The 227,616-nt window shown below is 39.8% G+C and overlaps 3 protein-coding genes across 6 annotated transcripts; 2 read left to right on the forward strand and 1 right to left on the reverse strand.

Annotated features, from left to right (window-relative positions):
- The first annotated feature begins 2,092 nt into the window (after positions 1 to 2,092).
- On the forward strand, positions 2,093 to 201,975 carry dock1 (dedicator of cytokinesis 1). 2 transcript variants are annotated; one of them, XM_006791049.2, is made up of 52 exons: positions 2,093 to 2,283; positions 26,864 to 26,947; positions 27,267 to 27,307; positions 27,444 to 27,499; positions 28,287 to 28,383; positions 31,128 to 31,276; positions 31,878 to 32,013; positions 34,138 to 34,295; positions 34,606 to 34,687; positions 35,190 to 35,325; positions 36,394 to 36,466; positions 38,899 to 39,038; positions 40,431 to 40,556; positions 42,054 to 42,178; positions 45,038 to 45,136; positions 45,569 to 45,641; positions 50,664 to 50,767; positions 51,339 to 51,522; positions 60,331 to 60,428; positions 62,093 to 62,182; positions 62,957 to 63,057; positions 63,150 to 63,278; positions 65,120 to 65,228; positions 69,915 to 69,985; positions 73,505 to 73,611; positions 79,836 to 79,963; positions 84,662 to 84,757; positions 137,343 to 137,444; positions 139,246 to 139,340; positions 155,494 to 155,572; positions 156,567 to 156,667; positions 162,380 to 162,438; positions 164,152 to 164,300; positions 166,043 to 166,128; positions 166,441 to 166,597; positions 167,296 to 167,336; positions 167,691 to 167,781; positions 170,382 to 170,501; positions 171,690 to 171,779; positions 172,695 to 172,799; positions 178,209 to 178,350; positions 180,035 to 180,116; positions 182,042 to 182,126; positions 184,611 to 184,697; positions 186,060 to 186,236; positions 188,091 to 188,174; positions 193,418 to 193,555; positions 195,550 to 195,692; positions 196,153 to 196,351; positions 198,431 to 198,608; positions 199,130 to 199,281; positions 201,125 to 201,975. In XM_006791049.2, the coding sequence occupies exons 1-52, from the start codon at positions 2,241 to 2,243 to the stop codon at positions 201,218 to 201,220; spliced, it is 5,673 nt and encodes a 1,890-aa protein (XP_006791112.2). In that variant the 5' UTR covers positions 2,093 to 2,240; the 3' UTR covers positions 201,221 to 201,975. The 2 variants fall into 2 exon arrangements, with proteins under 2 accessions (XP_006791112.2, XP_006791114.2); XM_006791051.2 differs by having other exon boundaries at positions 38,959 to 39,038.
- On the reverse strand, positions 90,139 to 126,430 carry insyn2a (inhibitory synaptic factor 2A). 3 transcript variants are annotated; one of them, XM_006791046.3, is made up of 4 exons: positions 125,932 to 126,430; positions 114,142 to 115,375; positions 107,424 to 107,495; positions 90,139 to 92,878 (listed from the first exon to the last, which is right to left on the reverse strand). In XM_006791046.3, the coding sequence occupies exons 2-4, from the start codon at positions 115,368 to 115,370 to the stop codon at positions 92,695 to 92,697; spliced, it is 1,485 nt and encodes a 494-aa protein (XP_006791109.1). In that variant the 5' UTR covers positions 115,371 to 115,375; positions 125,932 to 126,430; the 3' UTR covers positions 90,139 to 92,694. The 3 variants fall into 3 exon arrangements, with proteins under 3 accessions (XP_006791109.1, XP_087700856.1, XP_006791110.1); XM_006791047.3 differs by lacking the exon at positions 90,139 to 92,878 and adding an exon at positions 98,952 to 100,312; XM_087844730.1 differs by lacking the exon at positions 125,932 to 126,430 and having other exon boundaries at positions 114,142 to 115,409.
- A 14,013-nt stretch (positions 201,976 to 215,988) lies between the features above and the next one.
- foxi1 (forkhead box i1) lies at positions 215,989 to 217,810 on the forward strand. Its single transcript, XM_006791045.3, has 2 exons — positions 215,989 to 216,654; positions 216,936 to 217,810. Exons 1-2 carry the CDS (start codon positions 216,057 to 216,059, stop codon positions 217,469 to 217,471), a joined length of 1,134 nt encoding a protein of 377 aa, XP_006791108.1. The 5' UTR covers positions 215,989 to 216,056; the 3' UTR covers positions 217,472 to 217,810.
- The last annotated feature ends 9,806 nt before the right edge of the window (positions 217,811 to 227,616 follow it).

Below are 227,616 nucleotides of genomic sequence, written 5' to 3' on the forward strand. Positions count from 1 at the left end.
AAGGCAAACTTCCTGACATTCAAGAGTCCTTTCAAATGATAGAGCATCACTAATGAGCAGATTATCCATGTTAATCCACGACTCACTTACTGCTTTGGCAAATCCTCTTTGTTCATTTCCCCCTGTTTCGTCTCTTCCCTGTGATCTCGTGGTTGGTGGCTGATGATGAGGCATTGCTATCCTCAAGCTTCTATCCAAGCCATGTGACTTTAGCAAGACTGTCTTAAAATGGCCCAGTGTTTCTTGGGTAAGTAACTGTGACCCACATGATGTCACGCAATGCACGAGAGAAGGATATTTACAAGGTGGGAAAACTTGCTGGGAGAAGGATTTTGCTTCAGATTTTATTCAGGGGCATCTTTAATCTTTAAACGCAGATCTGCAAAGATGCAACTTCTTCCAACAACAAAAAAAGAAAAAGAAAAGAAAACGGGCACCCGCTTTGATATTTAATGAATTTCACTGTTCTTGGTGGATTACCAGTCCCTACGTGGCTTTCAAAACAATTCAGTATCACTGGGTGGAATTACATTTTCCAAATGTATAAAAAAAAAAAGACAAAGATAAGACAGAATGTCATGTCTATCATTTGCAATGGCCTGCTTTAAGGGAACGTTTTTAAGCTGAGAAGCCGCATGTAGAATGAAAATGCAATGATTTGAAGCAATTTGCATAACTTTGTCTGCTCGGCCTGGGAGATAACACGAAAACAAATGGAAAAACTCAACTGAGTAAAAGACAGAATTTGACCAGATAGACAAAAGGTAACTTCTTTCATAGGCGAAGAAGTCTGAAAGCGACAGCCCCCTCTGCTGGCACGACTTTAATATGACAACCTGAAGAGGAGGGAAAAAGGAAAGGGGATGGAGAAAAGTGTTTGTGGGATGGTGAACTGTGTGTGGTGGGTGTCATCATAAGTTGAGAGACTTGTGCATCTAACAGTAGGATGCATCAGTTGTGCAGAAAAGATAAATAAAGCTGAGCAGATTCGAGCGTGTGAAGCAGACGCATCACTTCTGTATCATCTGTTTAGCACCCTCAGCTTTAACCTAGGACCTGGCGTCCACATATGTGGACATCACATTTTGGGTTATTTAGACCAAAATACTGAATTTTGCTCTACAAGGCCCTGATATCCACTTATGAGGACATTATACTGCTTTATACTATCACAATTTTAAATGATTGTGAATAAGATAAAAAAAAAAAAAAATCTGGTAATTCTTTGTTTTTACATTCATCGGGCCCCAATGTGACCAAATAATGAAATGATAAAAAAAATTAAAAATGCATGCAGTGGAAGAGTTCGGGTCTTAGGAGGTTAAGAGGCCACTTCTATTGCTTAATTCGGCGCATTGCTACTCAGAAATATCGCGGTCGCCTTTAGCATTAAGCGCAAACAAGGAAGGAAATGAACGCTGACCGCATGTATTTTAAACCTGTGGTCGACTCAATCAGATGAGTATAGTGTGTGTATTTGTGAACGTGTTTTACCTCAACACCATGCACTCTAAGGTCAAAATTAAAAATAAAAAAGTCTCCCAATGCTACAGTCAACTATTAAACGTTAGGACTGAAGCATGTTTAATTTGTGCGTTTATTCTATTATTTTCAGTGACCCTCTAAAGCACACGAAGCACTTAAACCTGACACAAATGGATGTTACTATCACTATTAGTGATATTATTATTAAGTTTAGTCTTCTGTAGTTATCATCGCATTTATTAATTCAATCCCCTGTTGGTAAATTTGATTTTCTTATAACATTTGCATATAGTAGTCTTCAAATAGCTTTTTATAATGTTGCAATAATATACAATTAGCAATTTTTTTATATTAACATAGCCACGTAATGTGGATATTGAAGCAAAATAACAAAAAATAAATTAACATCAACCTTGAATTATAACTCCTTTATGATATAATAATACTTCTACGCCCTTGCAGATTAACCTGCAATCATCTAATCATTCATGCAGCTCAGTAGTCAAGTAGCAGCGTCCGTCACAGCAAGACCAGCGCTGCGAGTTTCGCAGGACGCCTGCAGGGTGAAAAAGTTGTGTTCCCTTCCTCCCCCTTGCGGAGCGTCCTGTCACTGGTGGAAAATGGCTGCTCGGAGTAACTCCCTAAAGCTCAGAGAAAACTGAAAAAAAAAAGAAGTCTACTTTAATAACAAGAGGTCACGTCTGGACCTTTTTTAACAGGCAGAGCGACAACTCGAGGAAGCCTCGATACTGAGAATGTCTCGCTGGGTGCCCACTAAAAAGGAAAAGTATGGAGTTGGTACGTAAGAAAACTTGCATGCTCCATCGCTAGCTCGCCCTAGCTCTCTGCTCTCAGATTGAACAAGTTAGGGAAGATTTGTGATTAGAAAGCGAACGGTTGAGTTTTTCCCATCCGTGGGGCTGTACGCGGGATCTCGTGGTCAAATTTGCCAAAAGCTAGTGGAATGCAAATATTACGAGTGGGGAATGTGCCAGCTGGTTTGCATGAAATGCAAAACAAGGATTGTCTGTCTTTTGTGAGGAAGAGGACTGTGTGTGTGTGTGTGTGTGTGTGTGCGCGTGTGTGTGGATTGGGAATTGTTAGAGGCGCGCCTAGTACGGCGGTGTTTCCTGTGTTATGGGGCCTCCGCTACAAACTAACTAGCTAGTTTCAGGCTACGCTGGACTTGTAACTGTGAAGTTTGATGCTTGCTTTTGTGTTTTCGTCTTCTGTACCAGGGAAAGCCTTCGTTGTTAGTTGCTTATTGTCAGCTCATCTAAGAGTTTGAAACCTGGCTGAAGAGCATTGTGCCGTTTAGCTTCCACCATCTCCTTTAGGGGGGATTTACTCAACAGTATCGAACCTCGTCGCAAAAAGTAACTGTAACTATGAATGATATGCAGAAGAACTTAGCTTTAAAGGGAAACTGCTACAGGGGCAGCGTTTGCTATGTTTTCCTGTAGGAAAAAGGCTTGATCAGATACATCCAGGAGATGTTAGAATTATATTACTGATATGTTTTTTTGTCTTTGTTTACCAGGTTTACCATGCTTTAGGCACTAATATGCAGCCTTTAAAAATGACACTAATGGCACAAACCACATCTTTCCACATGTTTACTTTTTGACTTTAGATACATTTGAATAATACCTATCCAGGTGTGCAATATAAAAAAGAAGTGCTTTGAAATTTCTTTGGTAATTCCACTTGACTGTGGGATGGAACAGGGAACAATAATAATAAAAAAAAAACCCACCATGAGGAAGTTGAGGTAAGATGAAATCTGTAATGCTCAGAATATAAGAAAAGAGTTGCATGACTTGTTGAGTTTTGATGGATTAAAGTTGCTCATTGTGCCACAGGACAGATTTTTTCTTTAGAAATCTTTCATTTTAGCCTTTATTTGTAAGGACAGTGGAGAGAAGATGGGGAAGCTGGAAGAAAACCAGGGGGAAGTTGCGTTGTAAATGTCCTTGGGGTGATTTTGAACCCGGGCCTTGCATTTGGGCTGCCTGGGCTTGCCCAGTGAGCCAAACCAGTGCCCCAGTTTGTTATTTTTAATGTCCCACAACATACTGAGTTACTTTTGGCTATGTCCATTAGTGGGACTGAGGGCTTGCAGCTGTATGAGGGTTACTGAAGCTGACTGATAGATGAGTTCAGCCGGTTACGTGAAAGCACTGTTTTTTGGTCCGTTTCATGGCGTCTGAAGTGTGACAAGTTTACAGTTCTGATTCTAATGCTTGTCTGTTTAGTCACAAATATGCAACGGCTCTTGAAAGTTGAGATTCTTCAAAAGCCATGGAGAAAATTCTCTCAGGGTTCAGTGAATGCAAGAGTGGATGAGTCATTAGTAAAAAGAGAAGCAGCTGCCACCTCACTGCTGCACAGTATTGGTTGGGTGCACAGCCATTGCACTTTTAATACTTTATGTGTTGACCAAGTAGCACTAATGAGCAGTCGGTGAGACACCTTATGCTAGCAGCGCTCACTGAGGACCTATTTCTGTTTCAGCAAAACTTTTTTTTTTCCCTCACACCATTTACTACTCTCATAATGGTCTCACTGCTTTGTTTGTGTATGTGGGGAAAGTGTCTCCTTTTGTCTTCCCACAACAGCATTAATAATGAATGGCACTGTCTTCTTGCATAGAGCATAGCAGTGATTACGCATGTTTTTGTCCTCATACTGGTGGATTCACATTACAGTATTTGTGCAAGCAAGTCTTTGTATAAAGCCATGTTAGATTTGTGTCGATAATAACCAGAAACAAAATAAATCTTTGTTTTTCTCATTTGTTTTTGTTTTTCTGTGTCATATTGCGTAGCTTTCTGCTCATCGTTATGCTTCACTGCGTGGAAAGCGAAGCACTTCAAACCTGGAACAAAACCAGAGGAGCTTTTTAGTAAACCAGCCGTTTTTGTTGCGTGTAAAGCTTATTAATATATTAGTAATATATCCGTGTTGGGTAATGATAACGTGTGGGGTTTCTTAAATTTTATAGCAGTATGGCTCTAGTCTCAGGATCAGCTGGTCAGTTGTTTGGGCAGCACGCTCTTATCGTCTTCTTGGTAACACAATAACAAGTGTTACTTTGGTGAAGAAAAGAAATGCTACATCAGTAGCTTTACAGGATTGGTCCATTGTTATTGTCAACAAAGGGAAACAGATGATTTGCGTTAGGGTTGAGGCTTATAGTGTGAACATATCTGAAGTGGCATATTTCAATGTGCTTGTTCCAAGAATAGTTTATCATGGCAATCTCCAGAGTCTGTCAGCAGCAGCAGCAGCTACACCCACATCAAACTGGATGTGAAGGTGTTTTTAAAAACTGAAAAAATGATTGTACAACATATTAAGACCAATAGCAGAAAGGTGAATCATTCTTCATGACTATACATGAAAATGATTTATATACTGCAAACACTAACTTTTGATCTCTTTTTATCATTTAGATAAAGTGGACTCTTTATAGGTAACATTGTTAAGACATTACATTACAGAAAATTCAAAAGTGAGTCTTTAAAATGTTAATTTACCAAGATAAAGTTAGACTACACCTTTACGTGGTTCGAATTATACAGCTGATCTCTGTTAATAAGGTGAATGTTTGCTTGCAGAGGTTCCAGGTTACTGTCTGAGGGCACTAACATGTCCTCTTAAAAGGATCGTGCACTTAAGAGTTCCTGCTAAACATATGTAACTAATATAGTGAGCAGGGCGCAGCTTTGTAAGCCATAATGTATGTTTATGACTGAGTGCCTTCACTTCCTGTGATTTTTTTTTTTTCTCCTTTTGAGTATTCACATTGTACTAACCTGCCAAACAAAACTTTTATTTCTCGTCACCTGACCTTCAGTTGACTAATGGAACCATCTGAAAATAAAAAAGGCTCAATTTCCTGTGGCAAGGTTAGTGGCCTCAGAGTGAAGGAATTTATCCTTTTAAGTTTTATTCTTTGACTCCATTGCATCCATCTCAGCATGCAGCAGAGCAACCTCATCTTCAGCTGTACTTCAACCTGTGTCCAGAGCAGTTTCTGCTCTCATCTCTGCTACGGTTACCATAATTCTACCTTAATTCTACCATAATTCTACCATAATTCTACCATAATTCTACCATAATTCTCTGATCTCATGGTAATAAATGCCACCACCCATCTCTGCACCTTCTCTTTTGCCTTGTGCTCTTGCTAGATGTCATTATCACAAAGAACACCTAATTCTTTAGGTGTCAGAAGCTTCAGTAATGCTGTGCAAATCGCATCTTGCTAAGCAGAAGTTGTAACCTCACATATTATAAAATATAACATTTTACAATAGTGCAAACATAGTGCATCCATGGAAACACTAGGGATGATATACATATACATATACAGATGACCCCCATGCTGCAATAATAGGGCTTTGGAGTTGACGTCACGCCGCAATGCATTGTGGGAGCGGGGTGCCATGTTCGGGGTCTACGAATCAAAACAGACACTGTGTTGGAACGACGACGACAAGAATCATGCTTAAAAGCAGCTCCAAAGAAAACGGACGATATAGTGACCGATTGCGTCCAGAGGCGAAGCAGCGGTACTTGAAAAAAATAGAGTGCATCGCATATCTGGACCCATATGAAATACGGCAGTGGAGTAAAGACCCAGACGACTTACCGCCACTGTCCTACCCCGATATCTTCACGTATCTTGTTTGTGGAGTAAGCGCCTACACAGCTAACCAGTTTCGTAATTACAAGTCACTGGAGGTGCACATACAATTTACAAACGGCTGGGTGCAAGATTTGGCTATTTTGTAACAATTGTCAAAGTGTAAAATAAAGTGTCAAATGCAGATCGTTGTCGTTACCTGGCTTTTATTATAATGTCATTTTAGTGAAACAGAGTTCAAAGCGATGATAAACTGTCAATTATAGTATACAGATACAGAAATGGTTACACAATGTAATGTCAGTGTGTTCATACAATTACACATAACAAAAAAGGTTTTCCTAGTACTATTTCTTCAGAGACATACTCAAAGTTTTCACAATCATTAATTAACAAGAACAAGTCTCATGTGTGTCTGGTTTCACTACCACACTGGGGCACATGTTAACCAAAACACAACTTGCTGGGATCTTAACCTCCGCACACATCATTCCCACCGCATTTCTGATGTCAAAGCCTCTGTCAGCCAAAACTACATCCCCTGGTAACAGCTTGTTAAGTATGCCACATTGCTCTGTGATGTGTTTAGCTGATGCACGGCCCCCCACCCCTTAGAAATGAACGAAATTGCACCTTGTGGAGTAATCCTGATCAGGTATTTCATGGTGTGTGTACCCTTGTAGTGCGAGTACGTTTGAGCAAGAGCCTTTAAATTAGATGGTCGTTCTGTACGAACTTGATATCAGCTCGTCTCACGGCTGCTATCGAGGCTTGACGCCTTCGTTTGGTAACATCCCATACCCGAGCTCCTTGATGTTGCTTCCAGCTTGGGAAAGCATAAAAAGACAACCCAAGCTTATTCCCGTGCCGATCGTAAGATCGAACATTGCAGCCGACCACACAGCAAGTACGAACCATGGCTGTGCTTTTGCTCCTTCGTCGCTTGCGCTTAGACCCCGAACATGGCGGATCAGGCCAAAATCCTTTCCACGCCCACCCCCGTGACATCACGCTCCAAAGCCCTATGTTGACATTCTGGCTTTGGGGAGGCCAATCCATCACTGCCAGTGTGCACATTGTGTTTTTTCTATCCAAGCATGCTTTTCCTGCATTAGCAGGAAGTTGAAGAATGAAAAATGAAGCTATAGTGGATCAAAATCTGACAGCGTTCATAATCAGACAAATTCTATGAAAAGGACAAAACCACCAATGTTTTCTTATTCTCCCCTCGTCCAGTTTCCTCAGATGTTTTAAGGACACTCCACACAACGTAGACTAATAGCTCTTGGGGAATACCTGCCTGTCATAATGTATTATCTTCAACATTGTTCATAGATTCAACTGAAGAAACTGGAGCAAATTATGTGTTGCTTTTGACAAAGTGCCTAAAGATACTGTTTAAGATTGGTTCTCTTGTCCGTTATGTGCAGACACAACACTGGTTCATCCCTTGAATTAGGTTTTTTTATGCTTGAATGATTCACAGGTCACTGTTAAGCGGTTTAAAGACAAAAAAGAAAGAAAGAAATCCTCTCACAATGGTCAGATGTAAGGACTGGACTTAAAGTGTGTTTAAAAGCAGCTAATGTCCAAAGAAAAACCTTGTTGCTCAAGACCACTTAAAAATGAAAAGTCTGGCTCCTTGGAAAAAAATATTTAAAAAAATGACCGGAGGCTCAAGGCTATTGCAGAATATAACTGTGTTTCTAGTCTTAAATCTTTTCTCCACTTGTATATGGACATAATTTGGGGCAAAACTCCTTTTTGATTGGGCCTGGTTGTACTGTGTGTAAGCACCTTGGCTTTATGTTAATAACGCCTTTAGAATTCCCCGTCTCACTACAGGCAGCAGAGTACATAGCTTTTTCTGTTTTTTGTAAAGATAACGATTGCCCCGAGGCATTAGATTAACTTCCTTCTTTAAACAGTGTTTTCAGCTTCAGCGGCATTTGCAGAATGCTGCAAACTTGCCTAGACATCACTCAGCTGATCTCGATTAGACTAGTTTTGTGTTTTGTTTTGGGGGTTTTATGATGGAGTGAAATAAAAAGAAGTAGAAGAGTTACGTTTTGACCCATGCTCACACTTAAAAGAGGAGAAAGGTCAATCACTTACATTTATATCTCATTTGACCCTGAGCTAATTTTCAGTACACAGTGCTTTACTTGTCAAATGCCAACCAGCCCGGCATAAATTAAAGGGATGAGGAGTTCTGAAGCCTAGTTATTCTGGTGGTATCTCGAAAATGATTTAACATGGCCCTAGGGAAAGGTTGTTTAGCTGTCTCCCATTTCTGTGATGAATTAACCGGAAATACTTTTTGATGCTAATTTCAAGGGTTGTCTCATTAATTCTGTTTCATCGTGGATGTTTCTGTTCCTTAAGAGAGACTTCAGAGGGTTGCGGTTCTAGAAAGTTAACCAGGGAACACTGTGGAGGACTATTTACTGGATTCACACATCACTTTTGAGAATTCAGCACAAATGGCGTATGAAAGTGTGCGCTTGTTGATGCTTCTCTTTTTGTAAATTAACTCTTAATCTAACTTAAGAGCAGTTCAGAAAACGAAGCAGAAACAAATGCATGTGAACTGCAATTACTCAACTGTAGGTTTGGTGGAAAAGGAAGTGCTGATTCCTGCAGGTTAGCTTGCACGCTTACAGAAAAGGACAAGTGGACACATAAGCCGCCGAGTTCTAAATTTAAGCTCTGGTATGACTGGTATAGCTGAACTGTTTCGTGGAAGATTGACAGCCTTAGATTGCTTTTATTTAGAATAGGTTAGTGACAAGTGACACGCTTGTGGCAGAAAATAGAGATGCAGTCGTTGTGTACGAATTGTCATGCAAGCAGTAGGACAATTTTGGCCTCAATTAAAGGCTAGTTTGGGTTGCTTCATGAATAGCAATCATATGTTTTAAAATTCATACTCATATTTTGCTCTGCTTGTGTAGTCCTCGCTGCGGCTGTTTGGTGTGAAATATATATAAAAAAATCCTCCTGTTTTTAGCCGTTGCAGTCATTTACATTCCATTTAAGAAACGTCTTTCTCACCTTTTCTAAAGAGGAAAGTTCTTTGTGGTAAACCATCTATACATTAAACCGTAGAAATTCATTTGGCAGTGTGATGCCTTCTTTATGTCTCACCTATCCATTTGGCAGCATGACCAATGTGTCTGCGTGTGTGTGTTGGGTTGTATGCTAACAAGTGGTTTTTTTTGGTTTTTTTTTTTTTTATTTGTGCTGACTCTGAGGAGTGTGCAACTCTCTCTCTTGAGCAGTCATCTGGAGACTGAATACTAAGCTAACACCATTAATTCCAATTTTATGAGTTTGTGCATCGTGCTTTCGGATTATTTGTTTTCGTCTGCAGAATACAGCCTCCACCTGGGACTTCATCCTGCTGAAGTTTTTCTCCCCATTTAATACAGCTGTACTGCATTTATTGAGCTGCCCTACAGATCTGTAAACAGAACATCTTCCTCTTTCTGCGAGCCAGCTCTACCTGGATGTCCGCAAAGCTTGAGGCTGACAGTTAGATCACACTGATGATTCATATCTGGTTTAGGTAAAGCGTTTCTTCCAGTAGGTTACTGTTATTTGGCTTTTTGTAGTATGCAAAGCTTTTTGACCCCTCCCACCCCCCCAAAAAAGAAGGTGTATTGTTCATTGACTCTATGTTTCCTTAGTATTAATTAGATGATGTTACATAGTCAAATCTTTGCCCATCATCCTCTTGGTTTCTCTTTGGAGGTCAGTACGACTTTGCTATTGTTCATTCTGAAAGGGAATTATATATTAACTATGGCTCATGCTGCCTGGTGAGGCAGTTCTAATAGTACAGCCCCCAATGGCTTGCTGTGAGATGGTGGATAAAACAAATGACAGCTGGCCTATTCAATCAGTGCATAGCTAAGTGGTTCCACGCTATTCCATCTTGGCTCACCAGCGAGACAAAGCTCGAGCACTTTGACGTCTTGTTTTAAGTGTTGCTGTCTTTGGGACGGCCCAGTTGAGCGGAGGAGAAAAAGTGAGGTTGGGTAACGTTAACCTTGGATTTACACACATCTGAATTTTTTCAAATTAAAAATGTTTTTCAACTTCTATTTGTACTGATTAACAAGTTTGAACTTTCCTGCAAGTCTTGGAGTTCCTGTGGTGAAAATGAAAGGAGTGTATGAATGTGATGAGTCGGAAATCATCAGCATCCTGTCATCTTGCCATTTGCCAGTGTGGTTTAAACTCTATTGACTTGTATTAGAACCTCTGGAGAAAACAGATGCTCACAAATCATCATGATGCCTGTTACATATACCTGTTTGTCAAATGTTACTTTGTTATCCAAGGACGCAAAGACGTCTAGCTTAGAGCTGTAGTCATCGGAAAGTGTTTCATAAACATTGGTAGGTATGTCCGTTTTCAGTAAGATAAAAACAAACTTCCTTTAGCTAAATGCATGAACACACCCATGGTTGCTGAAAATTTTGAATGCCATTGGTGATAGGAAAGTTAAATTTGTGGAACATCAAATTTAAATGGCCTATCTGTATTTGTATCTATGTAAACACTTGGGAAAATTGTGTTCCTTTCATATATGGGTGCCCCGGTCACATTTCCTCAAAAGTTACTCCAGTGTTAGAGTTTCAGTGAGGCTTCACAAAGACTTCCCTGTGCATTTACATCACCTTTTTTTCCGTAGTGTCTTGTCTGCACAGGCACTAGTGCATTCCACTGGTAATACACCAACTACACGTGTCCTTCAAACAGGCTCCGTGCTCACGGTCTCCACAAGTGATTAGAATCCTGGATTAACTAAGTCTAACTAACATTTAAGTGTCAAAGAGTTTGAATAACAGTTTCATACATGTCAGAGAGTGCAAAAGACATTAAGTTGCTGGAAGAGCATAATCACTGATCATCTTTCATTTAGCTTATGTTTTTTTTGGTTTCAAACAATTGTCATATTGTTTCCTGCCCTCCTTTTAACTGTTTCTTTTTTTATTCTGTCTTATGCTATTGCTCTGACCGACTGTGAAGCACTTTGGTCAACTTTGTTGTATTATTGTGCGCTATAGAAATAAATTTTGATTTGATTTGATTTTTGCCCTACTGTTGTAGTATAAATTAAATGTGTATAAAATACTACTTTAGGGTGAAGATGAAGGCAGAGCTCACAAGCTTGTCAAAAGACAGTCTTGTTGGGTTAATTGCTGATGGTCAGTCGGCTGTAGGTGTGGGTATAGAAGTGTGTGGTTATGTCCTTGTGCTGGATTGGTGACCTGTCCAGGATTTTTTCCTGGTTCTTGCCCCATAACAGCTGGGACATGCTCCCGCAGCCCTAAAATGGATAATCGGTTAAGAAAATGGATAAACTTTAGATAGGCTAGTTTTCTTCTTTAAGCTACAGTTTACTAAATCTAATTGTTTATAGATGGTTTCCTATAATTGCATATAGGATGTAGCCTCTCTTTTTGTCTAAGTCACTATCATAATATAGTGACTGTGGTAGTAAAACTCTGACTGCATGCATTGCATGTAACAAATTTCCATGGTTCATGTTTTTTCGTGATTACTTGTTCCGTGTATTTCGTGGTTATGACCCAATTAAAGCCACAAGGATCATTAAAGGAGAAGTGACCTATGCCTAATCTTTAACGTACCGATTAAGCCAGAATAGTGAAGTATTCGATGTCTGAAAATGGTTTATGTTTCCACTCTGCCTTGACTTTATGGCAGCCGTTCAGAGGCAGTGAAGATGTGCAAACGCTCGCTGCTGAACATGTCTGGATTCATCCTTCGGCTTGGTTACATAAACAGGTTCTCCACCACACTGATTGATTGTGGACACGCCAAGCAGCATGTGCATTGTCTGAAAGGAGTCCTGCTGTGCTGCTTTGGCTAGCTTGACAGATGGTTAATGGTGTGTAACACATCTGTTTGAAACAAAGGTTACTGATGTGGACATTTGCTATTACATAATTTAAATTCACTTGGCTAAAATTAATATAGAACATAATGTATAAAGCCTTTATTTACCTCAGTTGTTAATTTTATAAGAATTCAATTCAAAGGATTGTCAGGGATTTCCACAAGGATATCGAGTGACCAGCTAAGGGGAAATATTTTGACTGTAAATACTTTGGCAGGCTTCGGGTCATTTTAATACCACTAATTAGTTTGGGTTTCTTAATAGATATTATTATTTAAAATGGCATTTTCTCAAGACTAATTAGTTTTTCATTGATTTTCATTCAATCCTATTATTCATGTTTTATTTTACATATTGAAACCTTTATTTTTTTCTTGACGAACTTAGATGAACTTTAAATATTTTCAGAAATGAAATATTTGGAATATACATGATATATAATATACATATGTATACTTATTTCAGTGCTATTTTTAAATGTGTTCCTTATTTATTACTCTTGTCTTACACAGAACCTTTGTTTAGTGATTATTCACATTTAACAATCCATCAGCAAGAGTGGCAAGATCAACAATAATTAGCACATAGGTGGACCGGCATGGCTTTGCTTACTGTAGGTCCTATTCAGAGCCTACATGGAGCTTTTCAGACCATTGTGGACATGTTAGCTGGGGACTGTCATCAGGTGGCATCGCAAAAACATGCTGAGCAACCAGTCTGCGGGCTACCGGGTTAGACTTTTAGCTTAGCCTGTGCTGTGGACAAGACAGAAGCCTTAACATACAATGAGCATCTTTGTTATAAAGTGAAACAGAGTGTTAAAACACTGAAAACCATTGCCGTCTTTCTTATGCTGCTTTTTTGATCATTGACTCAGGATATACGAACTGCTTACATATACGTCTGTCTAGCTGTATCCTCAAAGTCCTTCATTTGGTTAATCAAATACCTACACAAATGGATGCAAATGCAGTACAATCAATTTCACATCACTTTGTTCTACCGCAAAGATGGTCGACAGCTCACTTTACTCGGGGTGTTAGAGCTCTGTTATTGTGTAAATAAAGCACAACCTTAGAGTAAAAATTGTAATAACTCAGTATGATAGAGCACGTATACTATTTTAGCTGACATCCACATTTGAGCATTTGATTTTATTGTGTTGTAAATATGTCATTTTGGTAAAGAGCGAGAGATCTTTAGGGGGACTTTAAATTGTGAAATTCAGGTGAATAATGTGATGGCCAAATGACACTTTGATTCATTCGTCTTGTTTCATTTTTTAAACAAAAGGAGACAGAGTTGTCAGGTACAGCAGTGAGACAACTTCATCTAACTCCCTAAAGGTTGATCACAGAGTAGAGCTGCCACTCACTGAAATCTCAAACTGCCTCCAGGGCCCGCCAGCATCTGAGCTGCGAGGTTCTGGCTTTATCAAGTATTTAGCCAGACACACACACACACACACACACACACGGGTGCACACATGCACACACACAAAAGACCATTTCATCAAATGCCAGCCATACAGAAAGGCTCTTTTGCTGCAAACCCCAGCCCGTTTGCAACCACAATCAATGCCTGACACCTCCATTAGAAGCCTGCAAAACCACCCGCGGGACGTTTTAAAGGTGACAAATGCAACATTAATATGAACTGCAGCTGACATTAATGCTAATGTTTTTTATAGCCTTGATAGCATCGGAGATGCTGAGCATTGTGATTTTCACCATGAATGAATCCCAGCGTCTGGGATTACAAGTCTCAAAGCCAATACGCTGTAATCACTCGAAGACTTCACTCTGAGGAAGTTATTTAGGTAAGATAAATATGTTAAGTGGAGAATGTGCTTTCGCTTATGAGACTTGAACAGCTTGTATGTTGTATGTGGTTAAGTTAGAAGCTTAAGATAAACACTGTCTTTTGAGATGCAGGCAAGTGAGTTCTCTCAGGGAGCTGATCCTTTTAGCCCATGCTTGACCCTCTGAAACAGACAGGTCATTGAGTGTCAGCTCACCCACTGGTAGGCTGGCACATCCTCGGCTCAACTGCGAGCTCTACATTCTGGCAGGATAAAGCCTGGGCTAGAGTGGTCAGATGTTAAGAATACTCAACACAAACTGAGCTGACAGTCTTGCATGTACTTCCAGTTCTTTCCTCTACTTTTTATTCCCAGACATTAAACCTTGTTTTCACAAAACAATTGTGCTGCTGATTCTGCACTTGCTGCTTATTCTCGAGTTTGCTTGAAAGAAACGCTAATCTAATAAAATCGCTAGATTTTAAATGCGTCTGAGTGTATTTGAAGTAAAACCTTAGACGCAGATGTTAGTAGCTCGTAACCAAAGTGACAAAAAACATTAATGGTGAGCCTTAGTGAGGTTGACTGCCTTATTTGTAATGGTTTTCTAATAGTTGTGGTTTTATTACATATTCCCACTGTGATTATTAGTGTAGGGAGGTGATTTTACTCAAAACAAAGACCACCTCGTTTAACATGACAGGCAATAACTTTAATGAATGGTGATGTGAAACGGATTTGGCAATAATTAATAAGAACTACATTGATTGCACAGACAGGGAGCATCGTCTACTTTGGGAAACACCAGATGCAGATTGTGCACCGAGCTTTTCATGCTGTCTTATGAGTTGAACGTGGTTACGAGTTGGTCCAGAGTCTATACAGAGCTTTGCAGACTGGAGCAAGAAGCACGTCAATGGGCTTCTCTTGCTTGGTTCCTCAGCCAACTGCAGCACTTTGAAGATAAACAAAGTTTAACGCACAAACGCTGAAGACAGATGAGAGTTAAAAACAATGAAAGTATCCAGCGCAGCCACTGTCTGTACTTTTTGCGTTGTTTTATCTTTCTTTATTCCTACTTCTCCCTGTTCTTGTTCATGGCCACTTTTCAGCCAGCTTTTGACGTGCGAGCATGTTGAGCCACGTGCAGCAAAACCCAATAAACCTTTCATCACAGAGTTTCAGATCTTTTATATTGTCTATTTTTTATATGTTTACCTTTATTTTTTTGATGATAGACTGCATCCACCTCTGCTGCATGGTGGATACCAGTGTTATACAAGTTAGAGAGGAGTTCTGTCATTCTTCAAAGACAGGTTTGTTTTTTTCAGCTGTCCTTTACTGAACTAAGGGAGTTGTCTGGTTTTAGGACTGTGCTTTGCTGGAATATTCCTCTTCTGTCAGGCTCCCAGAGACTGGGCATTATTATGTCAGCTAGTATATTTATCCAACATCCATAGTGCTCTTACCTTTTGCACTCAGCCAGCCCAGTATCATCACATTTCTACCTCTGTGCTTTGTTAGGACCATTCATCGGCTGTGGCAGCCCACGCTAGGTTCAAACCAACTCCATCTGAGCAGAAAAATTCTATCTTTATCTCATCTGACCAAAGAAAGTGCGTCATTCTGCTTCTTTTCATTTTCTTTATGAAAGCTTAATAGTGCCATTTTGTAGCAAAGAACAACCAACCAGTTTATTTCCTCAGCAGCCATCCAAAAAGCTGCTGTTATGTAATGCCCCCCACACTGTCTGAGCTATCATCGAAACTCTCATTTACAACATTTCTGTTAATAACCCTTTTGCAGAGTCTGTTTTTCGGAGCTGGATTATACAAGTAGCGTATTGTTCATGCTGTAAGGATAATAGGAGCCACTGCTGCTCTCACTAGTGGGGCTAACGTTTGTTCTCTGCCTCTTGCTAATTGTGAAAAGGTTTCAGTGTTGAATAGGCCGAGTGCTTCACTATAGCTGCAGCTGCTCCTCCTGTCTGGCTGACGAGGCAGCGGGGGGTGGAAGCAACCAAGGTGGATCTGGAGAAGTTTTTCTTCTGGAGCTAATGCCATGTTCCAGACACTTGGGAGTGGCATCACCTGCGAGTTGGAATGTTCTGGAAGTAAAGTTGGAGAATGGTTCTTAGCAAGGTAGAGCCATTCAGGTATCCCTAGCAGAACAGAGCAGTGTTTCTTTTTTGGTGCTTAAAAACACTGCTGCAGCACTTTAATACATAGAGCTTGGTCAGCGCTTTCTCAGCGACTTATTTTACGACTCACAAATGTACAACAGTGGCAGGACAGAGTAAAAGTTTTTGCAGTTTTACTGCTGTTTATGTTCAGTCAACTTTGGGCAGCGTCGACTATCTGATTGGGAAATCCAACTGGAGGTAGTGTTCCACAGAAAACCTCTGGCTGGGAACTCGGATATTCAGGCTATTGACTTTTTCAGAAATACAGAAATACACTATAACTGCTGTGATTCTTCTTATTCTAAGCACAATCAGAACCTGTCGTCAGTCACACAGAAGGACAACAGGACCATAGAGAAGATCACACAGCCCTAATCAAGATACTCACCGTGTGTGTGTGTGTGTGTGTGAGTGATTTTAAGTGTTAAGTTTTAGTGACAAAAACGACAACTCGAGTGTCAAATCCATCACACTGAGTAATTGTAAAATGTGTGAACACTCAAAATGTTGTATTTTATCTCTACTTTATACAGTGTGTGGACCAAAAAAATAACAGCCATGCTTCTGCAAGCTTTTTGGAGTGATGTTATAAATACCTCCCCTACTCATGAAACCAACCGTGCTTAGTCATTTGTGAAGCCATCACCTTTGAACATCCATGTAACTAGTGAGATAGTGAAAGTGAATAAAACAGGATTTTGAAAATGTGACAACAGGAAAAAAAACTATTTTAAATACGCAATGCATAGTACAAGAATTTGTGTTCGGATTTTGCTTTAATTGCTCCATTTTATAATTTAAATAACGTAGTAGCATAGCTGTTCATAATTTCATAATTAATGATGATCTTTTTCAAAACAAATCTTTAGACGTCCTTTTATAGCGTATCCACATATACAGTACATCAAATAGCTTTACAAATAATCTGAAGAATTTTAGTCAACACTTTTGAATTTGGAAAGTAGGTTTACTTTGTTCAACACTGGTTGTTTAATAATAATATTAATAAAATTGTACACTGTGTCTGCTCATTTAGAAAGTATTGCAACCACAGAGCAGAGTGGTCTGCTGGGTGACTAAACCCGATCCTTGGGCGGAGCTGGCGGTTCTGTGGATTATGCTGGAAGTTAATTGCGCTCATCTTTTCCAGCAATTTGGCAGATAGAATTTTCGGAAACGCGCATGAACTAAAGTACAGCATTTCTGCTTTCTACAGCTGAATGTAGGACTGCAGTCTCTGCTCATTCACCAGTCATCTCTTGAATATTCCTCCTCTGCAGGAATGCTTTTTGTACGAGTAGTTGATGTTTTGATGTTAGGAGTTAATAGCAGTTGTTTAGTGTGTTCTGATTTTCTGATTATCTTGCTTTCTATTGGAAATCCCATTGTATTGATTTTTTGCTGCTGTTTACAGTTAGCACTTTAATCTTCACTTTGCCAGAGCAACCCCTTTCCTACTGTTTTTACAAGTTGTGGACAAAACACTCATACACCCATCAGCTGAGGATATTGAGCATAGACATTCTGACTTCTGTTTTAGCAGAGCCCAGCCTCATGCCGGTGATTATAAATAACAATGCGAAGAACACGTTGTAGGCATTTCCTGTTGCGTGTCACGCATATTTTTGCTCTATTTGCGGGCCCAGATGCAGCGGCTAGTGTCTGGTGACGCACTGTTTCATTTGCTTGTTTAAGGTGAAGTCACATTTTTTGCTGCCAAAGAGGTTTGAAAATAAACTTGATGATTCAGTTAGAGTGTTTTCCAAATCTTCGAAGGTAATTATACATCATCAGGATACATTTCACAAGAGATGTAACACAGGGCAGGAAACAATTAGCTACAGCTAGCTGTGCAAAAAAACAAAACAACTTTGTGGATTGTGCCAGTTTACTTCATCTGTCTTTGCTTTAGTGTGGCTAAGTGGATGAAATAACCGCTATCCTGTGATCTCTTACAGTTGTTTAACAAGTGATTTTTGATGTTACTGTCCTTGATAAGCTGTAAAAACAACCTGTAAGTGCTTCCATTGATTATCCGTTTAAAGGCTCTTGAGGCATATGTGCAAAGGGCAGGAGGGTTTGCTTTGCAGAGGTGTTGCAAAGACCACTCTGTTGAGAAGCCCTGTGCAAGGCTTTACTCAGCGCCCTGTAATGAGCTGTGCTGTGCTCTTTCCCTGTTGTGTTGGGAAGATGATTTTCAATTAAAGGAATAACTTGGCTCTACAGAGGCAGTGGATGCTGAGTTATCAGCCTGCATTAGATTGCACCCCAAGGCCTATGTTGGAGCTGGGCACATGGTTGTAAGCACTGCCAAAAGGTATTATAGCTCTTGGCATCCAAAACTGGCACAAGTGCTTTTCTCAGATTGTTCTTCCCTTCACCTTACTTCACTCTTCACGCCACACACCCACCCACTTCCCCAGTTGTACATCGTCGTACTTTTTCACCGTGTTCTGTTTCTCCTGCTACCCCCTTCTTAACACGGCATTGTTAATCTTCCTGTAGTCAGAAACAGCATCAGTATTTCCTTCTTGCCTACTGGAAGGGCCCTATCTATTGTGATACAGTAATATCTCAAGTGGCATTTCCTGTTGACTTCCAGAGGGAGTAAAAATGTGGCTCTAGCACTGAGAGAAAGACCCGGGCCTTTCCTGTTTCCCAGCGTAGCTGCTGTTGTATTCATTTCAGGTTAGTTACAACAGTGTTATCTTATGTTTCGAACTGCTGATAAAGCCTAATGACTGCTGTATATAATTGGGCTCAAAGAAAACAGGGTGGTTTTGTTGGTATTTCGCAATCCTAAGATCACTGTCTGAATTTGCCCCTAAATTAGAACCATCAGGCGTCTGTCTGAATGCCTAAACCTCTTATTAAACCCTATTAGTGAGGGACTTGAAATTAATTATCCTGTTTTCCCTGCTTTGTATGTCACTGACAAAGCTTCTCTCTCTGTCATTTGATTGTTATAAAAATGCTGTATAGTTGATTGTCTTCTTTCTCAGTGTATGCCACTGAGAGACCGAATGCATTTCACTATCTCAGCCAAATCCCACTATATTACAGTATATTTTAATAGCATACTTAAAGGTTTCTATTTCACTACAATGAGAATTCCTCTAATTGTCTAGTGCTTGAAATAATATTAGAATCCCTTATATGATAAGGCTTTAGTTATTTGTTATAAGTCATATCTGCACAAGGTTTCCAGAGCGTTGCCAGTTTCAGACTAGCTGCACTTCTATCAGACTCAGAAATGTTTCTCTGCTGCTGTACTGCATGTGCTGATCGGGCCCTTCTTCCTCACCCACATCATAACAGCTGTGGAGAGAAACTAGCTTTAAATTACTGCAAAGGTGACACTTATATAAAGAAACACCATATACATGAGCGCTCTCAGCATTATGACTATACTGTTAATATTCACCTTTTGACTTAATGCACATTTATTTATACACAGACTTGGTTGAGACTAAATTTGAGTGAAGGATGTTGACCAATAGAAGTGGCCCCTCAAATTAGGACTTCCTGTTTTGTTTTTTGTTTTTTTGTTTTTTCACTATTATTATACTACTCAAGATAGATATCTTTGTGTATTGGAAAGGCGGTCAGACGAAGCAGATTTTTTAAAAATAACTTTTTGATTTCCTGTTATTTCATAACATCAGTGTATTTTGTCGCATATATGTTTGCTTTTGGCCTTTTTTGATTCCCTTTATTGCACTCAATAGGGAGGAAATTAGAGGAAGGAATAGATTGGTAAGTCCAGGCAACAAAGGCTGAAGGCTAGATCTGAAATGGGGGTCCTTGAAGTTTACAGTTAGCACTTTAATCCTCAGTTTGCCAGAGCAACCCCTTTCCTACCGTTTTTACAAGTTGTGGACAAAACACTCACACACCCATCAATGGACATTTATGAGAGATAAATACATTCAGAATTTTTTGTGTTATTCTTGAAGTGAATTTAGGAATGCTAGAAGGAGGCTTTGTTTTTGCACCATGTGTATACAAGTATGTACATGTAAACACGGTTCAAATTCCTCCCACTGATTTTTCGTTTTTCTCTAATTTTAAAAGTGGCAGTAACTTGCCAAGAAAAGTCAAAGATTGGGAAACTAGTAAACAGATGTAAATGAAGCAGGTTTCAAAAAACAAAACATTCAAGGCAACGTGCTGTGAAGATGGAAATGGAAATGCTCGAGCGTATAAATAATGAATTCTTCTGACTAAAATGTAATGAAAACATAAATTTTATTCAGTTCACACGAAAACTGCCTTTGAGCCTTTTTTACTTCTGTCATTTAGAGTTATTTGCAGATTTTGTACTAGATTGAGACTCATTTGTATGCTCTAAGTCACTACTTAGAACAACCGCTTCCTTTAGTGTGTATTATTGTCAGCCTTGGTGAAATCAGACGGAGGAGCTGCCGCAGAAGTCCACAGGTGTTCCAGAAATGCAGTACAAAGGCCTGGTCCTTGGCCCCTTTCCTCAGACTAGTGCTCTCCCCGTTACCTTAATAGCACATGGCAGGTCCCCGAAGAATACCTGTGATCTCTGCTGCAGCAGTGCTCGCTCCAGCCGACTGCATCTCACCACCAACTGAGCTCGTCGGGAAAACACAGCAAACACCTGCAACAGCACCTCGCCCGGATCATACTCGCCCATACTAATGACTACACAAGCTTGATCTGAAGGCATGCTTGTTTTCGGCTCCTGCCATGTCCTCCAGGACATCCCGTGTTCTGAAGATGTGTTCGCAGAAACAATTTGCATGCAAGATGTTGGACACTGAACCAGTTTCTAGTATTTGAAATCTTGCTTTAAACTATTACTATTATACCACCAATAAGACATGTTGATGTTTATGCAAATGAATGACGATTTTCTTTTTAAGTATGGCTGTGTTTGATGCTGAATATTATTATTGGACGTCTGGTATGTCTCATTGTGTGCACTGAGGTGATGCTTTACAGAAACTTGAGTTGCATCAGCTTTATAAGGTCAGATGTATTATGTAGTCATGTAGTCTGATGCTTTTAGCTTGTAAGAGCTGTGTCATTTTACATTCAGACCACTTCAGTTAGTCTGGAATGGTCATATATATATATCCTTCAGAGACTGCGTGTGTTTGCGTGCATGTAAAACCCCTCTCTGCTGACTCCTCCGTCTTGCCTTGGAGACCTGTAGTGCGGCAGGAGTATAATAATCATCCTCTATTCAGTCCTGCTGCCTGGAAAAGGTTATTCTTAGCCCACTGTGTGCTTATTAAAGTGCTCTTTATTCATCCCGATTGTCATGCTCAATTTCAGTGTATATTATTGTTTTCTCACAGTCCACATTTTTTTATTTGTATTGACATTTGAAATTTTGCGCAATTAGCACAACCCTTTTCAGTTCATATTTAAAAAAACAAACACAAAAAAACCAGTATAGTGTTAGTGGTCATGCTCCCAGTTACTGACAGGTTCTACAAGTTGAATGTATTTATAGAAAGTCTTTTTAATAGATAGATGTTATCACTGGTGCTGGGGTGATTGCTGTAAATGTAGAGTAAAGAGATTTGTGCCTGCCTTTCTGGGCCTGGGTTTCTCCAGGTGTTCTGGCAGCTTCCCGCATTCCAGAGATGAGCACGTTAGGTTTTTGCTGATTCTAATTTGTTGATGTATGTATGAATGCAAAGGTGCCACTGTTATCCCTGTCACTGGACAGCAGCAGCACTAACACCTTCTGTTAGTGAGAGGTACACAGTCAAAAGGAAGAGGACTTAAAGGTGTGGCGCCATAAAGAGAGCTGAACTTATTATTTTAACTGTCAATTGCGTAAAGCTACTCGAGCAAAGTTCAAAAATAAAAAATACAGAGCTAGAAATGTCAGTAATAGGTCCACTTTGAACATGACAGAGGTCGCATTCTTTTGTCAGGGAACACAAACTCGAGAAGAAAGGAAGTACAACCACTAGTAGGTTCCAGTGGGTTTCAAACAATGAAGTATGGAGCCCTGCCTAGTTTGTCATTGTTGCCACTCAAAACGACTCGCTGGAATGATTTGCTTCACATTCTTTGCTAATTATTTGGCTTCTCATGCTCAAAAAGGCACAGGAAGGGACTTGTTGATTGTTGAGAGAGAGTAACATGATAAAGTCTGCTAGTTGTTTAGTAATTGGTTTATCGAATCTGGATGTTATGAAGCTGAAACTTACTACAATGGAACCTGAAGGCTGTGATTTATTTCCTTTTGCACTTATTGTTTCCTGTTTGGTTGTGTTTAAGTATGAAAAACTACTATTATAGTTTTTATTTTCTTTGACTTTACACAAACTAATGGCAGTTTAACCCTAATTATGTTACACAAATTGGATAAGTTCCTGGGTGCCTTTTTATTCTGAAGTTGCACATTGCCTCCAGTGCCGTATAATCCAAGCCCTTCCAGTGCTGAGAGCTGCCTTATGCTCCACACTTGTCTTTTCTGTTGTCTGGGACTTCCTGGCTGTCTCTCTCTGTGGGCTTACAGCCCATGGGGATTTTACTCAAAACATCAAGAGGCTCAGTCTCTTCCCACTTTTTCCTGCACTTCCTTTGCCCTCTCCTTTCAACCCCTCCTTCCTCAGCATACTGTGTTATCATTTGAGTGTAATGGTATGTTGTGCTTTGCGTGGATTAGTGCCGGTTATTAGTGAGTCCAAAGTGTAGAATTACAATCAGTCCAAATTTTAGATGCTGCTGCTTATAATTGTGTAGAGGGGTCGTAGACTGCTGGCTAAGTGGAGAGTTCTGTAATCTGATTCCTCACTTGTTTCCTATGATGATAACGTTCTCTGAGTTTGCACAGCCTTATGCACAACGTTATGTATGGTAATGAGCCCCATCCAAATGATGCTACTGTTTATCCCGTTTCCAGAAAATCATTTGCATGCCACACTCTAGGGAGAATACGGTCCACTTCCCCATCCTCTTTGTCTTCTTCCTCTGATGGATTTTCTCTCCCTCACTGCTTCCTAATTGACATCAGATTACTCGAGTATGCAAATACAGGTTTATGAGTAATCAGAGCTGTCATTTAGCCCCCCCCCCCCATCCTCACGTGACAAGAAGCATTTTAATTTCTCTGCTCAATTGCACCATCTTCTCTCATGTCAGAGTTTGATGGTCGTCACTCAGTCAGCATCTTCCCAGGGTGTTGCTTGTGTTCATTTTACAATTGTACTTCTTGCCCAGTGATGATTTTGCCAACTCTCTAAACTCTGTTAAACTTGTCTCATTGGCACTGATTATAGAGTTCTCATTTACTGATAAAATGTCATGCTTTATCTTTTTATTGGAGTGGTTCGTGTCTTGTTTCTCCCTCTGATCACCTGCTGCTCGCGCTGAATCAGCTGGCCCTCTCGCCCAGTTTTAAACAAACATACACATGCAGCAGTTGATGGCTTTACAGACGCTTCCAGCTACTCTTAATGGTAGTTTAATTGAGCGCGCAGTGCATGCGGAGTGACTGGGCTACTCTGTGATGCCTCGACACAGATTAATCCCACCTCCCTTTTTGATGTTTTGTTGCTTTCTAGGCCTCTTGGTGCCTTTTGTATCTCAGTGTGGTACCATTGAATTCATTTCCTAGGGCCTTTGTTGCTCCATTGTCAGCCCATGGGTCATGTTCTGGTAGATTCAGTGGACTCGTTGGATTGTTCTGGGATGCGCAAAATGCACTGTGGATATGCACGTGTACATGCACACACACACAGGCCTGAATCAAATGGGTACACATGCGTTTTTATGCCCTCCAGATGCAGTGAGGTTCTTTACTGCATGTACTGTAACGGTTAAGGCTGCTTGCACATGCTGAACATCTGAATTTGTCATTTTCTCTGCCACATTACCTCAGTGTTTTTCACACGTTTAGAGTATTCGTTGCTTCTCTGCGGATATTTTATTTGCCATGTGCTTTGTGACAAATAAATAGCTGAACAATATAATCACCAGCCTCAGTAACGAATATCACATCCTGACATTTAAGTGAGAAGCTGGTTTGAGTGGCAATAAAGCGGATACGGATCTCCAGCCAGCTTTGGTCCAAGATGGTGGGGTTAGAGTACCTTCCAAAGCAGGTGGAGATCCAGCTTTGAAAGGTGCCACCAGTGTTGGTCAAGTTACTTGAAAAAAGTAATCAGTAACTAATTACTGATTACTTTCCCAAAAAAGTAATCCCGTTACTTTACTGATTACTTATTTTCAAAATTAATTAATTACTTAGTTACTTAGTTACTTTTTAAAAGCACTATTTACAACCTGAATAGGTGATAAAGCGATAGATCTTTCAGCCCAATTCTACTTTTTCTACATAATCCATCATACAAAATGTAATCAAATGGAAAAGTCCCTTTTTTAAAACTTGTTTTATTAGTTTTAATATTTTAACTTTATGCATCAAGCAAAAATTTAATTATATGCAACATTCTCTGACTGGAAGAATTTCTTTTTAAATATTTAAACCTATTTTCTGCACATTCCAGCACTTTTTTTTGTGTGTGTGTGTTTACACTCACTCTTTCAAATAGATGCAAGTAAAACACAGCAGAAAATAAAGTCAAAGACTCAGCGGTCCTTTTGCTCTATTTTCACCTGTAAAGCAGGAGTAGAGTAGGCGGAGGTTTACCCTGGTGTAGGTGTGCTGCGGCGGTCAGTGGAAGAATCCGCGAGTTTCTCTGTGAATTTCCCATTAAGTGGTAGCGCACTCGGTGCTTGCTTGGAAGTTTAGGGTTTTTTTTCGCTGTAAAAAGAAGTTTTCTTCCCACACACAAGGGACGCTAATGTTTTTGTCACTTTTTATGGAATCAAACTTAACGTAAGGTCAGTACTTCCAGGCTTTAAACGCTGCACGCTCATACTCTCTCCCGCACTCGATATATTATCCGTTGTTGATCTGCACACAGCTATTTTCACGAACATCGCACTTGCTTAAGTCATTGTCATAAGACATTCTGGCAAAAAAAATAAAAAAAAATCACAGTTTTAGTAATGCAGTAATGCAGCGTTTCTACGGAAAAGTAACGGTAATCTAATTACCGTTTTTGCAATAGTAATCCCTTACTTTACTCGTTACTTGAAAAAAGTAATCGGATTACGCGTTACTGCCCATCTCTGGGTGCCACAGATCCAGCTGGTAGGGAAAACATGTGACAGAATAGGACAGGACAAAGGGGATTGTTATAAAATGTTCCGACTTATATTCTAGCTGACACACATTATATTGCTAATTTGAATTTTGCATAATCAAAGCTGCTTTGTAACTATGATCTGGCATAAATCACTAATTGTGTTCTTTAATGCTTTTATCTTATACAGAATTAAAAATCCCAATAATATCACAGTTATCATTACTTGCAAATTAACTGAAAATGACCTGGACTTTCCAGAAGAATTTAAATTGCTAACTGACTGTTTTTCAACATAAAAAGAGCTAAAATGCTGTGTGATAGTTTAATGAAGTACAGTGAACTCTTCAGATGGCAGGTAATTGAGAAAGGAAATGGTTGATTCACTTGCTTCACCATCGGCATGCTGGGAAGGCTCCAGTGCCTGCGGTGAGGGTCTATTTTAATTAAGCAGTCACTCACCTCTGGAAACCTTTGTTGAAGCACCTCGGTGTGCCTGCTCTCAGCAGGACATGCACACGTGCCTATAGATGCACACAAATGTGTGTGTGTAGGGGCAATTGCGCACTCTTAGACAGACAGGTGCTGGGCTTGGCTGTTTGACAGTGACATATTGTTTACTGCTCACTGAATGAGAGAACAAGTGTCACCAGTCAGGATTTTATTGTCTTTATAATTTGACCTTGACATGTTGATGGAGCACTGACTGTGTGTGTGTGTGTGTGTTGGCACTGGATTCAGTGGCTTTAGAGTTAATAGCCTGCGCTCTATTGGTTGACTTCAAGAAAAGAGTCCTTTAATGTCCTAATTGGGTATAAAATAGACATTAGATAGGAAGATTTACTTTTGCCAAGCTGATGTTATTTTGTTGCCCTACAACATATGTTTTCTGTTTTCTTGGAACCACTGGAGACTTCAGTAGATTTGTTGGAAATTTCAAAGGATCTGTGATTTGCTTTTTGATCTGCGTGTTAAAACGTCTACATTCGCTCTCTTGGTCTTTTAACATTTTTTTCTTTAAAGTTGCATCATACAAATCATTTCAAACTTTGGTGGTTACTTTTTTAATCATTACACATAACTGAATAATAACCGGTAGAACCCAACACAACGTTTCCTGTTATAAATTCATGTGATTTGACAGGTTATGTTTGTCATTTTTCAGACAATTCTGAGAGCACTGTATATTTTTCTTAACATATAAATCATCTTCTTGTTGTTTGAGAGCAGTTTAAAAAAAAAAAAAAAAAAAAAAAAAAAAAAAAATATATATATATATATATATATATATATATATATATATATATATATATATATATATATATATATATATATATATATATATATATATATATATATATATATATATATATATATATATCAGGAACACCATAAAGTTACTGTCATCATTTTTGTTTTGGCATTATCCATATTTATTGGTTTGTTTTCAGTAGGTGGGAAAAAAATGTGTTGATATTACAGCGTTGAAGGTGCCAGGCCCAAGCATCACTGTTAGACTGTGTGGGTGGACATCCAGTATATGTGTGATGCCTCTACTACACATTGCAGTGGCACACAATTAGCGCCACAAGGGAGCCAAACACTTTATTGCCTTTTTCCTCCTGCTGTAATATCTCCTCCTCTTATATTGTCTTCTCTCGTCCTTCTCCAGCAATCTATAACTACGATGCCCGGGGAGAGGAGGAGCTGTCACTGCAGATCGGAGACACGGTGCACATACTTGAGACATATGAAGGTGAGAACAGGCTTACTGATGCCACGTTTAATCGGAGCTGACACGACAACATTGGACATCGGCTTTTCTGTCAAGTTTTTGTACATTTCTAAGAATCAATTGTGTGATAATGATATTTAGTTGCTGTAAAGGCAGGCGATAGCAATCCCAGACCCATGAGTTGGTCTGATGTTTTGCATTGTGGAAGAACTGTTATTTCCTTCTTTAGTGTCATCCTTTATTTAAACAAAAGAATGTTTAGTGGAGCAAACTGTGATTTGTTTTAGGAGGGTTTTTTTTCACCTTGTGTAACATGGTTTGTGACTGTTCTCCTTATTAGACTGGTACAGAGGCTATAGGCTGAGGAGAAAATCCAAAAAGGTGAGCAAAAAACTACATTTTAAACACTTAAATTTGCTACTTACACATTTGAACTTTACAACTTCAGTTTTTCAGTTCTTCAAATGCTCTTTCGGCTTTTACACTTACGTCTCTTTTCGATCTCTTTCTCTTCCAGGGCATATTTCCCGCTTGCTACATACACCTGAAAGAGGCCACGGTCGAGGGCAGCGGGTCAGTACTGCTAAGTCAAATTTCTGAATGCTTCTTTATTATATTATATTTATCAGGAGCAACAAACGGTGCTAAAGACGGCACCAGAGATCAAACAGGAAGCAAGTGTATAACAAGTTTTTTAGTGATAGATCTGCTGAGAAAATTGGGGACTAGATAAAGTGCAAGTTGTTTGTAGACACCCTCGGAGGTTGTTTCAGTGGAAAGGTCTGCGCCTGATGTGATGTGACATGTGTGTTCGCTTTGGCGCAACTTGTGGCACTGTTTTTGTTTTGGTCTGTCTTCTTTGATTTCACCAGCACGACACAAAGATGAAACCCAAACTTCAGAATCTTTGAATTAAATTGAGAATCTTTAGGCGCTGATATTTTTTAATAGTTGGATTTTACTGATATAATATAAGGATATATGTGATGATTACGCTCGACGCTGAAAACTCTTTTCTTCTCACACAACTTGTCCGTTCATGAATCTTATACCTATGTTATACTTTGTGCGTCCTTGACTATTTAATGGTCTACTTTGGTCCAAGTGATGACGTGACCGTGTGGATTTATCCACCTATTACAGCTGCTACAATACAGCTAACTGTGCGCGTGTCTTCCAAGAGAACTCCAAGCAGAATGGAGTAATATAACAAGAATACCTACTTGTCCATGCTATCTGCAGCTCTCTTTGTGTGTAAGGGAGTATAATCCTGGCCTTAATGTGGAGAGGAAAGGGCAGACAGGACACAATCACTGTAAAAAAATAAATAAATAAATAAAATCATTCTTTGTCACTGCAGGCAAAAGGAGACAGTCATTCCCACTGAGCTGCCCTTGGTTCAAGAGGTTACCACAACACTGCGGGAGTGGGCTACAATATGGAGGGACTTATATGTGGTAAGCCAACCTTTGCTCCTCCAGTGGAAACACACACACATGGGTAATGGATAATGGATAATGTGCATTATTTTATGGTTTGCCTTTTTTTGTTTATTTCTATTTCACCAATTGTTTTTTGTCATATTTTCATGTTCATTGGTAAATACTATTTGGAGGATTTCCTCTAAAATACAAAAAAACTATTATTTTATGCTGACTCAGTGGCTTTAACAGATTTTTGCTTGTAACCAGCTTACCTGGACTCACTTGTATCTATAGAAATAAAAGAAAATGGGTAAGAGAAAAACATAAAAGTAAAAATGGAAAAATGGAGCCACTGTGCCGTCACCTATTGGTTAGCAAAGCCCTGTTATGAAGCCATAAATGCAGCAGTTTGCTTTGTACCAATAAATCCCCAGCCACACAGACCTAGAGACCAGTAGGTGACCCCCTGTCAAGCACACTAAGAAAAAAAAGTGTATTTCCCAAACACCAACCCCCTAGCAAATTGCACTTAGAATTTTGTCATTTAGCAGTCGCCGTAGGTCACAAGAACTTTGTGTGGTTGCCAGGGGAACATTCAGCAGTCTCTGGGCCGGTGTGACTAGGGCTTAATCTTGCTATTTTAAAACTGGACATGACGACTGAAGTGTGCATTTAACTGAAAAATTGAGGGATGCTGAGTGCTCAGATGCTAGCAACTTACCACATGGTGAAACATTAAATGTTATCGTGTTCCTAGGCACTAGTGAGGGCTATAACTTATAGGGTGAAGTGATGTTGTATATCCAACATGAATCTAAACCGATTCAGTCCATAAACTAATCTTGAAACTGTTTACTAGGGCGATAGACAGGGCAGGGCTATCCTTCCACAGACTTCTATAAAATCTGTGTTGTTTTACAACAGGGGTGTCCAACCTTTTTTCACTGAGGGCCACATACATAAAAATATAGGAGGGGCTGGGCCACTTACAGAAATTAGGTATATAACCTTAACTTTAGTGTATTAAAGTTAGAAAAATCACTTAAAAGTGGTCGAATATGTTATATTGTTGAATATAATTAAAGACAAAACTGCCTTCATCACAGCTTTCCATAAATGGATCTTTATTGATTTATTCGGAAAAGGCTACGGTAGCTCATTCTCAGAACAGCAGCCTCAGATTTCTTCTTAGACAGAAGATTTACAGCACAGAGAAAAAACAATAAAGGGGAAAATGGGACGGGTACATTTCAAGTTTGTTATTTAAGTTATTGGGCCTAACAGACTGAACTGGACTTAATAACAGGAGTGCATATAATTTTAGTAACTTATTCTGGTGAGTATCAGCTGCGCTGGGTATGTAAATCGGGACATCCAGCTGCGGTGCTGATCGCCACTCGTGCCAAAAATCCAGACAAATGTCACTTGATCAAGGAGCAAATCTGCATCAGATGAGATCAGCTGACTTTGCGTGTGTGTACTCTGTGTGTTAACAAGAAAAGCACATATAAGAAAGTGGTGCGCAAAAGCAGGGTAGTGACAGAATTGATGCGCGTTATTGATATTTGAAGCATGTGTACCTGCACATTAACACACGGGTACTGTGGAATATAATTTTTACTCGCCTAAAGCGCTCGTGCTCTCGTCCACTCCCCGCAAAAAAATAGCAGCTGTGCGGTGTCTGTGGCATCAGTGCTCTCATCGCATGCGATGGAGTAAAAATCAAAAGCACAGCTTTATCAGACAGTTGCAGTTTAATGTTGGCTGACGAGTCTTCAACAACTGGATTTCTGGACATGCTGACGTTGTTGAAGTCCTGCACTTTTTCCGGGCACATTATTTCGGTGACTTTAACGAGGCCGTGTTTTATGAGGTCTCCATCTGAAAAAGGCTTGCCATGTCTTGCGATGAGTTGGACGACCTCATAGCTGGCTATTGTAGCCTTTTCCTGGACCGTTTGAGCACGAAAAAGATACTGTTGCTGACCCCGCAGGAGAGCTACCCTTTGCTTTAATTTCTGTTCTCGCTCAGCATCAGTGTAGGATGCATAGGCCTGATGTTGAGTTTCATAATGACGTGGTACATTATACTCTTTCATAACTGCCACAGTTTCAGTGCAGATCAAACAAACACACTTCCCCTTGAATTCTTTGAAGAAATATTCACTCTCCCACCGTGTCTGAAATTTTCTGCATTCACTTTCTACCTTTCGCTTCTTTGGTTCTGCCATGTTTAGTAACTTGGGCTACATTTCTTCTGTGATTGTCCTTTTTGGTGGAGCAACTGCCTTGATCAACAGTACCTCCCCCTGGTGTTAAAACTAGGAAGTGCAATACACTTAAGCAAAAGTTGAAGTGCGGGCCATATTCGATTCTATTTATAAAATTACTTGCGGGCCAATTAAAAATGGGGCGGAGTTTGGACACCCCTGTTTTACAACCATGGGAGTCGCCCTCTAGTGGTCATTACATTTGCTTCACTTTTTATGCCTGGAAGCTACATCCATCTTATATATACACAGTCTTTACATGACTTCTTTAATAAATAAAAGTTACATTTAAACTAAAATAAATATATCAAAAGTTTAGAGACACACTTTCAACAAACATTGCAGATACACAAAAAAGGTTTTTATTAAGTCATCATCTTCCCTGCCCTGGCTGGTGCTTATCACCACATTATAGCCAAAAACTGAGGTGCAAGTTTCTACTAGAGTACCTTTTTTTCTTAGCTTTTCCTAATGTGTCTAAGCTGTACATTGTTGTTCTGCCTAACAGGGAGACAAGCGTGAGATGTTCAACTGTGTCCGTGACATGATCTACGACCTCATCGAATGGCGTTCACAGATTCTGTCCGGCACCCTCCCACAGGACGAGCTGAGTGAGCTCAAACAGAAAGTCACCTCCAAGATAGACTATGGCAACAAGTGAGTCTTCAGCTGTGAGAGTGTTTTATATTTCCTTCTCTCCCTATGGCTTATATCCCTTTTTCCGGATAGATTTGAGGATAAAACAAGTCTTGTTGGAAGAGGTCAGCAGTGTCAGTCAATAGAAAATGACAGGTCATCACTTAGCTTGAGAACAAACTGATGGGGTTTAGCTTCAGCAAACTGCACTGTATTCCATCATGAAATGACAGCTCTTGCACTATCTGCAGTGGGCCTCGAAAATACGTTGGAAATGAAAATCGTGAAGCTCTTTTCTGCTCCTGTGATGAAATTTTGAACCTTTGGCCAGGAAGAGAAATGAATTTTCCCTCAGAAGCAAGTAGTGATCAGCTGATGAAATGCAGCACTGAGTATATGTAGACATATACTGTTGTTTTTTCTGGCTCCCCTGCATAGCAGAAAGATAGGTTTAGAAAGAAAACAGTGGAGCTGAGGTTATGAATATGAGGTAGAATTTGGGCAGGAAATAAGGTGACAGGAGTACATGTTTATAAATAAAATGTGTTGTTTCCTTTCTGACAAGTGCACACTGTCTTGGTGGGTCTGAGCGCTTGTTAACTCTACCCTCTATTTATGCAAGGTACCTGGATCTTGATCTGGTGGTCAGAGACAAAGATGGAAACATACTGGACCCAGAGCTCACCAGCACCATCAGCCTGTTCAGGGCACACGAGGCAGCTTCCAAACAAATTGAGGACCGGATCCAAGAGGAGAAGGTAAACAGACAAACTCAGTAGAGAGAAAAACTGAATATATTACTGTTATTTGCTTGTTGGAAAGACATTTGATTTGCAAGTTTTTTCGATTCTGAAATTTACTGTTGCCAACTTTGTGACTTTTCATAAACCCAGCAGCAGCTATATAACAAATATCTAGCAAATATAACAAATCCAGGGAGTTTGTTATATATGAAAAAACAACAACACTTTTGTTGGTATGTAGTTTAGCTGTCCCACTTCAGGTATCAGCAGAAATCAAAGCACAGCACCAGACTCTAGTTAAGTCTCATTTAGCAACTCCTAATGATTATTATTGTTCTTGTTCAGCACTACTGAACCTCTAAGGCCCAGAATATTGTATTTGGGACAGCTCTATTATCCAGATACGATATTAAAGCTTAGCAAATGCCCATTAGCGCACAGTGTGAATGAACACAGATCACATCATGATCTTGTTCCTTCTGCGTCATCGAATCTCAGCTGGTCAATCAAGCATTTATAGCTATAACGATTATAGTGTTTGCATTAAAAAAGAAATAAAAACAAGAAGGGTAATCACAGATTTCCACAGTAAGGACATCTGACAAAGTTGTTTGGTTTTCTGTGCAGTTTAGGCACAGCTGTTTCAATCTTTCTTTTTATTACTTACTTTTTTACGTGACTGTAAAAGATAATGAGCTGGTCTTCTGCAATAATATCTGCCAGTCTTCATCCAAAATAATATCTGTAATCTTAGCCACAAAATGGCTAAGATTAATGGTGATGTGACTTTAGCTTCCATGGTACACCCCTTTGGTCCAGTCTCAACTACTAGATAATCTTTACTGATTCAGTTACCAGTAGTTTTTGTGTGCTGTAAATCAGCGGTCCCCAACCCCCAGGCGTGAGTCGTTTGGTACTGGGCCGCGAGAGTTGATGCTCGGGTATGAAATTTATGGTTTTTAGGGTTATTATCGTTAACACGGTTCCCCTGGGTTTTTTCCCGTGTTGAAGTTGTGTGTCTTATTTTGAAAGGAATATTTCAGCATTACCATAGCGACTAGAGAGCATTAAGGAGCAGAGAGGAGGATGTTACTCTCAATGTTGCTGGCGAATTTCAGGAGGACGCTGCTAATAAAGTGACACAATTGCACAGTGAATTTGTGTTTATTATTATATTTACAAAATACCAGTTTGTGTCTTGGTCATATCATTTTATTTTGTTGCATTTATCCGCGACACCTTAAAGACCGGTCTGTGAAAATCCGCTGCTATAGACTGTTCACCGGAAGCGGATGTTTCACTGTATCCAGTACCTCAGTTAATGACAAATTACAGCGACATTCCCTGTGCTTTGTGTTTATTGCTAAAGTGTGTGTGATGATAGCATGATAAAATGCTAAACTAAAGGGGTTAACATGTTAAACACATCAGCCATTGGTATGATAACACTGTCTCTGCCTCTTTTTAACCCATCTGTACTGATGCACTTACTATACAGATTGTTTTACTGTTCCGTTTTCCAAAAAGATGACCTAAACCACTTTGATTCAATCTGCGATGACGTTTTGGCATTTGAACAGCTTTGGATTAAAAGTAGGACAAATGGAGCCAATCCTGGTACACTAAAATGCTTGATTTCTTTAGAAAGTCAGGAGCCGTGCCAGATTCCCAATCTATTTTACTTGGCTTATCAGTGGTGTACCACACCTGAATGTCAGTTTGCAGTATGTAGGGAGTGCCAGCCACTAAGTGCCCTGCAGTTATGTGGTCTCATCGTACGTGACCTTTCCTTTGGAGGTCTTTAATGCATATGGATGGCCAATAAGAAAGTGTCCAGGTCAACACGATGAATATTAATGACGTGACCGCAGCATATTTTTGAAGGAGGCTAGGGAATCGGTTCTTTTACTGTATATGCAGTCCTGGAGATCAAGGAAATGTAAAGGCCTTTTTATTCAATGTGAAAGATATTAGGAGCTTTTTAACTTGTTAGATTTTTTTTCTTTTGTGAAAAAAACAAACCACAGTGGCTAGTCTTAATCCAATGTACAGCTGGCATCAGCACTATTTCTCTCTCAATACACTGCGCACGAACAACGTGTGATACTGCTGATTCCCCTCCGTTTCTCTGTTTCCCAGTCTCAGAAGCAGAATATTGATCTGACGAGGCAAGCAAAGTTCGCTTCCACGCCAGCTTTCGCCCTCTTTGTGACTCTGAAGAACGTGGTGTGTAAGATTGGCGAAGATGCAGAGGTGCTCATGTCGCTTTACGACCCAGTGGAGTCCAAGTTCATCAGGTAAACCCTTTCATTCATCCACGCTCTCACCATATACGCACACATGCTATGTGAGTCCTGCTGCCCAGGGATTTGCTGTTGTTTCAGGATTGTGACAGCAAATTATTGTGTTGAGCTGCTCAGCTGAGGAGTGTTACATATGCCTCCAGCATTAGTCAAGCAGACTAATGTCTGGATTAACATTCAAGGTTCTGTAGCTCTGAAGGAAACTGATGTTAATGCTGTTAATCTCAGTGTCTGAATTCACTGTATTGTTTTTGTTTCACCTGTGAACGTCATGCTCCTCCCCCCTGACGTCTCTCCCTTACAGTGAAAACTACTTGGTAAAATGGTCAAGCTGTGGCCTAGTAAAAGACATCGACCAGCTTCATAATCTGCGGGCAGTCTTCACGGTGAGTGTTTGGATGTGTAAATGCATGTGGTTATAGTGTGCGCACACTCGCCTGTAGTTCACTGTTTATTCAGCCTTGTTATGAAGCACGTGGGAGCCTGTTTGCAGAGCCTGTATTTGTTAAGCTCTCTCAGAAAGAGCCCAGCTTTCTGTATGTATTTACTAAGACCTCTATCTGATGGATGCCCAAGGGCAGAAGGGTCAGTGTGAGCCCACTGGGAGGACTTTCCAAGGTTTGGAAAAATGAATCTGTGGACACAATCACATATGTTGCTGAAGCAATTTGCGGTAAAATGTTTGGCTTTTACGTAAACTCATTTTCACCGCAGAAAGTGCTATTAATCGATCAGATAAAGGCTGCTGTCAGATGGGGCTTTAAATCCAATTGTGTTTTCCAAAGGATTTTCATCCCTGTGTTGTACAATCTGATTGAAACAGCCCGGGATTTGTAGTGACTCTAAGGCGCTTTGTTATAACTTTTTGTTTCCTTTACACCTCTTCAGGACTTGGGTAGCGAAGATCTGAAGAGAGAAAAGATCAGCTTTGTGTGTCAGATTGTAAGAGTTGGACGGATGGAGCTACGAGACAACAACACCAAGAAGCTGACGTCAGGTCTGAGAAGACCCTTTGGAGTGGCAGGTACAGAAGACAGCACGGAGACTTCATGATAATCTATTGTTCTGAAGATCTGCATGGAATAAGCTGCTCTGTTATAGAGCCCCGGCTTTGCTTGAATATCATAATGTGTACCAGTTCTTGTTTTGCATTGTGGTAAAAGTAAGTATTGTGCCTTGCGTGGTTGAGTAAATATATTTGGGTAAAATTGAGAGGTTTCCAGCTAAATGAAAGGGGGGGGGGGAAGTTTTGATTTATTGCCTGTTGGCAAGCTGCCAGGCGTATCGTAAACTAATTAGATTGCCATTTTGCCCACAGTTATCCAACAGAGAAAATTACGCCCCTCTCTCGGTGTCTTTTTTTTCTTTTTCCAGTGCCACTTGAGGGGAAGGTAAATGACAGCCTGATTTATGACGGCCTATCTTTAGACATCATCATTATTGCCGCTGTACACAGCGTGATGGAAAGCTTTTTGAGATTCGCTCTTTTTTTAGGCACAATTATAATGATTTGCTGACTCTCACACAGCTAAGGTGACCTGCTGTAAACTTTGGCGTCAGTGTCATTTTTATGTTTGTGTTATCTTTAGTTGCAACCTAACTGGTCTGTCCAACAGACAGACTTGAGAATGCATTTCCTGTTTCGTCGGCAAGCTCTGCTGTCAGGTTTTTCCGACTCAAATGCCTGAATTCAAACGCGCACACAAAGCAAACTGGGAAAAAATTAATAAATAAATCATGCGTCTTGTTGTAAAGAACGACTCATAATTCTAGCATATGCTATGTCACCTTATGATCTTCCTGTTCACTTCGATGTAACAGCTATTTAAAGAAACTTTATTTCATATTTAATCATTGTTTGTTTTAAGCTTCAAAAAGCTTTCGCACATTGTGACCACTACTCAGATTTTCCCCTCACAGCTCAGCCTCTGACTTAATTAGTGCTCATCAAAGAAAATCCCAACATTGGCTGAGACAGCTTTTACCCCCTGATGTGGCCCACCATGCAGTTTTCTGGATCTCTTTCATAGCCACGCTACACTCTGCAGGCCTTGAGAATGTTTTAACCCCCACCTCTCTCCTTTTCCCACAGTAATGGATGTCACTGACATCATAACAGGCAAAATGGACGACGAGGATAAGCAGCACTTTATCCCATTTCAGCCGTAAGTGCATTGTGCTGAAGCACAAAATAAATCACATTTAACATAGACGTCCTTTAAGTTTTGGATAAACTTGCCAAAAAATAAATAAAAGAAGCAAGATTGGTACATTTTATGGCTTAAAATTTCATCCATTATTTTAGGTATACACTGTATATCAGAAAAGGTAGTGTCGTTTTTCTTTCTACAAGTTTTGTCTCCTTGACACCAGATTAGAAGGGGTTTTAAGACTGTAACACTCCCCTATTCCCCACTGACTCAATTAAGGCAATGTCATTAACTGCTACCATTTTTGTAGGATAGTGTAAAGAGGCAGAGCAACCTTTTTTCTTAACGTGATTTCCTGCATAATTGAAATGCCTCACATTCAGGCAGTTTAGCTTGCTGATCACCTCACTTAATGGGCTTATCTGTGAGCATAAATCATGGAAATTAGAGGTTTTACAAGGAGTTATTTATGTCCAAGTGTGAATATTTGCCATTCAAAAACAGAGCAAGTTTTGAAACAGAAGCTTAATAATGGGTTTTCAAGGAAGCGAAGGAGCCATTTAGAAAATGTGACACAGTGGTGTGATTTGGCTTCTGGCAGCCAAACAGAAATTTAAATATGTTAAATTGACAATAATATTACAGACATTAGATTTAAGACTCAATTGAGTTGTCAGGTTAACAAAATGCATGTGTAAAAAAAAAAAAACAAACAAGCTGTACTGACATGTCAATTCAGTAATAAACGATAGTTGAGTGGCAGGAAAAAAAATGACAGCTCTTGGGAGATAATGAAATTGACGGATATTCTCTGTTTTAGATTAATGATGTTAGCCAGCCAAGTCCCTAATTTAAAGGCATCCTCTTGGGCTCCAGGAAGTTCATATAGTGACTGGCCACTTTATTAGTTACACCTTCCCAGTATCAGTTTAGAAGCCCTTTTGCCTTATTCTTAGTTGCATAGGTTCATCAAGGTGCTGGGAAAACTCAAAATTTGCATGATAGCATTACAGTTTCTGTAGCTTTGTCAGCTACACATCCATGATGCAAATCTCCTGTTCCACCACATACCAGAAGTGCTCAACTGGATTGAGATCTGGTAACCGTGGAGGCCAAGAAGTACAAATAACTTGTTATTTTCAAGTCATTTGAGCTTTGGGGCGTGGCTCGTTGTCTTGTTGGAACAGCCATCAGAAGATGAGTACACTGTGGTCATAAATGGATGGAGACGGTCAGCTACAATACTTGGCTGTGGTGTTTCAGTGGTGCTCAGTTAGCACTAAGGAGCCCAAAGTGTCCCAAGAACTTGAAACTTGGATACAAGGCAAGATGGATCAATGTTTTCATGCTGTTTACACTAAATTCTGACACTGCCCTCTGGGTGTTGCAGCAGAAATTAAGACTCATCAGATCTGGCAGCAGCAACCGTGCTGTGTTCAAAGTCTCTTAAATCATCTTTCTTCCCTGTTCTGATGCTCATATTTCAGGAGGTCGTCTCGACTCGATAGATATTTGTATGAACAACCAGTGGTGTAACTAATCAAGTGGCCACTCAGTTTTGACATTTTGAAGGTTAAAGATAACATAATTTTAGAAATGCAAATTTAAGTCAAAATCTGTCTTTTGGTGGTTGTTGTACAATGTTTGAGTGAATTCGGTGTCTGAATGTGCAAGTGTTTGTTGTTGCTTATTCATCTTCCTTGCTCGGATTGATTTTGGTTTAAGATGGGAGACACTGAAAACAGTGCGAGGGGCAGAGATTCTTTATTGCTTCCTCCGTGCATCACTACAGTCGTCTTCTCCATGCTCATCTCCTTCTGCTTGTTAAGAAGCCTCTACACAGCAGACGCCATCTTTGCCCACAACACACTTTCCTGTGACAGCTGCCACACATGTGGTGCCTCCCAGATCACATCTGCTACTTTTTATGCTCTGTGCATCAGCTGTTTCAATTAATTTGTTGCCCTACGGAGTACAAAACATGTTATACTTGGTACTTATATTTTAGTGTTTTTTCTGATGCTAAGCAGAGTTTGTTTCTGAGATTGGATTTTTTCTAGGGTTTTTTAGGGGGGGGGTTGCATCTTTAAAAATAAAAGGGAAAAAAAACCCAAACTTGGGAATGTCAGCATTCACGCTGATACTGTTGCTCTATGGATACTGACTGGACTTAATTTCCTAAATGATCATTTTTCTTTGTGTTTCTTTCATGACCCATCCTGGCTCGCTGTTAACTGCTAACAAGTGGCTTTGTGTCTGTCATGGTATTCGCATCACTCTTCGGTGTGTCTCTCTTTTCTCTCTGTCTGTCCCTCATCCCACTCCCCTTCTTACAACCATCACTTTATGGCTCTTCCTGCCCCACTCCTCCACCTTCTCCTCTTCCTCCTCCTGTTCCTGCCACCTCTCCTTCTCCGTGGTGTTTGCCTGGTGTGTACGTACTGCAGGCTAGCGTTGGATGACGCCATTCGCCACAAGCAGCTGAACATCTCCCGTTTTTCACCCAGGGTGGCAGGGGAGAATGACTTCCTCCAGACAGTCATCAACAAAGTTATCACCGCCAAAGAGGTCAATCACAAGGGCCAAGGTACAGTGCAACAGTTCTGATAGAGGAACCGAGGCCAAGGAAGAAACTCGCCTCAGTACATCGGGCGTTTGTACACTTTGTACAGGCGATGGAAAAACTGTTTATAAAATTATTATTTCTTTCTTTTATTTTCTTCTTTCATTTGGGTTTCAAATAGTCAAGAATTTTTCTTTTAATTCAAAACATCAGAAAAAAGCCCAGTTTTCTGTCAAATTGTCCTTGCCATCATCACCTCACATGAACCAGGAGAAAAAAAAATCTATTTTATCTTTTGATTAAATCAGACGCTGCTAAAAATCTTTTTTTTTTTTAGTCAGTGCAAGCCTTATTTTTTATTTTAGTTCTTTTTTTGTACAAGGTACTATTAACCCCAACATACTTGCAAGGCAGTAAAACTGTTCCACTTGCTAATGAAAAACACAATTTACTCTTAGCACTCACACCATAAATTACTGCTCACACTATAAATAGTCGGTCTCATCGCCAGGACTACAGTATCCAAGCGATCCAGCTGTTAATTAAGCTGGTGAGACTTTTTTGAAGAATGGCGCTTATCAAGGACTCGACATCTGTGCTGAGAAGAACAACCTTCACCATCTGAGGGATTTGTGCTGCTGAGGAGGGGAAATAACATGACAGTCTCCACGGTGTTGTCACGCCCAATGAAGACTTACTTGGATAAATGTCAGGTCTGCCCTGACCCTCGCTGGGAAGAACAGTGGAGTACTCGCAGCAGCTGTTTCGGTCATGTCCGCATATCAAAAGACTTCCAGCTAACCTAGTGAGGGATTTGTCACTCATAGCAATATGGGGCCCGTAAAGTGTAAGTGAGTAAAGCCTCTAAGGTTCACAAGGACCACTCATTCTTGTGGCCTGTGAACAAGGGCACTACAGACTGCTTTAATTTGATCCATTCAGTCATTTCTTCTTCAAAGCTGTGACTCTGTGGGTCTTTTTTTTCCCCCTAGAGAATATTAAGAGTGAGTGAAGCCACCTTTAAATGTGCTTACAGAGCTGAAACTGGCTTGCCATGCATTTTGGAAAAAGAGCCAAGGATTTCTCCCAACCAGAAGAAAGTCAGAGCAGCTACTGGTATCAGATTGTTTAAAAAAAAAAAAAAAAAGATAAATTAAAAGACTTGGTACAAACAGATCAAACGGTAAAACAATATAGACTATAAATAGTTCAGAGATTTTCTCTCTAATACAATAAAACCGTACTTGTGTTGTAGCTTTTAGTCACAGCATCTTACCACACCCTGAACTTTGAACCAAGCAAAACACACAAAAATGAATCACTTTCCCTAGAGTTGATCCATGCCTCTTTACCTGTCTCCTCATGACATACTGCTTTACTTCATGCCTCACTTCCTTTTCTTGTTTCCATTACCAGGCCTGTGGGTCACTCTGAAGCTGCTTCCTGGAGACATCCATCAGATAAGAAAGGATTTCCCCCACCTTGTGGACCGATCGACAGCCGTGGCTCGCAAGATGGGCTTTCCTGAGATAATTATGCCAGGTTTTAAAAAGCTTCCCCTTTGCCGCCTGCCTCAGAAAGTTCCCTGGCTAAATGGCTGAATGCTTTCAGCGGGGTTCATAACCCTGTTACAGAAAAAAGTCAGGATTCAGTGTAAAATGTAAATAAAAACCGACTGAAATGATTTGAAAATGATTGAATCCCCATATTTAATTGAGAAGCTAGACAATATTTAATAAAAACATTTGGACGAGGGCAGGTGTATGACTGTCTCGCATCACCTCTGATATTCTTTTTGCTAAACACCCTTAAAGGATTTTTAAGACTGGCTACACATTTCATATTAGAGCAACATTCTTCCTTGATATAAGATTCGAAGCGACTCAGTCTGAAGCCTCCTTTGTTGTATTTCTCAGTTTTTCAAATGTTCTCAGTTGGTGACAGGCCCGGACTGCAACCCTGTGTCTCAGACAAGCTGTGATATACTGTGCTTTCTCAGCATGGCGCTTAACTGATCAGGTCTCCAATAAAGCAAAGCGATGCACAATTGTATTCCTTTGCTGCCTGTCAGAATTTACTAATTGTAATATTGATGCGTTGTAGCTGATGGAGTAACCTGAAATTAGGCTCACCGCCATGAAAAAGACACAATGTGGAAGGTGACACGTCCAGCTCCAAAATAGATTTTTCAGCATCAATAGTGCTTTCAAAACTCGTACAAGTGGTGCATTAGTACACCCTCATAGCATCATGTGCACTGATAACATGCTCTCTTCATAGAGAGCCGAGAGGCTTTCATATTTTTATTGGTCAGATCACAAGACAGATTTCCATGTCACCTCAATACATCATAAATGAGCTCTGGCCCAGAGAAGGATCCGGTTCTTCTGCGTCTTCTTGATATGTGATTGTTTGCGTAGTGGAGTTTAAACTTGCATCAGTGGAAGCAAGGAAACGATGTGTTAACTCACAATGGGTTTGCATTTTTAATGCAGTGCTACCTGGGAGATCCCACATCACAACTATTCCAAATTCTTAAGTTGTTGTAGTATTTCCCACAGAGCGGTGGGCCCTTCCCATAATACTCTTTTTATACACAGCGATGCTACTAAATAATTTAATGAATTGTCATTTTTTTCACCCAGCAGGTGTTTTCTTTTAATATTTTCAGTTGTCCCTGTTCAGTTTATAAAAAAGGGGATCGAACTCAAAATGAACATTTATTTAACAGTATTTATTTATAGTAGTAGTATTTATTTTAAAAGAAAATAGTTAAATATGGGGTTTAATTGATTCGCAAATCAGTGATTTTATCCGGTGTCCTACTTTACTGAAAACGGTTGCAGTTCATAAAATATTTGTAATACAGAAAAAACCCAAGACATTATTTATTTAATGGGGCGAAGTCAGCCATACATATAATATCCAGTGTTGCTGTAATATTAATATTATTGAAAAGGATAAACCTGAAGCCCTAAGAAGCGTCGAAGCGTTGGTGGTTTCTCATTTCTTGTTTTTCTTTTTCTTTATTTCCTAAAGGGGACGTGCGAAACGACATCTACGTGACTCTGGTTCAGGGGGATTTTGACAAAGGGAGTAAGACAACCCCCAAAAACGTTGAGGTGACCATGTCGGTTTATGATGAGGACGGCAAGAAGCTCGAGGTACGGCCGAGGAATGTTAACCTACTGCTTTGGTATTTTTCCTGTGCTCTCAGCATTCAGGACATGAGCGCTGTAGCCAAGTGGTTTCTCAGACAGACTGTGATATTACCCGGCTTCCTTTAGTCTCACACTACTCAGCACTGCGCTTAACTGACCAGGTCTCTTATAAAGAAGAGTGATACACAGGGAAACTATGTCTTTGCTGCTTGTCAGGATTTACAAGTTGTAATATTGTTGCTTTGTGGCTGATGGAGAAGCCTAAAATTTGGCTCGCTACCATGAAAATCAGCCGTTGTCAGAGCCAGTAACAAACTCAGGCATGTGGACAGGCAACGTGGGCAGCATAATGATGTGATATGTGAAATCAGCATTTTTCTTCTGGTATAATTAATTACCTTTGCTAATGAAGTTAGAGGGATCATTTCTCCCCTGTCTAATTGTTTGTAAGCAAGCTGTCTCAAAATGTGTATTTTATTTAATGCAATCTGCAGCGCTTGGTAAAAAAAATCTGTTAATTAATCTTACATCAGAGGAATAATCAAGTCTTGAGTAGCTTCTGCTTATAAATTGTGTTTTATAGAATGAGGATTGGAATCTCATGTGCACTTGTTGAGGTTTTTTTTTTTTGGAATACCCATCAGAATATATAAGATGCATAGATAAGCTTTTACACCTACAAAGGAGATCATTTGGTCTTTCAGGGAGGTGCAAGTATGATATTTGAGTGAAACCAACACTTAATGTAGGTGCAAGCTTATTCTAAGAATTCTAAATATTAGCAGTTGTTAACCTCAAACAGCAGTTGAGAACCTACCCCATATACACTACTGACTTCTTAAAGTCTATTCAAATATAAGAAGTTAACAGCAACAATACAGGTAACATCTGTTTTCTAGTTTATTGTCAGTTACTTTGAATTTGATTTGAATTGAGTAACTTAACGTTTGGATTGGCCTTTCGTATGCTGTGCGGCAGACTTATTGCAGATTTGTTTTAATAAACCACATCGACTTTAATACCTAAATTTTAGCCACTGACTGAGTCATAACCCTCGATCAAGTAAACGGAATTTTAAACAAATCAATGCAGCCAGGTACGAGAGAGAGACTTTTCGAATTTGTAGCGCTCGATGAAGCAAAACGATGTGTATTTTAGTGAGAGTGCGATAAAGAGAGATTTCTCAAATAGATTAGGGAAGCATATAAGACATAAAAGACATTTATATAGTGTCTCAAGCTTTTTAGAGCAGAATAGTGTTGGAAAATTGTACCAGTTCCTCAAGTTTCACATTTTTAGCTGTTAAAGTTTCTTTAGAAGAAGAAAACGCTGCAACGTTTTGAAGCGAGAACCTAGTATGAGACAAATACAGCTATGATAAGCTGAAACGGATACAAATTTGATGTGTGAATTCCCACCCTGTGTCATTATGTTTCGCTGAAGGTCTGTGTTCAAGGTTGTCTGAGCCTTTGCGGTATAATAAATAAAGTCAGTGACAGCAGAGAGCAAAGATCAAGAGAGATCGATCCCATCTAGAAGTGTTGTCACCATGTTGCTGTTGCATTGCAAAAGCTCTCTTGTTACAAGAAATGCAAGTGGTTAAATTCTTCCTTACCCTTCATGGATTTGATGGGCTGAAAGTCTCTTTCTTGATAACAGAAACTTGGTTTTTTGGCTTTTATTCCAAAATAAAAAAAGTCTTGTTTTCATTTTAAAGATGCATATATATATATATATATAAATACTAGGCACTTGAAATAACTCTCTCTCCTCACACAGTTTTTTAACAGGTTAAATTTGTGGGTTTTGCTTTTTGTGTGTTTTTTTTTTTTTCCTTTTCATTTCTGTCTCCCTCAGGCTTCTGATCCTCTCTTCTCTGTCCATTCTCTTTCCGTGTGACTTTCTGCCTCTGGTGTCTGTCATCCTTCCTCTTTCCTCCAAATCCTACAGGATTTGTGGAGGCTGGACAGTAACTTTTTATTACCTTTGACTTTGATTAGCACCCCTCCAGAAACTCTTCTCACCTGTAGTTAGACCCTAGACACTTTCACCCTCTGTGAAATCTGGAGCTGTCAGAAATCCTGGCCACTTAGAGAAGGAGCAGCACTGCTAGAGCTACCACCTGCCCCCCATATCTGCTCAGCATGGCTGGGGGAGATGAGGTCTGTTATTCCTCATAATTGCTGGTTGTCAGAAACCATTAGTGTAGGAGTATTTCAGCAGCAGTACACTAGCAGGCCAGGGAGTCAGCTGGAGTAGTGGGAGGAAAGAGGTAGGCTGGCTGAACACAGATTGATCGAAAACAAGGCGTGCGCACCATCCGCTGTCACTCCATCCCTCTTGGCGAATCCTCAAGTGGGGCACGTAGTATTTTACATACGCACCCTGACCTGTTGTAGAAACGCAGGGGACCTGCTAGGAAGACCAATTTACACATTTGGATCCATCAGCACCAGCTGGTCTGCTTCCCTGCTTTTGGCTTCCTTCCACGTCCTGCTGCATGGGAGCCACTGCTGCTCCTTCTTAAATAATTAATTTCTAATTTATTTCTTATTTCCACAATGCTGTCATGAGATTGACAGGCAGCACACAGGTGCTCATGCATAAAGTGCATCCAGACTTTTAAAGGCCATTCTGCTAGATTAAGGCTTTCTGCTCCAGGGGCTCTGCTTTATGAAATAAGTGCTTGTCAATGTTCCACATACTGTGAGCGTGCCAATATTTTGACAGAGTGATGATAAAGCAGTTCACCCATCACGACTACAGCACTTTCTGCGAACTAAAAGCTAAGCAAGGATAACCAGATAACCAGTTATATTGTCTGACTACCTAATTGCTGTGTGTCTTTTACCTTTTATCTAGAATGTGATCTTTCCCGGAGCTGGAGATGAAGGGATCAATGAGTACAAGTCTGTTATTTACTACCAAGTAAAGCAGCCCCGCTGGTTTGAAACGATAAAGGTTTGTTTTTCTGCTTACTTCTGCCACTTAACTGTTTTTTCTTTACTCTTCTAAATCATTTTATTCTACCTTTACCTTGATACCATCCCCTTTATGTAGTTTCCAAAGTTTTTCATTACGCCGCAGGCTTTCATTGCCAGTAATTTCTATCACAAGACTTTAGTGGCAAATGCGGTGGTGCAAAACTGTATAGAAGAGTGAAGTTATTCATCACACTTAAAGAAAGGCAAACTTTCTCTCAACTCCTGAAATCCCATATAATTATATAGCATTTTTTTTGCAAAAGTGTTGCAACATGCGAGCTAATTTCTGTACAGCATAAAATCCGGGAAGTTTAGAGTTCGCTCTGATTTCAGTTTGTCCTTATTTTCTGTGAGTGTGTGTGTTTATGTTCCTGGCTGTCAGCCAATCCTCTTCCGTCCTTTGTCTTAGGTTGCTATTCCCATTGAAGACGTGAACCGGAGCCACTTGCGGTTCACCTTTCGTCACCGCTCATCACAGGACTGTGAGTATAAATGTCAGCTCGTGAATAATCCGTTTTTCAGATGACCAACTGCACAATTGGCTGCTAATCTATCCCCAGCAAATATAATGGAAGATATCCAAACCAAGCAGATGTGTTGCACAGTGATAAATACTTTGAAGCTCACCCTTTGTCGCATTAATCAGAGGTATTAGGCTGTCCCCCGCACAAAGCAGCATCATGGACTGGCTTGTCAGAGACTATGGCTGGGATGTGAAAAATGCCTGAAGGGACATATTTGTTTATTGGGACCAGTGTCTAGCTGAATGCAGCCAGCGTTGTACGCCCTTCTGTTTTCTGATTTTTTTTTACACCCTTTCTAATTTTCGGGGTGTAAAGGTCAGGGAAGCCTGGCAGTGGTAGTTCTGCCAGCCCATCTGCCTGCCACATGGCAAGGCTTTCCTACAGCCACAGGAGTGGTGCAGGAAAAAGGGTTTGGGGAGCATGACAGGTGTATACAGTATATACAAAGCAATCAGCTCAAATGGCAAAGAAGGCGGAGCAGAACTTGGAGGATGTGAGGATTGGAAAGTAGACCCTTTCTCTAATCTGCAGCTGCTGTCATCATCTACTTCCAAAATCCTCTTGCTTTGTTTGCTTCTCACCTGCATGCAGGTGGTTTGGAGGAAATTGCCAGGTCTCAGAACTCAGCGCTGGCTTATAATCCACTTGGAGAGCCTTCTTGTCATGCTCGGCACCTTGCTTCTCTGGAGACTAATGCTGTTACGAGACATGCCTTTGAAACTCTGACTTGCTGTTATCTTGGTGTAACGGTTACTTTAGAAACTGGCTCACCTCAAGTGACTCTGGGACTGCAGGGACATGCTGATGCTGCCAAACTTCAACTTTTCTCTGACAATTGACAATAGCGACATGTTAAAAAAGGTGTAATAGCTGGATTTATGTATGGTGAACTGCTGCTGCTGGTGAATGTGCTTACAGTATAGAGAACAGGGTTTATTTTATGTTGGGTGTAAAGGTGATATTCCTATGTACATTGATCTAATTTTATCCATGTTTAAGATTGTATGCATCCGTGCAGGCATGTATTTCTATAATTTTCTGACCAACTTCTCTCGCTGCCTCACTGTCGCTGTGTACGAGACCTAAACTTTCATCTCAGCTTGCAATAGATTGCTTTTAAGAGCAGAATAACACCTCCTGAAACGAGCATATTTGCACGTAATATCACAGACATACCGCAGACCGTACCAGAGGTCTGATCCAGATCTAGAGAGGGCGTTAAGGGAAAACTCTAAGCTCGATAACCCGAAGAGTGAGGAAACTCATTTTTCATTTCACAGAGGAAGGTAACTTAAAGTCTGGGTCAGACTTTCTGAACCTAATATGCTCAATGAAACAAATCCTTACTCATCCACTCTTGCTGTGCTTGAAGGAACTATCCAACAAACCGTTAGATTTTCTCGTTTCTACAGTCGATATCAAAGCACATAATAGAATTCATCAATTTCCAATGTTTTCCATCCTTTAGACACATTAAGATCTCATAAGACTACCTTAAAGATAACTGTTTTTGTGATCTGTCATCCATGTTGGCCATAGATGGCAATCTACGGTCGAGTATTACTCAGATCAGAGTAAAATCTCTGTTATATTTTTTTTTCTATTACTGGGAGTGTCTGAGTTCAAGATACTTACTAGATTATCAGCCAGTTTCCCTACGCTGAAAACTTTAAAGTGCATTTCTATAGTGATCACTGTTTTAAATCTTTATGACGCTTTGTTCACTGATCCGTGTCTCATGTGTCTAATCATTTGCCATACTGTGATTGGTTACAGTGTGGGAACATTCTTTATATACTTAAATATGCCATTTTGGAGATTATGTGAATATTTTTGAGCGTGCACTGGGTAAGGTAGTGCTGTCCACCCACAGTAATGTGTGCTGTGTAGCCCAAATGCAAAAGCACAACTGCTGCTGGTAAGTGAGAAAGGGTGATACATTGGGAAGCTTATTTTCCCCACTTCCAACATGAAGAAAGAGAAGCAGGCTACATCAGCAGGAAAAGCTCATTTGCATGCGTTGGTTATTGACCATAAGTACCATACAGTACAATACAGTTTTATTTGTATAGCACATCACATCAAAATAAATCAATTAACAAAATACAGGTCAGGTACTACCACTAGCACAGACAGAAGGGAGGCACTAATAGACCAGAAGAGTGAGGTAAAAATAGGTATCGGACCTCAGTTCAGAAGGAAGGTCGGTTCATAGATACAAAATATCAACTAAGAAGTTAATTAGATTAGAGGGCACTAACTGGTTGGGAAGGCCAGGTTAAATAAGTTTTCAATTGTGATTTGAAGGATTGGATAGAGTCTAAGGCACGAATAGAAGTGGGGACGCTATTCCAAAGATTAGGTGCAGCTGAAGCAAAGGCACGATCGCCTCTGGTCTTCAGCCTAAACTTAGGTTGGGCCAGGAGTAATTGACCTGATGATTAAAGTGACATAACTGTGTGTGTTTATCAGTTGAACAGCTAAAATGGTACTGTCCAAACCTGCATTGCTCTTATTAACTTTTTAACATTCGTCTGGTGGAAAGGAAAGCTTTGTGTGTAACTCTGTGCAAACACACAGTTATAGCAAGCTCAAATTTAAAATCAAACCCACGGAGCGAGAAAAGTGCTTTGTCTTGTTTTTCCTGCATGCATATTCATTTCAGAGTGTGTGTTGACAGTGGCTGTATGACTGTTCTGCAAGTGTTTTTGATATAATTATTGTTATATATAAGGAGCAGTGCACATTAGTTAACATGAGCGTTTAGGTCCATTATGTAAATGTGACAGATTTAGTCATACAGGCTGATTTTAATACACATTCCGTTTCAGATTGATACCACTGATAGAAAGAAACGGAAAACAAAAGAGCTAAGGTTATGTAGGCTCATATAAGGGACCGAAACAGCTGAATGATAAAACAAAAAACACATCAGTGGACAATCAGTGAAAAAAAGGGACGTAAAGTGACATTATTTTAGACTATGACAGTATGTTGCGCTGCTCAATAAGAAAAGACTGACTAACAAAAGCTCTTTTTCTAAAAGATACTATATAATCCCCTGTAGGAAATGCTATGCTGTTTAGAGATGTAAAAATAAACTCTAGCATATCATATTAAATTTAATATGAATTTGATAATACTTTTGATTTTCATTTAATGTATTTAAAGGGAGTACAAGCTCACTAACTTGCAAGCTATTGATAATCAGCTGTCAGCTGGCACAACCTTAGCCTGTTGCAGGGATCCATTGCACATGCACTTAACTCAGTGGGAACAACCTGGTTTAATTGTGTGTTTTCTAGCATACCTATTACCTGTGCTATAATCAGCCACTTTATTATATTAATATAAATATTTGAAAGGCTGAACAAAGATAAAACAGCTGTGTGTAAAAACATATTGTTTTTCCATCCTATGGGCATAGATTTTTGTTTTTTGAAAAGTACAGCACTCCTTAACCTCTCTACATGTGATTAGTTTGTGATGAAAAGCAGCGCAGATTTAGGCTGTCAGGCCTTTGTATTGCCTGCCTGCGCTGTCATGTGGCTGTGTCCTTCCCGCTTCCTTCGATGTGCTCCTAGCTAGAGCTGAACTTTAAGGGGATACACAAAGTGACAGAGCTGCTCATCAAGACCACTAGTGGAGCTCATGTGTTCACTATCTCAGCCCTCTGGTTGAGAATTAGGCCAGCTCGAACACAGTGCGTCAGAGTAGCACTCTAACATTGTCAGGCCTCATCAGGCTGATGGCTGCTGTCACGGATGCTGCCGTAGCTGTAAAAGATTCCTGCCATCTCTTCACTTTTGTTTCATCTGTCTTTATGCCTCTGCTTCGTGAGTCAGGTAGGCTTTAAAATGTGGAACAGTTTAGTCAACTAAATTTGAAGTGACAGCCCACCTTAAGGGGGGAAGTTTGCGAAACTTGCACACAAATCGGACTTCGATTGGTTTAAAGAAGTAACTCTGTCCTGAAAGTGACCTTTTTTGTGCAAATTAAGAGTTTTCAGCTCTGTGCCCTTTAGGAAGTCACTAATACATCTGGTATTATTGGATGGCATGCCTACAGTGTTCTCCCTCCACTGGTTCCTCTCAGCCTAGCAATTATTCACCGGTGAGTTGCGGGCAGCAAACCAATGAGGGGATTTATGCAGATAGAATGCAAGATATATACTTCGATGAATCACGTCTCCCTGCGCGTAAATCCGAGCTTGTTGATCCGCAATGATGATGTATGTGGCCCCATCCAAAGTCCCGGTTACAGGACAAAGTCGTAACTCTCTTCCTTGTTTATGCAGCGCTTCCACTCAACATTCCCAATCACACATGTGTCTGCACATGCACGCATAAACCACGAGCATCTTTCCTCCACTCTTACAGGATTATACAAATTGGTCACAGCTGCAGCAGAGCACAAGTGCAAGTGTTTATTCATTTGATAACAGCAAGTGTACATTAATCCAAAGCCTGCCACTTGAACAATATTCCTTTTTGTAATTAGCAGGATTTTTTTCTTATTTTAAGGCACATATTGTTGGCGTGCGGACATTTGCTTCACTTCAGGGTGAAAAATAAACAGTTCACGGACAGATGCAGCCATAGCATTAATAAAGACTTCAGAGGGGAACAGTAGTTTCTTGTGCTAACTCAGGAGCTGACTCAGGGAGTGTAGTGCTGAGGTTAGCGTTTGGATTATCACTTCTTTCAGACTGCTGGTTTGTTAATGACTTGCTGTAACATCAGCAGTGCTGCATGGTTTACTGCAATATGATCTCTTTTTTTGTTCCCGAAGATGAACACTGTACACATAAGCATATTGCACACGTACAAAAGATGCGGTGCGTTTTGTTTTGCAAAATGAGACAAAAAGCAAACGGTACAAAAAAGCGAACGGTATATATGAACGCAGCCTTGGTCTCAAACGTAAACACCAATAACCAAGTTGTCTTTATTGCTTGCGTGTTTCTTTTTCCTTCCACAGCCAAAGATAAATCGGAGAAGATATTTGCCTTGTCTTTTGTGAAGCTGATGAGGTATGACGGGACCACTCTGAGGGACGGTGAGCATGATCTCATCGTGTACAAGGTAAATGTAACAAAAACAAAACAAAAACATCCCATAAACACACTTAGGCTTTGTTTCTTGCTGCCTACTCGTCAGACAGCCCGCTCTCCTTGTGAAATGACCATGAAATAAGTTGTAGGTGAAAAACTGCCCTATTGTATCGGCGACCGTCATCATAACAGCCTGCCATCAGTGCTTTGTATGTGAATTGGGTAGCTGGTACACATCAGCCCGCGCAATGAAATGAGAGTACTTTCCAATTAAAAACCCTTGCATAATGATACCTCTGTGTTACGGTGCCCATTTATGTTAATTAAAAAGTTCATATGGGAAAAATCAATCTTGTTACATTTGTCTTGTCATGTTTTCTGGATTGTTGTTTTCGTCAGTCAACCCTGCATTTGGAAATGAACGATATTTGTCTCACATGCAACAGCTCGGTAGAAAAACACACAAATTGTTTTGTTGATAATATATATCAAAGGGAGATCCATTAAAGCCACAGCTATAGAATGCAACATTGTTTTAATGTGTACACAGTAATTTGGGGTTTCTGCCAATAAACTGACTGAGACTTGTTCTCTAAAACCAGGCGGAGGTAAAGAAGCTAGAGGACTCTTCTCTGTACCTAAACCTACCTTCCACAAAGCTGGAGATGGAAGAGAAAGGCTACTCCACCACTGGAAAAAATACCCAGACACTGGGCATCTGTACCATCAGCAAGGATTCCTTTCAGATTTCCACCCTGGTCTGCTCGACCAAACTTACCCAAAATGGTAACAGCTTCTATATTTTAATGAATATTTGTCTCTTTTTCCTGTGCAAGTTGTTTTTTTTAAGCTAAAAATTATGCTCTTGTGGAAAACGTATCAAAACGTAAGTAAACACATGGAAAGCTATTGTCAGCTTAGATGTTATATAAAAAAATTAAAGCAACAACTGTGACATTTTGAATCCTTAAATTAAGCATTTTTTATAGTCGCTGTCTTTGTCTTAACCATGCCATCCATATTTATATATTTTATCCTTTATTGATCTTTGTTTTTCACCTAATTGATTTGCACTAGCTTCACATAGTTACCACATAGCTTCTACTTTCCCTGCTCGTAGTCTCACAGCGAGCACACCTCCCTGCACAAACGCATCCAGCGGAGCTGACAAGAAATGTGGGGAAGTCAGTATAATATTAATTGAGTTCAAGAGAAGTTACTTTATCTTAATAAAAGCTTCCTAACAACTGTTAAATCAAAGAAAACAGCACTGAAAACAATCAAGAAAGAAAATGTTGTCATTGGCGCTTTTCAGTCTGACAACTGTTGCACTTTCAAAATAGAATTTACATAATTAATCTTCTAGTAGAGCTGAATAAATAACTTCCTAATTAAAAATAATGAATCTAGTTAGTTGTTTATTCCAGTGTGAATTGGCTAATCCGTTCCTGCTGCCTGATATACAGATATACTCTCGCTGGCCACTTCAAGAGGTACACCTTGCTAGAACCCCCTTTTGCCATCAGAACTGCCTTAATTGTTTGTGCCGCAGATTAAACAAGGTGCTGGAAACATTCCTCAGAGGTTTTGGTCCATAGTCATATGATAGCATCACACAGTTGCTGCAGATTTGCAGCTTGCACATTTAGATGTGAATTTCCCATTCCATCACATCCCAAAGGTGCTCTACTGGATTGAGATCTGGTGACCGTGGAGGCCATTTGAGTGCTGTGAACTCACTGTCATGTTCGGGAAACCAGTTTGAGATGATTTGATCTTTGTGAGATGATGCGATATCCTGCTGTAGGAGTCATCAGAATATGGGTACACTGTGGTCGTAATGGGATAGACATAGGCAGCAATTGCAGAGTTGGCCCAAAATGTGCCGAGAAAATGCTTCCCATGTCATTATATCATCTAAAACAGCGGTCCCCAACCATTTTTGCGCCACGGACCGGTTTATGTCCGACAATATTTTCAAGGACCGGCCTTTAAGGTGTCGCAGATAAATACAACAAAATAAAACCAGTACCGGTACCAACCAAAAAAAGATGTATTCATAACACACGGGAAAAGAACCAGGGAAAACCGAGTTAACTATAAAAACGATTTAAAAAATAAAATAATGATGATGATAATGGATTGGATTTATATAGCGCTTTTCAAGGCACCCAAAGCGCTTTACAATGCCACTATTCATTCACTCTCACATTCACACACTGGTGGAGGCAAGCTACGGTTGTAGCCACAGCTGCCCTGGGGCAGACTGACAGAAGCGAGGCTGCCATATCGCGCCACCAGTGTCTTGCCCAAGGACACAACGACCAGGACAGAGAGCCCGGGGATCGAACCGGCAACCTTCCGGTTACAGATACGCTTCCCAACCCCCTGAGCCATGGTCGCCCCATGTAACGATAAAAACCCTGAAAACCATTAATTTCACACCCGAACCTCAACTCTCGTGGCCCGGTACCAAACGACTCACGGACCCGGGAATTGGTTACCGCTGACCTACAACATCCAGAACCACTGATAAGGCAGGATGGATCCATATTTTATGTTGTTTACCATCCAGACAACACTTTCCCAATATTTCATAGTCCAGGTATGGTGAGCATCTGTGAAGTGCAGTCTCAATTACCTGCTCTGTTATTGTAACAGGAGTCGCATCCAGTGTGATCTCTCCTGTTGTGGCCCATCTTCTTCAGTAAATTCAATGATGCCCTTCTGCATACTTTGGTTGTAATAAGCAGTGATTACTGTTGTTACTGCTTCCTGCCTGTCAGCTCAGAGCAGTGTGGATATTCTCCTGACCTCTGCCATCAACAAGGCATTTTCACCCAGAGCACTGCTTCTCACTGGATAGTCTCTTTTTTTGAACCGTTCTCTGTAAATCCTAGAGATGGTTGTGTTGAAATCCAAGTATGGAAGCGGTTTTTGAAATAGAGCCATGCCACGTTGACAGGCACTTAAATCACCCTTCTTCTTCATCAATCAGATACTTGTTTTGAACTTAAAGAGGTTCTCTACAGCACCAACTATTGGATTGCCACCACTTGATTGGGTGCTTAGATCATTTGTATTAACGAGCGGGAGATCAGATGACCTAATGAAGTGGCCACGAGTAGGTTTTACTGACCACTGCTCTCTGATCTCTTCTTTCTTGAGGTGCTGTATAACAAAAGTAGCACACATGAGAGAAAATCCTAGCGACGTATGTGGATTTACTTTTGTTGTAGCACAGAGAAGTACAATTCCAGCTTGATGAAATGCCTGCTCGCATTAAACAGAGCTCTCATTGGGGGGGAGGAAAGATTTCTTTACTGTATCTTAGCCAGGTAGACCCTGAATTTTGAAACCACCGATGGGCCGTAGCCTCTGGGTTTGACAAACGGATCATGGGAACATCATTTAATGTAGGATGCCTTAGCTTCAACTTTTTAAACATTTTTTCTCATTATCTGGTTTTTCCTTTTCCACATTCTGAGCGCCAGGAATGGTTTTCCTCCTCTCTATTCCTACTTCTAAAGTACTTTCTTTTCTCTTTACTCTCTGTACGCCAGTCAGTCTCAGTTAGATTCCAGTTCATCTCTGTTGAGTGAACAACAGCCTTTTTATTTCCCCGTGAAGATCTACTCTTATTAAGCTTGGGAAATCCTCATGCCTGCCACTGTGGCTCATGGATTAAGGATTTTAGCATCTTGTGTTCCCACCAGCCTTTCTGCATGTTTATAAATCCCCACAGATGTCAGCGTAAACCCTCTTGAGCATGCTGGTATTTCTTAGCTGTGTTCATAACGTTGTAGTTAGATTGTGTGAAAAGCTGTTCTCTTTTGTGTGAGTGGTCAGATGCTTCTAGCTCTGATTTCACAGAGCTAAACCAAACCAACCTAAATGTCTCCTTTGCTTTCTTTTTCACTGGATGTAATTTGCTGCTTTGTTTTGTTTTTTTTTTGTGGTTTTTTTTGTATGCAAGAATGAATCACAATTTTAATTAGAGCCAAAATTAAAGCTTCTTTTGTGTTTTTGGCCACAGTCTGAAATAAATAAGTAACAGACACACTGCAGGGTAACTTTGACTTGAATTGAAATTAATTGTTTTACTCGCCAAGAGCAATGCCCTGTTTAAATAAGGAGTGCATTGTGCCCTTTCGTTTTTGTATTCACGCTAACAAAAAGATCATTTTAAACCGCCAAACAAGGGCAGAATGAAGAGAAAAGCTTGGAGTAAATTATTGAAGCAAGATCATGTGTGTTTGTGGTCTTTAATCCTTTGAATAATCCTTGTGTAGGCCTGTGAAAAGAAAATCCACTGTAAACCATTTTTCGCTTTCTTTAGATTTTAAATATCATTTAAAACTTCCCTTCAGGAATAAGTGGCCTTACGCGAAGACTAATAATATAAAATCTTAAAACGTCTTTCAAAAAGGCCTCTTATGAATTTAAAGAGATCCCCAACACCACTGGCCAACACAACATAAATACGTAATCAGCCAATCACATGGCAGCGTCTCAGTGCATTTAGAAATATGGGAATGGTGAAGAGAACCTGCTGAAGTTTAAACTGATCATAGGGGAAGAAAGGTCATTTAATTAACAGCTGATTAGTGCCCAAACACTGTTTTTGCATTACAGTAAATTAGTGTATGTATTTCCCATTTTCCTAACAAAATATGAGGAAATGAGGGATGGCTCGAGACTTTATGCAATACTTTACATTACAATATCCATAGAACCTGTAATCAAGCCAGCATTAAGGCAGCTTTACCCTTTTTATGAGGTGGTGAAGCTAAAGCAGTCACTCAAATTGCAGAGGTCACATAAAGCTACAAAACATTAGGTCAAAGCTGAACCAGAATTTTTTTCTGAAAAGTAGGATCAATATTTGATTTCAGGTACAGATGTTTCCAGCTTGGTGATTATCCGACTGCCCGACTATGGGGAAAAACAATCTGCATGTAAACATTAAGACTACTAGGTAAAAAAATTCATTTCAGAGGGAGATTATCCCAAAGTTTGACAGATGCCTTGGTGAGATCAGCTGTTTTCTGAATGACGATGCATGGTCTTGGCGTGCTGGCAGTTTAAAAACTACAGCTGAATCTCTGACCTGTCAGCAGCACAGGCTTTATGTGACACTTGTAATGATTTTAGCACTTTTTATGCTAAATCATTGCAGTCTAGTAAAGAAGCAAAATGCCGATAAAGCTAATTGTCCGGGATAGAACCTAATAGCATGCGCAGCAAACATTTATAAAGCCTCATTAATGAGATCACTGCAGACCCCACAACAGGCTCTGGGCATTTCTCTAAGATAACGGGAGGTTTTTGTTGTCAGAGGGCTTCTGCATATAATGTGTGAAAGCGGTGGGTGTCGCATGTTGTTATAGTAATGTTCCCTTTGAAGCTTATTAAGTTTAGTCTGTGGTATAAGTTGTCATTTAAATACAATTGTGCGTGCCCTCCTACTCGGCTCAGGGGGTGGTGATGTCAATGGATGAGCCGTCTCAGTTACAGGAGAGCCTGCCTCTCCTGTAAGTAATGATAGTGGCTCAAATGGTTGTCTCAGCTGTTATGTAGATGCGTAGTATGCAGCATATATCAATCAGCACTATTCTCTGCTCCTATTTCTCCTCCCTGCCTGCCATTCTCTGATTTATCTCGTTCCCTGTGCGAGAGTGATGGGGGGGGGAGTATGTGTCCTGGTCTGTAGATTCACTCCTGTAGAGCAGCTCTGCTCTCCATATTTACCTGTCACTTTGTGCTAATAATTTGCAAGGTGCCGGTGGGTGCTTGGGGATCAGATGGCTTCGTCGCTGCACAAAGTTTGATTAAACTTTGTGCAGCTGTGTGTTGTATGGGATATATCATCCCACGCTAAAGCTCGAGGAAAAGGTTCCAGCTATTTTAATAAAGCACTGTACACAGAGCAGCCACAACATTAACACCGCCTCATTTATATTGTGTAGGCTCTTATCCATTAGGGATGCAGAATTTGCAGGTGGCATGAGGACATTGGCAGGTCTAGTAACTCGTGTGACTCGTTTCAGTGGTTTGGACGGATGCTCTGAGTTGGAATCCAGGGAGGTTGGAGGCTCGGTCAATGCCTTGGGCTCGTTACCATGCTCCTTTAGCCATTACTGCAGTTTCTTTTGCCTGTGTAGCAGTGTGCATGTTTAGTTTACCATTGTCATATGATCTTTAAAAAAAAAAATCCTCCTTTTTTTACCCATCCATCCAATATCCCTTCTACAGAAAAAAAGAAAGTGAACAAGAAAGAGCAGAAACATTGCATTGTTATTAGAGGATCAATATTATTTACTTACCTGTCTTTTGGTTTTGATATTGTGGCTAATCTATCCACAATATTTCCCATGATACCAGATTCAGGCTTCTTTATTAAAAACCCAGAAGCTCTTTAAGATCTAGGTGTGTTTGTCCAATAGTCATCTCTTTCCCATTTTCTGCATTTGTGTAAATGAAATGATTACATGATTCCAGCTCATCAGATGTGTTGGCAGTTTCCTGTTTTATACAATGTCAAACCAAATATCTCGGGCTGTTTTGACTGTTGGTTTGCTGAAACAGCAATTTGATGTTTACGTTTGGAGAATATGCGACAGTATAATTAATATGATTAGTAATGTAATTGTGGTCTGTTTCTGGATGTAGAGCAGGTCATCCACTAATCAGAAGGTTGGTGGTTCAACCCTTAGGTTCAAGTTGCTTTCGGATTCGTCCACCAGAGTGTAATTATTAGATGGAAAGCACTTATAAAAAAGTGCCTGTATGAATGGCTGTGATGCCTGTTCGCTCACCAGCAGTTTATCCTGAGCACTTATTCTTGCAAAGGGAAAAGGGAGCCCTAGAAATGCCCCTTGCAACAGACTGCATGCTTTATACTCATGGCTCCTCACTGCTGATCCCCACATCCGAGATGAAACACTCTTTTTAACTAAGCTAGATTTATGCAGGCGGCCTCCCAGTGCTGTGAGCTCCCGTGAAGTGGCTCCTAGCTCTTCCCTGGGCATTTACAGTGTGCTTCGCTAAACAGAGCAGAGATTCAGCAACAGCACACGTGGGAGAGAACCTAGCCCAGTGAAATTGATTAAAATACTTTTCCCACTTCTGCTGGAAAGAAAGCACATTTTTATGAACAAAGCAGCTTTAAAACTATGGAATCCATGTTCGTATTGAAGCTACTCCAGCATCAGTGCGCTGAAGAAGCCTGTACTTTTAAACTTTTAAACGACTACATACAAGGCTGTCACTATTAACGGCAAAGAACAAGCTATCAAGACTCCTTAGTGGTTGTGTTTGCTTTTAAAAGTGAACAAAACTGATTTTGTGAAGGAGTTCCGTAAACAAACTTTCAAATGCTAATGTGAAGTCTTTTGCATTTCAGTTGCGCATTGACAATGTAACCTATTTTCTCTGAATTAATTATTCCACTGCTCTCCATCTGCCAGTTACTTCCACAGTCTTTTAAATTCCCACTGCCTGTGGAGACATCCATTCTCAGACAGATGTTATTTGTAAAAGGCTCTCAGTATTTTTCTCCAGAACAAAACTGATTGCCCCCCACCCGCACAGCACTGTGCCTTACAGCCCCATGTGCTACACGTAGTTGGCCTCTTAACACCACTGCCCCACTGGGACCAAGCTGCCTGATGATTTATTCTCACATTATTCCATTTATCTCTCTGAGGTGCTGAAGCATCAATTTCCAAATCTATATCTCCTTGGGGACGGAGGACCCTGGTAGTTGAGACAGGTTCTTGTGATTGAACCCTGATAGGCTGTCAGGTTTACAGATGATGGGCATCCATTACTGTGTTGCCATGGCTGATTGACTCTTCCTGAGCCAATCAGCCATGGCGAACGGGGAGAGGCAGCCCCTAGGGACTAGGTTTGCAAGAATGCCAAAGAGATTCTTCTTATTCATATCAGTCAGACAAGGCTGAATATAGTATATATTCATGAAATAAACCATCATGAATATACTATAAAGATGTTTCTGGGAATCTTTCAGGAATATGCCTGAGAAAATGTATGTGAAAAATCTGATTATACGATAAAATGAAATAAAATTAACATTAAATGGAAACTTTTCTTAAATGATAAATTGTTTATTTTGGTTTTTTGCTTACTCCTGGTTTCGCCCATGTGACTATTTGCTGCTTTTAACCTTTTAAAGCCGGTCAGAGCGGGCACGCTCCGTTTTGCGCAACTATTTTTAAATCCTGGTAGCACTGCAACCACATAAGCTAGCGCAATAATTTGTTTTCCATATGAAACCAGAGGAGTTGTGCTTACATCTTATGCCATCAGCTTGTCCTAAGTCACAGTTTCCTTCCACATAAAGCTTTGCAAAAACTGCATAAAAAGCGCTTGCAGCAACAAAAACATAATATTCCAGAAACACGCTTTGCTGATCCGATCAGCTGTTTGTAACACTTCTTTATCGCATGTCTGCCATGTCCTGGCCGAAACCGGAAGTGACGTCATTTTGCGTAAATGAAGTTTTTACCATCAGGGCCTCATGAGCCTATACTGGTGTTTTTAAAAGTTATGTTTGACTTTATGACTTTCTGTGTCGTTTCTGGGATGCTTAGGACTCAAATTGCACTGCTGGAAATAGTAATGCATATGCTGTTTTTTTGTTTTGTTTTGTTTTTTTTGCAAATTTGCATTATAATATTTATTTTTGTTTTTCCTGCAGTATATAAAAATTGGTGTATTTCAAAAATAAAACTATAAAGACACTTAAAATAAATTTCCTGTGGTGGGAAACTATTTTGTGCAACTTTTTTGTATTTACAGTTTTGAGGGATAAGCCTCTTAAATTTCTCTAATTAGAAATATATGTTAAAAAAACAAAAACGATTTTAATTTATTTGTAGTTTATTGCACCTTTTTGCAATTTATGTAATTACTATGCACTTAATGCAGACATATTATTAAAATTTGGGCTATAATGGTTATATTGATGTATATCAACTTGAAATGCTCCCAAAAATGGCACTACAACATGTAAAAATATAATATAAGCTTGGGTTTAGGTTCTATGGTAGGTCTTAAAGGGTTAATGGGATTCTGTAGATCAGACAGCCACACAATCAAAATAATAAGCTTGTTACGACAATATGAAGTGTTTTATTAATGCACATTTTTCATGTTTGGGACTCGAATTAAAAATCCTAGCCAAAATTTATGCTGCAGAGGCGGAGATACCCAGATTGGCAGAATCTAGAATGGCTCAAACGCAGCATAAGTTTTGTGCAAACACTAATTTTATTTATATTTAGTCTCCAAGGAGCCAGACTTTTTCACTCGTTTTCTGTCCACTTCTTGCACCTGTCCATTTTCAAAGGGATTTTTTTCCTTTTTTGTAAGGACCAAATTGCTAACCTTGTGTTTGGGAAATTTGTAAACTGATGGCGATGTCTTGGAAAAACATGCTAAGCCCTAAATCTCATTAAATGCAAATAGTGGACTTTTTCTTGCACACTGTCCTTACCCGCCGTTACTATTTTCTGGGTGAAAGCTATGCATTGTGTTGACAGCTTTTTTTTCCTTTTTGTCTTTTTCCAGTGGACCTACTTGGCCTGCTGAAGTGGCGCTCCAACACCAGCCTTCTGCAGCAGAATCTACGTCAGCTAATGAAGGTGGAGGGTGGCGAGGTTGTGAAGGTCAGAGGCCCAAAATTACCGCTCGGTTGAGTTAAACCGCTTTCAGTCAGAGCTTGAGTAAACATAAATAAATGCGTCTCACTTTCTTTTGCAATGTTCATCGCCTTGCAAATGTACCTAATTCCTTTGCTTTGACAGAGATCGGCACAAATGGACAAAAAACAGATCTTAACAGCTGTTCACATAAACATGCAGTCACAAACGATGCATACTCTTCCTGAAAGCTACAGCTTCCTGGCAGCAATTTCACAAATGATGTCGCTGCCTGTCATAAGGAATTGGCTGCCACTTTTTTTTGCTTTTGTTTTAATGGCTTTAGCAAGGAGGGAGTGCATAGTACCCCACACGGTCTACAGACAGGGAGGAGATGACCTGCTGTCAGAGATTTAGGCAGGGCCTTTAAGTGCTCAGCATGGGGCAGATGAATAATCATTATTTAGAGAAAGTTTTGCACGGGCAGGTTGGGTGCCTGGCAGCTTGGAGCCTATCGAAAGAAGTCCTTCACCTAGACAGTTTTGATCAGGCCAGATAGATGTCTACCACAGCTGGACTAGTTCATTAAACCACAGGAGTGTGATTATTATTACCACCGCATTAGCACTCAATTGCTTCAAAGCGCTTCAAGGCTGTCGGTGGGCAATTAGATACCATTTTCATGTTGGCATTTAAAAGACTATTTATCAAAAGAGTATACATTATTTATTCATCATTTCATTTTTCCCCATTGTAGTTAACATAAAGCACTAAATATGTTCAGAACACATTTTTTAAAAATGTTTCCTGTTCTGTTTTTTATTTCCCATCTCCCTAATGTGACACCGTTTGAGCGAAAAGGTCACTGCGCCGTTGTCCTTGTCACGCGGTCCAGCCTTTGTGAGACCGAATTGCACTTTAAACGCAGCATAGCGTACAATGTGTTGGTTTCTCGTTGAGAAGATGATGAATCTCATCCATTCTGAGATGACAGACCGAGCGCAGTAGAGAGTGATGGCTCTGTTCCCGACACTTTTACATCTGTTTTTACATTGCTGCAGAATTGGCTGAGTAAATGGAGCATGTTTCCCCAGAGAGGAAGGGTGTATATAGTTAGTGTTCCTGGAGGTGCTGCTGACAGGGAAATGATCACTCTCTTCATAGAACTATTTTGGTGTATGTTAACAGCTGTAAAGGGTGCGTAATGGGTAGCATGGAACCGTCGCAGCAGGAGTTCACTTGCCACTTTGGTTGCGCCATTCAAATGATAGAGGCGTATTTAGGGTTGGGGTGATAAACATATTTTTGCTGTGTATTTCTCTATTTTTATTTATCAGTTTGCTTTGAATCATTATAGGATAATGTCTATATAAAAACCTAAAAATGCTATTGCACAGTTTTCCCTAATGCTACACAAAAGTTAAAAACTTACAATCGGTTTAGCTGTTGTCATTCCTTTAAACGCTGGATGAATTAGTTTGTCCTAATGTTAGTTATCACTTTAATGACACAAACTGAATGTGCATGCCAGAGGAAAGAAATCATGATCAGCTTGACTCGGTTTATTTGACAGAACCATGTGGACTTGTTGTGAGATTAGGACTTAGCATATGCATGTTTTATTTTTTATTTTTTGAATGACACGCCTCGTTGTTGGCCTGCCATAACATGCCGTGCATCTGTCATTCCAGTTTCTGCAAGACACTCTGGATGCTCTCTTCAACATCATGATGGAAAACTCTGACAGTGACACTTTTGATACTCTGGTGTTTGATGCCTTGGTAAGGAAGAATCCCGCTGTAACGGCAGCACATAATTTATAATAGAGTTCCCTGTCAGCGCTAATAAACAATTGGACATGTTTGGAGCTCAGAAGCAAATATAATAACTTGTGAAATACTTCATGTGTTAAAATGTTTTTTGACAGGCATCCCTGCTCTGTTTGGTACCCTAATTTGTATGCAGCTACCTGTTTTCTGCCCTTAAAAATGAACAAACCAATTTTTGGTTGCTTTTTTGGCTGTATTGTTTTAGTTCTAAATTTTTTTTTATTCCATTGCTGTACGTTAACATTGAACTCCACACATTGCCACTCATGTTCGATAGCTGCTGCATTGATTTGCATGAATTCTTAGTGCCGGTGAAGCATTTTTATTGAACATGCTCACATGCTTATTGCAAGATATAGTATGAAAAAGACTTTACATTGGGGGGAAAAAAGGTTATGATTATTAACCTTGTCCTCTCATGGGCTGCAGATAATGGGATTCAAAGTATTAGCCTGAAACTTGTCTAGCATGCAGTTCAAAAGAGCAGTTTTTGTCATTCACAGAAAGCTGGTAGTAATTGTTTCTTGTCGAGTTCCTAGATTATCTGCAGAGCAGAGAATTGAAAGAAAATGGCTTTCTGCCCAAATGCAACCTTGCTTAATTTCCCAATCTGTTTTGATATATTGAGCAAGACGGGTAGTTTTGGGGGGCTCTGATTTATTAAGTTAGGCTTTCCTGGTGCGTTTAATTTACTTTTTTAATAACTATGTCTTTATTGTTTGATAGGTGTTCATTATTGGGCTTATAGCCGACAGAAAGTTCCAGCACTTTAATCCGGTTCTGGAGACCTACATTCGAAAGCATTTCAGTGCTACACTGGCATACATGTGAGTTTAATTTCTTTACAGAAACATTTCTAAACATGCATGTTCCACTTTATGATTAGCGCATTATCCACACTCTGTGTTTCTATTTGCAGGAAGCTGACAAAAGTTCTGAAAAACTATGTGGACAATGCAGATAAGCTGACGGAACAGCTGCTGAAGGCCATGAAAGCTCTGGAATACATCTTCAAGTTCATCGTCCGATCCAGAGTCCTCTTTAACCAGTACGTGTGGTATTTTTTTGCAAAGTGTAAAGTTTTGTTATAAAGCTACTGTGAAGAGTATTTTTAGTGTAACTGTGCTCAAGTATGAGTCTGATAAGCTGACTTATCAAAGCGTAAGCTTAGCTTTTGAACTTTTTAAGATGGTCTTTCTAAATTTATAGGTTTTTTTCTCTTTAATTGCTGCTGTTCCTTTAAATAATTTCTTGGCTTCAGTCGTCTTTTATAAAAGATCAATGTGTTTTGTAACACCGAGTTCTCTGCAGCACACCTCAGCTCCGGTGTAATAAAGTTGAAACAAGTAAATGGAATGGTCTTTGGATGAGGTCATTTCTATGGATGTATTTATAATAGGCTGTGGGGACGTTAAATGAATGATAATATTCGAGAGTCGTGAAATAAAGCTGTTGGTGGCTGAAGGCCTGATGTATGATCCCGGACTAATTAAGTGTGCAGAGTTTGATTGGTTTTCTGTCCAATGTCTAGAGGACACTCTGTCCTTTACCTCACAGAACACAGCCCGGCCATTCTTTTCTATGTTCCAGTTTGTGCCAAGTGGCTTTTTTCGTAGATATCTGAGAGAGGAAAAAAAGAAAACTCAAGCTTTATGGTGGTCCCACTTTGTGTTAGCTCTTGTCGGAGTGGTTTCTTTGGTTGGTTGCCAGCATCAAACTCCGTCAAGCCATCATTTTAAATTCTTATGAACTATAAAGTTAGGTTTGATGGAGCCTAACAAGAAGGTGCCAAGGTTACATCAGCAAACGTTTAGCCTTTTACTGTGGGTCAGTGAAGAACTTTTATGAAAGTGCAGAAGAACACCTTAATTGTAGATTTGCCCCCACCTCGTTCAATTCGACTGTTATAGCTTTCCAGGGCTCACTGAGCTCCTTAGTGTTGCAGGTGAGCAGCGGCTTTAAGTAATTGTTGTTGAGGGAGCTCTGAGACGGATGCCTCTAATCCCACGATTTCTGTAAGCCCTCAACAGTGGCTATCCTGTACCATGTAATACATCCATTCCCTTGACACATTGTAGCCACACAAAACCCACGTCTGTGAAGAAGGCCAGTAATATCTGATGGAGTGGGAATTTAAACACTTTACCTCCATTTCACCTTGCACAGTTTTAGTTTCTCTTGCAAGTTTTGATTTTACTTCTCTAAAACTGAGCGGTTGCAACGCTAAATTATTTGAAGCCACTGCTGCTGCTCGGCTCATTTCCACTTAATGGCCAGTTTTGTTAAGATTTACGGTCTCTGTGAGCGCTAAGGATTTTCATCTTTGAGGGATTATGTGTTCTTTCTTTCTGTGTGTTCCCATACACTTGGAAAAATGGGGGGAAAAGCGTTATCTGTCGCTGTAGTGTGATCATTGGCGTTTGGTTGCTACAGTCTGTGGGCAGCATTTGTTCCACATAACCAAGCTAGCGGAAGGAACATTAGTAATTCGAGTTGGAGAAAATATGAGAAAGTAAAGCCACTGAACCCTAATATTTGCTTGACATTTGCTTTCTGTTCCTTGTGTAGTGTTCTGGGAAAGTCATTAGCATAGATCATTAATTTTTCTGATTTTTGTTTCCGCATGACAGCAGGCAGGTGCTTCGGGGTCTTGTCATGTTGTTTTAAATGCTAATCTGGCTGGCAGCAAGAGTGATGTCTCTGGTTCTGATCCAAGAATATTTGCATTGGTAAAACAGGGCCTTTCTGCTGGCTGCTTTTAATGATTTAACAGGGAAGCATCAAACCCTTGTCATTTCCAGTGCAGGTGGGGCTGTTTACACAGGGATGAAACGCACAACAGCCTTGTGATCATCTGCCAATGTAATTCTCTACTTCATCTCCTCCCAGGCTCTATGAGAACAAAGGAGAGGCTGACTTCATGGAGTCCTTGAGGAACCTTTTCACATCCTTTAATGATATGATGAACAGTAATTCGGAGAACACTGGCATGGTGAAGGTAGGCTGATTACCACTCAAGTCCAACTGCATACTGTTGCTCAACCTCACTGCCAAGAATCATCTGCTGCACTGTGAATAGTAAATAAATCTGATGTGATTAGCTTGGGATGACAGATTCTGTAATTGGAGATTAATGTGCCTTGTTAGATTTAAACTATGACAGCAGTTTATTAGATATTAATGCTAACATTCCTTCAGATCATTGCTGCTTACTGTGTTCTGTGCACTGTCTTTGTTTTCCACGTGTCCCTGTGCAGATTTTTCTTTTTATGTGAACTTGTTAGAGCTGAGAATCAAGAATATGAAGGATAATCTAGCCACTTAAAGTAGTAGTTATAGTAATAAATGACTTCTTGATATGCTGTGAGAAAATGGGACGATACAGAGGATTTAAGGAAGTATTCATTCAGCATAGTATAATTCAAAGTCAATGAAACTTTAGAGATATCAGTGGTGCCAGTTTAGCTCACTGGTGCCTGCAAAGCTGATGCAGCAGCCTGGGTTCAAGTCTAACCTTTGCAGCTCATCTTCCCTGACTCACTTTCTCTGCTTTCCATATCTAATCATCACTGTGCTGTCAAACAAAGGTGAATGAAAACATGCACTTCAGGGATGTCAGTCTGTCCAGATAGAAAGAATAAACCATTGTGAATTCGTTTCAGTTGTTTTGGTCCAAATAGCTGCACGGTCTCACCATAGACCGTTGCTGTCTCTTTGTCCTTCCTGACTGGTTTTCTCTAGTTTTGCTTTTTCTTTGTCATTGTTGATAGTATGAGATAGTACCTGCAGCCCACACAGGTTGCAAATGTAGGCCACCTCCTCCAGAATGGCACATTCATGCGTGCTGTTGCAAAAAGGTTTGCTGTCTCTCCCAGGACAGTCACAAGACAGTAGAGGTGATACCAGGAAACAGGCTGTTACAAGAGGAGAGCTAGGCAGAGCTGTAGAAAGGCTTTAATCCAGCAGCAACCAGTATCTGCTCTTTTTTGAAAGCAGGAACAGAAGGTTCACTGCCAGGGCCCTACAAATTGACATCCTGCTGTCTGGTCATGTGCATGTTTCTGAACAGACTGCTAGACTCCTCTGCATCCTTTAGTGGGTCCAGCACCAATGCAGCTCAACTGCCATTTGCCAGAGAACACCAAAACTAGCAGGTCTGTCGCTGCCACACTGTCAGACCTTATGTAGTTCAGGATAATGCCTAGAATCATGTGACCAGAATGCACAGGCAGCCCCTTGATGACAAAGGCGTTAATGCCATGGACATTGCCAGTGCCACAGGCTATCCAGGAGCTCAGGGATGCCCAGATCCACCATCACCTTTAAGAGCATTCCCAAATGTTGTTGGGAGCCAATACCAGCGCTTGTGGGCCATTCATGTTACTGAGCCACATGTGGATATATCAGCTTGTGATTGCAGTGTACCCCTCAGCCTGATGGGGTATTGTCGTCACCCTGGGCGAGCAGGTGACGTGGACACCCAAGTTTGTGAATGCAATAACTTGAGAACGAAGCAACGTAGGAGCTTCAAAATCGCCAACAGATTCAAATCTCAGTGGCCTGAACTTTCAAGGTCAAGGTTAAAAGTTTTCCAAAACTCTTGTGAATGCGATACATCGAGAAGGAAGTCACCTAGGATTTTGAAATTGATGCAGAGTCAGAAAAATAAAGCGCTTTCAAATAGACAAAAATGCTTGTATGAATGTGCGTGTGAAAAGCACTCTGTAGCAGTCCATTTACTTGTTTTATCACACCAATAATTCAGGTTTTAGCTGAGCTGGCTTTTCAGGATTGAAACAGAGGATGTCAGACCGAGTTTGAAAAGAGGTCAGAGATCATAAAGAAACACGTAACTAAAAATGTATTTATTTTTAATAATTAAAGCTTTAAAGCCATTCTACATTTCATATTTCCTAAATAAAATCACGAGATTTCAAAGCAGAAACAGTCGAGGTATTAAATGGGTTATTTGCTCGACTATTTTTGGTTCCCACTAAGATATAATTCATGACATAATCCCTTGGAAAGTCACAAGTTCACATTTGTAACTTTCTGAAAAGATTAAATAAACAGGATATTGTTAATGCGCTTTAGAGATTCTATCTTTAGTCACACTATCTGTTATCCACCTGTTTCCTGTCTAAGCTACAATGACTAACTGCATGCTAGCTGTGGCCTCATACAGCAGTTCATTTATAGACTGCTGCTTTTTTGTTTGTTTGTTTTTTTTTGGTGGGGGGTTCTCAGCAACATGTAAATAAAAACGTTGTGTTTTTTCCTTTTGGTTGGTCAGATATTTCCTGATTTTAGAATCAGAATTATAACCGAGATTGTATTTATTCCAAATCCCTAGGAATTTGAAACATGCAGCAATGTTTGGCTTAAGTTTCCATCTTCAGAACATTATCTGACTTGTCTTGAAAGTAATTATTGGAATCAATTATGAAAAGATAATAAAAAGGATAAATGTATATATTGCACGAACTATAGAAAAACTCTTAACTCGTGGAAGAAGGTTTAGGGTGTATTACACAATGAAGTTATTGAGGATAACAACTTGGCTTTTCTTGCATCTGTACTTTTATGTGCGTTTGTTCCATGTTAATTTCTGTTGTTTGTCTATACCTTTTTGTGTGTGTTTGTGTTTTTCCCTTTCCTATATTTCACTCTGACCTTGACTGTCCTGATGCTTGGGTCTTCTCTGGCCTTCTGCTCTTTAGCTGCTCCTTAAGGTATTTATTTCACTCTCTTTCTCCGTCTACCTTTAAACACTCTTTTCCCCCCCCCTATATTTACTTGCTTCTGACCTCAAACTCGGCGACCCCAGATTAGAAACAGATACACAAGGATGTTTGTTTATTTGTGTAGATACTCTAAAAGACCCGCACACAGACTCGTGCACACTTGTGCGCACCCACGGCTATGCTCTTAGAGATAACATAATCACAGGGTACACGCACCTTGGCACACCTACAGTATATCCATGTGCACACTCAACCATACGAGGAGCTCAGGAGTCAATTAGGAGTCAGTTGCTGTGTAATTGGGTGAGATATTAGCTTTACTGTCAGTAAATTAAAAACTGATCTTGAGGAACGGCCATGAAACCGAGGAACCCTGGTTTCTTCCCAAATCCACCCCTGTGAAAGCACTGTGACAGGTGGAAGCTAATTAGTAGTCCCATTATGCCTCTCTGGAAATAAAAATTGGAGTACTGATGAACATCTGGACAGACCAGCACACATGCAGCTGAAAATCTAATAAATACACACACATTCTCTCTCTTACGTTTGCTGTCTCTCTCTTTCTGTTTCTTACTCTCACACACATGCACATGCACAAAGCGTTAACAGATGCAGATGACGTTTTATTAGAATAGAGGCTGAATTGCCAACTGAATCAAAGTCAAACACCACTGAAATCTGCCTAATTCTTTCTCCCTGCAGAGAGAGGTGAATGTGAAATATAGAATACTTAATAAGATGAGATCGTATTAAGGTGACAGCAGGAGTTTGTTTGGAAGTCATGATTATATCCCTGGGAGAAAAAAAAATCATTCTGAATCCTACTTTGCAGTTATTCTCTGCTGTTCAAAAATGCGTCCTTCACAAAATCCAATATTTAGAAATCATTTACTAAAGTCAGTATTTGCTCTCTTGCCAACCTCATTTTAACATTGCTAATTATTCCACCACATGTTTTCAGGAATAAACCATGAACAGTTTAGAAAAAAAACAATGGATTGTAATATCCAATGTGCTACACCTGTAACCCAATTGCGATGAGAGACAATGGCTGAAATGCACCAATGCAGTATAAAGACACAACCCACCCTGGCTGAAGTTTAGCAGCAGTCAGTTAGAGAAGTTGTTGTTGTTTTGGCTAAGAATAGCAGTTATGTTACTAGCCTTTGCATGCATGTGCATGATGACTTACTTACACTATTGATGGACAAATTTAGATCCTATTTTTGTTAATTTACCATAAAGTAAAACATAGTTATGGCTAAGTCCATATGTTTTTGGGCAATGATGCCATTTTGAAATTGTATGCCACCATACTGGATTTAAGGTCAACAGTCAAAATTGAAAATTGATTGATCATAGCCATTTTTATACTTCTCCAATTTCAGAAGCTCAAACCCAATGTATTTCAATATGACTGCCTGAGGTCTGGAACCCATGGGCATCACCTAGTCCTCTTTTTAACACTGTACCAGATTTTTGATTTGGCTATTCCTAAAATTCCTGCAACTTCTCTGTCAGGTTTATTTAGTATTTTTAACCTCTTCCATTTTCTTCACCATTTCTTCTAGACGTATATTGAAGGTTGTGTTACTAAGTCAACTCTAAATCCTTTGTCTTAATTTGCTGGTTTTGGCTTGAAATAAATCAGAAACATCCGTCCTCGCTCGTCCATGAAACTGTTTATCAGTCAATTGTCTAATTAATTTCTAACCTCCAATCTCTGTAGTGTATATGGCAGAAAATGTGCACGTGTGTGTGCGCATTCATGAGAGAGAAAGCGATTTCAATTGGTATTGGTAGGTTGTTGCAAATATTAAATAATGACACATTAAAACTCTTGATTATTGACTCCTCTAGTGGCTCACTGAGGGCATGCTGCATGCATTAAGATGTGAAATGATTTTGTCATATTTTTTCTTTTTGTTCCTCTCATAAAGGGTGCTGCACTGAAATACATTCCCACTATCGTCAATGATGTCAAGCTGGTCTTTGATCCCAAGGAACTAAGGTAATTTCATGTTTTGTTACATATCCCTTTAATGTCATTAAAGTGACACCAACAGCTATCTAAGAGACTTAAACATTAATACAAGTGAACATGCCATTAAACAGATCACACAGTTCTCTGTGAACTTCAAGATTTCTATGTGGGAGTTCTGTAATAAGGGATCGTACAGAGTACTAGAGCAGAGCAGAAAAATGCTTAAATCCATTGCCTTTTGCAAAGAAACAAAAAGAGTAATTTGCTTCAGTTTGATTGCTTTTGTTAAAATTTCATGTGCAGATTATGTTAAGACAGGCTATTGGAATATTGTGCTTTTTCAAAAGCACCGTTTATTTATTTTATCTGCCTCTCCACCTTAAGCTGCTTTTATTCAAAATCTCAACATTCACTAGCTGTGCTCTGATGGTTGCTGCTTAAAGAAGTTCAGGTTGCCTTGGAAACTCTCCACTCAAATGTCTATTTAAGTTGTTATGTTGTCTACTACACATGTCGCCAGCTGTAGTTTAATACTGTTTTATATAAAATACAAACATTCTCTTGGATTAAATAATTAATTCATGTTCATGTTTGACCAAACAGAACATTTGACTTTAGAATATGACCATATGTTGTAAATTACTACTAATGTTATAACCCTCTAACACAGAGTTGCATTAAAAAGATGGCCACACTGACAAAAGTCAGTCAGTTACTTGTAACTAGGCTGAGTCTTAATAAATCTCAGTAAAGACTGAAGTAATGTTTTCCTAATTCACTTACAACCACTATAATCAAAAGTAGATTAATTCCATCTGTAGCAATTTAAATGCAAAGGTGTTGACAAGGAGAGCATCTGAAAAGACCCCAAGCACAGAACTATAAACTATAGTTAAAGCGTTCCTAAGTTTATGATCTCAAATCCTATTGAATGCAACAATAACCAGTGAATGATGTCACTGTGGCTGTGATGTCCATCTATCCATACAGCCTATGCACAGAAAAGAGCTGACATGAGTAAAAACAAGTAATACGCTGGTGGACAAAAAGGAGCCGGAAGGGAGGTGGGTTGCAAAGTGGCATGCAAAGGTAGCAGCAATTGTGAGCCAACTAAAGCAACTTAAATAATGTACTGTAATGTAAATCTGTATATGTGATTTGCCATAAACTCATAACAGGAACTGAGAATAGCTAGTGTGCCAGGATTGTGGATTAGACTTAAAAGGAGCTGCAAATAACGTAATTTTAACAATTTTAACTAAATTTATGTACTTTTAAGTAGTGTGTCATTTTATGGTAATTTTGTGGAAAAATAAACAATATTTCCTCATCTTACATCATAAATACGCTGTACTTTTCAAAGCTTTTTCTGCAAAAAAACAAGCAGAAAATACTGCAGTACTTAAAATTGATTGCAAACTATGTAAAATTATCTCATTTCCTATAAAATACTCAGAAGTTGGGCACTAATTAAATTTACTTATCCATTACTTAGATTTTTATACAGTTATGTACATTCAAATCCTGCAACACAAGACTCGGTACACTCAGGTCCATGATATGCCCTGCAACCAGAAAAGTAATTATGATGTAAAATGAGGAAATACTGTTATGCACCATGTAAAATTACTTACACAATACTTACATTTACTTATTTATTTACTCATATTTTATACTTACACATTTACTTATAATTTATCTTTGTTTCCTTTAAAAACCTGGCCTGCTATACACTTTTCCCAGTGTACCTACCTTAAAGTATTTGTAGGTAATTTGTAGTTCATCACCTCGTCAGGCAAGCGGGCGGATGGGCGGCATTGAAGTTTGTAGTTGTGATAACCCGACAACGAGGCGACGTAGGATCTTCAATTTGATACCACACATGTATCTCCTAAAAATATCAGATGAGTTTGAATCTGAAAAACTTGTGAATTTCATACAAGACATTACACGGTTATTACTTGAATATTACTTTGGTTATTAACTGGTAATAACTTGCTATTGCCATATTATTACCCCACTATTTCTACATTTGTTACTGAGCTTTAATAGTGCAAAAAAGTTGGAAGACAGTTGTTCAACATATTCAGTCCGTTTATTATGCTTCTTTTTTATGTTTGGCACTCACAGCTCCCTGGATTAAAAAAAAAAACAATTGCTTTGCCTCTCAGTTTAATTCACGGTTTATGGATCACACCCCTCTGCTTACGTAATATTGCTTCAGTTTCATTTAGTCAGATCAACATGTTCAAAAAGTCTCATCTAATCTAGAAACCATATACTATTCACTATTCACACATTAGTTGTAGAGAGTTTGCACCACAGTGCCCCTTTTTTGTAGATTCATTAAACTTTGTATTTGACAAGAAGTCCTGGTTTTATATTTTTCACCCACCAAAAAAAATAACGTGAGACAGCACAGCGAGCAGCGTTAGATGCTTTGTTATCATTTCGGTGGTTCAAAAGGCAATGCCATGAGAGAAGCTTTTGATATTAACTTTAATCCTGAAAGCTGTGGTCCTTATGAAACATAATGCCATAAATCACTGGCTTGGCTCATCTTCCTGTCTGAGCAAAGGTGGCATCAGCTGCTCTTGTTGTTAGCACAAACCTGGCTGAGTGGCTGTGCTGGAGGCAACTAAATTAAAGCCCTGGGGGTTAGGGGATGGGTGGGTGGGGGTTATTTCATCGACTTCCAAAACCTTGCCTCCCCTCCTTGAGGCATAGCTTGCCAGCATAATGAGCATTAGGCCTCTTCATTTATGGGGGAAAAACATTATGCATGTTTTGTATCTGTGCTCAAACGTGGATTTTGATTAATAAATGTGTTATTTGTAATGAAAACCTTTTTATGATTTATGTATCTTTTCATTTTCTTTTTTCATTTGTGTGGTTTTTTGGTTTTTGCAATGCAGTTAGGTTATATTAATGACTTTATAAATTTTTAGTTCAGTAGAGTTCATTTGCATTCATGCATCTTAAATATCGGAAGACATTCAGAATAATGGCAACGTGAGTCATAGGAACAAACTCAAAGGTCTACATGCACCCACAAATACATTTTCACGTCTTTAGACTTATTAGACGCTTCGCAGAACCTATGTGGGCATACTGTGATTAGGTTTTTAAGTAACGTCGTCATCCATTTCACTAAAATCCACTGATGAAGCTATTCTGTGGCGCTGAAAGCTTCAAAGTATTTCTAGGACTACTTTGTTCAGTATGTTTAAGAAAAATGGTTATATGCAATACCCCATGATATAATGAAACCTTTAAACAAAGTAGAAAATGTTTCAGCAAAGCAGAAGTGCCATACCCAAATAAGAATGTTCCTGTATCCAAACTCACCCAAGAAACTCAGTTATCTAAATCTTGTTTACTGTGTTCAATGCCCCAGAAAAAGAAATAAAAACCTAGTTAATGCAACATTACATGCCGTTTAACAGCTACAAGCCAAGCTAGAGAAAACAAATAGACGAGCTTAATCAGTTGGACTGTTTTTTGTTTTGTTTTTTAATTTATATTGTCCTCTTTGTGTCTCCATAGCAAGCTGTTTACAGAGTTCATCCTTAAAGTCCCTGTGGGTCGCCTGGTAAAACAGAAGCTGGACTGCCTGATTGACATCGTACACAGTGATCTCTTCAATCATCACGGTGAGAGTGCGCACATACAAAAACTGTACCCATAGTTCCTCAGTAAATTCACTCATGGTTCGGTAATTTAGGCAATCACACACACCACCTGCCTCCCCAAGGCAGCCTTGTGTGGGCTCACAGTAAAGGGTCTCTGGTAGAGTGGAGTAGAGTAGAAATTGTTCTTGTTTTCTGCAACAAGTTAAGCTTGAGTCACCTAGATGTGACTGGAACTGAAGGTCAGGGTTCCCATCTTCATAGACTTCAGGTGTCATGGCCTTATTTCTGCTTTATTGTTTAATCAGTTTTCAGTCTTGTTTCCTGTCTTTGTCTTTTCCCTACGACACAGTCATGTATTTGCACCAAAACTTTAATGATGCCCTTGAGCACCATACTATTGTTTATTTTGGTCATTTTGTAGTAATGTCACATGTGAAGGGCACAGTGTAGAGGTGGCTAATTAGAAACATGCTTATCTCCAGACAGGCTAGCCTGTGGCATCCCAGAGACGAGGCTCAACCATAGAGATGCTCCAGAGCCAAGAGTTTTGCTTGAGGCACCATGCGTTCTGGGGTTATTTTTGGCTTGGTCTTGATTTAGAGGCAAACATTCTCACGTACTGACCTGTGATTTCAACTAAAGATAAAATCCCTGTCTCAATAAAGCAGTAGTAATTGAATTTAGTTGGCAGAGAGCGACCACAGGAAGTGAAAAATAGTTAGCCACCAATCATTAGATTAATTTAGCCACTGTGTTGGCACACAATGCTTTCCTACTACTATCTTGTTGGTTTTTTGAAGCCAGAAGTGATCATATTTTCAGGAGGGGGTAGCAAGTTTTGATAGTAAGCTGCATCTGTAGATTGTGTAGATAATTAATTGCTAATTAATACTAAGAACAATACAAATAAAATACAGCATTTCACTGATCAAAACAATGAGCTGCTGAGCTACTACTCAGATAAAAGCATTCAAATGCTAAAATAAAAGGCACCACAGGAGGTTTAGTGGCGTTTTGGTGACTGAAGCTCAGGGGACAGCTGGCGGCTTAACAACATTTAAAACCCACAAGACCTTGGATGTTCCAGGGTATAAAGATGCTTATATCTGTTGTAAAGTTGGGTATTTTGACATAGCAGCCTATAAAGACTGACTCATTTTTGGAGACGGCGTCAAGCAGCAATTGAAGTATCTGCAACTACATGTTTCTTTACCTTTTCCATTTCTGTAGGTTGCTGCTTTTACACACTTATAGTGCAGAAGTCTATGTGCGCTTGTCTGCCGCTGTTCATTTCAGCAAGGCCGTACAGGAAACGATGATGAGGGGGACACTTTGTGTGGGATGTATCAGGAAGTTGTTGTGTTTTTTCCTAGTCATTAATGTCTGATATTGAGCATTATGCAGTGTAAATGTCACTGCTTTCAGCTTAATGATCTGCTCCTTACATACTTTACAAACATAAAATTGTCTCTGTGTCGGTAAGTAACTATTGAAGGCCAGTGCTCAGTGCATGGTCCTCTGGTCATTACTATTGATCTGTTGGTATAATTATGGACAGCCAAGCCCCCCCGATGTTTGCGAATGGACTGCTGGTCAGCGGGAAGAGTTGTTGCTATAATAGATAAGGATTATCCTGCTGCTTTAAAAGCATGTGTGCTGCTCGATTCTGACAACAGTTCCTGCACTGGTGCTTTGAACATCTGTAGTAGGCTCTGAGGTGCTAGCTGGTTTCAAGCTGTGCAAAAGCACTCACAGAGAGGGCTTAGTTGCCAGGAAAATTTGTCCTTTCCATCAGTATGCGACAAGCAGTCGAATTAGCCAGACAGTTTTTAAGGCGGTGTAGTAAGCTGTAATAAGTGTCTATTCCCAGGTGGTCCATAAAAGGGTCTCTTGCCAACCAAACCCAAAATGAAATGTACTGGAATGCTTTGGAGTAAATCAAGGCTCAGTGAGATGCATCTTACCTTTCTTAACATTTTCTATCAGTGCAATCTGAATGCATTCACGCATGGAAATACTTTATTTCCTGCAGGCTGCACAAGCATTAACATATTAACTATTTTTGCTGAAAAGCGTGTCTTAAATTAGTTTATTTTAGCCCCCAGTGGGCTTAATTCATTTCAAAATGACAACTTTAGAGAATAAAGAGGACATCTCTTTCTCCAAGGGTTTTATATATACGTCTGAAATTGAAATTCTCTGTGTGAAATGGAATTGGTGTGGGTATACAAATCTTTGCTTCGAATGAGAACTGCATTAATTTAGAAAGTTTTTCATTCATTCTTTTTTTTTTGTAAGTTTTGGAGTTTTTGTTGTGTCACCTTCAGTGCTGACGATGTAAAAGGAGTGTGTGAGATGGGTGCATAAATCGCTTTGAAATTGGCTCATTGTAAGAGAACAAATATGTCAGCTGCTCTCTTGGTCTGTGTTAAAGGAGGAAATTACTGTACGGTCTAAAATCTGTTTGTGCTGGAAGTTTGAGGAAAACACTCGTGGCCTAGCTTGATATAATCCACTCAGTCCACTTAAAGCACTTAAAGTTTTTAAGCAGATACACACAAAAATCTAGACAATAGATATATTTAAAATCATTTCAGGTGGCTGAAGCACCAAAATCCTTTCGCTCTAGGCACCATTGTCAGTTTCACCATACATTTTCTTTGAGGTTTATAAAACTAAAAGCTTTATGTGAATAGTGCAGGCTCCTGCGAGAAATACCATAAGAGCTGCCAGCTCAACTTTTAATCACAATCTTTTGTGCCAAACAATGGATATGTCTTGATATGTGATGTGTCTTGGCATGTTATAAATGAGATGCAGGACTGTGCAAAAGTCTCTAAACTTCCCTCATTTCTTTATGTTTTGTTTCCAAGGAGCCAGATTTTCTTGCATTTTTTAGAAGTTTTTCTTTGGAAATTGTTTTGTTGTTTTTTTTCAGTGCATTCCATGTAGATTTCCCTCCTTAGAGGAATGTGTTTTGTTGTTGTTGTTGTTAGGCTACTGTCATATAAGTCATTCAAGCATTAAAAACAGAACCTAATCTAATGTGCTGCTCACTGAGGCCTCATCAGAAATGGTCTCAGTGGTAGGGTGGATGTCGAGGAGCCATTTTTAAGAAGAAATCATTGTTAACAGGTCCGATGGAGTGATGCGTGTCACATTTTTGGTTCAAATTGTGGTTAGTGTGTATAGAGGAGTGCAGAAGAGAGACAGAGCAATAGCCTGTAGTCATTTGGAAAGCACGGTGGAGGCTCTGTCATGGTTTGGGCATGGGGAGCTTCAATTCACAAACTTATAAATGCAGAAAAGAACCATCAGATTTTGATCTATAACACAGTAACATCTGGACACCGTCTCATTGGCAGTGCCTTTATTTTTCAGTGTGATAATTATCCCAAACATATTGCCAAGGCAGTAAATGCATACCTGAATAGATCTTTGCAGAGTACAGAACAAAAGTGAGCCAAACTCCAAAGAACAAGAATTGGAAAACAATTCCTGAACACTACTTACGGAAATTGCAAGAAAGCTAAGAGAGTTCATTTCAATAAATTGCTTCACCTAATTCCTATTTTCCAGGAAAATTATAAAGAGATGAAGGGTGACTCAAGACTTTTGGAAAGTATTATAATACTAAACTGCATCTAAATGAATTGCATCAGTGCATCACTTCTTTTCCTGTATTTGGAGCACTATTTAGTTTAAATATTATTATCAAAGAGGAGCTCCAGCTTAATTATTTTTTACATTAGAATCATTAAAAGTCATTCAAAGTCCATCAGCCATTCAGTCCAGCAGCTACATGAGATCTCTTAGATTGCTAGCAGGGAATAAGGTTGTAATTGATGCACTAATCAGACCCTGTAAAATTAAAAATGACATTTTTGATTCTCCAGGAGGATTTATTTGTTACACTGCTAGTTATGCATAGTGCATCCATTACCCGTTAATTAAAAAAACCAGCATCATTATGCTTTCTGTGTGGGTCTGTGGCTTACAGCTAATTTCAGTATTACCAAAAACAAACCGCTTGTGAAGACACGCTCGCTTCTGTCAAAGGTGGCTTTGGTGTTTTTCATGCATGTCGTGCTGTATTGACAGCAATTTTGTTGTTTGGCTTCATGAAATCATCACATACTACCCAATTAGACACGCGCTACATTTAGTAAAGGAGGTCACAAAATGCTAAAGATTGTTCACTTTCTGTGGGTATTATTCATAAAGAGGTCACAGTAGTTCATGCTATTCATTAGGTTACGTGCAGCATTGATGGAAACTTATGTGTGTTTTGATGTGCAGTGAAAGTAACAAGTTTATTTTCTTCCAGCTCAATGGCTTATTAAAGTTATCTGTGAAGCAAAGAGATTGTATTGATTCTGAAATAAAATCCATTGCTTGGTGGCCATTTAGAGCAGCAGCATCTCTCCATCTTGAAGTCATAAAGATTTTTATTTGAAGAACACAATTGTTGCCTGATTCTACAACCGTACTGGGGACAATTTCACTTAGTGTACTCATTGTAGGAAATATGTTTTTTTTCAGTACTGTCTCATAGGGATTACCAGTTTACATTTCTACTTGCTATATGTTGTAGCAGACAGACAGATACAGTAGGATTGCTTTCTACTTCATAAGTCTGTTAAATATTTACTTTACGAATTGATTAATTGGCCCTGATTCTTTTACTTACTGCCAGAATAACTTCAGTGTTTGTCCCTTGACTTTAAATGTGATCCCCACACGTCCATACACAAACTCGCAATGAAACCAATGAGGTTCAATTAAAAATGTGATAAATCTGCAGCAGACTGCCTCGGGTTTGCCTTCCAGCAGTAGAGTGGATGTCAGCTCATCACTTCTGTCCTCTGTGTCCAAATTGACAACAAAATTCTCCATCGTGTTCGTAAGGAAATTCACCTTTTGATCTCCATCTTAAAATTAAATATCTTGACAGAGTTAAAAAGGAAAGTTATGGTTTTCAGCTGCTCTTAATTGCTGTGTTACTATTAAATTAGTGCAAACAAGCAGAAAATAACTTTCTACTCACATAAAACTTTGCCTGTTAAGTGAAAGTCCTCATATGTTATCTTTTTAAAACTCCAAAGATTTACATTGACACCATCACTCAATGCCTCTTTCATTAGCTCACCCAGCCAACGGTCAGATGGGTTTATGCCATTGAGATGTGTCTGTCAACCTCCCGTCCACAATTCACAACAGTTGCCCCAGAATTGAAGCTGTTTTCTGCGTAACTTTTTCACATTATTGTTTAGGTTTACTTTTGGCCATTGTTCTTTGCAATGTTGCTTCAGTTCATTGAGTTTTGCAGGCCCACCACAGCATTTCACAGGGGTTGAAGTCAGCACTTTGAAAAAGAAAAGAATCACTGTGCTGCAATGGCCCAGTCAGACATTCTGTTGTGCTTTGCATTATTGTTCTGTTACATGAACCAATTTTGGCCAAGTTTCACCTGTCAGACAGATTGCCTCACATTTGACTTTGGAAGGCAGCAGAGTTTTTGGCCGGCTGATTGCAAGACATTGTGCTAACACACACCTGAATGCTTCTGACCAGCAAACTGTGGTTACACAGCTAATCAAGTGCATTTGATAAGTACTGTATGACTGTTACTTACCTTCTTAATTCCTGTGGAAGCAGTATTGGAGTACTTTTTCACGACTGCACATCTTTCTGGTTTAAATCTTTATGGACCAGTTTAGCCAGTTTATCCAAATTTTTAGGTTTACTATTGTAATCTAAGGGGTGGTTTAATAAGACGTTAATAAGATAAGACGTTTCATGGCTGACTAGTCTTGCAAAATGATTATGGCTGCAACTGGCTTTTGTTTCGATAGTGTTGCTGTCAAGTACTTCCTGTTTCCAAGTATCTAAAAATGTATTTGAACTACAAAAAAACCCTTTGAATTTAGTGTAAGTCTCAGGGTGACCCTGCAGCAAGTACAGCTTTCTTTTTTAGAACAATAAAAGGGATTAAAAGTGCAACAGGTCAAATAGGAGCATAGCTATTCTTTGGGATTTTGGGAGCTTTTTCCCCACAGTTGTTTAATTAATAAATGTATGTTGTTTTAATTTACTCCTCGGAGATGTGGAAAAGTCATTAATAAGCTACATGTTTCTGCATCGAGTGTGTCAAGAACATATGCTGTACCGCTTCGTGTGATCTATCATCTGCTCCGTGTGTTGAGTGTCATCACGGATGTGTGTATTTATCGGCGTCCCTGCAGATTGCCGCGAGATCCTGCTGCCACTGATGACGGACCAGCTGAAGTTCCACCTGGAGAAGCGGGAGGACTTGAAGGCTTGCTGCCAGCTGCTTAGTGACATCCTGGAGGTGCTTTACAGAAAGGATGTGGTGAGTAATTCAACTCTGGAGCTTTACATATTTTTATTTCCCTCTCTAAACAGTAGCGTAATAAGGCAATCTAGGAATACTCCATAAAGAAAAAAAAAACAACCTCTTTTGACTGTGATTATTGTACTTAATAACTGTTTATTAGTATGCTGTTCTCAGTTTGTTTTTATTGCCCTGCATGCTCTGAAAGGAGCGCGTTTTACGACAGTATTAATTTACTAACATGTAGAGGTGGCTGTGCTCAGTAATTCATTTCTATGGGTTGCTAGAGGCCATTCAACACTGAATTTTATCCAATAGCATTGTAATGAGTTCTAGTTAACTCCGTGGTGCTTTGGAATAGAGGGACTATTCATTATCAGCCTAGCCAGTTATTGTATACAATATTCAGTCTTTTTTATATTATCAGCATTTTTTTTTTTTTTTTAGCCTTTTGCATTTTTTTAAATTAAAAAATGCTGAAAGTTTATTTGTTTTCAATTAATCATTTGTCAAACATAAATGTCCTTGATACCAGTTGACCTCTAGTTTAGAACCATAAAGCGATGTGGTCCATGTGATGATGAGCAGTATCAGTGTTGGTCACAGAGCCAGTTTTGTAGCCAGTAAAAGTTAAGTGTTCTCTGCCTCGGTGCCAGTGACAGCTGTGACTGCTGGCGTTCGATTTTTCAGGTTGTCCATTTTTATGGAGACTGGCTAAAAATGTCCACGCCGTTCATTTCTCCATATCTCAGGATCACCGTGTTTTAATTAGTCTCAAGAATGAACTGATTAGAATTTGTTGGTCAAAGATGACTGCCTGTGGCCATCATAACACATCGACTAAAACACTTTCTGGCTATTATTAAATGCTGTAACTTGGGAATAAAGGGAGAAATGGATGTAAACTGGAATTTGACTAGTTGCCTCTTGCATACAGCTGTGACTTATTCTTTGTTCAGTGCTACTTTACATTTTTTGCTACTTTACAGCCAGGTCATTACTATTATGAACAGTACAAATCCTTAAAATCATTACTTTTATTTAATTATTTAATTTCAGAAAATTAAGAAATGCAACTTATTTTTATTTCTAAGCTGATCAAACAGTTTTACACTTTCTATTGGCTCATTTTTTAAGCGCAAAACTCTTTCTAAAAGTTTTAAACTTGAGTCCGCGTCTCACACACACAGGTATCGGCCCCTTACCTCAAAAGCTCAAATGATAGCAGACACGCTCACAAACACACACTGTTTTAAGAGTGCGTTTGATCCTCTTCCATGTCCAGACTCCTGATGTCCTCCCTCAGGCCCTCTCAGACTCTCGTCATCGATCACGACCGTTCAGCCTCCCACACTCCACTCTGCTAGGGATTATCCACCTCTCCCACTTGCTCTGGCTTTTACACCCCTCTCTCGCTGTTTCACAAATTGCTGAATCCTCTCACTGTCTTGCTCTCTGTCATATCTGTCCTGCAGATCAGCACAACCAAGGCTTTCAGAGACTTAGATGCTCGCAAAAATACGGAGAGCGAAAACCTCTGTAGATATGTCTGTCTACTTAAATTTCATCAAACAATTTATGCCTTGTCAGCAAGAAGAATCTAACTGGATAGGCCTCTTTTACATAGCTTGATGTTTAAACAAAACTTCCCAGTCCATTCATGCTCTGCATTTGCTTGGTTGACACTGGTCTAGACCCAGGCTGAACCAGTTTATTCTCACAAATACTGTGTGCATACAGTATTTGTGAGTTGTTCAGCTGCAGACTGGATAATGTAAATTATTGAAAGTTTTGGCTGGTGTTGGAAAGATAAGCCTCCTTCGAAAAACTCCCCCACGCCAGGTACAGACAGCAATAACAACAACCAGGCGATCTGATCAAAGTCGGGGAATAATCCATGACTTGGTGTGACAGTAAAACACGATTTTGTGCAAAAGTCTTGTGCCATCTCTCATTTCCTCTCACTTCCAAGAACCCAGATGTTCATGTAGAAGAAAAAAAGAACTTTGGTTTGGTTAGACATTGGTTGTTTTATCAGTCATTTTCAGTCCAGTCCTGCTGCATAGCTACTTTTCAAAGAATGATTTGTAATTTTGTTATGCCACTTCACACTGACCTAAGCATAAAAATGTCGCCTAACCAAAAGGATGTGTCTGGACATGAGCGACAACTTGGCAAAGACCAATTTTAAATGGTATCTTTAGGCACTTTGTTGCTAGCAGCCTGTCACAAAAATACATCATTTGTTGACATTTCTTTAGTTCAGTCTATGAAAAATACCAATGATAACAGTTTGACAGGTATAAAATTGCATTTTTGCACCAAGGAGGTGATTCCCAAAGAGCTATTAGCTGACAACTTGAAATATTTGAGTAACCTGGGCAAGTGGAAGACAAAAAAGAAGGGGTAAGACTGAGGAAAAGAGCTATCTACGGCAGATGAATGGTGTTGAAAAAGAATCTAGCAAAAGCCCTCCACAGGACCTGAGAGATGCATCTAGCCCTTCAGCTTAACCATCTATTGTTCACTGAAATCTCATCATAAATGGTCTCAGTGGAAGGGTGGCTGTCAAGAAGCCATTCTTAAGGAAGAGAAATGTGGAGGCAAGGCTGAGGTATGCCAAATTACACAGGAACTGGACTGAAAATCAGTGGCAGCAGAACTTATAGAATGATGAATACAAATTTGAACTTTTTTGCTTCAAATTGTCATCGGTATGTATGAAAGAAGACAGGAGAGAGGTACAACAGTGAGTGTCTGCAGCCATCTGTAAAACACTGTGGAGGCTCGGTTGTGGTTTGGGGCTGCGTTTCGGTCACTGTTGTTAGCTGATGGAATTATGAATGCAGAAAAGTGCTGTCAGATTTTGATGTTGAGCCTGGACCTCGATATTATTGAAGCGGTGTGAGGTCATCTTGAAAGGGAACAGAACAAAAAAGTCAACATCCAAAGAAGAGCTTTGAATGTCGTTCAAGAAGCCTGGAGGACTATTCCTGAAACTGCAATAAAGCTTCCCTAAGAGTGTGAAGGGTGTGTAGAAGAATAAGGTGGTGTTGACTTTCTAGCTCATTATATTTTTACTAGAAATGGCACGATACCACTTTTTTATGTCTGATACCGATATCATAAATCTGGATATTGGCCGATACCGATATGAATCCGATATAGTTTGTTTTTTAATCAATAAAACTGTTTTCTTTAATATCTTGCTGCATTTTGTATAAGTTCATACTCAAGTTTTAAAAAACAAAACACTAAAGCTATTCTGTTATACCTGTATGCAAAAAATACACTGCACCCAAAATATTTCATAGTTCAGCAATACTGATCAATCTAATAAACTTAAACCTACTCCATCCTCCCTATTCTGGTATTTTAAAGAGTACTTAGCAGAAATATTAAGCAACCTAACTAATAGGGTTGCAAACTCCCAGCAAAAAAAAATAGGGAACCACCCTCCACCTCATGATGCTTAATTGACGTAATCAACTTTAATTTGATGCAGTGTGAAAACAAATGTCACAGAAATCAATTATTTTTCTACAATATTTAAATAGATTCAACATCTTTCTTCAACAGAACTGCAGACTGCACAGATGGTACCTTCCCAAAGGAAAAAGTACTATAGCTTACTAGGGTATATTAGACTTAATAGTTACTATATACAGTAATGGACTTCTATACATTTTACATCAGATTAAAACTTTGGGTGTAAGATTCAGATAATTATTTATTAAAAAGCTAGACATTTTAAATGAGAATAAGAAAGAAAAGTATGTCTTTGTGCCCCCTTTTCCCTGTTCATGCCCTATCGGCCCCCCTGGCTAAACTTTGCTAGATCCGCCCCTGCACAGTTACCAGCTGTCAGCTACATAGAAAAGGATCCTGGTGTAGAAAGTAATATTAAATAAATTCTAACAACAGCATATCAAGCTTAAACGTGCTGCTGTTGTTCAGCCGCTGGTTTCCTCTTTCTGGCGCGAAGTGGGCGATAGACAAGCAAGAGAGACAGACTCGCGACAGAAAAGCCAATCAGCTGATCATTAATCAGTTTCAGGATTGAAGTAGCAACAGGAGAGAGAGGCAGTCGCTCCATATATCGGTGGTTAAGCTTAACGCTGGAATGCTTTACAAACATTCAGAGATGAACTTACACAATTGCTTTACTTCTCTCTGGGATAACTTTCTCGGAGATGAAATGCCAGATTGGTAGCGAGGCTCCAAATGCTCAACCAGACCGCCGACAGGTCTCGCGCCACAGCCGCTCTATCACCTGACGCACACTGCTCCAACGTGCTACGGTTATAAGCCGAGTTACGCCATGTCGCAAGTTTTGTGAGGTGCTTTTTTGATATTTAATGGATTGGATTACATTTTTTATTTCTCTCCGATATCCAATCCAGTAATTTACGTCAGTATCGGACCATCTCTAATTTTTACATTCTTTATTTTTCCCTTACATACTATATTTCCATTAATATTTGCACCTATTTCCCATTATCCTAGCAAAACATAAAGGAATTACTGATGGCTCAAGACTTTCATCATCCTGTATTTTTTTTCTAGCTGTTCACCCGAATGACCACAATTCCCTTGAAATCTGAGCTTCTGTCAGGCCTCATAAGTTTGGACTGATATTCCATATTCTTTCAATTTATTATGTTTTTTTTATTCCTCTATTTTTAAGTGATGATATTATTCATGTGTTATGTACAGGGTCCCACCCAGTGGCACGTCCAAATCATCATGGAGAAGCTGCTGAGGACCGTTAACAGGACAATCATTTCTATGGGTCGCGATTCACCTCATATCGTAAGTGCAATTCTCTGCTTGGATACCAGGCAGTATATCACGCTAAGCGCGCGACTCTCTGTGTTTGATTTTTGTGGTTGTTTTTTTTTTTTTAAATACACATACATGCACACAATTTTAGAGGCACATGTACCGCAACCAGATTGACTCCCACAGTCACGCAGCAACCACAGTTCCAATCCAAAAGTATCATTAAAGGTAAAGCCTACCTTGGCAGATTGCTTTCACACTCCCTCAGTCTAAGAGAGGCTTTGATCTGCTCATATCTTTCTCCAGCCGGTTGTTTTTGCGCCGGCGTGTTTGTGTGTGTTTTCCTTTTGCTTTGCTTGTGTGTCTTATCCTCACTTATTACTACACTTCTGGTGCTCTGTGCTGTAATCTAATCACTGTATCACCCCACCGTTGCCTTTAGCATCCATCTTCCCATCACTCTCTCAGCCAGAGCTTGGTAGCAATTAATGCATATCAGTCATCCTGTAAATATGTAGTCTGTCTGATGTGTGCGAATAAGGCTTCACCCATTTTCTTCAGTCCCAAACGCCAATTAGTACAACTGTATTTTTAGTCAGAAATGTGAACTTCTGTCTTGCTTGACTTGTTCTGTTTCTTCCTTTTGAATAATTTCTTTATTAGAGCTGCGTGTAGATGTGTTGTATTGTCTTTGAAAATTAGACTTTTTTTTTTCATGATCGACATTCGTATTCTTACAGCTTTGTAAAATACAGCTTAGTGATGAGACATTTTCTTATGAGCCTATAGACATTTAGTAATGACAAATATTCACACCGCTTCCATCGGGGAGCACCAGGATTCACCATCACTTGTTTAAATGGAGACTTTTATTACCAGTAACTGAGCCACGCCGGCAGAGATGGATTCCTTACAGCCCGGAGTCGCCACTGAGTGATCATCTAGTGTGTTTGTGTATGTATGTGTTATATCATAGTGCTGTAATATGTCCACATCCCAGACGCTTCATCTCCTGTGTTGGGTCTTTCTTTCTAGGTTGCAGCGAGGGATTTTTGCAGCAGAAATTCACTAACTGCTTCTTTTGTCTGTCTCTCTCTCTCTCTCTCTCTCTCTCTCTCTCTCTCTCTCTCTCTCTCTCTCTCTCTCTCTCTCTTCTAAAACTATTCCGGCTATGCACCAGCTAATCCCATAGATGGGAAGCCCTCCGTTGTGTAACAGATTGCTAAGAATACATCACACTAAATAATGTCAAGCTAATGAAGCTGCGAGTTGAGCTAAGGCCGTCCCACTGCCCATTTTCTCCCAACCAGCTGCCTGGAGGGCGTCTAGGCTCCCACTTACTCTCCCACTGCAGTTCTCTAGTCAATTCATTGTTATACCAGCTATTCAAATAGTGCGCTGTCCTGCCTAGCTCATAGTCAAACAGTTTTAAAAGTTAAATCTGAAGATAGATTTGATCTCTGTAGATGTTTTGTTAGAGCCTGGGTGAACTGAACAGCTCACCGTCTCCTGTCACCATTTCCTGTTTGTTGTTTTTCCACTGAAGTGGCAAGTGTCTAAAAGGCTGTCAGTATGAAGGCATATGCAGGCCTCCTTTTCACAGTATTACACTAAGTGCATCTATTTTGGTGTCCACCTGTGGGGTAGTTGAAACGGTGTTCTTTGCTTCCAACAGCGAGTGCTGGCATGTGCCTCCTTTCTAGTTAATCAAACTACTCTACCCACGACCTGTTTTGGCCCGTGTTGAAACTATCTACTCTGTATACATATGCTGCCACTGGCCTCTATTTTACTTTGCTCCTCGAACACAGCTCGGGTTTATTGTCCCTACCGACCCCAACCTTTTGTCAGCGGCTGCCTTTATAGCTAGCTAGCATCTGCACTTGACTGCCTTGACATTTTAAGCATCTGAATATGATTTTGCATCAATGTGCAGAGTGTCCTTTTACTCAGTGGGATTTAGAGGTTACATGAAAGCCTAAGGCTCTTTTACTCAAACACATTATACATTATATAGTACTTGGGACAGAAATTGCATTTGAACTAGGTCCCCAAATGATTATTTAATGATGAATAAGGTGGGCGTGAATTTTTAAAAGCTATGAGACCCAGTTAGTGCTGCTAGCAGTGTTGTTGCTTTCTAATCAGAGGGCTGTTGTTGCTGCCTCTGGGTACAGATGCCTACTCTGCAGGCAGCTTGCACGCTGCTGCTCACACAACACCGCATCCAACCACCGACCTTGTTCTTCTGAGTGGCAGCCTCTTACATTTAGATTTATGCATTAACGTTCTACTCTGTCTCTCTCGCTCTCTTCCCTTTCTGCTCTCTCCTGGCAGTGGTGGACACAGAATGTTGATGAGAAAGCACGCAGTGACGACTTTGGGGGCGTTGGTTTTGTTGCGTGCTGTCACTGCAGTGCTACGCCTGTTAGCAACTTGGACACAGCATCATAACATCATCTCGCAGGCTGTATCTTTGCATTCATGTCCACCCTCACACAGGTTGAAAGAAGTCCTTGAATTGAATACATTTAGATTATGGCTGTAGCAGAAACATTTAGCCGCTTTCCGTGGAAAGCACCAGGTTCTCCCTTTATGCTCTTATTTCTTCTAGTTTGAGTTCCTGGATAGACGAGAATAGGAAGCCTTGCAGATAGACAGAAATAGGAAGCTGCAAATGTATTTAAAAAAAGAAAACAGAATTGATTAAAAGACTTGAGTACATATTTGACAGCTAGGTTTCCCATGATGTTGTCAAGAAAAAAAACCCCACTGCTGAACTTTTTTGTGGACACAAGTTCTCAAGACTACTCAAAACATGTTGCAGTGATACTTAGCTGCAGTGCTCCACAGTTAGCCTCATGATTTTCCTGCAGTGTGCGGAGGGAACGAACTGGAAAGCTGCAGGGGAAGGACTCTGTGTTATTGATTGACAGTATGGGGCTGACCAGCTATAGGTGCTAGAGCTTTTTTCCTTTGCTGCGTGCACTCACTGACTTAATAGTGTAAATTGCGACACGGTCATTCCAGGTATGCGTGTCTAGTTCAGAATCTGGTATTGCACATTCGCTTTATCTCTGTGTTTGGATATTTTTCTGTTCAAATATTTTTCTTAGCACCTCCTTGCATCTATCGCTCTGTCTCCTCTCCTCTCTCTTTTTTCTGCTGGCCAGACTACTGCAGAGCTCTTACAGAAAAGAAGCATAGTGAGATATGGCACTGCATCATAATGCCTCAAACATGCACTTATCACTCGCTGCACCTCTCGTCTCCTCACCTGTTTTGAAACTTTGACTGCGCATCCCTTTAGGTTTATTGAGCCTGCAACAAACCATGTTGTGATGTGTTGTGATTGTCAGCACTGTATAAACCGCTGGGACTTCTTTGCTGTTTGTCACCTTAAGACCACAGAAGACTTTTAAGTAAGAATGCACAATGTTAAACTGCAGTAGGTGTCGTGTTTGCACTCTCAGTTCTTGGGCATACCTAGTCACTCATCAAGCCCGGTGGAGTCGGCCAGGCTGTGGCTAGCGCTGACCTTCAGCAGCGTTACTTCATGCATCAGTGTGAGGGTGACTGTGCATCTGTGGGGGTTTTGTTCAGAGCTTTGTTGCTGGTTTACCTCATGTTTGCACTTCAAGACTTGTTTGTACTAACATGAGGCAGGTGCAGGTGCAGATGCATGAGCACACGGACATGCCCGAAAACAAAATCTGTATTAGAGTGAGGATGGTAAGGGCAAAGACTGGTTCCAAAGCAGGTTGGCTGTGCACAAAACACTGCTGCTTACCCTTCTGCTGTATTCTCCTCTCGTCTCAGCCCACCATAGTACATTAAAGAGATGTATGATTTCAGCGTTATCTTGTACCAGGTGTTCTGGTCAGATACTGATGTTAAATTTGACCAACAGTTGAGATACCGATCTGTTTTTGTTATTCTTTATTCGTCCAAGAATAAAACTAAGTAAATTTACACGAAATATTAAAAAAGGGTAGCTGCACTGTTTTAAAGAGTTTGAAATCTTAATCAGGGTTTCTTTAGCAAACTTAAAGTTGATCCAACACAATAGATAAGACACCAACCCTCACTTGTAGATTTGCCCGCATGTTAAAGTTGGTCAACAAGGCCAATACTGTTGCTTTATCAACACTGGTCAGTACTGATTGTCCACTGTTGGTATCAGTGCGTTAGCGAAGAATTTTCCACAGCAGTGCAGTCAGAAATTGGTTTTCACAGGGATTGTTCATCCAAATTACAAAACACATTTCCCCACTAACCCCTGGTACTAGCAACCAATGTGCTAATACCTAGCTAATACTAGGTATTAGCTATGCAGATTGGTTGCTTAGGATATGAGTGCTGCTTTATTCAAAATTTGAGTTGTTCAAAAGTACTGCATCTTTCTAGATGCTGTGATCTAATTTCACAGTGCAGACCCATCAAGCCTGGGCAGACGTATTCCAAAGCATCTGCTAAAAGTTAGGGAAGCTAATCCTTTACTTATAATGTGACTGAAGAAGGTAGGAAAAAAAGTATCATTGTGCTTATAGCTCCACAAATTAAACTCGGTCCAGATCAGATTTTGAGAGCTTTGTCGATATCTTTTTTTTATTTCTTTTTTTTTTTTTTTTTTTCATATTTTGCATATTAAATATCTTTATTTTTGTCTTTTTAAAAAAACTGTATAAAAGACACAGTATTGCACATAATAAATCAATTGCACTTCTTTAAGATACAGATAAACATCTAGTTCTCTCTTGATGCTACAGTATAACTACTGAAAGAAACCAACCTAGCATATACAAGAGTGAAGTTGTGAAATATATGTAACTAACAAAATGCAGCATGTTGGAGCTTGTGAAGGTCAAGCCAGTGATAGCTAGTAGTTTGCTGGATATTGTTGTTGTACATTTTTTTTATGTCCTTGAAACCACTTTGGCATATTTCCTGTCTTCTAGGGCAGTGGTTGTGTCTTTTAGAGTGATCAGCTATTACGTTTTTGTTTTTTCTCTTTAGATATTGGCTGTTATCCCACACTTGAAATGTTTTTCAGCACTATTTGATATTGTGTAATATATATTTACATACAGTGATGTGAGTAAGTAAAAACATCCCATGGAAACTGATTACTTGTTTAAATATCTGGACCAGCACACACTAGATCCTCTTTGAATTGAAATGGCTCCTACAGATAAATGTAGTATACTTAAAGAACATGATAACCAAAAACATACAATAACATATAAAGTAATATGTTATTATCTGTTTAAACACAAGTACATCCTCAGCCTTAAGAAACTAGAGTTGCCATCGGCCGGACAGGCCGAGTCTGGTCAGTATATCCTGGGCAACCGTTGCTCACTAGGTAAAAGTGTCTGTTCTGAAGGTTGCTGGCAGCTGCTAGCGTGCTAGGAGATATGCAGTGCTGCACCAAAAACCTCTTTGTGATTGGTCACTTTCAGGTTGCCGCGGTCGCTTACTGTGAATGGAAGACGCCGACTTGGCTGTAAAGACTTGAAAAACGTCTTGCCAAGCAGTAATAAAACTGTGAAAGGTGTGGCACAAACTGGAAAGAGGCCATTTGATTTCAAAGTAAAAGTTGTGCCTTTTGAAATGTTTTGGTTGTTGGTTCAGGAAATAGACTTTACCAAGTGTCGGGCAGCAACTTCCAGCGAGCAGTCATCAGCAAGTCAAAGAATACACACTGTTCCTTAGCGATTGGAGGGGGGGGTGCAGACTGGTTTCTAGGCCTGGGTCAGCAAGGCAGTAATTGTCTAAAAGTCTTTGAATTACTGAAATTTTTGCCAAATCGTCAATGGACAATGTTTGATGTTTGAACTTGTTCTGCCTGTTTAAGACAAGATTTAAGACCATTTCCATACACTTTATGTATACTTTTTTCAGGTCCACTTCTAGTTCAGCTTCAACTTTCATTCATGTATCTTCAAATAATCCTTTAAAATTCTTTGATATAATAAATAATTCACACTTGAGAAAATGAATGCAAGCTGCCCAGTCCCAGCAAGCAAAGTGTCCTCGAGGCATAACGACCCAGATTCACATATTGTAAAAGGTTTTTCTCTTCAAAAATGTTCTCTCTACTGTTGTGGCCAAACAGCTCTCTTGACATATCTCTCATGCATATCATGATTGTAGACATGATCACTTCAACGCTGCAAGAGTTACCTGCAAATCTTTGTGGCACCTTAATCAACATACCCTCACAAAGCCTGTGTAGGGTCTAATCACTGACAACAAACCCGGAAGCCCAAATTGTTTTGGTGTGTTAATAGAAAGTAAATTCGACCGATTTGCACTTGGGTGTGTGCATGTATGTTTCTTTTTTTTTTTTTCATTTCAGATTAGCACCTTTGCTAATGAGCACTATTTCAAAGAGGATAAAATGTTTGTCCGTCCATATCCGTCCAAAAACGAATTGTTCTTATCGGATGTTCTCACTTTTTCACATGAAGGTGTAGTAAATGCACATGTTGTTTTGGCTGTATGTAATTGTTGAACCCGCTGTGGAGTTACTGCACATGGTTTTTACTTTACAGTCGAATAGATGCAAAGCAATGAGCAGGAACTATTTTTTAACAATAATAAAGGGAAATGGGGGGGAGATTTTGTCAATCTCATTAAAAATTGTTTTAAAAGCTAGAAAATATCCTGCAAAATTCAAAGGTTGTAAAAAGCATGCAAGGCTATAAGCCTGCCACCCTGCACTGTAGAAGCCCTGGTTGTGATCAGAAGTGGCACATTCAGTTTCTCTGGCTTGGTTTCAGTAGCTATTATAGTAGCTGATACAGGATACTGCAGCAATACAATCAAAGCTATCCTCTGATACCCTTCGCGTGTGCTGAAAACCAACTATTTATTATAGTTGGTTTAGTAACAGTAACAGTTTTCTCAGTGTGTCTATGCTTTTATACCAATGAATGGGTTTTTGTCTTTTCTTGGTGTTTAATGACCTTATGCATACGTGAGGTTAGTACGAACTTTGCGATGCATGGAAACGAGTTGAGAATTGTGAAATGATCGACTTCCTTTTGCACTGTAGTGTTTGAACTGCACAGCTCCCGTCACTGCAGCTCAAATAAATACATTTTGCTAAATCTTAAAGTGGATGTATATTGATATATTTATATAGAAAAAAGTACATTGATGTTTAACTTTGCAAATATTAAGAAAATAAGTGTTCTTTCTTCTTTTGTTTTGTTTTTTTTCTTCAAAGTCAGTGGATTCAAGGAGACATTTTAGCGATGGATAAAAAGTTGACTGTAGAACTCCAATAAACATCTGATATTTTGTCCTTTAGGTCTCTTCTTTATATAGATATGAAAGTCTTCACTCTGCATGGTTAGTAGACAATCTACATATGTGAGTTATTACTCAAAATAGTTCTTTTTAATTATTCTGGAGAAAATGTATCCTGAACAGTTCTAATTGTGCTTTGCAGTACAGTGATATGCTGTTTATGGAGGCCTCAGAGCATTATGGTTGATCTGCCAACCTCTCCTGGAGGCTGGGAAGAAAGTCCCAACTGATGAATGGAAATGTGAAGGGCACAGAACCATTACAGAACAGAACCCCGTTGACGTCAGCTAGAAGAAGAAAAAATATATATGCAAATAGACATCGGGAAATCAAATTCATCTTCTCACCTTGCCGATCTCCAAATATGTTTCCTTGGTGTAATTTCACACCCTGTTTGAAGAAATTAGTTCAAAATAACTCAGAATCCATTTTTGGTAAGCATGACATTTTAAATTTTCCGTGGGATCCACACTCGTGTCTCATTAAACATCCTGTTATCTCAGAAAAGGGTTCGGTATCCAGTCAAGGTCTCCATTAATACCAGGTCTACATCCAAAAAGAAGTTGAGGAATAAACCAAACAAAAGCGGATGATCGGATGGACACTTAAATCCTGTGCACGGTGGTGGAGGGGAACATGGTTTTTTGTTGTCACAGGAACCAAAGTTTCCAGCGAGCGTGTTTCTTGGAGTCAGCTTTGGACTTGCGTTTTGGGGTGGAGGTGAAGGCCTCCTGAGGGTAAGGCAGGGGGGGAAAGTGGGTGTCCTCTGTTGGGAAAAGCCTCTTCATCAGTGGTTGTAGCTTGTCCTCCTGTTGCTTGAAATCCAGTTCAACACTGCAGCGAACAAAGAAAGAAAGGTGTTAGCTTAAATGATTGTCAGTTGCTGGCTTGCTATTAACATCATTGTCTCCAGGGCATTTATTTCCAATTTAAACAGTCATTTACGTTGGGACGGACTGAAGTAGTGTAGCAGTAAAAACTATTCAACTAAGATGAATCAAAATATGACAACTATTTTTTGAGATTTCATCAACAAAGCATCCTGTGGGCTGAAGTGGATGGAGACCAGCTGAATACTTATTAGCACACAGTTATAAACCATGGCATAGGTAACATGTACATGTGGGAAGGCACCATAAAAGCTTTGCAGCCCCACACATTTATATGTGTGAGTAGCTCACCTACTCAGCACATTACGGAGTTCTTTTATTAAGACAAACTATTATGAATATATTAAATACAGTCCAGACATGTCCCTCATTGAGGACATTGCATGCATTAAGATGCAAAGAATATGAAAAGGGAGGCCTTGAAGTGCTGAGCAGCTGTAAGTGGATCAAGAAAGAATGGAGCGGAAAAATTAAAACGACATCAAATGCTTATAGAGTATTAAAAAGAAGAGGTGATGAATTATCCAGCTTTTTTTTTAAATGTGTCAAAGTAAAAGTGAGCATGTGTTTTTCAATATTAAAATAATCAGAAGAAATGATATATAAAGGGTCTGACAGACTTTGAAAGCTTTGTCTTCTATTATAATTTAAATTTAACTCAGAATTGCAACATTTTTGGATACGGATTTGTAGAAAGCTCCTTTTTGTGCCCATTTACACCCGTTGCTTGATTCTGTTACTGTAGCCCAAATCTTCATTTTCTAGGACACATTTGCCAAATTAATCATAATGAATGAATTTCAGGGAAAGAATGATAAGTGTGGCAGTTTTATCACATTATCGTTGAAATGAATACCATGGAAATGGGATGTTATTACCCAAGTCGTATAGTTCATTTATTGTGTTCCGGTCTTTTTTTTTCATTTCTTATAATTCATTAACATTTGAGTGCTGGCTTTTATTTAATGCCTTTTATTGTTTATATTCTTCTTTTATCATCTTTGAAACCAGGGTTGAGGTTTGCCCTTAGTGCTTCTTTTAATCTTGACATTTTTTGGCTGTCGCATTCCCCCGACAATCATATTAAGCATCAAAGTTATGGCCTGTACTCACTTGACCCCTGCGCAGGCATCTGTCACGGCACTGCTCAGCCTGGTAAAGCGACCTACATTTCCTGGTTGCTTCATCTTTATTTCCCAGTAAAACCTCCAAATTTAGACATTTCTTGATTGCATCTGGCTGCTCATTTTGGCTCATTTTGGCTGCAACCACTGCTGTCTTTTTCTTTTTCTGTCTTTCTTTTGTTATTTGCCTTCTCATTGTGAATCATAGAGCGACAGGGAAGTCCATTAGTGTTTTTCCCACTCTCAGTTCAGTCTCTGGTGGTGATGTTGAACTGAAGATCATTTGCTACCTCAGATCAGAGCCTTAGTATTGATGTGAGGATGTCACCTTGTTTTATATCGCTTCAATCCATGCTCAGTATTACAATACCAGAAAAAAATAGTGCTTATAAAGAATGCGTTAATTTTTTGCTTTTTTCTTGTCCTTCTTGGTTCACTCTGTATTTACTAAGGGTTCAAGGGTATTTATCTGGACCAAGCGTCATTGTAATCCCATACTTGCAAACTGACTGCTAGGTGCTGCAAAGTGAAACTCAGATTACTGCCTCAGCTGTGCTTTAATCTGCTAAAGCCTTCGTCAGCCACTACATAAGTCAGGCTGGTGGCAAATCTGATAGACAGACTTGCATAATAGCAGCAGGCTGCCTGCTCAGATTTAAGTACAATGCATCTGTTGGGATTTTAGACTTGAAGCGATACATAGTTAGATCATTATTAGTATTCAAGGTGAATTGCAATTGCACATTATTATCCGTATAGACTCTGAAAGTGCAGTCAAATAGTAATAAGTTCTTAAATCGAGTCTCTGTAGTAAAGTGACATTAATGGGGAGTTTTTTTATGAGGAGACATTCATGTGGAAATTTCTGACACATTTGAAAAAACAGTTAATCACCATTTAAACAATGCATATATATCTGTAAGCAATATATTTTAGCAAAAAAGGAGAAAAGGAAAAGCCTCTGTTATACAAAATGTAACATTTAACAATATTAAACATTTAAGCAAAACCTACTTTAAAAAAAAAAGTAGTTATTTTGGGCCAATATGTGTTTGACATGATCTAAAAAAAGATTTTGAGAAGGAAAACAGACAAGAACCTTTATATGATCTGTGGTTCCTGGTAGTACAAATGTTCTGGGCTGTGGTTATGAAAAGGAAATGAAGGTTAGTGGAATGGAGAAGTCAAAAAGCAGCTAGAATTTCATGAAAGTGTTATGGAGAGATTTGAAACGGATAAGAAAATTCTTGCACATTTTGCAAATACAGGAATTTGGAATGCGAGGATGGGAGATCTTTCAGCAGACTGATGTTTGACACTGGTGGATCGTAGTGCAGAATGCATTTAACTTCTGTCTCGGGTACTGTTTTGCAGACCTGTATCACATGTATTCAGTTCAATTTCAATTTTATTTGTATTGCACCAAACCACAACGACAGTCCCCTCAAGGCACTTTATATTGATATCCATTTTTTGAATGAAATATAAGAAAAAATCTTTCCTTAGAGTTCACCAACTTTATCTGACAACATAGTTTCACAGAGGAATTTACTTGTCCACACAAAAAAGTCAAACATTTCCTTTGCATGTCATTACTTTCTCCAATAATTACAAATATGAGCAACTCAAGTGAAGCAGACACTCAGAATTATATAATTCTTTGACTTGAGGCTTTTATATAAAAGGGAAAACGCAGCCACTTTGATCAATAAATCACTGGCTGCTAATTACACTGGTAAAAATCTATATCCGTGTTTCTGTATGAAATTAGTGGAAGTTTGTGTGCACAAATGATTACATGTGGAAACAGCTCCGTGTTGCAAGCAAATGCACTGGGGATACGTTTAAAGAAGGAGCGCATATATTTAAAGTCATTTAAACTGTCTTATGAACAAATTTACTCAAAAGGTCGGATCAATCCATGTTCGCAACCTTTGGATTTATTCAGATTTGTGCATAAACAGCTAAAAGGCGAGCTGAATCATTTGCAGTTCTTTGTTTTGCTCTGAGCCTTTATTGGAAAAAACAAAACAAAACAAAAAGAAAGAAAAAACGTGCAGGACCTGAACTAAATGTTTAGACCAGGACATAAAAAGACTGTTTCTTGTTTGGCTCACAATTACTTTTTGATGCTCAGATTTTATCCCTGAGGGATTTTATTCATCTCTGTAAAATCTCCAAAAAGATTTTGTACTTTGAACAGCCCGTGCCTTGATATTATTTTAGCTAGATTACACCTGCTCACATTGTTTGAACTTTTCCATGTCTGTCATACAGTTGGCCCAGAGCTTCAAAGTTGGCAGCTACCATTTAAAGAGTCCTCCTTCGAGGCCTCTTGGGCCTCAAATGGCTAGACCAGAGTAGATTTTAAAGTTTGCCAAGAATATTTCCTATATATGAATAGGGATGGGTACCGGTATCGGTTCTGACATAAACGGTAGTAACCAGACCGAAAAGCAGCGCACATTTCGGTGCTTTATTTTCCTGAGATGTCATACACTTTGAATTCTAGCCAATCATTTTACGTTTCCGAGGATAGTAGGCGGGTCCAGGTACGTACGTTCTTTTAGAGCAGAGCTACAGATTAAAAATGCCCAAGGCGAAGCAGTCCAAAGTCTGGCTGTACGTCACAGCAAAAGATGCAAACTCAGCAGCCTGCAACAAGTGCTATAAGGTGATACTGTGATACTGTGCAAAGGAGGTAACACCTCGAATTAGATGAAACACCTGGCGACGCATAGCGTTTTTTTTAAAAGCCGAAAAATGCGCCATATTTGATAGCTTGCTGCGAGACCTCACACCGAGCGCATCTACTGCGGGTGTGGTGCCTGTTATCGGACCTGGAGTTAGCAACATCCCCCAAAAACCCGAAGATGAGAGTCCTGGCCCCTAGCCCTGCCAGTGTAGCAGAAATGATGAGGATGATGATGGCAGCAGCAGCCGTTCTTCTCTGCGTGAGTAGCTTAATGTTGTTCGTGTGTAATTTACGTTGAGTAGGCTAACCACGTTATTAAATTAATGCATGTAAGGTGAACTAACAAACACCGTAGTAGTTACATGCGGCTGTCTTCTTGTTTGATGGCAGATACTCTCTTCACCCTGGCCAAAAAGGCTAAAATGACCAAAGAAAAAGTGGAAAACAGTTAAACATGAGAGGTTTTTGGACAAAGTTTGTGTTTTTTCCATTGATTAAGCACTGCTTCCAGCCAAGAATGATACCATATATGCCCTATAGCTGCAGAAAAGGCTAACATTGTTATCTTTTTACAAAAAAAAACAACAGCTGAACATGAGAGGTTTTTGGACCAATTTTGTGTTTTCCATTCTTTGAGCACCGGTTTGAGCACCGTTTAAGCACCGGCACCGTTTCAAAAGTACCGGTTTGGCACCGGTATCAGATAAAACCTAAACAATACCCATCCCTATATATGAATTTTAAGTGGTCATAACAGTTGTTTTATATTCATTCTGAAAAATTAGATTTTTATCCATTCATAAATTTGCATTTTTTTTTTGTTTTTAGATTTTTTTTTATTCCCTTAATGATTGATTTTATGTTTCATAAGAACAATCTGATTCTAGTTTAGCCCTTTTGTCTGGCCCAAGGGAAGGGAACTGCACATAGTTCCCAAATGTAGTTCATTTTGTCAAACTCTGACATGCATATAAAACAAAATGCATAGGCCACTAAATTAACAGGCTCTTGCAGCTCAGATAGAAGTGGCATAGATGTAATAAACGTGGGGTGACACCGATGAAGCAAAAATGTTGAGCATTTCCCTGCATGCTTTGCATGTCTTTAAAAACCTTTAGTTATTGCTGCGATAAAGGCACAGCAAAACAGATCTTGGGAGTTTTAGGGGAAGGGGGTGCTCTAGCTTAATGCTGTGTCATTTTCTGGGGATAAGTTTCTCCTTCTACACATACACATAATAATGCACATACACACACATACAGCAGCAGTGATAGGATTTTCCTTGCTCTTCAGCGTAAGCCTCTAATACTGCTGAGGCTGTTGTTGCTTCACATCCATGGCTACAGGTGATAGTCCTACATGGACATATAGCCATTTAACCTTATTAAAATGCCGATTATTATGCTGTATTGTTGGTACAATAATAAGAGTTAATTAATGCTCTTTATGGACACTGTACATTACATGTTGCACAGATCAAGATACTTATGTGCAGTAATCTTTGCTTTGTACAGCTGTTTCCATCTGGTTAAAGGTTGTGCTTCTAAATTCTAAACTTTAACACATGTAGATTGATTATTTTAACAATTTACAAGTAATCCATGAAAGCCAAATGCTCAGGTTTCAAATTTTTCTCTATTCTGGCTCTCTATGATGTCGTAGAACGTGGACGACCAGGTTGGGCAAGGTCATTTCAGCCCCACCACTCTGGCTGTAACCTGCCCCCTCTGAAAAACTATTCTTGTAGACCCCAAGAATAAAGAATCAAGTTGGAAATGACCATAATAAGTCAACCTTAACTTCCAGTTTCAGTCACATATTAAATAATGTAAATGCAGACTATATCTAAAACAGCAGTCCCCAACCTTTTTCGCGCCACGGAACAGTTTAATGTCAGACGGTATTTTCACAGACTGGCCTTTAAGGTGTCGCGGATAAATACAACAAAATAAACTGATACGACCAAGACAAAAACGGTGGTATTTTGTAAATAAAATAGTAAATGTGAATTCACTGTGTAATTGTGTAACTTTATTAGCAGCCTCCTCCTGAAATGCGCCAACAACATTGTGAGTAACATCCTCCTCTCTGCCAATTAATGCTCTCTGTTCGCTATGGTAACATGTAAATATTTAACATTAATTATAACACACTGGAAAAGACCAAGGGAAACAGAGTTAACGATAAAAACCCTGATAACCATAAATTTCACACACAAGCCTCAACTCTCGTGGCCCGGTACCAGACGACTAACGGACCAGTACCAGTCTGTGGCCCGGGTGTTGGGGACCGCTAATTTAAAGTCTTTGTAGTAGGGTTGGGTGATTCCATCCTCTCGTCCCCCTGTGGCATCGCTATTGGATGGCAGAGGAGGTTAAAGCACACCCATTGTGGTGGCTCTATTCATCTTCCATAATAACAGTATGTGGCCTCAAGGCAAAAAACCTCCAAATGAGCTAATGTGGAACATCTACATTGGGAATTTTTTCATCCAGTAAGAAGAAATGTTTATAAGTTGACTTAAAACACTGATTGATTTAGCTTTATCGTAATTAGTTAACCTAATGGACAGGTATCAGTTGAACAGCTAAAACAGTATTAACAGACTTTAATACTGAGACAAGACGGGAAGTTTAGGAGACGAATAAGTGTCTCTGCACTTTACAGTCTCGACGGTCACATTTGCACACATTTAAAAATCAAACCAGCAGTCACAAATATCCTGCTGTTGTCTCTCTTTTGATGATGACGATAGATCAGTGTAACCTCTCCACACAGACGCACATTAACTTCAAAGCTTGTAGAAGTCTGCGCGTGAATTGTGGATGCATAGCCACGCACGCCCAAGTAAGTCTGGGTTGCAGAAGTGCAACCAGAAACTATAATGAGGAAGTTTCCGTTTATTATACACCTCATAATAATTATATCAGTTTATTGCGTCAGTGGAGAAAAAGCACAAAAATCGCCTTGATCGACAAGCCGTCGTCAATAGTTTTGACCATCGCCATCCATAGACACAACACTACTTCATAAGTCTGTAGTCTTCTGATTTGACTGTGAACCTCAATGGAAGCTGAAACTAAATGAATGATCTTTGTTAGAAAACACCCCAACCACCCTGGATACGACCCAGTCAAACTTAAATGCCGTGAATGTGATTTTTTTTTTTTTTTTTTAAAAAGAGCGTTTGCACTGACGTATAAAGTCACATGATGCAGTACCAGTTGACAATATCAGCATAGAAACTAACAATGCTGTACTCAACATAGCTTATGAAGTATTTTCATTCCTTTTCAAGCCTGATATTTTTTTTTATTTTGTTTTTAAAGTTGAGTAATACACATAGTCAATGTAATGTGATCAGACTAATCCCCACAAACAGCATACATATTTGAACAATCAAAAGTTTTTGGTTAGTCATCCACGTAGCTGTGTGTTGTTACTTAGCCTTTGTGTGAAACTGAATCTGCGCAGCTCTCAGGAGCCAGGCGAATCATACAAAGTAGATGTAAAGTGCCCCGTGGCTTGGGAACAGCATAGCAAGGAAAATTAAATGTCACTGAAAAGAGAAAAAAAAATCAGCATAACTTCATTTGGAAAAAAAAGAGAGAAAAAAAGATAATCATCTCATCTTTGAAACCTACTCAAAAGGCCTTGTAATGAAAGATTTATTAGTCTCTACCCAGCCCAGTTATCAGCAATGCCTTATGAAAGTGTCATGGGCCCCCATGCGTCACTCCGCATTTGGACTTTTTGCTGAAAGCAAAAAGTGAGGCGTTGTTGGCATTTACTGTCCCCTATCTGCCACTCCCTGGAGGGGGTTGTTGGATCAGAACAAATTGAAGAAAGCACTTCGGACCTTGTCAGTCTTTAACCTCTGTCCCTCATTTGTTCCTCCTCTATCTTTGTCTTCCTCTCTTACTCCCATTCCTTCCTCTACATAAAGTATATATATATTTATATTGAAGATAGAAAAAGAATTTTGTCCAATTCCACGTACAATGAATAATCTCTCGTTTTAACTTATTCGTTGTTATACAAACCTCTCACCTGCCCTTTATCCGTCTGGGTCTTTATCTCTCGTTGTCTCTTTCATCCCCTCGCTGTTACACATTCTCACTCTGCCTTTCTTTTTGTTCCCCTTATCTTTTCTGGGTGTGAATGTGCTCTTCTTGACTGTCCTCACTGTCCCTTCACACTATCTGTCATACCGAGGATCACTCTTGTAGCTATGGTAACTGGCTTACCACCATGTTGGAAAACATCATTATGCTTGCAGAAAAAGAGATATCTTCCCCCAGCACTGCTGTGCGGTAGGACAGCCTCGCTGCTCAGTAATTTCCATATGTTCTAATGTAATCAGCTCTTCAGCCTTTAGTGACGCTTAATTGATTTTCATAGCCTTGCACAATAGATTGGATATTTGTCCTCCTTTTAAAAGCCCATTCCTTTGTTGATTTTTTTTTTTTGCTATCTTATTGCACTGCACAGTGTTATTCAAAGAATGTTTTACCATCAGATAGTCAGTTTAATGATCACTTGTAATGCTTTGCTTCAGAATTAATCGCAGGACTCGGAAGCTAATGAGAAAATTTAACTGTTGGGGAATATTTGTAGTCTGTTGTGAACAATGTAACTCGGTGATGGGGACCTCCCAAATCGACTTCCTTAATCACAACCACTTAAATCTATCTCTGTTTTTGATCAGCACATTAACCCATATAAAAGCAATGTGAGGAAAATGAGATTACAGGCTTTTTGCGTCAAGAAGCATCAGCGGAATGCATTTCGAATCCCGGCTTTTCCGCACCATCCTGTCTATCTGTGTCTTTTTATCCAGCTTCTTTCTGTGTTTGTCTTTCATGTAGGGCTGCCACGATTAGTCGACTAGTCACGATTACATCAACTATCAAAATCGTCGACGACTAATTTAATAGTCGACGCGTCGTTTGAAGCTTTGTAAGATCCCAAAAGACGCAGGAATAAGTAGTAGGATTTAAGAGTGTAATAACGGACTGAAACAGAAGATGGCAGCACTGCATGTACAAGGATGCCAGCTGCCGTTAAACCCCAAAGAAGAAGAAACTGTGTCCCAGAATTCATAGCGCGGCCCAGCTCAGTTTCCAACAATGGCGTCAGCTAGTTAGTTTTAATATTACTCGTATTATTCTTTCTCGGTCACAAAATAAACGTTTAACATATTTTCAGGCGAGAATGTAGCTGTGTAAACCTCAAATATCTGCTCAGTTTATCAAGACACCACATACAGTGGGGCAAAAAAGTATTTAGTCAGCCACCGATTGTGCAAGTTCCCCCACTTAAAATGATGACAGAGGTCAGTAATTTGCACCAGAGGTACACTTCAACTGTGAGAGACAGAATGTGAAAAAAAAATCCATGAATTCACATGGTAGGATTTGTAAAGAATTTATTCGTAAATCAGGGTGGAAAATAAGTATTTGGTCACCTCAAACAAGGAAAATCCCTGGCTCTCACAGACCTGTAACGTCTTCTGTAAGAAGCTTTTCTGTCCCCCACTCGTTACCTGTATGAATGGCACCTGTTTGACCTCATCATCTGTATAAAAGACACCTGTCCACAGCCTCAACCAGTCAGACTCCAAACTCCGCCATGGCCAAGACCAAAGAGCTTTCGAAGGACACCAGGAAAAGAATTGTAGACCTGCACCAGACTGGGAAGAGTGAATCTACAATAGGCAAGCAGCTTGGTGTGAAAAAATCAACTGTGGGAGCAATCATCAGAAAATGGAAGACATACAAGACCACTGATAATCTCCCTCGATCTGGGGCTCCACGCAAGATCTCATCCCGTGGGGTCAAAATGATCATGAGAACGGTGAGCAAAGATCCCAGAACCACACGGGGGGACCTGGTGAATGACCTGCAGAGAGCTGGGACCAAAGTAACAAAGGTCACCATCAGTAACACACTACAACGGCAGGGAATCAAATCCCGCAGTGCCAGACGTGTTCCGCTGCTGAAGCCAGTGCATGTCCAGGCCCGTCTGAAGTTTGCCAGAGAGCACATGGATGATACAGCAGAGGATTGGGAGAATGTCATGTGGTCAGATGAAACCAAAGTAGAACTTTTTGGTATAAACTCAACTCGTCGTGTTTGGAGGAAGAAGAATACTGAGTTGCATCCCAAGAACACCATACCTACTGTGAAGCATGGGGGTGGAAACATCATGCTATGGGGCTGTTTTTCTGCCAAGGGGACAGGACGACTGATCCGTGTTAAGAACAGAATGAATGGGGCCAAGTATCGTGAGATTTTGAGCCAAAACCTCCTTCCATCAGTGAGAACTTTGAAGATGAAACGAGGCTGGGTCTTCCAACATGACAATGATCCAAAACACACCGCCCGGGCAACAAAGGAGTGGCTCCGTAAGAAGCATTTGAAAGTCCTGGAGTGGCCTAGCCAGTCTCCAGACCTCAACCCCATAGAAAATCTGTGGCGGGAGTTGAAAGTCCGTGTTGCTCGGCGACAGCCCCAAAACATCACTGCTCTTGAGAAGATCTGCATGGAGGAATGGGCCAAAATACCAGCTACTGTGTGTGCAAACCTGGTAAAGACCTATAGTAAACGTTTGACCTCTGTTATTGCCAACAAAGGTTATGTTACAAAGTATTGAGTTGTATTTTTGTTATTGACCAAATACTTATTTTCCACCCTGATTTACGAATAAATTCTTTACAAATCCTACCATGTGAATTCATGGATTTTTTTTTCACATTCTGTCTCTCACAGTTGAAGTGTACCTCTGGTGCAAATTACTGACCTCTGTCATCATTTTAAGTGGGGGAACTTGCACAATCGGTGGCTGACTAAATACTTTTTTGCCCCACTGTATTTTCAAAAGCACTCCGACTTTTTCGGAGACGTCTGTTACCCACTAGCTTAATAGCTAGCCGGGGGCAAGGCTCACTAGATCCCGTGAGAACACCGGACTCCCGGCAAATCGTTTTCAAACCCACCGCCGTCTTTCGCTACTCAGGTTAAATATGACATATAAGTCACTTAGATAACTTAAAAATTTTATTGTTTGGCTTTTTTCAGTATTTTATTTGTTCCTGAGTAAATTGGTTGGGTTGAGATTAAAATTATAGTTTTTACACAGCTGAACAAACCTCAAGCAGACAGCTGATTATCAGAAGTGTGAGATGCTCGAGAATATACTCCGGTGTCCCGTTATATTTTAGATAGCAAGGAGTTTATTGAACTTCACCGAAACAATCTGCAAATTTCATTAAAGTTTAACAAACTATCGTCTTGTCTTTATTTTTAGTTAGCACATACCTTAAACACTTAAAGCTGTAAGCTAATGATAGTTATATAAGAGCAGATGCATGCTGGTGCAATAAGCTGTAAGTTTTACGTCCAGTGGATGCACAATCTGATTAGTTGACGATCAAAATAATCGTTTGTGGCAGCCCTACTCTCATGCTTACTCTCTAACCCACCCCCAAAACTCCTCCTCTCTCCTAACCCTTCTCAGTAACAGATGTTACGTCACTGTAATAGGCAAGACAGAATATTGTTTTTTTTTCTGCCTTTTTCCTCATTCTGTTTCAATGTCATGCACATTGTATTAAGCTTTGAATCCCCAAGTTCATTTGAAAACACACTGTTAGCTGTGTGGAGGAGATAACATATTCTGGAGAAAAAGTGAGATTGAGAAAGTTACTGAGGGAGGATGAAAGAGAGACCGACCGAGTTCAAGATGGTTAAAAACGAGGAAAGTGGGACCAGACAAGGACAAGACACTATAGCAGCTTTTGTATTCTGTTTGAAGTCCATGCCCATAGACTGCAGCATCATATTGATCTGGTGCTGTTGTTATGCTAAGGTTGGGTTGGATGATGCCAGATACTCTTGGACAAATTGATTACGTTGAAGAGTGCATGGCTTCTTACTTGGCGTTAAAATGATTTATGAATCCATATTTCCAACTCTAGCCTCGAGACCAGGTATATCACATTAACATTTAGGAGTTTACTGCAGCATCATGAGAAATCCTGATATCATAGACAACTATTCTTCCCATATACACAGTGTTCCTTCACGGCTCTGCCTCCTATCCTGTGTTCCTCCACCTCCAGAGAGGTTGTTTTCATGGAGATCTAAGTAATTAGATTGCCATTTAATCCCCCCGCCTGTGTGAATACAACTGCTATATTTGATTCTGTGTCTAATCAACACAATTTACCATGCCAAGCGAGTCTCTTAAAGAAGAACTCGGGTCAATTTAACAGATTTTAAACATCACACTTAAAAATTTTTGCCCTTCATCAAGCTAAAACCCTGCCAGACCCAGACAGGGTTTGTTAAAAATGAGCCTCCTGCGTTTATTTTTTATTTTTTATTGACAGATATTCTTCCAATATACAGTCTGTATTTTTCTGCACTTCCTCCGCAGGTGAAGAATTTCAGTCGATTGTGGCAAATCTAGGAAGCTGAATGTGGATATTTGACGTTAAAGACAGTTGTCAGTCTTTCTGCAAGATCAACACCTGCAAAATCAGAGGGAAAATCTGACCTTACTTTGTGTCAACTTTATAGAACAATCAGTTTTTCTTTGGGCTTTTTTAGTATTGAAAATCTCCATACGCATGCTATTTTGAACAACTCACTCGTATGTATAATTGGCTCATATTCAAATGGCTACGCTTAATCATAGCTTTTATTGCAACTTGCATTTGCATATTTAATATCTTCGGTGGGAATTGAGGTCACGTTGATATACACACCAGGAGCTACATTTACAGAAGCCTAAAATTTTAATTATAGTTGGTTTAAAAGTGCAAACAGAATAAAAATACCCAATCTGAACACTGCAATCAAATTAAACAATTGTCATTTCAATTTTTTTTTTAAAAAAGAGGAATTTTTCACGTTTGCACCTGTCAGCACATCACTGATTAAATTGGCCGCATCTAAACACCAGAGCATTAGAAATCACATTGATGTGATGACTTTAGTAAGAAAAAACAAATAAAAACAAAAGTGTGCATGTAACCAAGCAACATAGGAAAGGTAATTTTTTCTAAGAGCCTTACAGTGAAATTGCTTTTATTTGTTAAAATTAAGCATTTTGCTACACAGTTTGTTGCTCGCAGATTGAGAGCAAAGGTTAGCAAACATCTTTGTGGTCTGGTCTTAGGAATGGAAAGTGGAGAAAGAGCCTATGTTAGAGGGAACAGGGGTGCCTATTCTCCTTGGCCAAAGCTCTGCATTGACACTGTACATATTAACTATATATAAGAGCGAAATCTCATCTCAGGAGTCAGTTCTATTTCATTCATTTTTTAAACCATTGCCTATTAATTAGTTCTGTCTTGTGTCCTTCAAATTCTTTGCCATCAGTCAGCTCAAATCACCCCATCGTTCTGTCATTGAATTGTTGTTAAAGCACCGTTCTTGTTGTCAACCCTGCGGCTATGCAGAGGACCTGCTGGGATCCTAAAATATTTTACGTTACAATGCACCCTTCCTGATCTCACACATCAGAGGGAACAGAGTTATGCCCCGCTTCTTGATTTTCAGGAGCCGATTGAAGTATAGCCAGAGGCTTATCAGTTATTGAGAGCAGTAGATAGAAAATGATTATAAATGGCTTCTCAGAGGAGAAAAGTAGACTGAGTAGAACAGCAGTGACCACTGAAAACACTTTTATTGATTGCCTCTCACCCACCTACTTTTTAAATCTCCTTTCTTTTTCCATCTCTTCCCCATCTCGCTCGTTTTGACCGTTGGCAGCTTACTTCTTGTAATCACCAAAAACAAAAACAGCCAAGCTGTATGCGCATACGCAATTTAACGTTGTGTCTTGCCATTCTAACTGTGAGTAAAGAGCCTTCATGGCGGTCATACTGAGCGTGTAAGAACATGGTACAAGCTTGACTTAATTGTCATGCCCTACAAGGACTCACGTAGACTTAATAAATGAAATTTAGCAGCAATCTCAGTTCGGTAGGGCACTGCGTCTTTGGAATTTATTTCAAAGTTGGGCTTTGATTAAGTATTGCAATAACTTTTAGCTGGCTTGTTGTGAGTTTGTGTATAGGGATTCATGATTCTTAGAGGCTATATCTGAGAACCACCGCTGAATTTAGCATTTTTGTATTAGAATTAGATATTCTGAAACCACCAACAGAGCAACTAAGCATTGTTTAACATACAAGCATAGTGCCTCCAAATTAAGTTCAAAAGAAGATACTTTCTCGCCTGGTTGACTTTAGACACGTATATTAGTTTTCAAATAAATTGAACTTTACATTTAAGTCATTCAGATTTTTAGTTGGCTTGGAAACAGCGCACTGTGATGATATTTCATGATGTGTGGACGGTAATTAATTTCACCTTTTGCAACCCTGTGCTCACACGCTCCATTGCATTTATCCCCTCTACTCAGTGAATGAAGCAGTGTGAAGGGACAGTATGAGAATCAGAAGAAGACGTATAGCTTAATGGACAGCGTCGCGTGTAAATGTCACATGTCCCCATGCGCTCATTAGCAGCATTCACATTAGTAATAGCCCTTCCCCCTCCTCTCTGTGGTGTCTCTTTTCCACCTGTTCACTTTCCCTCAAGGAGAAAGAGCAGGGCGCATTTGGATCATCGTGTCTTTGAAGAGGAATGGCTACTAACCTGTAAATAATGCATGCGCTGTTCCGGCATGTGTCACAGTTGGCCGTGTCCTGTCCGGTTCGATAGGAGAGTCTGCGGGGAAGATAAGAGTCGTGAATGAGTAATTACAGGACTTGTTAGGCTGCTCCCTCACACCTTTCTTTCTCATCTTATTTGTCATCCCTCGTTAGCGAGAGCGTAGTAAATGAGGGTGATGATGAGGAGTCACACTGCCCTCCTGACTGGCCCGTGCCTGGTAGCCAGGGCACGGTGTCAGCCATTACTTGTGGTTGACTGATTAGTAGTCAGATAAAGCTAAAGGGTACACAAGGTCAGTTTGTGGCCTGCGTTTAAAAAGGATTTTCGTTATAGACTTGTTTCAGGATTGTTGCAATACCTTCCAATTATATTGGAGTTTTTCATGAAGTAATAACAAAAGTACTGTTGGGCTGTAACACTGCATTAGTGTAATTATCATTTAATCGGCTGATTATTTTATGTACATTGTGATAGAAACACGTATTTAAACTCCTAATATATCAAACAGCGTTTATAACCCAAATGGTTCTTGGCTAATAAATTAAGTAATCTGTAGTCAGTTTTTATCAAAATGAATAAAGGTTTTTAACACAAAAATGTTTTTTTTAACTGGGTCTTTATTACTTTTTAATGCTGAATTGATGAGCTCCTCCTACGTTGAACGCTAACCCTTTTTACTCACACGAAAGAAATCCCTTCATTGATTAATCCTTTCTGTGGAGCATATTTTTGTAAAGCAAACAATCTGAGTTATAACCTGAAAGTAACAGAATCGTTTAGGTCCTCTAAGGAGATGAAATTGGACAATTTTGGTTGAGAATGCGACCCATTGACGTTTTATAGTTTGCCTCAATTTTATAGGCTAAAAACTAAAGTACTGTATTATATGATGTGCTTTATGTTGTTATCAGATGTTTTAACGACATAAAACAGGAAATGCTGATTAAAGATTATTTTCTAAAGGTTAACTGATATGCCTGAATTAAGAGCTTCAGTAAGCTTAAAGGATTTCTCTGGCATCTGGAAATGTGAGTAGAGTATTGATTTCAATGGTGTTCTTGTAATTGATGACTTAATAGAATGGATGCAACTTTGGATTTTACCAACACTATTGACAAGAAGGCAATTCTGTGGGTGGTTTTATGGTAATTAAACTTCTGCATCAGAAGAAGCAGTTTGTAAAAGTCTTGAAACATTGCTCATTTCTTTAGATTCTGGGTAGAAAAGGGTAAAACATTGCAGGAATGAATTGAAAGATGTGCAAACATATAGGGAACTATATAAGGCAACAGCCGAGATTGTACAATTCTAACAAGCCTGGAAGTCAATAACTTAGTATGTCCACCTTTATTCTTCTAACACAGCCTGAACTCTCTTCGGCAAGTTTTCCTGTAATTTCTTTAGTAGTCTTTGGGAGTAATTCTGCAGGTTACTTGAAGGACGTTCAAAGATCTTCTTTGTTGGCTTCCTTTTGTTCTCTACTCTTTCAAAGTGATGCGACACTGTTTCAGTAATGTTGAGATCTGGGGAGGTCAGTTATTGACTGATAGGGTTTTGTTGTGTGCTTTTCTATTCTGGTATGCTTTAACTGCATTGGCAGCGTGTTTGGGCTGATGGTTATGATGAAAAATTAAGATCTAGATTTCCACAATTTTTTAGCCAGATCCCCAGCATCACTGGCATGTTTTACAGATGGCTTTAGAGAATCCGTGTTAAGACCTTTGTCCTCCGTACCTAATGATCTAACCATTAGGTCATTAGGACTTTTTCTTAAGGACATGACTTTCAAATTAAAAAAAAAAAAAAAATTAGGTTCAAGGACTTCCACTTCTTCTTTTATTCTCCATTTTTTACAGTTTCCTTTAATCTCTTAAGGGCACTCAGCGCACCATACAGATGTATGTGATGATATATGACATAAGTCTTCGGCAAATATAAGGTCTGTTTTTGTGTAGACACAACACTGGATCATCCCTTGGGTTAAAGGCCTCTTTTATCCTTGAATGTTCCACAGGCCAGCATTCAGTAGCTTAGCAAGCAAAACATTGCTCTAAAAATGGAAAGTAGTCATGTGTAACCATTGGACTGAAAATGAATGGAAAAGCAGCCAAAGAAAAACTTTGAAAGATCTTCGGAAACCCTGAAGAACTATTCCGCGATATTACTTTTAAAAATGACAAGAATACCAGGCTCCATAGAAGCAAAATAGAAATAAACGAGCAGAGGTTCAAGACTTTTGCACAGTTCTGTTTTCCACATAGAGATGCCATGCATAATTTTTAATAGCTGTGCTTTTCTTCATCAATCACTGGCAGGTATTTGTATGTCATCACGCATATTAGATACCACTCTCCTGCTAGCCAAAACGGCTTATTTGGGTTATATCAGTGCCAGCATCAATAACGCCGTGGTACACAGGCATGTAACCTTTGAAACACAGTTTAAAACTTGCTTACCAGTGGATCAGGTATTTTTATCTGTCAAGGTTTTGAGATGTCTAAGGTTTCTCTCTTCACCCTTTCTGTTAGAGCTCATCCCAGTGATGAACAGCTGCACATTTTTCCAGACAAAAAAAGGCCTTTGTTACTCAGTTTAATCAATAAAGCATATGAAAACAGAGAGACTGCTCAGAGTGGGGTCTGTGGATTAGTCTCAGTAATGGGGGCACTGTTTCTGGAGAGAGATGTTGCTTTTGAACTTTCAACAGTATTGTTTTGTCAAGTAACACATCAGCTAAATACCAATAGAGATTAGCGAGAAGATGTTTTCTATTCTTTGTGAGGTTTATTTAGATGTGATGATGCTTTCACAGACAGTCAGTTACACATGTCTGGTTTCTCAAGTGAACCTCAATGTAAAAGCCACTGTGCTCCATTCCTCATACTTCTAATGGCCAACTTTTGCTTTTCATCCTCAGCTTTCATCTTTGCAGTAGAATAGCCGTTTTTCATTTCTCTCACTACTACTTTTGCCAGGCTACCCACAGGCTGCGGCACCAATAAAAATTATACCCCTACCATAAATTTCCCCTCCTTATCTACTGCACTGCTTTCTGCGCTGTGTGCTCTGACAGGTATATTGGAGGTGTTGACATCAATATTGTTATTTAAGACTGTACCAGACTCGGGAAATGGGATGGATGCAGTGATACAAGATTTACGTTTACATGTTTACATTTGCAATTGGGATTACTTGTAATAATAGGCTTGGAAGTGCAGTGCAGTGCATTGCAGTGAGGAAGACCACAGCCACACTCGCTTTTCGCAAGACGAGTCAATCAATAAACAACTGATGGGTTACATTGTCAACTGAATTGTGGTCTTTGAACGACTCCCCTATTTTCTGTCTTTCTCTAACCCTCATGCTGTCTAGGTCTCTTTCCCCCTCAATCTTTCATAACTCCTCACCCCTCTCACACTGAGTTGATAGGAGAAAATAAGAGAGTAGAGCTCATTTCGGCACGCTTCCCTGGGGACGCGAAGCCAAAAGTGCCATTAACAGTATATTTACACACCTCCCTCGATTTTGCTACTAGGTGAAGTCTCCCAAATGTCACCGAGTGGGTGGGATTCCAGGGGCATAAAAACATGCACACATACACAGTGCTAATAGACACACTAGCAACAAGTCCCCATGAGTGTGATTAATTGGGTCTGGGCTGCCAGCACTATCTGATGATACAGCATTATTCCCAAGCTTTGTGTTCTAGGGTCCAGCCAATGATGTACTCTAGAATCCTTCCCACTGTCACGCTCTATGCTCTGGGCAAGACTGTAGTCGAGGGACAAGTGTCTGTGTGTGTTTGTGCTTTTCAGAGTGTTCCCTTTTTGTAATAGCTTCTCATCCCCAGTCTCGTCAGACTTTATAGTCTCAAGTTTTTAGTGGTTTTCTTCTCTAACTGTCTCAATTTTTGTTAATAGCAAAGTCGAAGAAGTCATTTTCAATGCTGAGGGACTGGAATTGCTATTCCAATATATAGTTTTTTGGAGGAAGTAACACTTTTGATGGGAATAAAACCACTCCAGTTGAAACATCAGTAGCAAAAGAGAAGCTACAAAAAAGGGTTAACTTTCATATTCACCAAAGGATAAAAGTCATCAAGCCAATAGGAAAAAAACAAAACAAAAAAGCCTTCTATGTCTTTCTTTCAAGAAATATGTTGTTTTGCAAATTGTAGTTTCTTTAAGATCACTGCTAGATTTTAAGGCACATAGAAGGCTTTGATGTCTGCCATGTTCTTGGGTTGATGGAAAGCTCTGTGCCCACCTGCTGCCTGCTGCACTCTCCGCCTCTTGAACTCACTGGGGAGAGCAGCAGGCAGACTTTTGTAGCTTCTCTTTAAGAAGTAAACAGTGATTTTTCTACTGTGCTTTTGGTTTAAGATTTGCACTAACAAGACCCTCAGAGGATGCTGTCATGCGATATATTTCTGTAAATGTAATGTACATCGCAGATTGTTGTTATCTGGAAGGTCCTGGCTGCACATGGGAAAGATGGTGCTGACTCTTGGCTTCAAACTCGCTCCAATACAGCTGGTGACATCACACCTCAATATAGTTACATTTCAGTTTGGGGCATCCAATCAGAGGAGTCTAATAATTTGATTGAGTTTGTGATGAATTTGTTTTGATGTGAAACTGCCAAGCAGTTCGAATCCACCACCACTATGTTTTTCTCTGCTTGCTGCTTTTTTCACGATAAAATCTGAAACTCATCAGGTTATATGTAGTTTTGTTCTATTTTGTAACTGTATCCTTCTTTTCTTCCTCCTAGACTTTTGTCTTTTGCACCCCTATTTTCTTTCTCCTGATGTCACACAGATCAGGAGAAACAAAAGATTTTTTGCATGAGCATCACAGCCACTGTAGACATGCACACATAGTGATTAATGCAATAGTTATAAGTTATATGACTTAATATAAGATGCAATTCACCTATAGCCTATGGGCAGTCCTATTGCTTGTGTCAGTGACATTTACATAGGGGGTAAGTGAAGCTAATGTAGTGTGAAAAAAGTGACCTTTGAAATACAGAAATACTGTATTTACAGGACAAAGATGACTATGCTTGAATAGATAAATAGAAGTTCACTTAGCCTTGGATGGATTACATGGGGCTTACACTGCTCGCTGGCTTTAGCTTAATGTAGGAAGCACAATGTGAAAACACAGTGTCTTTGTGTATGTGAACAGATGGTGCCATTAAAGAGTGCTCACTTATTTTTGTCTATGAAAAGCTTCTCCTCTCCTTACCTCCCCACTTCCCACCTGCCACTTTAGACACATCTGATAAGTCAGATGTGCTCGGCAACACATTGAAAGTAGTGTCCCGAACTATGTCACGCGTGTGCTAACTTTTTCAATCGCATTTTTCTAAGTTTGCCAACTAGGAGATTAAAGTTGCATTGTGCAAGACTGAAGGAAGATAATTGCCTTGTTAGAGGGTTGCAAATGCTACGTGTTGTGTTTGAAGTTGAAATTGAGAATTGTTTTCTTACACTTGGAAGTACTTGTACTTGTGTCCTCCTTGTTTATAAGCTTGACAGGTGCGTTTTGGATATGTTGATTACATGGGGTTTCTCACTCCATGCCGTAACACGGCTACTGGTCAAAACAGATAGGGATCTGGGTGCCGAGCCCCAGCAATTCTCCCAACAAATTGCCCATTTTGTTTGCCTCGTCCGTTTAGATAGCATCAAACCCACTGAAATAGAGGATTGTCTATCTGCAACCCTTTTGTATATACTCAGTATTTTTTGGACAGTAAATGGCTTTTTCACAGGCTGTGGCTTTTTCACATGCCTTGGACTTTTCTAGATAAACTTATAGTCTGCTGCTGGATAAAGCCAATCGTTAAATTTTGCGTTTAGTATTTTCCTTAAGTAATAAACAATCTTAAATTTAATGCCATTCTGTAATTTGATGCCCTGCTTAGAATAATATTCATGTCTTGAGCATTTTAGTGTTAAATTACTCAATTAAAAACTGAGAGAGCATTGCTTAGCACTGGGTTTGTGAATGAAGGTGACATACACAATAGCAACGTGTGATTTAAAGCATGTACGTAATGCAGCAGCTGCACTATATCTAAGGAAAATTGTCACAAAAGGGCATTGCACTGTAATAGCACTACAGGGCACATCCAAGTGAAAGCCACATCACCACAGCTACAGTGATGCTCTTTTGGTGCCTCAGTCAAGGCTCTGCTGAGCAGCTGTCACACTTATAAGATTTTTACTGTAATAAAGAAATAATGTGTCACACCAACATTGTATTTTTGTTGTTGATACTGAATCATGAACGTGTTATGTTTCTCTGGTTTTGTAATATATTCTTCTCTGTTTTTATCTGTAGATTTATAGCATTCCTTTGTGGCTAACATAAGACCCGCATCAGTGTACGTTAAGTAGACAACTCTTGCTAAACCAATCAATAGATGCTTTTGTTGTTTGTTTTTCTGTGTTGCGTGTTTTGTAATACATCTGTAGTTCCATAATTCAGCCATGGTTGGCCACTGGGTCATTTTCAGTGCTAAATCGATCTTTGGCCTTCTAGCATAAAATTAGTTCTGCTCAGTTCTGTACAGTCAGTGTTACCAATTTACATTCTGGGGAAGAGCCTTGGCGTGGGACCGGTACTGTGCATCTGCGGCAGGGAGAAATAATCGTGCATCTGTACACGATTCGAGTGAGATGGCTTACCCTTCTCTGTGGGCCTCTCCTTTTTCCAGTTCCTGGATGACCCCCAGCAGCACCTTGATGGTCTCTTGGCTGGAGCTGATGAGATTTTCCATGGCCTGGAGCTGTGCTTTAACGTCCCCGTCCTGATTCATAGGCACTATTTGCTTACAGGCTTCCTGCGTTTGGTCGGTTGGTGTTCCATCAGCCTCACCGCCTATGCAGGGTGACAGAGGTTCCTCCATGCCCCGTATAGGCCGGGCAGATAACTGCCCCGTGTGGCACTGTGCCTGTGTTTTACAGCCTCCACGGGATCGTGGTAACGTCTCACTCGACAGCCCGTTGAGCTGCAGGCCTTTCTTTCGCTTGCTCCGTACAGATGGACTGTCCAGGCACTCCACCTGGGTGAGGGAGTTCCAGGCGATGGGGCCCGTAACCTTGGAGGCCCTGTCCGGCAGGGTTCGGGATGAGCCCTCCTCCAGATTGAGCAGCTGCCTCTTGGCCGAGCGGTCTGTGTCGGCCTCCCTGTGTTGTAATCCTGTTCTGGCTCTGGAAGGTATGCTGCAGAGCTGGTACTCTGCCTGTGCTCCAGCTCCGCTTCCTCTCGGTGTGTCTGCAAGGCAGTCTGTGTCTGCAGTGCAAGTGAGCAGCAGAGCATCAGAGCACAGGCCATCAGGTGCAGTGTGCTGCTCCACTGTGGCAATGCACTCATTAGTATGGAGCAGAGCCCTGGTCCTCAGGACTCCGCTCCCCCCACAGGCCCCCTCCTCCTCCTCATCTAAACCCTGCTCAGGTGCCTTAGACTGCTTCACCTCCATGATAAAACCGTTATTCTGACCTTTATAAGTTTCCACAGCCGCCACATGCTTAAAGGTATGTCCTTTTTTGCGTTCGAAGGGAAACGTCTGATACCGTTTCTTCAGGTCCGGTGACGTCTGAACACCTGTGCTCCTCGTGACGTTAGGAATCGATCTGCGTGCAGGGACAGTCATGTATTTGCGGTATGCCACTTTGTATGACATTGGTTTGCCACTTTTCCCCGCTGCCTGCAACTCCGCCTCTCTTTGCTCGTTCTGCGCCTCGCAGATGTCCTTGAAACGCACTTGCAAGGCCTTGTTTCTCTTCCTCACCTGTCGATTGGCTTCCAGGGAATACTTTACCCCCAGCGCCAGCGAAGCGGAGGGCACGGGCGCTGCCTCCGAGTCAGACTCTGAGTTGGTGAGCATGCATTTGCCACCCTCCTTGCTCACCATGTTTCCTGAGAGGCATAGAGGAGAAACACTGTTAATCATCAGTAATGAGGGGCTTAGACAAAGACCCTTGCCTGACTATTACATCCCACTCGATAAAACACACATTCTCTCTTAGCTTAGGGAGAAGGGAGGAAACAGTGTAATTAAATAGAGCTAAAGGTATATGATTAAAAAAAAAGCTTTTATCAGACACTTCACATTAAAATGAAACAAATAGACATTTTCAGTGAATATCTTTGAAAAGTTGAGGTTGATATTTGATATGCTTTCTTTTCTTTTAGAGCTAAAGGTGCCGCTTAAACTATGGAAGTCCGTTTTTCATATGCATGTACCGCAGATTTCGTTCCCTTTTTATTTATTTTTTTATTGCCCGATTTCATGGCTCTTTTATGCTTGGCAGTTATTTACCGTTTATTTACTGAATCACAACTCAGTTTAGGATGTAAGGGTTCCCCAAAAACTATCCTATCAAATTTCCATGATACATTTAATTGCCTCTGTGAAACTAATAACTGCAGTTTTAAAATAATTTTCCTTCGTTTATCATTGTCAGTTAAAGTGTCTTTCATAACGACTTCCTCCTTTTCCTACCCCACTTTCTACATTTATGAGTTATTTGCGTTCGCCTTTTGGGTTGGTTATCAATCACCGAGCTTACAATATATAAGGATGATGTCTGATTTTCCTTTCCGTGGTTTATTAGCTTCAGCATGGTTCTTCACTGCCTCACCTTTCCTGCTCAAAGTTAATAATTAATTCCCTGAATATGAAAAGTAGTCTCTTTTCTGACTTAACTGAGAAAATGTTAAGAAAAACATGAGGTTGACATCTGCAAACAGACAACTCTTTGTCAGAACGCTGTACAACAAGCCTCTGAGGAGAAACAAGCGGAGATAACGAATTATCTTTCCTTAGTACCACAGGTATGGTAGTGGGATCGTGACTCTGCAGTGTGCCTCTGAGGCTCTGACAGAAATATATTTCACCTTCTGCCTCCCCATTTACAATAAGGAAACGCTCCACGCACTCATATAGATGCTGAATCAGATAGGCCAATTATCCTTCTCAGCTTATCTGCCATGACTGTTCTCTGTCACCAGCAAACGACTTCCTATTTCAAACCTGTCTGTTTACTTAGCTGGGAGCTACAGAACCGTTTTCTTTTTTTTCCCCCATCACTGTCTTCTTCGCCATCATCTATCACTCCGTAATATTAAGTTAGCACGCTGGGTCTCTGGCTCCATTAGGCGACACCTATTTTTTACTGTCTCACCTAACATCTAGCTTAAGAGTCTTGTCTACAGACATTAGTCAGTGGCATATGTAAAAGTGTTATAATCATTCAGTCATATTCTGCAAAAAGTGCCTCATCCTCAGTTGCTTTTTCCTGCAATGAGAATGAGAATTTAGTTTAGCTGTGAATTATATGTTACCCGTTACATCCTTTGTTTACCGGATATGTCACGCCATATGGTATAATTGTCATTATCATAGGCTTTTCTCATAAAAGAAGCTGATTTTGATCGAAACAGACAGATTGACACTCTTCCCTTGAAAACTGGTTAACCCTCCTCCAGTTGTGTAATTGGGGAAGTGAGAGCAGCATGCACACATAGACAGGGTTGAGATGAGATGCTTTCTCCTGTGCAAACAGATGTCTGTTTGATTCTCAGCAGATGGGTAATTACTGATGTGACCAAGTGACCAGGGAATACAATCTAATGCAGTTTTTTGTTGAAAATGTATAAAAGCCCAACACGGGGCGTGTTGGTAAACTACAAAAATCCTCCGCTGTTAAGATACACTTTCCACTTTAACAGGGGTATTTAGTGAGTAGCTTTTATTTACTGTGCATCCTTCAAGAGCGGATGTTATAAAATACTCCACAGCAAAAGACTAAAAAGCAAGTAAGAGACAGCAAAAGATAATAAATGCAGACAACTGGATAAAAATGTAAGGCGGGGGGGATGCAGGATGTGAGAGAGCGATAGTTCTCCCTGCCCTTCACGCAAAGGCAGAGCGGGATTGCCTCATAATTCTCCGTCGTCAAGAGCAGAATGTCAAAGGTCATCGATACTACAATTTTAGCCCCAGTGTCCCTTTTAAGAAAGGATTTCTGTAACCCTTCACATAGAAGGCTTTAAATATACATTTTGGTGCCGCTGCATATAACCTGAACCATAAAAACATTAGATTTAAACTGTAGCCAAAACTAATGATTGAGAGATTAAGGATATGCAGCCAACGTGATGGGCTGAGGAAATTTAGAAACTATAACCTTAAACGTTTGTACGCTTCTGGCTTTATTAAAAAAAGAAGAAAAAATGCGATAATTAAAGATGATTGCAGAAGAAAACCACTGCAATTAGTTCTTAGTAGCTCTGTTATACATGCAGGAACCTGGGCATATTTGTTTTATTAATTAAAAATGAATTCTCACTTGAACCCAGTGAAGGGAAGGAAAATTAGGGATGATGTGCGAGTGTCAGGTTTTTTGTTTTGATTTTGTTTTCCATTCTGGACCAACCAATGTACGCGTGAAATGAGCTGCAATAATCAAGACAGGACACAATTAAAGTTTGTACTAAAAGTTCCAGATTTTTGGGTGCCAGTAAATGTCTGATTTTTCATAGATGGGATCGGCTTTGAGATGTAAGATTCAAATTCAATCAGTGTCAGAATACCAATGAAAAGGTTTTTAGCAAATGATTTGATATGATACTGACACCTCTTGCCCTGCGGATACATTTTGTATTGATTTGCAATGATTCTTTCCTCTGCTGTTGAAATGTCCACCAGTACCATAAACGACCCAAGGACAGGTTTTTCTTTATTTTTGTTCCTCAGCTGCAGGCTTATAGGTACAGTGCAGGAACTATTAGTTCATTATAAGAAAAAAACATGATTTTACTCTCTACTGATCATATCACAGTCTTTGTGTAATAGTTACATACGAAACAATATATTTTTTCCAATCCTGCGCTCATACAACACTCGTGTCTCCTGATACTTTTTACCACATTTAAAAAGTCATTTAAAATTCATTTTAGTTTTATTTTTTTAATACTTTGTTATGTTGTTGTTGCTGCTGCTCTTTATAATAACATATAAGCTGCTGTAACAAAATAATTTTGGGTAAAAAATATATATAGACATTTTGTAAATATTTTTCCAGTATGTGGAAAGAAGAAATGATCAAGAAGAAGCCAGGGAGATCTTTGTTCAGTTACCAATGCAAACAAGTGTTACACTTGTTATCACAAAATGTCCAATTATAGCAAGTGTAAATCACATAAAGGCTCCTGACCCCTTTGCCATGAGGCTGATTGAGCTGTGAACATTCAGGAACTTAAAGTGGAAGAATCAGTGCCACGTACAGCACCTCCCAGTGAATTATTCCCTCTCGTTATTACCCTGTTTATCCCACATTTAAAAACCCGCAACCGAACAAAGGCAGATAATATTTTTTTAAATTCTTTTGACTACTTGCCACGTTACATTTATTCCCAGAATATATCTGTTTGCTCGCTTGGCTGTGTTCCATCACTGTCAAGAGACCTCTCCATGTTTGTTCAGTGGATGACATTTTCAAAGAGAGTTTAAATCGCTAACCTACATTCCCTCTCTCCAAATGAGGTCAATAAATACTTCGGTGGTATTAGCTAGGTCTAAATTAAATATTATATTTAATATGTGCAAATTTATGTATGATTACATTTCAAGATGTCACCCTGTTCTGAGCCATTAGGTAGGAATGTAGTTTGTCAGCACAAACAGCAACAGTGTTGCTTCTCTATTACTCTCTATCCCTCCTTTCCTATGCGGCGGCATGACAACGTGTGCAGTTTTCTGATATTGTCTCGTGTTCACATTTACATTTGATCGTATTTGACATGTCGGCACCGTAGGATGAATGATGTGTTCCTGGCTCCCCGTATCTGATTTGTTACCCATTGGGTGCAGACACGGGCGACTGCAGCAGCACTCGTATCTCCCCTCCAGCTGCAACACCACCCTCTGGCCTTTTGCATAAACAGGATGATTCAGCACGCAAGGCTGTGACAACTGCCTCTTGTCATATGGTGGCTCCGGTCCTTTTTTTCTATTTAGAAGCTAGTTAGTGAAGTGAAGTGACCCACAATTTTCTACCCTAAAAAAATCAAAAACCCAGACCTCACAAGGTCACATGCGCATAGCAAAGCACACTGACATTTTAATACTTGACCTGGTTTTAGCAGCGCCGCTGTCATAGCTGTCACGCTGGCCCTTTAGGTCACCATTTGTGGAATTTCTAGGGACACAATCACATTTGGCTAAAAGCGAGCCTGTTGAGCATTGCGAGTCTGGGGCGATATTCTTCCGTTTAACAATTATATTAAGTTCTGTAATGGTTCGAGGACAATCCAGGTTACCGCAGTAATGCAATTCATTATTGTGGTATGATAGAAGAAGTTAGATAGAAGATAGAAGAAGAGAAGTGGTGCGCTCAGAGCACGTCCTCGCTTACACAGTGCACCTTACATTAAATGGAACCCCAATATTTGCCCTATTTAAAACTTTATACAAGTCACTTATTTAATGAATGGCAGCCTCCTAATTTTGGTTTTGCTCTCTGGGAGGGCATCTTAAAAGGTGGAAATTTCCGTGTCCTGACTGCCTGGGGATTGAATGTTTACCCTAACTTCGAGCCTGACTAATTTTGTTTTATCGCTTCTGCTCTACTGACGGGAAAATTCATTAATAGGGTATGCATCACAAAACCGGTGAATTGATTGAACGCTGGAAATGCGGCTATACATGTCAATTAGGATGCTTACATTGCTGCAGCTATCTCGTTTAAGCATTTAATGGTATGTTTCTATTTTGGGGATTTCCAATCGTGCAGTCTTTTACATTACAGCTAAAACATACGCTCGGCAGAGAATGTAAAAATATTTTCCTGGCAGCTTGGAACAAGTAGTACAACTCTAAGCTATTTACTCATATAGTAGATGACTATATCCTTTTACTCTGAGACGGTGGGGCTTTTTAGAGCACTTAGTTTCAATTCTGAGAAATATTGATGTCTCCAGTACAGTGATATTTTTTGCAAAATATGCTTCCCTGTATGTAGCATTGATCTAGGAAAGGCTTGCTCATTTTGGGGTGAACTTGCATGCACAGACTCAGCCCTCCACCCCATTCAGGACCTTTGGGGTGAACTGGAACGCCATCTGCGAGCCAGGCCTGGTCACCCAAGCAACATCAGTGGCTGACCTTGCTAGAGCTCCCATGGCTGAATGACAGTTTATTCCTCCAGCCAGCTTTCCACATTTTATGAAAAAGCCTTCCCAGAATACCAATAATTGTACTTTTTATGTACATATTAGTGTATATAGCTGTGTGTGGCACTACTACCATTAGCATTACTCTTTTGAGTTTTTCAGGCTGTATGAGCTTGAAGTTTGGTATTGAATTGCACTGCAGTTTTACACTATTAAAGGTCATTGTGATCTCAGAGGCTGCTTAAAGGAATGAGTGGCAGTATCATCACAGTCATGGACATTTTCAACTCTTTAATCTAGTCTCATCTACTCCTGCTTTGTTTCCCCCTCTCTCTCCCCCCCCTCCACTGTCATAATTATACAGGGCTTAGTGGTGTTTTGCAAATTCTTTGATCTGCCTCTTAAGAGCAGACGGATTACGCAGTAAAAAGATTGTACTGGTAAGGTTATTTGACAGTGTGGGTTTATTGCTGGGTTATTATTTTCTGTCTCTTTGTGCCGTGTCATGTGAGCAGGCTCCCAAAATATTAGGGAAGTGCATTTTCCTGGCATCACATGCAGGAAATCCTTTGTATGTAAACAGTAGTTTACTGCTGTGGCATTGCACTGGAAATGGCTGGATTTTATGGGATTGGTTTCAGGCATGTTTAATTCAATGATGCCTCCTTCCATTAGTTTTTTTTTTCTACATTAGTTATTACCTACATTATTATTTTAGCAATGAATAAATATTATCTGTAGGATATTTTAAAGCGTAATATAAAGGCGTATTTTTCCCTGTGACGTTTCACTCCTGGTTACAAATCATGTTGAGTTTCAGGAGAATTAAAATTCCACCCATCATCTTGGATAACATAGCTTGGCTTAAAACCAGATCTTCTTAAAGTGGACCGCAAGCCAAATGGCTGATTTAAAATGATTTAGCTTACTCCAATAGCGATGATAATAATATCTTAACTGCAGTATTTGTTTCGATGCCAGAATCCTGAAATTGTGACAGAACCAATCCAGATTCGCTGTTGATCCACGCTGATCACAATATCCTTATTTTATATTTCTGCAATAAAAAAAGTTGTTGCAGTACATATGTTATTTTTATGCATTGAGGTTTTTATTTCTTCCACTTAATGATCCCAAAGTAAACCATGTGTAAGTAAGACATTATATACACAGGGTTTAAGCATGGTGCTAGGAATAACTCACAAAAGAACATAGCGTACTCTATGCTGGGCTGCTGCTTATGTGGATCTTCTTATCCTCGGCCTGTAGCCCCCAGACTTTGTATCCTAATTATTTTTTACGCACTCTGTCCCTGCTGAATTGAACTTAGTTGGCTTTGCGTTGTGCACTTGTGCTCAGGTAGGACCTTGATTAATTCTCAGAAAGTCTGTCTATACGTCACAGGCTACTCTAGAGGGAGATCAGACCTCAGGATCTATACTGCAGAGACTGCCCGGTCTAATCACAATACATCATTGCCTCATCACCTTTTTTTCTTTACCACCTTTCTGCAGAACATTATATCTCTTTTTTTGTCTTCATCCCCCTTTTTTGTACTCGTCTTCTCGTTGCTTTCTCTGTGTGTTTTTCTGTCTCTTTGCCTTCTAGACTGAGGTTTCAAAACTGATGGGTAACTACAGAACTCCCCTGCTGCTTTCACATTCCTCATTGTCATCCCTAGCAAAGAAAACAATACCCACACATATACACAGCTACACATGAAGATGGAAAAGACGAGAAGAAACAGGTGCAGATAGAAAGAACACAGGGCTTATACTCGGCTCGGATATTGCAGATTGAACGTGGGTAAAATAGAGACAGAAATGAAAGGGGAAGATGAAACCATGGAGAAAGATCCATCAAGAAGAATATTCAGAAACCACAGAGGAAACAACAGCTAAAGCCATTCTGTCTTGTATCATTCGGTCAGCTCAACTGAATCTTAAAAATATTGTGACGACAGTAACATCAAAGCAGTGTCACAGAAAGGGAAACTTGATATGTTCTTTGAAGAAAGTTTTATGTTTTATGGATTTTCACATAAAAAAGAAGGTTTTGTGAGGGTATATTTCACAGCACTGACGTGTGATGAGACAAACAAGTTGGTTTGAGTGACAGTGTAAATAACTATTAAGGTAATGACTAAATACTTGGGACATTTGTGGTTTTGCTAACTGTTCTGGATACAGCAGGAACTGTGGATACGATCTTTTGGCAGATGTTAGCTGGTGAACAGAAACCTTTTTAACAACAAAACCTAAAATGTTTACAACACATTTGCTTACCTTTTCTTATAAAGGTCAAAATTTGGGGCTTTTATGTAAATGAAAATTTAATATCTGGATTTTGGGATGTTGGTCAAACCTGTTTTACACCAGATAAAAACAAGAGAGGGTTATTTCTTATAATTAGTAGACTTGTTAATTAAATATGAACTTTATCCATATAATATATAACTACATATACAAATTTATATACTTTTTTTAAGGGAAAGTTCTTGCTGATTTCAGCAAAACAATGCCGAGTTACATTTGGCGTGCATTACAACACCATGGTCTGTTAGTAAGTGTTTCTATAATAAACTGGCCTCGAATCCAGACGCGTCACACAATAATTAAAGTTATGAAAAAGTTATGACAAAATGATGAACGAGACCCCAATTTTTTGAGAAAATCTGATATCAGAAGAAAAAAGTAAAATATTTCTCTTTCAGAGGGTCTTCTCAGTTCTCAAGCTCTTACAAAACACTGTCAAAAAGAAGAGGTGATGTAACACAGTAGTAAACATGGCCTTGTCCCAGCTTCTTTTTTTTAGCATGCCGCTGGCAACAAATTCAAAAGGCTATATTTAAAAAAACAATAAAATGTTATAATATTTGGTGTGTTGTCTTCCACTATTTTTAGGTTTTACATGATTTGCAAATCACTGTAGTTCCCCCACTGATCACCATAGTGAATAACATTCCTCGTCTTGTTACAGTACAGTGTTATACTGGGAAACATTGATCCTGGCAGTGGATAGCACTTTGACACATACCACTCATGCAGACATCACCCATCATAGACTCAGCACATCCCCAGCTGCTGAGTGGGCCTTCAAATTGTAGAGTTTCCAATAACACTGAACATTTCCTATCCCAAGAGGTGCCCTTTTAAATCCCTGAGGAGGTGAAGCTGCAATTGGTAGAACAAGGGGTAGCTACACAATATTTAGTTGTTGGTTTTAAAGTTTTGTCTCATTTTTGCCTCAAAAAAACAAAAAACTCCTCTTCTCCTGCAGATGAATAGGAAAGCACATGTTTCACACACACATACACTTGCAGCAACACTTAGGTGAGATCAGGTGTGAAGTGCCTCCTTCTGTATTCATGTGATGTACAAAGTCAGCCACACATGTGCACACACGATCCCGTCTTCAGCGACAGACACGCACAGTTCACCCAAACTGCATTACGTTGCTGTGGTCCTCCCGGTGAAAATACTCATTCTTAATGAATAATCCTATTAGCACATGAAAGGTAACATCTGGCTTGTTCCAAAAGCAGTCATTTTTTTATAGGAGAGTCATTTGTTTTCTGGATGAATGAGTACCCCTCCCAGTGAGCGGGGTGATGGGAGGTGAATGCACACTTCACCACTCGTTTGGAAACGCGTGTACTTTTTGCAGGCCACCTCTAATGTTTTTTGTTTTGTGTTTTTTCCCCTCCCTTGTCATTTCTCCCTTTCTGTGTGCACACGTAAAAGCTTTAACTTTGTTCCAGCTTTAAATCTCCAGGAACCTCTCTGCATTTGCACTGATAGGACATAGGTGATGGCCTGAGCGTACCCCTGTCTTGTGTGTTTACGTGTGGCAGTTGTCCCTCTTTCTTTTTCTCTGTAGTATTAGGTGTTGCTTGATGTCGCGGATTCTTAGAAAGAAAGACTAGCTTTGAAGCATTTGGCCATCACATCCATTACTCCTAGACTGTCATCCCCCAGGTCTCATAAAGGCATCAAGCGTCAAGGTTAAAGTAAGACAGCCAGTTAAAGTAATCATATTTTTTTTTGCTTTTTTTTGGACTCTCATCTTTATTCCTACCCTGTAATTTCATATAATGGAATTATAAAAGCAAAGAGAAATTCAATATCCTCTCCTGCCTTATTCTGCTATTCCTTACAGACAGACTCTTTCCCCCTCGCTCTATATCTCTTTCTCTTTCTCCATCCATCTTTATCTGTTTCCCTCTGTCTTCTTCTTAGTGTCTGCTGAAAGTGAAATAGAGCATACAGGAGATTGTATCAGAGCGCTGATGTGAGCTGTGGTTAAAGGGGAGACAGAGCGATAGCAAGAGGTTTGTAGGGATGAGTGGGACTGACATGCGTTTTGTGTGGCAACTGAAGGACAGTTGAGATGTGAGGGCTCTTGGCAGCCCTTGTTCCCTCTCACCCCCTAAACACCGGCAACCCAGTGCCAGCATCTTATCACACCACACACACAAATGCACCAATAATCTTTAAGGAGATGGTGACTTCACCAACTCCATTAATCTAGATTAGTGTCCAGTGGAGGTCCTTCATCAGATGCAGCCAGCTGTGTGATGCCCAGCTTTCACTACGTGTTTCTCTGTGCTGCATGCTCCCTGCTTTTAAAACACTGCTGCAGCCAAACGTGGGAAAGCAGCTTAATGCAATAATTCACAAATTCTTAATTTGAACATTGATATCAGCGTGTTTTATGTAACTCAGCTCACTTAGCTGAGAGGAAATGCAGCATCATGCAATTCCTCATACGCAAGCACTGTTTTAGCTTTTTATGCCGCTTCAGTCAGGTAAAATGTGGATCAAAATCCTCTTGGAAATGAAAAACTAACCTTCGAGATCTGATAAATGTCATCAAGCCTTGGCATTTAGTCCACCCCCTCCCCTCCCTCCAGACGCAAAATTAACCAATAGTTCCAATATTTTCATGTGTAAAGTTTTCCGAAGTGAGTAAATTGTCTGTTAAAGTCAGCACCAGCACATTCCATAAGCGCTCCCTGAATTTTCCCTTCACCCGAGCAGAGGCATCTGAGTGTAAAATCCGTCTGAGATTTACCTCCTTTCATCTGTCACACAGATTTGATATTTGATCATCTGACTAAAGAGAACATTTTGACTGAAAATATTCCTCGTGGCTTATCCAGGGCTCAGTTCCTCTGAGCAAGCAGATTTCTTGGATTTCCCACTCCATAGGTTATATGAGCAGACTCCCCCCCCCTTTCAGATGCAGACTAAGAGGTGAAATGGAGGAGAAGACAAGAGCAGAGAAGAGCAACTTACCTCAGACTGTGAATTACTGACGTAAAGGATGTGATAGCCTAGATCCCTGGTTGTGCCCATGCATGCCTGTTTCCTCAGTAGATCAGAAGCGAGCTGGAAGAGGAGGCTATGCCATGGCAGAAGTTAAAGAGGACAGTCAGGCAGTGGCACGCAGGTGGAGCAGGGGCAGCAGTAGTTGGGAGTAGTTGTTGCACATCGGCGTCTATGATCCAGTAGCGTGAGCCTCCTCTAAGCCCGAGACAGAGTCAACACTCCCCCTCTTTTTTTTTTCTTCTCCCTTCTCTCCACCCGGTCTCTTTTCGTCTTCTTCCCTTTCTCCACACGGTGTCGGCAGGGGCTTTCACTCACTCACACATGCATGCATGCACACACTCACACACGAGCAGGCACACACATACTGTGGCTGAACTCCGGACGGCTCAGCGACGGAGCCCACGCAGGCTGAATATCCCCATCGTGCCGCCGCAGTTCTGCTCTCTGGCTTTCTCCTCTTTTCTGTTTGTCTGCCTCTGAGCCTGTGTGTGTGTGTATGAGTGTGTGTGTGAGTGAGAGAGAGTGAGAGACAATGAGAGAGAGAGAGATTAAGTGAAAGGGGGAGGGAACATGAGAGAGAAAAAGAGAGATGGAGAGTGCAAAAGGGAGGAAGGGAGGTTGCAGTGGAGAAAGTAGAGCTTTAGTTTTGGCTACATCTATCAGGTTCGTGCACCATCCATTTATCTTATAATGTTATAAAGCAGTTATGTCAATGACATCACAAAACCATATGCACATCTTTACCTCATATCCTCGAAGCCTTGCTTTGTTTGTCAGGAGCAGAAATAAATACCAACTTTGAATGGATTTGTTGAGGGCCACTTTACCTCACACACAGACCGATGTTTTTGAGATTTGTCATTTGTCACACCTGTGTTTTTGGTTCTTTTGAGTTTCTTGGCATCCGTATATTGATGCTTGTCATGTGTTATCCTTGAAGTTTTCTTGCAAGTCCATTCACCTTCTGTCATCTCAATTTCCCTACAGCTTTTTTCTTTGTGCGAGGGGAAAATTTCATTTGCTTTCCCTCCATCCCAACTGCCTATTACAGAGCTTCTATTGCCCGTTCCCCTTTCAGGTATTTATCCATCTGTCACAGGAAAATACCAGTTTTCATAAGGGAATATGCAGCTTTATTTAGGCTTAATTGGATCTGCGGTGCATTTTGTATTATTTAGTTACCATAATGGGGAAGGAGGGAAATAATACACTCTGTGAAACCCTGATCATGTAAAAGTGTAGCCGTGTATGCTTGGTCGGATGTTTTTGGAACCATAGCTCATCCTTATTCACTGACAGGGAAAACCCAACTTCTGCTTTAAGCCTCAGGTACCATGGTAATGAGCTGCAGCTCTCCAGACAGCAGCTGCTGTGAAGTAAGTGTGCGTGTGTCTGTGTGTGTGCACACCTATGTGTGAGCATTTATATAAATATATATATTACAGGTACCAAAAGCAAATAAAGGGCACACATCTTTCCTTACCAAACAGGTTAGAGAGTCACTTCTTTCTCCGTTCATGCAACTGTGAAGTCAACATTTGTTACTGAGGGCTAGAAATCAACGACTAGGAGAAAATGTAAAAATATGACATGAAATTTAAACAGTTGTAAAACTTTTTGAAATAATAACATTCATTTGTAAGAACGCTTCAATAAATGCATCCATCATTTTTCTTAATAAATGGATGTATTATGAATAAGAAATACATTTAAAACGTTCCAAACTGATTGAATGAATCCATTTGTAACAATCTTTGTCTAGGCTGGAAATTAGAATTATAATTTAATCAACTTCATTTAGTAAAAAGCAAGTTTATATAAAGCTGTTCTATTTAATTACCATTCTATTCTATTTTTGTTTGTTTTTTTATCACACTGTTTTTCATGTACTGGATCACATTTAACGATTTTTATTCAATCATGGAAATACTTCCTGTGTCACCGTTAAATGTCTTTTATCCTTGACAGCAGGAACACAGTTCAGTTTCAGCCTGAGCCAAATGAGCCAAGTGGACAGCTGAGTCATTTGTGGCAGAACAGGCCCAAAGATTTTTATAGAATAAAAAGGAGAGATGTGTATGACAGATATATTCAGTTCACATTTACATTCATCAGACTTCCTTCCCGTTGTTTATCGCCGACTTACGGCATCACAGCTCTCGCCACAAAGTCCTTTATGACACACAAAAGAAGGTTTTGCTATTCTTTTCCCCCCCTTTGCCTCATCTCACTTTTCTACAACGTCACATAAAACACCCCTGCCTCCCGACTGACTGCACCTTCCAGGTGCTGAACGCTGCTCTCACAGCACGGTTTTATGAGTCGGGGTTCTTGTTTTGGAATGACAGTAACGCATCTGCTTCACAGCCTTGTTACTGCTCAGCCAAGCAGCGAAAACCTGCAAGTTTAACACAAAGAGAGCCGCATTATGTTTGTAAAGATTTGACCTTGGAACATCTCAGTTCTTGGAAAGTGTTTTAGATTTGAACCCAGGGTAATGGCATTTGTTTAATGGGTAGAACTCCTCTGGGAGATGATGTCTACTGTTAGTAGGAACAGAATAGGCTTTGCCATTTTCTTTTATTGGAATCTGCTCTGCGATCTGCTTGTGTAAGCAAACTGTTTCTCAGATGGATAAACTGGTGGCAAAGGACAAGTCGCTGGAGTGACTCTCCTCTCGTATTGATTTCATTACCTCAAAGCTAAATCCTCACGGGCCTCCTGTTTGATGTCCTTGTCCTTACATGCACACTATAGACAGGACTGTGGTCAATGGAAAATCCAGACCTAGTTTTTTTGCTTAGCCTGTAAATAGATTTATTGATTGTGTGATTTGTAATTTTACTGTGATTGTCTACTATTGCAGTAAAATCTACTCTTTGCTTTCATTATATAGTTCTGTTTTCTTTTTAATATTTCTTTGGATTTGGACGCTGATATCTCTAGAATTTGGCTACCAAATAACTGTACCTTTAATAACATCACATGATGTCATTAAAGGTACAGTGTATAAAATCTCACCACTAGATGTCAGCAGATTGCAGTTTGCAGTCAACTTTCTTACCCTTCCTCAAGTCCTAGCTACGGTGGCTGCAGTAGTACAAACATGTTTCGGTCATCCAAGTAAGATCATTGATACTAAAATTTGGACTTTACACCATAACGGCCGTGTGTTTCTACTACTGTGATTTTTAGGACACTCGAGCCTAACACCAGCTGTTGTCTGATTAACTGAGATTCGTCACTCATCCAAGTGCTACATCCAGATGAAAGGAATCAACCTTTTGCGATTTACTTACCTGGATAATTGAGCATGCATCAGCAATTACATAAATGTTACAAAACTAACTTATAAGTTGTGCATATGTGGCTGGTCTCTAGCAACATGCATAAAACTCGATTAGGCGGAACGACGATGTCCATCTCAGCCACTGTACTCAAGATGATGGGGCAACATGGCAGCTTCTGTGAACCGATGCCCTCTCCTTATGTACTTTTAATGGTTTGATTCTAAATTTATGAGTATGTATTGGTTTGTTGGAAGACATAAGCACAAACCAATTTATGTATACGGTACTCTTTTTTTCTATTCAACAACCTCAGAGAACAACTTAACTTTACCTTGAGAGAAGAGACAAAGTGATAAAAACCAAATGTTAGCATAGATTGGAAGGAGCAGTGAAATGCAATGAACTATCACCGTACTTGAGTATATTTACATAAATTGTGGATTTTTGTTTTAACATTTTAATGTAAATGTGCCTCACCCTGTGGTCATGCCTTTGTCCAGAGAGGTCACTGATTCGATAGGGCCGGATATCTTACTGTCACTACTCTCAATGATTTTTCTCAGGTCGAATTGCTCTCACACTAATTGCCAAACATTTTGTTAGCATTACATTGTGGAACAATTGTTTGATTCGTTTTTTTTCCTTTCATTGTAATCCTTATTTACTAAATTTGATCAAGTCAAGTGGCTCAAAGAGTTGGCAGTTCGTCATGTAACCGGAAGGTTGCCGGTTCGAGCCCCGGCTCGGACAGTCTCGGTTGTTGTGTCCTTGGGCAAGACACTTCACCTGCCGCCTACTGGTGAGCTTGCCTAGCTTGCCTCCACCAGTGTGTGAATGTGAGAGTGAATGAATAGTGTAATTGTAAAGCGCTTTGAGGGCCCCGAAAAGCGCCATATAAATGCAATCCATTATTATTATTATAAGTCTTTTGACAGAAGACCTTACCTGTTCTTAAACTACACATTACCATATAGCATACTGCATACTAATTTAGATTAGTAGTCACTTCTAAACCCTATATACAGTTTTACACATTGATTATTTCGATCACTTCATCCTTAATAACATTTGATTTTTAAACAAAGTGTCAGGGCATCTGTGGTGTGTTTCGAACAGACTGTGCATTGTGAGCTTTAAAGCTTCTTCCAGAAATCTGTCTGATTTTCTGTCTCTGCCTCAGGCTCACTGACCACCAACAGCTAATTGAAATCGTCGACTGTCTTCAACCGCATTTTTTTAAAAGCTGGTTTTAATCTTTAATAGCAAACAGTTTGGGGTCTCATGGCGTCAAAACATGGCAACACATTATTGACCTTCGCTATCCCACTCGTGCTCTAGTTCATCTCCGAATCTGTCACACTGACCAGGCAATGGTCGGTAAGATCTCATTCCTTTTCGGTGGATGATGCGTGTTTGGCAGTAGAGACGGGGCTTTCTTGTCAAAGAAAGTCGCCTTCATTCAGTGGGTTCCCTATATAAATTAAATTGTTCAAGGAAGTGTATTGCTTTGATGTGAAAGTGCTTCCTCAAGCTTGTCTTAGCCGAATCCCATCTGAAATAATGAATTAACGGGTCACTTTCATGGCTGGCTGCCCAGGTTTTCTGCACATATTATCTACTGTCAAGTGTTTATCTGGACATCACCAAGCACCAAACCCACTGCTGCAAAAAAAAAAAAAAAAAAAAAAAGCAAATGAAGTGTGAATGGCTTCAGCTGGCTCTCCAACTTGTTTCCATTGGCTGACACTCCTGCCTGCCACCTTGTTGGCCTGATGTCGGAGCCAAGCGGGTTGGCTGAATTGTGTAGCGGTGGCCAAGTACATTGTATGTGTCAGCTCTGCCTGCGTTTGACAGACCAGTGTGAAAAGTGCTGTTGTCTTTGGTCCTTTTTTTGTTCTTTTTCTATTCCATTTATGTATATTTAGTTTCAAGAACATGGATAATATATGTTTGTGATGAAGGAATCCATGACCTATAAGTATAATATGAGTATAATAACAGAAACTTGTAATTGGACATTTTAAATATAGTTGACGCAAAGCTAATTTCTGGATTTCTCTATCTTTTTGCATTCCTTCTAACCTGTTTTTCTCTTGTCAGGCACTACTGATGCCAGTCATCTTTTAATTTGAATTCTCCTCACAAAATCACCTCATTGGAAATGTTTGAATCTCATCTGCAGCAACCCTTAATGCTTTCTCTGAGCGAGGAGGCAAAAGGCAAATTGGGGAGAATTTAAACTGGAATCTTTTTTGTGTGTCGTTGGTTGCGTTGCACTTTCCTTACAACCTCCGTGACTTAGCAGCCCAAATCACTTCTGCTTGCATAGGTGTCGTTCTTATAAGATTAAATGGCATGGTGCCCATGCGAGGTTTCCTGTGTGCTGTTGTAATTTCCATCATAATGAGCCAGTAAAATCATATTGCATCAAGCTTGGATCTAATGGAGAGGAGGAGGGAGTAATTTGGATCCCTGTTGGTCATCAACCCCTCGCTCTCATCTTTTTTTCCCCTCTGCTATTGTGTCAGTTTTTCCTCGTTCAGAGACGCGTTGAGGCTCTCGGTACGACTCTATATACCGCTGTGCCATTTCCCCACTGGCTTAATTAAAGGCTTAAAACAATGCTCTGTTAATAGGGCAGCCCTTCAGAGCAAACATCAATTTTTGCTCCTCTGCTGTCAGGCGCTAAAGTGAGATGAATTATCAGGGAGATGCAAGCTAGAGAGCTGCGTATGATGGATCAGGCGCTGCCCTCTAATCACCGCTTTTTCATTTCCTCTAAGAATCTGTTTCATTTGCCCATAAGACAGATATGGAGGCAGGGTTTGGGAAATCTCCAGCTCCTAGATTCAGTGATAGATATCACCTGTAAACTTTTTGTTGACTGTTGTTCAGACTGAGAAATTGTTTCAGTAGATAAATGAATTGAGATTGACGGCTCAGTTGGCGGCCATTAAATGACTGTTTCCATAAGCGTCATGAACAATTTGGTCTTGTCCTTCTGCTGCTTCATCATCTCCTGCAGTAGCTCAGTGAAGAGGCTAAAAGTTATGGTTCCTTTCAGTTTGAGGCCATAAGATTAATATTTCCTTTTATAGATTAAAAAAAATGCCTTGCTAGCATGCACAATGTCACATTTGGAGAGATTGATCAGTAATGATGGTGCTCTATTATCAGCACCCAGCTCACTTAATGAGCTATCATTATGTTGAATTACATAAGAAAGATGGTTAACTTATAATTGGGTAGTATTTTAATTGGATGGGCTGCTTGTCTTTTAGATACTTTTGAGATATGTCGTCCTTTTGATCCGAGCGCTCTGTGATACCATTTGCGTTCTGGCTTTGGTTGTCTATAATTTGTTCCTGATCATTTGACTGTAACGCAAACTATCCATCTTATTACTCTTTAAAAAATCAACAACCAGAAAAAAAAAATGTTATTTAGATATAATAGAAAGTGCAGATCACTATAAATTCTTTCATCTGTTATCTTAGCTTCAAACAGGCTTTGGATTATGAGATTTGTTTTGCAAAAACCAGCTGATGTACAAACCTTTGACATTAACTTGTGTTGTGTTATGAATTTACTTTTGCTCTACTGTTACTTCTTATACTTTTACATTCTCTTCACCAGAAATGGCAAATGCCAAACTGTTGTTTTTACATTTTTCATCCTGCTAATAGTTTGTTTTTTCTGGCCTACACTGCTTCAAAGAGCTTTCAGCATAATTCGTGATTTTAAATCCTTTTGATTTCAATTTTCATTAATATACAGAGTGTCATTTTACCCAGAATATTTATCATAAAATAACTCCTTTTTATAAAGTGTTTAGTTCAAATATTTTCAACCTTCGAGTTTGAATACAAACCCCACAAAACATGCCGGACGTGTCACATAATTAAAGTGACCCTGTAACTAAAATGCAAAAAGATATATTTCATCATTTCTAAACCTTTCAGTTTCTTTTCTCTTAGTTCTTGTTATTTTTTTTTGTGGTTGTTGTTCTTCGTTTTGTTAGGCAAGCAGCCCAGTAAGCTGCATTTTCTATCACTTCCTCCTCTGCAACTGGTCTGTTTGGTGCTCCTCAGTGTGTCACATACCTTCTCCCCTCTATAACAAAATCAGAAAAGATTGGCCCACTTCTTACCAGTGAGGGACACTTTTTTTCTCTTTTCTTTTCTGAACCTTTCTTCTCTAACGCTGCTTTATTCGACTTACTTCCATTCTTTTTCTCCCCCTATATGAAATAAAAGAGTTGTCATGGCAACATTACTGGATTCATCCCAGTGATAAAAGTGAAGAGTTTGGTTGGTTGGCCTCTAGAGACCTCCTGGTTCCCTCCAAACACACATCTCCATTGCTCGCGTTACGCCTTAACAGCTGGTGTGACTCATGTTTCTGCCTCGCATCTAGATCTTAATTGCTGCACAGAGAGCCGTCTGTATTTCTTTTGCTGGGAGCGCCTCTCCCTGTGTACCACGGCAATTTGGAAATATGGTTGCAAGATTCCTCACCTGTATTTAATTTTCCATCAGGATTTGCCAGCTGATCCTAGTGCCTCCAGCAGAAATTGTATTTGTTTGGAAGCTTAAGATCCATTCATGAGCAACAAATTACAAGAATAAAATCAATAGTAACATTGGCAGATATATGGCTGCGCTGTTGGCAGTCTTGATTGAATGTTGGTAGTGAGCTTTGGGGGGGCTTATGCTACTGTATGCAGCCTCGGAGCCTTATGGCAGTTCCCACAATGAGGCTTGCAGCATGTACAAAGTTTGCTGAAGGCTCTTTATCTTGGAGATTCATTCACAGTTGAACATAAGAAAAAGAACAAATGTGGGATATCCTCCAGCTCATCCAACCATTTGAGTCTGTATGGGCTAGGGTGTTGCTGGAGCATGCATCAGTGACTGCTGGCTGCTTTGAAGCTCCTGTGACATTTATTAGCAAACTCTAATAAACAGTGTTGGGTTCGTTAGTCAAAAAAACATTCAAGTCATCATTTTTTGGAGTAATACATTACTTCTTTGGAAGTAAAAACACTACTTGTTAGATTACTTTTGTTTTACTCCACAGCATCATTCAATATCTGTTGCCAGGTAATTACCACTTAATTTATGCATGTAGAGGAGGCTGACGTGTTTTTTTTTTTTTTTAAATGACTGCTTCTTTGTAATTTGAACTGCACCAGCATTTTATTTGCAAAGGACTTTGTCATCAATAAATGATTGGGTGGTCTCCCATAGCTATAGCTAGCTCATGTAACCTTTGCTCTACAACAGCACTTTAATAATTATTTGCGCTACATATACATATATTTATGTTTTATATTGCATGTTTTCCCATATTTTGTTCCCTTTCATTTATTTATATGGAGTAGTTACACAGTCTTTTTATACTCAATGAAAAAATTCACTTCAATTTAATAAAGTCTAACCTTTTTACACTGCAGCTGGCAACACTACCCTTATTTTGTTCTGCAGCTTCAGTGAGCATTGTGTAGTAACACATGAAGCAGCCTTTCACCTTGCTCCAGGTTCTGTTTAAGGTGGTGCTGCAGCTGACAGCAGGTCTCCAACAAGAACAAGTGCAACTGCAAAACATATGAAGCACTTACGTAAGCATTAGGTAGTGTGTGTTTTTTTTTGTTGTTTTTTTTTGCAGACTGTCCTTTTAATTTTGTCCCATATATCTAAACCTTTTGGTCACTGAATTTTCAAACAGTCGTGCATTACAGATGCATACAATGTGTGATTACAATAACATGTCTTTTTGTAATGTCTCACAGCTGCTAAGCGTTTAAATGATCCTGATGTTTTTCTCAACTATACAATTAAACTTAAACTATAAGGACACTCTGAGACAGGAGAAATTCCTTAAGGCCAATTCTCTGATGAAAACACAGTGTATAACCATATATTCAAAATGTATAATGGGTTGTGCTTTTGTCAATACCCCACATCTCCACCAAGAAAAAATGATCACCCCCTACTTTCCATAACCCAGACAAATATAACAGACACAAATGAACAAAACCACAACTTCCTTTCTGGAGGTAAAAAGGCCAGTATCATCTATAACTCAGTATGTGGGAATATCCATCCATGTATCTACTCCCGAATACGATTGAGCAACAGCAACATTTTTTCCTCAGTTAGTAGCATACAAAGATAGAGACGGGCAAGAGAAGCACTTCTTAGGCACTTCATACACTTTGTAGACTTTGTATGTACACTTGTCTCTTTGGTACTTTCTAATCAGTCTTAGTCTGAATGTGCTCTTCAGTGCTGAAGAACTGAGACTAACTGAAACTTACATGCCCTCACAGATGAAGGAGTCTGGTCCTCTGTGTCTCAGAGAAATATTTCCATTTTAATATAACATGGTTTCTGTGAAGCGTTACAAAGAGGAGAAGTGAAACCGTCAACAGCATTGCATAGCGTTAAGGGAAGGCGAAGTAGACATGATGTTTGCATTCGAGGATTATTTTGGTGCCTTTGCATTATTATCTTAATGTTGTTAGCTATTATATGCATGAAGAAAGAAATGCTGATAAATGTAAATGCAGTACAATATATTATATGGATATTAAGGCAAACAATAACCATAAAATCCAAGTAAAGAGGGAAAAAAAATCAGAATTGGTAAGACAGGTCAGGTGAGGTAAGAACAGGAGTTTGTGTGTGTGCGAGCATCCCTTCTGCTCAGCTGTGTTTTGTGCTTTGGTAGGTCAGGCCTAATTAAAGCTCAAGGAGAAGTTTTCTAGCAAAGCCTTGTGAGGATTAACTACCATGAAGCAGCAATGTTATATCAGTTGCTTTAGAGCTGCTCAACCATTCCTCGCTTCACTGAGGTAGTCAAATTAAAATCCCAATCAGGAGTTTGTTCACGTGATGATAGATTATGGAAACATGGTGATTTCACTGGTGGTTAACGTCTTTGCGTGTCGCGTGCAGCTTACTTTTTTTTTTTTTTTTTTTTTTTTTTTTTTTTAAGCGTGCAGCTTACTTTACTGCCAGTTAGATAAGTGTCAAACTGGAAGACCTTACTCTTGGCCTTATTTTGAATTGCTCTTGAAATATGTTTCTTGCAAGATTTTGCCTTTAAATAAAGATATGCACGAAAAGGGTGCACTGTAAGTCGTCTCATTTAGCCAGCATTTTACTTATTTTTGCAGACTTTAGAGATAAAGAGTCACTCTTCCTGCTTGTGTATCTTAATGCTTATCAGACCTTATATTCATTAAGCTGGGTGTGCTTTCATGCTTTCTTTTCAGAGTAATTTTAATTACCTTCTCTTTTCATTTTTGATTAGCTGGTTGAGGTAAAACTGTGGGAACAATAAATCCTTACAGTATGCTTTCATTCTTCAAAAGTATTTAAGCAAATTCTGTAACTTTTTCTTTAGATTTCCTTTTAATTAGCCCCAAATCTTTTGTTAGATAACAACAAACATCTTCTCCTTGCCATTAGTGTCTTACTGGTTTTCTTTTGTTCTTGTATTGGTCTCTTGGTAGCTGATTATCTTTATCCTTTGTACAAATCTCTTGAGTAATCCATCTTTTTAAGTGAATTTCTTGTGCAGTCTGTCAACTGTAAACAGTACGAACTCTAGCCGTTCATATCCATGCCTTTCCAGTCGTCTTCCACTTGTTTTTTTCAGTGTGTATCTGGCTTTGTCTATTCACATCAAAGGAATGACACTTGACTGGCAGCAGCAACCTCTTTTCACCTAGTCTTGCACACATTGCCATCCACTTATCTCCTCTCTGCAGCACATATACACTGTACTAACCAGAGGCAGGATAATGCTCTGCAAATGAATGACGGCACTTTGGGGACCTCATGGGTATTATAATCAGTGGAGACAAAGAGCTGACGAGCGGAGGGCAGCAGGTTAATGAGATCACCCATGAGGTGAGGGTGCCTACCTTTTTTAAACCTGGGAGGCCAAGCCTGCTTCAGTACTCTGATCCAATCCAGTCAGCTAGTCAGTGGCCATCAAAATCAAAGACAGACTCTTTCTGTCCCGATCCTTCAATTTAAACTTGATTGTGTATTGAATGCACTACTTTCTCTTCTCCAGGGAAGCTTCGTGGCCAGCATGACTGGCGTACTGAGGCAGATGGACGACTATCATTATGCTCATCTGATCAGCACCTTTGGCAAGATAAGGAGTGATGTGGTGGTAAGTACACTCTGTCGGTGTTCTGTGTCTGCTGGATCTTCAGGCCACATTGTCATTTTATAACTTAAAATACTTGCCTGTGCTTCAGAATGATTTTGCTCTGTCTTATCTAGAAATCAAAAGTCAGATTAGAGCTCTTATAGAGGAAAAAAAAATACAATTTCTTTTGCAATAAAGTATGAAATTGAATTTTTCTTAGTCCTTGCACTTGGGCCGATACATGTATTGCACTTCCTCTTGGTGATAGTAGCTCCTGAGGGAAAATGATCACTTCTTGCAACCAACAAGTTGTGGAGGAGGGATAAATCTCGCAGAGGTTATGGGTTTCAGCTCAGAATAATTCTGCCCTCAAAGCAGCCTTTTTCTCCTATCTCCCTCCAGATTAGCATTCAGTTACTCCACTCTGTTTGCTTTTGCTCTTTGGAGATTTTTTCATCGCAAGAACATGAATCTGCGTCAGGCGAAGCTTTATAAAACGCACACTGACAGATACGTTGGCATTGCTTGTAATTTGAAAAATTACTTTTTTTGTACTCGTGTGACTGAGCTGGCATGCACTGACATCCCGTTCTCTCTTAAAAGCACTATTTATTTTAATTGCATGTTTTGTTTTGTTTTTTATTGAGGCTTAAATGTAATATTTTTAGTGGATTTTAAAAGAAAATCCAGTTTGGGACTCCTTATCCAGTTCCCATAGCGGGGTAAGGAATCACTGTAATGAACGTGAATCTTTCTGCAGGTTTGTGGTACCTGAAGATGGTTCGGCTATGGGTCACTTATAGATCCTGATGCTGGCTGTAGCCCAGATGAGGATATATTTTTGTTGTGTGGCCTCACTGAACATAACAATTGTAATCACAAATAAGACGCATAAAAAGGGACATCGGCACCAGATGGCAATAGTAAACATGCACAGGTGTGTAGTGCTGGTTATTCCTTCCGGAGAAGAAAGCTGTAACCTGAAACAAAAAAAAGAATTTGCTGATGGTGCAAGTTAATAGGCTTATCAATATCACTGGCTCACCAATAAAGCACAGTGAAGCTAAACGGAATTACAGCCGTGTATTCCATTACATCAATGTGTTTATTTGATGTATTTTTAAGGCTTGTACAACTATTTCAGCCCATGTTCTTTCTGCTGCAACCCTGGTGATGTTAAACTGTCATGCAAACAATCATTTTTAAAAAACAAAGAAACTATATAAAGCAGTAGTAGGAATTGCTTTTAAATTGATATTAACAGGCAGTACATAAAATAAGCAACAAATGAAGTTACGTAAACCCTTGTGTGTGGAAAAAGATGAGCAGTTTGTGAAATACTTAAGCCTGTCTACATGCCTAAATGCATTGAGTTTCTCCCATGTGATTGGCTTATATTTGGTGAATCCAATAATCTTAGTGGTGAGTGCATGCTGAACTTTTACAGGGGTACAAAGACAAGAGACGATCTATTGCGTGATGCCTTTTAATTGTGACTTTGTAACCCTTAAAACATGTAAAGTTAGGGAGTGCGGACAGAGTAGATATGACTAATGCTATGTTTTAAATGGTAATGATCAATGTAGGTGTTACCCAGATATCTGATGAATATTAGTTGTGTAATATTAACAAAATACTGGTTTATTAGTTTTGTGTGCTACCTGCAAAAGAGAAATACACAAGTCACCTTGACCTTTAAATGAATCTAAAACCTGTTTCTGCCTGAAAGCCACGGACGACAAACCGTTCATTTCAGATTACTCTTATCTTGGAAGTGGGAAGAATAGCAGTTCTCATTTTGAAAACTTTCTCTCTTTTACAGGATTTCCTGATGGAAACATTTATCATGTTCAAAGATCTCATTGGAAAAAATGTCTACCCCTCTGACTGGATCATAATGAACATGATGCAAAATAAGTAAGTACGACACTGCTGGAAATGCACGCGCAAACACAAACCATAAACTATACTGCTTTCAAGTCGCTTCACTACGGTTGCTAAGGAACAAGCAATCGGAAGCGGGTGTGAATATTTTCAAATGTTTTTCTCTTCATGCAAATATCGGCACAAGGCCTCAGCAGTGTAGCAATCAGATGAGCAGTCAGCGCAGCCGCAAACAATCACATGAATTATAGATGCTCTGGTAATCTCCAAACTTAGTCTCAGAATCTCTCTGCTTTTTTTGTGCTGTTCTGCAGCAGCCTTCTGGTTTATTGATGCAAACCTTTTTTAAATGCAATTTTAAAATTTTAAAGCAAAGTTAGATAGTGCTTTGCAGTTTAGTCAGTAGTGGGGTTTTTGTGTAGTTGTCAGTTAAGTTTAGAGTTCTTTGTATATTTTGGGGGATTTTTTAGTGATTTTTTAAACAAGGAAAGTCAGCATAGCCAACTGTTAGGTTTTTCTTTAATTTATATAAAATATTCACTTTTAAAAAACAAGACATATGAGTTGCTGAGCTCTATTATACAGTGATACCAAAACAGCTGCCAGATGAAATGCTTGAATCTTTTTTCTTTTTTTCTTTTTTTTACAACAAGGAAAGAAAATTCTCCCTTCTCCACCATCATTCATGTATTATCATGATCGCTGGTTAAATTCTACATTCAAATTTCCCATGGACAGATTACTCTGCTAAATTTAGCATTATAATACTGTCTGAGTCCCAACTGACAAGGGAAACAAAAAGACAAGAAACAAAAGGCGTAGTTAGAGAGATGATAGCCAATGCAGATGTGCCAAAATCTGCCGTTCTCCTCGGATGGCTTCTTGATGCTGGCTCGAAAAGTAAGCAGATCCCTGTAGAGCCCCTTGGTGAAATCCTCACAGCAAAAATCAGCATGTTTACAGCCTGGTGCCTAAAGTGGGTTTGGACTCACTTTTGTCCACCAGGATAATGTTTTTGTAATTCATCTGCTAACTAGCTACCTGTTCTAGCTTCAGAAAACAACCTTTAAAATCTTACACACCACATGCACGAAACGGGCCACCTACACAATGCCTGTAGCTTCCCTCTGCTTTTATGGTGATATCAGTGGTAGAGGAAGTTTTGGAGCTCTGTAGGACTTAGCAACCCACCTCTGTCATTTTATGTAATCTGAGGGACCAAAGATCAAGGTCATCCAATACTGATTTTCAGTCTTGTCCCTTGTGTACAGAGATTTTTACAGATTTCCTGGAATCATTTTGATGACATTATTAGTTTTATTTGTGGATGTTGAGATACTTCATGTCAGTGGTACATCATTAAACAGGAAACTGAAATTATTGCAAAATTTGTCGATGTAGTTTTTTGTAGATTGGTGAACCTCTGCCCATCTCCACTTCTGTTAAAATCTGCTTCTCCAAGATCTGCTTTTTATACCCAGTCATCTCACTGACCTCTTGCCAATTAACCTAATTAGCTGAAAAATCTTCCTCCATCTGTTTCTTTTACTTTTCCAGCCTTTTGGTGGCCCCATCCCAATGTTTTTGTGATGTGTCGGTGTCATTAAACTCCAAATGAGCTCATATTTTTCATGAAATAGTAAAATGCCTCACTTTAAACATTCAACATGTTTTCTAGCTTATGTGATCATTGCATTCTGTTTATATTAACATATATTAACATTTTACACAGCATCCCAACTGTTTTAAAAAATTGTGTTTGTACTTTCTTCCGCAATGCCATCAAAAATACCAGTTTTTAAAAGCATTTAAGGTAACATGCATCTCACACAAACAGAATTGTATAGCAAGGCTTCGAGCTTAATCCTTTTGGGCACCTTGGAAGTGGCCATTTATGGCAGGTGCAGAGCTCATAGCAGCAACCTCTAGTTTACGGTGAGCAGTTTTCACCCCCTGCCCAATCTTTCTAAAACCATTCCAACATCATTGCCAGCGAGGACATTTGACTAGAGATTGCATTGCTTTTCAATTTAGATTCTTGTGCTTTCATTAGTCCGTCGGATTGCTGCAAGCCAGATTCCTTTTGGAATTCAGAACAGACATTGTCTGCCACCTGAGTCACATTGCTGAAGTCTTTGGCATAGCTTCATGAGCGTGTTCCCCGGTATCCCGCAGATGTGAAAATCACATCTGTTCTGCTTTAACCTGAGCAAAAGTACCAGAGAATAACTCTGTGCTGGACCCTACTGAGCCACACGCAAAGCACACCAGCAGTCGACGGCATGGTGTGTTGGTCTCACAAGCTTATTCAAACACTCCATACCGATTGTGATCCTTTACTTTTCGGAGCAGCTTTGGGGGTGTGAGGAGCTTCACTGAGCAATTTAATCTAAGATCACACTTTGTAGCACGCGTTTGAATCTTTGATTCGCACTCACTCTCCTGCCTCAGCAGAATCTTACCCAACAAGCTTTTGCCTGTTAGCAAATAGCTGGAAAGAGATTAATTCTGAATACTAGTTTATGAATTCAGCCACTTGCTGGAGTTAAATTGCTGTTCAGCTCAATGAAAAATAAGCTTGTCAATGTCTGGCTGATCTCACAGTCTTTATACTTGAGTCTGTTTGAATACTGCAGGTGTTAGCTTTGCTGCAAATTAGAAAACCTCTTTTATTTGTCGCCATCCTCCAGAATGTGTTTGATCAATGTTTTTTCCTGCTCCTCACAGTGAGAACCCAAGGTGACATAAGAGAGCTGTAAATGTTTTACATTAACAATCTAACAGAAAAGGGAGTATTTGGTATACCTCATGTGCCCTTCCTTTTTTCTTCTTCTTCTGAGTACAGGATTAAAGACAGACTGAATTCATAACATCCTCTACAAACTTTGAAGGCTCATATCTTTATCTCGATCTGTGTTCCTAAGTTAATTTGTGTTTTTTAACAAATAAACTTGGAGATTTCAGTCCTGGTGGATTAAAACTTTTGTTACTGGGGTTAATTATAGTTTAATAGTGCATGTCAGACAGTTTAGGAAAACAAGCCACTATCACATTCATTCATAACTAGCCATTTTAAATCATTCTGCAAACTGTGATCTGAATTATGCTGCACATGGCATGAGTCTGCCAACAATAGGGATAGAATTGGTAGCTCACAGTTCTTCATCAGCTCACAGTGGCTAGTGCAGTGGTTCTTAACCTTATTGGAGGTACCGAACCCCACCAGTTTCATATGCGCATTCACTGAACCCCTCTTTAGTGAAAAATAAAATGTGATTTTTTTCAAGTTCAAGACATAGATATGTTTTTTATTGGTGCACAAAATGAGCCGTGCATGTCACGGTGGAGGCTCTGCCGAACCCCTGAGACCGACTCACCGAACCCCTAGGGTTCGATCGAACCCAGGTTAAGAACCACTGGGCTAGTGGCTGCTGGGTCCTGTTCCATAAGCCCATTACCCCACAGTATCTAAAACGTATCCACATTTGAAAAATGCAGAAAATTACCATTCATTGTTTGGACGACACCTTTTGATGAACAAAAAGAGACCATCTATGTTCACTGTAAGCAGAGGTAGTGGCTTATAGCACCAAGCCTTCGGAGCACTCATGTGATCCCTTTCTAGTGGTTTCCACCAACATTTACAACTTCATGCGACCTCAGTGACCATGGACTTGCATTGACAGCTAAACCATAACCACCTGCTTTACAGGGGTTTCACACTTTGGCCCCGTGGACAGTAATGACCCATGCCTTTTTTTCCACACTGTGGCTCATTTGATGACTTGCATGAGTAATAGTGGGTCAGCAACTCTAAGGAAAAACTTCCAAGAGGACAGGAGGGGTAGAGGTTAAATGGAATTTCTAAGAGAAGCCATTTTAAGCCAGAAGATCTCACAGAAAACCCTTTTTTTTTTAACTTAAAAACCTAAGAATCATTGTCAGATTGGTTTTGTTAACACAACAATAATTTGACGTTGCCTTTTATTTATCAGTCGACATGAAACAACTTTCCAGTTCAGCAGAACTCATTTATTTTATGTCCTTATAGCTGTCTGTTGGTCTCCACTAACCTCTCAACAAAGAAAGTCTTCCTCTTCAGCTTTATTCACTAGTTCATTTTTAACTCTGTCAGTCTGCTACTTTGGCAGGTTATGTGCAGTGGGTCTATTAGAACTTTTTGTCTGAAAAAGCTTCCTGCTGCTTCTGGGAATGATTAATGATAAAGGTGATATTAAAATATGCAGTGAATGTGTCATAACTTCAGAACAATTACCTTGTGATATTTGAGCTTTTTAGTCCTGAGGGCAACTGAAGATTATGGTGATATCTATCCATAGGTTCACCATGAATAAAATAAGGAATAAAGTGCTTTAATTTGCCATTCATATTAAAATCTTGGCAGTAGACCTTTAAAATAATTACTTTATTGCTTGAAAATGTGTGCAAAACTCTCGAGCCACCCCTCATTTTTTGTGTTTTGTTTCTAAGGACCCTGACTTTCCTGGCTTTCTGAATGTCTTTTTCCAATTTTGTCTTTGGATGTTGGTGTGCAGTGTGTCCTTAAAAACACCAAAAAAGCTAGACAACTCGTTGGTAAAACTGGCAAGTCTGAAAAAACCATCTACAGCAGAAAAATAAAGGAGGTCATACCAAACATTAACTTTTAAGTTCTTTATAAATAGAAAGAATTAGGTGGCTCAAGACATTTATACAATATATACCGCTGACCCAGTGTCTGGTTCCTGAGCAGTTTGCACATGCCGCATTCAGCATGTGGCTCACCAGCACCAGCAGACAGCTCTTTCTTCTCCACACATCGTGATATCACCACTAATGAGATGAGAATCACGTCCAGAACAATGTGCACTGCCAATGTTTTTTCAGCTGTAAGACACAGCACTTGAACAGCTGTGAATGTTGAAGCAACCAGAAGACTTGATTGAGAACAGATTGAGTAAAAATTGTTGATCAGCTGTAATTACCACAAAAAACTCTCTAAACACTCTAAACTCTCTAATTACTGCAACAACAAAAACATATTTAACAAATTGGGTGATATATTTTTCAGAGCCATGGCTAAATCAATTGATATATATATATATATATATATATATATATATATATATATATATATATATATATATATATATATATATATATATATATATATATAATAAACTGTCTTCTGTATTTTTGCAACACACAATTGAATATATGATATACCCTTCATGTCTCAGAGGCCTACTTCCATCATATTTTAATGCTGTGATTTGAATTAACATTAGATGGACTTCTCAAAAGTTAATTCCACAAAATAACACCAACGATTTGTGGCGTTGTGTTAATTGTGACTAAGAATAGTACTTTGACATGAATGGGTTTTTAGAGAGGCTTGCAAGGCAGATGAAAAGATGAAAGCCTCAACAAGTTAAAGAAGCAGCTCCTTAACTCTAACCTACTCCATCACACAGACTCATTAGGATCGGGTTTCTGGAGCTGGATGGTTGCCATTTGGAGTTGACTAATGACTAAAGACTAATCCTAGTCCTTGAGGGCAGGTCTATGGGAAGAAGGATGAAGGGCTTTAAAAAGACTGAAAGTGATGTTGTTGTCGCCTTTGTCCCCATGTATAAATCAGCACTCGCCAAATAAAATAACAGTTCTTGTGGTTTTGAGGGTATCTGATTTGAAATCTTCTTGTTGTAAAGACAGTTTTATTTAACGAATGCTATTTGAAAACCTCTGAATTGATTGTGGTCTAGTTGCAGAGAAATTTTAGGATTCTTTTAAAACATCCCTTAGTCAATTTCAGCAGTTGAAATTTTTGTTAGCCTTGAAATAAGGATGCTGTTTCTATCTTTAAAGACAAAGCTCACACCTGTCACACCTGTCACTGTCTTTATTTTTCCAATTGACTATACTGTGCAAAAGTCTTGAGCCATCCCTTGTTTCTTTACAGTTTGCTTTCACAGAGCCAGACTTTCTTGAAAATGTTTAAGTGGTCTTGAGCACAGTAATCTCTTTATAATCTTCACTGTTTTGGTCATTTTAGTTAATAGTATGATGCAATTTCAAAGGAGATTTATTACAAAGTAAAAGAAGTTGGTGAATAAATCCTCCGGTGTATGTTGTTACATAGATGTTTTATACCAGACCTTCCAAACACCCTGTCCACACTCTTTTTCACAGCATTAGTGTTGTCAGCTGAAAAGAAAGGTCTGACCTTTCCATAGCTTTCAAACCATGCCGCTTTGTTAAATCTGTGGAAGTTACGCAGTCACTCTTTGATGTTTGGTTTTTGTCTGCTTCCTCATTTGCAGCTTAGAATTAATGACATCTACAATCTGTTGCGCTGTCATTACATATGGTTTCATGATATACCTTTGCCTGATGTACTGCATAATGTTGTACTGCTCTATGCGTACCTACACTCAAGTGCTGGTTAAAAACTGTAAGGTGATCTTACATCTTGATATACACTCAAGGATTTACTATTTACATGTCAGGCACACCACTCTCACACATCAGTCAGAGTACACTATTTGAAGTTTGTGTTGATGTCTGGCACTTTGTGTGTATCTGCTCGATGATCAGCCTTTGCCCAGGCCAGTTTTTGCCAATGGATTACAGTATACCAAAGCCAGTTAGCCTTTAAATAGTGCCCCCTAAAGAGTGATAACACCCACTGTTATTTCTCTCATTCTGATTTTATCTAAGTCATTATCAAAAGCCAGCAGGGCATCTTTTTGTGTAGAAAAACAGTCCATCAGCTACTATACTGGAGCCCTAATACTTCTACTTAGGAAGGAAATGTACAAGAACTACAATGTGGAAATACTCCATTAGAAATGAAGTTTACACATAGGGTTGCCAACCGTCCCTTAAAAAACGGAATCGTCCCGTATTTAGAAACAAAAGTACACGTCCCGTATTGAGCTAATAAGGGACGCACTTTGTCCCGTAATACAGTGAGAATCAAAAGTAGTCTATAAGTTTTAATGTAATTAACGCTTTGTTTGAAAACATAATTCCCAGCCCCGCTCCTGCTTTGTGACCAATGAGCTGACAGCACACTTATGACAATTCGAGTATGACAATTCAGATTACCGCTCATCTCATTGGTTGAGGAAAGGTCGCTTGCGGAGAAAATACCGGAAGACAACAGATGACCACAACAAAAAGCATGGCCAACAGGGAAAAAACGCCGACACTGCGGTGCAAGTCTCAGACGACAGTACACCTGAAGCTGGGCAAACACTGTGCGATTTTCAAACTGCACGATTGGCTCGCAGGGGTTATAAGTTCGTAGGTCACGATGCAGGTCTCACACTATACCGCCCGATGCTCTGATGCGACCTGAGTCACACTGTGCCTCCATAAAATGAAGGTTATAACAGAAAATCTGTCGCTCGCTCTCCCTCTCTGTCTTTCACTCACACAGACACACACCACCATCAACTTTGCTAAACTGCTAATGAAAAACATGATCAGGCAACTGTGATTGAGCAGCAATGTAAATCCAACTATTTTCACGGTTGTGGTCGTGATAATTTGGTGATGCCACGTCGAAAAGGCTCGGATGAGCTTTCCAAAGTTCTACAAGTTGTGCCTCCATCGCTTGTGTCCAGATCACACGCTGCACTGCTGCTCCGTCTTTTTCACCGACGTTTACGTGTTTGCGCGTGAGCGGCTGCGGTGACACCCTCACGAGCGATTGATGATCGGGAGCTGGTCGTGAGGTGTTAATCGCTTCTCGTTACCCCACATATACTACACGATGCACGATGAACCCAAAATCGGGCCGATCACCAAATTGGTCGCACGACTCAAAAATCGGCTCAAAATGGGCCAAAAATCGCACAGTGTGAGCCCGGCATTAGACCAGCAATGTTTGTTCCTCTCAGAGAAAGAAAACAAGGCCGCAAAAGTACAGGGAAGAATGGGACAAGGAAAACACCTGGCTGGAAAAGTGCACAATAACACCTATAAAGCGCACTGCACTGTGTGCCGGCGCACTTTTTCCATAGGCGTGCTTCTAATGGTGGGCACATGAAGAACATGAGGGGCGTGAAAGCTCGGGGAACCCTTAACCAATTTTTGTCCACCAGGCCACGGCAGAAGCAGATATGGTATGTAAACACTGGTTTGTTTGTTTTTAAACCCTCTGGTTAAGGTTAAAATGGGCATGTGCAGTGAATATCAGCGCTATGTGGTCAGAAGTGTAATAATATAATTTATTTTGTGTAATAAACAACTGCAAGGATAGATGATTACAACAAATAGATGAGTAATACATAAAAGTAATACATAGATGAATAATGATGATGAGTTATGATGCGTAATCATGGGAACAAGTGGGTTTACAAACGGGAGCAAAAGCTGAAATAATGCCTCTACTGAAGCCAATTGCACTAAATGCACTAAATGTGCACTGTTACAAGAATATTTTTCTTTCTATTGTTTTCTATTAATTTATATAATTTTAAGTTAAGCAGCACAGAGTTCTTTTAAAGAAAGATTTACTTTTATTCTCAAAAGTTAAGCATGACAGGCTTCTGTTTAAGAAAGAGACCTGTTTTATTGTGTTAATGTTGTCATTTTGAGCTAAAAATAAATGGCTAAATGATTTTTGTTTCCCATGTGTTGATATCACAAAGAATACGCATCTACTTAAATCAAATTCAAGTCAAATGGTTAAAAATAATAATTTCACACACAAAAAAAGAGCTAAAAAATTCACCACACTGGGAAGGGTGAAGACAGCTGGGTCGCCCGGCCCTGGCCACCAGGTGTCCCATATTTATTTCTCAGGGAGTTGGCAACCCTATTTACACCATAACCGCATTAACGCGGCAAATCTCCGTTAGCCAGTTATCGCAGATCGCCCCGTGTGTGGGGCTACATGGCGTCAACGTGTTAGCGTTGTTAGCTCGTTAGTGCAGTTAGCTCGTTAATGCGTTAGCGCGGTTAGCTCGTTAGCGCGGTTAGCTCGTTAACGCGTTAGCGCCACGCAGCCCCACGCACGGGGCGATCCGCTATAACTCGCTAACGGAGATTTGCCGCGTTAATGTGGTCATGGCGTAAACTTAATTTTAACGAGATTAATGCTGAAAGCACTAGTTATTATATTTGAAAATAATATAATAATAGTTCTGCTATATTGATCAAAAGGTATTCCCATCCTATTTAGAGTGCACATGGGCTTTAAATAGAAATTAAAGTTTGTACAGTGCATTCCTTTTTCACATCAGGTTTGTAGATGACTGGGACTTATTATTTACTTTTATTGTCAGACAAGAAAAATGACTTTTTCTCTGTTGTGTATAAGGTAAGTATTGCTTAGTACTCTATGGCAGAGGCTTCACTGGAGACATTGTGAATATGTTGCAACTCATCTATGTCTTTCCTCTCAGAACATAACTGACATGGTTGTAGTACACCCGACGACTGCGCCTTTCGCACAATTACTTCTGTCTTTAGATCAACAATATGTCAAACTTAATAGCCTCATTTAATGATGTGTATTTATTTTGGCATTCAAACGAGCACTGTTGCACACTGCACTCAGCATCAATTAAAAGTGTACCCATAGCATGAAAGCCCATCTGCTAACATGCCCAGGCCCTATGTCATCTTTAAAACACTGATTCATACGCTTATGGAACATATATTTCAGATCAGTCAGTATTTTATACTGATTGAAACATTGTGGCCTGAGAAGCATTTAAGGTTTCATCTAATTTTCTTTATCTATACAAGCATATCATTAGTTTTTAAATTATAAAATAAGCCAAAATGTTGAAAAAGTTTGCTTTTTAAAATCTGTTATAATTGTTTCATGACTCATTTGAGAAATTTAACTGTGCCTCATTATCTCATCATTGCTCAACATGAACTTTGCCAACACTGCCTGACCCCAGTTCACAAAGTTTCTGTACTCACCAGTGTCTGGAGTTCTGTTGAATCCTGCTTGTATTACCTCATTAGTAATCTTTTCACCTCCTTGCAAAAATTTCCCCCGGATGAAAGGCAGCGCATGCTGTCGTTGTTACATCTCAGGTCTCTGTGTTTATAGGCTGCTGCATGGTTGATTGCTACAACACTAACATCATACTGCCTGGTGCTGCAGAGTCAAAGGGACTGCAGCTTTTTATCACATTATTTGCATAACAGACAGGCCCTCACTGGCCTGCGAGTTCATCCAGACAGATCTTTAAACACTGAGTTTTTTATCTGATAGCACCATGAGGGCCATATATCAGTTTATCACACTAAACTAAAGCTGCTTTCACACATAAACTGCACCCCTGAACTTTTCTCAACAGTAACCTGGCAGCGCTGTATGTGAGAACACAAATATCTCTCTATATCAGATCAAACATTTACTTAGTCTGTACTCTGTACCAGTTTCTTAATACAGTCCTTGTGACATATGTATGAATAGCACATGTAATTGTGCTTTCAATTCAAAGCACAGTGCTTTTCATTCATAAATAAATGAATAAAATAAAGTTATAAGGAGGCTTTTATTTTTTTCTGGAGGTCAGAGGATGATTTCAGTTCAGCTCACAGACACTGTGCTTTCTAATTTCTTTAAAGGAAAGGAACAGTTCCCCAGGCTTCAATAATGACATCTCTCAGGTCCTGTGTCAGTTCTTCCTGTTTTTTAAGGACATGACTTTCAGATACTGTTTGACTAATGGCCTGCCACTTCTTCTTTTGCCTTTCACCTGTCCAATTGCCTCACAATTTTTAAGGCTTAATAAGTAAACAACAAGCAAAACAAAAAAAAATCCTTCTCCACTCCTGAAGAAAGAAATGTCTAAAGATACAGCAGGTGGTTCATCTTTTGAGTCTGCTCGAATGATTCATAGGTCAATGTCAAGTGGATTCACAAAAATAAATAAATTAAAAAAAATCCTTGTATTTAGACCACTTTAGAAATCCCAATAAAAAATGGTGTTTAAAATATAAAGAAATGAGGGCTGGGTCAAGACTTTTAATTAGTTCTGTAATATTTCTAATTCTCATTTGATTATCTGTTGATTGTTAGAACTTGAATTTATGACAGATTTTATAACATTTTCAGGTGATTACAAGTCACCACTTCAGATTTGTGAATCCAGATTTTGAGTTTTATATTTGATGCATTGATTTTTTTTTTTATGTTGACACCATTATCCTTGTAGTTTTAAGAGTTTCTTAGAGAAGTGGTTTAAGCATTCAAATGGAGTGGCGAAGTTTAGAGTTTTTCCCTCATTCCGAATGTAAGGTCTAACACATGATAGCGATACTTTGACTCACCCCAGTGATATTTCTGAGTCATTAAAGCTTCCCTAGGGTGAGCTGTTTGGTTTCTTACAGCCTATTGGAAAGGACATAAATTTTAACCAGAGACAGCTGCACTTTGCATTAGAGGAGAAGTTGTCACACAGAAGAGAAAATTGGGTTAAAATATAATGACAGTTAAATAGATCTGATATTATATCAGGTATGTGAAATAAAGGTAATCTAATTTAATTAATTGGACAGATAATGACGGTTTTTGACCTTGCATTATCTCAGAGCACAGGCAGATATGCCGTCCATTCAGCAAACCTATGCAAATAGCTCATGATCATTATCGGCGATGCTCTCTGAACTCAATTACCAAGCATGATCTGCTGATAAATTCTCATTAGCACTTAAGCTAGGTGTCTGTGCTGCAGATCATCTGACAGAGCTCAAGTCATTGGATCACAGCTGCAGGAACTTACCTGATTGTTATTTTTTTTAAAGGCAACAATGGCATAAAAAGCAAATCCTCTGTTTTGCTGAAATGTAAATGTACAGCACATCCATCATTCAGCAGTAATGGGGGTATTTTTCTGACGCTGACAGTTTGATGGACCATATTTATTATAATGATACGGTATGTATACTGTATCAAAATGACTGTGTAGGAGGTGCTGTGTTGCCCTTGCGCTGCCTAATTAAAAAGTTAGTGATGTTTTTGTCTTCCTAAGCAGAATTTAAGGAGGTTTTGTGTTTTTTTTTGTGTTTGTTTGGTTTTTTTTGTTTTTTGCAGATGATTAGAGCCTGATTTTCCCTACTGAACCTAACATGAAAAAAATGAGGGGAAAAAGCAAAAGGACCAGCTGTTTTATAGGAATTACAAGCAGTATTCCAAGAAAAGTATAAGTTCTTAGCCAAGTAAACCCACAAGTCACTGATTAGTAGTAGTGTATATGCAAATCACCATTGTTTGTATTGTATTTGTAATGAAGTTATAAAGGACTGGTTTGTCACTGTGTGTCTTCATTTTGTTTTCTCTCTGTTGCTTAATGACTGACCATTACTGTTTTTTAAATCAGCCAAAGCTCTTCTACAAGAATTTGGCTTTTTTCTCTCTCTTTTTCTCTTTTTTAGATTAAGAAAAAAAAGCTGTGGCACAACAGATGGTATAATTTACACTTAATGGTACTATGCAGACACTCATGATTCACACTCAGATTCCTGTGTCGGTACAAAGGATATTCCCTGAAATCAATATGGCAATTAATTATAGACTGTACAGAAATTACTCATTTTTATGAATAATAATTCTTCACTGACTTAACTGAAATACAGACAGAGATGAGATTTTACTACTCTATCACATTTCCTTTTAAGGACCATTATCTCATTATAGTTAGATATTTCATATCTTTAATGTCACTATATATATGAAATACACACAGAGACACACACTTAATACTAAAGAAAATAGGCCTAAATTCCTTTAATCTTCTTTGAAATGGTCTTAGTCAGGAGTGTCTTAGTCAGAACCCACTGTGAGGGAGAGTATATTCTATTTTCATCCACCTCATTAGGTTTTTCACTTTAATTAATGGCAGGATGTGCTCACAGAGGAACTGTCCTGTCTGTTCGTTAAAGCCAATTATATGTCTGTGCACAGGCAGACTGGTGGCTTCAAATAGGTTTTTAGATAGTGGAGTCTACAATATTGTGCGAACTTGTTTGTGGGAAGCAGTTCGTGTTAGCATACGTTAGTACGATTTAATCACGTTTCAAGCCCAAGAAACTTCATATGCCCTGGATCATCATGCAGGTGTAGTGGAAACATGAAGGTAAGCTTTGATCAGAAAGGGAGATCAAAAAGGAGTGGTTGGGCACAGCTGCGTCTTTGCCTGCCGAGCCATATTTTGCTGAAAACTATGAAGATCCTTGATATTCGTATTTTATTTTGTCATTTGACCCAGCGTTTACAACTGCTTGCTACGTCACTCATGTTTACAAAGCGGCAGATGTGGTGTTTAGAATATTTCATGCCCTGTACCTATTATAAAGTCACCTTCATCAAACTTAAATGCAAACCACAGCCTGTGATTAGTAAATTTGCAATTACCATGTCTTGTTGTCCCACTAATATGTAGTTGGTGTAATGCAAATATAGGTCATGTAGGGCTGTAGTTGTGCCTGTAGGCATCCATTTAAACACTCCAGTCTGGCTTTTTCTTGAGTTTAATTGGAAAATGTGTCACTATAACCCATGCAACTTTGAGTTGCATTAGTTATTGCTGCAAGCCTCTAAGAAATACATATGGAAAAAGGGAAAACACTTTAACCATTTAAGTTGTGTTATTTTAACGGGGCAATCCATAACTGTTTAATAAGCGCTTGTTTTTTGTTTTTGTTTATACAGTAGTATTCTTCACTTAAATTAATAGCTTAAATGGGGGCTCCCCAGTAAGCTACAAAATAATGTCATAAATTAGCCAAAAGCATTAAGCACTAAGTGTTTTCTTTGCCCACACATGCAATGGAAGAAAAGCCATTTTAGCGTTGGTCCAGTGTTAAGTGTATCAACTATATTGGCATGTTCACAGCTGCAGAAAATTGAGTGAGGTGTGCAGAGAGGGTGCATGTGCTCGTGCAGACAGGGTGGTAATAGGCTGTCTCAGTGCTTAGGAGATGGCGGGGGTGTTCTGAGAGGGCAGAGAGCCAAAGAAATGGACTTCTAATGGCATATCCAAAGGTGTTCAATGACAGTTAACCTTTCCAGCTAATGATTAAGGTCACTCGTAATGTGTATCACACATCAGCCCCAGATAGCATTTAGTCACCAATGGAGATAAATGTGGAACATGAATATTGTATAACTTTAAAATACCCCGGGTCGTAGAACACTGCTGTTTTAACAGTGATGGTTATTCCTGTTCAAGGTCAGCTGTTTGGGGCAATGGGAAACCCCGGCCCGGTCTGTACAGCAATGAAATTTCGACCTTCCAGCCCAAAGATTCTTACTGCCACAGAACTGAATTTTAAAGTCAGAAGCAGCTAATGGATGTGGATTTGCTAATTCCCACAATGAGACCCAGTTCCAGTAAGGATTTAGCTTGGACAATGACAAAAGCAGAAGGCTCTCTCGGGGCTGCCTGTGGAGCAGATGTCTGCTTACCTGCCAGTGTCAGTTACACGAGCGTTACATCTTAATGCTGCTTTATTGTCTGCTCATGAAACCCTGATGCAATCCACTCAAGTGGCATAACAGTCGTCCTTGTTTCACCTTGCCATTTTTATTCCAATCTGATATATCTTCATCCACTATTGCAGGCAATCAGCTGTTGCTGTTGGCTTATTGATTAGTAATTGTGTTTGCAATAGCTGAAGCAGGGACTAAGCTTGGAAAACCCTAAATAAAATGAGCCAGATTACTGAATTTGCTATGTTAGACTCTGTTTTTTTTTTTCTTCCTTGCTAATTCTTAGAGGTGGTACACACATTGTTGTGTAGCAGGTTCTACCAGGAAATTAAGTTAAATAGCGGATGGACCTCTGACTCTGCGAGTGGCAGTCATAATTCCCCTCTAAAAGCTTCATGCCACTTAAGTTATTAACATTTAATTCTGCAGCATCACAGTGGATTAACCCATCAGACAGTGTTCTCATTAAGATCTACTCATCAAATGTTTTTTCACGGGTGCCTCTAGCCTACTGTACCTCAGTCTGTCAGAGAGCGAGATTCAACCTGCTTGGCTATTCTGATATAAGCACACATTTGTTCACAAGAGCAAACATCCATTCTTTGTGATAGTGCATACTGTTAGTATTTCTTTCTTTGTGTGGTCACAGCTTTAAAACAAATGAGTTCATATTGGGTAACTCTGCAGTGAACAATGTTAAATTCATGCTGAGTTTCAGGACCAGCGCAGCACGTAGGGCTTTTTGCTTTTTTATTTATTGATGGTTGTGCGATGTTCCAAGCTTGACCTAAAACAACAAAGGGTTCCTATCCAAAATCATAATGATTTTGTAGCCATAATTGTGCAGTTTTTTTTGACCCTAACAAAAAAGAAAAAAAGAAAAAGTTGGTTTGTTATTCTATTTATTGACACAGTTCTAATATATTACCTGTGTTTCTTGGACATGGGATGAAATGAAGCAACAAGAGGTAACTTCTGAAGGCAAAACTCAGATTCACAAATATGAATTGTATCACATTAAAACACATTTTACTTACTCTGCGTTTTTTATTTTATTCCAAGTAAAGTGGGCATGACCTTTTCAGTTTTATTGCCCCACTGTAGAATGCATGTCACATACAAGTAACATACAAGTTTGAAATTTTCATGTCCCTTAGTGATATGTCTGTCACTAAGGCTGGCCAAGGATGTGTTTGGATAGGCACCTGGGAAAATTGACATGTTCAGTGGATACAGCCACAACCAGTGACCTTTGCATTATATAGTCTGTTCTCCTCCAGGAATGGAGAGCGATTCCTCAACACCAGATATAGACACGTGCAGTCTATTTGCAGAGGGGTGACAGCTTGCATCCCTTTCAGAAGAAGCCGTATCTTATGTTAAGCATCCTGTATATAGTTATTATAGTTATGTTCTTTAAAATCTATTCCAAACACAATCTGGTGTTGTTGTTTTTTTGACTAGTATACATACTTGTTGAGGGCATCCTGCATTTTTTTTTAACACTTTCCTCTTTTTTTTCTTTCTTTTTTTTCTCAAAGATGTTTTTGTTGTTAAGCATTGCTGATCATTTTAATCAGGTGGATGTTTTTCTCGGTGGTGCAGTTTTATTAAATAATTTTAGAAAGCTGAATTTCTGTAAAAAGCTACTTACATTCCTTTTATAGTCTTGAAAAAACTTTTTTATAAACAGCCAGCATAATCTTCTTATCTTTGCAGAGTGTTCCTACGGGCCATCAGTCAGTATGCAGCTGTGTTGAACAAGAAGTTTCTGGATCAAACCAACTTCGAGCTACAGGTAGGAACTGAACCATTGAATAAATATCTTGATATCAGCACTTCACATCTCAAGATAATGTTTTTTGTAGACAAGGCAGCACTGACATTTTAAGCACTATTACCCAACAGTTTTAGGAATAATTTTGTGGCATTTTTCTTATAGCCTGTAGTTTTATCGTGGGGCTGTTGGAGATGCCGCATTGTTGGATTTTCTGAATTGGAAAAAGATCACTGAAGGCAGCAGACATAAGAAAATGAAAAAAATAAAAATAGTGAAGAGGGAACATCAATTACCCTGTAATGGCCAGCAATTTTATGTGCATTTCTGAATATTTTAACCTGCCCACCCTGGAATTGAAAGCTTTTTCTACTTGTTTTTTAAATGTCTGAAATGTGGAAAAATGTTAATGTTGTCAACAACTCAACTGCTGTGAGCTTTGCTTTTAAAGCTTGGTCATTGTAACAGTCTTTTTCTACCGTTAATTGCATACAGCATTTGGAGCCGGAGGCCTCTTTATGGTTTAAGGAAAAATCTGTGGGGTTTTTTCCATAGCTTAATGCACATGGGTTGGGCAAAGAGAATTTAGAAATTATCAACATCATGAAGAGTTGTGTTTTATACTCATGCATGGGCTGGCAGTAAAAAAAAGCCAGACACCATTGCATATCTTTTAGCTTCTGTCATTGTCTGATGTAGTGTGTTCTCTAGACGATGTTGGCCTAAATCAGCGCCCTCTTCGTCCAATTGGACAGATTCCTGACATACGAGTGTAACCATCTCATCATTACATTGCAGTGTAATGAAACTGCAATGCTTTCCTGCTCATGTAGCATAGTACTGGATAAAACTGTTGTTAGAGCTATTTCTTTAAACATTTCCAAACTTTGTAATATATTGTATTATTTATTTAATCCAGTCTGTTACTGTTATTGTCTTGGAACAACTGTAACCACACACTCTAACCTGTTCTTTTGCTGCAATCTTCCTGTCTTTCCGTCTGTGTCTGGATCAGCTGTGGAACAACTACTTTCATCTGGCTGTGGCCTTCCTTACCCAGGAGTCATTGCAGCTAGAGAACTTTTCAAGTGACAAAAGAGCTAAGATCTTCCACAGGTGAGAATGAACACTATGCCCTAATTTCCCACCAGCACAGCTCGAGTTCCCTCCCCAGCATGACCATGACAAGACTATGTATAATTCATCAGATAAACTATTTTCACATCCAGACATTGTCCAGTGTTGAACTCTCTCGCATGCAGTGCACAACAGGGCATTTTACACTGTGGTAAACCTGGCATTTCCCCTGACAGTTACCTAAGTTTTTATATTTAACTATGGGCTTAATTGACTTTATATTGGGGTAGCTGTTTGGTTTAAAGCCATTTCTGAGCAATCTGAACATGTGCTTTCTCACATACATCCCAGCAGGGTGATATCTAAAAATGTTCCAGGTTGTAGTGCATGTGCAAACACGGCTTCCTGTGGTTCTTGCAGAGGCAGTACAGGCCTAATAAAGCTGTTTTAGTACTGCTGCTTTTCTCGACATTACCCAGCAGAGCTGTTTGCAAGAACACAAATGTTCAATTCAGTCATGTCGGACATTAGCTAGTGTTTACCCTTCCGGCCCCCCAAATACAGAGTCCCAAAAATCAGGTAACAGTTGTTGAATTCAGAGCGAGGCAGTGGGTGTTATTAGTCTTTGTCTCTTGCACACTGTACCTTGGCGACACCTTTGCCACCACAAAAAAAGTATTTCTAATGGTAAGAACATGGTTATCCTGCTGTTGGCTGCTACGTGAAAGAAAGAGCCGTTATGAACAACATCCAGACTAAATTATTCTTACATTGTCCATGTTGTAAAATTGCAAAACTTTCAAGGCTAGGAAGAGGCATATATTACATTCAAAATGTAGTTACCGGGTAATGTTTGATATTCAGGTCATCACTCTTCTGTGTTGTTTTTTTTCATTTGTTGAAGACAGAAACTGAAGGTGAAATAAAATTGTGTTATTATACCGCCCATAATTTTTAAATAGCTGAACGTTTAAATCCTTGAAAGTTAGACCTTTTTACTGCTTCTAAAATCTGCTTAATTGTGCTTTCAGCTATAAATTCAGGGAGCTATTCATTTCCTGTTCATCCGGCTCCCTTTATCCAAAAAGAGCCATTCATCTACATTAGTGTTTCTCAGAAACTGTGATAATGCATCCAAATGTGTAAATGTTTTCTGGGCAGACATAGAGCATATTGGCTCTCATCTTCATTTTGAGGAGCTTTTGACACTGAAATATACATCACGCTGGCTCACGCCTGACAGGCAGACTGCTCGTTTGTCAGTGCTTTATTATTGGCCGCGGTGAACTCCCAATAGATAATAAACAATGTTCTATGCAGCACAACAGCCAAACACAATGCAAGATCCAAGCCACCCCCACCAAGTTTTTTTCGATTTGTTCTAAGCAAAAAACCAGGAATATTATAGGGATTGTCATTTTTTTCCCACAGTCTTTACAACTCTACCTGCACACTCTCTTTCTCCACCGTCCCTCCACCTACTGCTCAATTTTTTTTAACCTCTACCTCTCTGCATCCAGTATCCTTGTCTGCTTGTGGCTGAATTGTAAGCTTTCCCTGCAATACCAATTATTGTGCCTTGCTCAGAAGCAGAGAGCAGAGGGGTGAAATCAAAGATTTGTGAAGCACAGCTCTTTAGCACTTTGCATTGGCTTTTTTGTCCCTGCATCACATATCTCCTAGTGCTGTTTGTGAAGTTCTGCTCCATTACTGGAGCCTGTGTAATCCTAATGCCATTCTCACACTCAGACCACCGAGGCACAGATAACAAGCTTACATGTCTGCATGCCCTGAGTGGGAGGATAAATATATCTATGGCAGTCTGGGTCTTATTTTTCTTAGTTTCAACCATCATTCCCAACACCCATTGTAATCATAGGCTGCTGATTATAAAAGATGGACGTAGCCACTGACGTCACCTTTGCGGATTCCTCTGTGGCTTTGGCTTGTTTTCAAGAACCCTGAGCAGTATTTGAGGGGAAACTGCATGGTGATACCATAGCAACTTGTCAGTCACAGACTTAAAACTACAAAGTAAAAGCATAAACACATCAGAATAAATATTTACATAGTAAAAAGTGATAAATAAAGCCAGATTTGGGGGGGATTTTCTAACAAATTTGCATACATTCTGACTTAACTGATAAAACCTCACAACTATAGCTGAATCCTTTGGCAGAGAAAAATAATATTTAAGTTTTCTGTACAATAAAATATTGTTATTGACATTTTTTTTAAACAATTTGCCACAATAAAACAGGGTGTTAATTATTTGTCTGACCTTAAAAATCCATTATAATCCTTGTTGATATTTGTTTATGTCTTAATAATGGCTACAATTGGCAGAAACTGTGCAATTAATTTTAACCATCATTTCCCCTTTACTTTGAAGTATATGCACTTACGCAGAGAACATGGAGACACAGACACATGTACTCATAAATGAGCATGCAGCAATGTCATTGTCATAATAGCCACTTTTGAGTGATGAGGAGGAGGAGCATCGTATTGACAGGTTTTGTGAATATCTCACACTTCCTTTGCTTCAAGCTTTGATCACAGCTGAGCTGCCCTTATAGGGCTCTGCTTGTCAATCTGTTTTCTCTGTATTTTAGTCACAACCTCTACTGTTTTTTTTCTTCTCTCCCTTGATGTTTGCCCTCTGACCCAATTACATTACACAACACAAATTACCAGGAGTCCCCAGTCACACACTACTGTCTCCAAATGTTTTATTCTTAGTTAACCTCTCCTACAGGTTTCTTCCCCTGGCTGACAGTTATATGTTGTAGGGTCTGACAGCTGACAGTCATAGCTGCCTGTCCGCTGCCTACAGGAGTGTGACAGAACAGCACCGTACATCTGTCTCAGCCGCAATGAGGACACGATGCCTTCTGCACAGTCATCTGAACGCCTATATGTGGGAACAGAAACGTACTTCCTATGACTGATTCTCGCAAGCTGTGAGCCGTCATACTCGCAGATATGCACAGGACTATATTTCAGCCCCAAGAAGATGCAAAAACAGTCAAACATCTAATACCTGATACGTAAAAATGCAAATTGATTTATTTATTTATTTTTGCCAAAAACTGTGAGGATTAATCCTCGGGCTCTACCATTTAACAAATAAGTATGGTAAATTGTTTTTGACCCAAACCAGTGTGTAAAGGGGTGATGCAGCTACTTTTTCAGGATTCTGTCAAAATACATTAGTGTGTACGGTTGGAAATGCAAAGGCTGTTTGGCAGTGAATATGTAGGCTTACGTCAAGTCAGCAAATAGTGGCAAGCTCCAGATGGTTTTCTTTTTGCTAGCTATGGTTGATCCAAAATGCACAGAAAAGCTGGAGGTCTGAAACAAAAAGTTTGTCCAAAGTCTGCTACTGCCACATCTACTACATCTAATAAAGATATATATTTAATATAAGAAAGAATCAGCAGTAAGTCAAATGTACATGCCACTGGGCTGTGGGAGGAAGCTGGAGTAGCCACAGGAACCATTCACTTGCACAGAGAACATGCAAACTCCACTTAGGCTACGTCCACACGTACCCGGGTATTTTTGAAAACGCAGATTTTTCTATGCGTTTGCACCTTTCGTCCACACGTAAACGGCGTTTTTGGTCACTGAAAACTGAGATTTTTAAAAACTCCGGCCAGGGTGGATATTTTTGAAAACTCTGTTTGTGCATTTACATGTGGATGAGAAAAATGGAGAAAACGCAGCGTCAAAGGTGTGCGCCTTTTTTGATGTCACACTGTGCGCCACGTTATTGTTTCGGTGAAATGAATTTCTACAATACTGTTACTGTTAATTGTACTCTCTGCAGTGTTTAAATGCTTACATATACACACACAGTTACTGTCCCTCCACACATACGACTCGGTTCTGCTTCTATGCCCCAGCTTTGTTTACTTTTTCCCACCGAGGCTTCTAGACTTCCGATTGGCCAACATTTCTACACGGTTAGGAATTTATCGCCACCTGCTGCTTTGGCATGTTCCTAGCAGCGTTTTCCTTCATTTCTGCCTTTACGTGTGGACGGGATTATTTTTTTTTAAAACGAAAACGGAAAATCTCAGTTTTCAAAAATACCCGTGTACGTGTGGATATTCTACTTAGGCAAGGAGGGGTTTTGAGTTTACTTGAGACCTTTTCAGCTATTTTTCAAATCTCACAATCTTGTTTCAGTCACGTCAATATATTTTTTTCTGTTTTATCCACATTCCCGAGGAGATCTGTAATTATCTGCAAGTGCTGTTTGACAATTAAATCTCGATTCTTGCTTAAATATAACACCCCCCAAAAAACAAAAACAAAACATGGCAGCGCAGCACAGGTTTTCATACCAACAATCAGAGCAGGGGTCAACCACGCAGGATTGTTAAGCAGACACTATGATGGTTTAGCATTGCATCCAAACAGAGCCGCGGTATATTAGTTACTTGTGTTGGTCTGAACGTTGCAGGGATGTCACCAGAATCAGTACTTAAGGTACCTTTTGATACCAAATTTGTGAAAATGCTGCAGGCCTTTTTTTTTTTTTTTTTTTAAACCCGTTTCAGGATTGGCTTATTCTCCTATGAAATGTTCAGTCTGTCAAAGGAGCAAGAGCCATTCAGTTTGATTCATGTGATCGGATTCAGAATACCCTTTCTGCCCTTCTGCCTGCTGTTTCCACTCTTGTTAGCGTCTCCATCATTCACGCTTTGTCTTTTCCTCTCTGTCCTTTTTACTTCACTATATGTCCTTTCTGTGACCTAAGGACAGTACGATAGGCAGGGAAGACGGGCACCAAACTGCCATGAAGATTGGTTCATGACCCAGACGTGGCAGAGCTGATCAGCTTATAAGCCCACAATACGCACAAGCTAGACAAAGAGTCAGGGCAAGAGCTCTCTTTCTAGCTTCTTCTGCAAATCTTTATTTTATGTAAGGGCTCTTGACACACAAAGTCGACCTAAAAATACTAGCACCAACAAAGATTGTTTGATCAAACACTTTCCCTTGTGTCATCATCCTTGGATATTTTTTTTTCCCCGTCTTCAAATATGTACAGAGAGCAGAAGACAGACTAACTTACTGTCAGCTTCTGTGTATGTTGCGAACTTGCATGGAAACATCTCATTAGGGTGTGTTTGTATTTCAAAGAACATTGTGGAACAACAAAACCAAACTAACTCACCATGATCTCAGATCAATGAATCTGTGTCATTATGAATTTCATTATGACAGTCTAATTTTATGCTTTTGAAGCGAGTATCATTCAGACATAGATGAGTGATTGATTTATTCAGCTCCCTGCAGGAAGAGAGTGGGAAACTATTTACTATATATTTCAGATAAATTTATATTGTGTTAAGCTAGGTCACTGTCACTCGATCAGACCAAAAAGCCCTCATTAGGGCTATGAAGAACTTTGTCACAGCTGATGTTGAAAACTGTGACCTGGACACTTTAAAGAAGGCCTGTTTACTTCTGATTTTACTTTAATCACTTCTCCTTCATGAGCTTTCTCTCAATTCAGTTTACATTTTTATACTACGGCAAACGCTGACTTTGACTCAGGCGCAGGACGGCACAGATGAAACAGGACACAGCTATTTAAATTTAGAGTATATTGCATTTTTTAGGCAGTTGAAATAGTCATAAAGAACTGTTTGTGTTTATACTGCTTATATCGAGTTTCTCATCTTCTGTGGATATTGCAACAGCCAATGTGACATTTATACCTTGTTTGTGTTTCAGGTACCAGGACATGAGAAGACAGATTGGCTTTGAAATCAGGGATATGTGGTACAATCTAGGTAACTAAGCTCATTCCATGTGTCGCTATCGATGTTTCACTTTCAACTGATAAAATCCCTTTTATGCATGAATTTACTTGTTGAAGCAGTGTTTTCTCAGTTTATCTTTATTATTATCTGCCAACCAAGTAACATGTCAATCCTGCAAGGTATATGTTAACAGTCGTTACCTAAGTATAAACAGTCGTGTGTTAATTACCGTATTTTCCGGACTACAAAGCGCACCTGAATATTAGCTGCACAAGCTAAAATCAGGGGAAAATCCTGTTTTGTACATTCATTAGCCGCACCTGACTAAAAGCCGCAGGTGTTTCAATGTTGACTTATCATATGTAAGAGAATATGCACAAAGGGAATTGTCAGGAAAGAGATGGCTGTTTGGAGACACATCCCTTTTATTAATATTTTGAAAAACAAGTTACGGGTACATATTTGCATAACTTTTTAGGGTATATGTACAAGTACCGGTAATTACAAGTACGATTACTGTGCTTCATAAATGAGTAACAAATGTAGTACATAACAATAACCTACAGCACACCAGAAAAATAGATTCAGCCTAGCTTTTAGGCTCAGGTGCAGTGACACGGCTTTAACAAGAAGAAAAGTCAGTCATTTACCACCATCTTTCTCTTCTTCCTGCGCACTAAAACCACCAAAGTCCTCTTCTCCAGTGTCGGATATGAACAGGCTTAGGATGGCTACGTCATCCACTCTCTGCTTCTCTCCTTTGTTGTCACTTTCAAAACTAAAGAAATCCTCGTTGTCAGTGTCGGAGTCGAACACCCTCTGAAGGGCCCTGGCAGTGTCCTCCTCTTCATCATGCAGCAGTCCAGCCCTTCGAAATCCGTTGGTGATCATGGATGTTTACACACTTTTCCACGCTGTCAGAATCCATTGGTGGAGTTGGGCATAACTTGCTTTTCGCAAGTTTATTGCCGCTCATCATCCACGCCTCCCGCTGAACGCGTAGCGCTACTTTGAAGTTTGTTTTTCGCGCTACTTTGTACGGCACTACGTTGCCTGGCGGACGGACATGTGACCAACATACCACTCTTGAACCCCGATACTGTGTGTCTGATCACATGCCCTTCCGCCAGGCAACTAGTGCCGTACAACAGCGGAACAAACAAAACAAATCGTCTTACGATATGACAAAAATCATGGACAATCCATAGAAAAGCCGCACCTGACTAAAAGCCGCAGGGTTCAAAGCTTGTGCAAAAAGTAGCGGCTTATAGCCCGACAATTACAGTAGTGTTATTTTGTGCAGTAAGAGAGAGACACGGCAGTCAGATCTCGGTGGAGTGAGATTGTTGTATACAGGGATTGGAGTGTTAAGATTTTGGCATTCATGCCTACCGTTTCATTGCAACCCACACCATCTGATCCTCTAATTAGAGCTTTCCACTAGATTAGATTGATTCATTTTCTGGGTTTATTATACCCATTGCTTTTTTTTTTTTTTAACCAAGGTGTTTGGTTTTCACTTATTTACTGCTTGACTGATGTGATGAGAGGAGATTTGCTAAACATCAGAAGACACATTTCCTTATTGTTTGAAACTGCAACTATTAAGTCTGGATTAAGGATTATCTATGCCTTGTTACTTCACTTATGCTATTTGTTCTCTCAAATTTAAATTCTGCAAATGAGCTGTGCAGTTACGTTGCACTTACATGTTCTGTTCTCTCTTTTTTTTTCATCTCAAAGGGCCCCACAAGATAAAATTCATTCCAGAGATGGTGGGTCCTATCCTGGAGATGACACTAGTTCCTGAGATCGAGCTGCGAAAGGCCACCATCCCCATCTTCTTTGACATGATGCAGTGCGAGTTCCACTTCACAATGCATTTCCAACGGGTGTGTCATTTGAAACATGAACTACAGCTCATCTTTACTTAAAACAAAAAAGATTATGTGTAAGATGAAAATGAATATACATGTTCAGTGGCCAATTTATTAAGTACATCTTTGTACTACCTAGTTGGACCTGTCGTCTTAAGTCTCCAGATTAAAGATGCTGGAAACGTTATTTAAAGATTTGTTCTTTAAACGGCATTTTCACCCAGAGAAGTGGCACTCACTGGACATTTACTCTTTTTCGGGCAATTTTGAAATACCCTAGAGATGGTCTTGACTGTGTCTACAGTCCTAAATGCATGGAGTTATTGCCAGCTGTTGCAACTGGCTGATTACATATTTGCATCAACAATCATTTGAACAGGTGTCCCTAATAACTTGTCCCGTGAGTGTGTATATGCAGCGCATAGTGCGTATAATCAGCTATGTCATAGAAGACACCCACACATGTATATATGGGAAAAAGAAACTTTTGATTTTTTTTATTTTAATTATCGCACCTATTGATGTTAGCTTTCTTTCTTATTTTTAGTACATATTACAAGATATTTTCTGGATTCTCTGAGTTTTTCATCATTTACTAATATTAATATTGTAGATGATAAAATCTTCAAATTCATTGGACGGGTACATAAAGAAATATTATTTTAATTTATGAAGTATTCACTCACTGGTGCACACCTCCCAACTTTAGTTCGGAAAGATGTAACCGAGTTTCTTGCTTATTGGAAACAAGGTTTTAGATGAAGCAAAACAATAAAGGAATACAAAGGTAGAACACAAGTAAGGAAGAAGTTTTGTAGCCCACAGCTTACTTGTAATTCTGCAAATCTCATTTTGTTGTGCTGCGATTATCAACAGCCATGGTAAGTGGAACTTAATGTTATGCCTCGTTACAACCCAAAATTAAGCCTTTCTGCATGAGGAAATCCATTTGGTTACAGCTGTTCTGTCATAAAATTGCACAGGCTGTTTTCAGCTTTGGGATGTTTTCTGAGAGCTGCCGAAATACGTGATGTGTACTTCACTTCTGTCATAGTAAAGAAACACAGCACTTTCCAAATGTCTCTTTGCTCGCCATTGTAGTCTTGTGAAAACCATAGCACTCCAATATCATTTTTACTGGTTGCACAGCCGTGTCCTTTTATAGTGAAAGTGTGCAAAGCTTTTATATCTTCTGTCTGGATCAGGATCATTTTGGGCGATCAGTAACGTTTTGATTACAATTGTGAGAACTAGTATATTTCCTGTACTAGTTCTCTCTCTTTCTCTGTGTGTTATAAGTCATTGGCTTTCCAGAAAACAGCATTCATATCTTTTTCTACTTTGCTGCACTCTTTTTTTCCTTTACTTGTGTCCAAGACACAAGTAAATCCAAATGTCAGTGAAAAAAGGTTTGACAACAACAATGAAATTCACTTTTTTATACAGCTGCTACATACAAATATTGGAAAAATAGATCCATGCATCACTGTCAGCAGATACAGCAACTACAGAGCAAAAAGTACAGGCAACGTGTCTCATGATGCAACTTTCAGTTGTGTCCTAATAGAATTTCAACAGATTATGAAAATCGGAACCGGCTCACAGCCAGTTCCGTTGCAAATAAGGGACGATTTAAGTTGAAGCGTAAACCCTCACAGCTGGGTTTGTTGGAGAGAGAGCGAGCAACAGGGAGATGGCGTTAATGAATTGAAAAATTAGCTACACTGATTATTTACGCCTGCTCTGTCTAATTGCAGTTTGAGAACGAGATCATCACCAAGCTGGATCACGAGGTGGAAGGGGGCCGCGGAGACGAGCAGTACAAAGTTCTCTTTCAGAAAATGTAAGTGCTGATTAATGGGCAGGATTATGCCTGAGCCTCTTGCAAGTTAGATAATGCTAATTGCAACATAGCATTTCTCAAAATAATCACAGTGTGCTGATGATCACAGGACTTGCCATCACAGCTTGCCTACATAATGTCTGCTTTCGGAGCAGATGCTAACTCTGTTTTAATGTGTAAAAAAGACCGCTTTTTCCTGAATCCTCAGCTGTCAAAGACCATCTTAATACATACTTCACATTTGTTTCTCTGTGTCCCCATGGGTTCTCTCATATTCTCTCTCTGTATCCAACCTCACGACACAAACACCAGCTTACTGGAGCACTGCAGGAAGCACAAGTACTTGGCCAGGACGGGTGAGAATTTCGTCACTCTGGTGGTGCGTCTGCTGGAGAGGCTGCTGGACTACAGGACCATCATGCATGACGAGAACAAGGAGAACCGCATGAGCTGCACTGTCAACGTGCTTGTAAGATCTCTGCTTTCAATCCTGAATGCGCATAAGCCGAGCGCTGGCGATACATGCATAATTAGATTTGAACCCCCTGCGTGAAATGATACACATGAAATGTATAAATAACAATACAGGTAATTGTTTGTGTTATCAACGCCTGGTTGTCTGTCATAGATTATTGTTGCCGGTAAAAAAAACACCGTAATGATGTAGAATTACATGCAGACGGCAGTAGCAGGCATCTCGACATGTCAGTGCATTAAAGTGTTATCCCTGAGCTGTTCATCTAAACCACCCGTTCTTTAAAGTGACATTTCATCTGGAAGCACCAAAATGTCACTTTTATCTCACATGACTAGGCACATTGAAAAGACTACAGACATATGGCCTATATTTCATATTTTATCTGAGCAAGTCTGCACTTTAAATAACTTTGGTTTCACTGAGAATGTGACAGTGAATACGACAGTGCCAGTCAGCGTACTAGGTGCTTGGATGTGTGCCCGCTACAAGCCCTGATACTGTTTTTGTTTTTGTTTTGTTTTTTTTGTTTTTTTTGGGGGGGGGGGGGGGGTTGTTTTGTTTTTTAAATGTTTAAAATAATCTACCAGTGGCTTCTTTTTAGATAGATAAACAGAATACAACCATTCTCAGTGGAAATCTGCTATGTCTTTTAAACCCGTTTTAATGCTTTGTCTTTCTCCACAATGTAGAACTTTTACAAGGAAATAGACAGAGAGGAAATGTACATCAGGTAAGCTTCTGCGTGTTAACCATTTGTTATATTTGAAGCGTTTTTGTCCCTGTGAGGCATTTTAAGCACTACAACATAGATGTAATAAGGAGTCTTAGCTGAGCTACATTTTCGCCTCCCAAAGATTAAATAAAGTAGGTCTCCAGAGACCCAGAATAAAATATTTGATTTTGATAAAATATGTTTCCCAGTCTGCAATTTTACCTGTCAGTTATCCATCTATTTTTCAAGCGGTATTTGAACTAGAAGAGCCTGTTAAGACACATCCGTCTGGCAGAGTTAACCCTCTGTCTGTTAAAGTGTGAAAGACCCACCTCGTCATGACCCATAAATCATTGCTTTTTTCACTGCCAGGTACCTTTACAAGCTGTGTGACCTCCATAAAGAGTGCGACAACTACACTGAGGCTGCTTATACTCTGCTTCTGCACGCAAAACTGCTTAAGGTACCCATGCACAAGGCCAACAAAAAATAAATGTTAACGTGCTTTCTCTAAAATATCTGGAGCTGCGCACAGAAACACTGAACCACTGTTAAGCTGCTGTCAGGCAGATGTTAAACGTAGGGTTAACGTGTCAAGCAAATGACTTGATTGGGCTTTAATTCCAATGCGACACCTTTTAAGGAGGAAAATTTGCACAGCCAGTGCAAGTCACAGCTAGTATCTGATCTTTAATTTAAAAGAAAAACCTGCTCATGTTCTAAAACAGAGACAAAGGTAGCTTCAACCACCCTGGATACTTGAAGATAAACGTGTACTTTGGCGATCATCATCACCTCAGGCATCAGTGCAAGGCATCCCTATTTAAAGGTGGAAAAAGGGCAGCTTTCTGACACAACTTAAATTGAGCACATAAATATTTATAGATTATCAAGAAGCATTTCTTTTATGTTCGTACCTTTTTGTTAGTAGTCATGCTCCCAGCCTTGAAAGTTTCTGTCTCCTGCCAAAAATACACCGCATAGACTTGCAAAACTCCTCATACAAAGAACTGCAGCGTCTATTCCCAGCTGGGGTTTGGTACACCCTAAATTTGAAGTTGTTCCTCTCTGCCTTTTATCCAAAATGAATGCATCCAACATCTCATCTGTTTTTGCATAAATAGCTGGCTGCTTCGGTCTTTGTGCAGGTCTCGTCAGGGAAGAGGAGGCTGTGACTAAATCGCATTTTCCTCACTCGGTAGTCACAGTAGCATCTGTAGCATGAGTTCTATGTTTTATTATTATTATTGTTAAGATTCTGCTCATCTACAAGTGACTGATCTTTATTCACACCGAGGCCTGTGTAGACAAGAATGAATGAGAGGGAATGCCATCCATCCATCCATCCATTTTCTTAATCCCTTATCCCATTTGTAATTGTCTGGAAGAGGGAAGTCTATTCAATTTGTCATAGAGTGAGAGGCAAGGTACACCCTAGGCAGGTCAACAGTCCATCGCAGGGCTAACACAACCATTCGCACACATTGATTCAGCAATTATCCTACCATGCACAGTTTTGGACTTCACGAGGAAGCTGGAGTACCTGGATGGAACCTTAACACGCAGAGGGAGAACTACAAAATTCCAGAGAAGGAATGACTTATATATAATTCTGTATCCTCCAGCATTTATAGAGTAAGACTGGCTATAATTAGTGTCCCAGTAGATTACCTGCAGCAGTGTAATAACATTGATGAATTCACAACATTTTCTTCATAGTCAGAGATGTATCAGCACTTGGGTTTTGTCGATACGGGGTCACTGCTCGTCCATGAATTACCAGAGATCCTTTTTAACATATAAATGCAGTCCAGCACTAAAGGATCAATAACCTAAGCCAAGTCTTCCCAGAATCCTTCCTTATACCACAGCAACGTGGTGCAATTAATTTTTCACCCGTTGTCCGTGAAGGCTATGCAAATATTGAAGCTTTGCTATTCAAATGTGGCTATCACAATAAAAGAAGAAAACAAAACCTGGTCAGAGATCTTAACTCTTCAGGTTACTCACAACACCATAGAAACCAATTAAAATTGGCCAGTAATAAATCAGCCCTGACAGACGCATAGGATTACGCTTGCTGTACACAGAGGCCAATCAGATTGTCTGTTTTTCTGCCAAGATGCTATAGGCTGTCAGAAACCTTATTAGTCTGTATAGTGTGTCAACAATAAGAACAAAAGAATATCCCTTGATTCTTGCAGGGTTATTTTTTCATTATCTTCTGTGTCTTTCATTGTTTAAAAATGAAAAAGCTTTTCTACTAAACAAGATTAAGTAAGTGTGTGACTCCGTTGTATCTAGTGTTTACACTGGTAGTAAAAGCCCAGCTTCTCTCTACCCTTGGAAGCTCCTGGTGCACTAATCTGTCGATTCTCATTCTAAATTCTTTTTATGGGGGGGTTGATATGCTTTTTCTTATCTAGGTTTTAGATATTGAGGTCAGCATATGTTCAAGTTGTACCTATGAGGCAAAAGCTCAGGCTTCTAAGAACTCTGTTTCAGACACACGCTGTTGTGCTGAATATCTCTAATACGGTCCTGCCAGGCACCGGCTGTGAGCACAGCTCCCCCTCCCACATCATGTTCAAAACTTCTGTTGGTGAGGTACAACTACTCAGAAGACATTTGGCTTCAATGCAGAAGGAAAAGCACTAAAACGGCTGCAGCTAAGGGGCAGCACCGAGGCCCAGTATAAGATAGAGAGGATTACTCTGAACTGCGAGTCATGCAACTCTGCTTCAGTTGCTTTGTGTGACTCAGTAAATATGGAGCTCCAAATGTGCTTCTAGTTCCCCTTTAACACTAAGCATTAGCCACAGGAATGCTACACTTTGCACTGATGCCATCAATGATTCATTCAGCATATACTGATATGGGTTTCTTGCAGAGTCGTTTCCATCTTGCATTGTCAAAGTACAGAGCAGCTTATAAAAAGAACCACGCATCACTCTAACCCATTTACACTGGATATAAGTCAGCAATTGATTTCTTGTCACTTTTCCTTTTTACTCTGTATCGTATTGTACAGTGTTGACCCCAGTGCTAACTTGTTTTCTGTAGTGGTCAGATGAGGCATGTGCAGCCCACCTGACACAGAGAGATGGCTACCAGGCCACCACTCAAGGACAGCTTAAGGACCATCTCTACCAGGAGATAATTAATTACTTCGACAAGGGCAAGGTAATGCGTCCATACACAGTTACTCACACTCATAAGCATAAGTGGACATAATGATTTTTCCTCGACTCCTGAGATGCTATTTTTAGATGTTGTCGTCTCAGCTAAATAGCCTTCCTGGCTTGAAAAGATAGTTTTTTTAAGACTGAATGGAAGTTTAATGTGCTGTTTCTGCAGAACAGGCACTGATACAGTGATAATCCCCTGTTTTTAGTTTCTGCTCTTATGGATGAAGGCATGTATCCGAGCACACAATGTAGCTCTTACGCTGTTCCATTTAAAACCTCTTTTCTTTTATATTTCTCTTCACTGTTCCTTTTTCTCCTTTTCCCTCATAGCATGTCAGGGACTTGAATGCCATCTCGTCTGCCTTAGCCAGAAAAATCTTCCAGCTTCATAGGACCAGAGCTGCTGTGTTATTTTGGTGTATTGCCTGTTATTTGTTCCAAAGAAGAAAAGTGTTTTTCAACCTGCAAGCTAAGCCTGGAACTGAATCAGTAGGACTGAAGCCACAGCTTCTCAAAGATGATGTCCCAAAGCTTTGCATGTGTCATGAGTGTTGGGGTGCAGTCGCCACTTTTGGTTCTGCAGCCAGCTGTCACTCAGCAAGATGTGGCTAGGGAGACAACAGTTTGAAAGAGCTGTGGACAAACATGCGCATACAAACCCACCAGAGTGATCAGTAAGTGTTACAGTGGCTGTAAGAATACATCAGCACTCCAGAGAGAGTGGAGTTTAAACTGAGGACAGTACCATGAGTGTCAGATGTGTCATCTAGAAAGCAGTCCCAGATGGTGTTGCTACCACCGCTCTCACTGATGGGAGGCTAATGTGAATAGCAGTCTGGACTTGGTCCACCTCCAGGCTGCCCTATATCAGTTCAGTCCAATCTAGTCTGTCAGGAACCCACTTAGAAGCTTTTCAACATGTTTGAGTGGTTCACATGTACCTGTGACACAGTTCACTGTACTGAGTCAAAGAAACATGCATGATGACACATTTTCTGCTTCTAAGGACAGGTTCTGGATTTTCATTTCAGAGAAATTGGGGGAAAAGTGACAAGTTGAAGGGATTAATTTATTTTAAAAGGACCGTAATACCTTTGTCTGGGAAAGAGTAGCCCATACCGAATGAATGCTTGATTTTTATTTATTTTATCTTATTTTTTTTCACTATTTATGTATCATTTAGATGTGGGAGGAGGCAATCATTTTGGGAAAGGAGCTGGCTGAGCAGTACGAGAATGAAATGTTTGATTTTGAACAACTCAGTGCATCCTTGGTAAGTAATGTTATGTTGTTAGTTAGCTTTACTTTCAAGTTGCAAACTGTATTGATATCACAATGCATGCAAAATTATTAGGGGATTATACAGACCTTATGCTTATGCATGTTTAATGGATTTAATCAATTTTAGCTAATATTTAACAACAAGGTAGAATGCATTGTCATTAACATGCTACATGAGATGTGGGCATAATTATTATTGTAGCGAAAACGGGTCAATCAGGCTGACAATCAGGCCAACACAGTGCTCCAAAAAAGCTATTGAGTTCCGACCTTTAGACATTTCATTGTTTCACAAAAAAGGGAAAGTGACAAAAAGATAAATGCCCTACAGAGTGCTTTTTTTAAACATTTAAATCTGGAGCATCAGGAATGTTGAAATTCAAGACCTGCAACCTGTGTCCGGAAGTACAAAGACATGACAGCTACAGACAAGAAGGGGCACTAAAAACTTGGGTTAACCCTTTATTGCACAAGTATCATACAAGCCCTTTGGAGTTATTTTATAATTTTGGGTGGAAGATTATAAAATTAATCTGATGTTTAAAAAAGGAAGGGTTAATATTTTGGAAAGGCCAAACCTTTTATTTTCCTTTTTGTGTTACCAATTTTTATAGCAAAGAAAGTTAAATATTCAAGTTTGAGATTTTGAATTCTTTTGGACTGATTGTCTAATAACTGTGCACACTGTGTATAATGACTATAGTTACTCATATATCACAGATACATACAGGTTATGTAAATAATGCTGTAGTATGTCTAATTTGTAATCTCTTGAGACTAAAAAAGGATAAGGGAGAAATTTACCACCAGTTTGAGATAAAACACAACTGCATCTGTAAAATATGCAAGAAAAATGCATGTGCGTGCTGTCCCTGCGTCTTAAATTTATCTTTGATTCTCTCAACAGCGGAAACAGGCGCAGTTCTATGAGAATATAGTGAAGGTCATCCGGCCCAAACCAGACTACTTTGCTGTAGGCTATTATGGCACCGGGTTCCCCTCCTTCCTACGTGTGAGTATATACACTGACATACTCAAGGCGGATAAGCACAATGTGGGTGAGGCACTTGTCAAAAAAAGATGATCAATAGATTTACCGGTGCCTGCTTGGTTCTGAGCCTCAGCATTCAATACATACGTGCTTCACACATATCTCTCCCATGAATATTGTTTTGTTGTGGCGAGGCTCACTTGTTCAAAGCCCCACCTAGTCTGGCTTTAACTTACTCACTCACTCACTGAGACAAACTCTGAATCATAGGCAGCTGCTCCATGTGTGGGTTGCGGAGTAGATCAGAATTATGCGCTGAGTGGATCCCCTTCAGTGTGGGAAAATGGAACGTTTCTCTTGGAAAAAGGCAGACAGCTAAGAAAGATACATAAGCAAGAATGAATGAATACATCAGTTTCTATCCCCCTCTTCTAGCATGTGTGTCTCGCTTTCATTCGCCGTGTATCACTTTTCCTCAGTGTTAAGAGACCTGTGTAAGTCACTGTGAGCCGGTCCACTCAAAATCTTTGCCTGCATCTGCTGTTGCCAGGAGTAGTTGTAAAAACTGCAGAGCTTTGAAGAACAGCCAAAAAAAGTCTTGTCTGTAGTAATCAAAAGACTGATCAGACGGCAAGCAAAGCACTTAAGTCCATTTGCCAAACTACAGCTGGACACCATTTCTCCAACAACACGAGCATCACAGTGTCGGGAAGATGGTGTTCCGGTGAAGTTCCGCTCAAGGTGTCCCATCACCACCTGCACAAAAAAACCATGTACCCAGCACAGAGTGAAAAAGGCTGTCTGGTCCCATTGTAAATTGCTTTCAGTTGCTGAATCACAGGTTACATTCCCCTTACATTCAGCTCTAAGCTTGTTTAAGCAGATGGAGCTGCAAATGTTTTTTAAAGTGGTGGCACCACAATGAGAGACACTGATTTCTAAAATGACCACCAGAACTGAACACTGATTTTTCTGAGCTGATGGAAAATCCGCCGCCTATTTATAACATCTACCAAGTAAAGCAGGCTGCTTAACCTGAATTGATCTCTTTTTCCTCTGTAAATGTCCCGGCTGGCCTTGTGCCAATCCGATCACGGCATATCAGAAATTAAAGACGTGTTTAATTGGTGTTTGATATCTCAGCCACAGTGTCTGAGGTGCTGCTGGGTGCATATCTGCCCTCTATTTCATTTCACTTGCTCAATGATGTGTTTTGTCTTTTTCTTTTTTTTCCATTTTAAATATAATCTATATTAGATCATTTTTTCTGTGTTGCTGTGTCACAGTGAGCTTAATGTTAGGCCTGAGATTTTTTTTTTGCAAGAAGAAAAATAACAGTTCTGATTAAATTTGCTTTTAATGTATGACCTGTTACGGCTGTTTTTCAGACTGTCATCTGGCATCTTACTGAAGGTCATTTTACTGTACAATCAGCCACTAAATAGCATAAAAGTCCTTGTGGAATAAGATGATATAAAACTCTAGTTTTAAGAACTGTGATCCCTGATCATACCCTTTTCATTCTATTATGAAGAACGGCCATTTCTTAAGGGCTTTGGCTACTTTCCGATCTCCGCAGCAACCCCCACCCCCGTCTAACCCCTTTCATCTGGTAGGGCAGAAACTCCATTATAGACAGGGCAAGCTGCACTGGCCTAATCTAACAGGCTCTTTAAAGAACCTTTGAGGATAGCTTGGAGCTCTTATTTCTTTCTCTGTTTTATTCTTTTTTCATATGTTTGCCCTTACCTGAAATAACCAGAGATGGTATATATATAAAAACGAACACTTAATTTACATTTGTATTCTTCCATCTTTTTTTTAAAAAAAAAAAAAAGTGGAGCATTCTTTGTACTACATTAGATACAAAAGAGTTGGTCATGGTTACTAGTCCACTGTCGTTAATTTTTTTACTTGTTAAACATCAAAAAGCCAAAGATTTATGACATTTTAAATGTTGTTATGGCGTTGACATTGTTCTCTTATAAGGGCCCATCCTGAAATACTTAATAATTATATTAAAGGATTTCTGTGTAGGTATATTGGAAATTTGATGAGGTTTACTATTGGATAAATACAGTTATAGAAGAAGGCTTTCTGTATTGTTTGGCAAGATAGCTTCAAAATTATATCCCAATATGTTGAGGAAATGAGCAATAATGATTTTTATGTCAATATAGAAAAGAATACTAATCAAAAATAGATGAGTGCACCTTGCAGGCGAGAGCATTTATTAGTGCACACAAAATAAATGCAATTTTCCATCCATCTTTCCCAATGAGCTACTGTCACTGATGACAGACTGCCTAATTTGAATTGTGAATCTAATACCATAAGGTGCCAGCGGCAGAAGCATTATAGTGCAAAAGTAGTGACATAATATATGGAGTGACACAACATAAGCCAAATGTAACCACAAAGTATTTTGTACCCAGAATGTTGTATTTTGGGTCAACTTTTTTAACCGTTTCCTTTGGGAACCCTGGGCAAGATACTAACCATCAGTTGCTCTCCATTGGATCCATCGGAGTGTGATTGTTAGCCAGAAAGCACTTAAGCATAGAAAAATGTGATTGTACGAATAGGTGTGAACAGGTGAATAAGACATGTTGTGTAAAGCGCTTTGAGTGTTCACGTAGAGTACAAAACAATCGAATGGAGCGCAGCTAGCAAGGCTTGTTTACTCTTGGGTCATACACCACCAGCTGTTTGTATTCCTTCTTCCCCACTTAATAGCCTGGTTGCGGTAAAAGCAAAGCGGTAAAACAAGTTTGTTGTTTCCACCTTCCGGCAGCAACACTTTTTTGGATGTATTTGGCAGAGTTGGATGTTGTTGAAGGAGCTCCTTTGTTAGGTATTAAATTGTCATCAGCAGCTGAGACTGCTTTCACTCTCAGACATGCCTGGGCTTGTCTCATTGTAGTTCTGGACACGGAATATAAACATGTGGTGTTGCTATATGAATGATGATATGACACTTTGTCATGTAATAATTTATACTGGTGTTAATGTTGGACAATATGATAAGGAGGACCCCAAATTATCAGTCACGCCTCATATTGCTTTTTGTTGCAGCACTGCAGTGTCCTCAGGGGGAAAAAAAACAATTCCTCGATGAAGACATTTTGTAACCTTCCCCCCACATACTAATTGATTTTATGCAAGAGTACATAATTCGACTGCTTATGATTTATTAGTTGTTAATATAGTTAGTAACTAAGGTGCTAGCGGTAAAAGGCTACAGATAACATTTTAAAACATCAGACTCGATTAGGTCATTGACTCCAGTTCCTGTGTGCTACAAAAGAATATCAGAGTGGTTTTAGATTGTTTTCATCAATAGGTCTATATTGTATAAATGGTTATATTATTGTACAAAAAGATCAAGACCAGAATATTTAACCAAAGTTGTCTTTTTAACCTTGAAAATGACTTTTCCAAAAAGCTTTGTATCATTTCATTTTTTTTGTTATATTTATTTTCTATATAAAAAAAAACCTTACGGAGCAGTTTCAGCTTTCAAATGCTTAGTATTTCCTCTAACCATTGTTTCCCTCAGTTTACATGCTGTAAGCATATTTATTCCTTTCTCCTTTCTCTTCCCATCAGTCCTAAATTTTACTTAATCCTTGTATTAAGTTTCCTGTGACAGCTCAGCTTATAGAGTGGTTGACGGTGTGAGAGTTGGTTTGAAATATGTATCCTAAGACTCCACATTTGGCGACACTCTGATATGAGCTGTCATGTTCTATCAGTCAAAATGTTCCTCAGACAGACTTCTGAGCACATTCAAGCAGCTGAAGGCACGTTCATGGCTCATGCATTTCTAGGAGCATTCTGTACACTCTTCTCTTATAATTTACTTTTGTTTTGGATTAAAACAAGATGACCTTTTCATCAGTTTATATGCCAATGTATGTAGTAGATTCAAAGGAAGTATCCATCCATTTCCATTGGCTTTTCTTTGTAAAGAGGGGTATGACATAAAGACCTCAAATCCTGACAACATGAATTTTATTTAAAGTCCATGGCATTAAGTTATGTGACCTGTTGCTGTTTTGTCACTTGACCGTTGGAAATTGCTTTTTACCCACTAGCCAGAAAGAAAAGACCATTTTAGTATGACTCATTATCTCACTGAAAGTGGTTTTCTTTTCCAGAACTAGCCAGTGTGGGTTTGAGGGTAATGAAAAGGAGAATTATGACATTGAGATAACTGTTCACACGACCTGAATGCTCAACGAGCATAATGCGAATCTGCTGTCTTCTTATGAATAAGAAAACAATATGCAGTGCTGGAGAAAGACTAGCTGTCTTCGTTCAGATTTTAATCTGTTTTAGAGAAATGCAGACTCGTGACAAATTAAAATAAAAAAAAAACAAAACAACTTGGATTGTCTTTGTAAAGTTTTTGTGCCCGAGGTGTTTATCATCCCTGCAATTCATCTCACTAATAAATGAAAAGTGCCTATGTATCACTGTGTGTATTCTTTGGCTTTTATGGATAGTCATTCACGAGGTTCGCTAATTTTTATTTTTCTTGAAGCCTAAGTAAGGGCAGTGTCAAGTTTTAAATCTTTGCTTTCTGCAGCATTCTGCTCAGAGGGGTTGCACATGCACAGTGAAACTGAGAGGATAAGGAAGAAACTAACGTGACAATTGAGACTCTCACACAAGTCTGAAACAGAAATGTGCTCTCTGCCATCTGTGCATGAGAACAGATAGCACACATGTAGCTCTTGTGCCATGGCTTATGGGAGAGAAATTACTAGACTTATATTCCTATGTGTAACCCTTACTTGTAAACTGTCTGTCGTCTAATTTCCTTATTATGCTTATAAACCAAGTCATATTCAGCCTCCTATCCAGTGCACCACGTCACGGTTTCCAGAAGACATTTAACTGCTATAATGCAAAGATGACATGTCATGTTACTGCACTAATATCTGACGGGAAAATTCTCTGTGTCTGCCTTCAAAAACATTGCAATGTTTCAACCACATTAGAGGTTATTGTTAGAAAGAGCCCACAGCAAAATGCTAGTGGCCATTTGTATGTCAGTTGGGTTAAACAGAAATACTCCTCAAGCAAGCCAACTTTGATCTTGGCTAGGATTCACTTAACCGAATCACTGAATCAGTTCCGAGAACTTTCTGTCACGTGCATTTCCAAATGTTTAAAATGGAGATTATGATGATGCATTTGAACCCAGCGACAGTACCAGGCAAAGTACATTTGCAAATCAAAGTGCTTTTCTCACTTCGTCATGGTCTTGCATGCTCTTTGTGTACTATTAGTATGTGTACTTTAAATATATATTCATATTCATAAAGTAGTGTACCTCATGCATATATATTGCAAATGTAAATTCGAATTATGCATTCATGAAGATATTTTTACGATCTGAGTGTCTTCTTCTGTGTCCTTCAGAACAAAATGTTCATTTACCGCGGGAAGGAGTATGAGCGGCGAGAAGACTTCGAGGCACGTCTCCTGACACAGTTTCCCAATGCAGAGAAGATGAAGACGACGACACCACCCAGCGAAGACACAAAGTCTTCCTCTGGACAGTGTATCCTTAGCACATTTACTAAGCAAATCTTTATTTTACTTATTTTTTTTTTACTTTAAGGGGTAATTTTCAAAAGGTTGTTTTTCATTTTTTTAGTGCAGCCACCATATTAAATTATGTCAGTGCACAGAATAAGAGTATGTAATTTTTCTTTTCCCCAGAATGGCTACATACTTGCACAGGAAGAGGTTTCTTAGCTTTTAAGCAAAGTGAAGCACGGACATTCTGGCAGTTTATGACGTCACCTTCACCAGTGTATGAATGTGAGATGTGTGAATATAAATGCAATCCATTATCATTATTATTAAGTACACTCTTACTGCTTCCATTTAAATGAAATGGCTGGGCAGGTGCTGTCAATCAAACATATGTGGTATGAGTGATCACCTTTGTAAAAGCAGAAGTTTGTGCAGTTTCCTGGTCTGGAGCATTCAGGTCTATTTTAGCACAATGCTACAATTTTCCAAAGACTGGATGTCTCTGCAAATTCACCCCAAGATTAGACTCTGCAGTGCACGGAAAAAGACTGAAAAATCCCAAGAACTACATCTCAGACACTACAAGCCTCAGTTAGGATGTTAAATGTTAAAGTTCATGAAAGTATAATTAGAAAAAGATTGAACAAATGTGTCTTGTTCGGAATTGTTGCCAGAGGAAAACCTCTAGTCTTTCATGCAGCACGGCTTAGGTTTGCAAAGTTGCATTTGCACAAAACTTGTGGAACAATGTCCTTTGGACAAGACCAGATTAGAGGTGTTCACCTATAATGCACAGCACCACATTTGGGAACAACCAAACACCTTGCAGTCTCTTAGTTGAACTCGTCAAAGGGTTCGAGAGTCACATATCAGGCCACCTGTCCAACAGCTAACGTTTGGCCAAAATTAGGTCATATCCCACAGCAGCAAATCTATGAAAAAGAAAAGAATTGTGTTGTTGCAGTGGCCCAACCGAAGTCCAGGCTTAAATAGATTGAAATGTTGAGGCAGGATCTTAAGAGAGCTGTGCACAATGCAATCCCCACAAACCTCAATAAGCCTAAGTAATGTTGTAAAGAAGAGTGGGACAAAATTCCACAACGGTCTGAGAGGCTGATGAAGTCAATACTTGAAGAAAACACTTCAAGTCCAGAAAAAAATAGTTTTTTATGAAAAAAAATGTTATTGCTTTTAAAGGTGCTTTGGGTGTACTTGGCTTTTCACAGGGCTGCTGTGAAAACCTTCTTTTTCACATGGCTGTATAAGTCAATCCAGAAGGTTAATAATATTACTGTCATTACTATGTCATCTTTTTTTTCCAGTAGCAATACATTACAACAAATTGTCAAGCACAGTCAGCAGTTGCAACAGATTAGCTGACCTCAGTGCCAGATGAAAGCTCGGGGCATGTTGTTTAAACTGCATTAGCCTGCATACAGTTATAAGATGATTTGTAAATCCACCTCCACCCCAGCTTCTCCATTTCGTATCATTTCTGACTTGATTTACAGCGTAGCGATTGCCATTGATGTATGCTGTGTTCTGTGAGGGCGTTTCTTCCCGAAGTCCTAGAACAGAGCTAGACTGCAAAATGTAAATTACTGCAGTATTAACTATAATGTTGAATCGCCACCAGCGTCTGAGTAACTTCTCTTCAGTGATGTGTGTACAACAGTTTCATTTATTCCTTGATGTTTCTGCTTAAGACATCCAGTGTTTTACCGTGAAGCCCATTCTCGACCTGCCTGCCAAGTTTCAAAACAAGTCTGTCTCTGAGCAAATACTCAGGTAATAACAAAGTCCCTGCTCTTCACTTCTTCACAGTTACAGTGGATAACTCAGAGTCACATAAGATTAATTTCAATCTGGCAAAGCCAAGTTTACTTGCCCCCAGTCATTCGAACGGTTCAGCGAGCTTGTGGTGACACACGCGTCCAAGTGCATTCGCATTTTCGTGTGGCGTCTGACTGAGAAAGGCGATTAAATTTTGATTTAAATGTGGGTCTCTGTAGAACAAACAGCGCTTGACCTTCTTGTCGTTCTAGTGATTATTAACTTTCAGCAGCCATCTGCTGTAATCAACTCTGCCAAGTACAACATTGTTCCTCTGACATCATTAATACCATTGTGTGGCGCGTCAGGGCCACAGCAAACATTGGGCCCTCACGCTCCCCTTTGTACACATTCTGTACGCCAGCCATGTGCTGCATCACTCAGCTGTGCAAATTCACTTAGGTATGCCATCCAACGCATCAATGGGCATAATTAAAAGAAGACATTTACACGGGAAAGCCTTTAGGCAAATATACCTGCGCAGTGATCTTATCAGAAGCCCAGTCAAGGCACTGGTCACATTCCCCTGCATTGATCTTTTCAGCACCCTGTTGTCTTGCTCGCTAAGTGTATCTAATCAGAATATGTAACTTTGTTAAGTGGCCTAGATTAGACAGCCGTGTTTAGAGACTGACAGAGGATTGCTCCATATAAACTTTCCATGATGCGTTTTCAGCCAAGTCTATAACTTCTTCAACTCTCGCAGTGCTGTTCTCTCTGTCCCCCTCTCTCCATTTTCTCTCATTTATTCCCTCATTCAGTGAAAAGATCAGTGGTGCATAGCAATGAGACTGAGCTGTTTGAGCCACAGGGTCACAGCAGCAGGCAAAGCATAGCCCAATCTGACCTTGCTTTGCCAGACTATGCTACTCCATCAATTCTAGCCCGCCAGCTAAAGACATGTAAAAGGCGTAATTGGGGTAACACGGCTGATTTTAAACTGCTTTAATAATCTGTTTATTAAAGCAGAAGTTCAGAGGATTCATTTTTTTAAGTGAAGGCCGAACTTTTTCAGCTAACTTGGGAATAGGTCTTATGTTCATTAAACAGTGTGCTGCCCTTTGCGAGTAAGCACAGACGGGAACATCTGGTCCTCGGTATAACATAAAAAGCTCAAATGTTGGGGGCACCTGAGTCCAGCTTTTCTGTGTAGTCACAAATGGGTTTTTTGTTTTTTTGTGGTCTGTTCATCAAAAAGATTATCGGTCCTTCACAGAAAAAGTTCAAGCATCCCATCTGCACACATTGATCGCCATTTCTTTAATCATTATAGGGTTGTGGCTCTGGATTGGCACTGATTCAGTTCATATTTTCTTTATAATTATTTGCTAATAAAGCCAGTTCGCACGCTATGAACCATATGGTGTGGTTTTGGAAATGGGAAATACAATATGGTGTACTAATTTTCCTAGGAGACTGTGATTATGTCTCTTTATAAGTGAGACAGATGAAGGTGGGCTGAAGAAAGCAAGTAATGAGCCTGTGTAAGGGAAGCCAGGTATTCACAGCCACTATGTAACACCATCATTTTCCTGCTGTGAAAAGTCTGTTAACCTGATTTGGCAAATTTCCTCCCTGTTAGTCATGTGCCTCTGTCAGGTGTGCTGCAGCTTATCTGCATGTCTGACATCTCAGGCTAACTTTAGGGCCTCCCAGTTATGTGTGGGAGCCGAAAATGAATTTATTTCCCACAATGAGGCCATATCTCGGATAGTTAGTCAAAAGCCAAATGCAAATCACAATAATTCCTGTCACTGCTGCCCTGGGAGGCGGTTTGTCCTGTGTTTGACCTGAAGCAAAGCAATCAACCTTTGAATCAAGCTGTGGATTGCCCATAACAGTTTTAATTTACTCAGGTACTGATTTTTCTCCCTCCCCAGCTTCTACACGGTAAATGAAGTCCATAAATTCCAGTATTCCAGGCCGGTGAGGAAGGGAGAGAAGGATCCTGACAATGAGTTTGCGGTAATTCCCGTCTTTTTTCTGTTTGTTTGTTTACTCTTACTTAGTTTTCCCCATTTATTTGGTTAACGTCAGACATAAAATTAACATAAAGACTATGTGTTACTGGAGTAAAGTAAAACATGTGAGTCTACGTTTACAGGAGCGGTAAAAATGGTAGGTTTAAAAAATGTGTACCAACCAGTAACTGTTAAAGAATTCCAGTTATACTGACAAAGAAAGAAAAATCGTTTTTCTTTGTCATTTACACACATTCAGAGATGAAACACAGGAAAAAAATACAAGTAAATTTATGAAATAATTTCCCAGGAACAAATGACTCAGCTCCATTTGCAAGTTGCACACTTGCAAGATAATGTACTTAAGTAGGTTAAATTAGAGTAGGTAGATTAGTAGCCTCCGAACCCGATCAAAAAGCTTGTCAGTGTTTTATGCTGAGATGTGGCAAGTGGAGTCAAGCTGAAAATGGATTTTCATTTTTGCCTGTTCTCATCAGGTTGCTGCTGTGTCACGGCCACCACCTTGAAATTTACTGGCGTAGGACTGAGAAATCTTTCAAGTTTATGATGCACGTATACTTGCGTAGATATTTTCAGCACAGAAAATCAATAGCGCCGCAGAACATAGAGCTAATTTACATAGGCAGAAGAATTTACACCGCAGAGGAGGGATAGACGGAGGATTTTATTCATCTTTGAACACAGGAGAAGGTGGTGCCAACAAGAGCATCCAAACAAAATAAATTCGCTGACAGTGATCTATCTCCAGTTTAGTCAATGCAACTATTACTGTCAAGTCGTTTTTTAGTTTATCTAGTGAGTTATTCTTTGTGCGCACTTAATAACCAGGTAGCAATAACAAGGACGACAAATTAAAGCCAGTCACGCTTTCCTCTGTGTTTACTGTGGCGTCACTTCAGCAGAACAGGGTGATGAATTTCACTCATCTTAGACGTGCTTCTCTTGTCAGACTGATTGGACTTTCTCTGTCCTGACAGAGCGATTATGGATATCTATTGCCTGACATATTGTGTCTGTCACATCTATTATGCATGTCAATAAACACAAATCCTTGTCATTTGCAGATGCTCCAGAGTGAGCAGTAAGTAGATTTTAAAGACAACGCAGTCTCTAAATATTTAAATAGAAGTATTAGTTTTCTTTTCAGATGTGTTGGTTGTTAAAAAGAGGCTGGAAACTACATTTGGAGCAGACCTCACTTGCAGGTGATCCCTGCCATGCAAGTTCTTTTTCTCAATGTGTACTGTTATTTGAGATTATAAATATTTGATGCTTTAGAAGCTATCCAATTTCATATCACATCCCATATTACAACTCCAATTCCAAAAAAAGTTGGGCTGATGTGTTTGTAAATAAATAACAGAATGCAGTGATTTGCAAATCGCACAAGCCCAAACCCAAGAGGCGGAGCTTCTCAGAAGTAAAGATGGGGAGAGGTTCACCAATCTGCAAAAAAACAAACACATCTACACATTTTTGAAAAACAGATTAATGCCCATCAATGTAAAAATTGTGAAAAATCAAAATATCTCATCATCTATAGTACATAATATCATCAAAAGATAGAGAAAAAGTGGACAAATCTCTGGGACAAGACTGAACATCACTATTGGATGTCTGATTTTCAAGCTCTCAGGTGCATTTAAAACAGGCACGATTCTCAGTTGAAACGCAGAAAGGTAACTGCAAGTCTTTTTCAGGGACGGGCTTGCATATTTCAGTAAGACAATACTGCATCTGTTGCAATAGTGTTGCTTTGTAGTGGAAAAGCCTTGAACCTTTGCCAGCTGAAGACATTTGGTGCATCATGAAAGGAAAATTACGACAGAGAAAACCCAGTACTGCTGAGCAGCTAGAATCCATATCGGACCGGAACGTTCTTCTCCCAAAAATCCAGTATCTGATCTCCTCAGTTGGCCCTGTGCCTTTTTTAAAAAATGTCTTAATGCCATCAAACACAAAATGAGTTTCTTTGTTTTTTCCTCAGCCATAAAAAGGTGGACAGTGGGGTGTTGTCATTGTCACCCGGTTGAATGTGCGGGCAGGCTTAACACCCGAGTTTGAGAATAATTTGAGAATAAGGTGACGTAGGATGTTGTAATTGATACCATCGATTAATCTACTAAAAATCTCAGAAAGTTCAAATCCCAGTGACCTTGTTCTTATTTCTTACCATCTACTAGGAGGGTGACTGTTAGTACTGACAGCATAAACATTTGATTTCTATGTTCTGTTGCAAATAAAATAACTGCCCTTGAGCACTTGAGCAAATGAGCTCCGATCCAGACGGGGAGGCAGTAGAGCCGTCTTCCAACCAAATCCATTGCGTCACTAAAATCTCATTTATGCAACAGCAGTCTTGTTTCATTGCGATATCTTGGCACAGCTGCAGCTTGGTCTGTTTAAAGAGCCACATTATCTTGATTTGAACTGTGTTCCAATTTTGTGTCTGTCTTTGTGTCTGCAGAACATGTGGATTGAGAGAACCACGTACTCTACAGCGTACAAACTTCCTGGCATCCTGCGCTGGTTTGAAGTCAAGTCAGTCTCCACTGTGAGTATGAAGGGCCTGTGTGCCAAGCAAGGCTCCTAATCAGATGAGGATCTGCAGGCTTGCTTAAAGACAATCAATGTGATTTGTCCACTTAAGCAGTATAGACGCAGGGGTGCCACTCCCCGGGCTAACGACAGGGCACGTTCTCTCTCTGCCAGATGGCCCACATTGATTCACCAGGCACTCCTGTTTCTACTGAAAATTGCTACACAGCACAAATATAACTGGAGGACAGTTCAGGCTTTGCTCTCCTTTCACTTTTTGTACAATTACCTGGATTACAGTATTGAAAACCCTTCAGACAACAGCGGAAGTGTTGACTGAAGCTTTATCGAAATGTAATTACTTTATCAGTGATCTTTTAATTTTTTTTTTAAATGCTCATCCCCGAGTGCGGGGAAAAAGTGCACCGTTTAAGTCATGAGCACAAGGGGAGATTATGGTGTCAATTAAGAGTCCAGACTGGCTTTTTTTTTTTCATGTGTTTTTAGATTGTCCCAAAACAAATGCACTACTTAGTGCGATTAGCCTTCCTTTACCTCCCAAACACCTGAGTCCATGTAGCAGAGTTTTACTCTCCATTGTCACACTAATTCGGAGCGGACACCTCTTCCTTCAGGCAGAGTTAGAATTTACTGTCAGGAGCAGCTTGCCCTCCAGATGAGCCAGGGAGAGGCAAGGTCCCTGAGGTCAGACTCTCTATTTAAAGCTTAATGACTGGGCTGAGATTCACCAGGCCTAATCCTTCCATCTGACGATTCTTTTTATCGAGCTGGCCTGAGACATACCGGAGCAGATTGGAGATTTGTCTCGCTTGTACAACATCTTTACTTTTTTGGCTTGGGTCTAATTCTGACATTTACTTAACAGTCCATGCATGTTTTCTCTAAACTCTTAATACAATGAAGTGATTTTTTTTCATCCATCCAAGAGATGAGATTGCCCCTATGTGGAGTTAAATAGATTGTGTCGAAATTAGCTTTCACACCGTATTGAAATGAATGACAACAGTTCCAAGTACTTCATGCATCTTTTCCTCTAAATTGCTAGTCTTTTTTTTTGTTGGCATGGGATTTGAAGTTCTGGTACACGAACACACTATCCATCTTCGTTTGACAGTTCCAGGTTCGTATATGGGCACGGTGATCAAAAATTATTCATTGTTTCTGTTTGATTTATGTGTGTAGTTAAGCGATCCTCAGCCTATCTTCTTATAACCTTTCTGTAATTCACACAAAATGTTTCCCTTTGATTGTTGCAATCGCAGGGATGAAAGCAGTGTACAGTATGTGTATTTGCACTGAAACAGGCGAATAAGCGCTGTGAATATCTGATATCGCCTTTAACTTCTGTGCTACGCAGGAGGAGATCAGTCCATTGGAAAATGCTATTGAAACAATGCAGCAGACCAATGAGAAGATCAGCAGCATGGTACAGAGGCATCTCAATGATCCCAACCTTCCCATCAACCCGCTCTCCATGCTGTTGAATGGGATTGTGGACCCAGCTGTCATGGGAGGTTTTACCAACTACGAGAAGGTAGACGAATGAAAATAATTCTGGATGTTTCTAAATCATCGTAACTTTTACACATTCATGTCCAAATCTTTAATTTGAACGTTTCCACAATTCATGAAGCTTTATTTTACCGTGAAGGTTTGTTAAACATAAAGCTAGAACCAGGAGACTCAAATCTATAGGGCCAGTGCACAACCTTAAGACTCGGTTTCTAGCCTTAGGTGTTGTAAAGTTGAAATAAATGATGCCCCTTTATCTCTCTGGGCAACATTGGCAGGAGTCTACCACAGCAGACATGACTAAAGATGACCCTAAGATGACCTTGAGACAGTTCAATACACAGAAGCAGGGGCATGATATATAAGATTCATACACTGAGAGGCAAAGCACTTATTTTTTTCATTAGCCTACAGTTTTACACACCGGTGCTAGTTAGGTATTTTTATATTTTGAACAAGCTAAGCTAACAGTTTCCCCATTTTCCTTCTTTGTCGTAAGCTGAGCTAAGCATCCACTTCTCTAGCTTTGTAACTGCCATAAAGAATTCTAATAGACATGTCTTATGATCATCATCATCACAGAATCATCTTACACATTTTCCAAAAAAAGAAAAACATTTTCTGAAAACAAAACAAGAGGATTGCCTATGTTATTTATTGTTGCTTATAGTATATATTTTAAGGATAAAAAGGTACTCCGTGTCTTTAAATTATCTCTAAGATCATCAAAGTATGTTTTAAACTCATTCAAATAAAAACACAATAATTCCCAGGTTATATTACATGATGTGAATTGGGTGTTATTCTTAGAGATGCACCTATCAGCCATCCAAGTACCAAAACCCACTCATTTCCAGACCAGTGACTGCCCAGTTAGCCTGATATATATCTGATTAGTAACTGGTCCGTTTAGCATCACTCGCTGCCCCATGCTGGTCGTCTCCGAGTGCCAAGATAAACTACATGTGGGCCACCACAAAAACATTCATAACAACAAACTTAATCAGACACTTAAATCAACCTAACCCAGATGAGCACTGACATTTTTAAGAAGTCAGCAAAGGCTAAGTGGCTAAAGCTGTCCAGAGTTCAGAGCCAGCAACAAGCCAGCATTAATGCAGTTTAAGTGACTGAACATCCTGTAACTTGTTGCTTAAATTCTAAAGCTTAAACTTTTTTTTCCTGATCTGAATTGAAAAATAAAAGTCGGATTCAGAAAATTGCAATTAGCGCATCTCTACTCCTTCCTACTTCTTATCATCGTATGCTTGCTGCTAATTCTTGAATCCCTATCACTATGATGGTTAATGTTTTATACCTTTTTCTCTATATCATGTTCCTCTTAGGTCATCATAAATCCTTTATTTTTTCCTTTTCCAAAAGCCCAACTCAGTCTTCACTGTATCCTGTTTTTCATCATTTTTCACGTGTAATCCAAATACTATAGTGGCTCATGTGGTCTTTTTTCTGTTTTTTTTTTTTAAACACAACCCTTTTACCCTTTTGATTATTTTAAAAAGCGATAGCCTATTGGGTTCTCTACCTGAAATAGAGTTATACCGGTCTTGAGGGTGCCTTCTGAGTCAGAGGAGAAGCAACGGGAATTCTTTGCCCTCAGGTCACTCCTTCGTCTCAGTGAAATAGTGCGAGCAGTGGATGAGAGATGGTTGTCTTGACTACATTTTTCACATCTTAACAGACCTTCCCAGTGCTTCACCCTTGTTTCATCTTTATTTCCTCCCATTTGTCTTTTTATTTATATCGCAAACATCTTTACATTTTTACCTTTACCTACCTTTACGCCAGGTTTTCCTCCTTTCTATACAGTCATACTTACTCCAGTGTTTTTCTGTCTGCCATCTTTTTTTTTCTCCAGGCCTTTTTCAATGACAAGTACATCCAGGAGCATCCAGGGGACCTTGAAAAGATAGAGAAACTAAAGGACCTCATCGCCTGGCAGGTAAGACCATAGCACTGAAGAGTCATGGGACACGTAGGTGAAAATGGCAAAGCATCATAAGGGTCCAGGATTCAGGGAACAGTGCTTTTGCCAGTTTGTTTGAAAGTATTTACTTTAAACGATGTTACATTCTTTGCATTCTTTTTCCATAGCACAAGTAAAGAGCATAGGAAGACATGGCCGACAGGCAGTCAAAATGCTGAGTATGGATTAGATGGTGTGAAGGAGCTTGGGAGGCATGAAAATGTGCATTCATCCCACTCAAGTCTTTTAACATCATTGGCACTGATTTGCATTCATTTGCTTTGGGCAAGTCACTATGGTTAAAATTATTAGAGAAGTTTATTAATGGAATCAACACCAGAAATTTTAAAACCTTGCACCACCATCTACAGCCCTCCAGACATTACGCTGTGTGATTTTGAAATTTAAAGTAAAATTGCATTTATGTGTGAAACTTCATTAACGTGATTATACATAAAAAATAAAAATGAATCAGTGTGAAACTTACAGCTGAACATACATTATTGTTTGTGCAGTAGCGGTAGTTTTCAGTGCAGTAACTCTTGCAAACAGGGGAAATGTGAGCCTCTGTGAGCATCGCTGCAACACTGAACGAGATGCACATGCAGCAGGCAAGAAATGCATACGAGGACCGCTGGGAAGCAACATCCTGTTTAATAGAGCATAACTCTCTGGATCTGAACTGTGGGTTACTTTAATACTCAAGAAGTTGTGGTTTCCAGCCTTATGTTTCACCCAGGATCTGAACAGATACAAGAAAAGTCTGCTTCTTATTCTTCACTCCAAGGAAAGAGAAAGATCATTTAATTTCCTAAAGTTGTACCTCACTCAGTTGTTTGTAAAATAGGTCGACTTTGTGCTCCGCATCTTTGGTGGAACTTTGCCAACTCTGAAAAGTAACGCTCTTTTGTTTTTGTTGCGCCTTTCGACTTTACATGGTTCAGTGATTCACACAGAAGAATGTATCTTGTATTCGTACCTCGCGTCTGACACTGATGATGCTGCTCACATAATTGTTTTGCTGTGTAGATACAGGTATAATACAATTTTCCACGTGTGCCTACTTTTCCATCATTATTCTCGTAGACATACAAGCGGCGCGTACGTGGGGATCTGTAGGAAATCGCTGACTGAAGTAGAGGTTGACACAGCAGCGGCAGGTTACCTAAAAATAAGCATGTTGCTGCTTCATCACTCCTGGAACGTTGTGCATATCACAAAGACGTTATACATGACAGGGTTGGAGCAAGCAGCTGGATTTCATCTCTAAGACCTATCAGTTATTTTTATACCTATCATGAAGCAATGGCAGCAAGCAGTAATCTTGGTGTGATTACATTTGTGGCATAGGCTTTTATTTTTTAATTCCAGGGTACTACTCATATAAGAGCTATTTCGAAAAGTGTCCTTAAAATCTTTGTTTCAAATTATTTCGAGGTTATTTGGTGTAATCATAATGCAGACATGCCATAGAGGAAAGCCTATGCTAAACAGACCCACAACAAACTTTAGAGCGATCACTAAGGCAGATTTGAATTGGTGTCAGCTGTCTCTTTGCCAGAGACTGCAGGCTTGTTTATCTTGTGTTTTGAATCCATCTAAATGAGACAAATGAAGGCGAGCCGGCTCCAATGAGCAAACTAAACGGGTAGAAATGAGCCGTTGTGCACTGCTATCCTGAAATACCCATTGTCCTCATTTAGTAATTAGAGAGAAATGAGCAAGTGGAAATCAGGAAAATAGGTGTTGTAAAAAAACAACAACAACAGCAACTCCCTGGCAAGTACGAAGTAGGGGTTTTAGAAATGTTTATGTTTATAATTGGCTCTGGAAAGATGCCTAAATTAGTTCCTGAAACGCCTCACTTCTACATCGTTCAGTCTGTTTATGGGGAGCTAAACGATCAGGGGAATTTTCACCAGGGCATCAACATTGTATTCACAAGCATAAAAACATCTTTTAATGGCAGGCTTGTTTCCTAATAGGACCCTCTAACAGAAGCCTTTTTCTTTTGGTCGCTTCATCTCACATAAAGCGGAGTCTGCTTATTAGTCTGTCTGACTCGCCAAATGTTGCGTACGTCTCCAAGACCTGCGCGACCTTCACGAAAGGTCTTAATATGTCATCGCAGCTTTAATACCAAGCATCTCGAAGCCAGCGTGGCTGTCCTACCACCGCGGGGTGTGGCTCAGAGGTCTGTTTGTTGTGAATCAGAAAGGCAGTTGAATGACAGGGTTCAGTTAAGAACAGTAGGCTCTGTTTATTGGGGGTTTTTTAAAACCCCAGTGCCATTTCATATATAGCTGTCAGCTGATAATACTGGCATTTACCTGTTTATAAATGGGGCTCTAGCGTGATTTCTAATCGCTGCAGCCCACTAAACGAAGTGCAGTGAGAAAGATTGATGTTTAGTTCAAAAATTCTTGTTTTTATGGAATTATGATGGCATAATATGTGAATATGGGACACAAAAGTAAAACCAGAACTTTTAATGGTTAAGCAGTCATAATGAATGACTAAATGCAGTCTTGTTTGCTTGTTATTAAAAATAAACTGTTATAGGTTCATGATAGTCCTGGTTATTTTTGCAACCTTTAAAGCTTCTGTAAATTATCTTTTGTCATAAGGGGGTTAAAAAAGGAGAGACATGGCCACAATTGTACATTTGTATTGCCGCAATATTGACGTATTGTATCGCCTCTATGTAATTTTAGACACGCTCGTGTCTAGTTTCTGTGTTCACAGAACAGCAAAGTCATGCTGTTGAACTGTGCATGTTCTATTTAATAACCACTCATTTTCTTGTACTCGTGACTCCTTTGTGCTCAGCTCGTCTGACCTTCTCTGCAAGCAGTCTGTAGTTTTACACACTGCTGTGTTGGTTTAGATACACTCTTCCACTGTTTTTGCTACTGTCATTTATCAATATCGGAGCAGAAAACTCAAATTACCCACATGCCAATATCCTTCGTGCCATTTTGATCGTCTTCTAATATATTAATGAATGCTATTTTCAAAGCTTGCATGAAAGGGGGCACTGTTAGTGACATGTTATTGTCACTGTGACTTATGATCAACAACAACACTCTTAGCTTTGCCTAGCCTCTCCAACTAGCATGTCACCTCTGACACCTCAGCTTTGCCTCTTTATCCCGTAAAATAACTCAAATGTGCCTCTTCCATGAAGTAAACTAGTTTTTACAGTTTGTATTGTCATGACTCTGTAAGATAATGTTTACCGTGGACTTTTTATGAATGCAGAACCAAGTCCCCAGTTTCTAATAATGACATCACGAGAGCTGATATCTCTTACTGATATGCCAAATTGTGAAACTGATAAACAGATATCTCTCTTAGACAGCTGGAGAGGATTAAAAGCATTTTTTAAAAAGTTAAGTTATATAATTAGACTCGCAAGTTTGTGTGTGTGTGTGTGTGTTGGCAACCTTGAGCCTAAGTGTCTTCCGCAATGAGCTTATCGCTGTGCAGCCACCAAGCAGAAATCTGTTGCCATGCCGCAACTCAGCCGCACTCAATCATCCAAAGGTCTATAAAAAGATGTGGGTATCCTGGGAGACGTGAATCTTGCCTCAGCTTTCACTCTCGCTGTGTTTTTTCATTGCTTTTTCATCTCACAACACTTCGTCCTTCAAAAACTCTTCTTTCCCCTCCTTTCTCTTAACCTTTTTCACCTTCTGCTTCTCTTTTCCTTCCCTTCGCCTTTTCATACCCAGATGCATCTTTTCCTTCTTCCGCGAGATCCCGGTGGTGATGATGCAGGTGCTCACTAACAGGGGGAATGCCTGCATGGTGTCTGTGGCCTCCATTTCATTTATGCTGTTTATTAGCACATCGCATCACATGCCTGAGAACATATAGCTGGGTGGCTAGTATCTTTTAACAGGTGTGTTTCTGCGCTGCTAATCTTCCTTTCTGACAGAAATTCTTATCTTGACATGGGTGTAAATAAAATATAAATCATTTGGGGAGTATTATGAAACATTGCATCACAAAAGTGCATTGGTGTTTTGGACAAGTTGATTGAAGTGGGCTCATGATATGATATGCCCTGGGAGGAAGTTTGTCCTCGGGGAATATAAAGAAGGGTAGGCTAGGGAAGGTCAGGTTAGCACACACACAAACACTTTTCTTTATTATCCCACCTATCCAATATGTCTCACAGATTATTTCTTCCATTTGTTCTGGTGAATTTGTTTCATTGTGTGACTGGGATCAGTAAATGCAGATGTTGAAATTAAATCCCGTTTAATGCAGTTTGGGTTTTTTTTAGTTATTCATCAGAGGGGAATTACAAACACCTTATTTCAGCTTTAACTGTATTTCTCGTTTATAGAGGTAACGCAGTAAAGTAATATTTTTACAGTTGCTATGGGAGAGAAGGGATCTGCTTTTAACACAGCTGACTATAACATCTTTGCTTGTTTCTGCCAAAGATGGCATGAAACACCTCTGCAAAAAAAACAGAAAACCCTTAACCTGTGATTTTAACCAGCAGAGAGGAAAAAAACACTCAAATGGTCACTCTCCCAAGGGATGGTGCGTCCTCCTCTTACCAGATTTAGTCAGCAGAGCTGTGGCACTGGGGTTTCCTAATTACTAGTTTTCAGCAGTTTTAGTCTTCCCCCCCTACTCTCGCTCACTGCCTGTCTCTCTCCTGTTTTCCTCTACCTGAGCTGCCTCTGGTATGTGTTTAGATTTTGTTATTCACCAGCTTCCTACAGAGTGGCCGGCAGCAGTGTTCCTGAAAGGATGCGTTATACTGTTTTTTGCAATCAGATATGGAGATGGAAACATCCAACCAAACAAAGTAGATGCCTGTAGATGTAATCAGTCTAAGCTTTTTCATTGCCATGTTTTAATTTATATGTTGCATTGATGTTGCATTGATGTTGGTGTGGTCAGGAAGGCGGCGCTAGTGTCATGGCAACAGCTTTCTGTAACATGTTCCCGCTTCCACCTGGATAAGCTTCCAGTGCATATGCAAAATTACTGATGTACTTTTACTGCTGGTGATGAATATGCACATCCAAGAGGGCAAGGAGCCAAAGGACATGTGCATGAAATTAAGTTTATGAAGTTAATGACAGACGCTAATGCATTCCTCTGAAGGAAGAAGCAGCATGTAGCTGATCTCTCGTCTCTGCAGTCCAGGGTGTGTTTGATGAAGTTGTCTCACGCTGCTGTTTTTCTTCCACCAGATTCCGCATCTGGCTGAAGGTGTTCGGATCCATGGAGAGAAGGTCACAGAGGCACTGAGGCCTTTTCACGACCGCATGGAGGCGTGCTTTAAGCAACTGCGGGAGAAGGTGGAGAAACAGTATGGGGTAAAGTCTCTGGTAAGAGCTTTTTCCTGTACTTGAGCTTTTTTTTTTTCTTTTCTTTAAACACAGACAGTGCTTTGTAGCTCAGTGTGCTAATTTTAACGGGCACTAATGGGATCTGCAGTTCTTTCTGGTGCTTGGCTAAAGATTTCTGTGAGATGGATTTTCTGAAATATTTTATAACATTATTTGTTATTGTTACATCTCGCATATATCCATTATGTAGGATGTTGATCTTCCTTTTTCTGTGGTCAGCTTGTAGTTTGTACATTTATTCATGTCTTTAATATTCAAAAGTTGTTAAATTTAAAGTTGCAAAGAAACAATGTCCATCTTCGAATGACGCTTTCATTTTCATTCAAATTACACCCTGTCTCGCAGAGCTGTGTTGGCAAAACATGTCCATAGACACATAAACGCCTTTCAGAGTGCTCAAAACCATCTTTGTGGAAAGCAGACTAGATGTTTGCATATATTTTTTTCATAATGACACAAAAACGAGGTGCAAACAATTCACTTTTTTGGTTTGTTATTAAAACAGATACAGGTGTAGGTTGCACACAAACATGGCAACTGAGAAGGACTGTCTCTTGTTAGGTGAGATTCGGTGAGATTTCTAAGTCGAGATGCTCGGGCTGACGTGATAAAAATGGCAAATTCACAGTTTAGTTTGCTGTTGTGTGTCACGTATGTTTTTCTTTTTGCTCAAGTCAGCTGTGAAGTTAGTGTGTGTGCGCGCGTGGTGGGGTAGCCTCCATCTCTCTCCTCTTTTACAGATTTAATTGCTGCTTGACCAAGCTCTTCACTCAATCTTGCCTGAGGTAACGGGGCACCTGCCCATTTTTAAAGTAAGAGGGTGGTGACCTTTCAAACAAGAGAAAAGCTATCTCTTTCCAGGGTGTGATAATAAGGTTACCATCAAGTGTGTGATGGCCCCGTTCTTTGGCTGAAAAGACTCTTTAAATGCAAAAGGTTCCTTTGTTAGAGCTGCTGTTGCGAGATTTTTCTTTTGTCAGATTTCAGCAGAAATTAAGAGTCCTACAAGATTCCTTTTTTTTTTCTTTTTACCGCTAACCTTGTATGTTCAGATAAGCGGCTCTGTTACGAGCTCTGTACTGGACATCGGTTTAGGATAAAACTGCAAAAGACCTTCAGCTTTACAGTTTTCCTGTCACAAGCCACCTATATATTGTGGGCGGTTTTATTGGCAGCTGGGGCCTTTTTTAATGCTGTGTAAAAAAAATTATCACCTTTCTTCCTGGTATGGAGATGCTGACCATTCGAGTGACTGCAAAATGGTCGAGCTGGCAGTGATTATACAAAAGTATAATCACTGCCACCAGCTAGTGAAAGACGAGTGACAAATTAAAGGGGAAAGCCAACATAAAGTGTCTAAATGAAGTGTTGTGCCACCATGTGTCAGCAAAAGGCCTTCGGTGTGCCTCGGGCGTTGATTTCACAATTCTTTGCTGCAGTGACGGAAGCCATTTTTTCCCCTCATTTGATGTTTTGATGAGCACCACCTGACATCAAAGTCCAAAATCTCTCCCTAGGTGTTAATTTAGGTTGAAATCTAGTGACTATGAAGAGGATTCCTATCATTTTCTTGCTTAGTATTGATTTGCAGTGACCTTTCCATCTAATGGGAGAAGTGCATCTAACCCACCCACTCATAGCTTAAAATTGCCACTGGGTCTAGTGTAGGCCTTCTCCTGCTCACTTAGATCATTTCCACTTGTAGTTTTGATGGAAAAAAATGTGATTCAGGAGCCCCCATGCAGGATTTTTATATATACCACAGAGGATGATTTAATGGTAATTGCTCCTCTGTACCATGCCGTGTATTTGATCTTTCTCTACTCTTTTAATCTGGGATTTCCTGTAATTTGTCACCCACTGCTACCTTATTCAGCGAGCACTTTCTAAGTAACTACAAAACAATCAGTAACATTAATACTAAATAATATTCTGTTTTTTATTTGTTTGTTTCTTTTCTTCTCTGCTGCCAGCCTCCAGCAGATGAACGGCGGGGACCTCGTCCTCCCTCCATGGTGAGGTCCTTCACCATGCCCTCCTCCCAAAGGCCACTGTCAGTAGCTTCAGTCACCTCCATCTCCTCTGACAACTCACCCTCCAGGCCCGGCTCAGATGGGTAACACCATGTTTCACTATTCTTTGGGGCATAAATTATGTCATCTCTAGCATTTGTTCTGTTTTTTTGTTCTTGCGAGAATCAATGTTGTTTTTTGGGGGGAGAAAAATCATGTCATTTATACACAGAGGTGCCACTTTGATTCCTTATCTAAGAGAATTTCAGAGAAAGTGCTTGAAAAATGCTTCTGCTTTCTTTCTTCCAGTTCACATACGGGTTGAAACTTTAACAACTTCACATTGAAATTGTGACTGAAGTATTCTTTGCGCTATTAGCTCTGTTTGTTATTTAATCAGAATGTACATAAAACACATGCATGCAGCAGATTTGTGTAGATCTTTGAAACTGATTACTATTGATAAAGGAATATTCCCACATGTTCTCTGGCATGAGTCGGGATATACAAATTAATACATTTTGTTTGAGTTGATGTATTGTTTTTATTATTATTATTATTCAGTTTTGCGCTGGAGCCTCTTCTACCAAAGAAGCTGCACACCAAGTCTCAGGACAAACTAGACCGTGATGAACCCGAGAAGGACCGCAAAGAGAAGAAGAAGGAGAAGAGGAACAGTAAGCACCAGGAGGTCTTTGACAAAGAGATGAAAACAGCGGACATCTCTCTGCAGCCAGCTGAAGCTGTCATACTGTCAGAGACGGTACGTTTTTACGTCTTCTGTTTGGGTCGGTCATTCTCGTAACTCTGCTGGCTTGTGTCAAACATTTGGACTCGGGGATAGATTGGAATTTGAGGTCAGAGGCATGATAAATTAAGAATTTATATGCTAATTATGACACAATAACACATAAATGTCAAATAGAATAAAATGAGGAAGTGATGAAGTTTGAATAGCCAAAAGGCCGTGGGTCAACTTCACTGCGACATCATAATGTGCTCCCAAAACACTTTTCTTGTTGTTATTCAGCTTCTTCATAAATCAGGAACAGAAGGAGAAATTCTAACTGTATTTCGAATTTGATCAGATACTCATTTGATGACACTAATTTTAGGCGCCCAAATAGAAAGTGTAGCAGGTGTTTAGATTATCTGCCTATGTCTCTTTTCTAGCTGTCACCTGACATAGGTCCGCGTGAGAACAGATTTCTGAAACGACGGTCTTTAACCTGCTAGATCACTAGTAGGAAGACCAAATGATGTTTTTGCACCAGTGTGCTAAAAAAGGTAGCTAACAGCCCAGTGCAATCACCAATAGAAAATGGATGTGATGCGAGCTGCGGATACTCTCCAGGCACCTCGCTTGCCTAGACCACAGAGTATTTCAAGTGGTGTGATCACTGTGGACTGCTTCCTGCTGGGCGAAAACAGACAGCTGTAGAAAACATCCCGACTTGTTTCCCCCAAAGTTCACACGGGAAAACAGGCATGTAAGTGCAATTTCACCGATTGGAGGAGACGTGCAACTGCAAGGTGAAAACTGGTTTCAAATGATTTTCGTTTGTTTTTATCAATCTTCCTTATACTCTTTTAAACCTTCTAAGAGAAAAGTATTAAAGGCAAAAAAATCCAGAAAAGTTTGGCAACTAAACACGTGATCACCTAATGCAACCATAACCCGTCTTTTTCCACTTGCACATAAAACATTGTGCAATATACGTCGCACGGCAAACATCAGTGGGCCATAGAATAGAGAAATATCCCTGCTGTGTTTTTTGGTGTTACTGTGAAGGTAGTTTTTTTTTTTTTTGTCTTCCCTCTCATGTAGAGTAAGAGAAGCTACAAACAAGAGTATTTCAGTTATGTTTTGCTCTCTTCAGATCTTTGACTTGGTCTTTATTTTCTTGCCTTTTCCTCTCTCCATGATGTAGCTCACAATTCTGCTTCTCAACTGTTCCCTCAGTTCTCTTTTTACTCTTCATATCTTCATCTCTCCCCCTCTCCTCTCTCTTTCTCTGTTGTGTTCGTGTCCCTCTTCACCACCGCTGTGTCCATTACAGCCGAGTGGTATCACTGTGTTCTCATTGCCCAGTGGGAATGCTCCCTGGCTAACGGCAGTAAGATAAGGGCAGGAATGGAATCCAAAAGAAGCCCCTGGCAACGGTGGAGCCGTCTGGCTCATGACGCGAGCGTCATATCCCCCGGGGTCAAGGGTAGAGAACCTATTGGTCTCCGGTGATTACCACATACTAGGATGTAGTAGCTCGGTGTGAAAGTATAATCTGGAATCAAGAAATTGCTTTTTTCACCCACAATGTGAATTTCATCTTCAGCATTCAAGAGAAAATTAAATCCCTGAATAAAGTGTGTTACTTTGAGTGTCTCCCTTGTGGCTGACTGTTTCAGTTGGCCAATTACAAAGTTGTTTGTTAATGTAGACTACAGAGTGGAATAGCCCTCAGGATACAGCTTTTCATATTCAAATTCCTGCTATACCAAAGTGGAGAAAACACAGTCTTGCATGGAAACAATTATTTGTAGCCACAAATAAGTTCCTGCAGTCCAACAAGAACATTTATCTGAATGGTTTTTGCTTTCCTTCACAAATAGCCTGTTCAGTATGGCTGTATATACACACATACACACAAATAAAAGTGTGAAAATAAAATGTTCCCCTTTAAGTGATCTTTTATTGGCTCCCTATGATATTTAATCAAAAGTCTCTTGTCAGTAAATTTTGTTCTCAGTTCTATTTTATTGACTTCTGTAACTTTCGTTGTTTACTTTGAGCCCGCTGTAATATCACACTGATATCTTGTTTTCTTTATGTCTGATCACACAGATAAGCCCTCTGCGGCCCCAGAGACCAAGAAGCCAAGTCCTTAATCAAATTGTTGGAGACCGCCGTCTTTCTGTGTCACCTGGACCCCCTACTTCTTCCTCCAGCTCCTCCTCACAGTGCCCCCCACCCATTACACCAAGGAAACCCCAAGTTTCCTACAACCTGCATGTCGTTTCCAGTAAGACGTCGTACTTTGCTGCCATTCAGCATTATTTTTGTTTCCGTTTTTTTACCGTGACACATTGTAACTGCAGTATTTTAGGGGTTTCTGTGTGTATATTCGCACACCAAGTAGTTTCAGGGTAACATTACCATTATCATTTTCTGTCCATACAGCAAATCTAAGGCTGACACTTGTCTTTATCTTGATGACAGACGCTTGTCATTATAGATAAATAGATAGATACATGTTTCATAGGACTTCATACCTACTGCAGAGCCAGAAAATCCATTATTCAGTAGAGGTATACTGTTCTGTACTGTAAATTCCCCTAAAATGTGCGAAGTAATGACTGTCTCCGAAATTTAAGTCCCCTTTCTTCTAGTTTCTTTGAAAAAAAAAAATTAATTAGTCTCAATCAACATAAATTTCTCAGAAATGGACCCTTTTTGAACTCTTCTGGGTACCAGCCCTGCTGTGTAAGATATTCTAATGTAGTTCAATGACGAATGTGAGCTGATGAGTGCCCTCTTGCACAGGTCTGGAGCTGAACGGGATGGGTTGCTCTGACAAAGGTGAAACCCCTCCTCCGCTGCCTTTGAAAAGCAACACAGCTGATTACGGCAACCTGCTAGATAATCAAGACTTGACGAGTCCCTCGCCACCTCCACCACCCCCTCCACATCAAAGAGTAGGTGTTTTAATTAGAGCTGAGAGCAGCTCCTTAATGATGCATGGCACTTGTAATGAAACAAGCGACCGCTACACGCACTTGACATTTGGGTCAGCCTCCTCCACTATCCCCTGCTCGTGTACTTCCTGTGCTGACGTGCGCGAGTTCGTGCATGCGTGTTTTTTTTGTTTACATTTGGGCTCGTTGTGGATTTGTCCGTCATTTTTAGAATGTGTGTCACAGAAGAGTGTAGGCATCAGTCCGTTAGCAGCGAGAACCCACACCCACCTGTCCATCCAGTGTTATTTATACTCATTGCCCCTGGTGCTCAGACGTGATTGATTGGATGATTACTTTACCTCTCACATCCATCAGAAGGCCTCGTGTTGTTAATCAGCGGCTCATCTCTCCATGCTCGGCGACTTCTACTCTAGCCACCTTCACCACTATGTTAACTAATCTTATTTATCCACTGTCACGGCCCACGGCCCGGTAGTAAAACAGAGCCACATGCACACCGTGTGGCAGCAAGCTGACAGTAATGTAGTGAGCGCAGATGTCCTGAGACTGAGTGACAGCCATTCTTCATTTACAGTTTTGATGGAGGCAGAGGTGAGGTCACTGACTTGCATTACTCCTTGTCTGTACTCTCTGCTGGGAACTCAGGTGTTTGAGGAGGAGAATTCAGGTGGAGAGACAGGTTTAAACAGCTGAGACATTTTCCATCTGGATTAAATAAGACTTGTAATCACCTTTCACTTATCTCAACACACCAGAAGATCTCTAACTACTAATCTTTATTCGTACCGTACTTTATTAGTTTAATGTTTTTTGTTTTAAATTGTTATCCAATTTTTCTGTCAAAGTGTTCAAAAGTTTTTCAAATTAATTAATAATACTAAAATTATAAGTATTAACAATTTTAAAAATGTCACGGCATTTTTAAGAAAGTAATGTTTTTTTTTCCCAGGATATTTTAGCTGTAACTGAAAATATCTGCCTGATGACAGTTTTCTCAAATGGTCAGTGGGACTGTAAAAGCAACATAAGACTTGGCAATTCCAAGATCATAAGGACACCCATCTGTTAAGAACATTGAAATTGTGACCAGTTTGAAAGTTCAAGGTTGGAAGCAATGTGTCCCCAACCCTGGTCCAGAAAAGATGTTGCATTTATCCAAGAATCACCTCCATCTTGAAGAATTCGTCAGACTATTGAATACAGATTTCAGGGTCTAAACTTCAGCCTTGATATAATGCTAGCCCCAGAGGCTACTAATCCAATGCTGAAGCCCATAAACCTCAAGGTACATTTGGCATTTACAAAGCAGCAGTTGGAGAAGGGAGAAACTTTGTAGTCCTGCAGTTTGTGCTCTGATAAAAAAAAAGACTTGAAGACTTGAGTGAAATGTGGTGAGCCCTTTGGCAGGAAAATAGGTTTCTGTTTCCTTCACAAAGCATACAAACAGGAGTGGGGTCTGAATAATTGTGTGCTTAACTGTTATCATTGGTTATCATTATTGTTTACTGATATAGTAGTTGTATCGCTTGATGCAATCAGGGTGGAGGATTGAGTTGGTGAAATAATGTGTGTTGTAAAAGAAGGTGAGAAATCTTTGCTCTGTAAACTCTATCTTACTTCTTCAGTCATTTGTAGAGCCATGCAGGCTGTAAGATAAGGTATGACATGTTTTAATAAATCAAACCCTTGTGTTTAATAAATTATTTAAGATGATCCAAGTATTAACCTCTTGTAAAAGAAAAAATAATGTGGGAGCAATAGAACATGCTAATCTTGCGCTTTAAATCCAAAACTATTTTCTAAAAACGAGGTTTCACGTTCCCGTTTTGTCTGTTTGCAGCAATTTCCGCCACCTCTTCCGAGCAAGACTCCTCCTCCACCTCCTCCCAAGACCACCAGGAAACAGGCCTCCATCGATTCAGGAATTGTGCAGTAAACAAAGAAACTTGACAGTAGGACCAAACAACACACTGACAACGCAACAAAAACAACATCAACAGTAACCCCAGAAAAGCGGTTGTTTTTACCCACACATTCCTCGCTTCCCTGTCCCAGCTTGACAAGATGAATACCTCACCGCAGCCCGCCCCCTCGTACCATCTTTTCTTTTCCTTTCTTTTTTTTTCATGTTATGTTTTTTTTGCCCGCTGTTTGATGATGATGCAGTCTGCAGCAGGGAGCATGTTGCACAGAAGCATTCACTGAATTTGCAGATGCTGTCTAGGACCGATACAATGCCGCATCGAAATTTTATTGTGACATTGTGCTCAGACAGACGAGCTTGGACCAACGGCTTTCCAGTACTGACCCACTCTCAAATATATGAGAGCAAATGGCTCATTAAAGCATTATTTCTCTCTTTACTCATATTCCCACTGTGTACAGAGGTTTGTATATAGGACTATTTTATTTCAGGTTTTTTGTATGTGACTTGATTCTGATTTTTTGTATTAACGTGTCATTAGATTAAGTGGCATTTATATGAACAAAAAGGGCTTGTAGGTTTTGAATTGACAGGGGCTTTACAAAGTTGGTATGTGGAAAAAAAAAAGATGGATTTTATTGGTAAAATTTTGGAGTGCACATACAACTAACTCCTACCACGTTATCATTGTTCAGATCTTGTCCTTGATTGCTGTAACCTTGGATTTCAGTAATAATGACTGTTCCCAATTCACTACTGACATGACTTCTGAATAAACTTTCAAATGTATGTATTTTTAAAAGATGATGTGTTCCTCATTATTTCAGTGCGCGGCGAGAGGTGCTGAAAATAGATGCGAGTGTTTGCACATTTCAGAAATCCCGAACAAATTGGCAATCTGTATGTTTCCTCACTTCAGCTGAGCACTAAGTAACGAAGCTTTCTGCTTCTCCTGCTTATTTGACAGCCGTCGCCGCAGCCACTTCTTTATCAGCGCGCAGGAGTGGTGCGTTATCGGGAAATGCCGCTTACATGTACTCAAATGCAATTTCATTTGCATAATTTGTCCTCTCGCTAAACGATCGTTTCTCTTTTCGAAGCCGAATGTGTGAATGTGACCCGTGTTTGAAAGTGGCGAAGCGTCAATAAGCCAGCAAACAACAGCTGCCAGCTTTGTCCTGCCTCGTACGATCTTGAATTCTCGTTTTATGGGAGCTGCTGAAGGGCACACCAAGATTTTCATCATTTTTTTCTTTCTTTCTTTTTTAGTCTGGGTGGTTTCCACGCTTCTCGAGTATAATGACGTGTCATTTAAATAAGTGGCTATCCTTGAAACTTCCTGGGTTTTCTGTCCTGGACAGATTTAATATATTTTGATTCCAGATTAATGGTTGGAGTTGAAAGTCGGTGTATAATTATTACTTGGAGAGCAGCTTTAAATTACATTGCACTTTAATTGTTCTGGGTGTTGGTGCAATAACTTAATATAAAGCCTTGTGGCAGCATGCCCCCTTTTAAGGAAATAACTGTTATAATGTTCTTTATCAAATGTTATAGAGTGCTGTTTTAATCAACAAATTACAGACCGGAAGGTCATATTGTGACAATTTTATTAATGATTTTAATAACCTAGACATTGATAATTACTGTTGTTTTCCTGTTTCCTTAACAATGAAATAAGTTTTACTAAATAGTTAATAGTTACTGAATTTTAAAAAACAGTCGTGTTTGTTGTGAAGTGCTAAAATTCACTGGGAGCCCCTCCAACCAGTTTTCATCCTTATCATGTTATAAATAATATGACGCCAACAATATTAACATCTTTCAGCCTGTTAGCTACACTAACAAGTCCACTGCTGGTGTCCTGAGTCTGACTCCCAGCAGTGCAAAATCAACTCATTCAGAGTTTCCATTGTTTACACCAAAACATTTATTACAAGACAAAAGTAATACTAGGCAATCATTTATTAGTTACACCTTGCTAGTACAAGGTTGGACCATCTTTGTGTTTTGTTTCTCCCATGAGTTTTCATTGCATACATTCAACCAGGTGCTGGAAACATTCCAGCACCTGGCAGTATCTGTGAGATTTTGGTTCATAACAACATGAAAGCATCACACGGTTGCTGCAGATTTGTCAGCTGCACATCTATGATGTGAATTTCCCATTCCCAAAATGCGATTATGGATATTATTCCAATAGAGCATCTTTGAGATATGTTCTGTTGCATCCCATTTAAGTGCAGTTACCTCATTGTCATGTTCAAGAAACCAGCCAATTACAGCACCAACACCGTTACACGGCCAGCAGGAGCCTGAACTGTTGGACCCATGTTTTCATGTTAAACCAAATTCTTACCGTCCAATCTGAATGTCGCAGCATAAACCAAGACTCATCAGAGCAGGAAACATTTCTCTAATTTTTTATTGTCCTTTTTTTGGTGAGCCTGAGTGAATTGTAGCATCAGTTTCTCGTTTTCTGCTCTTTTGCATATCTTGGCTGTAACAAGTGGGGTTTTTTTTAGTTACTGTTGCCTTCCTATCAGCTCAAATCAGTCAGCCCATTCTCCTTTGACATCAACAAGGCATTTTTACCCAGAGAACTGCCACTCGCTGGGCATTTTCTCTTTTTCTGACCATTCTCTGTAAACCCTAGAGATGATTGTGTGGGAAAATCCCAGTAGGTCAGCGGTTTCTGAAATACTCAGACCAGCCTGTCTGGCACCAACAACCACACAATGTTCAAAGTCGCTTAAATCACTTTTCTTTCCTTTTTGATGCTCAGTCTGAACTTTACACAATTGTTTTGATCATTTCTATAAGCCTGAATGCACTCTGTTCCTGCCACATGATTGGCTGATGAGATATTTGCATTTAGAAATAGCATTTAAACAAATGCAGCAGCTGAGTCTACAATGTATAAGTAGTACTAGAAATCTAATGGCTTTCACTACATTAGCTTTCATTCCACAGTAAGTCGACATTCACCCAGCACATTCAGTCTTGTAATTCTTGTTATTAACGGTGAACCTTTTTTTTTCTTTTCTGGCTCTCATTTTGCTCCGGTGGCTCACAGATGCTGTAAAGTTGTGTTGTTGCACCTTAATTCTCACATTTGGTGAGAACATTCACAGACCCTGTTGTCTGCACATTAAAATGAGCTTGTGGGACCTTTTTGAAGTGCTTGCCCCAGGTGGCTCATATTCCTCTGCTTTCCTATTCTGCTGACACTTTGTGAGTGGGCGTGTGCCTGAGGAGAAATACTGCATCTGTTGTTTGAAGGTGTTTTTATCTTCAGAAAGTTGAGGATTACAAAGCCTGTCCTAATTAGGAACACTGAATGACATCTTTTCCCTCAGAGTTTTTTGTGGGAAAAATAGTCATGAGACCACTTGTAGAACTGTAGCTCATGGGTGGTGTTAACATATTTTGTCAGACTATGAAATGTCTTATTAATGTGTTGGTAATTCACCCACGATCAGTTGCTTTTAAATGCTTTAGCAACAGAGTCAGAGACAGAGTCTACAGAGTCAGTATCCTAATGGGTTAGAAATAAGTTGAATATTCATATTTACATAATTCTTCACTCACACAAACTCCCCCAATCTTCATATTTGCACATAATTGACCAGTAAATTCATTTTGACTTTAACACACATGTATGTTACCATTTCTGGATTTAAGGTCTGCTGCAAGGTATGTGAACTATATGACCTTCATTTGGAAGTAGTGGCTGTCAGGATGATAAATTGTTCTACAATGACAGAAAGAAATGGAAAGTAATAGTCAATAAAAATGCAGGCTTTAGTGTGATAGCAATCATATCATCTTTCATTGTTTCACCTCTTTTGTCATTATTTCTTCCATTTCCTCTAAAGAGCACACTTTACAGTCTTTTTTACTTTACATTCTTTCTTTAAGAAGCATTACCTTCGTACTTTTCTTCCCATTGTGACTTATGGTTTCACTAGTTGCAATCAGAGAAAAGGTACAAGAACATTTCAATTCCATACATGGCTAAAGGAATGTATAGGGAGACCTAGCAGGTCATTGGCTACAAGAAAGTAAGGAGTGCAAGAGTGTTGGCCACTAAACTCCTAAAGGAAATAAAGGAATCTGCAACTAAGTGATAATCTGAATGTCAAACTGTTAAAATTATTGTTTAATTTGATTCCATATACAACTAAAGGGGTGTATAGGGAGACTTAAAACCATCCGATCGATCGCTGCAAGCCAACATGTAGTGCGCTTGAGTGTTGGCCACAGAGCTGTTAAATGACACAAAGGCAGTCAATAAGAACATTAACAATAGCTCAGTTCGAGTAGCCTGAAAATGAAGCCGCTAATTGCAATTCAGCCAGCATTTATTATTTACACCTATCCTCCATCTACTGCGACCTAAAACGGTCTCCTGTGAAAGACTTACATAACCGTCCTTTCCTGGCTCAGTTTCAATGTGACACACCTACACGTATGAGCAATAAGTGCGGGTGCGTTCATTTGTTAAATAAAGATTGCAGCTGACATCCAAGTGACGTGTGATTTTAGGTTGAATAGCAACAGCTAAACTTGAAAATTCCATCAGCTTAAGAGAAAAAAAACAGAAAAGTTGCAATTAGAGAAATGGTGCAGTGAAGTAACTGATTAAAAACAACTGCACAGCCCAAAGTCAGACTTCAGGTTGAACCAGTGTCTTCAGAAAGAGCAGGTGGCACTACAGACACAGATGCACATAAAAAGCATAGCATTGCTGCTAGAGTGTGTCAAAAAACCTAAAAATCCCGTTTATTAAAAGTATTTTTTCTCAAGCTCCATCAGTTTGGATAGGGAACATCAGTGCACAGCTGTTTTCAGATCTCTGTAAAGAGTCGGTCAGGTTCAAGGCTCTGGCTTGGCCACTTAAGGACATTTACAGAGTGATCCCAAAGTCATTTCTTTGTTGTGGCTTGACTACCTTTTTACATGCTTTGTCCTCTTGTTTGAGATCCAGCGTGCTCTGGAGCAATTTAGCATACTGCTGCATTCATCTTTTCCTGGACCTTGACTAGTTTTCGGGTTTCTGCTGCTGAAGAACATCCCCACAGCATGATGTTACCACCGCCATGCTTCACTGTTACTATGGTATCCGTCTAATGATGAGTGATGCCTGTTTTTCTTTAGACTTTAATACTTGTTTCATCTGACCAGAGAATTTTGGTGCTCATGGTCTGAGAGTCCTTTAGGTCCCTTTTAGCATACTCCAGGCAGGCTGCCATGTGTCTTTACTGAGGAGTGGCTTGTGTCTGACCATACAGGCCCAATCGGTGGAATGCAGTAGAAATGATTGTCCATCTGGAAGGCTCTCTTCTCTCCAAAGAGCAATGCTGAAACTCAGTGAGAGTGACCATCAGTTTTTGATCACCTCACTGACTAAGGCCTTTTTACCCATAATCAGCCAGCTCTAGGAAGAGTTCTTGTGGTTCCAAACTTCCATTTACAGATGAGGTGGGCCGCTGTGCTCACTGGGACTGAAGGTCCCAACGACGCAGGAATAAATCTGTACCTTTCTCCAGATCTGTGGATCTCTTGGAAGTCTACAGATAAGTCCTTGGACTTCATGGCTTAGTTCGTGCTCTGACATGCAGCGTCATATACAGGACCTTATACAGAGATGGACAGATGATCCGTGGGAAAAAGATGCACCTGAGCTCAATTTTAAATGTCTTGGCAAAGGTTGTGAATACCTATGTCTATGTAATATTTTTGTTTGTTTGTTTTTGAATACATTTCACATAATTAATTAATAAAACTCGTGTAAAAAAATAATGTAAAAATGTAGTTTAATCGTTTTTCTTGATAAGAATGGTTAAAGTAATGCGGCATCCTCGTGTAAAATTCATGACTGTGCCTCTGCTGCAGTCGTTTGATTATTTATATTTTTGCCTGATATAGATAACTTTTTTTCGCCCTGGGATTAAAACAATTTTTGGTTGAGTGTCATCACTTTATTAAATTCACACTGATTCAGAGTTGTAGAACAATAAAACCTGAACAAGTCCAATGAGGGCCTGATACTTCTTTTTTTTTAAATAGTCACTCTAACCTGGTTATTGCATTCCAATGATAAATCCATTCACTCCAATCTGTGAGGTGGGAATAAAAAGTTTCATCAGTGATATAATTCACTTATCAAGAATACCCAGTGCACACTCAATATCTAGCCTTGCAATTGAAAAGGGATAAAGGGTGAAGCGTTTCAGCAGTGGTAATATTACATAGTTAACTGGCAGCTTTTTCAATAGGCTCTTGGTGGTTTGTGCTCTGCCATTATGCTTCACCCTCTCTCTCTCCTCAAAGCATGGGGAAATGCGTCGCTTAATTGAGAGGATTTCCAGAGGCTTTGTTGGGGGAGAGCTATGAGCTAGCTCCTTCTCTCCAGGAGCAATGTATTTACAACACACTCTGTCCCCATCTCATTTGTCATTTCTGCCAGGAATAATGTGTATATTTTCCTTCTCTCTTGACACACTGTCATTTGCCAGAAGGCAGCAAGTGTGCATGCTTCCTTCTAAATGTTTCCTTTGCATAATAAAAGACTATTTCCATAAATCAGCAGCCACTGATATATCCAATCACAACTGTCTGCAGTTTACATATGATTATTTTTTTTCCTAAATGCAGCCTCGGTGCAAGTACACTAATGGAAATGGTTAGTGGTTAGTGTCTAACTTTTAATAACATAAGTTTTTAGGAAATTAAGTTAGTTATTCTGTTCTACAAAATGATTTTTTTTTTTATATTGACAACAGAAATTCATAAAAAACAAACACTAATATACATCTGTTTATAAGCAGGGCTGCTTGTTTAGCATGAAATTATTTAGAAAAACGTGGCTATAATTACTTTCAAGCTAGTCCATCTTCTATATACAGTCTATGTTACAGAGCGAGTGGAAAGCCATGTCAGTGGCAGACTGACACGATGCACCTTTATCAGTTGTTTAATTTCACTCTAGAATAAAGCATCAGCCAGCTGATAGTTCTGATGTGAAAGCTGGAGAAGCTCTTTAGGATTTATCCTCAGGGAACCTTTGTTGTTTGTTCGTAATTTTATGACATCCAATAGTTAGAACGTTTCGAGCGTGGCAGTTATGGTAACATTGAGTAATAATGGGTAATATGGGAATTACTTTATGGATAAAAATGTCAAATCTTCCAGATGCCTTAGCCAGTGGTTGTCAGACAATTTGTAATAATTATTTAAACAAAATATACAACCACTGCAGTACTCCAAGGAACCCCTAGGGACATAAGTATCTCTAATATCTCTACCACTGCCTGAAGAAGTACTAGTGCATTTAAGAAAAACTGAGAATGGTGAAAAAGTGTATTTTTCTTGTCATTTATTTTTAAAAAAAAGTCAATTTCAGGTGTTTTTATTATCTTCCTTATCTGTTATCTATCATCATATGTTACATGAAATATTTTTTGTTTAGATTTTGATGATTATGGCTTATTGCTCATGAAAATACTTAGAGCATCTCCTAAGATCAAAGTATCCAAAAAAGGATCTGCAATACAAAAAGCCAAACTTCTGATACTTAACTTCGGGCTCCATTACCATAAATTACTGCATCATTGCAGCATGACATGGAAGCTTGTGGCACTGCTGACGCATTACTGAAGCCCAGGCTTTCATAGAAGCCTTCAGCTCATTTTTTATTTTTTATGTACGGGAGCATTTCTGGTCTTCCTCTTTCTTCTTTTTTTTTTAAAGATAGCTTTCTTTTTTCTTTTTTAGTATTTTGCCTTTATTGGATAGTGAAGATGGACAAGAAAGTGGGGAGAAAGAGAGGGGGAAGACATGCGGTATAGGGCTGTGGATCGGACCCAAATCTGGGCTGCTGCTTTCTGACATTTGCTATGTGAACGCCAGCTCACCCAGTGAGCCAAAGAGGCACTCCTCATTTTCCTCTTATTGCCCCAGAGATTCTCTTGGGGGGTTCAGGTCAGGCAAGTTGACCAGCCCATCAAGCACAATAATAACATTGTAAGCAAACCATTTGCTAGCAGCTTTGGCACTGTGAGCAGGTGTTAAGTCCTGTTGGAATAGTAAATTGATATCTCCAAAGAGCTTGTCAGCAGGTGGAAGCATGGAGTGCTTCTGGTAAACATTATGAAGACTTTGGACTTGATGAAACACAGTGGACCAACCAACACCTACACCAGGAGATGACATGGCACGCTAAATCATCACAGGCTGCAGAAACTTCACCCTGGACTTCAAACACCTCAGATTCTCTGACTTTCCACTTTTTCTTCAGACTCTAGGAACTCAGTTTCAAATGAAATGCAAAAAAAAACTTACTTTCATCTTAAAAGAGGACTTTGGACTACTGAACAGCAGTCCAGTTTTTTTCTCCTCAGCCCAGGCAAGATGCTACTGATCTACTGCATATTAGAAATGTGAACGATTTAGCTCCTTTCCTGTGTGGTGGCTCTTGCTGCTCTGACACCAGTGCCAGTCCACTCCCTGTGGAACTCCCTCAAGTTCTTGAATCAACTTTGTTTGACAATCCTCTCAAGCTTGCGGTCATCCCACCGCACTTTTCCCTTCCGTCAGCTTTCCATTAATATGCTCTGCAAAGAGCCAGCCTTTTCAGCAATGACCTTCTTTGGTTTAACCTCCTTTTTGGAGAACGTCAATGATCATCATCAGGTCAACTCTCAACTCAGCAGTCTCCTCCCAGTATAAAAGGAAATGTCGTGAAATCGTTGCATGCGTGTAGACGATTGTCTCTATAACACTAAACCTGGATAGAAGCCCAGTGCCTTCTAGTTTTAAAGCTGTGCGCTGTACATCCTTGTAAACAAACATGGCACTTCACCAGCAGTCGATAGACGTCGACATGACAGTGCAGTGTTGTACGTAGCTGTCACAGATAGCGTCATGCAAGAACCATAAGGCCGCTTCTATCTCTGCAGAGTTGTCACCGAGTGTCTCAGTAAACTGACTGAATGAATTGTGTTCATCGACAGAGCAAATATCACTTGTGTCAGGAGAACAAGTGGTGTGGTGTTGCTGCTCTATTGTAATAGCTTCTCCATTGCACTGGAGAAATGTGAAACTAAGCATCATCACTGAGTCACTGCAACTACTCCCATCAGTATAATGTTTACTGTGGATTAATGGATGGATTAATTTCTTTGAAAACATAATTTAACTGCCTGCCTTCGTAGAATTAACCTACTATTATGTTAATTATATGAAGACAGAGTTTTAGTTGCATGTCTCTGTTACTCTAAATTAGAGCTGCATGAGATAGCTATGGAAACATGAATCAATTAAATCACTAATTAACCTTCGAAGTAAAAACGTGAGACATTTTAATAGAGCCACGCTTTCACGTGTAAAAGTTTGCAGTTTGCAATTGAGTGTGTGAGTGTGTGTGTGTGTGTGTGTGTGTGTTTTGAGCTTTTGGACTGCTTATGAGACACAATAAGGTATTTCATCATCATGGCCAAATTAACCAAATTACCCTCAATGGACTCCTCTGCCAGTAAATTTTAAATTCTGTCATTGGATAGCTGATAGAAGCAAAATTGTTGCAAACTGATTTTGGTTCTGAGTTAGAGAAGAAAAGCATCTTGAACGTTTCTGTGGACTTGAGGAAACTGATGAGTTTTTTTTTTATTAAACAGAATGAACACACTCCTGTGAGCATGTTTCTGATCTGTGGGCAAACTTTATAAAGTAAACACCTGAGCTGGCAGCCATGAGACAAGCCTTTGATTGAACACTTTAATGCTGTTTTTCTGTACTGCCTCCAACTTTACACACTCCAGACAGACACTCCATCACTCTTATCAAGAGCGCTTGTGAGACCAGTCGACAGCGAATATAGAGCACAGGAGAGAACTGATGGCATTTTAAATCTCAGGCTGTAAGTGCAGCTGCTATTTTGTGCTGCATTCAGCACTAAATACAAAATGTACATTCAGTACACACGTTTATTATCTAGATTTGAGGGAGAGAGCCAAGTGGTGCTGATCTATATTAGCTGAGCCTATTATGAAGCACTGGGTTTTCCCAGGCAGTCAGAAGGATGTGTTGCTAGGAAACATACCTAGAGATCGGGGGTGGAGAACTGGTTCGATGAGAAAGCAGAGTTCCCTGCCATTTTCAGCTTCACATGGAAATAACTAAAAAGTGCTACAGACGTGTTGTCCCATGACAGAGTATTGAATTGAATCAGTCAATCAAATCTGGGTCATTTGGACTTGTGATCTTGTGTCTATACTTTTGAGGTTATTCATAAGTGTTTCATAAAAATCAAATAGATAAATCTTTTCATGGATTACAGCTAATAATACTAACAACTAAGATTCTATTGAGAGCTGGGACCTCTCTTCACTTTTCACTGTTTAATCTGCTTTTCACACATGCCAGTGATTACACCCAACTTTAAAGCATAAACTGTAAATAAAAGATGGATGCAGCCGTCATGATTAATTTGCGAAGCCCTAATTTAAAGCTTCAGCTTTAGAATCTTGACTATTACCACATTTATTTTTTTGGCATCTAAAATGACCATATTATGATGAAAGGGTGGAGTGCTAAGTTATTAGCTAATGCTAGCATGCTAGTTTAGCAAGGTGCATTAAATGTTAGGGTGCATCACATACAGATGCAGGTGTCTTGGAAAAGCTGCCAGAGCAGTTAACCTCACACTGAGCCATTCACTAGGTCCTTTAATCACATTAGCAGAGAGCTGCCATCTGCAGATGCATATTTAGACATCCACCTGTCAGTTAAAGTGATCACCCTTCTTGCATTAAGTGATAATAAAACTTGAACTATTTTGTTTATATTTATTCCCTGTTATAATTATATTAGTTATAAACAACGAAACCATTTTTTCCTACGGGGCTGTAACTATACTCTTTTTTTGGCCATGTTGACACAGGAGTCGATTGGGTTTGGAGCCAGAGAGTCAGAGGTTGCCACTTGCATTCTAACTCACCTGTATCTTTCTGTACCAGAGTTACTTACTCTGAAAAAGCTTTGAGAAATGGTAAATCTAAATTTTGTTAGTAATATTCAAGCAAAAGTAGTTAATAAGAATTGTTGCTCACACAGCAAAATCATTAGTCTCCCCTCCTCTTTACAGGTTGCATGATGGACACAGAATCCCGTGTTGTTTTTTAAGTGCAATTACGTTTGTCTTTCTTGAACTTTCCCATGCAGAGTGTGTATTATTGTTGTGTGTACTAATGTACATAATACACAGTGGAAATAAAATTGTCAAACTGTAAATGTCAGAGGGAAAAAAAACCCATTAAAGTGCATTCAGAGAGTTATGTTCCAAACAGTTTTCATCACTTCCCCAATAAATTCCCGGGTTGTGTGCCATTAAAATCAATACACTAATCAGATTCTGGGGTTTGATGTATGTTGCTTTCCAGAGGGCTGCACAGCATGACTGATGTGGTTTTGGTTTGTTTAGCAATGCTGAACTGTACCATGTTTAAGGTAATGCTGCCCTCATCTGGAGAATACAGTTAGTGCAGCCATCTAATCACTGTTTAGATGAGCAATTACCAAAGTGACATCAACTTAGCCTTGTTTAATATAATGAGGTGATATTAACAGTCTTGACAAAACTAGCAACCGACGTGAAACCGTAGTCGTAGAAACAGTTGGAATTCCTGCTTACAATCACATTTAACAAAATTCTAACTGTGCCTAGTTTAGATATGTTATATGTTTAGATATTTTATAAACCATGCTAGGATACAGGGATTAGAGCATACCTCAGCTGCCTGCAGCTGACAGTGAACCCAGCATAGCTATGATTTTGGCTCTCAGAAACCAGAAAAGTCTGTTCTCTCCAAGGATGTAATCAGTAGTAGAGGCGTAAATCAGAGGTTCAGAGGAGACTGAATCTAAAGGCCCAGCTGGTTGTATTTCTCTCGGCGTGCAATCTTCTAGACTGCCTGCCTAGCTCCTGGAGGCAGACTGTCAGGGCCAAACAGTAAGTGGTCAGAGGGGACTTCGCAGAGATGAACATGTAATTACAAAGAAAACAGATTCTCCCAGTTGGGCCACATAAGAAGAGTGAATATCCTGAGACACTTTCACATTTATGTGCTAACAAGAGCTAATTTGGTGCTATATAAACTGAATGGATAGATAGATAGATAGATGGTACAGTGCAACATGTTCTTAAAGTTATCCCCTATTAACCCTTTTAAAACCTAGAAGTGAAGTTGAGAAAAAGCGCAAACCTCAGCTAGAGATCCTATTATAAATGCTTTTTTGCAGTGGACATGCCATGTTGAAGAAAAAAGACCACTGAGTGCAGAAGTGAAAGATGCTCTGGTGCCAAACTGTTACTCTGTCTGCCAAGTTTGAGATCAGAACACTTAAATTGTATTTAATCTCCTGCACACTGTCAGAGAAAGTTTTGTGCAAAGTATTCAGCAAGAAGGGAAAAAAAGGCCTGTTATTTTCGCTTTGGCGTGCGGGCTGCACATTAATAGGCACTAAAACCGTCAGTTCTATTGGTAGTTTTGCTTCACTCGTCCACTAGGGGGAGACGCTGAGAAGGACAAGCTCCCGCCTGCACAAAGTCACCTTATTTGCACAATCAAAATTAATATTTGTATCTTATTCGTTTGTGTTTTTAATGGTCTTAAGCACATCTTTGCCCGGTAACAGTTAGCAGATAACCCCAAAGGCTTTTGTTGCTCCCAGCATGTGTTTAGCTGCAAATGCAGTGGTAAAATGCGCTGAAACAGAGTGAATAGAGAAGAAGCAGAATGTTCCATTCTCCCATCACCTGCAGCGCAGATTTTAAACTGAAGCTTGTGTGACTCCGTCTTACCTCTCTGACCTTTCCATGATTGACACGATCTCCTAGAGAATAGCTTCCATGACCTTACAAAGCTTGAGGAAACAGGGGATGAAGACAGACATGGGCGAGCAAAAGAGCAACCCTTCCACCCCCAACCTGAAAAAAAAAGGCCCAGCATTATTATTTTACAACCGAATGGAGGTTGGGGATTAGGGAGGTTAGGTTGTCACGTCGAGCCACACCTGACAACTTCAGTGTTAAGTCATACATGTGGCACTTTAAAAACTCAATTATTCACTTACAGATATTACGTCATGGCATATGTGCTGCCCAGAAGGTTACTGTAAATTGTAAATACAGATGTTTGCAGAGTTTGCTTGAATTTTTGAGATTGGGATTTCGAGTCAGCAGTAATTAGCTGTACTCGTTAGACACCTAACAGGTTGTGTTGTTTTCATCTGGGGGTTAAATGCCACTCCTCCCCCGTGGAGCCAATTGCTTGCCACTGCTGTAAAGCCTGTGGTCGGGACAACACCTTGGAGCCAAACAATTACATCAAGGTCATGGAGAGGAGGAATGTTCTGCCGATTAGTGCAGGAGTCCGGCAGCAAACTGCGACTAAAGAATTCAGGTGAAATAATAATCTAACAATATAAAAACAAAAAAACAAAAAAAAAGTGTTAGATTCGCTTAAAATTCAAACTTCGGCTGTGTCAGCGAGCCATGAAACAAATCGCAGCTCAAACGTTGAAACTCTTGAGCTACTTTTATCATGTAAAAAAGGCGAATTATTGCAGTGAATAGATTTCAGCTACTGTTGGCCTGTTAAGTTCCAGACAGGTTTTAAACACAGTTTTAAGAAATAAATGGTGCAGCACAGATATGTCTGTCATGGCTGCGCAGTTTTGCGGTTTTGATTTTTAGCACTTAAACTGGAAATAACCTCACATTCTGTACGCCTGTAGTATCGATGCTGTTAAAGTTGTTCCACTTTCCCGTCAGTCGAAACAAGGACCGTATGCCTGCTGTTGCAGCCCCCCGTCTGCGTCGACTACACACCACCAGGTGATTTCCCTCCAAGCAAATACACCAAATAAGTTAGTTCTGGACCAGATTTTAGTTTCTATGTGCTTCTGTAAGTAGAATTATGGAATGTGTTTTTTTCTTATTTCTGTTTTTCTCAAAAGTGCTTATAAAATAATTTTAGTAGAAAAAAAGTGACCCCGCCCCCGTAGCCTAATATAGGCAAATTTTGATAATGCAGAATAATTAAATAATGACATAATTAGAAATATAATTGTTCCTAATTCGCAGTGCAGCTATAACCCGTTTTCCTGGGGAGCTTGCAGTGAGTATGCTTTCCACGAGTCACTTGTTGACACAAAACTTGTGGCACTTGTGAAGTGTTTATTGCAAACAAATTTCTTTTTAAGTTTTAAGCACGTGGAACTTCCTTGTTTGAGTCTGACACGGATACCAAGTTTTAAACGAAACTGATATCTGCAACTCGTGCACGACGAGATACGTTTGTGACCTGCAGTTTTGATCACAATATTAAAGAAAATTCAATAAAAAATATTATTCTAGTAAGGAACAATTATTAACATCGTGCCACAACCGCGCTTTGTATTTCACTTTGGATTATTTGCGAAGGATTCCTTTTGTAACGTCTGTATACACTGCCAGCCAATTTAAGCAGCGGTGCGTAATTACGCGTCGTTATTGAGAAAGTTCGAAACCACTAACGTTCCTTAATGTGGGCATACTTTACAATTAACACGAAGCTCGTCGCTGCATCTAAAAGAAGTATCGATGCTCATTGATAGGGAGATTGGGTGAGTTGGGTGTAGCAAGACAGAGAAGGGGGGTGTGACCAAATCAAAACTTTCAATGGGCTACCTGTGGAGGACCCGGGCGTTGCGCATAAATACTCCTGCTTCTCCGAATAAGTTCTGTCCTGAGGGAGAGACACAGAGAAGAAATTAGGTTTGGGGAATCTGTTTAAGGCGGATTATGAATGCTTTTGGACACCAACCATCTAACCCACAGAGTAGCCCTATTCAGCACCACAGCGCCCAGGAGCTCCTGGACATGGCCGTGTACTGTGACAACTACGGCGTTTACCAGCAGAATCTGCATCACCATCACACTCAGAGGCCGCCTACTCACCCCTCCGGTTACGGCCTCGGAGAGTACTCGTCCCCCTCTACAAACCCATACCTATGGCTAAACGGACCGAGCATCAACTCTTCTCCTTATCTTCAAGGGAACAACGGCACGTCTTATATTCAGTCTGGATACGGGTCTAACCAGAGGCAGTTCTTACCACCTCCCACCGGGTTTGGTGGAGCAGACCTGGGATGGCTATCCATATCCAGCCAGCAGGAGCTCTTCAAAATGGTTAGACCGCCTTATTCTTACTCCGCACTGATAGCGATGGCCATACAAAATGCCCAGGACAAAAAGTTGACTCTCAGTCAGATCTATCAGTATGTGGCCGATAACTTCCCTTTCTACAAGAAGAGCAAAGCTGGGTGGCAGAATTCAATTCGCCACAACTTGTCACTGAACGACTGTTTCAAAAAAGTGGCACGGGACGAGGATGACCCTGGTGAGTTTTTTTTTTTTTTTTTTTTAATAAACCTCTCAGAATTTTCTGTAATTATATATCAGAGAATCGTTACTACTTTTGTTTTTAAACTTTATCAAAAGTATTTCTGAAATACCAGAGACGTTTAATTATTGATTTTTATTTGTTTTTTTTTTTATTTTAATGTGAAAAGTCAAGTGAACTGTTCAGTTGTGAGCAGGAACAAATTTGAATTCAAAGTATTCGCATGTCAGCGTTTTTCATCCTCTCCCCCTTCTTTATTTCTTCTGTTTCTTATACAGGTAAAGGAAACTACTGGACTCTTGACCCAAATTGTGAGAAGATGTTCGACAACGGGAACTTCAGGCGTAAGAGAAAGAGGAGATCAGATTTGAACGGAGCTGACAGCACAGCTCTTCCACTTAAATCTGAAGACGGCGCACACAAGCTCGCCGACACCGCCAGCCTCCTGAGTGCCTCCCCGCCCAGCCTGCACGGCTCTCCGGCCTCCACTGAGCCCAAGTCGTCCCCGTCTCCCTCCGCGGAGCACAGCCCCTGTTTCAGCAGCTTCTCATCCAGCGTGAACTCGATCCTGGCGAGCAGCGGGGGAAGCGACGGCGCCCGGGGCGTAGAGCGTGGAGACTACGGCTCCGGGCACGTCGGGGGACTATCTCAGCCCAGAGAGGGCATGTCTGGACTGGGCTCCTACTCGCCTTCTGTGATCTCTCCTCTGAACTCTGACAACAGCAGAATGAACTATTACACATCAGTGCAGAGCCTCTCCAACCATTTCAGTGTGAATAACCTCATTTACAGCCGGGAAGGAACAGAGGTGTAGACTGCTCACAGTTCTTATGTAACCACCTGTTAATACTAATTTTCTGGTGTGGTTGGCCACCTTGTAGTATGACTACTGGAACTAAACTGGCGTTTCTCTCCCAACCTGAGAAAATTTGTCAGTGCATCTTCCCACTGAGATCTGATGGGTAGATTAAAACAAACAAACAAACAAAAAACAACACACTGTAGCAGCTGGATTGGACCAGTTAGTCTTTAAAGAAGATGCCTATGTACAGAAATTATTTTCATAAGAAGAACCATGTATGTTAGACTTAATTGTGTTTTATTTAAACTTGTGTCCTCTATGTTTGAATAAAAGTCATTTATTTGAACTCCATATTCAAGGCTTATGAGTCATTTTCCTGTTTTTCCTCTGGAGAGCTGGATGCACTAGTCAGAAATAGTCAAAGCTTTGACTGTATGAAATTCTATATAATTAATGAGAGTTACTATGTTTTATTCCCCACGTGAATCTGGCAGTACAAAGCATTTTCAGACTTTTTCTGGATTTTTCCTCAAAATAAATACATTTATGTGTTTCCTTGGACACCATGTTGTCTGCTGTAGGGTCATTCATTGATGATGTATCAACATCAGCACATGGGGCCATTATTTATTAGTGTATGATTCTGTGCTCAGAGCGCCCCTGCTTTGTTTGTAGACGTAAAGTTCAAAGTATTTTGGAGAGCCTGCTTCACTGTTGCTCAGTGAGTCTCTGTCAGATGTATATATATATATATATATATATATATATATATATTTTAAAAAAAAGCTTTACAAAACCTCATTAGGTTCTCAAATCCATGAAAGCATAAAGTTGTACAAATATTTGATGGTCTGTCAGGAAATCTGAAGTCAAGTAGCTGTAAGCTGTAAAGTGTGTAAGACAGAGACATTTTCCGCTTGTCACTTTCAATAGACCCATTAACAAGTAATCAGACCTTTAGCTTGCTTCCACGAGGTTCAGAAGTTCAGCTTTTTGTCTGGACTGGATTTGACTCAGACTGAGACTGCTTGATTTCCAACCTTCATTTTTCTTTTACTGAATATTCCACCTGTCTCCATCTATTCCCAAAGTCTTGTCACGCAAAAGGCCGACTGTCTCGCGTGTGTCTGCGTGAGGACTTTTTGTTTGTATTGGAGAGCACTGTGAAGGAGCATCCGCCAAACAACTGACGAGAGAGTTCAGCAGCATGTAATGCGCTTTTGTCGTGCTTGTGACCCAGGGGACACAACAGAAAGGCTGCTATTGGGGGGGAAAGGCTATTAAACAACTCATGCGGGGAAAATTTTCAAGTGATTTTACACCCGGCTTCTGTCTTATTTTCAAACAATATGGATACGCACGGAATCAAAGTCTGTAAATAAAAGGAAACACCTCTTAATTGGTTGATAATTGAATTCACCCAGGCGCTCCGTGGTCTGGAATAAAAGAAAAATGAATTGACAAGACTTTTGTGCCCCTTGTTGGAACACAATGGAAGCTGGCAACTCAAGCGGTCCCCTCCTGGGCTCAAATGAAAATATTGCGATCTGAAGATCTGGGAACAAATTATCTCCCTCAGGCCACATTTTGCTCCATTATCTGTGGAGCAGGGCCACGGATCAGACAAAGGGGATTTTTGTCATACAGGACGTTCTCACACTAACAAGTTTTCTGTTGAAATCCTCATCACATCTAGTGAATAGAGTATAGAGCCTTTTATATTCTCAGGCCTTTCTGTTCATGGTGTAATTTCTTGATCCCTTAGTTCTGTTCTCAACTTCTTAGACTCAGTAATTCAGTATTATTTAAAATTGTATTAAGATACTTTTTTTCCCGCTAGAGCAACCAATTGATAAATAATGATGTATTATTTTATATTAAGCTACCCTGCAGTATATAAAGTAGTTTAGCATTATTACCCATTAATGCATCATTAGAATAAAATATAATGTTCTGAGTATTTTTGGCAGCTAAACTGCATTTTAACATTTGCATATAAAGTTGTGCACACTTGAGTATTTCTCCATGGTGGTCTGGCTAGTATTCATGCTTTCTCAGAAACTACTATTAAAGCACCACCATATGAGTGTGGATGCAGCAAACTGCAGAGTACATCTCCTTGCTTTCCAAGTTTGCCTCACCTTCCCATTTCTCAGAAAAGTAACGCTCCAGTGCCCCATGCCTGAAGGGCACATTTACCTGGCCCACATGAATATCAGTCAGGCCATGTCTACCTGCTTGAGGGCCTCTGGCTCCAGGAATAAAGACTGAGACCCAGGAGAATGCCTCAGCATAAGGGTGGCCTCAATCCCCATGCCTAGTGGGCTAAATCCATAATGATGGGTTCCATCCTCAAAGGGTCATGTCTCCAAAGGTGAGGGTGGTTCATAATTGAAGGAGTCAGTGTTTCAACATTGGATTATTTTAATCCTCTCTCTCTATATATATGGGACTAGATACACTGGGAAGCTTTCTTCATTTACTGTGTTTTAGTGAATGATGATGAATCCAGCTGAAGAGTTACATAAATAAATGCATAAATAAAGATATTCCCCTGTTTTAATTTCACTTAATTTTATTTAATGTAAAAATCACAACAGGAGTGCTGATGTCTGCTGCCTGGGACAGTAGTCAGTGAGGGACATGAAGTAGTGATGTATCATTTCCAGATAACTCCCATCAGCTGTCAACCAAGATCTCGACTGATACACAAAGATAACAAGCTGTACAACCTTTAATCTCCCCATAATCTGCCATTTTTATTTATTTATTTATTTATCCCATGCCATGTGTTGTAGACTTACTTCTATGGTTTAGAGGTTTAGCGTAGCTTTTAGATGTACTTTGTATGGGAAATGATTACTTTGTAAAGCACCGGGAATTTCAAATAAAATCAGAGCCTTTTAATTCTCCACAGCTCATATAACGCTACCTAACAGACAAATCTGAGGGGTATAATTTGAAAAGGGAGACTGTGCGTCTGACCTCGGTGAAGAACATGATAGCTCGTCCATGGGGGGGCTAAACAGAGTCTGGGTCTACCTTGAAATTTCACATCTGTTTGTAGCAGTCAGTGGGCATTATAGGGATGATTTCTTATATTACAGCTCAATCTCTTGAGGAAGTTAAATATTTCATTGAACAATATGATGACAGCTTCTGGGGAAGCAACGCTACACCTGTAAAGATAGAGGCCGCTCTCCAGACTTTACTTTAAAAGGACTGTGTGTGCAAGTGATAGCTGAGGAGAATGTCTATCAATTGGCATGACCTGATTTGGTTTCATCATTCCCCGTCCGAGGCCCATAAAAAGACTGATGTTTGAGCCGCTAATAGCATGGGATCCTGGCTCTGGCTGAGCAGCCATATGGATGATTTTATACAGAACAAGAGTCATCTCAGTGCAAATTGTTCAGCAATTGAGAGCACATGGAAAATGTCAAGACAACTATTCTAACCACACTTAAGAAAGTCTTCATGTAGTTTTTTTTTCATTTATTTTCTAATTTTGTAAAAAAAAAATCTGATTTTAGTATATTATAAGCAGCTGTTAAGTCGCATCAAAGATGGAAAAAAAATCGATTTTCTCAACTTGTTTTTGCACCATGTTGATTTAGTAGTTTTCTTCACGTGCATGGAGTTTCCTGAGATTATTTTAATCTTGACTTTTCCTCTTTTCTAGCAGTGGAAACTGGCTCATTTGAAAATTAATGGCGAACACAGGAAAGGAAACCACTTCAGAGCCCCATGAGGCTTTCCAGCTGAGGAACCTGCTGAAAGAGTCAAAGAGATACAAGGATTAACAGACTAGAACGAGTCCCAGTAAATCCACAGCCAGGACCTGTCTTCACATCACTCTGTCTGGAAAACCTATCCCCAAAACAATGTAACCTATCCCCTGCTCACTCTACTGCTGGAATATATTTTGACAAAGTCTTTGTTCTCGCATTAGGGAACTGTAGGCAGATCATCCTTTATCCGTGACCTTTGTCATAACAAACCATGGCAGTGTTTTTAAACACTACTGGAAATCCAGAAAAGAAAGCTTGCTTCAATCATTTGATGCTTCTGACAAGTTTTAGGTCCGTTTCTGGCTCGCTTGAAGCCAACAAGTAATTAAAGAAGAAAAAAAATTACAAGTATCACAGCGGAATATTTTTTCAGCTATATTTCCTGATTATCTCAGTACACCGAAAGACTTACTCATAAGCCTCTCAGTGAATCTGCAACCATTCATCACTTACATGAAATTCCAAACCGTGACCTTCCGAGAACAATATCCAGGGTTCGTGGAACATCAATTTCTATGTGCAGTGCAGCAGAGCAAATATCTGAGTAACAGCCAATGTGTAATCATTTTAGCCTGGTTCAGGGACTACTTTCACATGATAAGGGTGCATCTGAGCTCGCACAAAAACTTGGTATTGTGATTGCTTGAGCACATGGATGCATTTAAACAAGAAATTAAAAAATGTAATATTGTTTTAGGGAAAAATGGCATGTTTTGTGCTTCTGACACTTTGTAGTGATACCACCCGGCTTGCAGCACCTGCATGCTGTCATTACCTGCCCCTTACAGACAGGAAGTGGTGACAGATTACAGAGGAAGTAGCTACCCAGAGGGAATTCATTTAACTTACTCCAGCCTGCATTTTTGGTGGCAAGACGGAAGTCAGGTCATCATTTGGTACTCAGGGGACCCTCAAAATAGCTACCTCTGTTCCACTTGTCAGTCATTGTCAGTAGTTCTAAAGGAAGCCATCTCTCAGTTTGAAAGTCACATCGGATGAAGTTCCCGCTGTTAAAAGACGCAGCCCACCTGGAGTACCTCTGTATTTCGAGACACGTCTTTCCGCAAGACATTTTGTGTTTTTGCGAGTTGTGTTTTGCTGCACGAAAGTTTGCAGAACGCCTGTGAGAATTATTTCGTTTCACCTGCTTCCCATGTTCCTTTCTTCAGCTCCACTGCTGTGTGATGATGGTGCATCTGCCCCGAGGAATTCATCGACTGCTCCCTCCCAGAACAGCTCTCCCCCGGCCCCTAATGAGACCCCCTGCCTCCTGCCTCTATTATGAGGGATGCATACCAATAGAGAGACAGGAGTGGGGAGACAGACTGAAGCTCGGAGACCTTTGGAGCCTTCCCTGGCCTAAACCATCAAACGCACCCCTCACAGAGACAAATAATGGGTATGATCAACATTTAAAGTTTTCACCATGTAAACTGCAGATGATCTATGGCTGAAGGCTCTAAATGATAGCCTTTCAAAAGAGACAGGCATGCCCCCTTCAAATGCTCCTTTTGTGTTTGCCACTAATCCCAGCCCACACTTCAAGGCCTTGGCTCTCTTCTAAGCCAGCTGCTATCATCTTAAAGGGGAGGGAAAGAAAGGCCGTGCTTTTAAACTGCTTTAATCAACAAGATGTAATACTTTAATAGGTTGATCACCCCCTTAAGAAGGTAATTACACCTCAATCGCACAATCAGTGATTCCTATCAACATTTATTGTTTTATTGCTGATGATTCTTGACACACTAAAGTTTTTATACAGATCAAGTATTGATCCCTCTTTTAATACTGTAAAATATACGCGATATGTGGATTTCTATTTGTGTGGGCTCCTCTATTTCTCCTGTTTTGGGGAAATAGAGAGACACTGGTCATATGAAAATCAGCTTGGCTTGTGCAGCAGCAATCCAAGAAGCAGAAAGAAGACACATGTTTGCCAGATAAGTGTTTAAACAAGCACCAGCACACAGCAAGTGCTATGTGTTGACTCTGGTATTGAAGTCTATCAACCCCAAACAGCTTGGGTGTCAACTATAAACACACGACATGCATGCTGCCGGGATAGAGAGTCTTCTCTGCTTCTGCTGCAACACGCTAAATTGCCATCAGTGTGGCACTGCTGCCCATGTTGTGTTTGTATGTAACAAGCAAATTGTGTGTGTCTGTGTTATTTGTGTGTGTCTTGCTCCAATGCCGTGTAGCTCTAACTCATTTAATACAGTCTGTTCCCTTTTGTCATGCGATGGCATTCCAGCACTGTGACTTAATTCAGGATACACACGCACACGCACACCCATGCATGTTTTTATGTGTGTCTGTCCGCTCAACACCGATGCTGACAGCAGAGCCGAGAGGCCAACATCATCCAGAGAAGTGTGTTGACATGCCCCCACTTAACAAAGAGGCCTTTTTTTATACAACATGAGAGAAAATGGGTTTTTACAAGCCTGAGATAATCTGAGGGACACAAAGGAGCAATTAAAACAGTGTTGGGGTAGCGCTGTATTTAGCTAATGACGATGAGAGGTGTGCTGATTATTGTGCCATTTAATGGGCCATTCTCATGCCCTTGGTTTGACTACAGCACATTTGTCTTAAGGGAGCCGAACAACAAAAACAAAACAAGCATTAAAGAAATACTCGCTTTATACAATACACAGAGGAGAGCTTGGCATAAATTACAAAAATTGCAGTGGATTGTGCTGAGAGTCGGAGTATAATTATACTTTGTGATTTTAAAAAAAGCATTTAGTGATTTGTAGGACTTAGATAATCCCACAGTGTCGTTTTCAGCCAGCTGTGTGCGTGTTTTTCTTGCAGTGTTAGTTAATTTTGAGATTTGAGGTCTGTTTGGTTTTAATAATATGGCAAAAAATAATCAAAACAATCAACAAAGGTGTTTCTCATCCGTTAGTTACATTTTGTATTATCCAATAAAACACAGAAAGCAGCTTTTTAAAAATCATTTTTTTTCTTTTACTGTGTGCCAAACGTCTCAGTGATGCACTTACCAAACGTTCACTCCTGCTTCTGTCCTTAAGGTTTGTTCATAATGTGATTTATATAAAATGCTATTTTCAAATAAAAGAAAAGAGAAATCAATACCATTTGAAAATAATTAATACAATTAAATGTGAGTAACAAAGTGGGGACGTTTCATGGTCATTAGTGATTTTATTATATGTTGCATCATAACCTATAGTGTATGCTTTTAAGGGGGCTCCCCCCCCCCCCCCCCACACACACACACTAATCTCAGTGTGAAGTAGGATTTGAAATTGTCGTTAAAACATTTGGAAAGCTGTGAAAAGCCAATGAATAAGTGAATAATTGTGACAACATAATACTGTTTTCTTTAGGCTTCTTTAGTCCAGAAAAACACAATGTAGTTTTCTTTGGATTTGAAAAAATATACAGACTATGTGTCTTATGGGCTATTAAAAACTGTTGGACAACATTAATTTTATGTATTTTAAACTGCCAGTGATCAAATCTTTGACAGGGACATCAAGACTGATGGCCTACTCTCTTAATTAGGTAGGTCAGATCTTAGCCGAATAGCTTTGTTTAGCTGTCAGTGACCCTCCCTGTATAAATTATATAATTATCCCTTTCATTACACTCGGCTTCCAGGCTACCTGGCAGAATTCAAAGGGAGGTGTCACTACATCTTATCATTATGCTAATAGCTCTTGTGTTCAACATTTAAATCACAATGTGTGTGAGTGTATGTGTGTGTAGGTGGCTTGGTGGGGGTGGATCTAGGGGGTGTCTATAAAGGTAGTCTGCCAGTCTGCTGTAGTATCAGTCCCTGTCCCAGTCAGGTAGCTCTCTGTCTGCAGGCTGATGTGTCATGACATGTCTACAGTCCCACAGGGGATTCAAACCAGGAGGTAAGACAAAAGAACAAGTCCTGGAGGGCAAGTTCCCCTCTTCCCCCATCTGCATACTGGTGATCTGCTCAGACGCCTCTTTGAGAGTCATTTAAATATGATTAGATATTAATGGCCTTCACAAATGAGCAGTCAGAGGATGCTTTGTTTGGGTATATCTCAGGACTTCTCTGGCGTTGAGGCATGTATAGCTGGATTTTTAAGGCACCCTTTGGAAAGGGTAGCCCTTGTAGTCCAGCAGTGTCAAAAGTGGATGCATAGCGCTGTGGAAAGACTGTGATTAAGGGAAGGTGACAAGAGGTTAATTTCCGTTCTGTTAAATAAGCCAGGCACACTGCCCTGTGCGTACATGTCAACACTGGGAGCTCGTGTGGGTCCAGCACTAATGACTAAATTTACAGCTTTGTTCTCTTGTTTTATGGAATGAACACGAAAACGGTGCAAGTTCCACATCTTTAAAAGTCTAAATATATCACAATTGCACATCTTTGTTTTGAATTGATCAGACCCTCTGTGCTATTATTCAGTAACACAGAGTGCCTGCATGGCTACACATAGATGACACATGTTGAACTATCCAGGGGTCGGACTGCTTCTACAATTAGCTCAAGCCATCTATCCAATAAATATAATGAGGATGAATCAGAGAGTTGTGATGTTTTTAATGGTCTGTAATGGTATGAGCGCTGACAGCGTAATAGCCCCGGCTCTACTGACTTTTTTCATTACACGGTGGCAGAGGCCTTGGCCAACCACTATATTTAACCGCTGCAGGGGCAATCATCTCAGGCCCATATTACTGGACAGCCTTTAATGAACAGCACAGCCATCGGGCATTTAGGTTTAATGAAAAGAGCCACCTGCTAAAGTGCACAGATAGACCTCAGAGACAGCAGACTGCTTAAAATGATCTTCAGATGAAGCATGCTGCTCATGGATGTAATAGAAGCAATAATTGCATGTGTTTTTGACTGCAGATGCATGAAAGCCTATGTGTGTGTGCTCCATAAATTGGATTGCTCATTTACTGAGATAACCCCAAAAAGGCTCCAGATATTATGGGCCAAAACTGGTATTTTGAGATAATGTTGATGTTGTAGCAGCATGACACTGCCCTGGTTCTGGTGCGAAAAGCCTGATCGGGTGTACGCTGTTGTTTCTGATTAAAAGCCAGCCTCATGCTAGAGCAGGGGAAACTGTCAGTGCAAGAAAAGATATATAGCGCTTACTTGATTGCACTACTCTGCCAAAGTCAATATCATATATCTCAAGGCTTTCCAACAGAGCCCATATGCTCATTCATTCTGCCGTGAAAGGCTGTTAAATAAGTCAGATATGAACTTATTGAATGAATATCTGGGAAAGAAGATTCTCAGGCTAAATTAAAGCTTGACATTGCTTAACAAGATCTGCGTATGAAGTGATGATTTCAATTTTGAGACAATCTGATTTCCTCTCTCAGACGTGGATTACATGCAATCCTTTTCTCACTTTCCTACAACACAGTTAGAGGGAAGAGCACCTGCATGTCAGGATCGACTTTAGTTTACGGTAAACAGCATCGGAGATTCACATAGGGGATGGCTTGAGAAGTTTTATATTCTAATAACCTTCCTGGGTGATGGTCACCTCTGCTGCAGTTTAGAATTGAAGTCATTCATAATGTAAAAAGTTATGTTCTTGACTTCAACTTGCAAAATGAGTCAATTTCATGCATCTGTTAAAAAACACAAAATAAAGAGTTAAGAACAAGAGAAAAAAGTAACTTCGAAAAATGTGACAATCAAAATCAGAACTGCCATGAATAATCAGTTTTTTTCCATAAATTGTCAGAAAAGATTGGAAAACCTGTTTATAAGCTATATATTTCACCCAGTGTGTATTTGGCTGTTTATTTTATCACTGTTGGTTCGCACCATCCTTGTTGTCCTGGTTACACACTCTGGCTTTGTCACAAATCACGACCAGCTCTTTGAGGCAAAGCAGCTCCTGAGCATTTTGAGCTGATTATTTTGACATCTTATGGCAAGTAGAAGCCTCTTCTCAGCGGGTAGTGCTTAATCACAGAGAAGAAGCATTCCTTTGTTAAGTATTTGTGTCATACTTAAAGGATTAGAAAGCCTTTAAAAAAGCACAGGCAATAATGTTTGGAGTCACCTACTAAACTGTTTTTCTGCTTGTGTTATCCAGGTAATGAACTAGAGATTCATCATGTGGGGCGAGCAACTTTTTGAGAATACAGCAAGCAAATACTCCCAGATCACAATATGGGCACTGTTCCAGGAGCTGGCAGGGGTTCATTCTATGGTACAGTATGTGTTACCCACATGATATTTTACCCTCTTTGACAGAATGTACATTTATGCTCCCATATTTCATAGTTTCAGTCGGGGTCATCTTGAATTTCCTCACCTGTATCTCACATTTAAATCTTCACATGTAGGCATGTCTGAGTCGAAACTGGGAAAGGCAC

Source organism: Neolamprologus brichardi, chromosome 8, assembly GCF_056152115.1.
Source record: "Neolamprologus brichardi isolate AB-2024 chromosome 8, ASM5615211v1, whole genome shotgun sequence".
NCBI classification, from domain to species: Eukaryota; Metazoa; Chordata; class Actinopteri; order Cichliformes; family Cichlidae; genus Neolamprologus; species Neolamprologus brichardi.

Excerpts from the sequence above, each read along its gene's own strand:
- dock1 (XM_006791049.2), top strand. The coding sequence starts at position 2,241 with ATGTCTCGCTGGGTGCCCACTAAAAAGGAAAAGTATGGAGTTG. Across the intron at positions 65,229-69,914 it reads AGAACACTGGCATGGTGAAG|GGTGCTGCACTGAAATACAT; the intron begins GTAGGCTGATTA and ends CCTCTCATAAAG. Across the intron at positions 171,780-172,694 it reads AACAACTCAGTGCATCCTTG|CGGAAACAGGCGCAGTTCTA; the intron begins GTAAGTAATGTT and ends TTCTCTCAACAG.
- insyn2a (XM_087844730.1), bottom strand. The coding sequence starts at position 115,409 with ATGATTAACAGTGTTTCTCCTCTATGCCTCTCAGGAAACATGGTGAGC. Across the intron at positions 107,496-114,141 it reads GGAGAGGCCCACAGAGAAGG|ACTCTCCTATCGAACCGGAC; the intron begins GTAAGCCATCTC and ends TCTTCCCCGCAG. Across the intron at positions 92,879-107,423 it reads AGCGCATGCATTATTTACAG|TGTTGAACTGGATTTCAAGC; the intron begins GTTAGTAGCCAT and ends TGTTCGCTGCAG.
- foxi1 (XM_006791045.3), top strand. The coding sequence starts at position 216,057 with ATGAATGCTTTTGGACACCAACCATCTAACCCACAGAGTAGCCCTATT. Across the intron at positions 216,655-216,935 it reads ACGGGACGAGGATGACCCTG|GTAAAGGAAACTACTGGACT; the intron begins GTGAGTTTTTTT and ends TTTCTTATACAG.